Here is a 263,560-nt window from a genome sequence, read left to right on the forward strand (position 1 = left end):
TGAAAAATTTCATGACTAAATAAATAGGGGACAGTAAATGAGCTGTAAAAAAGAGTTCCACCACTTTTAAGTAGAGTAAAAATATGAACGTTTTTCTCTTCAAATTAGAGTATTGTATAAATACATTTTGTTAGCACATTTACTGTGATTGAAAACAATTTTACTATACCAAATGTCATCCGACCAGTCGATCACACCTTTCAAAATTTTCTGTCTTTTTTATCTAAACAAAATCACAGATAATATATACAATCGCTTTGATGTGACATTGTTAACTAAGAAATGTATTACTTGTTTTGTCCAAAATATATATATATATATATGTGTGTATTTCTTGTTTACTCGTTGGACTGATGATATTACATCAGTTATAACATCAGTTCATAAAGCTTGGCCAAAAAACGATAGTCAACACACTCTTCTTAATAAGTCAATAAGGTTAACAATCGCGTTTTCTTTCAGAAATAATCGCGTTTTATTACAAAAATAAAAATATCTAATAACGATGTCCGCGTGTTCAGAGATTTTATAGGATTCACATAGGACCACATGTATTGGAATATTGATCACTCACGTATGTTTAGGGATTGGATTAGTTAGTTTCCTTTCCTCACTTATGTATATTCGAGAGTATCTTAGCATTTAGGATCGAAGATATGTTCTTCTGTATATATGTAAATGAATCATTTCCATTGTCTATGATTCTTCATGGTATCAGAGCCTAAAACTTATTTTCTTTGAAAAACCGTATAAATCAAACAGCAACACGAACGCGACCCGAAACATGAACCTGACCGAGGACACGAATCCGATCACGAACAACGCGAATCCGATCTCGACGAAAACGAATCCAGCGACAATGGTCCAAAACCTGAACTTGAACCCGATCCAGAAACCGATTGAAGTGCATAGGAGGATGATCTTTCTATGCAATCTCAAGGCATGTGCGAATTCTATGAATAGTGGTGGCACACAACATGTGGTGAACGTTAATTATGTGATCACAGACCATGATAGAGACGATGTGAGTGGTTTGAATGATGACCAGTGGCAAGCCATGAAGACGCTTCTAAATGCGGAAAATACAAGGTCCACCGAACAACTCATTGGTAAAAGTTCTAATCCTTCTTGGATTTTAGATACAGGTGCTACACATCACATGACAAGCAAGTTAGATGTGTTAACTGATGTGAGAGAGATTGACCCCGTTCTGATGACGTTGGCGGATGGTAGAGAAAGAGTAACCACTAAAGAAGGGACAGCATGGTTAAGCTCTAATCTGTGTTTGCTATCAGTTTTTTGGGTTGAGGAGTTTTGCTCAGATCTAATCTTATTGGGACAACTAATGGATGAAAATGCCTGTGTGGTTCAGATGGCTCCTCACTTTCTACTTATTCAAGACCGTGTAACAAGAGCAGTGGTAGGAGCGGGTAAACGTGAAAGAGGAACGTTTTACTTTCGTGGTGTAGAAACAGTGGGAGCTGTGACAACAACTGGTGGTGACAATGTATTAGAGTTGTTGCACAAAAGAATGGGACATCCTTCATCTAAAGTACTCGAGTTTCTTCGGGGTTTTGATTATGGGCGCTTGACTAAGTCACCCGCAAAAGCTTGTGATGTCTGTCTTCGAGCAAAGCAAACGAGAACTTCTTTTCCTCTTACAACTGGAATTTTCGAGCTAGTGCATTGCGATTTATGGGGTCCATATCGAATGTCCTCGTCTTCGGGTGCACGCTACTTTCTAACAATAGTAGACGATTACTCTAGAGGAGTATGGATTTATCTCTTGAATGATAAAGCAGAAGCACCAACACAACTAAAAAATTTTGTAGCGATGACAACCCGTCAATTTCAGAAAGATGTGAAAGTTGTAAGAAGCGACAACGGATCTGAGTTCATTTGTTTAACTAAATTCTTCTCGAGCCTTGGAATTGTACATGAAACGTCATGTGTTGTCACACCACAACAAAACGGACGAGTTGAGAGGAAGCATCTATTGGAATACAATCCAAGTCTCACATCTGAAGTTTGATAAAACTATTATTAATATATAAAGGGTCAGGGCCAATCTACTAATTGTCAATTGGTTTTTAGTTAGAAGCCCAAGATAAGCCCAAGATAAGCCCAAATTTAACATGGTATCAGAGCCCAAGGTTCAAGTTCTGGTGGACCTAGAAAAGTGGATACGTACATGCCTCTTATTAACCCGAGTAATGGGGGCTCAAGAAGGGGTTTATTATCGGTTCAAGTGAGATCGGTTCGAGATAGAGTTATCATCTCGAGGAGGCGTGTTAAAATTCCATATGTGGTACTTGGTTTGATTGTCAATTGGTTTTTAGTTAGAAGCTCAAGATAAGCCCAAATTTAACAGCATCGTCATATATTAAATGTCGCAAGAGCATTGAAATTTCAAGAAAGTCTTCCTATAGTGTTTTGGGGAGAATGCGTGTTAACGGCAGGTTATCTAATTAATCGTACACCAAGCTCCATTTTGGGAGGTATGACGCCGTATGAGCGAATCCATGGGCGTGCACCATCGTATGATCACCTGCGTGTATTTGGGTCATTATTCTATGCACATAATCAGAAAAGCAAAGGTGAAAAATTCGCACCGAGGAGCAAAAAGTGTGTTTTTGTTGGATACCCACATGGAAAGAAAGGATGGAGATTGTACGATCTTGAAGAGAAGATTTTCTTTGTCTCACGTGATGTCGTGTTCAGCGAAAACGAATTTTCGTTTGCGCTTGAGGAAGAAGAAAAAGCTGAAACTCTTTTGGTGCCAAGAATCGGAGCTTTGTATCTAAACGAAGAAGAAGAGATACGTGACTTAAGGGTCACTAAATCAAACAAGCCCAATTGATGTGGTCTCTAGAGATGGGCCTAATTTGTCAAGTCCAAATGTTACTCACGACACCACAATCCCAACTTCACCAACGGAGAATGTTAACATCGAAATAGAGCCTGCATCACCGAATTCACCACCAAACTCGACTTCTCCGATTTCATCACCTGACACAACTCCGCCCTCATCACCGGTTCCTCAAAACGAAGAAGAAGAAATCCAGATTCCGGAGGTTGTTCCACTCCGCCGCAGCCAACGGCCACACAATCCGCCAGTCAAATTGAGAGATTATAAGACTTATACGGCTCAGACAAGCTTACTGGGTAATTCTAAATCGTTGTATCCAATTGAAAATTATGTGAGCTGTAAACGTTTTTCAGCTACACATCGGGCATATCTGGTTGCAATCACAGATGGTGTTGAGCCAAAGACGTTTCAACAAGCGGTTAAAAGTAAAGTATGGAACAATGCTATGGGTTCTGAAATAGCTTCTCTTGAGGAGAATAATACTTGGACCATTGAAGATTTGCCTCTTGGAAAGAAAGCAATTGGTTCGAAGTGGGTTTACAAGATTAAACACAATTTTGATGGCTCCATTGAGCGATACAAGGCGCAATTGGTCGCTCTAGGAAACAGCCAAGTTGAAGGTAAAGACTATGGTGAAACCTTTGCTCCGGTTGCCCGAATGCAAACAGTCCGTATATTCTTGGAAGTGGCTGCAGGAAATAATTGGCATGTACACCAAATGGATGTGCATAATGCCTTTCTCCATGGAGATCTAACCGAAGAAGTTTACATGAAGCCCCCACCTGGTTATTTTGCGAGTGATGAGAAGAAAGTTTGTAGATTACGCAAGTCTTTGTATGGGTTGAAACAAGCACCTCGATGTTGGTTTGAAAAGTTGACGACGGCTTTGTGCGAGTACGGGTTCGAACAATCTCTCTCAGACTACTCTTTGTTTGTTTTTGCTCAAGGTGGGATACGAATACATATTTTGATTTATGTTGATGATATGATCGTTACTAGCAACTCCCATAAAGCTATGCATATCTTCAAAGAATATTTGGCTTCTTGTTTCAAGATGAAGGATCTCGGTGCTCTGAAATATTTCTTGGGAATTGAGGTTGCCAGAAGTTCAAAGGGATTTTACTTAAACCAAAGGAAATATGCTTTGGATATTGTCCACGCCGCAAGCTTGTTGGGATGCAAACCTGTCATGTTTCCGCTAGAGCAAAACCACAATCTCTCTCGTTCCACTTCACCTTTGCTTCTGGATCCAGAACCGTATTGACGTCTGATTGGGAAACTGATTTATTTGGTGTCTACACAACCAGATTTGGCTTATTGTGTACATGTCCTAGCACAATATATGAAGACTCCAAGGGAAGACCATTGGCAAGCAGCATTACGAGCTGTGTGTTACTTGAAAGGGACTGCTGGCCAAGGTATTCTTTTAAAAGCACAAAACAATTTCCACATTACATGATGGTGTGATTCTGATTGGTCGAGCTGTCGAAACTCAAGACGTTCAGTTTCTGGGTATTTTGTTTAACTTGGAGAGTCACCAATCTCATGGAAAGCCAAAAAGCAAGACACCGTGAGCATGTCATCTACGGAGGCAGAGTATCGCACCATGGCATACATCACCAAAGAGCTTTTGTGGCTGAAACGTGTTCTACAGGATCTTGGTGTACCTCATGCTCAACCAATGCGTCTTTGTTGTGATAGCAAATCAGCAATATACATCGCCACAAACCCTGTCTTCCATGAGCGTACGAAGCATATCGAGAATGATTGCCATTTTATACGCGAAAAAATTCAGAAAGGTATTTTAACACCAGTTCATGTGGATAGTTCTACACAGTTGGCAGACATCTTTACCAAACCACTTGGTGGGCAATGATTTGACGATTTTCGGGACAAACTAGGCATTATGAACCTACATGCTCCTGTTTGCGGGAGGGTATTGGAATATTAATCACTCACGTATGTTTAGGGATTGGATTAGTTAGTTTCCTTTCCGCACTTATGTATATTCGAGAGTATCTTAGCATTTAGGATCGAAGATATGTTCTTCTGTATATATGTAAATGAATCATTTGTCAATAAAACAGACAGAAATATTCTTTCCATTGTCTACGATTCTTTAACATGTCTCCGTGGTATATATAAATCCCTTTGTTTTCAAATCATCATACAACATCCACACAACAAAAAATGGATCCAACAGATGTTCCCTCGTACGATCAAGACAACAATTTCATTCCTTATGTGACAAGAGATGAAGAGCCTGTGATCATGGTTTCTGCTTTGCGACAAGTGATATCAAACTTCGAAGGTGACACTTCAACATGCGAATCTCGTCTTCCATCTTTGAACGCTGGTCCTTGTCCTCTCTCTGGTATCACCCGTTGCAACGGTTGTGTATTCCCACGGCACGAAGATACCATGGAAAAGAAGGAGAAGAAGTTCAAAGGAGTGAGGAAAAAGCCATCAGGTAAATCAGCTTTGAGAATATTGTTTCTACTAGTTTATGTATATATTTTCTTAAGCAATCAGCTAACTTGTATATATTCCAATAATACGTTATGTTGATCGGTATGGTCCAGTAGTTTATGTACTTTCATATGTATACCATCAGGTACCTTGTCGGCGGAGATATGGGATCCGAGTTTGAAAGTAAGAAGATGGCTTGGAACGTTTCCAACAGCGGATATGGCTGCCAGAGCCGGCCACAGGTACAAGCGAAGCAAGCAAGTGCTTGCGGCCGATAATATATTAAAAACAATTCGGCCTTAAAATTAAGTAGGTATAGGTAGTCTAGTGGTAGTATTTAGGTATCTCTCACCTTCACTTACCAGGTTCGATTACCTAAACTATCAGCTTTCTGATATAAAAGAGATCTTAATATATATATATATACGTATGAGATTTCTTAGTACTTGAATGAGTGGTGGAGAATTAAAGAAGAGAAGGAGAGTAATATTAAGAGAAGGAAAGAGGACTTGTAATAAGAAAGCAAAAGTTGTATTCCACGACCACATACAATGTTTCCTCTCATCACATATTTATAGGCACACAATTAAGGATGAGTCACTTAATCAAAAGAGAGAAACATGACAAGTGTTAAAACATGTGTCATATTTAGTGATGAATAATCACTTCTTTATAACACTCCCCCTTGAATATTCATCACTAGAGAATTACGTGTTGCCTCGTTAAAAACCTTATGATGGAAAAACCCATTGGGATAAAAACCATGATAAGGAAAAAAAAGTACAGTGACGTAATCTCCCCCTGGAAAAGATATGAGTGGTCTTTTCTTTAAAGATCTCGTAGATGACGCATTCCGATGCTATGAATATGCTTCCTGAATATGGTAGTCGGAAGCGATTTTGTAAAGAGATCTGCTGCGTTATCACTTGATCGGATATATTGGATATTGACTTCCTTGTTCTTCTCGAGTTCTTGAGCGTAGGAGAAGAATCTTGGAGGAATATGTTTTGTTCTGTCGCTCTTGATATAACCTTCTTTGATTTGAGCGACACAAGCTGCATTGTCTTCGTATAGTGTCGTTGGCTCCTTACTGCTGATCATTCCACTTGCATCTTTTATATGGTTTGACATGGATCTGAGCCATACACATTCTCTGCATGCTTCATGAAGCGCTATTAGTTCTGCGTGGTTCGAAGAGGTGGCGACCAAAGTCTGTTTTTGTGAACGCCACGAGATTGCAGTTCCTCCAATTGTGAAAACGTATCCAGTTTGGGATCGAGATTTATGTGGATCCGATAAATATCCTGCATCTACAAAACCAACTAGACCAAACGTAGAGTTTCTTCGATACAACAATCCCAAGTCAATCGTACCTTGAAGATAGCGGAATATGTGCTTAATTCCATTCCAGTGCCTGCGGGTAAGAGCTGAGTTGTATCTTGCAAGTAAATTAGTTGCAAATGCAATGTCTGGTCGGTACAATTTGCAAGATACATAAGTCCACTGATAGCACTCATATAAGGTACTTCGGGACCAAGTATTTCTTCATTCTCTTCACAAGGTCTGAATGGATCTGTATCAACATTCAGAGACCTACCGACCATTGGAGTACTCAAAGGAGTCGCTTTATCCATATAAAAGCGCTTTAAAATCTTTTTCGTATAATTTGACTGATGCACAAATACTCCATCTTGGAGATGTTCTATTTGAAGACCGAGGCAAAATTTTGTCTTTCCAAGATCTTTCATTTCGAATTCTTCTTTCATATGAGTTCTAGCATCATCAATCTCCTTTTGAGTTCCAATTATATTGAGATCATCAACATATACAGCAATGATCACAAATCCCGATGAGGATTTCTTTATAAAGACGCAAGGGCATATTTCATTATTTACGTACCCTTTCTTCAATAAGTGATCGCTTAAGCGATTATACCACATGCGTCCGGATTGTTTTAATCCGTAAAGTGATCGCTGTAATTTTACCGCATATATCTCATTAGGCTTTTCTTTTAAAGTCTCAGGAACCTTAAATCCTTCTGGAATTTTCATGTGTATTTCATTGTCCAATGATCCATATAAATACGCTGTCACTACATCCATAAGGTACATTTCTAAATTATTATAAGCTGTTAGATTCATTAAGTACCTGAATGTAATTGCATCCATGACCGGAGAATATGTTTCCTCATAATCAACTCCCGGCCTTTGAGAAAAACCTTGTGCAACAAGTCGGGCTTTATATCGTGTTATCTCATCTTTCTCATTTCTCTTTCTCACGAAAACCCACTTGCACCCAATAGGTTTTATATCATTAGATGCATTGACAATAGGTCCGAAGACATTTCTTTTATTAAGGGAGAACAATTCAGTTTGCATTGCACTTTTCCGTTTCTCCCAGTCAGGCCTTTGTTGGCACTCTCACAGACCTTGGATCAGGATCATCATTTTCATAATTAATCTCTTTAGATACAGAAAAAAGAAAATATTCCATTATCATCATCGATTTCATCTCTAGCCCATAATTTTCCATCTTGGGCATAGTTAATAGAGATTTCATAATTTTATGTATCGTCTTCCTGATGACTTTTCTCTTTACTTGGTTTCTCTTGAACCTTTTCATTTCTGTCTCTCATTTTCTTTTTCTTTCGGGGATTTTTATCTTTAGAACCTATTGGCCTCCCCCGTTTCAATTGAACTTTAGGCTCATTAACCTTTTTCCCATCGATTTCCTCTCTAGGAATTTCAACTCTTGATGGTGCATTTGCAGCGGGAATATGTGATTTTGTCACCCTTTTTGTATCTGTGAACGCATCTGGTAATTGATTTGCCAAATTTTGTAAATGTACAATTTTCTGAACTTCCAGCTCACATTGATTCGTAGGGGGATCAAGATGTACCAAAGATGGTGTATTCCATGTAATCTCTTTTGGTACCTGTTTAATTCCTCCCCCTAACGCTGGAAATTCATCTTCATTAAAATGGCAATCAGCAAAACGTGTTGTAAACATATCACTAGTTTGTGGTTCAAGATAATTTATGACACTTGGTGATGCATAACCGACGTATATTCCCAATCTTCTTTGTGGCCCCATTTTTGTTCTTTGCGGTGGGGTTATAGGAACATAAACCGCACATCCAAAAACACGGAGATGAGAAATGTTTGGTTCTTGACCAGACGTTAATTGTAAAGGGGAATATGTATTGTATGCACTTGGTCGTATTTGGACCAACGCTGCAGCATGCAATATAGCATGATCCCATATAGAAATTGGGAGTTTTGTTCTCAATATCAACGGTCTAGCAATGAGTTGTAACCGTTTAATTAAAGATTCAGCCATGCCATTTTGTGTATGAACAGTGAGGGACCGGATGTTCAACATCAATTCCCATTGACATACAATATTCATTAAAAGCTTGTGAAGTGAATTCACCATCGTTATCAAGCCTTATTTTCTTTATGGCATAATCAGGGAATTGTGGTTTTAACCTGATTATTTGGGAAATGAATTTGCGAAAGCCGTATTTCGTGTTGTCAAAAGACACACATATGACCATCTACTAGATGCGTCAATCATTACCATAAAATAACGAAATGGCCCGCATGAAGGGTGAATAGGTCCACATATATCACTATGTATTCTCTCTAAGAATATTGGTAATTCATTCCCGACTTTGGTTGGCGATGGCCTAATTATGAGTTTTTCTTGAGAACATGCATCACATGAAAACTCACCAGAACAATAAATTTTCTGGTTTTTTAACGGGTGGCCATTAGAATTTTGCACAATTTTTCGCATCATGATTGAACCAGGATGTCCAAGTCTCTCATGCCAAATCTTAAACGTATTAGTAAATTTTGAGTTTATTGTAACATACGATGCGAATACATTTATTTTTGTGCAATATAATCTAGAGGATAACATTGGTAACTTTTCCAATATATGTTTTTCCTCGGATTTGATGCAAAGATATTCAATGTCATTCTTATTCATAGTCACTATATGATATCTATTTCTTCGGATATCTCTGAAACTTATCAAGTTTCGTTGAGACTTAGGGGAATATAATGCATCTTTTATTTCAAATTTTGTTCCCCTTGGCATTGAAAAATTGGCTTCGCCAAAACCCATTATAATCTTTGCATTTCCAGATATAGTGCTCACGCCTTTAGCGGAGTCATTCATTTTGAGAGAGGAGAAATATTTTTTATCTCTAAATATTGAGTGCGTTGTAGCACTATCTGCTAGACACATTTCTTCATCCTTAATCTCAAAAGTTGACATTTTCTCAAAAGAGTGATCTGTATAGAAACGGTTGGATCGGTTGGAGCAGAGAGACGATCGTGCTGATAACGTGATATAAAAGAGATCTTAATATATATATACGTATGGGATTTCTTAGTACTTGAATGAGTGGTGGAGAATTAAAGGAGAGAAGGAGAGTAATATTAAGAGAAGGAAAGAGGACTTGTAATAAGAAAGCAAAAGTTGTATTCCACTCATCACATATTTATAGGCACACAATTAAAGATGAGTCACTTAATCAAAAGAGAGAAACATGACAAGTGTTAAAACATGTGCCATGTTTAGTGATGAATAATCACTTCTTTATAACACTTTCCATTTTTTTTGTAGGCATAATATTATAGCTTTAAATTATTTTGAAATATATATATATATATATATATATATATCTTATAAATTATTAGTATTTAGAAAACGAAAATAGAAAAAAAAAATCAGTTAACCCTAGCCAATAGCTATCATAGCTTCTTCTTCCTTCTTCTTTCTTCCTTCTTCTTTCTCCCTCTACCCACTCTACTAATATTTTATACATCCTTAAGGTGAAGGTATGTTAAACGAACTGAAACTTCTGAAATTGATGAGATTTCAGAGGAGATCAAACAAAAATAACAGTGATGATGTCCATTGAAAGGAGTTTGGCAGCAAAACTTGACTATGAAACCTTGATGGATGAGTTTGCAAGTAAAAATGCAAGGAGAATCATTTTCACACAAAAAAAATTTTTGATCTGTAATGCTTTAGAATTTTTTGTGCTTTTGTTAAAACTATCCAGATTTATTATTTAGTTTGATAAAAAAAATAGTTTAAATATGTGCAAATCAGCCTTTTTTCAGTTTGCTTGTAGCCACAAAAAACATAGCGCCGGCTCTGATGGCTGCACATGCTTACAACGATGCGGCGGCTGAGCTTGTCAGACAAAGACCTGCAGCAAGAGGTGACACACAAAAGGGAGAGAAAACTTCCACCAAGAAGATGACGGTGGAAAATGACTGAGAAATATTAACGGATCGTAGAAGGTTATTCATCAGGATGAACCATCTTACTTGCTTCACAAGCAAAAAAGAATTTTTAGGGGATAGTAAAACGTTTTTCTGTCAGCAAACCGAAGTATAATGGTTTGATTTGGATTGGATTGGATTGGATTGATGATAGAACCGAAGTATGTCAGTTGTGTTGTCTTGTGTTTTTATCCACCCTGTATTTCAAATTGTGTGTATTTTATCTATTTGGTTTGGTTTTATTGTGGTTGATTATATATATATGTAACCAATGGTAATAAAAGTTAATATATTATAGTTAGACGTGTTAACTATAGTATGCCATAAAATAAATGGCAACAACATTTGTTTTTTTGTTAAACAAAAAGACAACAACTTAAAAAGAACAATTATTGGAATAGAAAAAAAAAATGATAAGTTGTTTAGAGGTCTTAAGAATTCACTTACTGAAATTCTATATGTAGCCAACAAAGAATGTGACTACATGACGCAAGGTTTCAAGCAAACCGAGCACATACACGTTCTCTTAACTTAATGTAGCTCTATCTTCTCTTGCTATGGCCTATGTCGATATCCCGTGGAAGACGGAAGACCAAACTAGTGGCGTCGGCGTTGGACGTTCTACAGCTACTATGCAATGGGACAACGAATTTTTTTGGCTTTAATTACAACAAAGTCATTGAAGTATTTCCTCTTTATCTTCAACATGGTGATATATTCGATGGATCTGACCAAAGTGGTATCTGATTATGAAGAATGGCTGGCATTTGCTCCCAAACTGAGCATTTTAGAAACTTTTCTCGTTTTCTTATGAAGTCCAACCTAAATAAATTCATTAGTAAAAAAAATAGTGTACGTTAAGCTTCTTATTTTTCCTATACTAGGTTTTGAACCCACGCCACGCGTGGGTATATTTGATATATTTTGATGAAAACTATATATGATTGATGACGATAGTAAAATATTATCTTATAAAAAATTTAAATTTGTATTAAGGAAAATTTTCAGATACATAATTTTTTGAAATATAAAAATCAGTTGTGTTATAAAATCAAATCTGATAAAAAAATCATGAATTTAACTCGACATCCAGGCGAGACGAATTAAACTGATGACCTCACATATCCTAAACCATTTATTTGACCACCAGAAAAACAAAACAATTTTATCATCATGAATTTAACTCGTTTTCATATTTAATTGATCGCTACCACCTATGTTTTCGTGTTTTTTATTCAAAGTTTTCTTATTTTTCATATTCTTTCTTGTCATTTCTATTGTCAAATTTTGTGGTAATCGTCATCATTAATTTTACTGTCTAGTTCTTCGCTATACTCTTTTTCTTCTTCATCCTCGTCAACTTCTTCACTTTCTTCCACTAAAAAACCTTTTTTTTAGACTACCACACAACTTGTTAATCCATCAAACTCCAAGAACAAAATCATTTCTTTTCTCATAAAAATAAAAAATAAGATAAAAAATAAAAAATTAATGAACAAATATCAACTTATCTATAAAATCATACACAAAAATATGTTTTACAGCTCATAAGAAATAAAAAGCACAAACGTAGATAAATAAGATAAATTATGTTTTACATAAATATTTATAATATTTTAAACATTTAAAATTTAAAAATTATAATATTTAAAAACTTTTTAAAAGCTAAGAACTTTTAAAATTATAATATTTAAAAACTTTTGAAAAGTAAAAACTTTTAAAAGTTTCAATATTTATAATATTCAAACTTTTAAAATTTTTAAATATTATAATTTATTTTTTTGAAACTTTTGAAAGTTTTAATTTGATCAAATAAAAAACCGTATCAAACCGAATATACTTTTAAGTTTGGATGCCTGATAAATCAAGTTTTCCTGCTCATTCGTTGTTGGAAGCATATTAATCTTATTTATACTGGTTCTGAACCATTGTCTAAAACTTTTATAGCCGATGTGGGATATTGTGCATAGTTCTTTTATTTCCATGAATTTAAAATTTTCCTTTTTCTAGAAAATTCTGGAATTTTTTTTAAAAAAATTAATGAATGACATGTCAAATCCTAATTTGTTGTTTAAAACAATTCTGAATATAGAAAATTCTGGAGATTTTAAAAAATGTTAATTAGTGAAGTGTTTAATCACAATTGGAGGTTTAAAATTTTATGTGGACGCCTTTAAGAGCTTATAGCTCTTACTCTTTATTAGTATAGATTTAAACTTACATTCCTTATTAACTGTTATTTGATATAATTTTTAATTTGATAAATCGATTAATAACTAAATGTGTTTGTGAAAAAAAGAAAGTTATTGAACTAGATTTGAAAAATAAAAGTTAAGTGTTTATGAAGTTCTATGGCTGAATTTTTTATGTTTGTTCAACAGTAAAAATTTAAAATGTAACTACTAAGTTATTATATATATATATATATTGTTTTTTTTTTTCAAAAAGTTACAGTATTGTATGTTTAATATACTTCACTTCACCTATTTTGACATCCCTACATACATGTTGATCATATGACATTCATGATAAAAAAAAAACTACCTATATTTCTACCATGAATATCATATAATCATAAATAGAAAATATAGGGACTGAATCTTCGTGAGTAATGGAAATAAAATAATTGGATTTTTTCTGAATAATGATTTATTATTTTCTTAATGAAATAAGCATATGGCAAATTGACAAATTATATAATGTTGTGTGACTTGTGTGAGATCTACTTTTGTCAATCTTTTCAAACAAAATAAAATAAAAATAAAAACAAATCAGACAAAAAGAAGGAAATTTTCTACATTTATTAAAAAAATAATTAATAAAGAAATACAGTACTTAAAGAAGACAATTAACAATTACTATTTAAAGATATGAAGAAGATCAAAAGCCACACGACTACTACTATATACATCTATCTACATATTAACTGTATCTTCTCTAATACATTTGTACATTCAATCCATGAATGTGTAAAAAAGACAGCGAGCTTCAGATTGATCCGTGAGGGGAACGAAGAAGAAGAAGAAGAAGAAGAAGAAGAAGAAGAAGAAGAAGAAGAGGGGAAAGCAAAATCAAATTCCTCTCCATTACTTTGCGGCGGCAATCCCACAACGAATCTCCTCTCTCTCTCTTCTCGGGGGCGAGGAGAGAGAGAAAGAGAAGCAGAAGCGACATTGTCTTTGAATTGATACCTCTCAGACACACAGGTTAATGTGTTTTTTTTCTTATTAAAAGGTTGTGTTATGCTTTTGTCTGCTTCTGTCTTCTCTAGATAACATCGATGGGAACACAACAACAACAATAACAACAACAACAACAACAAAATAAAATAAAAAAGTCTCAATTTTTATTTTTTTTATAAAAAAAAAAAAAAGGAATTGTGTTCTTGTTCGACGTGTTGGACTCTGACGTGAACTCGTTTTTGTTTCCATGTGCGATGTGTCTATCAGATTCTGCGTTTCTCTCTACCAACATCGTGACTCTGCTCTTGTCCTTCTTATTTCATACTCACGCTTGCTCTCTTCTTCCTCTGCAACCTCTAGATGTTCAATTCCCTTCGTCTCGTCTCGTCTCGTCAATGCTGTTTAGCTCAGAAGCTCAATCTTTGATAACAATCTAATCGACAAATGGGTTTTACTCTGAGAGCTCTTCTCGATTTGCCAGTAGTGGAATCTTCTTCGATCTGTATCAATTTGAGCCTCTTTTCACTATCTCTTCTCGTTATCTCCGCAAGACGCTTACTTTACTGTCTCCGTCGAGCTCGGTTCTTCAAACATGATTCTGTTGGGAGCCCGGGTTCCGTCGTCAATGTTGGTGTTGGCGGAGAAACCCACGACGTTGAAATCACCAAAAGCTATAAATTCTCGGTGATTTGTTGTTTCTTTGTTCTGATCGTGCAAGTTTCGGTGTTAGTGTTCGATGTTATTGGAGTGGTTAAGGAGAGAAGCGAAGAAATTTATGCGATTTTGTCGCCGATTACACAGATTCTAGCTTGGTTAGTGTTATGCACATCAGTTGTTCGATGTAAATACACTTGTACGGAAAAGTTCCCTTTCTTGTTAAGGCTATGGTGGGTTGTGGGATTCTTTATCTCTTTATGGGCTTTGTTTATTGACTCCAGAGATCTTGTTGCAAACGGCTCAAACCATTATTTGTCTTCACACGCTGTTGGGAACTTTGTTGCAGCTCCGGCTCTGGCTTTTCTCTGCTTCCTTGGTTTCAGAGGTGTGTCAGGTCTTCGGGTTGTTATTACAAGTTCCTATCTTCATGAGCCTTTGCTTGTTGAAGAAGAAGAAGCAGGGTGTCTCAATGTTACTTCTTATAGTGATGCTGGATTGTTCAGCCTTGCTACGCTTTCGTGGCTGAACCCTCTTCTCTCACTTGGCGCCAAGAGGCCTTTGGATCTCAAGGATATTCCTCTGCTCGCTCCTAAAGACCGAGCAAAGACGAATTACAAAGTCTTGAACTTGAAATGGGAGAAGTTGAAAGCTGAGAATCCTTCCAAGTCTCCTTCTCTTGCTTGGGCGATCTTGAAGTCGTTTTGGAAAGAAGCGGCTTGTAATGCAGTCTTTGCCGGTTTGAACACTCTTGTTTCTTATGTGGGTCCTTATTTGTTGAATGACTTTGTTAATTATCTGGGTGGGAAAGAGACTTACCCTAACGAGGGTTACATCCTCGCTGGGATCTTCTTTGTGGCGAAGCTTGCAGAGACGCTAACAACTCGACAGTGGTATCTTGGGGTTGATATCATGGGGATGCATGTGAGATCAGCTCTTACGGCTATGGTGTACCGAAAAGGGCTTAAACTCTCGAGTTTAACCAAACAGAACCACACGAGCGGCGAAATTGTGAACTACATGGCTGTTGATGTCCAGAGAGTAGGTGATTTCTCGTGGTACCTTCATGATATGTGGATGCTTCCTCTACAGATTGTGCTTGCTCTCGGGATTTTGTACAGGAGTGTGGGACTGGCGGCTTTAGCCACTTTGGTGGCCACAGTTTTCTCTATTATTGCCACTATCCCACTGGCGAAAATTCAAGAGGACTATCAGGACAAATTGATGACTGCTAAGGATGAGCGAATGAGGAAGACTTCCGAGTGTTTGAGGAACATGAGGATTCTGAAATTGCAGGCTTGGGAGGATAGGTACCGGGTTGTACTTGAGGAAATGAGGAATACAGAGTTTAAATGGCTTCGAAAGGCTTTGTACTCCCAAGCGTTTATTACATTTATATTCTGGAGTTCACCCATATTTGTAGCTGCTATCACGTTTGCTACGGCTATAGGCTTAGGAACTCAGCTCACTGCAGGAGGTGTTCTCTCCGCGCTTGCAACATTCAGGATTCTTCAGGAGCCACTAAGGAATTTTCCTGATCTGGTGTCTATGATGGCTCAGACTAAAGTATCTCTTGATCGGATATCAGGACTTCTGCTAGAGGAAGAGCTGCAGGAAGATGCTACGACAATCCTTTCTCAAGGTACGTCAGACACATCTGTGGAGATCAACGACGGTTGTTTCTCGTGGGATCCTTCATGGGTGAGGCCAACTTTGTTTGGGATTCACTTGAAAGTTCAGAGAGGAATGCGAGTAGCTGTCTGTGGAGTCGTTGGTTCCGGGAAATCAAGTTTTCTTTCTTGTATACTTGGAGAAATCCCTAAAATCTCGGGTGAAGTAAGTGAAATACTTCAAGAACCTTAAAAAAAAACATGCATCTGTCTTCATTTTTTTCAGGGATAGAAATTTCTTTCCTCTAGCAAATTTCACGAAATGTACACTGAAATACACAGGTCAGAATATGCGGTAGTGCTGCTTATGTTTCACAGTCCGCCTGGATTCAGTCTGGGAATATAGAAGAAAATATTCTCTTTGGCAGTCCAATGGATAAGGCTAAGTACAAGAATGTTATACACGCTTGTTCATTGAAACGGGACTTGGAACTCTTCTCACATGGCGATCAGACCATTATTGGTGACAGAGGCATAAACCTTAGCGGTGGTCAGAAGCAGAGAGTTCAGCTCGCAAGAGCACTTTACCAGGATGCTGATATATATCTGCTCGACGACCCTTTTAGTGCTGTTGATGCTCACACTGGCTCCGAACTCTTCAAGGTACACTGTTGTTTTCTCCGTTTAACCGAATAAACATATTTTTCAAACACTTTGTTGTATATCTCCTTGAACCACACTTTGTCGTATGTACTACAGGAATATATATTGACAGCTCTGGCAGACAAGACTGTGATATTCGTAACTCATCAGGTCGAGTTTCTTCCTACCACGGATCTTATATTGGTAAGGACTTCTTCAACATGGCCAAGAGTTCTATATGTTAAGATACCCAGAAAAGTATACAACACCAAGAAAGCGCTTCAAGAACTTTCTTGTCTATCTGCAGGTACTTAAGGATGGGCAAATTATACAGTCAGGCAAGTATGAAGAACTGCTACAAGCAGGAACTGATTTCTTATCTCTTGTGTCTGCTCATCATGAAGCTATTGAAGCAATGGACATTCCCAGTCATTCATCAGAAGACTCTGACAGCAATCAGGTGCTAGACCAGTCATTGCCACACAATCCGAAATCCAATGCTTCCTCGAGCAACATTGAGATTCTAGCCAAAGAGGTCCAAGAAGGGCCATCCGGGTCTAACCAGAAAGCCATCAAAGAGAAAAAGAAAGCAAAACGGCTTAGAAAGAAACAACTGGTTCAGGAAGAGGAACGTGTGAGGGGACGAGTCAGTATGAAGGTGTACTGGTCATATATGGCTGCAGCCTATAAAGGATTGTTGATTCCACTCATAATCATTGCACAATCACTCTTTCAGTTCCTTCAGATTGCAAGTAACTGGTGGATGGCCTGGGCAAATCCGCAAACCGAGGGAGACCAAGCTAAAGTGAGCTCCACGGTCCTTCTCCTCGTGTTTATTTCCTTAGCATTTGGTAGCTCAGTGTTTATCTTTGTCCGAGCTATTCTGGTCGCTACATTCGGCCTTGCAGCCGCCCAGAAGTTGTTTCTGAACATGCTCAGAAGTGTTTTTCGAGCGCCAATGTCATTTTTCGACTCGACTCCTGCTGGAAGGATCTTAAATCGGGTTTGTTCTTTTTAAAATTAATCAAACTATGACTATGACGTCTTCTCTTCATGCATAGTATTTCTCATTGCTATTATGTACCTTTCAGGTGTCTATTGATCAAAGCGTCGTAGATCTCGATATTCCTTTTAGGCTCGGAGGATTTGCTTCCACAACAATACAACTCATCGGCATTGTTGGTGTGATGACAAACGTTACATGGCAAGTGTTCCTTCTTGTAATCCCAACCGGCATTGCTTGTTTGTGGATGCAGGTAATTTCTGTAAATTTTTTGAACATTCTTTCTATGGTGTTTTCATAACTTCAGGGGTACTTTCTATTTGCAATATGTTTTAACGGCAAGTTTTTTTCACTTATAAATGCAGAAATACTACATGGCTTCATCTAGAGAGCTGGTTCGGATTGTGAGCATACAGAAATCTCCAATTATCCATCTTTTTGGTGAGTCAATTGCAGGTGCAGCAACAATCAGAGGGTTTGGCCAAGAAAAGCGTTTCATGAAGAGAAACCTCTATTTACTGGACTGCTTTGCCCGCCCTTTCTTCTGCAGCATCGCTGCAATTGAGTGGCTCTGTTTACGCATGGAACTACTCTCTACTTTCGTCTTTGCCTTCTGTATGCTCCTGCTTGTTAGTTTTCCACATGGAATGATCGATCCAAGTAAGTTTTCTCATTCTCCCATTTCCATCTTTAGACCATGGTCTGCATTTCCCGCCAGAAACTCGTTAGTCAAAGATCTGTTGTTTTTACCGACTTCATACTATTTACCTCTGTATAGGCATGGCTGGCCTTGCAGTAACCTATGGCCTTAATTTAAACGCTCGACTTTCTCGTTGGATACTTAGCTTTTGTAAGCTAGAGAACAAAATCATCTCCATTGAAAGAATCTATCAGTACAGTCAAATTCCTAGTGAAGCCCCTACGTTTATCGAGAATGCTCACCCTCCGGCCACATGGCCAGAGAACGGAACCATTGAGATCAACAATTTGAAGGTAAATCAAAATTTTAATCTTCTCTTGACCTGTTTCAGACCAATTGCATAGCTTCATACATTATTCATCCCCTTCCTCTGTGTTTAAAGGTTCGCTATGGAGAGAATCTACCAACTGTCCTTCATGGAATCAGCTGTGTGTTCCCTGGTGGCAAGAAGATTGGGATTGTGGGCCGCACAGGAAGCGGTAAATCAACCCTGATCCAAGCACTATTCCGGCTGATAGAGCCATATGCAGGGCAGATAGTCATTGATGGCATTGATATCTCTTCCATTGGCCTTCACGATCTCCGAGGCCGTCTCAGCATCATTCCGCAAGATCCCACCTTGTTTGAAGGCACTATCCGGGGAAACCTTGACCCTCTCGAAGAACATACTGATCAAGAAGTTTGGCAGGTACAATAAATTGTTAATAATCTTCTGATTTCAGTCATATATGAAAACCATTAGATTCTGAATGTGTTAGAGATCTTGTTTTTTCTTTTTTCTTTTGTCAGGCTCTAGATAAGTCACAACTAGGGGACATAGTTCGTGCGAAAGACCATAAACTCGATATTCCAGGTATAGAGCTAAAACGCGGTGATATATCCGCCATAGATCTTGCTGGAAAATGTTTTAAGAACCTGATTTGATTCGTTGATTTGAACTGCTGATGCAGTGTTAGAAAATGGAGATAACTGGAGCGTCGGGCAGAGGCAGCTTGTAGCTCTGGGGCGTGCGCTTCTTAAACAAGCGAGAATTCTTGTACTTGATGAAGCAACTGCTTCGGTTGACTCAGCCACTGATAATCTCATCCAGAAGATTCTAAGAACAGAGTTCGGAGACTGCACTGTCTGCACTATCGCACATCGGATCCCGACTGTGATAGATAGTGACATGGTTTTGGTTCTAAGCGATGGTACATACACACAAAATGAAAATCCTTTTTTTCTCATATGAAATGTTCACCTGTCACTTCACCCTAAAAACTTGGATGATTACTTTGCAGGTCTTGTTGCAGAATTCGACACACCAACACGACTTCTTGAGGATAAATCATCGATGTTCCTTAGATTAGTGACTGAATACTCCTCAAGATCCAGCGGCATACCTGACTTCTGATCGGTGTACCATAAGTGAACGCAAACTTATTCGCCGAGCCACCGGGACAGAGGTGATCTCGCTGCGAATCTCGGACAAATTAGAAAATATGTCTGAAGTCTGAACCAACACACAGGACTCAAGATCTTGTCAGTGTCAGTACAACAAATAAAGTGCAGGTGACTGAAGAACACTGGAGACGACCAGAGTTTTCGGTACGAAAAAGGAGATTTAAAGATTCAGGTCACAGGCATTTTTGCTAAGCTTTAAAGTTTTTTAGTTTAGGTTTATATTATAAAGCTGGATCAGTTCTGTAGAGACTGCTTCATTGTTGTCGTGAAAAGCAAAGGTTACATTCGATTTTTGTAGGATAATATCATCAAATCACGAGCGTTCTGCATCCCTTTTTTAATAATAATCGTCTTACACTTATAAACTTACAATCTGATATCAACCGTGTCGTTTCTTCAACAACGTTCGTTTCACTTAAACCGAACGACGTAACACGCCACACGACTCTAAGCTTACGACGGGTTTCATTACGTAGTTTTAGATTCAAAACGACGTGGTTTTGTTTTAAGAGGCTGGTTTGTGATCTTGTTAAGGCCCAGGCCCAGGACCATTCACTTGTATCCTCGAGGCAGCAAAATCTTCTGTTCCCATTTCTCTCTTCTTCTTCTTCGGTCTCTCTCTCGCTCATCTGTATTTGTTGTCTCTCGATCGATCGTGTAACTGAGAACAAGGATGCAAGCAGTTTCCAGGAGATTAGTTCAACGGCCTCTCGCCGGAGGAGCTTCGATCTGTTCATCTTCTTCTCTCAGATCGCTCTATGGATTCTCAAATCACCGTTAAGTTTCCGCCATTGATATTTTCTCTTCGATTTGGGTATTTAGGTTGTTTGCTTATTTTGTCTGGCGCTAATTCGAGATTTGTGATTTTTTTAATGGTGACCCCATCAGTGAATGGAACTGATAATCGTCGCTATGCGTCTTCCCTGGCTAATAAAGGGGGCGTGGGACACCTCGCTCGTAAGGGTACTGGTGGGAGGTCTTCCGTGAGGTATGTCATTGCTCTCTTTTTTTTTTAGGGTTTAATTCCTAAAGAAAATGCTGGAGAATTTCTCATGGGAAGGAGACATGTTATTACTACTACTAATGTGTTAGGATTTTTAGCTTATTCTGTGTATCTTTGTTAAAAGTTTTGAGCTTTAGAGGGTAGCTTTTGTGGATGAGTTGCAATTCCATTTACGGGGTAAGTTATTATCTCTAAGGGTTTTGCGGTAGCTGCAGTATTCTGAATTTGTCTCGAAAGCTCTCTGTTCCGTTTGTCTTGGGTTTTGTTTCTTTAGAATAGAATGCTGGTAAATTCTCATGGGAATAAGAAATGTTATCTTGTGTGCTAGGGTAAAGCAAGCTTAGAGGGTCGCTTTTATACATTACTTGCCATTGTAGAGAAATGTATTATCTCTTAGGAGTTCAGTATAGCGAATTTTTCTCGAGAGCTTTCTGTTAAGAGAAAAAGAATATAGATGTTGGTCTATGGAAATAATAATTTCTTCTTTGCTTTGCCAGTGGCATTGTAGCTACGGTATTTGGAGCCACAGGATTTCTGGGTCGTTATCTTGTGCAGCAGCTAGGTGAGTTGTGTTAAACAGTTGTTATTACCAGTCTGGTATCAATCTTTTTTTCCTTTACATTTACAGATTTTTTTTTTGGTTACTTGCTAAATTCAAGTGAATGTTTTCTTCCAGCTAAAATGGGATCACAAGTGCTCGTTCCTTTCCGAGGCTCAGAGGACTCTCCTCGACATCTCAAGCTGATGGGAGATTTAGGACAGGTAATATATTCTTTTATTTAACCTAATGCTTTCAATGAAATGCCTCAAAAAGCATCTTTTTAGAAAACTATGCTTTGGCTCGGCATATCTGATGTGCGTTTGTTGCCTGTATATTTCAGGTGGTACCAATGAAATTTGATCCAAGAGATGAAGACTCGATTAAGGCTGTCATGGCCAAGGCTAATGTTGTTATCAATCTAATTGGTAGTTATTTTGTTCGATCTTATTTTATCTAGCAATTATTGTTAAATCTTTATAAAAACCAGTACTGTTCCTTTGTTTTTTGGATGATATTTAATCTAATCCTCAGGAAGAGAGTACGAGACCAGAAATTTCAGTTTTGAGGATGTGAACCATCATATTGCTGAGAAACTTGCATTGGTATGTATTTGAATCCTGTTGAGTTGTCTCCAATAAAAGTGGTGAACAGGTTTCATTTTTGTTGCTTACTTTTGAAATAAGTAACATATGTTTAACTGTCAGGAGGATATGCTCTGCTATTAGCTGCTCTTTTGGTTATGTCTAATTAACTTGGGGCTTTGTGGATATGTTGTTTCAGGTGGCTAAGGAACACGGGGGGATAATGAGATATATTCAAGTTTCTTGCCTAGGAGCTTCAATGTCATCTCCTTCAAGAATGCAGAGAGCAAAGGCTGCTGCTGAGGAAGCTGTCTTGAGTGCGCTGCCTGAGGTAAACTTATACCGCCTTTTTGGCTCACATGAGTCTCTCTTTTGTAATTATCATCATAAATCATCATAATGTTTTATTTATTATATGCACTTCCCTACTTTTTTAGAGATCTTGTGCAGAACTGGAAAACCCGTAGATGGTGTTATTAGAAAATTCTAAAATCTCATAAGTTTTTAAAGCAAAAAAAGCGTACCTGGGATGGTTTATATAAAGTTTTTATCATCATTAGTATGCTTCTAGTCAATTCCTGACGTATGTGTGTTTCCTAGGCCACCATCATGAGACCTGCAACCATGATTGGTACAGAAGACAGAATCTTGAACCCCTGGTCAATGTTCGTTAAAAAATATGGTTTCCTTCCGCTCATAGGTGGTGGGACCACCAAGTACGTCTTACATCCTTTGTGCAATTCTATTCACCGGTTCATAGTAGCTATTACAATGTAGACCTGGTTCCTTCCCTGACAATAACTCCATTGCAGATTTCAGCCTGTTTATGTGGTTGATGTTGCTGCTGCAATCGTTGCAGCTCTAAAGGATGATGGCTCCAGCATGGGGAAAACATATGAATTGGGTGGTCCAGATGTCTTTACCACTCATGAGTTGGTAAATTCTTATAATCCTTCATGTTCTCTGTCACAGTGGCAGCTCAGTGGTTTTGATTTCCATGTGTTTCTTGTAGGCAGAGATCATGTATGATATGATTCGTGAATGGCCTCGGTATGTGAATCTTCCATTTCCAATAGCCAAGGTAAAAGATCATAACCGTGCACTTTTTATGGTAGAAACTCCAACTATTTTTCTTTTCTTCTTGAAGTAATACTGATTTCACATGTGTCACAATCTGTTCCAGGCAATGGCGGCTCCTAGGGACTTCATGGTGAACAAAGTCCCTTTCCCCTTACCCTCTCCTCAGATCTTCAATCTGGATCAAATCAATACACTTACAACCGATACACTTGTATCCGACAATGGTTAGTCATTATTCATAGAAGTAAACTGAGTTCTTTTCCTTGAATTGACTGATTCTCACTCTTTATTATACAACAATTGCTGTTTCAGCCTTGAAGTTTCAGGATTTGGACCTTGTCCCCCATAAATTGAAAGGATATCCGGTCGAGTTTCTTATCCAATATCGCAAGGGCGGTCCTAACTTCGGTTCTACTGTCAGTGAAAAGATACCAACAGACTTCTATCCTTGATGCTGCTTCTGCTCAAAGGTCATTTCCTGGACTAATTTTTTCATGCAAGTGTCACAATGAAATCGCGGAAACCAGATTTGGTATGTTGATGCCTTTCATTTACTTTTGTCAATAATAAACGGGTCCTCCTCTTTGTTGTGTTCTGGAAAAAATTATAACACATCAACATCATTATAAGTTAGAGAGGGGACATTATCTTTCTTGATGGGGCGATTTGGCCCCTTAGAAATTATGCAGTATCTGGTTCGTTTCGAACTCCATGTCCCGACTTTGCTCTTGAGTATAACTAAAGCCATATGCTTTCGTCTTTGAATTCCATTTAGTTTGGTGTTGTATGTTGCGCAAAAATGGTTCAACTTGTATCTGTGTGCAATAGAGTTTAAACCCTGAGTGATTTGAAGTTTCCTTTACATGGTCAAGAGGGTATTCAACTTGGTTATGTACAGATATTGAAACATTGATACCCATTTACCTATCTTTAGAATCTAGTCATGGATATGGAGCCATTGGCACCCGGCACCCATGAGTTGTTGGGGCGGGTAAGGAATCTAGTTATGCAAACCGTAGAATATATAACTTTGCTTCTAGGTGTAAAAAACAGTAAAGAACTTTAGGAAACCTCAAATACCAAGCAAAGCATATAGAGCCAATATCATGAAACTGGAGGGATAGAACAGAATCATTTTGCAGTACGTATCCCAAAATGGAAGATGAAGGAGACTATCCTGGTCCTGAATCCGATTTTGGTGGAATCAACTTGAACGGGAGAAATGTTGGGGCGGTGATGGTAGCGCCTAGGGATGTAGACATAGCGAGTCAAAGTGGTTGCAGGATCAACATCTACGTGAACAGCAACGTTCAAGCAACGTGTGGGTCAGCTTTGCTCAGTAGCGAGGTTAAGCTAAGAGATCCCGGTGTTCATCTCCATATCCAAGATGTTAAAATGACCCGTGATGATGACGGATCTAAACAGAAGGAGATGACGCTGATGAATGTTGGGCTATGCTTGGTCTGTCTCTTTAACATCGTTCTAGTACTCATTCTCTTCTTCTCCTCTTGGTTCTGGCAAAAAACTGATTCCGTATAGATCTCCCCATCAACAGATGATCATGCTAAGAAGTAAGAGTGATCCTTCCGTCCTTAATTATTTCCTCAGTTACTTATCTGTGGTCTAAATTTTAGATTACATCTCATGTTGTATTCACATTATTCAAGATTGAGATTAAGATCAATGCTATAGCCCAATCATGTAAATGGCGTAGGACTATAGTGGGGCAAACGTGACGAAAGTTACGAGGCTAGGATTACAACTATAAAGTACTCCGTACCAATTAGAATTTCAGCTAGGGGATTATAACTATTTAAGTACCGATTTGACGAATAAAAATCAAGTAGATATCAATTAGCTAGAATCTTTCTTTTCTAAATATGCATTTGCCCATTCACCCATTAGATGATTAGAAGACCACGATCTCGTTCGAAGAATCTTCCGAGGACATATATATATATATATATATATATATGTATCTTAAATTAGGAATTTGTACAATATTGAAACCTCACTTTTGCAAATCACCCTTACATGTTGAGCAATTGTAACAAATAATTAAAGAATCAAAAATTGGATTTTATTTTTATGGTTGGAAAAGAGTTAATGCTAGTCCATTACTCTCTTCAATTATTTTAAAGAGAGAGTATAAATTTTTTCTTGCAAGTCCTTTGTGGTATCCATGTGAGATGAAACATTGGGGAGCACAAACTTCCCCACTCCCACAAGCCACGTTTGTCTCTTAAAGTTTCTAAGTATATATTTTTGCTCTTTTCTTTTTGTTGGTTATTTATTGGTTATATTGGCTTATGACTCTATGAGTGATTACATTGAAAGCGTGGACTCTTCCCCTTGAACATTTCAACATTTAAACAATTAATCCCGACATAGACGTCAAACATTTTGGAAGTTCGAATGTAAATATCCTAATTCGGGTTGACATGAATATAAAACAATCTATTATTGAGTTTGATTATTCGAGTTTACTTATTTATCTACTATAGACTTGTAGAAATATGATTTCTCTAGGAGCGTACTGCGTACATACCACCTAAACAAAATCATACAGTAGTACTAGTTTTTCATATTTACACAAACGAAAACAGCACATAAGATATCATCAATTCGCTCAAAATATTTATTTACTCATCAAAACAATAAAGTGGTGAAAAAGGTTTTGCACTCGAATGTCACTTTCTCATATTCGACCCTTACAAACAAGTCAGTTTGGAGCATTTTGGTCGTACAAATTAGTAGTACATACGACTTGATTAGTTTATGTGATGTAGGTTTGCAAAAGGCTATTCATCATTTGCTTTATATACCAACTGTAATCAGTAGTTGTACATCATCATGAGTTGAGAGATATATTTGGTCCCAACAAAACGATTTAGTTCCAAAACTTATTTCATATTGAAATAGTAGTTAACATGCATTGAAATAATTAATTAATACTACTAGAGAGAGAGACGTTAAACAAGGAGCTTGAAACTTGAAGTAATCATCATGTTACAACGTGATCTTTCCAACGTACATTACGCTACGAACGACTCACATGATTACACGTGGAGCCATACCCACACGCTCGTCGGAGACTCGGAATCACGTTACGAGCCAAAGGTTGAAAGTCAAAGAGTCCAAAGAGGGTTTATCAGCTGACGTCACCGACACTTGAAGCCGACATGTCAACACACGTGGCAAGGTCCCACTGGTCACCGACAACTAGAAGAAGGAAAAAACTGCCGGCGCAGATTTAGCCGTCCGGCTAACGTGCGCTTTCAATTACAAATACAGCAACTACTACTTCTCTCTTTCTCCCATTGACGGTGATGAGACCAGCTCAAAGCCAGGTCTTTAATTCATCGATCTTGGCCTCTTCAATGTTTTAAAAAAATCTTTACTTTCACACATCTCTAGATCTTTTCTTGAATGATCAATCAAAAAAGCTGTAATCTTTTCTTTCTTCCTCGTAGCTCCGTCTCTCGCGGATCCTTGTCGGTACACTTCTGCATTTTCTCAAATCTGGTTTCTTTCTGGAGTTTTCTCTGCTCCTGAGCTACGATTTAGCTTCAACTACTTCGATCTCGTGCAAAGTTAGCTTCTTTTAGCTTTGATCGTAGTTGGGTCTGCTCTTTAGGATTTGGGAACTTAGTTTTTTTTTTGGAGTTTGATCTATTGTATCTTATTATCGATGTTGTGATCTCGTACATTCTATATGATTCCGAGGGTTGCTATGAGGCGTCGCTCTGCAGAAGTTGCTCCTACAGAGCCGATGGAGAAGGGAAATGGGAAGAATCAGACTAATCGAATCTGTGTGTTGGTTGCTTTATCACTCTTTTTCTGGGCATTGTTGTTGTACTTCCATTTTGTTGTCTTAGGAGGAAGCAGTAGCATTGATAAACAGATCCAGTTGCAACCTAGCTATGCTCAGTCTCAGCCTTCATCAGTCTCTCTTCGGGTTGATAAATTCCCTATCGAGCCTCATGCAGCTCCGTCGAAACCTCCCAAAGAGCCTTTAGTTACCATCGATAAGCCAGTAGTACTCCCTCCTGCTCCAGTAGCGAACTCTGTGTCCACCTTTACCAAGCCTCCTAGAATTGTTGAGAGCGTGCAGAAACAGGAGTTTTCGTTTATAAGAGCGTTGAAGACAGTAGACAACAAGAGTGACCCCTGTGGAGGGAAGTATATTTATGTTCATGATCTACCCTCCAAGTTCAATGAGGATATGCTTAGAGACTGTAAGAAGCTTAGTCTCTGGACTAACATGTGCAAGTTCACAACCAATGCTGGCCTTGGCCCGCCGCTTGAGAATGTTGAAGGTGTCTTCTCGGATGAAGGCTGGTACGCGACTAATCAGTTTGCTGTTGATGTGATATTCAGCAACCGGATGAAGCAGTATAAATGCTTGACGAATGATTCTTCTCTTGCTGCTGCCATCTTTGTGCCGTTCTATGCTGGATTCGACATTGCTAGGTACCTGTGGGGATACAATATCTCAAGAAGGGATGCTGCTTCGCTTGAGTTGGTCGATTGGCTCATGAAGAGGCCTGAGTGGGAAATAATGAGAGGAAAAGATCATTTCCTTGTGGCAGGTAGGATAACGTGGGATTTCAGGAGATTGTCTGAAGAAGAAACTGATTGGGGCAACAAGCTTCTCTTCTTACCGGCTGCCAAAAACATGTCTATGCTTGTGGTTGAGTCGAGCCCATGGAACGCAAATGATTTTGGGATCCCGTACCCAACCTACTTCCACCCAGCAAAGGACGCAGAGGTTTTTGAATGGCAAGACCGGATGAGAAACCTGGAAAGGAAGTGGCTTTTCTCATTTGCAGGAGCCCCACGACCTGACAATCCGAAATCCATCAGAGGGCAGATCATTGATCAATGCCGAAACTCAAATGTTGGCAAGTTATTAGAATGCGACTTTGGGGAGAGCAAATGTCATGCACCAAGCAGCATTATGCAAATGTTTCAAAGCTCTCTCTTCTGTCTGCAGCCACAGGGAGACTCTTACACCCGAAGATCGGCATTTGACTCGATGCTTGCCGGTTGTATACCGGTCTTCTTCCATCCGGGCTCAGCCTACACTCAATACACGTGGCATCTACCCAAGAACTACACAACCTACTCGGTGTTCATCCCCGAGGATGATGTTCGGAAGAGAAACATTAGCATCGAGGAGCGGCTCCTCCAGATTCCAGCCGAGCAGGTCAAGATAATGAGAGAGAATGTCATCAACCTCATCCCAAGGCTGATCTACGCAGACCCGAGATCAGAACTGGAGACGCAAAAAGATGCATTTGACGTCTCGGTACAGGCTGTGATAGACAAGGTGACTCGGTTAAGGAAGAACATGATCGAGGGCCGAACCGAGTATGACTACTTCGTGGAGGAGAACAGCTGGAAGTATGCGTTGCTGGAGGAAGGCCAACGGGAAGCGGGGGGCCATGTGTGGGACCCGTTCTTCTCCAAACCAAAGCCTGGAGAAGATGGCAGCAACGATGGCAATGGAGGCACGGCTATTTCAGCAGATGCAGCTAAGAATTCATGGAAGAGTGAGCAGAGAGATAAGACACAATGAGACATAAACCACATTTTGTTAAGGTTTGGGATATAGTTTTCGGTTACTATTATACGGACAAAAAAAATGATTTATTTTTGTTGTATTGGTATCAAATGTAGTTTCTTCAGTTTCATAGAGATAAGTTTGTTTTGAGATTTTTGTTGTATCAGTTACCCACAGAAATTAATAATAAGAAGTGACCCTTTTCAAGTTTTCTTACTGAAGTCAGCGCTTGTTTAATTGTGTTATAGTAATTACTCTTTAGCTTCAAGAACCGATGTAGTTTTTTTGAAGAATGCGTGTAGGTCAGTCTAATACCTTATAATTTTTTTTGGTTTTAAGTACCTTATAATTGTAAGTGTGATACTGTGTTGTGTGGTTTAAACGAGTCTAAAACCATAGTTTTGGTAGTTGATCTTTCTTAAACTAAATGATTGAACAAGTGTGATAAAGTGAGTGCATATGTTTACGGTAAAAACAAATGCCCGCTAAAAGCACAAGACAAGCATTCGTCATACTAGTCACATAAATAGACATTTTGCAACACATATTTCAGAACAAAAAGGGACATTACCCGCTAGTCTCTTGGCATCATTCATCAAACAGTAGCAGAACGAGTTACAGGTTTATCATAAAGACAGACAAGTCCCGGAAAAAGAAAAGCGGTATAACCAGATACATTACGTTCAAACCTGTCAAACAGTAGCAGATTTAGCAGACACGAATTTGTAAGACTTAGGGACTGTAAGAACTGCATCAAACCACACGACCTTCCCCAAAATCTCTTCCTTGTTGCGTCTTTCAAGCGAAATCTCTGCACACCAAATCATCTTCTCCTCATACCCACTTGCAGGCACATATTTGTCCCACAAAACAACCAGCTTACCACCATACTCCGCCAATTTAACAGTACTATATCTAGCAAACTTAGGTAGCTCATCTAACTTTATCCAATCTGCTCCTTCAGTTTTTCTACATATAAACCTTACAATAGGGTCATAATGATAGAATATGTTATCTATCATACAAATAGAGCCACGATCCAAATCAGTCTCCAATGCTAACGCTTCCCAAGTCCAAACCTTTGGCTTTAAAGCCACAGCCTCCTTAGTAGACTTTACAGGAAGGTTCAAGTAAATCTTTCCTTCCATAGCTTCGAATTTAAATACTCGTTTTCTGGACGGCACGGGATTCCAAATTTGAGTACTTGTGTTGTACACTTCAACACAGTTCAAAGTGTCTGGACTCTCAGAGCTTCCTGCTAAATACATAGTCCCATCAAAGTTACTATTGGTGTGAGCCAGTCGCATTCTTGGAGATTCAAGCCAAGTGTGAGTTCGACAGTCAAGAAACCAAACACTAGAGCACTGAGAATCTTCCATGGCAGCGGTAATGGCGTCAAGATTAGAACCAACAGCAACGAGAAAAGACCATTCCACAGGAGCAGAGTTGAGAATTGGGGTTGGAGCAAAAAGATTGATACCTGAATCATCATCTTTCTTCTTCTTCTTCTTCTTCTTCTTCTTCTTCTTCTTCTTCCTAGTGGTGTGACTGGTTAGGGTTTGATTAGGCTTCCGGTAGCTTCATCAGGAAAGCTTAAGCAAACATAGAGAAAAGTCTCGGTGCGGCTTAAGAGTGTTCGGGTGTGGTAAAGCTCCGGTGAAGCAAGGATTGATCGGAAGCTTTTGGAGACTAAGGAGAGATTTGGGTAATACGATCGCGAGACGCGGGCTAAGATGCTCACTATCAAATCATCCGGAAGTGACGGATTTGGGGTTGGTTCTGGTGACGGCGTAAGCGACCGTTCCTTCCTCTTCTTCCTCTTTTAGGGATTTGAGATCACTCTCTCACTTCACTACGATTGGATGTGAAGGGGCACCTTATAGAAATGATCTTAAATTAATTTATAATGATTTCGAAATTAAAGATTGATGCAATTATTTAGGACTTGAGAAGGTTTAGTATTAGACAAATACATTGTATACACACATAACAGCAATGCTGCTGTTGTATTCACTAGACTTGTTATTATTACCAATCATGTATTCAACTTTTGTATACTCAAGTGTTCATTATTTATTAGTAAATCAACAAGATTCAATTCTCTGTTGCTCCACAAGAATGAAATAAAACCCTAGCCAGGAGCTCCACGACGGAAGCGTGCGTACATCATCACACAGCGTTCTCTCTCGTTTTAGCTCTTCTTGTGGTTCCGAAGGCTTATTGTTGTCGATACCAGGCGAAGGATCAACCATGTTAGAAATGTTGATTCTCAAGGTTTGTTGGGGTCCATCGTTTGAGGGGACATGGACAAGTGCGTCCATCATCAGAATGTCCCAGTCCCTTTGCTTCAGAAACCCCAACAAGCTATCTTCTGTGCCAAGAAACAAAGCAAAAAAAGGGGAATCCAATGAGTACAATAATTTCGCTAATGCAGATTACCTAATCCTAACACATATTTGTCTTGGGAGAGACTAGCTGCGTTTAGACAATTTTTTTACCTCCATTGCGAACAGCTTTCAGATGCAAGATTCCAGTGCCTTGTGGTCCAATGACAGGGAATGAACAAGACACTGAGTGCCTTTGGTGAGAAACGGCTAGTGAAGCACTGTACCATGGCCCTTTCTCAATTGGTTCTCCAATAGCTTCAATCATCGCCTTACTATTTATCACCTTCTCCATCGCCTTGCTGAAAATTAAGCATACACATACTTTTCTTTGAGAAATCGCCAATGAAAATTTCACATTCTTGAAATCAGGTTATGTTATTGATTTTGACGATACAAGGAGAAGAGCATAGAGATATTCATGAGGGGCATCGATAGAATGCGCAACAAAATAACAAAATGGTGCGTATAGAATGATTGTTCTAGCGAGGACAGGGAAAAGAAGTATCATTACTTATAAAGTGGGAGGCACAAGCACAAGATAGACAGAACTACACATGAGAAACCAGACTAAAGCCTGGTTATTGGGTGCGTTGAAATTCACAATGAAGCAATGCCAAAAAAAAAGTGTTCTCATCAAGCATAATGTTTTCTCTTCTTTTGCTTAACGAGTTTCACTAGAGCAGACGATCAGACTCAAACGAAAATTGAAATAAGAACACAGCATTAATTAAACTACATGTATTACTGGTACCAAGAGTTTAAGTTCCTTTGTCTTTCAAAGTTGATCCTTATATCGATAAACCCGTCCCATTGATAGCAAATCATGGTCAAATTGGTATCTGCAGTGATAAGAAACCTACAGATTCCAATGGTCTCAGCTTTCATTTCAGCAATGGTTTAATCATCTACTAAACTAAAATATTCACTTGATTTCAACTGACTCACTAGCTTATAAAGCATTTCTCTTAAACCAATCCGAATCAGGAGAAAAACCATGAAATAAACAAAGCCGATTCACAATTCAACTACGCTAGGGATGTTATACTTCAAATGTACATTTGCAGTAGCTAAACTTCAATGGAATGATTAAAAAAAAAAGAGATTACCTGCTACATCCATGGTAGATAGAAAGATCATCGAGGGCACTCAAAGCAACACCACCGGTGACTGTAATCAAGACAAAAGACACTGCCTTCCGACCAAAAGACCCCAACGTCCCAGCTTTCCCTGTTTTGTCCGAACTGTTTCAAAGAAACATTCTTCAGCTCATATTTATAACTCCTCCTAAACTATCACAAATAACATGGATCATCCAAAATTTCGAATCGAATCGTCTAGGTCTAAATGGCTATAGATCAATTCACCAAAATGGGCATGGGAGGTTTTGAAATCGCGGATATAGGCGAAATGGATTAAGATGCAGGACTAAATCGATCAGATTTCTAATCGCAAGATCGCAAGATCAGAGAAGATGTTTGGGTACCTTGAGGAGGTTGAAGATCCTTTGAAGAAAGAAGAAGTGAGCCGCCTCGCGAACATCTGTAGGGTTTTGGGTTTTGGCAAAACCGTTTTGCAGTCAACATTATTTTTTATTTTATTTTATTTTAGTTATGTTTTTTTGGTGAAATAAAATACTGATGAAATGTCAAAAAAACAACAATACTTTTGATTATGATCTTAAAACCAGTTTTGTAACTAATTAATTATATGTATCTTCCGGGTAAACTCAAATACTGTATTTGATCATTACAACTGTGAGCAAAATTATCATTTGCAAGTTTGTTGTATTTACCCTTCTTAATGAACTTTTCAAACGATTCTTTTGTTATTTAAGAAAATTAAAAACTAAAATAAAAATGTTCCCAAATGATAATTTTGAGAAGAAGGAAGAAAATACTTCATTTTATTTTTCATAATCTGATTTTAAGAAAATAAAATATTGATGAAAATGTATAAATAAAAAGAAAACTTTGATTATGATCTTAAAATCAGATTTGTAACTAATTATGTACCTTCCGGATGAACTCAAATATTCGATCATTTGTGAGCAAAATCATCATTTGCAAGTTTGTATTTAGTTATTTAGAAAAAAAGAAAGAAAAAAAACGTTTTTATTTAGTTACTTACTTTTGTGTTATTCTAAAAATAAAAAAATAGACCAATATAAAATTTATCGGCCAACCAGAACATTCCACGTATGAAAAAAGGAATGATGACTGATCGTCTCTTTTAAACACGCTTCAATTCATCCATCTCTCCGACGCTAACGAGGAAAACAAGGAACAGCAAATTGAGACAGAGCAAGTTCGGTACAAAGATCCCGGTTTAATCGCTCTTACCGGTTCGAAGGCGCTCTCTGGCTTCTTCTTTCCTTCTCTCGTGGGTTTGGGGTTTTTTCATATATTCTTCTTAGGTGAGATTTTTTTGGAATTTTGATCATCTTCTCTTTGGTTGGAGTATAATTTTGGCGATTATGCTTTGTGATTGGTTGATTCAGCTTCGATTGTTTTTATCGTACGTTTGGATATTTTTGTATTGTTGTTTGCTTTGCCGATTGATTCTGATTTTTTTTGCTATGTGACTGTAAAATCATCTGCTCTTGCATTTTGTTTGATTCAGAATTTTACATAGATGAATTTTGATTTTGTTAGGTTTTGAGTGTAATTCAGAAACTTTTGATTAGTCATAAAAATGCATATAATCTTAATTTATTTATATATATATATATATATATATATGCATATAATCTTAATTCTTACACACATACTATGTCTTTTGATTTTGTTTTTTTAGAGCAATAATGGAGAGACGTTCGTTGAGGCCGCCAGTTCCGAGTGACATTTCAGACACTTGTTCGTTGATACCGTCTTTTCAAAACCCTTCAGCTGACATGTCCTTCTATCCACAACACAATCAACTCATGGCAACGCCTTACCATTTGCTCTCTGCCAATGATGGCTCTGTTGGTCATATTTACTCAACTAGTGATCTCTCTGCTCATGATGGAGTTCTTGATCATATGTATTCAAGTGATTTCCATAACTCGGAGTCATCAGTTTGGATTCCTTCTCCACTCCCTGATCCTTTTGACTTTCCTTCTCCTTCTCCTATTCAAAGGAGTCAGATGGACGATGGTGTTATCGTTGCATCCGATGAGATTCATGAACAATGTGACTGATAAGAGAGCATGTGAGAGGCACATGTGAAGAGTAAAGAGAAGCATGTGTGAAGTTTAGAGTATAAATAAGAATAGTGTAGGATTGTGAAGAGGATCCTGCGTGATCAATTGTGTTGTTAGAGCTCATGTGCTCTGTTCTTAGGTGATGAGATTGGAGAACTGTAACTCCAAGCTTATCAATTAGGGTTTGAGATTGTATTGTGGATTTGAGAAGAGATAAGAGAGAAGAGTTCTTACCTTCAATCTTATCAAATGGTGCGCTTGTGAACACGGATCGAATCAAACGCTGAAGAAAGTTAGGTTTTCAAGCAAGATTTTGATTGCAATGTGCCTTGAGGGATTTCCCATCTTCGATGGTGTTGTTGGTGAATTGCGACCATGGATTACATGGCTAGAGGATTTCTTTGTTCAGGAGGATTTCACGGCAGATGAGAAGCTTAATCTTGCGCAAAGTCTTCTCGAAGGTGAAGCTCTCTTGTGGTTTCAACGGCGAACACGAGTATGGGGATATTTTGACAGTTGGGGAATGATGGAGTCAGCCTTGGTGTTGCGGTTTGGTGACAGAGATGAAAGAATAACACTCTTTCAGGAGCTTAGAGAAGAGAAACAGATTGAAATCTTGGAGCAGAAGAAAGAATCGAAGAAAGAAGTGGATTTGTGTTTGGGGAAGATCACGTCGCAACCATCAGACGTAACGCAATCGCATGACGCGTTAAACTGGAATTGTAACATGAACACAGGCGTGACATTGATTAGCCCTCGGTTCATCGATTATGATTCTGAGAAATTGCAAAACGATGATCTAAGAGAAGTGGAAGCCAGTTCTGTGTTAGTCAATCTAGACAATGTGGTCAAGAACGTGAACCATGAGAAGAAGAAAGCAATCCATAATAGAGAGAGTAATCAACTGGAATCGATTCCACAAGTATCCCATCAGCTTGTAGAGCTTTCACATCTTCAGGTATCAATCTCTACTTTGGAACCTAGCCGTAGTGTTCATCAGTTAGGATTTTCTGGAATGGATTCAGCTTTGGCAAATAGAAAACTTGGGGAAAAACATGTTGAGAATCCAATCTTTGAAGCTCTTAATGAAGTAGCATGGATCTTTACTGAAGAATCACCAAAGAGTCAAGAAGTTGATGTGATGTTAAAAAACACAGATTTGAGCTTGTTCTTTGATGGAAATGGTGCAGCTCAGTTTCAGATTGTGTATGGTAGTGAGATGGACCCTTATGGCTACCAAGTGTTCGATCAAATGTTTCTTAGAGGGTACAACTTACTGCAACATAAGAAGATGAGCAAGTTTCCTAAGTCATGGATGTTCAAGTTCAAGAACAGTTTGGAGGCACAAAATTCAGCACCAGAACAACTATTGTTTCTAGATATAGTTGCAGATGCGAAAGGGACAAGAGACGGCTTGCATAAGCAGTGTACTTTGTGTGATAGTCATGAGCTGCAAATGCAACAGCAGAGAACATGTTCCAAGTTCTGGACATTCAAATATAATAACAAGGGTTTACGAGGAGAGAAGATATTAATGAAGCAGAACCAGTCCAATCACAGAGGAAAAATCAAGTTTGAACATATTAAGCATGCTTGTTGGCTGATCCAATGTAGAAAATATAGTTGCTATTTGTCAATGTTGCTTCAGCGATTCCAATTTGTTGTTATGGACTTCTCAAAATTTTGGAGATTTAGGTTCAAAGGCCAGATTTTGGAGATTTTCATCGTTGTGTTTGAAAGAAAAAAGCTGCAAAAATTTAGCTTGCAACTATGGATGACCTGCAACTTCACGGTGAAGCTATGGTGCGGAAGATCAATATGTGTTCAGCAGCTCTACTATGGCAGGAGACAGAACAGAGAGCATGGATTGATTGTACTCAAGTCCCTAATCAAACAATATAATGTTGTGTGGTGGTCTCAGATTGGGAAAGTAATTCAACCTGAAACTTCTGCATCTATGTTGTTAGCTCTGCCAATCATCCCAACAACTCTGCAACAGCTTATCTACATGAAGATGGAGCATGGTTTTAACATTCAAAGGGCATTGGAACAGATTCAAAGGTTTGGAGATACTAGGATGAAGGCTGTTTGTGTGCTTTGCTTGGGTGGTCTACATATATGTTTTCCAGATTTAGGGAAGAGAAAGTTTTGCAAGGACTGGTGGTTTAAGTTCAAATACAACACATCTCTAAAGACAGCAGTGCAACTTACATAAGTCACGTTAGTGCAGTGGATCCGTTTCTCGGGAGCAGCTCTACCAGTGCATCAACGATTCTATTCTCTACTGCAGTCTACAATTGTTACATCACAGCTTGATCACAGCTTGAGGACAAGCTGTTTTGAAAGGGGGGAGTATTGATAAGAGAGCATGTGAGAGGCACATGTGAAGAGTAAAGAGAAGCATGTGTGAAGTTTAGAGTATAAATAAGAATAGTGTAGGATTGTGAAGAGGATCCTGCGTGATCAATTGTGTTGTTAGAGCTCATGTGCTCTGTTCTTAGGTGATGAGATTGGAGAACTGTAACTCCAAGCTTATCAATTAGGGTTTGAGATTGTATTGTGGATTTGAGAAGAGATAAGAGAGAAGAGTTCTTACCTTCAATCTTATCAGTGACTGGCCAGTTTGGGATGACCACTTGATTACTGATGGAGATTCGCTGAGCTCTACTGTCTTGGAAGAGCTTCTCCTTGACACGAATTTCAACTCAGCTTCAGAGGTTGTTAATCTTGTTCTATTAAGTTTGCTACTCTTTTACTCCCTTTGCGATACATATTGTGGGGTCTCTTGTCTCCACATATCAAAAGACTCATGTTTTAGGAGGAGTTGTTGTTGTTTCAGGTCCAGCAACCAAGTACGCCATCGCAAATTCAACAACCCCAAGTTGGTCTGCAGCAGCCTTCTCCTTGTCTGGATTTGCGTCCACTTGTTAGGACAGTATCCTCAAACAGCAACAACAATAACAGTAGTAGCAACACTAATCATAATGCAGCAGCTAAGAGACGTATGCGTTGGACGCCTGAACTTCATGAGGTTTTTGTTGACGCTGTTAACCAGCTCGGTGGCGGTGAAAGTAAGTATCTCTCTCTCTCTCTCTCTCTCTCTCTCTCTCTCTGCTTCTTGGTTTTAAAATCCTTGACTTTGAATAGATCGTGAAGTTCTATTTGTTCTGATTCAGTCTCTTATTTTTATCGCAGACGCAACTCCCAAGAATGTGCTGAAGCATATGAATGTCGAAGGTTTGACTATATATCATGTCAAAAGTCATTTGCAGGTTTAGTTTTTCTTTTTTATTTCCAAGAAATTGTTTCATGCTAATCCTCATAATAATCTGTTGGTAAAAAGTCTACAATTTTTATTATTTATGTTGCAGAAATATAGGACAGCTAAATATGTTCCAGAACCATCAGAAGGTAAACACTGGCTCCTCTCTTTTATGATGAATCTTCTTCATATGCATTCATTTTTCTTAAGATAATGAAAGTTTTGTATTAACTTATGTATACAAACCTTCTTAATCTATCTTACTCTAATATTTTCTTGATATCTATAAAAAAAAACCCTCAACATTGTTTGCATAATTGCATTCTAATATCATCTAGTTTTGTAGACTAGAACCCTTTTCCGGGACTCATTTAGTCTTGCTAACAATCTGATGATTAGCAGGTTCACCAGAGACAAAGTTGGGACCGCTTGAGCAAATTACGTCTGTTGATACGAAACGGTGGGGTTTGGTAACATCAGAATTCACAACTGCTACACCATTGAATCTGTCTAATAAATTCTCACTACTGATATTGCAGTGGGATAGATGTCACTGAGGCTTTGCGACTTCAGATGGAAGTTCAGAAACAACTGCATGAGCAGCTCGAGGTACAACGATGAACATATGATAAAGTTTGAGCTTCATAGTGTTAGCTAGTTGTGTATCACTTGAAGTTGCAAAACAGTACGGATGAAAATGGGTTTTGCTTCTTTGATGTGCTTGCAGATTCAAAGAGAAATGCAAATTCGGATAGAAGAACAGGGAAAGGTGCTGTCGATGATGTTTGAGAAGCAAAATATAGGCTTTGGCAAACTGGAACAAGAGGAGAAAACAAGCGCGGAAAAGCCTGAAAATGGTTCAGAGGAGTCATCAGATTCCCCGCGGGCAAAGCGTCGGAGAAACGAAGAATGAAGGGAACCTTTTCTCGGGATGGTAGATCATAAAACTGAGGTTTTTGGTGGAGTTGTAGAGTTTGACTTATTAGAGTAAGAGACTTTTTTCTGTCTTCTTCAGGCTTTTCTCTCTCTTTTTTTTTCTTTCTTAAACTAGTTTTCTGATTATCAGCTCTCTAGGAAGAAACAACAATAATAAAAAAGAGCAATTCCATCTTTCTGATGTAATTTTGAATTCAGATTTTGATTTATTAGTGTTTAACTTAGGTGAATTCAAAACTTGAATTTATGTCGAGCTATTTCTGTCAAAGCTGATTACATAAACGTAGCGAAGATATCTCTCATAGAACAAAAGTTTTGCAAAAGCCATAAGATTGAAGCTTTATTTGTCCCACATCGGTAGTTTAGTGAAGCGTCGGTCAAAAACAATCTCTATAAAAAAAGAAGCCCGGCCTTACCTGCATCTCATACCTTTCTCGGCCTTTTGGCTAAGATCAAGTGTAGTATCTGTTCTTATCAGTTTAATATCTGATATGTGGGCCATCGGCTCACACGATATTAACTCTATTTTTTAAGGGAGAAAGCCCGTTAAGATAGCTTGCTATCTGGGCCTTCACGAGTCGCCCATGCGTTGCACTACTGCACGGGCCTGGCTCAACCCACCAACAAATTAGTACAATTTTTCTATTTATGTTTTATTTTATTTTATGAACATTATTTATTGACTAAATTAACTTGCTAGTTCAAAATCTAGTTTAGCTTAAAAAGATTAATTAAGGTTAAACGCTAATTAACCTAGTTAACTAAAATTCCTCAATACCATCTGTCCATCTATACAGAAGACAAAACGCGAAACGGAAACGAAGAGATAAACCGGTCCAAGGATCCCGGTTTACTCACGCTCTTCTTCTCGAGTCAAATTCGTCTCAGTTCTTGATTTTGATTTTTTTAGAGTTAGTTCATATCTAGGTTTGTGCGTAAATTGGAAATAGCTTTGGTGATTGGTGGATTTAGGATTCGATTTAAGTTAAGTGTTGTAGGGTTTTGATATTTGGAGAGGGATGAGTCGTGGGAATTACAAGAACCCGTGCTTGACCATGCATCAGCCATGGGCTTCACTTCTCGTCCATGCTATCAAACGCATCGAAGGCAGATCCTGGCCTGCCCCAATTCGAGGTATGTCGTTCGAGATCAGCTTTATTGATATCTTATAAGCTGCAGCTGAGATAAATTTGAATTGGAACATTGTGATAATTGCATAACATTGAAGAAGATGATGATGTTGTTGTTTGTTTTACTAAACATGTAACATAGGCCGTTTATGGATTCATGCTGCTAGTAAAGTACCTGATGAAGCTACTATTAAAGCAATGGAAGAGTTTTACAAAGAGCTTTATGCTATTGATGGGATCACTGATATTCAATTCCCCCAACATTACCCTGTTTCAAGACTAATTGGTATTATTGTTACTACTAATCTTTTTTTGTATACTCATCTTTGTCACATCAATATATATTTTTGTAAGATCCTAAGTAGCAGCTTGGACCAGAATTGATACGGTTATGTTGGTGGTATAGGATGTGTTGAGGTTGTTGGCTGTGTCACCTGCGATGAACTTCAGAACTGGGATGCTTTACCTGAAGGGGTACACCAATTACTTCTATTTTTTTTTTTGGACATTGATACAGTTCATATTCGATGATTCTATTGTATAATAAGCAAACCCCCAACTGTGTTTGGTATTATAATAATAGGTGAGGCTTGAAGGACAAACCAACTTTTGTTGGCTATGCGAGAAGCCACAGGTGAAATGAAATTCACTTCAGCTTTCGGTTTCTACTGTTTTGTTTGGATTTGTGACCATTTAACATTTGATTCTATGAACTCTTCCAGAAACTGATTATTCCATTTGAGATGCGCGGGTACCAGGGCGTCTATAATTTAGAAAACAAGGTAATCTTGCTCTTCTCTAAAGCCTAAGAACTGGGAGAGTTGTATAAGGTAGTACAAGTTACTTACTGTATTCTCAAATGAAACAGATTTATGCGGCTGCAGCTAGAGGTCTTATGCCTTCTCAAAACACTTCTCTGGTTAAATTCCCTCTTCCAGACCAAAAAGACCCGTTTTCCTTAAAACCTGGTTCTGTTCCCTGTACAACACAAGAGAAGAAAGCACTTGATTCAGAGCAAGTTAACACTCTCATAGCTGCAATTGCCGGGGCAAAAGCAGCGGCTACTCAATTCTCGAACAAGGGACAAAGTCTCCAAACAAATAATACAAGTGATTACACAACAAGAAGCAAGGGCATAGTTATTGAAGATGATGCAGCAGAGTCCCTAGATAACCCGGTTGTTGGTTCTGGTGGAGCGTCTGGCCGTACTTATACAACAAGAAGCAAGAGCAAAGGCACACAGATGGTTGAAGCAATATGTAGTGAAAACAACAGCAGCAGAAAAGTGGAAGATGATACAAATTTGACAGAAAAGTACAATGTGGAATCTAGTCAAAGAAGTGTAGTCACAAAGCGAGACGACAGGAATACAAGTATTGGTGAAAGAAGGTTTGATCCTGGATCTGCCCGGGTACGTATATTTCTTTTACATGATTAAGCGATAATTACAAACAGTAGTTGACTTTGTTCGTCTGATTTCATTTCACATGTTGGATTTATCTCAGATTATGGCCGCTGCAATCAGGAACTTGAAGCCATCTTCATGATCTACTGTGGCAAAGTTGTACCATATTTTTGGTTTCTAAAATATATACTCAGTTCATAGTTTGGCTTTACCTTAACTTACTGTTAGTTTATACGTTATTTGTATACATTCAAGTTTTGAATATGAGAAAATCTTTATTGTCCTGTTTTAAATAAATATCATGTAGACTAAAACTTCATAAAATATCAAAAGCAAATGTGTAAAGGAAAATACAGAGCAAAGAGTTTGGTCGAGACTTACCTCCTATAGACTACGTTTTCTATGATTTACATCAACTCCTGTCAGATGTTAAAACCAGACGCTTGTGTGATAAAGATACATAAAAGTAGCTAAGATTGTATTGTCGGTTTTGTCTTTGTTCTCTACTTTATCCCACATCGACAAGTTAGTAAGCATTGATCACAAACAAACTGATATAAAAAGAGAAGCCGGACCTTACCTGCAATTCATACCTTTCTCGGCCTTTTGGCTAAGATCAAGTGTAGTATCTGTTCTTATCAGTTTAATATCTGATATGTGGACCATCGGTCCGCACGATATTAACTCTATTTTTTCAGGGTGAGAGTCCGATAAGATAGCTTGCTATCTGGAGTCTCGTGAGTCGCCCATGCGTTGCACTACTGCACCGGCCTGGCTCAACCCACCAATAATTCAGTGAAATATATTTCAGGAAATCTGTATGTAATTTTCTTTTTTTTAAACATAATTTACTACAAGCTGACAGAAGTAATACAGTAAGAAAAAGAAAAAATAAAAAGGATTATGGTTTGTTCTGAAGATGTTTGTCCCACATCGGGTATTTAGAACATAAGACTTGTGTATATAATTAGTCCGAAAAATAGGACATGGTACAACAGTCATTGGACGAAGTGAATGGGTTACATGGACCTGTCTAGGTACCGACCCAGGAAAGTCCCCGGGCCACTATCCGCAGAGATGCGGCCTCGGAAACGAGAGAATCATGCGGTGGATTGATTATAAGCTGAGACGCGTGTGTGGAGCTTTCTCTCCGTCGATGATATCATGGCCGTTCGTTTCACGACAGTTATTCACTTGGTCCTCATCGGATTAACTGAACGGGGCTTATGTTCCAATGACAACATTCTTTTTTTTTAAAAGTTCAATTGCTCTTCGCTAATCAGAGTCTTCTTCTAAATTGGGTTTTACTTAAAATCGTAGGTGAGAATTTTCGATTTTTTGTAAAATTGTTCATCTCTAATTATGATTTGAATAGGGTTTGGGGTTTAGATTTGATTAGGGTTTGGTGTAGGTTTTGATATTTTGGTTAGGTAAAATGTGTTTGCTTCTTCAGTTTTCTTTAGGTATTTTTTGGGGAGTACCTTGAACTGATGATGCTGTTGCGTTCAATCTGTAATTCGAAGTAACAGAGCCTATATGGATTAGAGTAGCTTTCTGGGTTTAGAATTTAGATTCAGATTTCTAGTGTTTAAGGATCTTGTTAGGTTATACAAAACCTCTTTGTGGTATCTCTCTCTCTCTCTCTCAGTAGCAATATACTAATCCATGATAAATGAGTCATTCAACTCTATGAATGAACTGTGAGTAATATGGCTGCTCTGGTTTGTTGTTCTGTTGTATCTGCAGAGAGTTTACTTTAGTGTTTAAAGTCAAAAGCAATGAAGAGAAAGATAGCCATTGGGTTCGAAGGTTCAGCTAACAAGATTGGGGTTGGAATTGTGACTGTAGACTGTACAATCTTAGCGAATCCTCGGCATACATACATAACCCCTCCTGGTCATGGATTCCTTCCTAGAGAGACTGCTCATCACCATCTCGACCATGTTCTTCCTTTAGTCAAGTCAGCTCTAGAAACGTCCCAAGTAACTCCAGAAGAAATCGATTGCATCTGTTACACAAAAGGTCCTGGTATGGGAGCACCGTTGCAGGTCTCAGCCATTGTCGTTAGAGTATTGTCGCAGCTTTGGAAGAAGCCAATCGTTGGAGTGAATCACTGCGTGGCTCACATTGAGATGGGGAGAGTAGTTACTGGAGCTGATGATCCAGTTTCTCTGTATGTGAGCGGTGGGAACACACAGGTGATTGCTTATAGTGAAGGTAGATACCACCGGATATTTGGTGAGACCATTGATATTGCTGTTGGTAATTGCTTGCTAGAGTCTTGAAGCTCTCCAATGATCCAAGTCCTGGCTATAACATCAAGCAGGTATTTCTGAATCCATCATTACTTTTAATAATATGATCTAGTAGTGTACATGTGGTGTTAGTGAACAATTATCGAATGTTTTTGTTTGTTTTCTTAACAGCTCGCTAAGAAAGGAGAAAAATTCATCCATCTTCCGTATGCTGTGAAAGGTATGGATGTATCGTTCAGCGGAATCTTGAGCTATATCGAAACTACCGCAGAGGAGAAGCTCAAGAATAACGAGTGTACACCAGCAGACTTGTGCTATTCTCTTCAAGTAAGGCTATAACAGTTGTTCATTGGCTACATAGAAGAATGTAACGTTTTGGCACATTTTGTAAAGAGGATCATGATTGTTAATGATCTGGCAGGAGACGGTGTTTGCGATGTTGGTTGTGATAACGGAAAGAGCGATGGCGCATTGTGACGAGAAAGACGTTTTGATAGTCGGTGGTGTCGGTTGCAATGAGCGTTTGCAGGAGATGATGAGGACCATGTGCTCTGAACGTGACGGTAAGCTGTTTGCAACTGATGACCGATACTGCATCGATAATGGAGCGATGATCGCTTACGCGGGTATACTTGCATATGTTAACACGGTGCTGAAACGCCGATTCAAGAGTCCACCTTTACGCAGCGGTTTCGTACAGATGAGGTTCACGCGGTTTGGCGGGAGAATGAAGACTTGGTGCTTGGGGGATAAGAACGTTGGTTGCTGTTAATTAACTTTTTTTTTTTCTTTTTTTTTTAACTTTTTGTTAATCCGTTTTGAGATTGTATCTCTCTACTCGATCAAATAAGTTTTTGATAAGTTTAAATGTGTTTTCTTCTGATTTTGAATTAAGTTTTAGATTTGTGTACCACTTTCAAATTGCTCTCGCTGCCGCGTTTGTCACCAGTAGCGGTGTGGTGGTAGCTGCCAGTAGGAGCAATTGACCGCACTTTCAATTTTGATTATGAAAACGTTTTGACACAAATGGTAATGTGTCGCAGAATTATAAGCCAAATGAAAAATTAATTTCTACATTATTATTATTCATATACAAAAATATGTATTTACTCTATTAACAATTGTTATTGCATAGTTTTTTTAGTGAATGAAAATGGTACTACTTGACTTGTGTGTATTTTTCATACCTAATAATAACTACTTTTTTTTTTTTTCTTATAAAAAGATACGAAATTAAATTTGGAAATAGTGAGCCGGCCGAGAGGAATAAATCTCATAAAGTTGGAAAAATTAGGGTTAGACTCTCTCCTCAGATCATTCTCACAACGCTGCGACTATTCTCTTCTCTCTTCTCTTCTCTCTTCTCTCTTCTCTCTTTATATATACTTTTTTTTCTCATTCTCTCATTCGCTTTCGCTGGTTTTTTTTTTTTTACTAAGACAAAATCGAACGATGAGGGGATTGGTAAGCAAACTCGTGTCCAGATCTCTCTCTGTCTCCGGGAAATGGCAGCAGCAACAGCTTCGCCGTCTCAACATCCACGAGTATCAGGTTCTTCTTTCTCTTCATTTCGGGTTTTGACCATTCTTTAGTGTTCTATAGTTGCGTAGATTCGCTTTTCAAGTGCGGATTCGAGTACGATCTGTCGCTTTGTCTCTTTTTTTTTTTTTTTTTTTTTTTTGTGGGGTTGATCCACTGATTGATTGATTTGTGTTTGAGATAGAATTATGCGGTGTCGTCTCTCTCAAGGAGTTTTATGTACTGTGGAAGTAAGCACTAGTTGGACATGGAATCGTCTCTCTAGGAGGTTTATGACATTTTGTAATTTGTATTTTGTGTGTGTTTCTGATACAATCAGGGAGCTGAGCTGATGGGCAAATACGGTGTGAATGTGCCAAAAGGAGTAGCTGTTGGTTCTCTGGAAGAAGTTAAAAAGGCTGTCCAAGAAGTTTTCCCTAATGAAAGCGAGGTATATTATTATTTCTATTTCAGCACATCATTTGCCATTGACTCTATTAGTTAGTTGCCTAATTGAAAGATATATATATATATATATATATATATTGCTCTTTTCCTTTGGTACAGTTGGTTGTTAAGAGCCAGATCTTGGCTGGTGGAAGAGGTCTTGGAACATTCAAGAGTGGTCTTAAGGGTGGTGTTCACATTGTTAAACGTGATCAGGCTGAAGATATTGCTGGTATTGTGCCTCTGTTTTTCTTTTATCTATTTTCTTTCTTCAATTGTTGGATGTCTCTCCTTTTTTTTTTTTTTTTTTTTTTTTTTGTCTCAGAGTTTATTGATCCTATTCAATTTCTTATATCGTTTGTAGGAAAGATGCTTGGACAAGTACTCGTCACCAAACAAACTGGTCCTCAAGGCAAAGTTGTTAGCAAGGTTTGTTATCAGTTATCCATGAAGCTCATAATTGGTGTTCTTTCTTCAATTCTCCTGACTGACTCTTGCACCTTTGTTTACTATTCATTGAATCTTTATTTTGAGCAGGTTTACTTGTGTGAGAAATTGTCACTCGTCAATGAGATGTACTTCTCCATTATTCTGGACCGTAAATCTGCTGGACCGGTATGCTACTACCCACACGATGAACTACTAATTCATTTCTCTACTTCTAGGCATGCTGTTCTAACCCCCCCCCCCCCCCCCCCTGCTGCAACATCTAAACCGCTTTACTTTCTTATTGCAGTTGATCATTGCCTGTAAAAAAGGTGGTACCAGCATTGAAGATCTCGCTGAGAAGTTCCCTGACATGATTATCAAGGTTGTGACTGTTTAATACGTACTTGGATCTTTAATCTCTTGTAGAAAATATCCTTCTGAGATCCTGCGGATTTTTGACCCCTCCATTCATGGTTTTGCGTAGGTACCAATTGATGTATTTGCAGGAATCACTGATGAAAATGCTGCCAAGGTTGTGGATGGTCTGGCTCCCAAAGCTGCTGACAGAAAGGATTCGATCGAACAAGTGAAGAAGCTGTACGAACTCTTCCGCAAGAGTGACTGCACAATGTTGGAAGTGAGTTTTCTCACACTGTCTTGTTTCTACACTCATTTTTCTCAGTTATCAATATCTTCTTTTGTTGAACCCCCCAAATTTCTCTTGTAGATCAACCCTCTTGCAGAGACATCCACTAACCAATTGGTAGCTGCTGATGCCAAATTGAACTTCGATGATAATGCTGCGTTCCGACAAAAGGAGGTTTTTGCCATGCGTGATCCAACACAGGAGGATCCACGAGAGGTATCTGTCTTGTCTATCTCCCTTTTATCATCAAGAAATCTATCTGATGTTGTTAAGTCGATAAGAAGAGATTAAAAGGAAAAGTGTGTGTTGCTTCTCCCGTAGGTGGCTGCAGCGAAAGTTGACCTGAACTACATCGGTCTAGATGGAGAGATTGGTTGCATGGTGAATGGTGCTGGATTGGCCATGGCAACAATGGACATCATTAAATTACATGGTGGAACTCCCGCCAATTTCCTTGACGTTGGTGGAAATGCTTCTGAGCACCAGGTAAAAAAAAGAAACCACCTTTACTTTGGGGAATCAAAATTCTTTGTGACAAATTTTAATAGAGGGTTTGTTGACTCCAACAAAAAAAAAAAAAGGTGGTGGAAGCGTTTAAGATACTGACATCTGACGACAAAGTGAAAGCAATCCTGGTGAACATATTTGGTGGGATAATGAAATGTGACGTGATTGCTAGTGGAATCGTGAACGCTGCAAAAGAGGTGAGTGGGAAAAAAAAAATAGCAACCTTCTAATGAGCAGAATGTTTCATTCAGGATTGAAGATAAAAATCGAAGTGATTTGTGTGACGCAGGTATCATTGAAAGTGCCAGTGGTGGTTCGTCTAGAAGGAACGAATGTGGAGCAGGGAAAGAGAATCCTCAAGGAAAGTGGAATGAAACTCATAACGGCTGATGATTTGGATGATGCGGCTGAGAAAGCGGTTAAAGCATTGGCTCACTAAATCTCTCTATATATAATATCAAAACTCGTCCCGGTTTGTCAATTGATTTATGGTTGACGCAATTTACACTTTTTTCTCGCGGATATAATTTTCTCAAAACAGATCGATCAATAATGAACTGGTGGTCTCCTTCCTTTTTCTTTCTTGTTTGATCCTAAAAGAAGAATTAAATTGGAATTCTCGGTATCTTTTTGTATTTTTAACCAACTCATCCTTGATACCGATAGGTTGGGTGTCACTGAAAAAAAGAGAGGTTAGGTGTCACTGAGAAGCCACAAAACTAATCTTGGCGTTTATTTTTCTGTCCTGTTTTATAAGCCGATCACAAACGCTCCTTCTCAGTTAGGTTGATTAAAAATATATTTTAGGTAAAATTAGAGTTTTGAGAATAAAATTTTAAATAAATTTTGTAATTTTTTAATGTTTACTTTAAATTTGAATCTGAGGATATTGAAAGCATATTCGATCGAACATATGGTAAATTTTTTGGACTCAAGTCAAATATTTTCTTTACCAGAAAACTTTTGTTAAAAAAATTGAGCTGGTCTCCTTCCTTTTTTTTTTTTTTTTTTCTTGATCCAAAAAGAAGAATTAAATTGGAATTCTCGGTATCTTTTTTATCATACATAGTTACATACCACTCAAAACTAAGGCTGGGCATTCAGGTAACCCGTTCGGGTTCGGGTATTATCCATTCGGGTTCGGGTAAACGGGTTTAGAAAAATAGAACTCATTGGATATTTTTAGATATATTGGTTCGGTTTGGGTACTATCGGGTTCGGGTCGGTTTGGGTTACAAATTTTAGAACCCGATTAGTACCCGAACTACCGGGTACCCGAAAAATATAATTAAATTTAAATAAATTTAGTTAAATTTTGACTTACATAACAAAATATTTTAGATATTTTGATTATTTTTGATATTTAGGTATAAAACTAAATGAAATATTCAAAATTATAATCATAATTTTGGGGTAATTGCATTATATTAATGATAAATATTATAAATATGTTTATATGTTTGGGTTTAATGGGTACCCAAACGGGTATCGGGTATTACCCGACCCTAAACCAAACCCACGGGTATTAGAAAATAGAACCCAATAGAGTTTTATAGGCAAACCCGTACCCAACCCGAACCCGGTTTTTTGGATCGGGTTCCGGGTTGGGTATTCGGGTACGGTTTTTATGCCCAGGCCTACTCAAAACTAATCTAATCTCTCTCCACTGGGCACTGGCGTTAATTGAACCCGTAATTCAACTGGTTGATAGTAATCCAAAAGACTTCTGGTTTATTTTTCGGTCCGGTTTTATAAGCCGATCACAAATGCTCTTTCTCAGTTAGGTTTATTAAAAATATTGTACGTAAAATTTGAGTTTTGTGAATAAAATTTAAATCAAAATTTTGTTATATTTTAAAAAATTAAATTTTAAATTTAAATCAGAGAATATTGAAAGCATATTCGAACATTTTTTTGGACTCAAGTCAAATATTTCTTGAAAAATAACCTAAACTGTCGCATATCAACGTGATAACACTTCCACCTTTCAGAGCAGTTCCATATTTTTCGTCACACGTATGGTGAATCATGTAAAAAACATTCTTGATTGGCGTTGACTCTTAGGCGTTTCCACCGCAACGTCTCTACGAACGCCTTTACTACTACTTATCGTCTTTATCGTAGTATTTTTACATGAAAAATTGTTGGCAACTATTTTAGGGTGTTTTGTCAATATTTTGGTATATATGTAGATACTGAAACCCGTACCAAAAATAAACATGATCATCATCTTTATCAGCGGGAAATTATACAATTTTTTGCAATTCATCCATAATAATCAAAGATAGCCCGTGTTTGTTGAAAATATTAAAGTAATTTTGTTATGGGATGTTAAATCTCGTCCAGTCTCATCCCATCTTATCTCGTCCCGACCATCCCATTAGAAATTTTATTTTCCATAACCATTTTATATTAAATAATTATCAATATAATCCTAGATATGAACAAAATTAGGATTAAAATTATGAAAATAATAGTTTATTTTCATATTTTAGTTTATTCATCAAGTTCATAAATTGATTTAGGGTTATAAGTTTTAGTTGTATAAGGATATCCACTATACTCGTTACCCGTATTCATTCCGTCTCGGGAAAAGTACCTTTAATCTTAGGATCGAGTAAAGAGTATTATAATTTTTTTTTACCTCAGTGTAAATGTTGAATATCAAGTATTCCTTTTTTTAATATTCATTCAGTACTTCGATCCGTAAATACCCATTTTGAAATGTTTATTATATTTACCAATGTATTATAAATAAATCTTAAAGTGTTTTAGAATGACTTTGCAACTAAGAACTATATAGTTTTGAAGTTTGTAATTTTATATTTTGGGAACTATGTTGAATATATTTCCGTTTTATCTAATTTTATGGGTCAAGGAAGAGTAGTCCCGTCTCCTCTCGGGTATCTGTTCTCCCCATTATCCTCATGTGTTTTTTTTTTGTTAAAAGGCTTTCAATTTATAAACATATATGCCCAATGGGCTATTTCCGGAATAGGCCCATACAATTATCCCCTTAGGGCCCAGTCCGATTACAACAAACCAAACCAAATAACAAAGACCAAAATTAACCCGAGTATATCAAACTAAACCGGTAGCTAACCGGTATGAGCCAGAAACCCTAATCTGCAAAGGAGAACCCTAGTGCAGCCGCCTTCCCACGAAGTTGCGGATACTCTTTTCATCCTATCCTCCTGGCTACCAGTATGTCGGCCCAGGACCACCGGCGAGCCAGGAAGACGGGAGTCAAACAGAGAAGGTGACACAGGACCATCACCATCCCGCCACCGTAGAGTTGTGAAGAGAAGAAAGAAGAAACCGATCTAACAATCCGGAAGCCATGGTTCAGTCTGATAGAGATAGAGCAGTAGGGAGTAGATCTAAACAGCCATCGACGGTGGCTTAGCCTTGCCTTTCCGGCGGTAGACCTCCCCCGTCAAACCACCGGCCGTGACAAAACCTCCTGCGTCTCCAGCCGTTCAGATCTAACCACCGTATCTTTCTCATTCCTCGCCGAGAACTACCTTCTTCTAACCGCAAAGCCACGCCGCCGGTAGAGCTCTTACCGGAATTGTCCTGCGGAAGCTTCTCCTCGCTACAAACTCCCTTGATTTCGATCTGGTGACCTTATCAGTAGGTGCAATGGACTACGGATGAAGCGCCATGGACCAGTAGTTCCTCTTCAACGCCGGAATCGTCGGAGGAACCTTCACTCGGTGCACGGAGTTGTGATCAGAAGAAGAGAAAGGAGGAGAGAGGAGAGAGCCGCGAGTAGAACTCACGCGCCCACCTCTCTTAATTTGGACTAGTTTTTTTATCCTCATGTGTTTTACATCATGAAAACTGAATGCTAATTTTTGTTTATATGTAGAGAAATATAAACTTTATGACATGTCTTTAGCTTTAGCCATAGGATATTTAACAAAATTCATGATTTTACTTGCAAATTAAGATTATTATATTCTCTATATTAAGTACACTTAATGATAATTGTTTTAAATATAAAATTGTATATTTATTTTTTGTAAACAAATCTAAATATATTTGTTATGTTAGTTGCTGACATATGATATTGATTTTATCATCATTACTTTTATCCAATCAAATTATTTATATTCGAAAACTTGTTCATAGATTAAGGAACGACCAAGATTTTTTGGTTTTTGGTTTACTTAAATTTATGATATTAAATTAATGCAAAATTATCTAGTGAATAAACAATTTATTTGATTACATATCTTAATTAATATGATTCTCATTAACTTCAAAAAACTGTTACTTTTAATTATGTTTTTATTATTAATTATAGTTTTTTTAATTCATACTACATATTGTGAAAACAAATATTCTAAAAAATACTGAATATATGGATTGAAAAATATATCAAACATAGATTTTTATAGATCTTGTTTATATTATTTTCTATTTATTGACTAAATGTAATAAGGGTATGATTGAATAAAAAAAAATCATTGGCACATCACATTCTTGAAAGATGAGATCAATTTTTTTAGCGCAAAAGATGAGATCAAATTATAAGAAGAGAATCCAACAAACTTTTCCTGCAAAATTCAAAATCAAATTAATTTAAGAATTTAGATATAAAATTAGTAGTAGAAAATATAAATATGAAAATATTATATAAGAACATATATAATATATATGATGCATGTACCTTTTTTTTTTAAGTATGACTAACTGACTAAGTAACATTTGATTATGACAGTAACATTTGTACCTTTTTTTAAGTTTAGTGGAGAGGATGATGCATCATATGATGTTCGTCATATTTTTCCAAAGATCTCAAAATCGTAATCTGCAGCATAACATAAGTATAACAATTAACCGTTTGAAAGAAAACCAAACATGAAAATCATATAACTAAAAAATTGATTATTGCTCTTTAAGGGGTGTCTTCATCATCCTTTGATTCTGACAATAACCACCAGAATCACGATCGAATCCCAATTCATCCACCATCTCATATCTGGACCATAAAAGTGAAGAAACGAAAGCAAAAACCTTCGAACACAATATTTGTAGTCAAGAAAATCAGATTTGGATATGAATTCGAATTGAAAGTGTAGAGATTTTATTCATAACAAAAAAAACAAAAAAAAATCAAAAGTGGCAAAGAAGTGCCGACGGCAAAACCAGCCATCACCGCTGTGGAAGCCGAGCGATGTCGGAAGATTTTTTTTTACTATGAAGTAAGTTGATTGCTTGATGAGTTAAAATAGCTAATGATACTCTATATTTATAGAGAACTTAGATAATTGTGGTATTATGTTGATTGTCTATTGAAAAACTTGGAGAAAAAACAGAATATCTTAGATAAAATCAACCATTTAAGTATTTTTAATTATTTATTTTTAATTCCGTTTAGGAAATAGTCATAAAAGTTGAACATGTAGTTAATACGGTGGAATAAAGAGAGAATATGTTTTTATATCTTTTCAAATTATCGTGTATTTTTAAAAAAATATATTAATTAGTCATAAATTCAATGGCATACCCTTATAATTTTTTACAAAACAAAGGTTTATTAGTTAAACGACTTTACAAATAATAGTAAGGATGGGTTATTAAATTTGATTTTAAATTTAATAGAAGCTACACATGCATGGATTTAAATGAAAGTTATTTCTATATTATTAGTATTTTCTAGGATCATTACAATTACTAAAAGGAAGAGACTGAAACTTGAAACTCTAGACAAACTTAAAAACACTAAAACTGATCAAACTAAACATTATAATGATCTTTATAATAAGTTCATCTATTGGATAAAAATGCTAAAGGTAATGGTGCCTAAAAAACTAAAGTCAAGAGATTATATAGGTTGTCGATCTTAGTGTTGCCTAATTTCCCCATTTACATAGAAAGATCTCATTTGTTATATCTAACTTACTTATATCAAACTGCAAATTATAATGTTGGTGCTTGATGGCCATATATCTATAGTCTTTGCATATCACAAAGCAAACTAAGTGACGTAATCTCATTTGCACCACTATCCATCTTTTTTCAACATAACTGGTTCTTGTAATTATACATTCAAGATTGTATGATCATACATATCAGTTGTTTTTTGATATCAAAAGAATGGTATTATGTGACTTGGTAGGCTGGTCGCTAGCTAGTGGAATTGCGACTGCTTCAAAACAACTGATTTGGAGAAAGCCACCGAGAAAATGGTAAAACTGTAAAAGATATATCACTAGTCTGTTATTCTTTTTTTTTTTTTTTAACTCTCATGCATGTTATCTTAAAAAAGCAAAAAATATTAATAAAAGCTTCTTGCATTTGCACAGTCAATAAAACATCACAAGAATGAATATACACTAAAATCTAATGTTGGTGGGTTCAAATAAAATTAGCCATGTGGACCAGAGCAAAGTCTCTCTTTTTCAAAAATCATCTCTATTGTCGAATTGTGGCATAGATCTCACCGAACCAGTATCAGACATATATTCCGACATGTTGTCCACATCATATCTTCTTGTCGATCTTGATGAACCTCCGTTAACGGTTTCTTTCGTCGACTTCTTCTTCCTCCTCGACTTCTTTGGAATTTCCGGTAATCCACGAGGCCATGAAGAAAGGTCTTCTTGCTCAGACGCTTCCTTCGGTCTCCTTGACGATGACGATGTGCCTTTGTTCGAAGACCGGCGTTTAGTTTTGTCCGCTGATTTTTCCTTTGTCGGAGAACCTTTCTCCGACACTGTTTTCCTCGTAGATTTTGGTACTTTTGGTAAATCTTTGGACCGACCACCATATTCCGACGTACATTTCACGGAGGAATCGTCTTCTCCCCCTCCTTCACAGGCCTCGAACCCCTCGCCAGTTTTGAACTCAGTCATCTTTCAAATCACATAACATCAACCAAATCCATTCAACGTACATTTTTAGAAAGAAGTTCTCTTAAAGTTAAATATATATTATATATATATATATATATATATATATATATATATATTATCAAGATTATGAACCTACGATCTCTTAAGAAGCAAAAAGAAGAAGAAGAGCAAAAGTAGTAAAAACATATATACCCAGCTTGGTGCGGTGGCATTAGCGGATGGTCCATCCCAACCGATATGTGCAACATGCTTTACATCCGTTGGATTTCCGATTTGTATTTCTTCTTCTTTTTCACTTTCTACGGTCATTTAAAAAACATTTACACACACAAACGTACGTAGTTACAATGCATGCATGCAAATTTTCTACGTGATTGCATCGCATATATATATATATATATATATATATATATATATATATATATATTTGCATCGCATATATAGTCATTCAAAACTGACGAGGTTCGAAATTTTATATAATTTAACATATAAACTTTGATAAGAAAAAGAAGAAGAAAACAAGAGGTCGAGGGTAAACCTTACCAAATACTTGAGAAATGTATCGGAGCCCTTTTAAGAGGCTTTTCATCTTGGAGCTTGACATTGCGAGTTGCATAGATCTCTTTTTAGGTAGACAGTTTTTTTTTTCTTTAATTATTTCATCCAAGAACAAAACTTATCCCGGAAAACTAGTTTTTCAAAACTCACTTTTCCCATAACAGAAGTTGATGACACTAAAAAAATCGAGGAAAACAAGATGATTGGTAAAAAATCATGTTAAAGAAAAATCACCTTTAATTTATAGCACAAAATATTGTTCAGAGAGAAACAATATTTATCTCCAAAATTGCAGGTTTATCTTTGTGCAGAGTCTTCTATAAAAGATAACGGATTGGAAAACGTAAGAAAAGGATAGGTAAACAATTTTTTTTTTTTAAATCACCTACAAAATCCTCAGACGTAAGGAGAGAAAAAAAATAAGACATCAATCGAAGAAACAAAAATGAACAAAAATGAAGGAAACTAAGAAAATGTTTGTTTGAATGATGGGTGGAGAGCGTATAAAGGTGATACGACAAAAATAAGAGTGCAAAAATGTTTGTTTAAACCAAAATTTTCGTTAATCTGATGGTTACAATTTGTTTATCTATTACTATCAGAAATGAATCAAATTAAGAATTAGTATATAGAAATGCGTTTTCTGTTTTATCAAATGAGAGTAACTAGATTTTAACTCGCTCTATACCGTGGACCAATTTTTTATTGATTTTTTTTTAAAAAATAGGTTAATTGTTTAAAATTAAAAAATGTAAGATTATATAATGTATAATCTTGAAATTAGTAAAATTTGTTAATTAGTGACATACTGTTTCTTGTTCTTGGCGTCTATGTATAATGACTGTATAATTGTAATTTAAAATTTTCATTCTGAATAGATTATCTACAATTTTAGACATTTGTTTGCATCAGCAAAACAATAATAAAATCTAGGTTCTTGTAACTTATCTATATTAACATTTTTGAAATACAAATTTGTGTCATCATCAACGGGTCGGTTTTAAATTGAAGATTACAACCCGATTTTACTAATGGGATCTTCATAAATTATAAATAAAAAATATTCCTAAAATATTTTCGATTCATTGCTACTTTCCTTAATAAATTTCGGAAATCATTTATACAACAATAGAATTTTTAGGAATATATTTAACACAGTATTCCATAAATAGCGCATATTAATCTTCCCAAATTTTCGTTCCTCATATTTTTGGAAACTTATTAATAAACGTACTGTATTCATTATATATAAAAATTGAAATATAAAGATTTACTTATTGTATTTAATACTGCAGAACTTGCGTTAAGATTATTAGTTCATATATATATATATATATATATTAGGAACTAATTCCATATCAACAAAGCTTTAAAAGCCAATTACAATCCAACCAAATATATTTTGCTTGCTCACAAAGATTTATTAAATATATATCACAAGTTCACAACTAAACCGAATCGCTTTCATCTTTTATATATATATATATATATATATATACGTATCTACTTCATTTCCAAGGGAACTCATCATTTCCACGACATCGTGTGAATCGGTGATATATATCACTCTATTTCACTCACAATGCTTTAGTTTTTTTTGTATTTTTGTTATGAAAGTGGATTTTGCAAAACCAAACGACTCTTACGTTTCAAGGTTTCTGTGAATTTTTTTTGTATCACTTGATTTTGTTTAATTGGTTTTCTTTTCCGTGTTTGTTTTTTAGTGGTTTGTTGTTGTTCGTTTTTTATTTTCTTCCTTGGTTTAGTTTTCTTTAGAACCCAAAATAGATCACAATGCAAAAACTCAAACTAATAGTGTTCCCTCAGATTCTCTTTTGGAGATATTGTGTAGTCTGAGTTTATTAGACCCAAAACTAAAAAAACCAATCATTTGTCCACGGTTTAATATAATTATCTCAACAGACAATTATACTTGAGGTTGGTTTCAGTTTGCCGGTCTAAGATCAAGTTACCAACAACAAGGTTGTTGTTTGTCTTCTTTTACCTTTTTTTTTTCTTTTAACCTGTGAAAAGAAACATTGTTGGACTGATTTTGGGCTTTAATAAAACATGAAATCAAAACCAATTCCACAAGAAAGGTCTTCGATTGAGTTTAGTTCTTTCATAATCAATCTTAAAATACTGTAAAAATCTAACATTATTATTAACAAAACTTCAAAGAACAAATATATATATATATATATATATGTATGTATACATAACACTAATACATTTATATTCAAACTCAAAAAAACTAGAACTACCCATAATACAATCTTATCTAAATTTAAATAAAAAAATTTTAAAAAATTAACATGTGGTGTACTACGGGGTAAATCCTAGTTCTAACTTTGTATACCTTTAAAAAAACAAACAAAAATCACATTGGATCTGTAGAGGCCCATTAAGAAGAATTAAAACTGACCATCAAATATTATTGAGTTTACAATTGTGTGGCCGAGTGTATTGTCTCTCTCTCGTTTTCTTCTTAGGCCCATTAAGAAGAATTAAAATTGACCATTAAATAATACAATTGAAAAAAATAATATTCTGACCTATGTTCTCTCACTCTCTCTCTCTCGTTTTTGTCTGTATCGTTTTTTTTTTTGGATATGAAGAACATATCCGAATCAATTTTTGATTCCAAAATTGTACTGCGACTCCCTCGGTTTGTTTTTTAGTCTTTCGTTTGCTACTATGGAATTTGATGCAATCAATTTTCTGTTTTCCAAACTCGGGTTTTGGGAATTTTGCTTAGGTAGGATTGAATATTGTTTAACGAAGGCAATTTAAGAATTCTAAATGACATTTCTTATTACTCCAACTGCGTTTTGTGTTTTATACAAAAACTTCTGAAAATCTGACAGATCTTTGTCTGATTTGCAGGTTTTATATGTCGATCCTCATGAACAGATTTCCTGAAATTTGTTTCCTTAATCGTCTATAGTGTAAGATAAGTGAATTTTCTTTTTTTTTTTTCACATTTTAGATGCATTAAGGTCAGTTCGGTTTCCAAAAAAAAAACATACTTTCTTAATAAGACGTTTAGTATGACCAGCTATAGTAGCAGCCTTATAATGTTCCTAATGAGTATATTAACAGGCACTTCTTATGTCTCTATTCAGGTCAGGTTTTGGACCTGAATATCAATGAACGAGTATGTAGAAGTTTTGCCAGAGAAGATAAGAATCTATTCCTGTCTTTCTTATAAATTGAATCTGATCATTCTGCTTAATATATCATCTGACTTATAGTCCAAAAATATTTGTTGTGTAGGCTAATTTCAAAGACAACATGGTAATGAAAACGCATCATCTACGGGACTTGTTTCTACACACCAATTCACAACAGTTTAAGAGGTATAACTAAAATAATACCAAGTCCAGTCGGTATCAATTGCATAGATGGTGCTCATTACCCTTACTTTCCCGACCTGAAATTAGTGATATAGTATTCAAATGTCATTCCTTAGTTCGATCGGTTTTCTATATGTAAATGAAATTTTGAATATGTAAACATAGATACAAACCTCAACGGAATCGATAAGCTCGACGATGGTTTTCCTTGGATACTGAGTTGTGTCTTCTGATTTGACAGCCACAATCTGAAACTTTGGGACAGATTCACGGAAAGCGAGAGACAGACCATCATTTGGAAGGCTGTATGAAATCAAATGCAAAGTGTTATAGGTACGTATTAGTTTTATCATATATCAGTTTAAGTTTACTAATATAAGTACTTACGATTTGCTGAAATTATCAACATCTATCCAAGCAGGGTTGATATGGACTTGTGACGCATCATAAGAATTAGACAGATATCTACTTCCTGTTACATATTTTTTTACATATTTGATATAAAGACAAATATATTTTCGTTTGTATTTGTTATTTAGGAAGGTGGGAGCCGAATATAACCTTTGTATGTTTTCACTTTGACAAACCGCAGGACGCAAACCACTATGACACCATTTGATGCCTGGCAGGCTCCAAAAACTTTGTCAGCGAATGAGCCCCACAAGGTACACGAAACCCTCTCGTCCCTGTCAATCAAAATCTGATTCTAGTTCATGTTTTTTTGAATATAGGCTTAAAATTAGGCATACAAATGTAACCTTTCGTCCCGCATCTCAAACACGAGTTTATGCATTGGCTTGTTGTTAACTTCAACTGTCTCCATATCACCAATGTTGACCACTTGATTTGCAAATTTTGTACGACATATAGAAACCATTAGAGGAAATTAATGTTTTTAAATCATAGATACTTTAAGAATATAATAAAAAATCTGAAACAATTACCAATTAACATGTTAGTGTTAAGCTCTGGATCCTCAACTCTTGCAAACTTTGTCAAGCTTAGGAAGTTTTAGTCGGACTTAGGATCACTAACAACAACATAGGTGTCGTTGACAAAACTAAGTTTGTACAAATGAGTGGTCGGACGGAACTGACCAACCGCATGAGTGAGTGAAAAGGTCTCAATGAACCTCCATGAGCCAATGGGAAGGTGGTTGACATAACGGTTCACCAAGTATTTTTTCACGGACCCGTGTATTTTCATTCCCTAAAGGTATATTTTATAGTGAGGGAAGAGAAAATTATGAAAAGAATAGATTACTTAAAAGTGATACTTACAGTCTCGTCAGCCAAAATGAGTTGAAGGGTTTCACTTTGACCTGGATTCTCCATGCAGTCTTGTATGGACGGATGTCGCGGAGGAAAGCAAAAATACCGCCATAGGTATGGATTTATTTAGCTTTGTTTGTTGTGCGGCTATCATTGGTGAGACTGTATTTATATAGTATGCAAAAGAAGGAATTGTTATGATTGCGTATAAAAAATTAAGAATTTACGGGATTCTCTATTGTTGGGAAGTTTAGATTTTTTGCCGATAGTATTTAGAAGATTACGTTAATTTGCGTATGTTAAGGGATAAGGGGATGTTATGGGTGTGATCTCTTCGTAGATTGATATCACAATAATATTTATTGATTATGATTGATTGTTGAATTAATAGTAAATGATTATGATTGATTGTTGAATTTGCAGAAAATTAGGCCTGAAGTTGAAGGAAGGTAAGAGGGATTGTAGTTTCTAAATTAGACCTTCTTTCGGCCTGAAGTTGAAGGAAGGTAACATTTTTATTGATTGTAATTAGAATGGCAATGTCTGTAAATAAGTCTGAACTCAAAGGCTTCTTATGAAAAATGCTGTGAAAATGTGAAAATGTTAATATAGATAATTAACATATCAAATGAATAATCATATACGTTAATTTTATTTTGTCTTTTCTTGTCTCAGTTTTGTTTAAAACTTAATAAACTTTATTGTATACGTAGAGAATGTCAAAAGTAAGAAAATGGCAATGAGAGATTTCGCAATACCCAAAAATTAATTAAAACATGTAGTATTTTAGATAGTTCGGTCCTTGTCATGGAGCTCCACAAAAACATGATCTTAATTTCTTATATTTTCGTGTATAGATCATCTATGAAATTGACTATGTTTCTAATTTCTATGATTCTATCATATAAATGTGTGAATTGTGCTGCTATACATTTTTATTTACGAAAATTTCATCTTAATTTTTAATGTACATTTTGACCCAAAAAAAAAATAATAAAAAAAAATTGCATGTACATATAACATATCTTTGTCATTAACTGTAATAGCAAATCAATTTATATATTTTCGTCCAATGAATTACAAAAGAAGCGAAAAGAATTAAGTACCACGAAGTTCATTCGTATAACTGAAAAACGGCACACAGTTTACCACAAAAATACAAATCAGAAAATGAACAAATGAAAGAAGAAAATAATCATCAGAGCATTATCATCAATCTTCTTCCAGAAGAACCTTTTAAAGAAATTTCTGGCTGACGATGAACAATCTTCTGGTCAAAAGCTGTATTATAGTACTATACGTCAATATATAATAAAGTCGTCGAGTAGAGGTTTTGAGCAAATCTTTATTGCTTATTACTATTAGCCTGCAAGAAACACACAACATCTGCATTAGTATTAAGTGTAGATCATATCTATCTTCCGCAACTTATAACGAGTTAAAGGAAACCTTTTTCAGGAATTTTTCATGGATCTTCAACGCTTCTTTACATGCTTTTTTCGCGTCAAGATTACCCGCAATGTCTCCTAGTATCTGCAAACCAACTTAAACTTTGAAGTTCCATAGTCTTTTTAATTTTTTTCCTTTTTGGCTTTTGAGAGAACGAGTGAAAAAAAATAAAGAGACAGACCTGAACAACATCGTCTAAGCCTTTAGCTTCCTTCAAGAGACGTTTGTTCTTTGTCTGTAGAACGCTTGCGACCACAAAGACAGCAAGCGTATTGCGATGTTGCTCGTTCTGCCCACTGTTTATGTATTTCCTTTCAAACTTGCCATACCGTTTTAGTAACTTGGGATCGGATGCTGCGTTGTTTCGGTTTTCTAGTTCCTCGTATGTTGCAAACATGGTTGGATTATACTCCATCGCCCACATCAGCTGCAACCATAATCCATCTCACATTATTCTCATTATTACCCAACCAGAATAAAATGCTTCCAAAACAGAGACACGACACATCATAAACAACACAGCAAGATCTTCCGGCTTCAGAAACAATAACAGCAAGGAAAACCAGGAAACCAACAGAAGAAATGCAGACAGTTTGAATATGAAAAAGCAGTGCTATTACCTCCCAAAGGTACAAAGCGTCAAGGAAGGAGAATTCTCTCCTGAAAAGTACCATCAGCATCCGAATAGCAAACAGATACTCCCCACCATCGAGATCCTCTGTCACGTTAACCCGTTTTAGCCCACCAATTAAGAAGAGTGTTGGTAATAGCAAAACACTCTTACCTAGATGTTGATGGAGACGAGGATCCACTGTTTTAATGACCTGTGAGAGCACACCCAGCTGAGTCTGGACACCCATTGATGTTGCTGTTGCCCTGAAGTTTTCTCTCTAGGATTCAAGAAAACCAATTAACCGTGAATACAACCGTCTGGTGATGACATGAAACATGAGAAGTTATGTCATAAACTATATTAAGTTATTATTATTACAAGTCTCCGCATTGCCCGCTCAAAGCACCAGAAAGCGTCGGCTTCATCATCAAAGAGGATTATCATTGGGGAACATATATCATTCATCCCTAAACGAGTAGACAAAGTGGATGAGTTGTGTTTATTAAATATTTTTTATCAAGATGCATCGTGAACAGCAAGAACACTTACCCTGAACATAACCAATGTCAAGATTCAACCATGTATATATGGCAAGAACGTCCCATAGTTTTGATTGATTAGTATCATTCTCATAAAAGCAGAGGTACCGATCAGTTCTAGCAACATCAAGGCCTGCAACAAAATTTAACCATGTTAGGTGTTTAGAATAAAATGTAAAAAAAAAAAACATGTTATAAGATAGGACAAAAGTAAACTTATATATATAATAATGTAAGGGCATACGTACCGATCTGGTGGAGTGAGAGCATCCATTGGAGCACTCTCTCATCTGTAACGGTGTTTTTCACGATCCATCCTTGATTTTCTACAGAAGATTCGTCAATAGGCTGGCCATTTTCTGAAACCACTGCCATAGTGACGTACTTGCCACTACCAATGACAGGAACCATTTTCTTACATTCTTCTTTCCATGCACCGTACTGCTCCCTTCTGCGGTTACGCAGCCTGTTCCTTTCCTCAAAAGTGCTGTCTGGATCATAACAGCCTAACAAAAACTCCCAAACGGCGCCTTTGATGGAGGGATGAATTCCCTAACAAAGAAACCAAAAAAATTGAAGAAGAAGAAGAAGAAGAAGAAGAAGAAGGGAATAGGGGCAAGAGAAAAAAGTAGTAGACTCACTCCGCGCTGTATACGTCTAAGAACTTTTTCCATATCCAAATGGCCATCTTCAGTAAAGGCAGCGTGCCATCTTCTAGCACTTAGAGTCTTGCCAGCCTGGAAGTTACAATTGTCATCATCAACCAAACAAGAAGAGAGCAAAATCTATAAAAAAGAGATAGATAGAAATGAAGAATTAGAGAAGAAGACCAGACAGACCCTAGACTTAAAACGGGTCCTTGGAACATCTGGTTGACATTCTGGTCTAACAGGATAGAAACCTTGCAAATCTTCTCCTCCGGATTTCCACATAAATCCGCAGCAAATCATTCAACCCTTTCCTTCCCCTTCCTTCTCAATTTTGTTTTCTTCAAACCAAACTTATCGTTTCTTTTCTTTTCTTTTTTTTAAAAAAAAATGGCAATCCTCATTCATCCATCTCCCGCACATATATCATTCTTCATCACACTATACAATCAATAAACGAGAGACCCACGAAATCATCACAACGGAGAAAAAAAATATAAACTTTACAATATATATGTAACAACGAACGGAAGGAAACACAAAGGAAGATACGAAGAACAATGAATGTAACGACGAAGCTACCATGATGGCTCATTTCTATAAAACTTCACTCAGCATCAACGACATCATCATCTCCATTTGGATTAATTAGAGTTAGACCCAGCCAACAATTTTGAAATTGATTTACAAAGAAGATTACGAACATTACATACACGATGAGATTACGCAGATTGAGATCCTAAACAGCCGGACTCTCGATTGATCTTCAGCAGAGACATGCCTTGTCCTCTTCCTTCTTCTTCCATCATTCATCTTTCTATTTTCTAGGAGAGAGGACTCTTTCCCATTTTAACCGAACCAAACCCGAATTTTTTCTTCGATTTCGATTTAAACATTAATCCGATCGGTTTTGTTTTTGATACGGTTTTTTTTTAAACGACGCCGTGTAGACGTAATGGGCCTTTTAAATTATTAATGGGCTTCTATGTGATCAAAACCCTAATACATAATAATAATAATAATAATAATAATCTCTTATTAGGCACATTAAAAAAAAAAAATCTCTTCGCCGCTCGCTCGCTCGCTCGATTGCTTCCATCTGTTTCTTCAAGCCGGCGAAAATGGTGAGAGATGTTCCATCTTCAATCCGATCTCTTTTTTTTTTTTTTTTTTTTGTTGGTTTTTTTCGTTGCTTCTCTTTGGAATTTGTGATCTTTGTAATGGCACATTCGTATAGTTATTAACCTCGAAGACTCTGTGTGTGTGTTGTGTAAAAGGGTTTTAAGAGATTCGTGGAGATCGGGCGAGTGGCGCTTGTTAATTACGGCAATGACTACGGAAAGCTCGTCGTTATCGTCGATGTAGTCGACCAAAACAGGGTAATTTCCATTTGCTTAGTTGAGATGATCTAATACTTAATATATATATATATATATATATATATATATATATATATCAGCTGTAACTCTCGTTTCTATGCTTAGTTGAGATGCTAGGGAATCTTACTTATGTTAGTTAAAATAGTCTATTTTAGCCTGTGATTCAAAAAAACCTGTTATGCTCTATAGGAACTTTATATAGTTTTTTTTGGATTTTGGCTGAAAATTATTATTGTGGATCTTTCTTTGAAATGGTTCTGTTATGTTACATTTTGAAACGTCTTTAAGGGGTCTCTGGTTTCTATGTAGGCACTTGTAGCTGCCCCTGACATGGAGAGGATCCAGATGAATTTGAAGAGGTTGTCTCTTACTGACATCGTCATTGATATCAACAGAGTGCCCAAGAAGAAGGTTTTGATTGAGGCTATGGACAAGGCTGGTGAGACCTTTCCCCGAGTATTCCCGACGTTTTATTGCCTTGTTGGGCCATTTTATCTGAGCTGTACAACTTGTATGCAGATGTGACGAACAAGTGGGAGAAGAGTTCATGGGGTAGGAAACTTATTGTGCACAAGAGAAGAGCTTCCCTCAATGATTTTGACAGGTTCAAGGTCATGTTGGCCAAAATCAAGGTTGGTATATCTATCTACATTTGCCATCGGTTTTGGGTGTTTGGTTTTCTGTTTATGTTGTTGAGTTTTAGGAATAATACTATATCTAAATTTGTGTCTGCCACTACGTTCACCATCCTCTTCGTTAGATAGTGATTTGTTTTTGCTGTGTCTTAAAAGTTTGGTTTATAAAGAAACATCTAAAATGCTAAATGTTATTGAGTTTGATGATAGAAAATCTCGTGCGACCTCTCTCATTTAAAAGAATATTGTTTTGCTTTTGCAGAGGGCTAGTATCGTAAGGCAGGAGCTTGCTAAGCTAAAAAAGGAGATCACTGCTTGATTTCTTACTTCATTATTATCATCATACTCACCACCAGTTTCTTATTTTTGAATCTGTTCTCTAGTTCAGATTATGAGATCAATTTTGCCTGATAGTTAGCTACTGAATTTTCTTTTGCTATAGAAGAATATTACAGTTTCAGTTTAGTTATTCAGCGAACCAGATTTTTCCTAAGTCCTGGTTTGGTCGGCCTAGTCACGGTGATTGAGATTCCGAATGTTAACGTGACCCTTTTGAGACCAAATACGTTATCCACTACAAGATCCAGCAACTCGAATAGGAATAGCTGTATCTTCTTCTATCACTCAGTGACAGTAACCACTACATGGTGAACAAAGTTCCCTGTTAGAACATCTCCCACGGCCTCATCTTAATTCAAAATAAGGCTTTGAGGATCATTTACACTTACTCCAATGATACAAAACGTGAAAAAGGAAACAATACTTTTAAATTTTAGAAATAAACAAATAAAATAGGAACAAATTATTTATGGAAATGGAAGAAAAAATCTAGCCTCAAAAATGGTGTGGAAGAAAATTATAAGGTTATTAGAACAAATTATGGAAAGTAGAAAAGAGAATTAAACTAGATTTGTTTAGAAGGAAATACACTTAATGCCATAAAATATATTCCATTCGTTTCAAAATATACTATGTTTTTAGCTAAAACACGCATATTAAAAAGTACGAACTTTTAAAAAGTTTTACCAATCATAAACAATACTGCATAATATAAAATATGAAATTAATTTAAAAGTTGCATAGAAATTTGGAAACATCCTATATTATCCTATATTATGAAACAAAAATACTTCTCTAAACATCCTATATTATGAAACGAAAAGAGTATTTTATTTGTCTCATATTATTTGTTTTTTTCAATTTTCAAATTTTCAAAACAACAATTACATTTATTTAAATTATTATACCATTTAGTTAGTTATAGTATCGACACGACAACATCTCTCTTTAGTACAAACGCCATAATCATATTTTAGTCTTTTACAGAAGAGATCACATACTCTTGGCCCTCTCTCGGATTCACACACAGGATAGCTGAAACATGTGGTTCTTGGTCGCCCTAATCCATAACCTATGTTACAGTAATTAAAAATATAATCAATATAAACTCGTTTAACAAAGAGTAGTGAAAATAGTTACAAAATGAAGGTACATATAAATAACAATCACCCGGACTTCCAGCAACTGTGGAACTACAATGAACAAATGATATGATGAAGAGGATTGCAAAACAAAATGTAACTAAAGTTTTCATAATGATAACTGTTTTGGTGATATCCTCTCAAGTTTTTTTTTTCTTTAAATTGAGTGTTCTTTACCTAGACGATTATATATATAATTTAGAACACAAAAATATGTTAAATGTTTTCTTTTCCTGGTCAAAGATGCAAAATAATACTATAATCTTTTAATTTATTTTCCTATGGATATATTAAAAATTATGTTCTTACCTTACTATGTTACAACACTGGTCAGCTGATTTAATTTTAGTTCATTAATACATAATTAAATATGTACTATTTTTCAGCATAATATTAGTTCATTAATACATAACTAAGGGCTTGATTGGCAATTACTTTAGAAACTTTACAAAGCCAAAAAAAATTCCTTAAAATTAAAATAGAACCAATCAGGCTTTAGAAGTGGAGAAGCTTGATAATAAAATAACGTGCAGGTATCCATCCATACATTCAAAATAAACTTGACAAAAAAAAAAAAAAGTAAAATAACTTGCAGGTGGATCCATACATTTCAAAATAAACTAATACGGGGAGAGAATGTTATATGAAGAAGCTAAAGCTTGCAGGTGGATCCATACATATACTATTTTAAGCAATAATTAAGGAAAAGATAGACGTTACCTCAACATTTGACATTTGACATCAGAAGTAAGAGCTAGCATCGTTCCACCATTTTACCACTCAATATCATCAGCTTCATCTTCCGCTGAGATGTACCTGCCGTCGAAGCCTTCGTGTGTGACCCTATAAATCAAAGTATCACTATCTTCCACAACATGTTGGATTTCCGTGAGAGCATCCATAGTACTAGCGGACTCTTTGCGTATTGTAACAAAAGGAGCGAAAGCTTCCACAAAAGAATTTAAAGTCTTCTCCCTCGAGAATTGAAGAGAGTGAGCATATTTAAGCGAAGTTGATCACAACTTAATCCTCTGAGTCATGAGATGAAGGAAGCACCATTCCATGTCTCAAACTGATCAATTCCTGATCACAGCCACTACGAAACTGCTCCCAAACATTGTAAAAATTATCTATCAACGTCTTGAAACACCTGATGGAGGCCCGGATCTGATCTTTTGTGTTCCTCTACAAGAAAAAAAAAGAAATAAATAATAATTAAAAAACAAATATCACATTGATAAAATTGGTTTCTGGCTAATATAATATAATTATTTACTTACGGTGTCCTAGATGAAACGTTTAGCACCAACGAGGTGCTCGCGGAAGCACTTCAATTCTTTAGAAACGGTCTCCTTTAAGTTCAGATATCGAACTTCGCTCTCTTGGGAATCGGGAACAATGGTATCGTCTCCTAATGTATCCTCACCTAGAGGCAACCCATCAAATGACATAGCTAGCTTCATCAGAAGAAGACGTCAGCTGCTGATATAGTTGTTCATCTTTAGGCTTAACTTCAAGAAGAAGAGTGTGTCCAATTATATCAGACTGGGCTAATGATACCACCTCCAAATTCACAACAACAATATCGTCGCTGAAAAAAAAAAAATTAATGAAATTTTATTTTATTTTTGATATAATATATAATGTGCTCTCTTTTTTTAAGCTACCTAGATTGGATATCTCGTACTAACTAAAAGATATGATTAATTTGAAGGACTCTATATATAAATTAAAGTTACTTGTTTCTTTTAATTAGCTCTTAGATACACAAACGTACTCAACCAAAAAAAAAAAAAAAAGTAGTGCAAAATATAATAGAGACTGCAAACTTCTTTTCTTTACCTTCGTTCGTCGGTGACAATCACCGGACAGATGAAATGAGTGAGCCGAACAATGTCACCAATTCGAAGTAACCCTTCTTTCACGCGTCCGCTCAGATGAGTCCCGAGTATTCCCTGTAGCAACCACGTTCCATCAGACAAAACAACCCTAATCTTATCCTCTTGCGGATTATCATTGCGCCGGAGAAGCCTCAGTTGCGTCGCTTGAAGCACCGGCATCATTTCTCTCTCGCTATTCACTTCTCCATTAAGCATCTTCTCGATTGCTCCTCTCGTCAGATGTTCCGCCATCGTACAGAAGAAGAATGTGAGGGGTTTATTTATTTAGGGTTCTACTGAGGAATAATATGGTAGGTAATACAACAAGTGTCCCCTTTGTTCTTATGCTATACTAGTGTCATGGCCCGTGTCGTTGCACAGCCTAATTAAAAATGGTGAATTTTAACTTTAAATTAACATTTAAAAAGAAATAAATAATATGTCTTTGTCTTCCTTCGTCAAATTATCATCTTTATCTTCTAATATGATTCTTCTTATCTTTTTTCTACTCCTCTGAGTCACAACTTAACTCCTCTGAGTCATCAGATGAAGGAAGCACCATTCCATGTCTCAAACTGATCAATTCCTGATCACGGCCACTACGAAACTGCTCCCAAACATTGTAAAAATTAATTCCTGATCAGATGAAGGAATCTCCTCGCTTGGTTTAACACATGTGTAGAAAATGAAATTGATCTTGTAAGGATGGTCGCAAGTTCAAAAATTTCCAAGATTCGGGCATAATTCAAAGTTTATAACAGAACAACAATCCCCTTCTTTTTAAGTCCTTCTGAAATTTTGAGAGCAATTTTCCTTTTAGAAGCTTGAATCCTACTTCCCTGTATGAAAAAAAAAAAAAAAAAGAACAGACATTGAATAGATTAAGTAAAATTCACTTTGAAAAAGAGAACAATTCGTTAGTTTTTCTGGTTTCAGTGGCCTTACAATTAAAACTTTAATCATAGTAATAATTGCATAAGTGAATTTTAACATACATTTTCGTCCACAAGGAGAAGATCGATTCCTGAAAACTCATCTGGTTTATCTTTTTTTGGAAATCCCCAAAGACGAACAATTCGAACATTGATTTTACATGGATCTGATGCTAGGGTTAATTGGGAAATAGGCGTAATATCGAGCGGCATATCTGGAAAATGAAGTATCGATTATGAACCTGCAGTTCCAACACGAAATGTAAGATTCATAGTTCTGAAAAGTAAGAAAAGATTGAGAAATTAGATTGAATAGAAACATAAAAAGAAAGAAATCAAACCCCTAAATTCAGAATAGAGGTTAAGTTATTTTTACCCGATTTGAAGGAAGCTGAAAAAGAGATGAGAACAAAAAGAAATTGGGAGCTTTTTGTATGAAATCAGCTTGGTGTTCCATAACTGAGCGAAATAAGAGGAAGTGGAGATCGTGGGGGAAGAGGTGTAGCAGTTTTAATCTTTTGTCTTTTATTTTTTCTCTCACAAAAGTAAAATAAGTGTTTTTTTTTTCTAAATGAATTTTCTTGCGTACAAATGTGAAAGATCAAAATTTGGAACTTAAAACAGATGTCAGATGGAGAGAGCTGCAATTAATTGAGAATTTACTTCTGACTTATAGAATAAGGATACCCAACCAGTAAGAGCAGTCCCATTGCATTTTGTGGGATGTCTTTCATTAGTTAAGTAATATAATAATAAAAAAAAAAAGATTTAATGGTAATTTTCCAATTACAAACACCCTAGATCGGACGGATCCGATCACATCTTGGATTCTTTTGTGTCATCAACGGACGAGATGATTTTTCATATTACGGGCTTTGCTATTAAGCCCACATACGATTAGGCCCAAGGCCCCGCCGTCGATTCCATTTTTTTTTTTTGTTTTGTAAAGGATTGAAATATAAAAGAATCCAGGATCCTTTTGTTTTTTTTGTTTTTTTTTTTTTTTTTTTAATTTGGTAGAAGACGGGAGAATTAGTCTCCCATTTATTGAAATAAAAATAAGAAATTACAACCGTACTTGACGTGGCCGGACAGACCCAGACCGCATCGTCACTCAATAACGAACTAACAACAGGTGGTACATTATGAAAAGAATAGAAACCAACAGGCAAAGAGAACACATAGTTAGCTAACCTATCTGTAACAGTTTACTTTGTTTATTTTTTAATTTTCTTTTGTGTCACCTTTTTCAACTAGTCTCATTTGTTTACCAACAAGAAAAATGATATCAAATAGAGAGTGCGAAATTGATTTAGGCAAAGGACAAGGCTGCTGAGTGATTGAGATTCTACATGTTAATTGTCGTCACCCTGTGGACATACTTGTAACTTAATTCAGTGGAGGGCTTGTTGACCAAAAAAAAAAATAAGAAAGAAAGAAAAAGTGCACTTGGTGATGTTTAAAAAACTCCTCTTTTTTTTTTTTTTAAGAGCAAACATAACATTAACATTAGCTGTTACAAAACATAGATAGTTTCTGAAAAGCCCCCAAATTTTTTCATATCATCTCGGTTACAAAGCCACTGAAATTCTTGGCAAGCAAACTGAAACAACAAAGCCCTCGTGACTCGTGAGAGCAAGCTAAGGAAAGCAAAGGATGATGATGATGGGTTGATGGATCATGGATGTATCAGATCAAATGCTTAAATTTTGGAAGCCCTCCTCGAGTTGGGCCTTAGCTTTCATTTGGTTACTACACCTTTCCGTAATCCTAGCCATGGAAACTCTTTTATGCATCTCCACCATAAGCTCAGGACGACCTCTCACAAAATTCTTATCACCAAATTCCCATAGCCCAGAAGACCTATTCATTTGTTTAAAGCCCTAACATAATAAATAAATTCTTATCACCAAATTCCTGCAGCCCAGAAGACCTCTTCATTTGTTTAAAGCCCTAACATAATAAATATATGTACAACAGCAACAGCAACAGCAACAACAACAACAACAACATTACATAACATATTATAGCAAGGCGGCATTCAAAATCTTGTAGTGATCATATCAATCTTTTGTTTTTTCAGCAAAATAGAAAAACTAAATTAATTACGTACAGAAAACTTAAGCTTTGAGATAAACTCGGTAAGGTTTCTGCAAAAGAATCTGGAGAGCATCTTTCTGCGAATGAGCTCTTGCTGGTTCCGAATAACGAAACTCTTGTTGCTTTTGCTCCATGAGATGATTGAATCCGATGAAGGATCATCCACCATCTCATATACACCTTCGTAGAATCTAAGGCCACTCTTTGGATAACCGTTGTATGCCATCCCTAAAACAAATCCCCAAAATTATATATATGACCAAAACGAAGAACACAACAACATGAGATCTCTCTCTCTCTCTCTCTCTCTCTCTCTCTGATCCGACCCTTTTTTTTTATGCATACACGAGTAAAACAACAAAAAAAAAAAAATCGACAGTGGGCAAATCAAGCAATGAAGACGACTAAAAAGCTGAAACAAAAATCCAGTGACTAGACGACTAAGGAAGGACCGATCAGATCAGATCTTACGATATATCAGAATGAAACGAAAAGCTGAAGAAAATTCTTTACTCACCGATTTTGCTCGAACAACAACAGATTTCACCAGGTTCGACGAAAATCAACGAGATTGATTTTTTTTTTTTTTTTTTTTTTAAGTCAAAAGATAAAGAATAGTGAATGAGTGAGTGAGCGTGCGTAGTTGGGTTAATATTTAATAATGGCCGCCTTATACTTCCACTATATTGCACTTTGCCCCCCGTATATTTCTCACTATTTCCAAACTTAAATTATATGGTACATATACTTTCATAAATTCAATGGTATTTTAACATATTTGTACGAATTTTATTATTGGCAGGCAAAAATTGTAAACATGATTACAACAATTACTTATCATCATGTCAACAAAATAAGAATCAAACTGCGTCTTGTCGTCCAAAGTTAACAGAAGTGGTCGGTCGGTTTGTATTTTTGCTACCGCCTAAAACATTTGGGACACAACTCAACTCCAAACCTTGACAAAATGTTTTAGCAAGCTTCAGATTCTTCTTGCTTTGGCCTCACTTCAAGTTCTGGTGGTAGAAGTTTCAGAAAGCTTCCCTGAACAACCGGAGGAGCCGGAGGAGGTCTATCACAAGGTGGTCTCGACGTTGTTTCTGATGAATCCGGGGTCTCCGATGATCCATTATCTAACATGGGAACAGTTCAAACACACACACAACCAATTATTTAATAATATACACTTTTCAAGATTCACATGGAAATAGCCAAATGCTCTGAACCAGCAAAAGGGGTTGTTGTTGTTGTTGTGTACCGAAGAGTGCCTTGACCATTGGTCGCGTCGACTTTTTCTTCTTCTTTAACTCCGCTACAAAACAACATTGAAGCATTTCGTAACATTCAAACTAAATTGCAATCAAATACAAGAACCAGTGATCAAGTATGAGTGGTCTACCCATTCCAGGAACTTGGTAATCATTAACAATCTCAAAGTTCTTGTATGTATACCCTACGAAGTTTATGTCTTTTGACGACAACATCTGCACAAGTTAAAGCGGAAACCATTATACATAAAAGAATTTACAAAGAAAGCAGTTTTGAATTTCTGCAAGCAATTGTGTTTAGAGAGAACAGGGAATATGGTTTTTTGCCTTCCTCCATGGTCCAGACTTGGATGATGTCTGAGTTTGCGATTCAGACTGCATTTTCAAATAACACAAATAATTAATCAATCTGCAACTCTTTTACGTATAGGAATCGATCTTGTAATGCTTTCACCAAATCCAAAAGAATTAAGTATGATGGGACAAAAGATTTGTTACCTCGTCAAACTTCTCAAAATTCTGAGTGTCTAAATCGTCATTGACCTCTGGAACAAAAGCTGCATCCATATCGAATATTGTATCCCAATCAACAGTTTCAAACCATGGATGAGCCTGCAATATTACAGAAAACAAATCATGCATTTTAATCTCACAGGCTCTGGATTACATAGTATTGAACTCTGATATCCATAATCAAACTACATTCGGAGACACAGTTGCTTAGTGTTGAATATGAGAAACTATTCATGCATCCAAAAAAGGAAAAGCTTTCATAGAAATCATCAGTACAAGGACACCTTTATTTCATCAGCACCTTTGGAACCAAGCCTACGTCTAACACTGCACAACAGACTGTTAATAAGATCCTTTGCTTCCCTTGACAATATCGCTTCCTCTGGAAACTTCAAATGACTTTTCCAGTTTACTATCTACACCCAGAATCAGGAACAAGAGTTTTGATGTGATGTCAGTGTCACAGGAAAGTAAAAAACTCATTCTTTTGATTGTTTTCTTTGTTTTCCTTGTCAGCTTTTTTTCCAAAAATTACCTTTCTACAGGTTGACATTGGGTCATCTGAATAAAACGGTGGGTATCCTACTAGCATTTCGTACATTATAGCTCCCAGAGACCACCTGCAGAGCATTTTATTGAGTAAACTGCATTAGCGTCCTATGCAAAGCATATATGTAGACAGTGTCACCAAATACTGCTTCAAGATGGTCCCTGTAACTAAGTAATGCATCATAAGAGTAGAAGCTGAAACCCATCAAGATGTATACTCATTCAAAAAATGTGAGCATGGGCTCGAGTCCAGTGTTAGCTAAGAGACAAAAGCAACTAGAGATAATAAACAACGATTGGTTAGCATTTCCTAACAAGATTCTAGTTCAGGGTCACCAAACAAACACATTCTTGCCTGCATTTGAGTCTGAAACTCATGCAAATGCGTAGAGGTGCACAACACCTAGACAATGTACTAACTTTCTTCTTTTTACAAATTGGCTAAACACATCAGGATATGGAGTATGTAAGCCCATACAGACTCTGACAAACAAAGAGATTCTCAACTCCTTACCAGTCACACTCCATTCCATAGCCTTTCTTCAACAGAACTTCTGGAGCTATGTAATCCGGTGTGCCAACTGTGGAATAAGCCTGTCGTTTCATGTGTTAATCAGACACATACAGAGGGAGAAACTCTATAAAAATCTTAAAGGTGAATTTGAAGCCTTACTAGAGTTCTCCTGTTCCTCTGCCAATGTTCAAGTTGTTCCTGCTGTGTGCGTTTTGGAGCAGTTGATCCGGACTCTTGCTCTGTAGATCCATTGGCATTGTTTGAAAAATCGTTTTCTCCAATGGCACTGCAGTCCAAAGGTTTACACAATCCAAAATCGGACAGTCTTAGATGCCCATATCTGTCAAGCAGCAGGTTGTCTGGCTTGATATCCCTACAAAATCAAAAAGAAGAAGATAAGCTCACCCGAAATAAAAGAGAAGAAATAAATAAAGGTGTTTGGTTTACTCTCACAGAACCTGTGGATGTAATTGTGCCTGTGGATGGACTCGATAGCGAGAACTGTCTCAGCGACATAGAACTTGGCCTCCTCTTCTGTCAAAGTATCTTTGCGCATCAGAAGAGTCATCATATCACCACCAGGCAAATACTCCATCACAAGGTAAAGATGGTCATCATCTTGAAATGAACAGCAAAGCTTCACTATGTAGTTACTGTCCACTTCCGCAAGTAAGTTCCTCTCTGCTCTTACATGTTCAACCTTGAGATAAAAAAAAAGGGTTATGGAGTCAAAGGATGTTGGATTGATTCATAGACAATACCATCACGTGGGAATAGATAGATAGGGAAGTCTCACCTGGCCTCTGCGAAGCATCTCCGCCTTCTTGAGCTTTTTCATTGCATAAACTTGATTTGTCGTCTTCTCTCTACAAACTCTAACCTAGAGAAACAACATATACTTTTAACAACCTCAAAATTTGTATTTGCAAGCGGATGGACTCAGGAAAACATACCTCCCCAAATGCACCTTTCCCAATCATTGTAAGCAAATCAAAATCAGCAACGCCTAACTTATGGCGTTGGAGGCGCATGTACTCTGTCTCCTTCTTCTCCAAAAACTTGAGAAGATTATTTTGATCTTCTTCAGACACATCAGCATCTGCCAGCTTCTGCTCTAGCATGCTTCGCCTGTTAAAATATATGAAGAAGCAAAACTAAATTACGCAAGAAAGACAAATAAGAAGAATCTACATTTCGGTTGAGACACAAGACAACACCTTTCTTTCCTCTCTTGTAGAATCTTCATCTGCTCTTTGTAATGATTCTCAATGTACTGTTTAGCTGCTGCAACTTTCTGTTTGGTAGTGTTTGAGACTGCTTCTTCATCAGTTTCGATGTTGGGCTCATCGGCAGAGCCATTACTTCCACCTCCACCACCACCACCTGAAGCACCTTTATATCTCGATCCTCCACGCATCTGCCGCTTCTGAAACCAACCCTTTGCAGAATCCATAATTACTCTTTAACACACCCCCACACAGATTAAAGAAAGAGAAAAAAACTCAAATTTCACTGATGATGATTCATCATCATCTTCTCATAAACAATCGTCCTGTACAATGAACAAAAATTTAGAAATCAACAACAACACACATCAGTATAATCAAGAAACATCACCTCACCAATTGGAATCATCTGAGAAACTGAGGATCAAAAACACAAGTAAGCTAGACAAAAATATGGGATTAATTATAACCTTTAACGTGACAGATTCATCAAAACGAAACAAATCTCTAATCAGGAAGGAAAACAAATAGGAAGAAAGAGAAGAAAGGAGAGAGGAATTGAATGAGCGTGAAACTCTCTAGAGCCTAGCAACTATTTCGCATGAATCTTATGGTATATACCGATTAAATCAGAAGAAAGAAGCATGTATGTACGTGTTTGTGTAAACATACAATAGATTGTTGCATATACAGCTTTGATGAATGAAGAAAGGATCAATGTCTGCCTCGTTCTCAGCGTAATTTTCTCTTTTATATATGCTTTCATGCAGACTTTTTCTCTCTTTCCTATTTCTTATTTTATTCGTTTGGTTTTAGAACTATAATTTGGTAGTCAATAACCGAACCAAGTTTACAATACTGTCTCCTATGAAATCTATACATGTATACTTTATTCAAAAGTCCCCAAAATCTTTAACACTGATTTATTATCTATAGATAAAAGCAGAAGACCATTTTAGCCCTGAGTCGTTGCAACTAAAAACTCCATGTGAGACATCATGTATTAAAAACTCCTGGACAGACAAAACACTCTAGCGCAGTCAGAAATTACAGTAGAAGAACAGAAGTCTATGTTTGACAAAAAAAAAAAAAAAAAAAAAAAACAGAAGTCTATGTAGTAGAAACGGTGGTTCTCTTTTGTATATCAAGCTGAATCAAGACTAACAACGACAGTATTATCAAAAATATTCAAAACAAAAACAAAAAAAAAGAAACAACAATATAGGTGATGTACGAGACAATGAATGCTTTGATACTTCTATTTGAAATTTACTGTGGGTGTGTGTCTACAGATAGCCTATCTGAGATAGGTATATGAAACTTATCAAGCAGGCATCAACACCCATTCACAATCACCAACAAACTGAAAATGTCAAAACAGTCAACAGATGTGATAAAAAAAAAAAAACCTAGTTAATCCGCGGGAAGCTACGATTCAGATGGCCTGATCACTGGGAAAGGAGGCAATCTAAGCACAGCTTCTTCTGTCTCCATTGGATCCGATCTCAGAATCTAAGGAGAACAAACAAGCATTAAGATCCATTGAACTCCAGAATCAGTCTAATCTTAGATGTTGTTACATCATGTACACTTGAACAATTAGCACAAAATGATGTCGTAAAAGGAAAAGACCAATCTCAACATGGTGAAAAGTGATGCTCTTTGTAACTAGAATGTAGTATATTCATCCATTCATACGTTAGTTGTTAAAATCTAATGTGTGATGATCTCTTTTGCTAATTCCCTCTACAGAGGTTCACATTGAATTTCACATTCCAACTTAAACATAAGACGACGATTTGACCCCCCCCCCCCCCGCCCCCCCAAAAAAAAAAAAGGGAGATAGATCTTATTATCAAATCATCATATATCGAAAAATCCAACACTCAGTCAAAAGTATCAAAACCCGAGAGCATTAAAAAAAAATAAGAAAGCAGTCATCTTTAGCTCAAGTAGCATCGTTAAGGACATCGAAACACACACAATGTAGGGGATCAAAAAGGAATAGAGATACACTTACTGGGTCCTGAAGAACAGGTTTGGTGTCATCTACGGCAGGTCTGAATGGAGGTTTCTGAGATTTACCAGCTTCGTTCGATCTCGCCGGAGTCTTCTTCATCGTTTCCTCTTTTTCGCCGGCGAATCGTATATCGGAAAAAATTTAACTTAATTAGGGCTCTTGAGACTCGCCGTAGCGTTTTCTTACACGTGTAACTAAAATGGCCTCTTTAATAGAAGTAGGCTCATATTGGGCTTATAAGTTTTTAATTGAAAGCCCATTTTCTTTTTGTTTTTTTTCTTTCGAGAACTTTATATAAATATACACATTGACGAGTGTCGCCGTAAAACCTCTGCTTCTGCTCCAGCAAAACCCTAATCAGCTTCTCCGTCTCCAAAAAAAAAATTCAAAAGCAAGAAACATCTCTCTGAGGTGCGATCTTTGTTTAAAGGAGGAATCTTTCTTACTTTCGTGTTTTTTGTTTTCGTCAGCTTTTTAAATTTAATTTATCTCCACAGGGATTTGAAAGACGATGTATCTTCAGTGCTATATCAACGAGAAGGGTGAGAAGGTTTACACCACTAAGGTACCTTCACTTTCTTATACTCATCTCTTCTCTTTTGTATGCTTAATTTGTGTTTTGTATTTTGTTCTTGTCAAGAATTTTAGGACTCGAATACAAATCTCTGTTTTGTTAGGGTTTAGAATTTTTTTTAATACACACTAGAAACTTTTGTTTTGTCTGCGTAATCTTAAAAATTTGCTGTTTCATTTATCTCAACCTAGGATAATAGAAGTTTTTTTTGACACATTTAGTTCAGTTTTGCTTGTCTTAAACTATTTTGATACACATGAAGCTTTTGTCATAAAATTTGCTGTTGAAAATTTGTCTTCACCTAGGCACTAGAAGTTCTTTCGGACATTGAGTTCTGATAGTATATATATAGAAGCATTTTGATAGACAACGAGCTTGGTTTCTTTTATGTTTATAGAGATTCAAAAAGAACCGCATGCTTGTTGATACTTGTTCTGTGAGTTTGGTTATTTGAGCTTACACATGATTCAAACTAATTGTGCAGAAGGAATCACCGCTAGGGCTAGCTACTGAATCTGCTCATCCAGGTGAGAGTCCTTGCATTTGAGACCATTCTGTGTTATTTTTTTACTACATTACCATTATTAAATCATTTGTGCAAATTGCAGCCCGGTTCTCCCCTGACGATAAATACTCAAAGCAGAGAGTCGCGTTGAAGAAGCGATTTGGTCTCCTACCGACCCAGAATGCTCCTGTCAAGTACTGATGAAGAGCATGTTTGTGTTGGTTTTTTATCGTTGCTTTTAATTGCTGCTATGGTTGTTGTCTCTTTAATGAAATGTTGACTTGAACCGTGTCTTTCTTTGTAATGTCTTCAAATACATAGTGAGTTAAGAGATCAGTTTCCTCCATTCCTCCTCTTTAACCTTTATTTACATTGAGAATCTGATAGTGCCCAATTTTGATTAAAACCAGTATACCGGAGTTAATTTGTTCTTTTCTTGTCAACTAAAACTTAATTAATGGCTAAAGCTAGGAACCAAAAACACAGAATCGCCATCAAAGCTCAAAGGTTTGCCCAGAGATCAGCAACACAGTAAAAAATAATAATTACACTCGAAAAATTAAGATGCGGCCCATTTGTTCAAGGCCCATTAAAAATGTGTCCCTTCCCTCGTTGGTAAAAAGAAGTTTGGTCTTTTCTTTAAAAAAAGAGTAAAAAACCAATGAAGAAGAGAACAAATACGGAACCGTCCGCCTCCGGAGCAAAGAAACGCCGGCGAGAGGAAGATGACGAAGAAGTGGGTTGTAGTCACGCTGCAGTTGAAGATGATGCAATATCCGAGGATCAGTATCTTCCTCTCGGTGAGTTTCAAAATCTTTTTTTTTTGGTAATGCGGAGAGATTGTAAACTCTACTAATTCATGAATGGTTGTTGCTCTGTTCGTAATCAGAGGATGAACTCACCTTTAGCGACACATCTGTTGCACTACGAATGATGCGAGCTCAGTTTCCTCGTATTGACCAGGTTCGATTCCATATCACTAAAATATCGTTATTGAAAGTCGCCGCATTCACTTGAATTGGACATTCTCTTACTCTGAAACCATATGAAGATTAGTTAAAAGTGTCCCCTTTTTTTTCTTGTATTTTTTTTTTTTTTTTGTCAATCTCTTTGTACATTGATGGTGATTCTCATTCCTGCCTCTGCTCATCTGTTTTCAGGCTTCGGTTCCACCCTTCATTTTACAGTCGCAGTTATACAGTAGTGTCAATGATAGAACCCAAGTCGATAGAGAGTTAGAGGTATGCTCTTTCTACTCTAACGTATCATTTTGTAATTATAAAGGTTTGAAAAATGAAACCTTTATTAAAATGACATGTGCATTGAACAATTGAAATTATAACCTCTGTATGTAAGGTGTGTCCTTGTAAGTTTAGAACCATTACCATTTGCGTTTGTATCCTAGTTTTTCATCTTTGTGGTTTAATTGGGTGAACTAATTTGCTATTGACCGTATCTTTGCCTGTCCAATGTTCGTATCATCAAATTTCCCATCTCTGTTGGGTTTGCTAGAGTTCTTTGGATTGATCACTTTTTGAACTTTGGTGCAGTGTTTACGAAGGGAGAAAGTTGTTCGTGTTTTTGGATGACTATCTTAACCAGGTTGGTATTTTGCTGCATATCATTAGGCTCATGTGTAGTTTACATTAGCTTTAGCCTTTAGTTAATTGGTACGGTCTCATGAATAGTTTTGATTTCTTACTATTGGTTATTCCAGATTGATGTTGTAGAGAGTGGATGGTCTTTCCAACTTTTAGCTAATCCTTTATCATTTTCTTGTAATCCATATGTTAGGTAGATCGAATAGTGAAGAGGATGGAAGAGAAGAAACAAAGTAATCTTGAAATTGTCAAGTGGTTCAAAGGCCATGTCCTTGATTCAAAACTTGAACCTAGTATTGGACATCATGAGCTAGTAAGTCAATTTTATTTATTTTACGCTTACTAACCTGTTTTTGTCTGCGTAGATAGATGCCCAAAGTTTTCAGTTTTCACACGCTATCATTGCAGTTTTCACTGTTGTCATTGGGCGGAAAGGTGAAGGATGCACACATCACTATCTTAATTAACGCAGGTCTTCTCGTAAGTAAAGATTTATACTCCTACTTATATCTGCTCCTCCATGTATCTCTTACCCTCTTTTAACTATAAATACCAATTTATCTTAGACACGCCAACTTATTGATCCGGACATGTACTGGTTTGCGATTCCAAGTATCGGTAAACTGTGGAAGGGTCTATTGCAGGTACCTTTGAAAATACTTTTATCAGTTTCTTCCCCCTCCCCCCCCCCCCCCCCCCCCCCCCCCAAGTGATTGCCTCAGAACCTTTTCTTACTCTCAATCTAACAACCAGGGAAGGAACGAACTCCTCTCATTGATAAAGCGCAAGCGACATAAAGAGATGTTCTTGGCCGAGCTTGAAAAGAAACGGCTCCGGTTCTCTCCTCTGGATGTGAGATTTCACATACGTGATCTCATTGGCTCAGGTCACCTGAAAACTGTTCAGACAACTTCTGGCCTGATTGTTCGGATTCCAAAGGACTAAAATGGGCAATCTCAGAATCAGGTGACACTTTTCACAAATACTTATACATCCATTACGTATTGGTTTAGCTTTTTACCATTGTTAAAGGAATGTATAGGATTCATAAGAATAATAATTACAGACTCGAGCTAAAAGCCAAAGATAATAATTTTGTACAGAACAGTTGGAGTTGGTCTATTTATTATACACAGAAGTATTACTACTTATCAAGTCTTGATACACTGTGTTTGATGATTGATACTACAAGTTGCGTGAAGCGAGAATCTCTGCTTTCACTCTAGTGATGAACTCTTCAGCTCTTTCGTCTATTCCCTTCTCTGGAAACAATTCTTCCTTTGGCTTCCACTGCTTTGCTGGAATCCAACTGGATACTGCCATAGGTTCTCTGAAGAGCTTATCAACGTATACAACAGCTTTGCGTTTCTTCTTGAACAAACAACCTTGAACGGTAGAAATGTTTGTCCGAAGTTGCAGCTCTGTGCTTGGTTTTGGATCTCCGAAGTTTGTGGAAGTTGGCAGTGAAGCTCTTCCAAGCTCTTTTGGCGGGGAGAAGCCTAATTCTCAGGCAAGACATGACTTGGGATAGTTGAGAATGAGAGGGAGAGTGAAGAAGAGAGATGAGAGATTAGCTCAAAAACTTGGTGGATAAAGGCAAAGGTGGATAAGTAGAGATAGGATTATATAGAAAGTTTGTGTTTAGCTTAGCTCGGACGCAAGACAAGACAAAAGCAGCCAACAAAATATTCCACTTCTTTGCTTAATCTCTACGCTGCTTCCTTAACCTAATATCCATTATAATATTTTTTTATTTTGTCTTTAAGATTATGTTGTTTAGCGAATTCTAGATCTTGATGATCTAGAATTTCTAGGTCTGCAAATATGGTTTTCAGTATAAGAAGTTGGATTATTAAAAATCTACTGAGAGGGTGAACAAGTGTTTGAGTATATATAATGATACTTTGCTTCTATTAGGTTAATGAATTATTTTTAACTGTAAAGTTAAATGAGAGCTTGGACACCATTTCTCTGCATCTCTCTGAGCCTCCAAATGGGATAAATAGCATCTTCCCCCAACTCCGCTGCCTCCACTTGTTGCATTGCCCAATCGTGGTACACCGTGTGTATGGTGTCCTAAATCCAACAACAAATTCTTAAAATGACTGTGGCATTGGTCATATGCTTTGCGGTTGATTTATGATTTTTGATTCACAGTTTCTTTTTACCTGGCCTCCTTCTATGATTTCTCCATTCTTGTCGCGAGCGCAGTAGATTTCTTGCGTTTGGAACTGACATCAAAGACAATAATTTAGTCCATCATATCCAATTCTTAGCTCAAAGGATGATGAGCTCAGAAGAAAATGAAGATCATTTACCCTGACTAGTATTACGGGGGAAGTTCCCATCATCTTTGTCTCTTGAATTGCAACGTCAGATATGTACAGCAGCTGATCAAAATGAGGCAACTTACTTAGATGACTTCATGAGAACAAATATCCCCTAGGGTGAAGCAAGAACAAAGAAACCCTTACCTTGTTATCGAAAAAGACACCATGACTTTGGTAAGTTGTGAGCTCTGCTTTGCACCTTTCAATCACTTCCTTGCTGCAATACTTCTTCAAGGTGTCAACATCTCCCTGCAAAGAGATTGAAACTAATTACAAAGAAACAACATAAACGAGGATGGCACGAGATGATCTATTTTAAAACCCGAGATTTCACCTCACTATATGCTTTCAAGACAGGTCTGATGGCTTCCTCAACCTCTGCAGCAAAGTCTGTCAAGGAGAACGATCTACACATGAAAGAGAGATAAGAATTATTATTACCAGAGGCACATCTTCAAACCAATAATAATCAGCCACTATATAACTTACGGATCTCGCCCGTGTATCTCTTTGTAAGTTGATGCAGAATCTGTTTCATGCAAGAACGTGTCATGCATGCTGCCAAAACAAAACAATAATTAATGCACATATAAGGGAGCAAGAGTATGTTGTCAAATTTTGGGAAGATAGTAAGGGAGCAATGAGAGAGTATACTCTTGAATCTTGTGAACAATCGGATTATCACTAGTTTCCCATATTTCCCTCACATCTTCTGCAATCTGCACACAGACCAAATGCATTGCCAATTTACAATATAACAAAGCAGTATCAACAAAGAGAGTGATGCAAGATTAGACAATTGAACAAAACGAGTAATAAAGACAAGTTGTTTTCATTACCTCTTGGCTCTTGTTTACAACAGGCACACTCATCCCGCTTATACGTTTAAATACAGGATGACTTTGCATCTAAAACCAAATTTGAGGAAAACATTCAACAAGGGCCATTAAACACCTGGAATAATTTGGACAACCACAAAGAGGACCACTCACCTTTTCTCTAAAGGATTCCCATTTTGTTTGCCACTTGAACTGTTTTGTTGGCCTAACCACCATCTCGGTTCTTGTACTTCTCTCACCTGTGAATGGCGGGGGAGGTGTATATTCCAGGAACTTCCTTCTAGATGTGTTTCCACGCAGTTCATCCTTTACAATGTCAAGTACCTTCTTTACTACGTCAAATGGTTTGGCTTCCTTCAGCTTGTAAAACGCCTCGGATACTTTTGGCGAAGAGATACTTGACTTGAATTTTTCATAAAATGTATGTAGTTCATCCGTAGAACCTGATTGCTGCTGTTTTTCTCCTCCAGAGGTTCCTGTGCCTGATGAACTTGCTGACTCTGCATTCTCGACCTTTCCGAGCTTGAATGACTCCTTCACCTGACCATTAAAAATACACAACCTAGTTAACAAAAACAAAAAAAAATGCCACACTGAAAGGACAACAATACAAGAGCAGGATTCCAGCAAGACCTCTTCTGTGGCCGCTGAAAACTTGTCTTTCACACTTGAAGAGACCTGCAGTACCGTCAAAGCTGTTTTGTAAGGGACGACTGTTAGCCTTATACAATGTACATTTTTGGCTATTCATATATACATATAATAAGTGAGTTATCATGTGCTTATTTAGGATCCAAACTAGCAAAAGACGAAACAACCCATCTTAGAAACTTTTTGCATCTTTAGCACAATATCAGCTTCCAAACATTCTCCAACCAGGGTGGAGGAAAAAAAACACAGACATGGTACCAATTCAAGGCCCGTGTACCAGAAGGTCCAGAACCATACCTTTTTAGCCGCAGCTTCAGTCTCAGTCCACACACCATCAACTTTATTGTACAGCTGCTCAGTCGTTTGTTTTGTTCTGCATTAGCCATATCTTTCATAAGTTCCTTTAACACACAATGTATATATATTATTATCTCCCAAGTAAAGATCAATTACAAATGTGTTTAACTTACCTAACTTTCAGGTCCTCTTTTACACCTTTCAACTCTTCAGCTCTTTCCTTCAACTCCTTCACTGTTCTTTTAAATTCAGGATTGCTGCAACCACATGAAAAATCAACAATGTTTAACCTAAATGAAATTGAACTAAAGAAATATCATCCAATAATAGAAAGATCATATGTTCTTTCACTTATTATGGATATTCGTATGCCTCACGTTACATAACAAATCACAATATACCTCTCAGCTTCCCCTCTAATATTCTTGGAGAACTCGCTTAGCACGCTGAACCTGCGATGACTCGCATATCCAATAGCGGGAAGATACTCTGATCTTGCGTTTGCTCTCTAAAAGCAAAAATAACAAAGTCACCACCAAATCAATCAAAAACCATTTAGTGCGATTTTGATCAGAAACATTACAAACAAAAGATACAAAGTATTCACCAGAACTCGTTGCTGCATCAGTTGCCGTAAAAAAGGCTGCTTTGTGATCAGTAAATCTCGAATTAGCTTTCTAGTCGCCATTAGAAACAAACCCACTCCAAGCAAAAACCCTATACCAAGCGCCTCTCGAGAAAGAATCACAGAGGTTGGATTTGGGACTAATGATATACATCAACATATCTCTGTTAGACTGCTTACAAGAAAAAAGGAAAATTTCAAAAATATTTACTTGAGCAACAAACCAAGAAGACTTAAGGCTTGTAGAGAGATACATAGGGAGGTTTCCATCTTAGATACTTGTTCGGAAACACGGATATGTATATCTTATATCTGGTTAATAATTAAATGAGAGTTGAATAGAGAGTATATAAGAATAGCCGTTTCCAAACACTACTAAAACAACGCTCGTCTCTGTTTATTAGGTCCATTGGGCTTTTGTAAGAAGCTTAAATTCAATTTGATTTTGATTCAGTTTGGTTGGTTCAGTCCGGTTAAGCTGCAAACATAAGTTGAACCATCATCAATCATTACATAGAGAAAGCTAATAATATTGTTGCCGTTGTTTTGAGTCAGAAATCAGAATCAACCTTAGACACGACAAGAAGCTTAGATTCGAATCTAAAGAAGACAAAAGTACAACTAGATCCTCATTGTCTTTTTTTAGTCACAAGCCACGTTAGCGGCGGCGAAGTGTTGGGCTTGCCGGCGAGCCACCGGCTCCGAAACCATGGCTTGAATGAGCATGGTCTTCACTTCCCATGGCGCATAAGAGAAACTTTTTCTAGCGTAAGAGTTGACAAGAGCTGCGATCCCCTGTTTCAGCAGCGCACCGTACGCGTTACCTTCTTCGTCATTCCTAGCCGTTGATTCTAACAGCGTCAGATCAGATCTCCACCGTTCTTTCGCAACCATCACTCCGAACATTTTTTCGACCGTTGATCTCTCAGGTACCATCCTCGGCCATGCTTCCCTCTCGCTGCTCCAATACCTGAAACCAAACTCGAAAACAACAACACCATCGAGTTAGATCTGACTCAGCTATTAATATAATTATAAATATAAAAAAAGTCAAAATTCAAAAAGTTGGATTACTGTGGCGTGCATCGTCCTCTGTGTCTGGTGTAGAGGAAACCAGGCCTCGTCGCCGATGAATCTCCGGCGAAGAAGCAGAGGACCAAGAAGGTGACCAGAACGAGTCGACTCAGAGAACAGTGAGAGTCCATTAATTAATCAGTCCTTCCTTCGTCTTCGGTCTTCGTTAAATCGCCATCAGAGAATCTGAGTTTGCTTGAGTTATGTTCTCTCCTACTCAGTTTGTCTATTTGTTAACCTCGGAAACAGAGATACACTTTTGACGCATTTACCCTTATAATTCAAATTATTTTTGTTAAAGTGGATAAAGTGACTATTTTATTAAAGGGATATAAGCGTCATTGTATAGACGCACATGAGTTTGTCTGAATGTATTTTTCAATTGTTTTTGCACATCGTAGTCAGTCCTCACGTGACAATTCAAGCTCCGCACCAAGATCCCAACGTTTTCAATTCTGTAGAACGGTGATTTGTTTACGGGACTTTTCCAGATTGTTTGATTTTTTATTATCAGAATTCAGAACTACTCGCGTTTATTGATCGAGTCCAGTCCAAGTCCAATCTAGTATTCAAAAATTACCACTTTCTTTTTTGTTCCCAACCAAATATTTTTGGATATGACCCCTCACGTTGCCCGGTCAATGCCAGACTATATCTTCGAAGATTCATATATACACACCTAGCTAGCCACTCAATTTTAAGAACTTTTAAAAAACGTAACGATATTCATGAACCATGACCAGCTACCAATTTTTAAGTTTTTCTTTTATTGTTGTAAATTTGTAATGTAAGACTCTACTAACCGTCGTCTTGTTATAACTCTGTCAATCATCTGGAGAAGGTATACTACTATAGCTTTGCCCAAAGATTGTTTGTCAAAATTAGCTTATCTAAAGTCAAACAATTAAATATTGTTGATAAAAAGTGGTCAATTAAAATAACGGCAAAAAACGACTAAAATAGTAGTAAACTCTACCAAATTTATTGTAAATTTTGAGAAAGGCTCTACCCGAATAAAACAATAAACCATAATGAAAATGATGAAAATGATTGTTTATTGGACCAAATTCATTTGTACCAATAATTTTGAATATTTACAACCATAAGAACTTTTAGATATTATATTTCAAAAACTTAACTAAATGGGCTGAAAAATACATACTTTATAATGTATACAAGAATAGTATCACTTGACTAGTGTTAAAAGTAATAAGGCAAGAAAATAATTTTCAGTGTATAATATATCCTTAAGAAAATTAATTAAAGAATTGTATTATTTTTCATCTTTGACCAGGAAATAAGATATTTAACATATATATTTGTGTTCTTAATTATATATATGTATATGTTTGATCAAATATATATATATATATATATATAATAATTAGTCTTAGTAAAGAGAAACTCATTAGAAAAAAGTTTGGGAGAATATTATTAATTAAAATGGCTATCATTACAAAAACTTTAGTCGCATTTTGTTTTAGTGTACTCTTCATTATATCTTTTGGTCATTGTCTTCTTTCAACTCCTGTTGGAAGTTCAAGTAATTGTTTATTATTATTTATAGCTTCACTTTTTGTAATTATGAAAGTGATGATGATTTCACTATTTGTAAATTGGGTTATTAATAATTAATTATTGTTAATCATGCATATGTAGGTTATGGAATAGAGCAGAGGAAAATGACATGCTTCGAGGATACTGGGTGTTATAAAAAATACTTAGCAGGCTGCGATCATTATTGTAAAGAAATCAGATTTAGTTACGGCATTTGTATTGGACTCAAATGTTGTTGTGTTGAAATTACACCTACTCCTAGCTAACTAGTATGGCTCTCTACAATATAAGATGATAAATGTAATCAAATGTATTGGTATGATCCGCTTAATAAATAAATCAATAATTTTAAATATACAGAAGATCTAGAGCTGTGTACTTAAATCAATAATTTTGATGGAAGCATATGAATATCGATTCCTATACGGAAAAAGTTGCAGACTGATTAATTAATTCTGTGTTTTTTTGGAAATGGGCAGTCTGAATCGCAAACTCATACATCATCCAAGTCTGGCCCATGGAGGAAGGCAAAACCATACTCCCTATTCTCTAAACACAATTAATTGTTTGCAGAGATTCAAAACTGCTTTCTTCTTACATAGTTTCCCCTTTTACTTCTGCAGATGTTGTCGTCAAAAGACATAAACTTCGTAGGAGTATTGAAGTGTTATGACTCAGATTTAGCATCAAGAAATGCTTAAGTGTGGAGAATACTCTTGGTGTATGAGAGGGTTCGATACAAGCTCTAACTCACACATGTGAGGATCACGTGTGAGTGGCACAGATAGAGGTTGTTGCAAACAGCTGAGGGTAGATTCGTCCTTCTTGTTACTCTATCGTTTATCTTCTTCTTAGCTCGATCAGAAAGTTTGTTAGATCAGATTAAGGAGAGATTAGAGAGAGAGAGTAATTGGTTACAGAAGAGAGAGAAGAGAGAGCTTTGTAATCGGAATTGAACATTGTTCTAGTGGATTACCGGAGAAGTTCTCTCCGGCGAGACGTAGCGTTTCCACCTTGGAAACGTGTACTCGTTAAATCGCGTGTCGTCTCTTCTCTTGTTCGTTTAAGTTTTCTCAAGTCTCATCTTCTTATACAGTTTTGATTCGTGTTCATATTGGTCAAGTTTGATCGGGTTTTACAACAACTGGTATCAGAGCCACAATTTTGGCAAGGTTTAATCGAATCGGAGATGTATGGGGTTCCGATCGCGATGTTCGATAGTTCGGGGGATTTCTCTTTGTGGAAGACAAGTATCCGAACTCATCTGAGTGTGATCGGGTTGAAGGATGTGTTGATCGAGAAGGTTCCGCCTCCGCCACTCACGGAGGAAGAAGAACAAGATCCAGAAAAGAAAAAGAAACGTGAGGCGGATGATGCAGCGATATTGGAGCGGTGTGACAAAGCGAAGAATGTAATCTTCTTGAATGTTGCGGATAAGGTTTTGCGGAACATTGAGCTCTGTGAAACTGCAGCGGAAGCATGGTCAACCTTGGACAAGATGTTCATGCCGACTTCTCTCCCGCATCGCGTGTATTCACAGTTAAATTTCTACACGTTTAAGATGCAAGATAACAAGAAGATCGATGACAACATTGATGACTTCTTGAAGATAGTTGCGGATCTCAATCATCTGCAGATCAAAGTTTTTGACGAGGTACAGACGATAATCTTGCTGAATTTTTTACCTGCTAGGTTTGATAGTCTTGTTGAGACTTTGAAGTACAGTACTGGTAGAGAAAAGTTAAGACTGGATGATGTTATGGTCGCTGCTCGAGATAAAGAAAGGGAGGTGGCTCAGAACAATAAGTCAGTTTCAGAAGGACATTTTGCAAGAGGAAGGTTTGAGGAAAAATATAATGGTCAGAATAACAAAGGTAAAGGAAGGTCCCGATCTAAGTCAAAGGATGGTAAAAGAGTATGTTGGATCTGTGGTAAGGAAGGCCACTTTAAGAAACAATGTTTCAGTGGATTGAAAAGAATAAGGGTAAGACTCAAGGTTCTGAGAAGGGAGAAGCTGGTTTAGCGAAGTCTAAAGGTGAAACTGATTCTGCCATGGTCTTAATAGCGGTAGATGAGAGTCTTGTGACATCAGGAGGTAAAGCTGATGAATGGGTTCTGGACACTGGCTGCTCGTTTCATATGTCTCTGGGGCGAGATTGGTTTTATGATTTTAAGGAGGTTCATTCCGGATATGTGAAAATGGGGAATGATACCTTGTCACAGGTTAAAGGGATTGGTAGTGTGAAGATCAAAGACTCAGATGGTGCTTTTGTGCTTTTAACAGATGTGAGATATATGCCATCGATGTCCAGGAATCTGATATCTCTGGGAACATTGGAGGATAAGGGGTGTTGGTTCAAATCCAAAGATGGTATACTGAAGGTTAACAAAGGGTGTTCTACTATCCTAAAGGGACATAAGAGATATACTCTTTATATTTTGCAAGGAGATACAGAAATTGCTGAGTTTCATTCTTCAGAGTTATCGAAAGATGAGACAGACTTATGGCATAGTCGTCTCGGTCGTATGAGTCAGAGAGGAATCGAGGTTCTAGTGAAGAAAGGATGTCTGAAGAGAGATGTCATCAGAGATTTAAAGTTTCATGAAAATTGTGTGTTTGGGAAGAACCATAGGGTAAGTTTCTCACCGGCTCAGCATGTTACGAAGGAAAAATTGGGGTATGTTCATTCAGACTTATGGGGGTCTCCACACAATCCGGTATCTTTAGGGAGCTGTCAGTATTTCATATCGTTTATTGATGATTTCTCTAGAAAGACATGGATTTATTTTCTGAAAAGGAAAGATGAAGCTTTTGAGAGGTTTGTGGATTGGAAGAAGATGGTGGAGACTCAATCGGAGAAGAAGGTTAAGAAGCTGAGAACCAACAATGGTTTAGAGTACTGTAAGCAGTACTTTGATAGATTTTGTAAAGATGAGGGTATTGTAAGACACAAGACTTGTGTTTATACTCCTCAACAAAATGGAGTTGCAGAGAGGATGAATCGTACCATAATGGACAAGGTGAGAAGTATGCTTAGTGAGAGTGGCATGGAGAAGAAATTCTGGGCAGAAGCAGCTTCAACTGCAGTATATCTGATTAATAGATCACCCTCTACAGCTATTGAGTGTGATATTCCAGAAGAAAGGTGGACATCAAGGTTACCAGTTTTGAGTTCACTTAGGAAATTCGGTTGTTTAGTCTATGTACATGCAGATCAAGGCAAACTAAATCCTAGAGCGAAGAAGGGTTATTTTACGAGTTATCCTGAAGGTGTGAAGGGTTACAAGGTTTGGATTTCGGAAGAAGGAAGGTGCATTATCAGTCGAAATGTAATTTTCAGAGAGGAAGTGATGCACAAAGATGCTAAAGACAGTTCTCAGTTTAAGATACGTGAAGTTGATTTGGAGAACCTGGGTATAGATTCTGGTATTCTTGGTCGAGGTGGAGTTGATCAGGTAACATCAGAAGTTGGTGAGACTTCAACAGGTAATCGAGGTGATATTGACGTACAGTCTCCAGGGACAAATCAGAGAACAAAGCAAGAGAGTGAAGAAGACTCTGATGGAGAAGATTTAAGTGATTATCAGTTGGTCAGAGATAGAGGGAAAATAGCTATTAAAGCTAATAAGAGGTATAGTGAGTCCAATATGGTGGGTTTTGCTTATTACACTGAAGATGGAGGAAATTCAGAACCAGGATCCTATAAGGAAACATTTTTAGATCCTGACTAGGATAAATGGGATGAAGCTATGAAGGAGGAAATGGTTTCTATGAAAAAGAACAATACCTGGGATCTTGGAGATAAACCGGAGAATGCTAAAGTGGTTGGTTGTAGATGGGTTTACACTCGAAAACCTGGTATCCCTGGTGTTGAGGCTCCGAGGTTTAAAGCTCACTTAGTTGCAAAAGGTTATACCCAGAAGGAAGGTATTGATTACTCGGAGATCTTTGCACCAATGGTTAAACATGTATCAATTCGATATTTGTTATCAAAGGTGGTATAATTTGATATGGAGCTACAACAGATGGATGTGAAGACAGCTTTCCTACATGGTTACTTGGATGAAGACATTGTGATGGCTCAACCTGAAGGTTTTGAGGATAAGAATCATCCTAATCGGGTATGTTTTCTCAAAAGATCTTTGTATGGTCTTAAACAGTCTCCTAGGCAGTGGAATCTGAGATTTGATGAATTCATGAAGGGAATAGGTTATAGCAGAAGTGCCTATGATAGCTGTGTTTATTGGAAAAAACTTGGGAATGGATTATATGTATATCTATTATTATACGTAGATGACATGTTGATTGCATCAGTGAGCAAATCTCATGTTCAAGAGTTAAAGAAGATGCTGAGTCAGGAGTTTGAAATGAAAGACTTGGGAGATGCTAAGAAAATCTTGGGTATGGAGATTACACGAGATCAGGTAGCAGGAACATTGGTGTTGTCTCAGGAAGGTTATGTGAAAAAGTGTTGAAAATTTTTCATATGGATCAAGCTAAGTCGGTAGCCACACCGATGGGAGCTCATTTCAAGTTAAGAGCTGCCACTGATGAAGAATATGAAGAACAGTCTGGTAGGATGAAGGTGATTCCTTATGCTAATACTGTTGGTAGTATTATGTACGCAATGATAGGTACTCGGCCGGACCTAGCGTATCCTGTTGGGGTTATTAGCAGGTACATGGGTAAACCTCTTAATAGTCACTGGGAGGCGGCTAAGTGGGTCTTGAGGTACATTAAAGGATCGGAGAAAAGAAGTTTGTGTTACAGGAAACAAGTTGATTTTGTGTTGCGAGGGTATTGTGACTCAGATCATGATGGTGATAGTGGTTCTAGGAGATCTACTACTGGGTATGTTTTTAAAGTAGGAGGGAACATTATTAGTTGGAAGTCAAGGCTGCAGAAAGTGGTATCTCTCTCATCGACAAAGGCTGAGTATATGGGTTTAACAGAGGCGGTGAAAGAGGCTCTCTGGCTTAGAGGATTAGCAGCAGAGGTTGGCTTCTCTCAAGTTTCTGTAGAGGTACAATTTGATTCTCAAAGTGCGATCTCTTTGGCAAAGAACTCTGTTCATCATGAGAAAACCAAGCATATAGATATCCGATTGCATTTTATTAGAGATATTGTTGCTGAAGGTAAGGTGAAGTTGGTTAAAATTGCTAGTGAATGCAATCCAGCTGATATCTTCACTTAGGTACTTCCTATGGATAAGTTGGATGGATCACTGGAGATGCTCCGGGTTACGAGTTGTTAATTATCAAGGTTTCTCTGAGTGGTTAAACTCAGGGTGGAGCGGTTGAGCTCGGAGATTGAGTGGTTGAACTCAAGGTGGAGCAATTAAGCTTGTAGACTGGGTGGTGAAACTCAGGGTTCAGAGTGGTGAAGCTCAGGTTCCGGAGAGGGGTAATCCAAGACTAGATGGAGCAGCAGTTAAGCGGTAGAATCAAAGTCAAGGTGGAGAATTGAAGTGTTATGACTCAGATTTAGCATCAAGAAATGCTTAAGTGTGGAGAATACTCTTGGTGTATGAGAGGGTTCGATACAAGCTCTAACTCACACATGTGAGGATCACGTGTGAGTGGCACGGATAGAGGTTATTGCAAACAGCTTAGGGTAGATTCGTCCTTCTTATTACTCTATCGTTTATCTTCTTCTTAGCTCGATCAGAAAGTTTGTTAGATCAGATTAAGGAGAGATTAGAGAGAGAGAGAGAGTAATCGGTTACAGAAGAGAGAGAAGAGAGAGCTTTGTAATCAGAATTGAACATTGTTCTAGTGGATTACCAGAGAAGTTCTCTCCGGCGAGACGTAGCGTTTCCACCTTGGTAACGTGAACTTGTTAAATCGCGTGTCGTCTCTTCTCTTGTTCGTTTAAGTTTTCTCAAGTCTAATCTTCTTATACAGTTTTGATTCGTGTTCATATTGGTCAAGTTTGATCGGGTTTTACAACAGGTATACATACAAGAACTTTGAGTTTGTTAATGATTACCAAGTTCCTGGTCATGGAATGGGTACAATACTTATACTTTGATCAATGGTTCTTGTATTTGATTTCAATTTTGTTTGAATGTTACTAAATGCTTTAATGTCTTTTTGTAGCAGAGATAAAGAAGAAGAAAAGGTCGACGCGACCAATGGTCAAGTCACTCTTTGGTACACAACAATCTCTTTTGTTGGTTCAACATTTGGCTATTTCCAAATCTTGAATATATGTGTGTGCATCAATTGGCTGTGTGTGTTTTGAGCTGTTCCCATAGATAATGGACCATCGTAGACCTCAGATTCATTAGAAACAACGTCGAGACCACCTTGTGATCGACCTCCTCCTGCTCCGGTTGTTCATGGAAGCTTTCTGAAACTTCTACCACCATAATAGGAAGTGAGGCCAAAACAAGAAAAAAAAGCTTGCTAAAAGTCAAGGTTGCGGATGAGTTATGTCCCAATGTTTTAGTCGGTAGCTAATATACAAACCGACCACCCCTGTTATCTTTGGACAAGACACAGTTCGATTCCTAATTTGACATGAAAAATAGATGTATTAATATATAATCTTGTTTACAACTGTGCTAGCTAATAATAAAATTCGTGTTGAAGATAAAACTAAAGATACCTATTTTGTATATCCTACTTGAAAGCACATTTCCATTCCTATATAGGGAATATATGTTTCAGTTACTACAATAAAACCTCTATAAATTAAACCAAAATATTTTATTAATATATAGTGATATAAATTTATCTATAAATTAATAATATTTATATTATAGTGTAAATTAATAATTATTTACTTATAGATATATGTTTAATAGTTTAAAATTTAAAATTTTTGAATTAAGACAATGTTAGCAAAATAATATTAGACTTTCAGATTTTGTAAATTTTATGTATTGGATGGATAATAGCTCATCCCACTAATCATCACTCATGTCTATGGACCCATTGGGATAATAGCTCATTCCAGTTCTATTATGAGTCAATTTCCTGAAAGTTGTGTATTGCTTTTTACACGTATTAAACTTGCTCCTAAATTTTTTCCAATTATGCTTCTCACCAAATGCATCATAGAACTTGGATGTAATCGTTTGTTTCTCAGCTTCATTCACTATGTGGTTTCTTATATTGCCTTTTAGATTCTCTTCAAGTCGAAGTTCAAGATAAAAACGGCTTTGTTCATCACTCCATATTAGATTCTAAACCACAAATCAATCACAAATTACAAACCCATCAAAAGATACATAAGGCAAAGGCTAAACATAGATAGAGTATAAACACATAAAGCAATCACAAATCAGAAACAAATCACAAACCCATCACAAGATACATAAGGCAAAGGCTAAACATAGTTGAGTATAAACACATAAAGCAATCACAAATCACAAAGACCATACTAACTACAACTGAAGACACATAAATCGGATCACAAATCACAAACATAAGTTGCAGAGAAGTAGAAGAGGATACTTACATCACTGCCTGGTACAGATGTCATTGTTTACTCTTTGATTGCACAATCTGCATTTGAAATAAGTAAAGTCACAAATCTCATCGTTTCATAAATCTCATCGGTTCATAAATCTCTTAAGAACACAAGCTAAATTCATCGTTTCATAAACACCCAAATGAAAAAAATCATAGATAACACATCTCTTAGGAATCAAAGCTAAACCTCATCGTTTCATAAACACCCAAGAGCAAAATCAGAGAATCGGAAAAAATCATAGATAGCAAAACTGATAAGAACAAGAGCTATATCTTACGAGTTCTGTGAGCTTGGAGAATCGGAACCAGAGCTTCTTCTATGGTGGATAATGAAACCAGAGCTGAGAGCTTTAATGGAGTCGAGCTTTTGTGGTTGGAGAACGAAACAGAGAGCTTAATCGAGTTTGGAAAATTTAGGGTTTGTAAATTTGAGAATTAAAATTAGGGGTATTATCGTCATTTATAATTTCTGGATGAGATTACTGTAGCCAAACTCTCAAAAATATCTCATCCAGAAATTCAAATTTTTTTGGATAAGTTTTTAAAATGGATCCAGATACCGCATCTGGTTTATTTCTCAAGTATCACTAAACAAACAATAATCTGTATCTGCATCCAGATACTGCATCCAACACACCAAACGAACAACACCTTTGTAATATATAGAAGACATTATTAACAATAAATTACAAATACAATAGAAAAATTCACTTATACACATAACATACATAAATTCAAATTTATGAATAATAATATCAATTGTAGTATTTTAATAGTCAATCAAATAACCAAAAATGTAAATGATGGATATCTAAAAACTTAAAAAAATAGCTATTTTTGTGACATGTTACCGAATATTTTATATCATTACAGTTTGAAAATACAACTTAACAATTGTTTTATATATATGAGCTTTCAGGAAAACATACATTATTATATCAGCATATATATATATATATATAAGAAAAACATACATCATTATATCAGCATATATATATATATGTAAATTTACATGATTATTAATTTATGATATTATTTAGACCATATTTTACATGTGGATTTCAAAAAAAATATTATTTTATCGAATTTTGTTATTTTTTACACTGGTATGATATGAAACTAGCAAAATTTATTAATTTATAGAGTAATAATTTATACAGGTTTTAGTGTATAACACTAATAATTAATTTTAATTTCTCACCATTTAAAGTGATGCACAATTAACACACTTTCGCGTTAGCGTTACATTTAAAAATTTTGAACAGCATTTTGGTCAATTAATTGCTTCTGAAACTGCTATTTGCGGTTGTTTTGTTCATAGGTTTTTTGTTACCTCAAATATCAGATTAAATCATTACAAATTAGTCTTACTGAACGAGTAAACCATAATTAGATTTTTTATCCGAGAGTGATTGTGAAACATGAAATCAAGCACTACAAAAAACAAAACCAAAAGAAAGGAAAATGCATCTCCAAACAAAATGTGTAATCAGATGATTTGAATATAGCAGAGCTCACCTTGTTCAGGAGGCTAGTTTTTACTGACATATACTTGGCCTCATAGGCATTCAATGATTTCCAATCCTTTTCAATTTCCTTCGTCTCCTTTGAAGATACTACTTTCTATTGTTCATTCATAAATTCATCATCAATAGTTAGGGCCATATTTTCGATTGCACCAGGAATGAACGATCACTCAAACCAATCCATCCTGAAAGAGTTAGACTCCCAAATCATATTAGCAAGTTGACAAAAATAAGTTAGGGTTTATCTAAATCAGAAATAACCAACTATATACAGTAAAACTTCTACAAATTAATAATATTGGGACCAAAGTATTTTATTAATTTATAGTGATATAAATTTATCTATAAATTAATAATTATTATTTTATAAATTAATAATAATTATTTTTTTATTAATTTATAGATATATTTTTAACAGTTTAAATTTTAAAAATTTTGAATTAAGACAATTTTAGCAAAATAATATTAGACTATCAGATTTTGTAAATTTTATGGTTGAAATTGAATTTGTAATATATAGAAAACATTATTAACAATAAATTACAAATACAATAGACAACTTCACTTATACACATAACATACAGAAATTTAAATTTATAAATAATAATATCAATTGTTGTATTTTAATAGTCAATCAAACAACCAAAAATGTAAATGATGGATATCTAAAAACTTAAAAAATTAGCTATTTTGTGACATGTTACAGAATATTTTATATCATTACAGTTTGAAAATCCCGAGAGATGTATATCCGCCCTACCGGGGTTACTATTTGAGCTAGACGCAAAAGCTACTCACTATTTGAGTCCAAGTCCAATCTGGTATTCAAAAATTACCATTTTTTTCCCAACCAAATGTCATGTAGAGCAGTTTTGGATATGACCCTCACGTTGCCCCGTCAATGCCAGACTATATTTTTGACGGATAATTCATCTCAAAACTCCCTATAAAATTTTTACAAGTCTCCTATCTCCCTCTCTATTCTCCATACCCCTTTCTCATTTAATGAAATATGTTAAGACTAAAATATCCTTCCTTCCTTTCTCAATTTTTATTTTATTTTTTATTTTTATTTTTAAAACAAAAATAAAAAAAAAATAAAAAAAAATCATTACCGATATCTTCTCTTCCTCAGTCGTCGTCGTTCTTCACCGGAGCTCTCCACCGCCGGCGATTTTTCATCGGAACTCTCCATTACCACCGTTTCTTCACCTTTTTCGAGTTGTTATCAAGCTTTCCTTCAAAATACAAGTGTGTTCTTCAACATAAGAATAATTTTTTTTGATGAATAGGGTTAGGTTTTGAATTTTGGAAATTTAGATTGGTTTTTGCTTGAGATGCTTAGCAAATTGGGTGTTTTACCATGGGTTATGGGTCGATTGAGCTATTTAGTTGATAAGAAATGAATTTTACTGTTGAATCGTAGTGAATTGTAGAGATTAGAACGTCAAACTATTCAATTTTCAGTTATCCCGACTGGGTAAAATTGGTAAAACTGGTAATATAGTAAATGTAGTATAACTAGTAAAACTGGTAATACTGATTAATGTAGTACAACTAGTAAAACTAGTAGTATTACTAATTGAGTTTTTTAGAATTTTTTTGGCAGGATAAAATGAGAGAGAACGTCAGCATATATTTTAAGCGTGAATGTCATGTATATAATATAATGCTCAAGACACATGTGACGAATATAACTTTGTTGATGTTAAAAGCAAGGATATAAAAGAAGCTTGAGTTTGTTGAAAGTCACGTCAAATTGTAGTTGAGCAACATTCAAAGGATGATGAAATTGCACCTAACACTATTGTTTGATTCATGTTTGATCTTTTGGTTTGTACTACACTTTCTTGGTTATGTCTCAACTATTGTAAAACTTATTTTAAAATTTAGTAATGTTTGATTTTTCCTTTCTCTTGATGTGTATATTTGCTCTGTCATAACAGAGTAAAACAATTATGTCATAACAGAGTAAAACATCTATAACAAAGATAAAACTGATAAAACTGGTAAAACTGAATTGAAAATCCATAAAATGATTTTATAGATAACATAATAATGTGTGTACTAGTAAACGTCACAAGTAATTTTAAAATGTTTACAAAGAATGAAATTTTAAAAAATATATGAACTTTGGGTTGTTATGTAAGAACTTAAACAAGTGTTTCCTTATACTTTTAAGGTCACTTTGTAAATAATAATCAAGTTAGAATGACAAAGTTATACCATTGTAGGTTTTAAACATATGAATGCATAAAAAACTCATAATTATATGTGAATAGACTTTAATCAACTGTAAAACTAAAAAATATAATTTTAAGAGTGGGTAAAACTAATTAAATGAAAAAACCCCAAAAGTAAAACTATTTGCAATTTTGGTACAACTATTATACTTGGTATAACTATGTGTGAACACTAAGTGTGAACACACATATTGCATACGTGGCAATACAATTCAGATTTTTTTTCAACTGCACGTGTGGTTTTATTTTTTTTGTCTCTACAACAAATAGTTAATTACAAATAAAATACGACAAGTTTTATCTAGTTTTATCAGCATTACAAAAACATACTAGTTATACCTATATATACTAGTATTACTTAAAACCCAGAAATTCATAAATAAGATGCAGAACAAACAAATCATGAATCTCTTCTTAACCAAAACAAATGAGTTTTATATAGTTTTACTTGTTCAATCAAATCCAACTACTTATTCATGGAGTCGATGGAGTCGCTCACGGTTGGCTTGTACTTCTTCCCAAGTTGGTTTATCGCCGCCATCATTCCGGATTTTCTTATTATTGTTGTCGTTCATCTCCACTGTTTCTTCTTCCTTAATGTGTTACAGAGATCACTCGTCATTGATTTGTTCATCATCGTTGAGTCGTTCATCACCGTTGTTTCTTCTTCCTGTATTAGTTACAGAGGTCGCTTGCAGTTGAGTTGTTCATCGTCGCCGTTGTTTCTACATATCACTGTTGAGTTGTTCGTCGTTGTTGAGTCGTTCACTGTGAATGCTGCTGAAACTATTTCATCTCTACACTATTGAATGATCCAAATTCTCTAATTTACCGGATAGTTTTACATACTAGTATTACATAGAAAATCTTACTAGTTTTATCTAGTTCTACTAATATTTCAAAATTACACTAGTTTCACCTAGTTATATCCATAAATTCAAATACAAACATAAACCCAAAAATCACAATTTTCGTTCATCGTTGAGTCATTCTCTGTGAATGCTGCTGAAACCATTTCATCTTACTAGTTTTATCTAGTTGTACTTATATATTAAAATCACACTAGTTTTACTTAGTTATACTAGTTTTACTTAGTTATACTAGTTATACTCTGAAATTCAAATACGAACATGAACCCAGAATTCACAAATTATAATCCCAAAGTTTGTATTTTAGATCTATCTTCATTATCAATTGAACACCATAACAGAATACCTAGTTTCTCAAGTTTTACAAAATCGTTTTTCAGATTGCAGTTTTTATTTCAAATTTTTTTCAGTTTTTAGGGATTTGATCTAGTTTTGAAAGAGAAAGAATGGAGCCATCGTTTCTTCTTTCTGGGTTGGTTCCAGAGATCATCCCCTCGCCGTTGTTGTTCATCGCCGTCACGAAAAAAATGAAAAGAGTTAGAAAAGGAAGAAAATGATGAAATTAAAAAATTTGTTTAGTTTATTTTTATATTTTTGTTTTAGTTTTAAATATATTTTTTATATATTTTAGATTAAATTCAATAGATCTTGGGTGGGTGGATTAAACCCAGGTTTTTAATGTAATTATTTTATTTTTTCTAGGGTAACATAATAAAATACCAGTTTTTAGAATTAAAAATAATTAAAAAAAATCTTTTTAAAGAAGAGTTTTGAGATTGTCAGAAATCTTTTAGGGACTTCGGAGACGAAAACTCATTTTTGACAATCCATATATACACACCTAGCCACTCAAAAAATAATTAAGAAATTTTTAAAACGTAACGATATTCATGAACCATGACCGACTACCATTTTTAAGTTTTTCTTTCATTGTTGTAAATTTGTAATGTAACTGGCAAACCATGAAGCTTTGTAAATATAAATAGAACTATTTTTGTCAACGTTAGTGTTTTGCATTTCCTAATAATAATAAACATTATCATATAATTGTTGATCAAGTTAATTGTAATAAAAAAATAACAATGAATCAAGTACTTACTTTCGCAAGTCACACACACATATACAGACATGTTACCTTAAACGCCCATAAACTCTTTCTATATATACCTCACAAGACTTAAATCTAGCACACGCACTGAAACACACAAATAGAGAAAGACAAGAAAACAACATAAGTATATACAAAGCCATGTCCTCATCTATATACTCCTATGTTGTCCTCTTCTTTTTATTTTCCATCGTCCCATACATCCAAAGCCAACCTATTGCTCCAGCTCCGACTACTGAAACAAGTCCCATCAATCTCACAGCGATTCTTGAAAGTGGTCACCAGTTTACTACATTCATGCGACTCCTCAACACAACTCAAGTCGGATTTCAGGTAAGCGTTCAACTCAATAGCTCTGATCAAGGGATGACTATATTTGCTCCAACAGATAACGCATTCAACAACCTTAAACCCGGAACCCTAAACGGACTCACATACCAACAACAAATCCAGCTAATGCTCTACCATATCATTCCAAAATACTACTCTCTAAGTGATCTTCTCTTAGCAAGTAATCCCGTTAGAAGTCAGGCTACGGGACAAGAAGGAGGCGTCTTTGGGTTAAATTTCACAGGGGAAGCACAAAGCAACCAAGTGAATGTTTCAACCGGCGTTGTTGAGACTCGGATCAATAATGCATTACGACAACAGTTTCCTCTAGCCATTTACGTGGTGGACAAAGTGTTGTTGCCGGAAGAGTTGTTCGGAACAAAGACCACACCCACAGGAGCTCCGGCCCCGAAATCCATAACTTCGTCGCCTGATGCCGATTCTCCGTCTGTTGTTGATGAAGAGCACAAATCCTCCGGATCAAACGTGAAGAGGACAAGTCTAGGGGTTGTTCTTGGCTTTGTATGGTTTTGTTGTTCGGTTACATATATTTTTTGAAGCATTAACTAAAAGCTGAGAAACATTCCCAAGTAACAACTTTTTTTTTTTTGCATGATTGATTTGATGATTCACCGATGTGTTGGATTATCTGCTTTGTAATTTTCTTAATCTTTTTATGTTTGTCAACAAATGAGAATTGTTTTTAATTAAAAAACAAAAAAAAAAGTGATATTTGTGAATTGACTTATGGGCTGGAATAAAAAAAACTCGGGCCCAAAGATCTCTCCAATAACAGAAATTGCGTGATCGACCAAAAAAAAAAAAAAATCAACAAAATCCTGATTGGTACTGGAGCTTGAAACCCTAACCTAACCCCTCTCTCTCTCTCTCTGCTTCTCTCTTCTCCTTTTTCAGGTACTTCCATTTTAGATCGGATTCGGAGTTTAAGCAAGTAAGCCTTTCTGATTCTTCTGCTCCAATTTTTTTTTTTTTTTCGTTTCAGCTAATTCCGCAGATCATTTTTGTTTTCTTTATCGTCGATCCAAGAATTTCAAATCTCCATGATCAGTCTCTCTGCCTTGGATTTTGATTCTGGTGTTCGTAAAATTGGCAGGTGTTGGTGAAAACGATGAATTTCAAGAATATCAAAGCTCCCAAGGGTCCTGGTGGTGGTGTTATAGCTGCGGTGGTTATTGGTGGTCTCGGTCTTTACGGCGCTACGCACTCTCTCTACAATGTCGATGGAGGTCATCGAGCTATTGTCTTCAACCGCCTTGTTGGTATCAAAGACAAGGTTAGTCCCTGCCAAAAAAAAAAAAATATGGTTTCCTCTGAATCTTTAAATTGAATATTCGCCTTAGTTTCAACAATTGTGTCTTTTGTGTTTGTGACATCAACCTGAAGTTAGGTTAGGCTTAGCGTTAGTAGTGAGTCTTGTGTTTGTGGCATCTAGGTTAAGTTTACAAGGTTGATTTGTTAGTCTAGATTTGTAACAGTCAATCTTGATGCACTATATATATATATGTATATATATATAATCTTTGCTTGCTTGATTATGTAGGTGTACCCTGAGGGCACTCACCTTATGATTCCGTGGTTCGAGAGGCCAATCATCTATGACGTTCGTGCGAAACCTTACCTAGTTGAGAGTACTTCCGGGAGCCGTGATCTCCAGATGGTACTTTGCTTCCTTCCCTTGTTATAGTAATGGATTATATCAGGTTGTGTGGTTTTGGTCTATGAACTATACATGATAAGCTTGTGTTGTGTGGGATTGAAACATTCAGGTCAAAATTGGACTTAGGGTTCTTACCCGTCCTATGGCTGACCAACTACCTGAGGTATACAGAGCTCTTGGTGAGAATTACAGAGAGAGAGTTTTGCCTTCTATTATCCACGAGACCTTGAAAGCTGTGGTTGCTCAGTACAATGCGAGCCAGCTTATTACTCAGAGAGAGGTTAGCTAATTGGCTGTAAATACATGTCATTGATTCCCTTCTTTCATGGTAAATTAATTTCCCTTTTTAAATGGATGAGTTTTTTTTTTTGTTCTTTGGTGTTTTTTTAAGTCGGTGAGTAGAGAAATCAGGAAAATCTTAACTGCACGAGCTGCATACTTCCACATTGCGCTGGATGATGTGTCCATCACAGGCTTGACATTTGGAAAGGAGTTCACTGCAGCCATAGAAGGAAAGCAGGTGGCAGCTCAGGAGGCTGAGCGGGCTAAGTTCATTGTGGAAAAAGCTGAACAGGACAAGAGAAGTGCCGTTATTCGTGCTGAGGTGCGGATAATTTTTTTCCCTTTTCAATAAACCTAGATTGGTAAAATCTTGCTAAGCGATGTTTCTGTGGGAGTGTCTGTAGGGAGAAGCCAAGAGTGCTCAGCTCATAGGTCAAGCAATCGCAAACAACCAAGCGTTCTTAACACTGAGGAAGATCGAAGCAGCTAGAGAGATCGCCCAAACCATCTCAAAATCGGCAAACAAGGTCTACTTGAGCTCTGACGACCTCCTGCTTAACCTGCAGGCGATGGACCTTGATGTGAAGCCTAAGAAGTAGAAGATGTTATGAGTAAACCACACCAGAGAGCTCTCTTCCATGATTGTCTTTCGGATGTTTTGGACCAAAAGCTGTGAATGAAGACATTACGGATTCTTCAGAGTAACTATTTCTGTATCGTGCGTTTGCAATTTCTTTTCAGAGATCAAGACAAAAAGATCGAATTATTGACAAGTTCTTTTTTTGTTTTTGTATGTGAGCAAAATTTACAAATTTGGAAATAATAATGTGTGCACATTACACAAAGCTGGAATGTTATAGTCTGTGACAGAATTGATAATGGGCGTGGAAATGAAACTGGGCTTAGTATAGTGAATCCAGACAACACATCTGTGTGTAACGGCGTTTGGTCGGAGCCAATTGACTACACCACCGCGAGCCTCTTCTTCTCGTGGCGTCGGTGCTTTCAAAAGCTAGCTTTAATGGCCTTTCATGGAATTAGAGAAGTTGAGAACTATTTTGTACCTCTTCTACAGCGATTCAAAAGCCGTAATGAATGGAAAAAGATCCATGCCTGCATCATCATACATGGATTGTCACAAAGCAGCTTCATGGTCACTAAAATGGTGGATTCTTGTGATAAGATTGGAGATATGGAGTATGCTACTCGTCTTTTTAGTCAAGTATCGAGTCCTAATGTCTTCTTATATAACTCCATCATTCGCGCTTATACACACCACTCCTTGTACTGCGAGGTGATTCGTACATATAGGCAACTGCTCAGGAAGAGCATCGAGTTACCAGATCGGTTCACGTTTCCGTTTATGTTTAAATCTTGCGCGAGTCTTGGATCATGTTATTTAGGTAAGCAAGTTCACGGTCATCTCTGCAAATTCGGGCCTAAGTTCCATGTTGTGACTGAGAATGCGCTCATAGATATGTACATGAAGTTTGATGATATTGCTGATGCACATAAAGTGTTTGATGATATGTCTGATTGAGATGTTATATCTTGGAATAGTTTGCTTTCTGGATATGCACGGCTTGGGCAGATGAAGAAAGCAAAAGCTTTGTTTCATTGTATGCCTGATAAAACGATTGTGTCTTGGACTGCGATGATCTCTGGGTATACTGGGATTGGTTGTTATGTAGAGGCCATGGATTTTTTCCGTGAAATGCAGTTAGCTGGTATTGAGCCTGATGAGATCAGTCTCATTTCTGTTTTACCGTCGTGTGCTCATCTTGGATCTCTGGAGCTTGGGAAATGGATCCATATGTATGCAGAGAGAAGAGGATTCCTGAAACAGACTGGTGTTTGCAATGCTCTTATTGAAATGTACTCGAAATGTGGTATGATTAGTCAAGCTATTCAATTGTTCGACCAAATGAAAAGGAAAGATGTAATATCATGGAGTACAATGATCTCAGGATATGCACATCACGGGAATGCTCATGGGGCAATTGAAACATTCAATGGAATGCAGAGAGCCAAAGTGAAGCCTAATGGGATCACGTTTATTGGTCTTTTATCAGCTTGTTCACATGTTAGTCTGTGGCAAGAAGGGTTGAAGTATTTTGATATGATGAGACAAGATCATCAAATAGAACCCAAGATTGAACACTATGGTTGTTTGATTGATGTTTTGGCAAGAGCGGGAAAACTGGAACGAGCTGTTGAAATAACAAAGACAATGCCGGTGAAACCCGACTCAAAGATATGGGGTTCATTGTTGAGCTCTTGCAAAACACAGGGAAATCTTGATGTTGCATTGGTTGCAATGGATCATCTTGTCGAGCTAGAGCCGGAGGATATGGGGAATTATGTTTTGCTTGCCAATATTTACGCAGATTTGGGAAAATGGGATGATGTTTCGAGATTGAGAAAGATTATAAGGAACGGAAATATGAAGAAAACGCCAGGTTGTAGTTTGATTGAAGTGAACAACATTGTTCAGGAATTCGTTGCAGGAGATAACAGTAAACCGTTTTGGAGTGAGATATCTATAGTGCTGCAATTGTTTACTTCACATCAGGATCAGGATGTGATCAAAAGCAACAATTCTCTTGCATATATAGGTATGGTTTAATAGCGTTTGAATTGTGGAAAAGTAGCGAACTTTTTAGGCATATTATACAGATCAGAAAGGCCACAACAGTATTTTTTTTATCATACATATGTTACAAATCGATCAGAAAGGTCGCAAGAGTACTCACTCAATCATACATATGTTACAAAATGATCAGAAAGGTCCCGACATTATTTATTCGGAATCTCAGCCATCTCCAACAAGATATATAGAAGCTTCGATCTTCTTGTTCCTCTCGTATTCTACATTGTTTTGTCTGGAATGGGCTGGTTTTAACCCAATTCATTCGAGAAGTTTCTTCAACCCTATCTTCTGCTCTGAGGTTAAGCTTGTAGGGAACTGATGTTAAATTTGACCCTCAAGTTACCTTTCTTAGTCTGGTCTTTCTGCAACGGCATTCCTTCCATTGGAACCACTTCTTCGTACTCGGGATGGATCACACAGTTGACTGGGATTGTCAGTCTCCGACCATCAAGTGTAGTCAGGTTGATGGTGTAGCCGGTAAAGGCCTCGACAACTGAGATCTTCAGTGTGACTACGAGGTCGTTACCCTCTCTAGTGAAAACCGGATGAGGCTTCTCATCGATGATGAAGACTAAATCCGCTGGAATCACACCAGGTTGCTTATTTCCTTTCTCAGGGAATGTAATCTTTGTGCCTTTCTTCCACCCCGGTTTCACATCAACAGTCAAAATCTCTTCTACCTGCATCGTCTTGCTGCAAGTAAGAAAACACTGGTCAGCCTATGCGATTTTTGCAACTCAACGAGGTTATGAACTATGATCAAGGCTATGCTTTCACTATTTATTAACAGACAAATGCCCTATTAACGCTGTCTTAAGTGAGTGGCTAACCTAAAGAGTTCCACTTTTTGTTCACAGGTAAGACATGGAATGATCATGACTTACCCAATGACATCAGCAATCTCCCTGGAGATCTTCATCTTCTTGGTGGTTCCTTTGTAAAGATGTTCAAGGCTACAAGGCAACTTTTTTTCAATAGGAGCTGCCTTCGTAGCTCCACCGTGATGCAATGAGCCGTCACCACCATCTCCTCCTTTGCTGCTATCACCACCAGCAGCAGCAGCAGAAGGGCTAGAGACCCCATAGAACTCAGTAAATATATCAGCCTCACGTCTGGGAGCAGAAGGGCTAGAGGCCCCAAAGTAGTCAGCAAATATACCATCCGCATTTCTCGTACCAGAAGGGATAGAGGCACCAAAGAACTCGGCAAAATATATCATCCTCACTTCTCGGGTGACTCATGTTTCTTCTCAGACAGAGTGTGGAGATTTATGTGGAATGTTCCTGAAATCGTTCTGAAAATAATGAGATTAGTACAATCCGTTCAAGAGACTTACCGTGAGCTGAGGAAAGGAGAAATCGCAACCAAAAAAAGTGAGTTGTGCATCACCTCTGATGATGATGATGATGATGATGACAAAGGATGAATCGCTCTGAAAGTAAAGTAGGAAAGGAGAGAGCATAGCATACTGTTTAATCTGATAGTACATAAAGAGTACTCTCGCATTATTGATCTGATACGATTGGTGTATCAACACAATCCAATCGGTTTTAGAGAAGAATAGTTGACTGAGTTGACTTGGCAAAGGAAGGCAGAGACTCTTTCTCATTTAGAAGTTTTGCGGTTGAAGTTCTTCTCTTTAAATACAGAAGCTTTGTGTGCGTCGGGAAGATTAAGATTATGCTGAATCTATGTTGTAATCTCTTGCGATGTGCTAGACTCCGGTGGCGATCTATGTTGATCGTAGTTGCTTTCATTTATTGAGCTGAGTTGTATTCGATTCGTTCTTCTAAGACTCTGTATTGTTCGATTGATTCTCTAATTGCATATTATTGAGTTTGGGTTGAGCTAGATCTATCATGATCCAACTTACTTTGTTGACCGGCACAAACCGGACTTGGTTTAATTATAAAAGAGATGAGTGAATGAAACAAACAAACAATATACAGGGATTGAGACATTCAATGAAATGAAGAGAGAGAAGGAAGCCTATTGGGATCATATGTTTTGGCAAGAGCGGGAAAACTGGAACGAGCTGTTGAAAATAACAATGCCGGTGAAACCTGTCTCGAAGTTCCTTGTGTCTCAATGCTGTCGTGTTTAATAGTATGGTTTAATAGCGTTTGGGTTATAGGAAAAGCAACAAAATTTATTAGGGGGGTATTCAATCGTACATATGGTACAAATCGATCAAAAAAGGTCGCAAACAGTATATTTAATCACAATCTCTGTGATTTACAACAGTACATCTAGAAGCTTTGATCCTCTGGCTCTCTCTTCTGTTGTCTGTAACGTGGGTGATTATACTCAAAACTCAGCCGAGGAGTTTCTTCACTCCTGTCTTCTGCTCTGAGGTTAATCTTGTAGGAAACTTGATGTTGAACTTGATCCTCAAATTTCCTTTCTTAGTCTGGTCTTTCTGCAATGGCATTCCTTCCTTTGGAACCACTTCCTCGTACTCGGGACTGATCACGTTGGTGACTGGGATAGTCAACCTCCGACCATCAAGTGTAGTCAGGCTCACTGTGTAGCCGGTCAAGGCCTCGACGAGTGAGATCTTCTGTGTGACTACAAGGTCGTTACCCTCTCGAGTGAAGACCGGGTGAGGCTTCTCGTCAACGATGAAGACTAAATCAGCTGGAATCACACCGGGTTGCTCATTGCCTTTCTCTGGGAAGGTGATCTTTGTGCCTTTCTTCCACCCTGGTTTCACATCAATGGTCAATATCTCTTCCACCTGCATAGTCTTGCTGCAAACAAAAAAAAAAAACAACACAAACCGTTCAGCCTAATCACTTAACAAGGTCATGAACTACGACCAATGCTCTGCTTTCACTATGAACTACACAGGAGTAAGCGAATTAGCCTATTTCTATATACAAGCTAACCTAAAGGGTTCCATTTGGGTTCGATCATGACTTACCCGCTCACATCAGCAATCTCCCTGGATATCCTCATCTTCTTGGTGGTTCCTTTGTAAAGATCTTCAAGACTACAAGGCAGCTTGTTTTCAATAGGAGCGGCCTTCCTAGGTCCACTGTGATGGATGGAGCCACCACCGCCTCCTCCTTCGCCGAAAGAGGCAAACATATCATCACCAAACATACTGCTAGAGAACCGTGTACCTCTTCCTCCACCACCACCAAACGGGCTAGAGAAGCCAAAGAACTCTGCAAATATGTCATCCGCACTTCTAGGGTTGAACCTGAAGGACGTAGGACCATCACCGGTAGAGAAATAAGTGGCACCACCAGCGTCCGGAGGTGGCACATTCCCTTTCAAACCTTCCTCCCCATATTGATCATATACAGCTTTCTTCTGAGGATCGCTTAGAACCTATTAATTAACCATCCAGACAATCAAGTCATCATTAGAAAACGGGCCTATTCATTAAGACAAGAATTGAATTTATTAAATACATAATTTACATATATATATATATATATATATAGATAAGATACCTCGTAAGCTTCGGAGATCTGCTTGAACTTAGCTTCAGCGTCCTTTTTGTTGTTGGGGTTTTTGTCGGGGTGCCACTTCATGGCGAGTTTTCGATAAGCTTTCTTAAGATCATCGTCACTGGCGCTGCGATCAACTTGGAGGACTTTGTAATAATCCACTCCCATCCGACCTTCCTCTTCTCTCTTTCGCTTCTTCACTTTTCCTGATATTTCTTAGTAAATTGTTCTGGAAAAAGAACGATGAATCGTGCTTTGTTTGAATTTGGTATAATCGTCGTGCTCTGTTTTTGGGTTGAAGAAGATAAGAAGAGTTTGTTGTTTGGTCTTAAAAACAAAACACACGGACGACTCGTGTACTTTTCTTCTCAGAGTGTTGAGAACTCTGTCGAATGTTCCAGAACTTGTCTGGTCTTTAAAAGTTAAAACTGATTTTTTTTTTTTTTTTTTTTTGGTTTGGGTGACGGGTGCTCTCTCTTATCATCTTCGTAACGCATTCCAATTTTTGTTGCTGGTTTGTTTACGTTACCGTATCTATAGCCCGTTAAGCTGTATTGGACTTAAAGTGGGCTTTTAATAATAATAATTACAGTAGTTATGGATTAATAATTTAATTATTAGGATAAATGTTTTCGTGATCACAATAATTGTCTCTTAGCAAATTAAGCAGTTAACTAATTTATTTTTTAATTTTTAAAAAACAAAGAGAAAATTACACATAATCACAAGAAGAAGGAATGAAAGAAATAATAATTAGTAAATAATTTAAAAAACAAAAAACAAAAAAACAAATAGGAAGAACATTAATAATAAAAATAAGATGAAAGAAGTGTTCTTGTTTCTTCTGGCTGTTAACAAGGAATGGAGTGGGTAAACCAACGGAGGACATTGACAGGAAGTTTGATGAGAGACACAGCGAAGTTGGCCAGCGCAGCGAAACAGAAGCAACATGGGCACAAACAACTCAATATTGTCCTGCAAATTTTTGTTTTCCATTACAATATTATTAATTCACAATTTTGATCTTATTAGTAGAGATCTCTCATCTGGGGTTGATTGTTAAGATGAAGAACATACATAAGCGATAGATTCAAGATTGAGGATTGGAAAAAAAGGAAGTAAGTGTACCCAATGATCTAAAAACAAAAATTAAAAATAAAGAAAGAAAGAAACGATCGATGTGTACCCAATGATCCAGATGACAGCACCAACGAGAGAGAGAACGAGGGCAACAAGAGCAAATGGTAATCCTAGTAAGAAGCCTAGAGGTCTACATTCTCCCATAGCTGCTCTTTCAGAGATTTTTTGCTAGACAAGTTTTAGTTGTTCTGTTTCTTTTAGAAATAGCAAGAGAAAGCACTAAAAATAAAATTAAAGTGTGGTTTTTAGTTTCCACGGGGGGATGTTGATAATATTAAAAGTTATAACCGCCGAACCCACGCGGCGGGCCATTCTCAATTACCATAATACCCTTGCGGTTTCTTTCTTTTTTAAGTCATCTCTCTACTAAGTCAACGGAAGGAAGTCATCTCTCTTCGAAAACTTCCTTTTTCAAAGAGTCAAAGTCAACAAATGAATGCCCGCTCCCTCGTCCTGTTGTGGAAGAGTTCTAGCTAGGACCTTTAACCTTTACAAGAGAAGAAGAAGAGAACCGTATGAAGGGAAGCTGCAAAGTGCAAGTTGTGCAACCACATGAGGGTGTGCGATGCTATCTATTAAGAGTATAAATACTATATAGAATCAAAGCCTTTATTTTTATTTATTTTTTATTAAATTTCCCAAAAATATACTAGTACTTTATAATAAGAGAGTAAAAACTGAGATACGATCATAATAACTAGACCTTCCAACACGTCCTATACATGTTACGTATATCTAAACAATATATACATACCCTCTTGATTCGTAAAAGTCTGATAGAAAACGTGATATATTTGAGAAGACTGGTAATGTAGTCTACGAATATGGGTCACTATAGTAGTGCAATGAAGAGATTTAAACTGTTTACTTTCTCATATCATAGTCCATCCCTCTTGTTATATCATCGAACGTACGTTTGTTCTTAGGCGGCTTTCTTGGTTTTATACTTTTATTTCTTCTTCAATTTGGAATTCGGCTTCTGTTTGGTTCACCACCTTGGTGTCAAGGATACTCCTTTATGATCAGAATATCTCAACACCTGTCAAGGATACTCAGAATATCTCATCACCTCTGTTATAGAAACTCTTGTAATTACAATAACTCTAGAATATTCTCTTGTAAACACTATATAAAAAGCTGTACATTACATTGTGAATATATGAGAAACATATATTTTCTACACTTGGAACGAATTTATCCCTAATCTCTGCATGAAGCATCTCAAAGCTCCTGGAAGCACTTTCATTCTTGCCTTCCTCCAACAAATCCCTTCATGCACATGGCTGATGAACTGTATAATTATATATATATACAACTCTCTAATCCAGCTTTTATATAACCAACATGTTTGACTGTTTGTCATCGACCTGTTACGTGGTCATCTACCTGTATTATTTTATAAAATCGGTTCATGACAAACTTTCTATTGTAAATGTAATTTGCTCACTAACGATGAGAAGCTACGTACCTAGCAAAAAGATTTCTCGATCGATCGTCAACAGCAACCGGACCCAAATCAAACCACATCTTACTCAAGTTCAATAATCTCGTCTATCGAGGGATTTCATTTTTCCATCCTAATTACCAATAGTACAAAAATTCCTTTTACGTAATTTACATTGCGTTCAAGCTTAGGAGGAGAAAAACAAAAACTGCGTACAACTACCACCTAAAGTTGTTTAGACGTGAATATGATTCGAAAGAACAAAAAAAATATACGATTCCGTTAGTTGTGCTTGTGTGATTTGGAGGAATGCATCACTTGGGCTTTCAAGTTCTGATGAGGCCTAATTTCTTACAAGTTAGACTTACATCCGCAACGTAACTACGCCCCATTAGTACAAGTTGGAATATCAATCAACCAAATAAGGACATTATACATTACCGTTAAGAAAAATCAAATAAGGAGATGTTTTCAAGCGAGAAAAAAAAAAAAAAAAAAAACACACACACACACAAAACAAATGGATTGAAACTGTAGCTTTCAGTTTCATGGTCCCAACTAGTTGAAAACAAAGACAAAGTTTTGCTCGCCACAAGCTCCATCCACAACAAAATCAGATTTTTTTTTTTTTTTCATTTTTAACCAAAATAATATAAAATAAACGTACCAGTTGAATCAAAATATTTATATATATCGTTATTATTTGTGATAACAGTGGCAACTTTTTCATGGACTTATACAAAGAAAGTATTATTAAAGTTTTATTACTCACGCGGTTGCGCTTCTTGTCTCTTGCCATTACATGACACTCCAACCTCCAAATATGTAACTTTGGTTATTACATATCTCCTCCTAAATTGCAACAAATCATTCGTCGCTTAATTTTAGATTATTTGTTTGTTTCTTGACGTTTGTGTCTGCGTAACAAAATACTAAAACTAATTAATTGGAGATTGATTGGTTTCTTATCTTTGTAATTTAATTTTGTTAAAACTTTTAATATAAATGTGTTTTTTTGGGGGGGGGGGGGGGGGATATAAATTGCATTCTAAAGCCTAGCTAGCTGATACCTTCACAAGAATCTGATTATTATTTAAAATGGCAAAATTGAACATCGTAATTCCAAGTTAATTGGAGAATGCGTTTTAAGTACATATACATATGATATATGCTATTTACAGCGAAAAAGATGATGATTGTTGGCATCATAATTAATGACAGTATAGGCAAGTCCTTTTATGAAAGTTGCACTTCATTTTTAATTACAAGCACACTGCACACATGATATCGTTTCCATTCTTGTCCCTATCATGTCACATGTGGGTGTGGCCCTTTACATCCACTGATTGTCAATTCTCTCTAATATGAGTTTCAAAATACATTTGTACATAAATAGCTTTTCATCTCAATCTCTTTATAGATTCAATACTCAATTTCCTAATCAAGCTGTGTACAATTCAATGATATATATTCATCATCTTATATTACTTGAATTCATCAGTATACATATTTTATAAACCTCTAGCATTAGATAGTTTAAGTTATAGTAGAAGAAACTATGAAAACATTGCATCTTTGTCTCAACAAAAAATCTCTCTGGATTCCATATATTTACATTTTGCTGGGAGAAGGGATCCAACACTTCACCAACCAGAGTGTCGGACCATAGATTGAACTAGCTAAAATATGAGATCTTATTATGGGAAAAGAGATCCAAAACTTCACCAACCAGAGTGTCGGAACTGAACTAGGTGACTATAAGAACTTAGATATATATATATAGTTCCAAAATTATATAATAACGACTCCAGTAATTATTCTTTTCGGCTTCCTAGATGAAAAAGTAGAATCGTCCCACATTAACGGCAGCAACAAAACATCAAAACCTCTCAAAGATTATTTTGAAGTATTAACCCCATCAGAGAAAGGAGTCTGCGCACACATTAATGTTCAACTAGCAAATATATGGATCTCAATTGACTTACGTACTTGACTTTGATATATAATTTGTAGAGATGTGTTGTAGCCTGTATATAGCTAGTAAGGGTCTGAAAAAGTATTTGGAAACTTACAATAATTTTTTTCATTGCGATTTATAAGCTGTAAAAATTGTTGTGAATAGACATGAATTAGATTTTTTTTTTTTCAAATGTGATGTGGAAACGAGAAATAACAATTATTGTAGCTGTTGAGGACCCATATAAGGTCGTGCATGTCCACTTATACGTAAAAAGAGACAATTCTGTCCTTTGTTTTAATAAGAACATCTTCCAAAGGATTTACTTGCGAGTCTCGTTGTCGTCAGTAAGAGGTATTACAGTAAATGATTGATTATCTACTTCCATAGATATATGATAATGTCATTGAAAATGAGAACCGGCCGGGGGTACGTACGTATATAAGTTGACCACGGCGATCTCCTCGATCGACATGATACGAGGGGGCTTGATAAACCAATCTACCGGTATGAGTTGCACGTGTTCATATACACTCATTATTATTTTTCACAGTCAAATTTAAATTCGTGAAATGACACAACATCGGCAATAGACATTTAGTACAAATTATTAAACTACAAATCATGATCACATGATATGTACTAACCAAAAAGATGCAAATAATCTAAACTACACATAGTACTAAAGAACACGTTTGTACATATCAATTTGTAACCCAATTTTTATGCGATAAAAGTACATATATATATAGGGATACACAAGTCCTAAACTTAATAGATACAAGAAACGACGATGGACTTGTGAAACAAAACATGGTGAAAGAAAAAGAGTACATCACATATTACTCCCCCTGTTCTGAACATCACTAAAGATCTTTAGGTCTACTCATCCCAATTTGATGTGTGAGCTTCCTGAATGTTGAGGTTGGTAATGACTTGGTGAAAAGATTGGCTGAGTTGTCGCTAGATCGGACTTGTACCACTTGAACTTCACCGGCCTTTTGTAGTTCATGTGTGAAGAAGAACTTAGGCAAAATATGCTTTGTCCGATATCCCTTGATGTAACCTTCCTTGAGCTGTGCAATGCAAGTTGTGTTGTCTTCATACATGATGGTCGGTTCCTTGTCATCGGCCATGCCGCAATCTGATCTGATGTGTTGAGTCATTGATGTCAACCAAACACACTTACGGCTGACCTCATGTATAGCCAAAATTTCTTCATGATTAGATAAAGTGGCCGCAATGGTCTGCTTCATTGAATGCCATGAAATTGCTGTACCACCGTGTGTAAACACATAGCCGATTTGAGATCTAGCATTATGTGGATCCGATAGATAATCTGCATCAGCAAAACCAACTAAACATTCTTTGTTATGGTTAGTATAAAATATACCCAAATCCAGCGTCCCTTGTAGGTAATGTAATATATGTTTGATACCGTTCCAATGCTTTTGGGTTGGACATGAACTAAATCTTGATAGGAGGTTCACGACAAAACAAATATCTGGCCTAGTGTGGCTAGCCAAATACATTAAAGCTCATATGGCACTAATATATGGCACTTCAGGACCGAGAACTTCTTCATTGTCCTTCTTTGGACCAAAAGGATCACTGTCCAATCTGAGGCTCCTCACAAACATCGGGCTAGGCAATGGGTGGGCTTGGTCCATATTGAATCTCATGAGTACCTTTTCAGTATATGCCATTTGATGCACAAGGATTCCATCATTTATGTACTCAAGCTGCAATCCCAAACAAAACTTAGTTTTACCTAGGTCTTTCATTTCAAACTCTTTCTTGAGATATTCAACTGTTTGGGCAATTTTCTTATAGGTTCCTAGGATGTTCAAATCATCCACGTATACTACTATGATTACAAATCCTTTGTTTGCAAACTTCTTTATAATAATACATGGACTGATGGGATCATTCTTATAGCCTTCTTTGACTAGGTACTCACTCAGTCTATTGTACCACATACGCCCACTTTGTTTTAGTCCATAAAGGGATTTGTTTAGCTTGATGTTGTGTTGTTCTCGAGAACCTTTATTATCTTTGAGCTCATACCCTCTGGTAATATTATATATATTTCATTATCCAGTGGATCATATAAATATGCGGTCACTACATCCATTAGCCGCAAATCAAGATTTTCTCTTATAGCCAGACTTATCAAAAATCTAAAAGTCGTTGCATCCACCACATGGGAGTATGTCTCCTCATAATCTATCCCCGGTCTTTGTGAGAATCCTTGTGCTACAAGCCGTGCCTTATATCTCACAATTTCATTATGCTCATTTCTCTTCCTCACAAAGACCCATTTGTGTCCTACTGGTTTACATCGAATGGTGTCCTTATGATCGGACCAAACACATTCCTTTTATTTAATGAATTCAACTCCACGTTTATGGCTTCTTTCCATTTTATCCAATCTGGTCTTTGAGTGCACTCTAATATAGACGTTGGTTCATGATCCTCATTCATTTCAAGTGCTACCTTATATGCAAATATTTCATCGATGTCGACGTCTTTCCAGTTCCATTGAATTTCACACATGATATAGTTTATTGAGATCTCATTATTATCAATACCTTCAGGACCTTGAGTTTTAGCGTCCCAAACCTCATTGATCGGTTCCTTAGGTTCTGCCGCGACCATGTCTATGGTTTCTGTAACCTCATTTTTAATTGCACATTTTTTTGATTTCCGAGGGTTCTTATCTTTGGAATCTATTGCTCTACCACGTTTCAAACGTGCCTTAGAATCTGTATCAACTTGATTGTGTCCCTTTTGAACATCAATACGTACTGGTGCATTACAAGCTAGTATGTACGATTTTGTAACTTTCTTTGGATCAGCAAAGGGATCTGGCAATTGATTAGCTAGCTTTTGTAAATGTATCATCTTTTGGATCTCTGCTTCACATTCCAAAGTCCGAGGATCTTGCCAATTCAAGGATGTTTGATTCCATGATATCTCTTTGACCAGCTTGTTTGTCTCTCCACCTAATGTAGAGAATTCGGATTCAGCAAACTGACAATCCGTGTATCTAGCTTTAAATAAATCACCCGTGGTTGGCTCTAGATACTTAATGATGGTGGGAGAATCATATTCAACATATATTCGCATCCTCCTCTGAGGTCCCATCTTTGTTCTCTGTGGTGGTGCAATGGGTACATAAACAACACACCCAAATGTCTTTAGATGGGATATGTCTGGCTCATGACCCATGAGTAATTGGGATGGTGAATATTTATGCTCACTAGATGACCTGATGCGTATAAGTTATGCTGCATGTAATACCGCGTGTCCCCAAGCCGACACAAGAAGCTTCGACTTCATGAGTAATGGTCGAGCAATCAATTGAATTCGTTTAATGAAGGATTCAGCTAATCCATTTTGTGTATGTACATGTGCCACGGGATGTTCCACACTTACCCCCATGGACATACAATAATCATTAAACGCTTGGGATGTAAATTCACCAGCATTATCTAGACGTATAATCTTAAGTGGAAAATCTGGAAAGTGTGCGCGCAGAAGTATGATCTAGGCCAGCAATCTAGCAAACGCTAGGTTTCCAGTGGAATAGACAAACATACGACCATCTTGGTCCACATATATCTCCTTGTATCCTTTCCAGAAAATTTAAAGTCTCTTTAGTTACTTTGACTGGTGATGGCCTTATAATGAGTTTCCGTTGTGCACATGCTACACACATGAGATTCTTAGGGATAACTTGTCTCTCTCTTAGAGTGTGTCCTTTTGAATTTAAGATTAGCTTATGCATCATGTTAGAACCGGGATGGCCAAGCGCTCATGCCATAAAGTGAATTATTCATTTAACATCTTGTTCATTTTCATATTAGCTTCTATCGTATTTATTTTGGCATAGCAAAGGCCATTAGATAATGCGGGTATAGTCTCTAGGTCTTTCTTAAAGCCTTGGGTGATCTCGGTAATGTGTAGGAACTCTTGGTTCCCTTCACCCTTAGTTTCAATATGGAAACAATCCAAACGAATATCTTTGAAACTCAATAAGCTCCTTTTTTAGCTGGGTGAATATAAAGCATCTGGTATTTCAAGATGCGTACCCTTAGGTAAAAGAATATGGGTCTCGCCGTAGCCTTCAATCAGACTAGCTATACCCGCTATTGTGCTAATATTGGCATTTTTCAAAGTGAGATTCACAAAATATCTCTTGTCCTTCAAAATTGTGTGGCTTGATCCACTATCCACCACAAGTATGTTCTTGTCCTCAGTCATTTCTTAATATGGACAAGAATTATTTTTTAGTTATAAAGGAATAAAGCAAACAAACGTATATAAAATAATTGAATTTAAACCAAAATCATAATTCAATAAAATCCAAAATCATAAAACATGGAAAAAAAATAAAAATAAAAATAAATCAAAACAATAGGTGTCTAAATTTAATTATCCTCTTTTAGGTAATCTGAAGTCTCATAATCTATTTGATCATCTTTCTCATGGTCGAAATCTCATTCAACGTGGATATGAACCAAGTTAGCTTCCGGATTCTTTTTCACACTCTCTTGATAGAGATCAACAAGGTGCTTAGGTGTCCTACACGTCTTTGCCCAATGGTTCCACATACCACATCTATGGCAAATGGATTTGGTCTTGTGTTGCGGTTTGAAAATTACGCGGCCTCTACCTTGACCACGACCAAAGTCGGATTGATTCCCACGGCCATGACCATCATAATGGTTTCCTTGGTAATTGCCATGACCACCACGTCCTCTACCACGGCCACAGCCATGATACTTGTCCCTATGAACGTAGTTAGACTCTTTAGTCTCTTTAGGCTCTTTCTTGGTCATATCAGCTTTGTGGGCTTCTGGTAATGGAGTAGAACTAGGAGGTCTCATTGCACTGTTCATTAGCAATAACTCATTGTTTTGCTCAGCAAGTAGCAAACAAGAGATTAGACTTGCATATGTAGTAAAATCCTTTTCACGATATTGTTGTTGAAGCAATATGTTATTTGTTGAGAATGTTTTCTCTATCAAGTCTTCCTCAGTAACTTCCTTACCACATGGTTTCAAGATTGAAACTATCTTAAATAGTTCTGAATTATACTCATCCACGGATTTAAAATCCTGGATTCTGAGATTCTTCCAATCGAACTGAGCCTTTGGTAAAAGAACCATCTTTCGATGATCATATCTGCTTTTCAACTCTACCCAAAGGTCAAGAGGATTCTCAATGGTGAGGTACTGATTTTTGAGACTCGGGGCAAGGTGATGGCGTATGAGGAGAATCGCCTTATATCTTTCTTTTTCAGTGGCCTCATTGTTATCCTCAATGCATTCGTAGAGGTCCTTTGATTTCAGGGTAATCTTAGTATCCAAAGCCCATTGTGGATAGTTGTCACCAGAGACATTAAGTGCAGTATATCGAAGCTTGTTGATCTTTGACATCTATAAGAGACACAAGCACATAAAAATTAAAAATTATGCAATCGATTTAGATTATGCCATGCGGTTTTTAAGACCGAATCATACAATCAATTTAGTCTAGGCCATGCGGTTTTTAAGACCGAATCATGCTGGTCCTAGCAAGGGATTTCTTACATGGTCATGTGGTTAGTTTATGCATGAAAACAATCCTAGACAAATTATGATCTAGTATGAATAAGGAAACATTATGCAAACAATTAAGGTTTTCTCTTTTTAGTTAGTTTTTCCTCTTTTTTTTAAGCTTGAAATAAGTTAAGGATAAGGCTCTAGTATATTTAGGAGAATTTAAATATACAAGAGATAAGGCCAAAGTATGTTTAGGAGAATCTAACATACAAGTTTGGGAGTTATCCTGATTGAGTTTCGATTTTAAGATTTTAATTTTAGGATTTCATGCTAAAACATAGAACAATCAAATAATAACAGTTAATTCATCCTAAACAATTCTTAACCTCAAACAACCGGATTTTAATGTTTTAGAATTTAGGGTTTCAAAACAATCAGATTAGGGTATAGAATATTTAGGGTTTATAGCTTTAGGATTTCGATTTGTTGATTGTATATATGTAGATTTTAGGGTTCAAATATAATTAGGGATCAGATTTGATATATATGTTAGATGAGTTTGATTGTTTACCTTGATCACCGATAGGGTTGAATGGATTGGTCCGGGAGCTAAAGACCACAGAAAACAAACGAGCTGATCACGAACGGGGAGCTTGAACGAACAAGGGCTGATGTGCGGTTTATAGCAATTTAGGGTTAGGAGATTTTCGAAAAGCTTTTTAGAGCAAACTCGTGCTGATAAGGTGTTGTGAAACTTGTTGTTGTGTTATTCATTCAATGATAAGAGTATATATATATATATATATATATATATATATATATATATATATAGATACACAAGTCCTAAACTTAATAGATATAGGAAACAACGATGGGCCTTGTGAACTTGGGCTTAGTATGGGTCGGTTATGGAAATCCATGTTCAGTGAAATACAACAATTATCTCTCGTTGATCAATAATGTTGGGACAGACCAAAACCAAAATACCGAAAACGGTAAAAGAGACAAATACGACAATAAGATATCGAACTTTAAAGTTGTGGCTCTGATCCATTTTCTTCTCGTTATGACTTATTGCTCTCGCTCTCTCTATATATAGCTAGCACATGATTGAATTACTGTCATCTTTAATTTGTCACTAGCAATTGTCAAGCTTTCAAACTTTATATCTGGCTTTAGGGGAGAACAAAGAGACTTTACTTTGGATATCAAACATGTCTAGCTAGCTCTCTATATTCTTAAGTCTACCCTATCTAATATCTATACTTACATACATATTTCTCTCTCTCCAATTTATATTTGGAAATTAAGTTGGATCGACAAGTGAAGATTGATCGATGTTAGCTCTGTCTCCGGCGACGAGAGATGGTTGGGATGTAGCGTCAGAGTTTCTTGATACGTCGTCGTGTGGATTCACGATCAACCTGGAGGAGGATGAGTTTCCGGATTTCGCAGACCACGGGGATCTCCTCGACATCATTGACTTCGACGATCTCTTCGGTGCCGCCGGAGATGTGCTTCCTGACTTGGAGATCGACCCTGAGATCCTAGCCGGGGATTTCTCCGACCACATGAACGCTTCTTCCACGATTACCACGGCGTCGGATAAGACTGATAGTCAAGGGGATACTAACAAGGGTGTTACCGGGAAAGGTGAAGAAGTCATCAGCAAAAGAGACGATGCTGCGGCGGAGACGGTGACTTATGAAGGTGACTGTGACCGGAAAAGGAAGTATCCCTCTTCTGCTTCTTTCAAGAACAATCGGATCAGTAAAAACGATGGGAAGAGAAAGATGAAGGTAATTAATTAAACTAATATTTTTTTTTAAAAATAATTAATAATCTTACATGAATATAATAAACCCTAGCTAGAGTCGATTAGATGAACCGATCTAAAATGGATTTTTAATTTCTTTGAAGTAGATTTATTCGTTTAAATTTAATTTATTTTCTTGCTAATTAAGTCTTCAAAATTTTTTCAAAAAAAAAAAAAAAAAAAAATCTAAATTTCCATATTTGAGTTTATAAAAATCGTGGTAAGACATATCACGTGCATCCCTATAAGCTTAAGCTATTATATTTCTTGTCGAAGATTCATAGAAATTTTGACAAGTAATGAAATCATATACTGTGTTAAAAATGTAAACAAGTTGGCTGCTAATTAAGAATGTTGTTGTCACTACATATATACAGTATGCATGTAAAAAAGTATCGAAATGATAAAGAAAATGGTTATATGTTGGGATGTGTGTGTGTGAAGGTGGATTGGACACCAGAGCTACACAGGAGATTCGTGGAGGCAGTGGAACAGTTAGGAGTGGACAAAGCTGTTCCTTCTCGAATTTTGGAGCTTATGGGAGTCCATTGTCTCACTCGTCACAACGTCGCTAGTCACCTTCAAGTAAGTATTTATTTATATTTACGCTTCTTATTAATTGCATTATTCTCTAAAATAACCAACCGAATTAAGTGTTTGTTATTATATATGGTGTACTAGAAATATAGGTCTCATAGGAAACATCTGCTAGCTCGTGAGGCCGAAGCGGCTAATTGGACTCGCAAGCGGCATATCTACGGAGTAGACACCGGAGGTAATATTAATGGTCGGAGTAAAAATGGATGGCTTGCACCAGCACCCACTCTTGGGTTTCCACCGCCGCCCGTGGCTGTAGCACCGGCGCCACCTGTCCACCACCATCATTTTAGACCGTTGCATGTGTGGGGACATCCCACGGTGGATCAGTCCGTCATGTCTCATGTGTGGCCCAAACACTTACCTCCACCTTCTGCCGCAATGCCTAATCCACCGTTTTGGGTCTCCGATTCACCCTACTGGCATCCAATAGTAAGTTTCCACATTTATAAAACCTTTACCCTCTTTTTTCATCATATATACTAGCTAGTAATTTAAATTTATGAATAAATTGGTTAATAGTTGACAACAAAATAAAAACCCGTTATTACATGGATGCTTGTCTTTCTAATTAACTAACATATTTATTTGGTCGCATGTAGATTCATAACGGGACGACTCCGTATTTGCCGACCGCAGCTACGGTAATATGAACCAACATATCCAAGATTATTTCCGTATATACACCCTTTTTTTGCTTCGATATATATGTTTAAATCGTATTTTTGACTGCTAATTGTATAGAGATTTAGAGCATCCCCGGTTGCCGGAATCCCACAGGCTCTGCCGCCGGTGTACAAACCAAATCACGGCTTCGGTGGTGGTCGTCCGCCGGTGGACTTACATCCGGTAAGAATTATCTGAGACAATGGTTTGATTGTTGTCGAGTTTGACTTCTCGCATTTGATTTATGTAATTATATTCTCTTTTTTTTTTTTGACTTTTTGTGTACATATTATGAATGGAACAGTCAAAAGAGAGCGTGGATGCCGCCATAGGAGATGTATTGACGAGGCCGTGGCTGCCACTTCCGTTGGGATTGAAGCCACCGGTAGTTGACGGTGTTATGACTGAGCTTCACCGTCACGGTGTCTCTGAGGTTCCGCCAACAGCGTCTTGAAACGGACAATCCCCAAAGGCAAAACGAACCAAAACAAAATTCGACGACATGTCTTTCAATTCTTGTATCTTTTTTTTTTTGTTTTCCAAGGGTTGTTTTCGTCTTGACCCTTGTTGAGTGTTGAAAGTCTAGGGTCTCTTTAATTAATCGTGTCATGTTGTGACTAATAAAGAGAACATTTTCATGTGTACGTTATAAGTACACTCTCTAGCTATAAATTAAACGCAAATAAATGACTTATATCCGCTGTAACCGTTGGTGTTAATTAGAACTTGATTGCTAGTTTGAGATATATATATTATATTAATTATTATCATCAAATGATCATGAATTGTATTTCCGGACGCATATATATATGGAAATGTACAATGCAAACAATGGAGAGAGAGAGGACCACGAGATAAGGGGAGAATTGGGAGTGCATGGAGGCAACGTAAAATCCAACGTAACGACCTCTTGTTTCTCCCAATTGTGACCACTCTCTCTCGTCTCCTTCAAATTTTTGTATGGTCCATCTCTCTCTCTCTCTTCATAGTTAATACTTCACATATACATGCGCATACTATTACTAGTATCTCATTTTGCACTCCCACATCATGTACATATGCATATCTTTTTATATGTACGTATTTATATCATAAAGAGACAAAGTTGTAATACATAAATACATTCATATACCGAACATGCATGGTCTTTAATATATATATATATAACCAAAATGAATACAGAATACTCTATTCAAATTCGAATATGTAAAGGACTTCGGTCGAAGATAATGAAGAAAAAAAAAGAAAAAAGAAAGACAAATCATTTTTCTTTCTTTTTCTAACCGGACAGCCCAAACCGAAATGAATGCATATTAGCTAGTGTTTGGTGCCTAGGTCTACTACAATGACTAAATTAAAATCACAGTGAGATTAATTGAACCAAGGGTTCTTAAACTCTACGATAAATAATTAATTTTATTTAACCACAAGATAAGCATAACATGGTTAAAAGAATAATTGAACCAGTAAAGGTTAGGATACACGGTAAATACTAAATATTGGTGGTTGTTCAAAACTTCAAACCTTATAAAAACGGGACATAAAAAAAAAAAAAAAATACTCACAAAAAGGCGATTAGTTTCCTAACCCTAATTGACGCCGTTGGCCGGCCTCACGCCGGCGACGAAACTTGTTTCAGATGCCAAAGCGAAAGAAAAATAAGGGATCCACTCTCTCTCAACCTCAAATCCCGGGAACCTTGCAGTTTGCTCGATTTACTGCGTTAACTGGGATCTCTTCTCAGAAGGTCGACGGAGGCAAATCCACAAACCTCGTAGACCCGGTCACTCTTGACACCCCCGAAGAATTAACTGTCGGAATCCCATCATCTACGCCAGGAGTTGCTGGTCCAGGGGACTCGGCGGCCTCAACGGAAAAGATCCTTTCAGATCTGACATCTTCTCTTGCTCCCCAAGATGAAACTTCTCCACCTACGATTCTATCGGCTGTTGAGGCAGGTGTCTCCGGCGAAAAATCCCAGGAAGAGGTGGTAAATACTGGTGCAGACTCTCTGGGCAAAACTGTATCAGCTATCTCTACAGGGAAGGTCATGCCGACTCTGGATAAAATGTGGTCCAGTCTCCTCAAAGACGATTTGGAGGAACTTGGTACACCATCACAGCATATCACTGGTGTCCCCTTTGTACTCATCCCTGATGAGAATATTGAGGAGGCGAAGGATGAGTTCAAAGATTTCGTATTTGCTCAATTTCATGGCAACTATCCAGAAATGGGTAGGGTAATCGGAGTAGTGAATGCCTTGTGGGCTAGAACGGGCCCGCGTATCTTTGTGCACAACACGGGTCCAGGTTCTTTTCTGCTACGAGTGACAAACGAAAGAACCAGGGATATACTTCTCAGCCGGCACATGTGGAACATAGCAGGGTTCCCCATGTTTGTCTCCCCATGGTCGCCTGAGTTTGAGCCTGATGCACCGAGCATTACCTCAGCTGCAATTACAGTGGAATTTAGAGGAGTACCATACCTGCTTTTCAACAAGAAGAGCTTGAGCAGGCTTGCGACAGCAGTTGGAAAGCCAATGGCTTTGGCTCCCGAAACAGAGAGGAAGGAAACATTTGAGGTTGCAAAGATACTGGTCAGAGTTGATCTTACAAAGGACCTTCCAACAAAGCTCATCATGGGGCTATCCTCTGGACGTGAATTTGAGGTATCTGTTACATACCCTTGGTTGCCTCCGAAGTGTCAGGAATGCAATGCGTACGGCCATGACCGAAGTCGGTGCAAGCTATGGCTTCAGGTACCTCCCATGAGCAAAACTAGGACGAATCGATCTCGGAGTCGACCTAGAATCAATAGAAGATCTCGTCAAGGTCGTTCTCCTGCAGCAGTGTGGAAGATCAAAGAAGTGCCTAAGGAAGCTGCCGGAAATGTATCAAATACGATGGATAAGTCGAAGGAAGAATTAGAGATTTCTCAAACTCCTTCAAGCAAAACAGGGGAAGAGAGAACTCAGACAGTGAAAGACGGAGGAACTCCTTCTGAGGATATATCTAACACAGTGGTCACCAGTATTGAGACTATGACTACGACTGTTGCTGAGACTCCGACTGTTGCTGAGAATGAACAGGAAGTTACGAACCAAGGTACTGAGGCAGAGGCCACAAATACTTTGAATAGCTCAGTTCATGAGGCTGAGGAAAATGGAGCTCCTTTTATTCTGGTTTCGCGCCGGAAGAGTGGCCGTAAAGCCACAGTTTCTAAGTAATCCAACATTATATATGTTTTTTGTGTGGAATGTAAGAGGTCTGAATAGTAGTAGACGTCAGGACTTAACGAAGGATTGGATTAACATCCATAAGCCACTTTTTGGAGCGTTTGTGGAAACGCATGTTCAAGAAATAAATGCAGGACGAATAGCAAGAGCGATTCCTGCAGGATGGAAATTTTTTGGAAATTTTGAGTACCACTCTACAGCAAGAGTTGTGCTGGTTTGGGATCCATCAGTCAATTTGGTGGTTTATAAAGTATCGGCGCAGTTGATAACATGCGGTATCTATATTCCATCACATAATATTAATTTCTCGGTTTCTTTTGCTTATGCTTACAACTTACCAGAGGAAAGACAACCGTTATGGGAGGAACTGGATTGGTTGAATGGTAATACTCCGTTATCAAGGCATCCGTGGGCGGTGATAGGTGACTTTAATCAGATCCTGAGACTTTCGCATCACTCCGAGCATCTCTCGCAGAACATTGATACAACAGGAATGGATGACATCAATTTGGCTATGCAGAATGCAGATTTGTTTGAAGCCCAAGCGAAAGGCCTAACCTACACTTGGTGGAATAATCAAGAGGATAGCCCGGCATCAAAGAAGATTGATCATGCTTTCATCAATCAACCTTGGGCTCAGGTTTTTCAAAACTCTTATGCAGATTTTCTAGCGCCTATTCAATCAGATCATGCTGCTTGCCTCTTCCAGATGCCGTCTATTAATCGCGAGATCAGGAAGCCGTTTAAGTTTTTCACCCATGTTGTAGCACACAATGACTATCATGCGTCAGTTAGACAAGTATGGAACCCGCAAGAGATCCAGGGCACATGTCAGTTCAAGCTAGTAAGGTCTCTCAGACTATTAAAACCAGTGCTCAGAGGTTTAAACAGGCAGCACTTCAGCGGGATTACAACAAGAGTTAAAGTTCAAGAAGAAAAGGTCATAAGCTTGCAGCGGAATATTCTCTCTAACCCGGATGCTCAAACAGTGAGGGAAGAACATCAAGCTAGGGAGCACTGGAATTTTCTAAAATCAGCAGAGGAAACATTCTTTCGTCAGAAATCGAGAGCTACTTGGATGAATCTTGGAGACAGGAACACAACTTTCTTCCACAAGTCTGCCTCCCAGAGAGCTGCGAGGAACCACATTCACTATCTCAGAGATATGGATGATAGAAAGCTTGTTAAACCAAAGGATATTAAGGAACATGCCGCAGATTACTTCCAGGGTATAATAGGATGCACAGAGATGCCAATATCTCCTGTCTCAATTGCTGAGATACAGGATTTGCTTTCGTTCAGATGCACAGACACTCAAAGGCAGAAGCTGCAGAAAACGGTCTCAGCCGAAGAAATTAAGTGCGCTGTCTTCGCAATGCCAAGGGATAAGAGCCCTGGACCAGATGGTTTTTCAGTGGAATTCTACAGAGCATCCTGGGACACAGTAGGGACAGATGTTATCGCTGCAGTGCAGGAATTTTTCAGGAATGGTCGACTGTTGAAGGACTTTAACAACACGGCTATTACTCTCATCCCAAAGCAACCTGAAGCATGTAAACTGGGTGACTACAGGCCGATAAGTTGCTGCAATCTGACCTATAAAATCATTTCCAAAATCATCGCAAACAGATTGAAGCCTCTTCTACCGGAATGCATTAGTCCAAACCAAGCAGCGTTTTTAAAGGGATGAAGTCTGGGAGAGAACGTGCTATTGGCGTCAGAGCTAATCAAGGATTATCAAAAAGAAACGTGTAGTAAGAGTTGCATGCTCAAGGTAGACATAAGGAAAGCGTTTGACACGGTGTGTTGGGATTTTGTGCTCAAGGTGCTTGAAGCTCAGAACTTCCCAACTATTTTTTGCACTTGGGTGAAGGAATGCATCTCATCACCAAGATTCTCGATATCAATCAATGGTGAACTAGCGGGTTTCTTTCCCGGGAAAAAAGGACTCCGTCAGGGCGATCCACTCTCTCCATATTTGTTCATTATGGTTATGGAGGTGCTTTCCAAACTGCTTGAACGAGCTGCAGACCAAGGACACATAAGGCTACACCCTCTCTGTGCCTCCCCAGTGGTAACACATCTTTTATTTGCTGATGACTTGCTGGTTTTCTCGGACGGAGCGAGACACTCTCTCAATGGAATTGCTGAAACAATTAAAACATTCAAGAGCTTCAGTGGTTTGGATGTCAACCCGGAAAAGTCAGAAATATTCTTTGGGGGATATTCGGAGGTTCAAGTGGCAGTCCTTAGCGCCTTGCAAGGGATTAAAGTGGGTGTATTCCCTACTCGTTACCTGGGCCTTCCACTGAATCCAGCGAGAATTTCCTTTGCTACTCTGCAACCATTCATCGAGAAAATCACAAATAAGCTGCATGCTTGGACAGTAAAGTTTCTTTCCTTCGCTGGTAAGATCAGGTTGATATCCTCGGTTATTTATGGCATGGTTAATTTCTGGAGTGCAGTGTTCAACCTTCCAAAGCGATTCTATGCCAAGGTGGACTCTTTATGCGCAACTTTTCTTTGGAAAAACAAAGTCACCTCGGCAGTGGGGGCAAGAGTAGCCTGGGTAGACGTCTGCAAGCCTAAAGAGGAAGGGGGACTGGGCATTCGTTTGTTGGAGGACTTTGCAATCGTGTTTCAACTAAAGTTGATTTGGAATCTCTTTACAAATGCAAGTTCTCTATGGGTAGCTTGGATAAGAGGCAATATCTTGCAAAGAAAGAGTTTTTGGAGTCTAAGGGACTCCCCAAGGCTATCCAGGACAATAAAATCAATGATCTCTCTGAAGTCTTATATGGTGGAATTCATGAAGTGCGAAGTAAAAGATGGAAAGTCTGTTTCTTTCTGGTTCGATAATTGGACAGGTCATGGGCCTCTTCTTACTTTCATTGGTGAGAATGGTCCACGGGATCTTCGCATTAGAAAGGAAGCCAAGGTAGCGGAGGCGGTGAGAAATGGTGAATGGTGGATGCCGGGAGCTCACTCAGAGGCACACCAGCAACTCATGATCACACTAACAACAATCACCCCGCCCCACGCTCTTCAGGGCCATGATGTTTATCTATGGCGACGAAGGACAGGTTCACTCTCAGAATCTTTCTCTTCCAAGGAAACTTGGGAGCAACTGCGATCAATCTTCCCTCTGGTACCTTGGAAAAAAAGTGGTCTGGTTTAAAGAAGGAGTTCCCAGATTTGCTTTTATCCTTTGGCTAGTAATGAAAGGAAGACTGCCTACGAGGGACAGGTTGCGAGTGTGGGGACTAAATGTTCCTGCAGCTTGTGTGCTCTGTTCAAACGGTTTGGAAACTCATGACCACCTCTTCTTCAATTGTCCTTACTCCGCAGGGATTTGGCAGACTTTTGCTTCAAAAATTTGGAGTCACCCACCAGCATCAATTGGCTCCATCTCCACTTGGATTATGCAGACTAGAAACCCAAGATTTTCAGGTGAAGGGATGCTTGTCAAACTGCTTCTGCAAACAACATGCTATCTTATCTAGAAAGAACGAAACGCGAGGATTTTCACCAGCATCCACTCTTCCGCCTCGTCAATGCAAGCAGCTTTGGATCGCGCTATCAGGGATAGGCTCATCACGGTGCCAGGATCTCTTCTTGCTTCATACTTTGGTTGTATCTCTTTCCCTTTCTAGTTCTTCTTTGTCTTTTTTTTAATAAGTTGTCTCAAAATTGTAGAGAGAAAATCAGAAAATGGTAATAAATTTAATCTGTTACCAAAAAAAAACGGGACATGAAAACACATGAATAGTCGATTTTTAGACATTGGGCCGGTTATGGGCTGAATTGACACAAAATGGGCCTGATTCCATAGTAGAAATCTTGATCGAGGGGTTATCTCCTCCGAGTTTCCCATCCGTACAGTATAATTGCTGCTTTGGAGTTGCAGAAAGAGTTTGGGTTTTTTTCTTTTTTTTTTTTTAATTCTTCGATTTTGGTTTCCCTGCAATTATAAAGTTTTCGATAGTGCAAAGCATAAGCTTGTCGATTCGGCTGAGTGTTCAAATTCTAAGCTCTTGCGAAGGGTTCTTCTTGAGATTGATCTGGTTTTAATTTGGAACTAGAGAGAGAGAGAGAGAGAGAGAGAGAGAGAGATGGCTCCAACTCAGGATCCCAACAGCGTCGGAGGCGGTGCGAAGCAGGATGAAGCTTCCCTGAAGGTTCCGTCTAAGGATCCCAAGAAGAAGGACGAGAAAAAGGAAGAGGACCTTGTAAGTTTCCTCTTTCTCGGTTTTGATTTGGCGTTCCTTTTTTTCTCTCGACATTGTGTTTAGTATCTGGGTTCATCAGAATAGGAATTTAATTTCAAATCTGTAGGAGGATCTGTACTCAGTTTGTAAATTGAAATCGATCTGGAATTGAGGTAGTAAGTATGTTGTATAGAATTAGGTTTTTAACCTGGGGAAAGTGAATGTTATGTATTCATTCGACTAGCGGGATTAGAAAGCTGTTAAATTGGGATTGGGAGGAGAGTTTTAGTAGATTAGTATATATTTGGTCTCACTTAATGACTTGGGTGTGATTGTAGTCTGATGAGGACTTGGAACTAAAGCAGAACCTTGAGCTCTATGTTGAGAGGGTTCAGGATCCCAACCCGGAGTTGCAGAAGGCTGCTCTTGAAAGCATGAGGTAATTCATTAATCTTTTAAACCGATATTGACTTGCTCAGCTGTGAAGATTGTAGATTATTGCCTTTGAAGATTGTACAACTTATAAAGTCTATGTTTTTCTTTCTTTTATTACTGTACATTTTTGTGTTTTCATTACTCTTTTGTCTTAAGATTACCTCCTTGTTTTTTTTTTTTTGGTTCCGTAGGCAGGAAATCCGGGCTTCAACAAGCTCCATGACTTCAGTTCCCAAGCCACTTAAGTTTCTCCGTCCCCATTATGGAACTCTTAAAGCATTTCATGTAACAATGGCTGATTCTGATCTCAAGGTATGTCATCATAGGTTTCAATTCATACCTCGTCAACTCCTTCTTTGTTCCTGTTTTTGGGTATGGCTTAAAGATTGCTTTTGCTATGTTTGCAGAAGTACTTGTCCGATATCTTGTCTGTCTTGGCCCTTACCATGTCTGCGGAGGGTGAAAGGGTATGCTTCTAGCTTATTTTCTTCATACACGATTTCGCCTTTTAATATAACATGTTTTTTTTAAACCTATTTCCCATCTTTATATGCCTCTGGTTTCCTTTTCATTTCTTTCTGCTCATCTCCTCTCTGTTCTGCCTTAACACAGCTGTTGTGGTTTTTTTTTTGTTTTGTAGACCGCCATTGTGTTCATTTTACTGATTTGTATTTTTGAGGCATATTTTGTACTGATATCCACTTTCTTTTACAATATTATTCCAGGAAAGCTTAGGTTATAGGTTGATTGGAACTGAGGGTGACATTGGATCGTGGGGTCACGAATATGTCAGGAATCTTGCTGGAGAGATTGCCCAAGAGTATACAAAGCGTCAGGTTAGAAATCAAATCTCCATTTTGTCTTTGACTATTCAGTTTCTCGTCCTCGGACTTTTGCCCATATTCTTGGGTTATTAAAAATTTAAAAGTTGTGTTTGGGTTTATCTTGTTAATTGTTGGAGTTTTAAGGAATGAGTATGTGTCTTATTCAATGAGAAAGGTTACTGAGTCATGGTTATACCTGTTCATTATCTCAGAGTGAGGAGGCCCCTATTGACGATTTGATGGAGCTTGTGCAGCAAATTGTTGCTTTTCACATGAAGGTGAATTTTCTAAAGATTGTTATATTTCTTGTTTCTTTGGCCCTTGTCGTGCATATAGGAAGCGATTTTATAATTAATAGGCTTGACACTAGACCTTTGGGGTTTATTTCTCTCTAAATGATTTCATTTTACTCCTTGCAGCATAATGCAGAAACTGAAGCTGTTGACCTTTTAATGGATGTCGAGGATCTTGATCTCTTACTTGAGCATGTAGACAAAACAAATTTCAAGAGGACATGCAACTATCTCACAAGTGCAGCAAAGTACTTTCAACATACTTAATCCTGTTTATTTTATTTTCTCCACTCTTATTTGTGGTTTTAGACCAGTCATTTTGTTATTTTACTGATTTTTTTAGACCAGTCATGTAGAAACAAGTAATGAGCTTTGTCTATATTGCTCACAAAAGTCTCTTTGATGTCTTATATTTGAATTTTTTAGGTACCTTCCTGGACCAGATGACATGTTGGTTCTAGATATTTCCTACATGATTTACATGAAGTTTGAAGAATATCCAAACGCTCTGCAGATTGCACTATTTCTTGATAACACGCAGGTAGGACTTTAATCTTCCTATAGGACGTGGTATCATTTTATTATTTCTGAGTGTGTAGCAGCTGGAAAAATCAATCCTCTATGTCAAGTATTTTGAGTCGTTGTGTCAACTTTTTTTGATGTTTAATGTGCTCCACGATATATTTCTGTATTGCAGTATGTTAAACAAGTATTCACCTCATGTGCTGATCTGCTAAGGAAGAAACAGTTCTGCTACATGATTGCTCGTCATGTAAGACCTTTAACTATCTCTACTTCACTACATTTAACAGTTATATCTCATTCCTTCTTTTCTGTTAGTATGTTTTGGTTTTGGATCTTTACTCCTATATGCTTTAAGAGTTAGTTGTGCTTTTGTTCGATTGTATTTTACTTTCCGGCCGTTGCATAAAGTGAATAGATAGAAAATGAGAACACTTAGTTGTTATCGAGCGTGATCTAGAGGGAATTTAAATCTGTTTCGTGATTAGCCATGAATGTTGGGCTAGTTACTAGTCGTCTCTTTATTTTTAGCCCAACTTTGTATTTTGTATCTGGAAAGACCTCATCCTAGGTTGCACTGAAACGGGTACGGGAACAGGAATCGGGTACGGAAACGGGGACGGAAAACGGTGAAGTAAAAATTTATCCATACGGGTACGGTATGGGTACTCAATAAACATATAAGAAAATATTACCCATACCTTGAATAAGAGGGGATTAGTAAAGCTAATGGGAAAAGGAGAGAGGGGAAAAGAGTCTAGAAAATAGAAAAACATGAAGAAATGAAAATATGCTTATGATAAGAGTGCTTTGAATGAAATGAAATGGATGCAAATATCAAAAAATTCGATGTTATCTTCCCCTAAAGCATCTAAGGCGTCCCCATAGAGTCCCCGTAGAGTTTCTGTCCCCAACATGTTCCCAGTACGGGGACGACTACCAAATAGACGTACCCGTGCATCATAGACCTCATCTTTAGCCACATTGGCCTCCTTCTATTCTCTTCTAAAGCAGACATTGATTAACTGCTGCATCACTGCTTTAAATTGCCGTTCACATAGAGACACAATACCCGACTGACATACTTTCTTATACTTCGTTTGTCTTCGTATTCCTCGTTGCAGGGTATAACCTTTGACCTTGACGATGAGATGGTTGCAGATGATGATGACCGAGAAGCCTTACAGGATATTGTTAACAACACTAAGTTAAGTGAAGGATATCTGACTCTTGCAAGGGATATTGAGGTCATGGAGGCCAAAACACCTGAAGACATCTACAAGGTAAATCAGTCTGAATGGATGTTAGACCTGCTACTCGTTTATCTAGTTACAAATTATGTTTTCCTCAAGTCTTTTAACCTACCCTTTTGAATTTTGTAGGCTCACTTGCTCGACGGCAGGGCCAGCTCTGGTGCAAGCGTGGATTCTGCTAGACAGAATTTGGCTGCTACATTTGTCAATGCATTTGTAAATGCTGGTTTTGGTCAGGTATGGTTGCAGATTGTAATAAAATAGATCTACTGGAAGACATGTCGTCTTAATATATTTTTGTTTATTGCAGGACAAACTAATGACAGTACCTTCAGACTCCACCACCGGATCTTCTGGAAATTGGCTCTTCAAAAATAAAGAACATGGCAAGACTAGTGCAGCTGCTAGTTTGGTATACTTCTTCTTATTTGATGAATTTATTTGCTGTGTTCATATCATGGACGTAGAAATTGTAACCAGATCTTGTTGTTTCCCTTCTGATAGGGTATGATTCAACTTTGGGATGTGGACTCCGGACTTTCCCAACTCGACAAATATTTCCATAGCAATGATAATCCTATCATTGCTGGAGCACTGCTGGGAGTTGGGATTGTTAATTGTGGCATTAAGAACGATTGTGACCCCGTGAGTTGATGTTATGTTTTATTTTGCGGGGACCATATGTGCTAATATTGTCAGCCACCCTTCCATCTCACGCAGCTTTATTTCTCAGGCATTAGCACTTCTTGGAGACTATATAGACAAAGAGGATTCATCTGTCAGAATTGGTGCTATCATGGGTCTTGGAATTTCATATGCAGGCTCCCAAAATGACCAGGTCAAGACATGTTATCTTCTTTCCTATATTATTAGTTGATTGTTTTAGGTGTTCACGAAATATTAATATGTGCACTGTTCTTACAGATTAGAAGCAAATTGTCGCCGATACTGAACGATGCGAAAGCGCCTCTGGATGTGATTGCATTTGCTTCACTTTCTTTGGGAATGATCTATGTCGGTTCTTGTAACGAAGAAGTGGCACAGTCTATTATATTTGCTTTGATGGATCGAAGTGAGGCAGAACTGGGAGATGCCCTCACTCGTTTCTTGCCACTTGGTCTTGGACTTCTATACCTTGGCAAACAGGTTGGCTATGTGTTGTACTTAATCTACCTCTATGTACATAATCATTATTTGCGTTGCTCAACATCAACTTGTTCCAATATTTACCAGGAAAGTGTAGAGGCTACAGCTGAAGTTTCAAAGACGTTCAATGAGAAGATTAGAAAGTATTGTGATATGACACTTCTTGCCTGTGCTTATGCTGGAACTGGGAATGTCCTAAAGGTATCTAATTAACTGTGCTGGTAGTAAGTTGACACAATTCATTGCATTTAGTGTAGTTGTTGACTCCTTATATGTTCAGGTCCAAGACCTTCTTGCTCAGTGTGGGGAGCATCTTGAGAAAGGTGACATCCACCAGGGTCCAGCTGTGCTTGGATTAGCAATGGTTGCTATGTCTGAAGAACTGGGCATTGATATGGAGATCCGTTCTTTGGAGCGGATGTTACAATATGGGGAACAAAACATTCGGCGAGCTGTGCCTTTGGCCCTTGGTCTCATATGTATATCAAATCCGAAGGTGAATACTTTTGTAAATCTAGTCTTACTTCAGCTGCTTACATAATATTAATGCTGGTTCTTTTTATACTCCCACAATTCCAGGTGACTGTAATGGACACCTTGAGCCGGCTTAGTCATGACACAGATTCGGAAGTTGCCATGGTTAGTATCATTTCGCTTCACAGCCTCTCCAGTTAGTTTTTTAATTGAATAGTATTGAGAGGGGACTGATATTTCTTGTAACTCCTACAGGTAGCAATTATATCGTTGGGACTGATTGGTGCTGGAACTAATAACGCAAGGATAGCTGGGATGCTTCGGAACCTCTCCAGCTATTATTACAAGGACGCCAGTCTTCTCTTCTGTGTAATGTGTTCCTCATTTTTGTTTTGTCTACGCACAGTAAAACTGTTATTCTTGTTTGAATCATTGAACTCACTTGGTAACTCATGATGCAGGTGCGTATTGCTCAAGGGCTGGTGCACATGGGAAAGGGTCTCTTAACACTCAGCCCCTTCCACTCTGAACGGTTCTTGCTATCGCCGTAAGTTGATAATTCTCGTTATTGATAGTTGGATTTTTTAAGCTTTGTTTTTGTGTATCCTTACTTTGCTCATGTGAACCTTATTGATGCAGAACCGCACTTGCTGGTATAGTGACACTCTTGCATGCATGCCTTGACATGAAGCCGATCATACTCGGGAAATACCATTATGTGCTGTACTTCCTCGTTTTGGCGATGCAAGTGAGTGAAACTTAGTCCCAGTGTTTTCCCCTCTTGTTATTTAGATCTGTTGAAGTTGTCGATATGATTGATTGTGATCCTAATTTTTGTTTAAAAAATGTAGCCAAGGATGATGTTGACAGTAGACGAAAACCTGAAGCCACTGTCAGTGCCAGTGCGGGTAGGACAAGCAGTTGATGTGGTTGGACAGGCGGGTCGGCCAAAGACCATAACAGGTTTCCAGACACACTCCACACCTGTTCTCTTGGCTGCTGGAGAGAGAGCCGAACTAGCCACTGACAAGTATGTTCTTCCTTCCTCCCTTGTACCTTAATTTTTTTTTTTCGAATTGAAAAGACTTTGGTATCTCTGATTTGTAATTAAAACTCGATAAAAATGGGAAAACAGATACATTCCTCTGTCGCCGATACTAGAAGGGTTCATCATATTAAAGGAGAATCCAGACTACAGAGAGGAGTGAAGAGATGCGTTTTCAAGACCACCACCACCACCACCACCATAGGAAGAAGAAAAAGAAGCTCTGCTGTTTCCTGCTACATTCTGAGTTCTCTCACTAGTTTTATTATGTCTCATCATCATGGGTTCTATGCCTTTTTGGTTTTTCCTATCTCCGTGTAAGCTTTGTTTCATTATATCTTTGTTGGGATCTTTTCTATTGACACGTCGTTAATCAAATTATTACATTAGTCTGTTTGATTTTTATAGTCGCGCAAGTCGATAGAGACATCCATAGATTTTTCTCAAAAAGAACTCAATATTGAACTATTTTCTTTTAACGGTCAGCTTAAATTAAATATTTGTTACAAAAAAAAACTTATATACTACTAGTCTACTAAGGTAATTGTGACGTCTAAAATAAAAGAATCGGAAGCCAATCGCGTTTATATAAAAAAAGGTTCTCGTCCAAGTCCAAAACCAAACAGAACAGGTTTTTATAGGGTTTATCTCGTTTTCTCCGTAATCGTAATCGTAATCGGAATTCTCCATTCTCTTCTTCTTCTACTCATACCCGTAACTTTTTTTTGTTCCATGCCGATGGCCGCATCCGCCGTCGCCTCCGGTGCCAGATCGATGTTTCGAGCTGCTTCGTCTCGGACCGTCACTGGTCGCTTCGCCTCTCAAGCGAAATCAGCCCCGCCCTTGTTTAGAGCCACTGCCAGAAGAAGTCCACTCCTTTCTCCTCTCCGGTTAGTCTCTCTCTCTCTCTCTCTCTCTCTCTCTCTCTCTCTGTTTTACCCAATTTTTTCTATTTGATCCCATTATCCGATCCAAAGTTTTTATATAAATCTTGGAATGAAGAGATTCTATGTCTCTCTAATTGGAATCTTGAAAAGGGTTATTACAATTCAAACCCAAATGAAGCAAATTTTTGTCTACCTGATCTTCGGGTTTTTGTTCTTTTGTAATCTAATCACATTGGTGTTTTCAGATATCATAACACTCACTCAGTGGTGGTTACACAGATGAAAAAATTTGCATCTTTAATTGAGAAAACCAAACCCTCTTCTCTATGACTATCATCATTACTTGATACCTTTCATTTTTTTTTTTGTTTTGCTTGTTGATAGTAATCCTGTGGAACTGAGCTTCTGTGTGGAGTCATTGTTGCCATACCACTCGGCTACAGCTTCAGCTTTAATGACTTCAAAGCTTTCTGTCTCTGCCCAAACCTATGGCTGGCTCTCTGACGGTATTTCTTCCCTCACAAACCCTTTCCTTTTTTTATTCTCTTTGTTTGTTTGTTTGTTTGCAGATATATATGCTCTTCTTTGTTTCTTTCTTTGTTTGATGACTTGTTGTGACAAGTGTTTCTGTTAATAAGATTGCATGGCTAGTAGAGAAACTAGGTTAAGGTTTGCCATTTTACAAGCTTCAATCAGTTTGTTTGCTGCTATGGGCGAAAAAACTGGATCAATTGTTGTTGTCTTTCTGCTTAACATTGAAAAGAGATGGCGACTCAATTGGTCTTAGTTTTTCCAAAATGTTGTAGGCTGACACAAGAGAGTAGATGAAGACAAAGAAGCCAAGATTCTGTGTTTTGAGGCAAATAACATTTCTATAAACAAATATTATGGTTTTTGAGGCAATAATAGGCTTTAGAAAACACATCATTCATTGATGGTTCTTACACATCTTCTTCTTAAAAGCTTAAACATGTACCACCTGACCATTTTTTTAATGGAATGTGTCTTCTTTTCTTGTTGGCTATTATTGCATTTGAGTTGATTTGTAGTAGACAGTTTTAATGAAAGTATAATTACTGATTGGTCTTATACTCCCAGCTTGCAATGATGATGTGTGATGAGTTAGCCAGAAGAACACTGAAGCTACAGTTTATGTACAAAACTCTTACCTTTTTTAAAGCCTTTCTTCCCCAGAAAAAACTTAGGAACGAAAAACCCTCTTGATTTTGCCTACTTGTTTCTGACTTTCTTGGAGATTTTGTGTTTGTTTTCAGCCTTAGAGCTTGCTGTATTGATTAGACTAGTAGTAACTGATGTTTTGGTATAATTTATCAGCTTGCAAAGAGGACTTTTGATGATGTCTACGCGTACCCAATGCGAATGCGCGAGAAGCTTTAAGAGAGAGTTTAGGCAAAGAATAATTAATTGTCGTACTGCTCAAACACTAATGTTCTCTTTGTCTTCAATTTTCATATCAAAGACAAATGTCCTCCATCTTTTATATCTGAATTCTCTATGATCTCTGTTTCATCAACACACAAACTTGCCACTTTTACTAATTTAAAACTTTGAAACATCCATGAGTTCGGATAATCATGGATATCACAGTAAGGAAACGAGGGTGGGGGAGTAGCAGAATTGGCAATAAAATCAGCCCTTAGACTTTAAAGAAGGCTTTAAGTTTCTTCTTCGTGTCCCTTGTCCTTGTGTAACATTCTCGGCGAACGATGAGGATCTCTTTGTCTTCAATTTTTCATATAACAAACATGTATCCTCTATCTCTCTCTATTACATCAACTCGAGATTTAATTTTGCATTTCTGTTAAATGTAATTCGACACAAAGTACAAAACACTAGAGTGTCTTTGATCCTTCAGTTTCTGCAACCACCGCCACTAAAGCTCGCTCTTCTGATGGCTGTATCTGTTCTTCTTCCTGTGGAAGTGTCTCTTCTTCTTCTTCTTCTTCTTCCTGTGGAAGTGTTTCTTCTTCTGGCTTCTCATTCTCAACAGGCTCGACTTCGTCGGGGTTTAGCTCTAGATTCTGTCTCCTATACCGAAATATCACCAGGATGATAAAAACTGCCAAACATGAAAGACTTATAGGTTATATTTTGATATCAGCCAAAGCAAATACTCTGCCAACCATCATTGGTTAGGTAAATTACCTGCAAAAATTCGGGTTCTTATGCTTGTCAAGTTCCAAAACGCTGTCACGGCAGAGGCGGCCAAGATCTTCTTGTGAGAGCAGACTCCCCATGCTTCACCTATTCTTGTTTTCACTCTTTCAACTGCACAGATGAAACTCAAACCAAGTCAAGATTTAAAATCACTGGACCAGTTAAAGACCTGTACAAACACTTGACTGTTGAGTCTAACCCAATTGACAATATGTGCAATTCGAATTTTCACCTTTTTGGCTAATCTGATGGGTGTAACATGAATACAGCTTTGGGATGGTGAAGCTGAGGAAGAAACCTGTTTCAGTAACATACACACACATCAGCTCAGTTCCTATCCTGCTTAACATTGTTACAGATTGTGTTCCAAATGTTATACCAAATGCGGAGAGCCTCCACAGTGTTATGAGATGGCCGTACTCAGCTCCAAGTAGCAGAAATGGTGTCACCTGTGACAAAAGAGAAACAGCGGATGAAAGGGCAAGTAAACCACCAAAACTAATTTGATAGAGAGAGAGGCAGGGAGAAGTAAAAATGTCGATTGTTTTTTTACTTTGAGTGTCATTGATGGTTCTCCTCAAAAAACCTCACTAGCCTTCGAGATAAAAAAGTTGGCTGCGGGAAGCACTCGTGTAGATAAGCGCAAGACATCATCTTCACTCACATGGAACGCTCTCTTAGTGTCATCAACTTTCCTAAAGATAACAAACATTGATGGATCAAACTAACTAGTATGATTAGCTTCTGGAGAAGGGCAAACCAAACTGCAAAGAGAAGACAGAAGTAGTGTACCTCTGACAAAGAGTGTTTGACAAGAAGGACCAGCAGAGTAACACAAGTCCTAGGTTGGAAGCCACCGAGAAAACGCTTCAAAACAGAGAAAAAGGTCATGACTTGACTTGAGACTAGAGAAAACACAAATCTGACTGAGCCTAGAGGGGGTAGGGTAATACAATCACAATCACAATCACAATCATTAGTGTACCTAAAGTTGACTCCTTTGGCAAAGCAAGAAGATAGGAAAGACAGACACCCAAAACCGAACCAGAGGGTCGATTTGGCAGCATCTCTCCACATAACCAAATCACTGATAGTCTCTCCGATCCGATTCAAATCACTCTGACAAGCATCTTCAACATTATCCAAATCAGAACCTCAGAGTCAGAGATAAGCATATACCATAATAAAGAAAAAGAAACCTAAAGAGTATAAGAAGAGCAGTACTTGACGAACAAGGAGGAGCTAACAAGCTTCGCTTATCCTTCTTAGGGCGACCATTGGTCTTCCGTTTTCTAGGCTTTACGATACTTTCATCATCATCGACCATCTCTTCAACAGCCTCCGACCTTCGCCTCGATCTCCGGGGATACCTGGGAGAAACTAAAAGACCCTTTTGCCCTCCTTTCCCCTTGCCCCGTTTGCGAACCACCACCGCAGCAGCAGCAGCAGGATTCGCCGCATCCTCAGACGCCATTTCGAGTCGATCGGCTAAACGGATCGGAGAAGAGACTGGAGATGGAAGAAGAACCAAATCAAGAGAGAGATTATTTGCTTCTTCGTCTTCGACACGAGCGTTCGATCGGTGATAAGGAGGAGGAGGCGTACAAGAAGACTCCATTCTATATTCTGAGAAATTGAATTGAGAGGATCCTCCAAGAATCACTATAAAGGTAGGTAAGGGTCTCTTGTTCCAAAGATAGCCGTTGTAGGATTTTTTTTTTGTTTTTTTTTTTTTAAGGTTCCATTTGTATCTTGACACGGCGCTCCACCTGTATATAAAAAATAGTCCAAAGAAGCTCTGTAAAACATATTATATATATGATTCATATATAATTATATATCATGCCTTTTTTATTTATTCATTTTTAATTAGAAAAAATTAAAACATATATTAATTTTTCATTACTTATATAAGATATTGATAGTAACATAAAATTAATGGCATTAATTATAATTTACTTTAATTTTTTATTAAATATTAAATAATAATGCTGATAAAATTTATTTCATCTCTTCATATAGTATACAGTATATGTAAGGTTGCTTATTTATAATGGGTTATTTCTGAATTTATAGTTTATTTTAAGAAAAATAAAAATTCTCATATCAAGATTAATTTCATTTATTTATGTTAAAACACTTAAAGATAATAAAACAATTTATTTATTTTCTTTTCTTTTTAGATAATTAATTAAATAAGCATCAAACTATCTATCAATTAACAAAACAGTTTAAAATAAGATAATTTTTTTTTCAGAAATATTTTAATATCTCCATAAATAGTAAATAAGGCAACATTATGTGTCAAGTTTTGGATATGATTTACTCTATTTTAGGTTCTTTTGTAATATCTCTACATCTCATTTTAATGATATTTATAGAAAGATCTAGAAGATCCTTAATTATGATCAAAGAAGATATTATAAATATATTATAGAGATTTGTGTATATCTTATTTGATATTATAATTATGTTAATTAAGCAACTTAAATTACTTCTCATATGTCTTTTTTTTTTCTCCAACTATTATATATGAATCAATCTATCATTAGTACTCATAACATGACATGTGGCTTATTAACATGCAAAAGAATTCTCGAAAAATTAATATCATGCATCGGCACCAAGGTCCGAAGGCTCCAGCATTAGTTTAGTTCATCAATAAAATCATGCGGGTAAGCAACCACGACGAATTTGGCCATCTTGCTTATAAAGCAAGGTTGGGTACCTTATTGTATTTTTGATAGGTAACCCTAATTTTTTTTAGGCGACAAAAAGGCGATTGGCTTCGTAATCCTAATCGCCGCCGTTTACCGGCCTCACGCCAGTAGATGAGAATATCACGATGGCAAGGAATACGAAGAAAAAGAAGAAGGGTTCTTTGCGTATTGGGCCAACTCTTTCCGGTACTTCTCAGTTTGCTCGCATGTCTTCGATGATAGTCAACCACCCAAAATCCAAATCTCGCTCCCCCCCCACTCCATTGGAGATCTCCTCTTCTGTGACCGCTGCTGGTGAGGCTTCGGAACCTACGAAGATCCCCTCTCCCTCTCTTTCCCCTACAAGTATTTCGTCTTCAGATCTAGTTCTCCCCGTTGCTTCGTCTTCGGATCTGGATATGAGCATTCCTCCCCCACCTGGGGTGTCTCCTGTATCCGTTGGCTCTTCTCTCGATGCTGCTGAGGATCCTGTTTCCGGCAACGTATCTCCGGCTATCGCTGGTTCTCCTCCTGTGCTACCTAGTCAGGCGGTATCCTCTGTTCCGACTTCCTCCACACCGGAAAAGCGTTGGACTAGTTTGTTTAGTGACACCTCCCAGCTTGAGGAGTTGGGATCTCCTACTGTGCATATCACTGGTGTTCTGTTTGTTCTCATTCCAGATGAAAATCTACAAGCGGCCAGGGAGGAATTCAAAGACTTTATCTTTGCTCAATTTCATGGTAACCCTCCAGATATGGGACGGGTTATTGGCGTGGTGAACGCTCCGTGGGCTAAAAATGGTCCTCGCATATACGTACACAATCTAGGGAATGGAGCTTTCCTGCTTCGAGTTACAAATCCTCGGACCAGAGCAATCTTGCTTGGCCGCAATGTTTGGAATATTGCGGGGCACCCGATGTTTGTATCTCCATGGTCGCCGGAATTTACTCCCGAATCTCCCCCTATTACATCAACGACCATTGATGTGGAATTCAGAGGAGTCCCATATCTGTTATTTAACAGGCAATGTCTCAGTAGGCTAGCCACGACAGTTGGTAAGCCTGTAGCTTTAGCACCTGAAACATAGTGTAAGAAAAACTTTGAAGTGGCCAAGGTGCTTGTTAGAGTTGACCTCACCAAGGATCTCCCATCGAAGGTAATATCGGGTTTCTCTGATGGTCGGGAGGTGGAAGTGGATGTCTCCTCCCCATGGCTCCCTCCTCGATGTACTGAGTGTCGAGCTTATGGTCATGACACTGTTCGATGCCCCAAGATGACAGCGACCACTGTCTCGCTAATGCGGAGAAGGAACAGGTCGCGGAGCAGACCTAGACTAAATCGTCGCTCAAGGCAAGGACGATCACTTGAACGTCTATCCAAGAGTTCCTCGAATACCAATCCACCTCACCTTATGTGGAAGGTCTAAGAGAGTGGTATCTCCTCAGCGATTGTGGCGTCACAGAGCAAGGAAGCGGTTCAAGGAGGTTCTGAAGGTGTAGCTCCAGAGAAGGAATCAGGCACAGTTCTTGCACCAGTCCCTGATTTGGGAGTCAAGGGTTTGATGCCGGAAGTTCTTGAAGAGGATAGAGTGGATCAGGATATCTCTGCTGATAAGGAACGTAGGTCAGACCCTGGGGATGAGGGGATAGTGACTGTGGAGAAAAACATCTCTGCCAGGTCTGTTGATCTGTCTCCTGATCGTTTGACAGAAGCAGAAACAGAAGCACCCTTTATCCTGGTTAAATGCAGGAAGAGTGGCCGCAAGGTCACAACAACATCACATTAATAAGTATCGATGTTTTTTGTGTGGAATATAAGAGGTCTGAATAGTACCAGACGTCAGGACTTTACAAAGGATTGGATTTTAATCCATAGGCCACTTTTTGGAGCGTTTTTGGAAACGCATATCTTATCGGCTAATGCGGGAAGGGTTGTTAGTGCAGTCCCTCAGGGGTGGATTTTTTTTGGTAACTTCGACCACCACAGTACAGCTAGAATCGTGGTTTGTTGGGACCCCTCGGTATCTATGGTTGTGTATCAAGTCTCTTCACAACTTATCACTTGCGGCTTCTATATTCAGTCGATTAGTCTAAATATTACAGTATCTTTTACATATGGATTTAACCTGTTAGAAGCGCGTCTACCTCTTTGGGATGAACTTTCTTGGCTTAATGCCAATACTCCAGTCAGTCGTGTTCCTTGGGCAGTGGTGGGGGACTTCAATAATCCTGCGAACCTCTCAGCACTCTCACCATCTTACTCAGGACGTGGACTCATCAGGTATGGAGGACTTTAACCTTGCCATTCAGGAAGCTGAGCTCTTTGAGGTGCAGGCCAAAGGAGTACCCTTCACTTGGTGGAACCATCAGGAAGACAACCCCACCTCGAAGAAGATCGACCATGCTTTCATCAATCAGGCGTGGGCGGATACTTACCCGGAATCCTATGCGGAGTTCCTGGAGCCGCTACAATCTGATTATGCTGCCTGTTTATTCCATATTCCCGCTATGAGGAGGTCTGTTCGTAAGCCTTTCAAGTTCTTTCAGCATGTCATTGAGCACTCGCAGTTTAAGGACTCAGTCTCTCAAGCTTGGGATCCACTTCAAATCCAGGGCACCTGTCAGTACAAGCTTGTTAGGGCTGTGCGCAAGTTAAAGATGGTTCTTAGGCTCCTGAACAAACGACACTACAGTGATATCAGTCTGAGAGTCAAAAATCAAGCGGATAAGGTTGCAAATCTCCAAAGACTGTTGCTATCAAACCCGGATGTTTAAGCTGCTAGGGAGGAGCATGAAGCTCGAGCTCTTTGGCAAACCCTGATCTCTGCTGAGGAGAAGTTCTATCGCCAAAAATCCAGAATTTTGTGGCTACATCTGGGGGACAGAAACACCGCATTCTTCCATAAATCTGTTTCCCAACGGGCAGCGAGAAACCACATACACTTCTTGTGTGATCAGGATGGAACAAGGATCACTAATATTTCTACCATCAAAGCTTATGCAGCAAATTATTTCAAGGGTATTTTGGGGAACACTGAGCTTCCAGTCTCGCCAGTCTCAGTGGATGAGCTTATAGGGATATTGCCTTTTAGATGCTCGGATACTCAGGTTCAGGACCTGCAGAAGTTCGTCTCCACCGAAGAAATCAAGGCAGTGGTGTTCGCAATGCCTTTAAACAAGAGCCCAGGCCCAGATGGATTTCCGGTGGAGTTTTTTCGAGCTTCATGGGACATTGTAGGAACCTAGGTAATCTCTGCAGTCCAATAATTCTTTTGTAATGGTAGGTTGCTCAAAGATCTCAACTGCACCATCATCGCTCTTATCCCTAAAATACCTGAGGCTAGCAAGCTGAGTGATTTCAGACCCATTAGTTGCTGCAATTTGATCTACAAGGTCATCTCTAAAGTTATTGCCAACAGAATGAAGCGTATTCTTCTCGAATGCATCAGTCCAAACCAAGCGGCGTTCTTGAAAGGTCGAAGCCTAGGAGAAAATGTGCTCCTGGCATCGGAGCTTGTAAGAGACTACCAAAAGACAAGTTGTCCAAAGAGTTGTATGGTGAAGGTTGACATCCGAAAAGCCTTTGACACAGTTTGTTGGGATTTTGTTCTAAAGGTTCTTGAAGCTCAGGATTTTCCTCCGCTGTTCTGTTCCTGGATTCGAGAATGTATCTCCTCGCCAAGGTTTTCTATCGCCATTAATGGAGAATTGGCAAGCTTCTTTTCAGCGGCAAAGGGCTTACGTCAAGGGGACTCCATCTCTCCTTACCTCTTCATAATGGTCATGGAAGTCTTATCGAGGTTACTTGAAGCTGCAGTTTCCTCTGGTACTTTCAGGTTGCACCCTCGCTGCTCTTCTCCCCTGGTAACTCCCCTTCTGTTTGCTGATGACCTCTTGGTATTCACGGACGGTGCTCGACACTCTTTGACGGGGATTGCTGGCGTTATGCGCCACTTCAGGGCGCTCAGTGGACTAGATATGAATCCTGCTAAGTCAGAAATCTTCTTTGGGGGCTACTCTGAGCTTCAAGTTGATGTTTTAAGTGCATTATCAGGAATTAAAGTGGGGTTGTTTCCAACTCGCTATCTAGGACTTCCACTCAACCCCGCGAGGATCTCCTTTGCAACTTTGCAGCCTTTCTTGGAAAGGATAACATCGAAGCTGCATGCGTGGACCGTTATAAGCTTATCCTTCTCTGGTAAGATCAGACTCATTTCTTCGGTGATTTACGGTATGGTCAACTTCTGGAGCTCCGTCTTCACCTTACCCAAAAAGTTCTACGAGAAGGTTGATTCTCTTTGTGCTGGTTTTCTCTGGAAAAATAAGACTGAGTCTGCTCGGGGTGCGAGAGTGGCGTGGGCTGATGTTTGTAAACCAAAGGCGGAAGGAGGATTAGGCATCAGGCGATTGCAGGACTTCCAGGTAGTGTTTCAGTTGAAATTGCTGTGGAACTTCTTTGCAAAGGCGGGTTCACTGTGGGTTGCTTGGCTGAAAGGCAACGTATTCCCCCGGAAAAGTTTCTGGCTTATGGAAGACTCTCAAAGACTCCCTCGAGCGGTAAGAGACATGTTAAAACACAAACACTTTCTCAAGGATTTCATGCGGTGTGATATTGGAAATGGGCGCACGGCTTCCTTCTGGCATGATACTTGGTGTGAACATGGCCCGTTAATCGAGTTCATTGGGAGGAATGGACCCCGCCAGTTCAGAGTTCAGCTGAGTGCAAGAGTAGTTGATGCAATGCAGAATGGAGATTGGAAGCTATCTGCTGCCAGATCAGTTTCCCAACAAGACTTCATGACCACTCTTACGACCATCTCTCCTCCAAATGATGACAGCGGGGATGATGTTTATCTCTGGAAACGGTCGACAGACACATATGCAACCACCTTCTCTTCTAAGGCAACTTGGGAGCAACTTCGAACTCCTACTGCTCAAGTGCCTTGGTGTAAGACGGTTTGGTTTAAAGCAGCGGTTCAGAGGTATTCGTTTATCACATGGCTGGCTTTTCAACGCAGGTTACCTACTAGAGACAGACTACTAGCGTGGGGGATGAATATACCTCCGGACTGTGTCCTCTGTTCGTCTGGGATAGAAAGTCATGAACATCTTTTTTTCTCATATACGTATTCTAAGGAGATTTGGGGGGCTTTTGCTTCTCGGATTTCGTCCTCCCCTCCTTCAGATTTATCTGCATTCTCCACCTGGATTTCTCAACATCGGCAACCTCCTCAAGCCAAGGTGTCTATCCTCCTCAAGCTTGTCCTGCAAGTCACTAGCTACCTTTTGTGGCAAGAACGAAATGCCAGAGTCTTCACTAACGTCTCCACCCCTTCCGCAAAGCTACAAGCCAAGGTGGATCGTACAATTCGAAATTGCCTTATTTCGCTGCCAGGATCGACTGCCTCCCCAAATTCGCTTCTAGCTCTTTATTTTCATTGTATTAGCTTTCCTTTCTAGTTTCTTTATTTTTTTCTTTTGTACAGAAAAAAAACAGAAAATTTGGTATAAAATTTAACCTTTTACAAAAAAAAAAAAAAAAAAAAAAAACTTGGAAGAGGTTTTCACTGACCGGTCAGTACCAAAACATGTTTGATTTCTTAATCAAAATGTCGATTGTAATTAGTGATCAAAAACGTTTTTACTTTAGATTTTCTTAATTGAAAAGTGTATCTCACTAATTACATTTACCTAAACATCTAACCAGGTACATTTTTCATTGTTTGCAAGAATTATTTCCAATAACAAAGGAAGTTCTATATTTAGACACTGTAAATATTATTATGGTAAAAAGAATTTGAATTTAACATGTTTTTTTTTGGTAGAATGAATTTAACATGTTACTAGTTATATATATATTTTAAAAAAATTATAGCAATGAATCATGAAATAATGTAACATCATAAAACAAATCATGGTTTTTATAGAATGAAATATACTCAAAAAAAAATTAGTTAAGAAAGAAGAATGTATCGGTCACCTAACAAAGGAAGTTCTATATTTAAATATTAAATATTATTCTGGTAAAAAATAATTTGAATTAACATGTTACTAGTTATATATATATTTTTTAAATATAGCAATGAATCATGAAATAACGTAACATATCATAAAACAAATCATGGTTATCTTAGAATGAAATCTACTCAAAAACTTTTTTAAAAAGATGAATGTATCGATCACCTATTTAAATAGAGGTTGGTTTTATGAAATTAACTAGGTTTTAACCCGTGGTATACCGCGGGATAGTTTTGATATTATTTAATATATATTAACTAAATTATGGTAAAGTTATTTGTATGTAGATCACATAAATTTTTAAATAAGTTTTTTAAGTTGTAAGTATTAAATTTGTTTAAAATGTTTATTTTGGAAATGTGTAGTAATATTTTTTTTAATAATATCAAGTTATAGTTGTTTTTATGTAGTTTTAAAATAAAATGTAAAGATGAAGTAAAAGTGGCTTTCTAATATATATGACACATTAGTAGTGTGAATAGTAAAATTTTATATTTTGAATATTTTTAAATATAGTAATAAACATTGGATTATTTATTTATTTAGTAATGAAGTTGTTGTGTGTACACGGTGTTTTGACGCGCTTTAGACGGTGTTACAACCCTGAAGTAGATATTTGGTTGTTTTTTTTAAGGAACCTTAAACTGAAATCTATTTGTTAATGATTATATTCCTTTTTCTTTGAAAATAAATTATCTGGCAAATAGAAAAGTTTTTGGTTTTATATTTTTAATATGATTGTAACTAAATATAATACACCTGGTTTTTTTATAATATTTTTTTATTTTTTTATATATATCTATAATCTGAAATAAATTAAAATTTCATTTACTTTGTATTATTATGAGCATAAAGATAATGTATTGTGTACTATTAGTATAGATGAAACATAAACAATGAATTAATGGGCCATAATTTTATAAGTGTTGATGAGTAGAATAGATGGGTTTTTATTGTGAATCTGAAATTGACCCATTAACACTTTTATCCTCTGATTTTGTTATCGGGGGAAAGAAAACAAAAAATCAAGAATAGTCGAAACGATTTTACCGAGAGAGTTTTCTTGATCAAAAAAAAATTGAATCAACATCATTGATCGGACTAATCCGATAATCTCTGAGGCAATGATCTTTTCAGTTCGGAATCCCAGTAAAAGCTCCATCAGCATATTTATCCGAAAATCTGTCTTTTTTTAATTCTCCGATTACACAAAATTGATCGGAATTATCCGATAATTTGTCTTGTTGTAATTCTCAGATTTCAACATCAATGGATAAGTAAGGTAATAGATTGATCTTTTAATTCAATTTTCTCCTTCTTCATCATATATTCGATGTAGATTCCTCAATTACTAAATCTATTGTAAGGATGGATTCCTCATTAACTTATTCTATTATTCTTCGTCATAGATTAGGTGTGGATTCCAAACGTTTTCGATCGAATATGGGTCTTCTTTACCATTTTTGTTTCTGCTTGTTTTGTTACAAATAATTTATTTGGCCAGTAATTTTTAGTATTTTTGGCTGAGATGGATTTAGATGGATTTAGTATTTCGAACATCTGCAAATTTGGGATACATATATGATTTTATTATGGTAATACTTGAAATATTATCAGTTGCTTATTGAGAATGAAATCATGTTACCTTTGTATGTCTTGATTTTTGCAAATCGTATCAAACAGATCACCATCTCACCATCTGCATTTGAACAGGCGTAAAAAAACTGCTCTGCAAAGGACCCCCAAAGAGTACAGGAAATTTTGTCATCCCTATTACGATATTAAAAGGTATGTGATGTTAGTAATATATATTCGGATTAATAATACACACATTTTGTTTGAAAAATAAGTTGGAAGTTTGTAGTTTACAGCTCATCTCTTAGTTGGAAAGAGATCTTCTTGGTCGGCTTACTATTGACATCAATGGTCTCCATTTCACCCACATTGACAACTTGTCCAACAATGTCTACAATTTCAAAAATAGAATCATATTCCAGTTTTAATAATAAGACTAACCATGAGAATGAATGTATATATTACCGATTAAAATGTTTGCATTTAGACCAGTAGTCTTCACGTCTTTGAAAGTAGTCAGAGACAGGTAGTGGTCATCAGACAGTGGATCAATCCTTGTGACAATGGTTTGAGCCAGGAAATTCATTTTGTAACGGTGGCTTGTTGGTCTAAATTGGCCTACTGCATAAACCAATCCAAAGTGTTGAATGTCTTTCCATTCACCAGGCACCATATACTTTTCGAAACGATTCATACAATCCTTCTTAACAGAAGCATGTATCTTTGTTCCCTGAAATAATGTGTATTTATGAGTTGACATTCTCCAATTTGAATTTAGACAGGTAGATGAAGAAAATGTTGCAGTTTAACTTACATGTACATCTGCGAAGACCATGTCAAAGGTGTCTCCAAAAGCGGTGGTGTAAGTTTTCCAAGAGTGAAGGACTCGGACTTGCACTCTCCAGGATGTCTTGTAGGGCTTGACATCATTGAGGTAAGCAATTGCTTGAGCCATTTTGCAATACTAAAAAGACTTTGAGTTTTGCTATTTGAGTTTTCGATGTTGATTGATGTGATGAGATTAGAATGGTTATAGAATAGATCTATTTATAGTGAGGTTGGTAACGTAGGGTTTTCTAGTGATTGAGTTGTGATAATCTTGAATGGAAAGTAAGAAATCTTTTTATTCAATTTAGTTTTTGATTTTTTAGGTCCAAATTAGGTATGTTCGATCTTGATTTGCGTTTGTTAAGAAATTATGCTATTATGGAATTAGTTAACTGAGACCCTGATTATAAGTTGATTGGAGATATAATAAATTTCAATGATTTGCGTAAATTGATATGAACAGATAACGAAGAAGTTGGGCTCTCTCTTCTCGATTAATAGAATATTATTGCTTGATGTGATGAGATTATCTTCTTATAATTAAACCCGCGGGACAAATTTATTTACAAATAGGAGTACTCAAGTTGATGAATTTATTCATCTACTACAGGCCCAACATGGGTAACAAAACAAGAAAACAATAGTGAGGCCCAACATAATATCAAGATCCAATCAGTTGGATAGTCAGTCGGGTTATAAGGTGGGCAATCGGATAAACACGCGAACCCTATTCTCAAAATTGAATCTGTGATTTTTTTAGTTAATTTTGTCCTTCTCAATTTTAATTAAGTGTCTCCTTTAATAATAATTGAATTGCAATTTGAGTAAATAAATTAGGGATTTTGGACATTCTCCTATTTGTATTTCTCTTTTAATTATAAGAAAATATAAAAGATCTTAAAACAAAAGAAGGAGAAAAACATAAAACAGAGTTTGCTTTTAGAAGATTTTTTTTAAAAATGACAAAATGGAGTGCGATCGTATTGATAATGATGATAGTTGCGTTCAGAATATAAGCACAAGAGGAAAGTGGTTGGACTCGTTGTTACCGCCTATGTTCTCGTCCTTGTCAAAATGATGATGGCAATTGCTTCGAAAACTGTAAAATCAAATGCGGTGGCCCTACCCCTTCCTCAACTACTCGTTTACCGTATGTATAATTTATAATGTCGTTAATTTCAAATAGACATTGTGTGTTTTCATAAATCATTCCTAATCACAAATTTGCTTGAATAGTAGATCACATGAGATGGCATCAATGGAAGTTCGCGTAAGGAGAGAATGATAAGAAGAAATTTGTGGCGGATTTGTGATCATGTCTACTGGTTTTAACTTCACGTGATGTGTTAAGGGTTCCATTAATACGAGAAATATGTCAAGAAAACCTTGAGTTTTTAAATATATCAAAATTTGTAACTTTTCATTTTCTATAAACAAAGACTAGTCTACTATCGTTTTATTTGGACTTGCAAAAAAAAAAACCCATCTTTAGATTAAAAAAAAAAGTTAGTCTCCTTTAAACTTTTGTTTTAGCTTTAAATATCCTTTTATCTAAATTGATCCAAACAATAACCCTTTCAATATCCTTTTAGATTTTTTTTTGTTTTCTTAAAAATGAAAATTTTATAATTTTATTTAAACAACAAATGTAATACATTAAATAGTTTATTTTCATAAATATATATTATTTTTATTTATGATTACAAAATATATTAGTTAGATAAGATCTTTTTAAAGATATTTCTTGCATATCTTGTGTTTTAGAGAGTATTTACAAATAAATTAATTTTATTAATTTTATATATCCATTAAAATAAATATGAATTGATTTTTATTAATTCATATATCTTATATATTAATTAACTTTATATTATTAATGCTATAATGAATACTTTACTATTTTAAAATACCTTTTAAAATAATTTAATTTTTATTTTTAAATTGTAATTAGTTAATTGTTTTCAAAATTAAAATGGATTTATTTATTTGTTCCTAAAACTGTGAAAAATATGCATAAATATTAATTGAAATTTTTTCTTGTTTTTCCTAATTTATTTATAAAGAATCAGAAATTTAGATTTGATTTATTATGCATTTAAATGTTTTCTTTATTTAATTAGGATATATATGTTTTCCATAATTAAATATTTTAATCAACTAAGATTTAGGCAATATTATCTCATAAGATTTTTATAGATTTGCAGTTAATGAAATCTTGACAATCAAGAAATTTTGTAAGATTCAAAAATCAAAATATATGGTTTAATTAAAACCATTGAAAAAAACAGTGGTCAAGATTTAATTTCATTTTGATAATCAACCGTAAATATTTGAAGAGAAAATCAGGTCCGCACTTAGTTACCTATGTAAACAATGTTCCTTCGTTTTGGCTTGTTTAAGCCATTCTTGTAAGTTGTTGTCAAAAAAAAAAAAAAAAAGAGAAAATCAGGTCAACTTCTCGGGTATTCAATGACCCGCATATCCGACTTCATTTGAATAGATTTGTAGTTAATGAAATCTTGACAATCAAGAAATTTTGTAAGATTCAAAAATCAAAATATATGGTTCAATTAAAACCATTGAAAAAATCAGTGGTCAAAATTTAATTTCATTTTGATAATCAACCGTAAATATTTGAAGAGAAAATCAGGTCCGCACTTAGTTACCTATGTAAACAATGTTGCTTCGTTTTGGCTTGTTTAAGCCATTCTTGTAAGTTGTTTAAGCCATATTTGAAGAGAAAATCAGGTCAACTTCTCGGGTATTAAATGACCCGCATATCCGACTTCATTTGAAAGGTTAGAGAATTTTATTTCAATGATATAATAATGTCTGAATAATTAATGAATACTAATCTTTTTATTTAAAAACTACCAAAAACAAAGTCATTGTCCAAAAGTTGGTACATGAGTACTTATGCTTTCATAGTATAGATTATAATAAATAAATTAAACTAACAAATTTCTAAGTTAAATACTATTACATTATATTAAAATGTTCTCTATATAAAAACATACAAATGATTAAATATAAAAAATGAAGTGATAATTGTAATTAATTAATAAATCTATTTTTATTTTATTTTGTTAAAGGCTAAACATAAAAATGATTAAATGTAAAAAATGAAGTGATAATTGTAATTAATTACTAAATCTATTTTTATTTTCTTTTGTTAAAGTCTAAACATAAAAATGATTAAATATAAAAATGAATAATTTTAATTAATTACTAAATCTATTTTTATTGTCTTTTGTTAAAGGCTAAACATAAAAATGATTAAATATAAAAAATGAAGTAGTAATTGTAATTACTTACTAAATCTATTTTTATTTCTTTTGTTAAAGGCTAAATTTTCTATATAAAGTAATAGAAAAAGGAAAAGAAAAGTGCAAAGGGTTAAACAAAGTGTTTTCATTTCACATCATTTTTATTAAATATGAAGGAAATTAATAGATTAAATCAATTAAAGCTAGAGCAAAAGAAAATCTACTCAAATTTTTTTGAACATGTATTATTAATAGAGGTTATATATTCTTGAAACATAATACAAGAGTCATAAGATTATACATAAAAAAAAAAAAAACAAATTTTTGCTTTTCTAGGATTCTAAGACGGTCAAAGATGGCAAAATGGAATGCCATAGTAGTGATAATGATGGTAGTGATTATTGTGATGGCAGTAGAAGCAAAATGGAGTGTAGAAGAATTTAAACGCTGTTTTCGCAATTGTCAAAGTCGTGTCATGAACATGACGGTAATTGTTACGAACGTTGCAAAATCAAATGCGGTGGCCCAAACCCTCCTGGCCCTCCCCATGGCTCCTCACGGTACTACAAGTTTATAACTTAACGTGTACTTGTACTTACGTATTGTTCTAATTATATGACATTGTCTATCTGTATATGCATGGATAATAGAATCTCACATGGGATTGCAGCTGTGGAACTTCGTGGAAGGGAAGAATGATACAAATTAATTTTCGTAGTAGATTTGTTGTTGATCATGTCTACCATCTATTTAAGTTTTATGTTTATGTTATAAATTGAATAAAAAAAAAACAATATTGATAAAACGAAGACAGAGAAAACTTATCTGTTTTTACAGGCTATCTAAGTCTCAAAGATTAATAACTTTTGTTAAAAGAAAACAAACCTAGAAACTTACATACAAAAATAATAAAGGAATAATTTAATTATATTAGAATCATACAAAACTAGTTTCACTAATGAAATAATTGGTTTTAATAACTTTTAGAATGGTTTTATTGGACATTATGGGTTCACAAGCTTTTAGTCTACCTCTTATGTAACTTGTTACACGTTTTATTTATAAGAAATGTTACAAAACTTTAAAATATGAATGTATGAGATGTACAAAAATATGTGATATATTGTCTATATATGCATATACTCGTTTATTTTATAGCTTGTAAAATAGATGAGTTTGGATCTAATTCAAGATGACGCAAAACTCAGTTTGTCAATAATTTTCCGATTCTTAATTATATTTTTTCAATAGAAATTGTAGTTTGACAAATTGATCATTAGCAGCATTCAAAAAGTTCTAAAAAAAAAGCCTTATGAGAATGAGTTTGTGTCCAAATTAATACCAAATTTAACATCTGAACTTGCTTATCTGCACAAACGAGTAGCATAAATGTTGATATCAAGAAAATAGCATAAGAATATTGTTTTGGGACATAGACCACACACACCCTCTTATGTTTTATTTCATTGAATATGTCTTATATTTCGACATTATTATCACTCAGTTTCAAAGCTTGAAGTGAGTCAGTGTCTGTCTCTGTCTTCTTGGTATGACGTGTACAGAAACCCTTTAGTCTCTCAAGTGCATCCTCAAGCATATGAGCTTCGACTCCTATGGTTATCCTCATCCAGTTCTTCAAACCCAGAGCCTCTCCTACAAAACGTTCCCCCCCCACAAACCCAATTTCAGCATCAAAACAACTCAAATCAAGATTCATCCTGCTTGATTTCCATTTACTTTACCTGGAAGAAACAAGAGATTCTCCTCTCTGGCCAGCTTCATGCAGAAATCAGTGTCGTCCTTGATGTTATCCATCAATGACAGCTCCAGCTTTGTCTGCAGTAAGTGAAAACGGTTAAAACGGAATATTTAATTTGAATAAAGAACTTGGAGTTTTATGTATGATAATGGTTACTATTCATCAGATTGAAAGACTAGTAACGGTCTGAAATGGATCAAGAATCACTAGTCTAATCTTAACTACGTTAATGGAAGTACATAGGTTACAGAAGTTTTACCAATAAGTAAGTGCAAGACTCAGGTTTCTTGGGACAGGAGACACATGGGATGTCCTTGAGCCTATCACACACCAAATCAACATTATGTTTGAGTATCTTGTTCTTCTTTGCAAAGAAGCTTTTATCCGCTTTCTCCAGGATCGCAGGAAGTGCGGCCTATATATCAAAGGAACAGACAGACAACCCAAAGTCCAAAGACGAGTTATGTAAAAGATTTCTGAAAACACACACAAACCTGAATTATAGTGGAAGGGTCAGGAGTTATGTCAAGACTCTGTTTGATGGATTGAGCCACCTATCCAGAAACACAAAAGTTAGATTGCTTGTCACACAAGAGCAAGGGATGATCTTAAAAAGGTAAGCAGCAGTAAACAGACCTTGGTGGCTTCGAAAACGCCCTCCGGGTCATTCAACGCGATCCAGCCAATTTTCCATCCGGGAACAACCCATCCCTTAGAGATGCCTGCTAGTGTCAACACTGGGACGATCGATGCGAACTTCCCCATTGGAACGAATGGATTGTCTCCGAATATAGTTTGGTCATATACTTCGTCTGAGATCACCATTATCCCCAGCTTCCGAGCCGTCTCTGCAACCTAAAAAACGCAAGCTTTAGCGAGCTACGAAACAAAACTGGCTCAAAGTTTTAAGCTTTGGCTCAGTTATGGATCAGAGAGATGAGCATTTTTTTTTTTTTTTTTTTTGTTGTTGTTGCGTAATGATACAAAATACAAACCTTTTTGAGATGGTCGTGAGAGTAGACATTTCCACAGGGGTTGTTGGGGTTAATCACAACCACTGCCACAGTGTTCTCGTCCGCAATGGCTTCGATACCTTCAAGATCAATCTCCCACTCTTTCTCGGGAAGAAGATCAAACTTGCGAACCTCGAGACCACTGTAAGCAGCACGAGCGTCGTAGTGAGGGAAGCCAGGACGTGGGAGCAAGATGTTTGCGTTTGGTCGGGCCAATGATTCGAACACGATCTCTATCCCTTGGTTGCATCCAGCAGTCAGGAATATATCTTCCGGAGTTAACTTGTTCGGAAGATCTCGGTTCAGGTAATCAGCAACGGCTCTGTTTCACAACAGAGCAATCAATATCAAACAAAATGTGGATCGATACATCGAATTAAAAACTTACGGGGTCTAATTGGAAACATATTGAACTGTAGGGTCTTAAACACACAATTTTAAGATTTGACACGAGTGTGCGAAAGCTTTAAAAGTTGAAATCTTGTCAAAATTGACTCGGAAAGGACTCCGATCACGATCAAATTCGAAGAACCCAGATCGTGATTTGGGTGATTAAATTGGAAAGATCGAGATTTTGAGTGATAAAGTTACCGTCTTGCGGGGAGAATCCCAGCTCCGGGACCGTAAGAGTTGCATTTGCCAGAGCGGAGGGCGTCGACGACGGCGTCTTCGGCTTCGATACAGGTGCGGTAGCAAGGGTAGACGGAAGGGTCACCGTGGCCGAGGGGTAAAATAGTCTTTTTGACGTCTTTGTTGCAGTTGCCGAAGAGCATGTAGATGACACCTCTCAGCGTTACGGTTGAGGCTTTCGCTGCTTTATCGCTTCCGCTGAAACGCCAAACGCTACTTTGACCATTCTGTGTCTGCGTTTTGGGATCTTTCTCAGTTTTAAACGCGGGTACCACTAGGTTGGCGTGCGGTTGTTCTTCGCTCATCTCTTTTCTCTTTTGAGTTCTTTGTTCACTGTAAGAAGGCCAAACAAGCAAGCAAACAAAAAAAAAAGTATTTGAAAACATACTTTGAGTGCGATAGGAAATATTATAGTGCAAAGTTTTGAAATATGAAACGTGATAAAAAAAAAAAAAAATCTTGGTGAGACCTAACACTAACTAATATCACGTGTCACAAAAGTAGTCCAATTGGTGGGATGGTTAGTATACGGTTGGGAAATTAAAACCGGATCGGTTAGTTAACCGAGAAATGTATATGGTAGAGTACAATTATGTGTATAGTAACCAAATTAAGGAATATCACAATTTATTTGTTTAAAATGTGTGTATCAATGACAATGAGTACAGTTTGAAACGTGTGTACTCAGATTTGCCTTATCATTACATTTAAAACCAATAACAAACTCAATAAAAATGTCTTAATAAAGACACTTTAGACCTAGTATCTCACATTCTTCAAAAACGTTATTTTACAATTTATGTGTTAACTTAAGACACTCTCTTAGATTTGTCTAATGGAGATGGTCATAGTGCGTGGTTGTTTTGTTTTCAAAATTATAGTTATTACGGATGCATGCGGTTTCTCTAATGGGCAAGGTGACATAAACGAGGAAAGTTATGTTCTTCCGAGATTAACCCATGTGATGATTTCAGAGAATAAAACTACATAAAGATCTTGATAGATGTTGGCCTTGTTAATTTACATACATACACATGAACAAGTTGACTACGACACTAGGAAGTATTTTCGCAAGCCAAGATTACTTCTTGTAGAAGAATCTAGAATATTCTACAATCATTTTTGAATAAATTTAGAATAATTATATCGTTTATGTATTTTGTATGTGTTAAGGATCTAGGTTAATCAGGTTTAACATTCTCCTCTCTGTCATCATTAATACATACGGGTTTTTTTGGGATATCAAACTTGCAACTGTTTAAGTATATTTTTTCTTTCTAGCCTATATATTATTTCTTCTGTGTAAATAGACCTCCTTAGTTTTAGCGCTTTCATACTATGAGGACGATAGAGTATTTGGATCATGAACCAAGCATGGAACAACTCTTTCTCTTTTGGCCATATGTTTTTACAAGAGCTCTTGGGCGTTTATGTCTTTTGTTTCTCTCTCACACACACTGGATTGGTAAAATTTATAGATCACTGGAACCTTACAACTATACAAGAGATGTCGTCTTTGCTTTTCTTAGAGACTGCTTCTTCTATCAACTCCTTGGCTGCCGCTTGTGGATCTTTTATGCTTTTGATCACGTCCACAGCTTCTTGGTTCGTTATCACCTGTTAAATACAATACTCGTCAAAAAACATTGTATTAATCAATTCCATCACTATGATGATAAGATGCAAAGAGATCGATCTTAAATACCTTCCAAATTCCATCACTCGCAAAAACGATGAACTCAGTTTCATCATCGATTATCTGGTGTGTTATGTCTGGTTCTGAGCTAAGATGTATCTTTAAGCTCTTGTCACCAAACGCCCTCGCAACCGCTAGCTGTCCATCGACTCTTGGAACATCCCCTGATACATTCAAGAATCCTCTCTATCAAAATTCCTCTTCACATCTTCCTTTATATATTTCTCTTAATTCAAAGACACATACCTGGAATATTTGATACAAAGCCACCACGGCTCTCAATTTCCTTCTGTTCTTTGTTTGGTTCATGGTCAACAGAGAGTTGATAGGCAACACCATTCTTTGACATCACTGCCCGTGAGTCTCCAACATTAGCAACCACTAGCATTTTCCCATCTATCAGAATGCCTGTCACAGCCGTTGATCCGCCTTTGCCAAGTTTAAGTGACTGCTCTAGTATCACAGCATCGGTTGATATGTATGCATTCCTTATAGCGTTTTCCGTATCAGTCCAAAAATCCTTCTGAGAAAAAAAGTCAAACAGCAAAAACATTTACACAACTAGCTAGCTAGAAATTAATTGACAAAAACCAAAAAAACAGAATCATGCCTTAAAACATGAGAGTTATAACAAATTACGTACCTCTTTGAGAATCTTATCAAAGAGATTGGTCTGCAAGTACCTGGCCACATCATGCCCCAAGTGACCGTCAAAGATAGCAAACAACCCCAAATCATGGCCGTCTACTTTCTTGAACTCAGACACAACATAGTCCTCCATTGGATGGCATGCTTTGCCTTTCACAAACTCAAAACCGTGTGCGACGTTCTTCCACATCTTGCTCTTACCTCTTCCTGTCTCAGATCCGCAGAATCCAGCCTTCAACTATTCTCACACCAAAAAAAAACAACAAGTTAAAAGAGATCCATGGTACGTATGTATAATAAACACTCTGGAGTACTCTTCAAACGAAAATCACATGCATAAATCCAAAGTTCTGTAGTACCTAAATATATAATATGTCTAACCAAAAGAGCTAGCATAATAGGAAATGCACAAATATCACGAGATTAACACAAGCTCTAGTAATTAACATGTCAAATGCTTGGTAATTTGGTTCCTTAAAGCGGCTCTACGTAGAAGTTAGAACAGTGAAGCAAAACAATTATAAAATAGGTTGTGAAACAGAACAAGACATATAGAGAAGTAGAAGGATCAGATCACAAAATCAAGATCCTTAAGTTGCCCCCTTGAAACTTTCTCAATTAAGCAACTTGAGACGCTATTAAAAGAAAAATAGAAAAGACTTGTTAGAGTTGACCTGAAGCAATACCTTCATCTTATGAAGAATCTCTCTGCCTGTCATGTCTCTGCGTTTGTGAGATTATGTGAATGATTCAAAAGACAGACAGAGAAAGAGAGATGAAGTTTATGTAATAAATGACTTGTAAGGTTGTGTCACATGTGAACCAGCCGATGACGCTATTATGAATTATCTCATTATTGGCTGCTTGCTGCCTTACTTTGGTCCGCCGACGACTTTTCTTTTTTTCTAATTAATCCTTCTTAATCAATCCAGTAAATTAAACAAATTCTCTCTTCAATGATCTGTCTAATATATATATTATTTGATGGATTCTCTCACGTTGCCGACAAAGAAAATAAAACATTGTTTTAACATAAAAAAAATGTTATTTCGTACACAACTTCATGTCATTCGAAATATTATTGATCGGAAAAAAAAACCAGTTATTGTGTCAACAACATGTATGTGTGTAACAAATTAAAACGAATATTTTTTATAAAAAAAATCTTGATGTAATGCTCAAGAACAAATTGGTAAACGAATTAAAATGCAAAAATTAGACAAATCTGAATAAAAAAAACTGACAAATATAAATCCACACGCAGCAAAAACGCGTCGAGTGCGTGAGATTAGAATCCGTGGACAATAACCCTCCGATTTGGGCTTTTTTTTTTTTTTTTTTTTGCATAAAAGTAAAAAAAGGGACATGCAGCGAGTGGGTCGGGATTATTCATTTGCGTGTTTAACTTGATTGATACATGGGCCAGTATAATCTACAACAACAGAGAGGCCCATTTACACTATTGGGAATCGATCCAACAAATTTCAAATTTCGAAACTGATTTTTGAAAAAGCTTCACTCCCTCTTCTCTCTCTCTCTCTCTCTCTCTCTCTCCGACTGCGAAAATGACAATCGGTTACAAAGACACCGCCGGTGAATCCAACTCCACCGCCGACGGCGACCCGCTCTTCCCGTGGCTTTTGTAAATTACTACTTCACCTCTCTGCTTCTCATCTAATCAATTGTGAAATTATGTGTCAAAAAGGGTTTCTGATTTTTTTTTTTGGGATGTTGTTTTCACAGGAAGATTAAAAAGGCGACGGAGGATCTCTACTCTGGTAAAAATTCCGGAGAAGATCTCGATGAGCTTCTCCATGATTGTATCTCAACTTGTAAGCAAGATGCTCGGTACCAAAACGACATCAGATTCCTCAAGATCTGGTTCCTCTACGTAATTAAAACCCTCATCGAATTTGTTTTTGTTTGAATTTCGCATACTTTTAGGGTTTGGGATTGTTACTTAATTTCGCACTAATTGGTTGAATTTTTTTTTTTTGGGTGGTTGGTTTGATAAGCTTGAGGGATGTGAAGATTTCGAGAGTGTTTATAGAGAAGTTGAAGAGAAGGAGATATGCAAAGGGCATTCGTTGCTCTATGAATGGTATGCTATTTTTCTTGAGGTCAAAGGATTGTGGCGAAGAGCAAATTCGGTTTATCAGACTGGTCTTTCAAGGTCTCTTTACCCTTCTTCTTGTGGCCTCTTCCTCTTGTTTTTTTATAGTTTCGTGTCTTGTGCTGATTTGTTTGCTCATTTCTGCTATGCTATCATTTGGAGAATTTGTAGGAAAGCTGAACCATTTCACAGGTTAAAAGAGGCTCACTCATTGTTCTTACAAAGAATCTCTAAGAGGACCAAAGCACCTTCCCTTGTAAAGGTTTTGTTTCTTAGTATTGTTTAACATTAGCTAGTAACATTCGGTCTCTCTGCTGCACTTTGTTAGCTTTTAGTTGAGAATTGATGATGATGATGATGATGATGACCAGGCCACTGACTTGGAGACGGGTCTTGTAAATCCATGGGAAACCTCCACTGTGAACAGCTTAATTCACAAGATTAAACCCCAGCTTGTGAAATATGATGTAAGGCAAATGGAAACTTTTTATGATATTTTTTACATGATTTTCACTTATATAGGGAGGGAGGCGTCTCCGCTGAGTGTCTTTCTTTATGTTTGCATCAGGGGTACCATGCAAGCAACAAAGTTTTCCCCGGAAAAGCCAACCTGTCTTCTTTGCAGAATTATTCCAGAAACAAGATCATTGACATAGGTATATTCTTGTCATACCAATCTAGTCTATCACCTTTGCAGGATAAATAAAGAATTGTTTTCTTTTAATGTTAAAGATGCATTGTTTCATATTAGAAAAGGGCTGAGGCATGTATTCATTTGTGTAAAAGGAATTGATTCCCGCTTTGTTCTCACCTGGGACAATATTTCTTCTCTGTGACAAAAGAAATGTAACTTGAATACATTGGTCTCTTTCTATTTGCTAGGTGGAAGGAAGTACCAGATCAAGGGCTGTGCTGGTAAAGGTGCTTTTGCTCAAGTGTTCAAAGCATACATTGACAGCAATCCTGATGAAGTAGTTGCTCTGAAGGTAGACCCTTCAAGTTTTTTCAAATACAGTATGATGCAAAATGGAACAATTGGCAGATAGCTCACATCACATATTGCATATACTACTTTCTCACAGGTACAAAAGCCACCTTTTCCTTGGGAATTTCACATGTATCGCCAACTTGATTGCAGGATCCCAGAGAGCCAAGTATGTCCTTTTCCATTAATATTACCAGGTCACAGGTGTTTCACACCGTACTAATTGCTCTCATACTATGTTAGAGATCAAGTTTTGGATTGGCTCAGAGAGTGCAAGTGTATTCGGACTACAGTATACTTGTCTGCGATTATCTATCACATGGGACACTCCACGTAGGTTTCTGTGGACTCTTACGGACTGAATATACAAAACGGAAACATAATTCCCTGTTTAATTTACCTTCTTTTTGTGGTTTAAGGATGTCATAAACTCGTATATCGTTGTTGGCAAGTCAATGGAAGAAGTTTTGTGCATGTATTACACAATAGAAATGTTGTACATGCTAGAAACTTTGCACAGTGTTGGAATCATTCATGGTGATTTCAAGCCAGACAATCTGCTTATCCGATACCCTACGTAAGCTTATTCCGTTCCAACAGAGCTGATTAGATTGTAGATTAGACTTTTTGATCATGAAGCCATGTACTTGTATGTTTACGGTCGTGGCAGAGACTGAGATACCTCACGAATTACTTGCAGAGAAAACCTAACTGAGAGAAGCTTCCATGAGAAAACAGGTTCTTCGAGCAATCAGGTATATCCCTTATACGACCACTAGTTTTGATTTTTGTGTGTGTTTTTTTTTCTTGTCAACGTTCTGATTTGTGTGTGTCCAGACTCTGATGCAATTTATCATTTCTATCTCAGGGTCTCTGTCTTGTTGACTGGGGTAGAGGAATAGACTTGAGACTGTTTCCTAGAACCACTGAGTTTACAGGAGATTGTCGTACCTCAGGCTTCCGTTGCATGGAGATGAAGGAGAAAAAACCTTGGAAGTTCCAGGCAAGTCTTTTAAATCACTTTGTTTCAGCAAGAATTATGTCTTTGCGTGATTAGACTTTAAACCATTCGAGGTCTCATGTGTTATATAGGTGGACACTTATGGACTCTGTGTAATCGTCCACTTGATGCTGCACAACACCTACATGGAGATCGATAAGAAACAATCGCTGGACGGTGGCCACATTAATCTGCCAAGAACTTCCTTTAAAAGGTCTCAAAAATCAAAGAACATTGCTTATTTTGTCTTTCAGATAAAAAAGCATTACTGTGGTATAAAGATTTGGTATTCAATTCACTAAGTTGTTTTGCTCAGATACTGGAACGTGGATATGTGGAAGGAACTGTTCACGAAGCTGCTCAACAGAGAGACATGTGAAGATGACACAGAGACACTGAGGAATCTGAGAAAGTCAATGGAAGAGTATATATGCGCGGATCCTAAGCTCATGAAGAAGCTCAACGAGTTACTCTCCAAACAACGTGTCTCTTTATGCTCTTCGTAATCATCTTCACGCAGTAATTAAAGAGTCTCTGTATAGTGGGTAGTCTGTTAGTGAGAAAGAAAGAAAGAAACATTCAGAGACTTTGTTTGCCTCTCAAATTATTGAATGTATCTCTCTAACACATCTATATTTCCTACTTTGTATTCTAAAATAGTCTGGGGGGATTTATTAAGGAATAAATTAAGTTTCAAGTGCAAGTGATGGGGGATTCAAGAAAACATCCAAGTTATGGCAGTTTTAGAGTCATTCTTGACTTGCTGATTATAGTCGTCTGTTAGTGTTAAAGAAGATAGACTCTGGCGTTGCTAGAAAGTTTGAGCCAAAAATAATCTCTATTTATGTTGAAAGAATGACCAAATGATTAAAGAGACTTATTACACAATTCATACAAATGTCTACTCCGCCAGATTCTATCTATGCTCTGTTTTCATCTTATATCTTTCCAAGGCCTGTCTGAAACCAAACAAGGAGCCAAAGCCTGGAACATCAATATTCGAGCAGCTTGTACCTACAACTAATGTGGGTGCAGTTTGTTAATAATAGCCAATTCTTAGGGGACCGAAGCTTAAGCTGGAGGAAGTGGGCGACGACATGTTGGGCACTCCATCTTTATATCCATCCATCTCTGTAAGCATCCCGAGTGGAATATATGCTCGCACGGCGTTACCATGCAATCATTGATACGATGTCTGAGATCAATCGTGGCCATGCAGATTACGCAGTCCCTGCTTCGGTTTACATCATGATCGAATCTTCTGTAGTAGCTGTATTTCTCAGGTAGCATCTGCCAAATCAGAAGTAAACACATCAACTCTTGCCTGTAAAGACAACTCTAGGCAATTTATTTTACTATCGATCTAAAAAAGAAGGCATCAGAAGAACCAACAAACCTTCCGAGGGACAAAGCAACGAGACCCGAAATAATGCTGAAGAAGAAGAAGAGCAGCTTGAAACCCCACGAATGCGCACAGGCCTACACACCAGGCCTTGCTGGGCTCTACACGCATGAAGTTCTTCGGGCATCCAAAAACATACAAGGGTATAGCAAGTCGTGTAACAGTCATCCCCATGATATAATAAGGGTGCAGAGACTTTCGAGAATCACGAACAACATTTGCAACTATCTGGGGAATCCAAAATGAATACATGAGTAGGAGGATCGACCGCATGTAGTTGTGGAACTCGTACATTACCAATATGCCTCCAAGAAGGATTCCATCTGTTGAGAACCATTACGATGAGAGATACATCAAACATCTGTGAGCCTTTACTTTGATGAACAAACACAAAAGAAAATCAAATACTCACAGAAACGGCTGTACAGAAAGGAGAGCTCACGCCTCATTGTTTCCCAGCCCTCACCACTGGTTGAAGGCCGGGTTGCTTTCCATATGGACAGAAGATATCTCATCTCAAATATCGAAAACACTACAAACTTGAAGAACGCAGCCGTTGCAAAAGCGTTAAAAAGGGATTCTGCATAAGAATAAAATGGAGTGCTTCAGAAAAGCATGAAATGGTCAAGAATGAGCATTTCTCAATCTTTCCTGTGAAAACCCACAAATTTGCATACACAGACTATGAAATGCTATGAAGATTACCATCTATACTATACAAAGAGGAAACACAAGTGTGAGATTATTTTTAAACATACATACCAACTAAAATCCCAGCTGTGAGATGTAAAAGGCATAAATAAGAATCCATGATGGCTTGTTGCCCGATCATTACTATAGAGACCTTTGCAGCACCCTTGCATACATATAAGAAGAGTTATTCCAAAGTTAGCATCTGGTCTCTTCTAAAAAAACAAATCAGACTAACAAAAAAGCAAGAATCTTACGGATTGTGTGTTACTGTGCTCCATTTGTCGGATCAACAAAAGAACCTGTAGGAACGAGACCTAAGTACAATAACAAGTTAAGGAATTCGCTAAAAAGTGTGTCCATGTTATAATGGAATGGAAAGAGGTTAGAACAAAGGATACAAAAGTGACCATCAATGTATAGTTCACAGCTTTGTTATAATACACTTCAACGTTTACGGAGGTCGCATTCAGCGACAAGGGAGAAAAACAATCTCCGTCATCATCTACTGCAGGACTTTCCATCAATCCGTCGATATGATAGTGATCTTTGTCCCCCCCATCTACCAAAATAACTAAAAGTCAAGACTAAATTAAACTAAGAAGGCAAGAACTGAGCTAGCATCATCATTTCAACCTCAAATGTTAGAAGACAAAAGAAGGCATACATACTGTTTTCACTAGAAACGGTTTGGGAAATTTGAGCTGCTATTTCGATATTGCAGTGCTTCTCCATCTCATATATTGGAGCTGTGAATACAACACTAATGAAGGTCAAATGTAGCACAAGTGTAACACATATGGAAACAAATCCAAATCCTACTCACAAGTTTTCTTTTTCAATATTCTGTCTCTTGGAGATTCTTGAAATACTTGGGAGGAAAAAATTCCAAGCTGTCCGACAGAAGAAAAGTTGACACTAATAAGCTCTCCGAACATTTTAACGCATCGAATAAAGGTAACGAAGAATCATCTTGCGGCAAAGTGGATCACATCATGCATTACCAGGTGATAGGGGTTGGAGAGAAGATAATCGTCTTCTAGTCCTGAATCACCCTTCTTTCCGCTGATGAATCATTAAACACTTACAGACCTTAACTAAAGAAACCCTCCCAGTACTGGATCTTGAAAAGCAATAAGTAAATCAATGATCTTAGTTATACCTGTTAGCAACAAGACGGAGCTGTCTAAAGGGCCAAATATATACACCTTCCACTTTAATTTGGGCACCACCCACATTGTGTTCATTGTCAAATACATCATGGAAAACAACTGCACCCTGTTCCGCAATAAAAGTTAACAACCAAGTTCTGATTTTGCAAAGTTCTTTTTTTTAAAGATATGCAGACTATTAATAAAGAGCTATTGACCTGAACATAATGTACACCAGTTATTTTTGTTGGACTTGTCACTAATTCAATGAGAGAGTTACCGCTTTCTTTTCTGAAATATGGGAACTTTGAAGAGCTATTTACAGTATCTAGAAACTTCCAGGTGCCTGAATCAGACATCACGGAAAATCAATGAGCTTCAACAGCATCCCTCAGCAAAGAATATGATAAACTGAGGCAGAAGCAAAATGAAGAATGTCACAAAAAACCTCTATATGTTCCTGTTATATTCCAAGCAGAAAAAGGTCCTGCTCCGCCTTTTTCTTTTTTGCCAAAGAGCCACTGCAAAAGATCACAAAAAAAACAATCTCTCAGCCTTCCAGTCACAGACTCAAACACACAATTTCCTAAAACTGCAGTCTTATTCCCATCCTAGATTCTGAGCTATCAGAAGTTCCAACTATTGCAACAGCTATTCTCTCTCTAGTCTCTCCATAAATAAGGTAATCAAGTCAACGAACGCATTGAACAGCAAATGAATCAAAGACATAGCGCGGATACAAAATCAAGGAACATTGAAAAGCAAATGGAAGCAGGACCATCAATCAAATCAACACAAACCTCATCACCCCAGGATCGAGCTGTCTCCCTAATGGGTCTCAATCCGTGAGCTTGTTGCAGCAAAACGGCAAACCAAATCGAAAAGCAGAGGAACCCTAATCCCCAAACCCCCAGCTTCCTCATATCACAACCCCAAAATCACAATGCCGACGATTCATCAAAGGAGCCAAGAAGAAGAAGAAGAGATCAATAAAACGGAGGTTGCTTTTGCTTCAAGTGAAGTCAAACAAGAAAGAAACGAAGAATCAAATCGGGCTGAACAGAGAGAGAAAGTGAGAGCCCAACAAAACAACTGCCCAATACAAGATTATATTGTCGTCGTCTGCACCAAACACCGCAACTAGAAGAGATTATGACAGAGAAACAAACTCTTGCAATTGTTCTGTTAATTTGTGGTATCAATCAATCAAGCAAATCGACTTTGAAAAATGGTGGTCCTTCCTATTGAGAATCTACTCTCTCTGTATCGATTCCTCGATTTTGAGTGAAAGTTGAAAACTTTTTATGTTTGGAGAGCAGAAAAAGATGAAAAGGAGTTTCCTTTGTAAAAGTTTCACTCTTTGAAGATAATCTCTCTGCTCGGGCTCTTTTTTTTTTTTTTTTTTTTTTTTTTGTCTTCTGTTTAAAAGCTCTTCTTTTTTCTTAATTCCCCCAAAACATTATAATAATTTTAAAAATAAATTGATAACTAGTCAACTGTATAAATATTTCAACCGTCATAAAAAAAATCATTATATATTTTATTAAAACAAATAATACGGAGTATAATTTTTACATGTTTTCTCATCTATAATTTTTACAAAAGAAAAAAGGATTGGAAAAATGTAAATTTGAAGAATTTATGCTGACATTAAAAACAGATATTCAGAAAAGTGAATATTCTTTTTGAGTTATACTTTCTGTTTATTTTTGTTTCAGAAACTGATATATCATAATCATACTGTTGTAACTTTAATTTTTTGCAGCTAGTAATTTTTTTAGTTGACTCTAGAAGAAAAAAGTAATAAAAAAAAATTGGTATGTGCGACAAAACAGGAAGACCAACTAGAAAACCTTGGCGAAAAAGATAACGACGACGATTTACCCTAAAAATCCACAAACATCTACGAGACGACGACGGTGATGATTCGTTTCGCGGCGGCTTTCTTCATCACTGTCCTCGTTGGTGTCGTTCGCAGCAAGGTTCGATTTGATTCTCTGTGTTTAATTATTTCACTTCTCTTTATACACATGCCTCTGCTGATTTCTGAGAGAACCCTTAACACACTTTAAATGAACATGGATTTTTCTTTTTTTTCGAATCCAATTATGTCACAGGAGTGTACAAGAACTTGCACTACGCAGAATTGTGACAGTAAGATTACTTATTTCTCAAGTTTGATTATTTGTTTTTTTTTTTCTTGTTTTGAGGATCCTTGTTTTAATTAGCTTCTTAACTACTCACTTTCTTATATTCTTTTGTTTCAGCTATTTCTATTCGATATGGCAAGTATTGTGGGTTTGGACACTTTGGATGTCCTGGTGAAGAGCCTTGCGATGATCTTGATGCTTGTTGTATGGTCCATGACCATTGTGTTGGGTCAAAAGGTATATATCAATCAGGATTGCTATATATATATATGTCTATTAATCCGATCCTCTTCTTATTGTTTAAGAAGATAAACTGAAATTAACATATAACTGTAAAAATGTAACTTGAGAATGTAACTTGACTTGATTAGACTTTGGATTTGAGAATGCCGTCAATCTGGTCTGCCACGTCAAATTGTGTAATGCAGAGTAGTGCTAGGATGTCGAGTATGATAATCTCTTAAGGCCATCATCATCTAGGCTCTGATATCCCAAGTGAATCTACTGCTTTTGGGATCTTATCATATCAGTCTTCATTTTCCATGTTGTTCTGATTCATCGTTCTCAAGCTATAGTTTACCACATTTAAATGCACACGCTTACCCTGATTCCAATTTTGCAGGTATGACTAACATAAGCTGCCATAAGAAGTTCCAGCTATGCGTAAACAGTCTAAGCAACTCGATAAAACAATCCAAAGACGAAAAGGTCGGCTTCGCCAAACAGTGCCCCTATTCAGTAGTAATACCTACGGTGAATCAAGGAATGGATATCGGGATCTTATTCAGTCAGTTATGTAATGATATATATTTACTCTGGTCTTGGAGGTATCACATTTGTGTTGGAACTAAAGCGTACCTTGTAAATTTTTTTACTAATTGGTGATGACTTTTAATTATTTCAATTGCTCTTGTTTGTCCAACAAAAAACATATATAATATATCATTGCAATTGCAAGTCACTAATAGATTTAGACCATTGAATGATTTAACATGTAAATCTTGAGACACATGTATGAAGCCATGGCATACCACGTGAATCTATGCTATATACAATGCAAGTCTTGATCGGAAACTCGTCTCTATTCTTTTTGTTTTATATATGATCTTTTGACTCTTGCTTTATGATCACTATCAAAGTTCAAAGGTTCAGGAATCACAACCCTAGCTAGTTTTGTACATAACACAACAAGAACTATTTCTAATCTCTTTGTCCACAACAATATGCGAATTGACCATGAGGCAAAGCAAGTTCAGAGAATCAAGATTATAATTTAATTATTGTAAGGGCAAGTCCAGTGGTGGGTTATATTTTTGGGTCTCTTTAATTTTTTTAAATAGTATATGATGTACTTTTTGTAAAATAAGAACTTTGAGAATCCTAATTTAAATTATCCCCTCCAATGGTAAGAAGACTACATTTTTACTCATCAAAAAGAGGAAAACGAAAATACTGTATCAAATATCTGATGAACTAAGGAGTAAGAGCATGGGCATTGGTGTAGGACAAATTTTTGTCCCTCAAATATATTAATCTTATTTTCAGAGTTTCTTAAGTTTAGTATTAGCATTGGTGTCCCTCACAGTTGGTCCCTCAAATATACTAAAATCTCCACACCTATACAAGAAGTGGAAATGACATTGTAGGAGTATAAAATCTCACCTCTTCTGCTAGTCGTTTTCCAGCTCCATCGACCCCGCCAAATGTTTTAGTGAACGTATTGGAAGAACTTGCTGTACATGTTCAGAGAATGAAGAGTAAATTAAAAAAAAAAACATTATGTGTGATCCACGCTGGACATAAAAGAGCATTGAGTAGAATAACACATACCAACTAAAAGACTAGTAAGAGAAAAACGAGTTCTGGTCTTAGACGAAGAGACATGGAAAAATTCCGAAATTTTGTATCTATCGTCTCTTGCTACTAAAGATGAAATAAGAGTTTGAAGTATTTTCTATTCAGTGTCAACTCATGCATTCAAAGCTAAGTTACCATTCCATTCGCAAATACTCTTCCTGATAAGTATATTCCAACTACTGCACAACACAACTAACAGAGGATAACAAAGCTGAAACCAGATGAGCATACCATAAATCAAGAATCTTCTGCCATGGCCCCTTTTCATCTCAGCTTCTACGTAGAGCCAGTCACTGGGACTGCAAGCAGTAACAATGTCTCAGTAAATTTGGAGTCTATCGATTTATAAAATCCGGAAATCATGTAACAGAAATGGTATACAAAAATTTCAAAGTTTCTATCCCAGAACCATGAACTTGGTAGACATTATACCTGGCTAAAATACCGTGAACAAGAACAAGAAGATGATCAGGTTCAATTTTGTCATCATTGTCGCCTTTGGATAGCGAAAAATTACGTTGAGCTGTGGCACTCATTGCTTGAACCCTGAGTCCCTGTGGTTGGTTCCAGCTTCTGCTTAACCCTGCTTGTGAAAACAGAGAAAATCAAACAAATGAACATCAAATACGAAAAGCAGAACAAAACCCATTCTTTGACCAAATAAAATCATACTATCACACCATTTCAACTTGGCTTTTTCACAATTGTCGACCATCTCAAATTGATATATATATAGATCCTAAAACTACATCTTTGAATCGAGAAATCCCAACTCTCTAAAAAATTATAAAAAATCCAAATTACTGAAATCGAAATTCAAAATATCAGAGTAACCACATGAGCACGAGGTGGAGGATGACGACGAACTAATTCCGAGAGAGAAAAGAAAGAGAGACGGAGAGAAAACAAATGACGATAAAACTTCGATTTCTCCGGTTCACCCTACCCAAACGAGACAAACAAATCACAAGCGGCCACGTGTTATGAAGGACCGAGCAATATACGTCCTATTTGTAGATACGTTTCTTTGGTAATTCATTGATTTAGATTTAAATTTGACATTTTAATTATGAAGGACGGACAAATAATACGCCGCTGCACATGCTCTAAGAAAATAAAGAAACGAATACATGTTGCAACATAAAGTGACCCTAGAATTAACTAAACGTAGCTAGGAAAAAAAAACAATTATAATAAAGTGCTTAATTACAAAACTTCTAGTTAATCAGATCATTTACTCTCCGTTTGACCCTCTCGATGAAGAATGATACTATGAAGCTCTTAATCCTCTACGTAATCATCTCGGTGGCTTTATTTCCAGCGTTGGTCCGATCTCGACAGATCGAATGTGACCCGTTGAGTGGGAAATCCATGACGGTGGACAGAAAGAAATCTTGAAAATGAGGTCATCAAGTTTGGATGTGGTCAGCCAGCCGTAGGATTCTTCAAGCGTCGAGATATATAAGCTACGATGCATTGAAGGACAACTTACAAGACAAGCGACATGGTCAACCGGATCCAGATGGACGGGATCATCCATATCGAAGAGGTTGTCTTGTCTCTACAAATTGTCACCGGTTTACGGATTAACGTACGCCTCATGTCTATCATCTAGATTCTAGATAATGGTACTATAGCGGAAATTAAAATGAAACGTGTTTATTACTAAATTGTGGACTGTGTCATTTAGGGTACAAATTCATATTATTATTTTTTTTCTTTGAATCAGTTTTATTCTGTTTAGAGATTGTTGTCCTTTTTACAAATAGAGTAACGAATCAGAATTGGTCACATTGTTGAGCCTTTTTTTTTTTAATGCGGTCAATTACATTTTTGAATATAATCGATAATTGGATGGTAGAATACGATTGAAGGTTGACTTGAAATTAATTTTAGAGTTAATTAATTAGACAGATGGTAGTTTTTTTTTTGGTAGAATTAGACAGATGGTAGTTGAAAACATATTAAATTAAACAAATAGTAACGATGTGACTATTATTGCTTTGAAATGGTGTTCAAAAAGTTCCAATTTTTTTTAGTGATATGTAACGCTGTATATTTTTATTGAATGTACTTAAAGGTGTATGTGTATTCAGTATGCGTGTGGATAAATAATTTACTAGTAATATTTATTAGGTTCAATAAATAAATTTAAAATTTAAATATTATTCATAAATATACGAAAGAAATGTAAATTTGGTGGATAAGGTCTATGATAAACACATGTAAACAGACAAACAAAAAACCACGCATTCTGATCCAAAAGTTAATACAGTGTTGCTGTGTTGCTCATCAAGCCTGTGCTTGGGCTCAATTATAGATCTCTTGAGGATGATTATTTAGTTTAAGGCTTTAAGCCATGCATGTGATTCTGAATCCTAGGTCCTAGGTTCAACTCATCAACTGCATAATTTTAATTCTTCATGCTTCTAATTTTTAAACTCAAACCGGTTCAAAAAAACTAATTATGTTGTTGTTCTGACTTATGAAGTTGCAAACTATGAGATTAACAAATACAGTCTTTTAGTTGCATTACAACATATGCACACCCAGTTTTAAGATATCTCTTAATATGAATGAAAATTTCGTATAACTCAGAACTCAAAATGTATAATATTTATGTAAAAAGTGAAATTTAGTTACTTGTACGTATACATTATATATACAATAACTTCAAAAAAAAATTCACAAAGATCTCATTTCTTATCAAACCAGCCTTTTGTCACTTACTAGTTAGTTACTACACAATGTCAGGTACCGGACCAGAGTCGCTGAGACCATTTCAAATCCGAAAATCGTAATTAACACTCACCCTAATCAATTAATAATTACAAGCCATATATTAAGAAATACAAAATATCACACGACGGATACAGCGGTCGGACCGGGGGAGAAGAGACCATCGTAGTTCAACATAGAAACCCTAGGCTTCGCCACCGGCACCCAATTCTCCGGCTCCATCGCCTCGGAAACCGCCGCTTCCAAGGAGCTAGATCGGTCGCACGTGCCAAGCCACTTGGCTTGCATGTACTTGTGTTTTCTCCAAGGAGCCATATGCATTTTCTTGTCTCTCAAGCACTTTTTCGCAGCAATGCACAATATCTTGATCAGAGATCGAAGCCTCTCGGTTTTTCCCACGTAAACCTCCGGCAATCGGCTGACTAGTCTTTTATACTCTTCACTGCCTTTTGCAATCTCGAACTCAGCCCTAAACGATAACTCGATCACTACTCTCATCTCGCCTTTCTTCGAACCCGATCGGTCAACGATCTCTAAAAACTCGTGTTCCCCTGATATTAATTATAAAAAAAAACATTAAGTATATGGTCCAAGAAAAAACATCTATAATAAATGTAGGGTGTAGACAATATCCGATTTTTGCTTGATACATAATTAAGTAACACATAAAAAAGAAAGGGTCTGAAAAAAATCTTTCGTGTTTGTCTTGTGGACATAATCATCTTCTTCCAATTTTTAAAATAATTATCTTAGATATTCCCTTTGAAGAAATGAAAACGATGGCTAAATAATTCAGAACCAGTCTTTTTTTTTTTTTTTTAAATAATAAAAAAACACATTTGCATGTGTGTATGGTTGTACCTGCAGGGATGTCTTGAGAGCTTCTCCATTTAGATTTGGAGATGACGCAATCGTAGCCGGCAACATCTCTGAGGTGTCTAGAGATCTCAACACGTAAGCAACTCCGGCAACCGCCGTCCACTGGTCGCCGGCAGACACAATAAAGAAGACCCTTAGATTTAACTTGTTTCAAGGCTTCTTTCGTCGCTTGTCTAATCTTCGTCTCAATCGTACTTGTCCTATACAGTGTCCCCTACACAATTTCCAAAAAAAAAACAAAAACATATTTAGACACCAAATGATTTGGCTAAAAAATGACAAAAATAATTTGTTTACAAGATTTTACTTTTGTTTGGTAATTAAAATATTTTTTTTTTGGTAAAAAAAGTTAATTACCTGAAGAAGTTGTTCTTGTTCCTGCCAAAAAGCTTTGTTTTCTTCAGAATTGCAATTGTTGATGTTATTATTGTCGTCGTCATCGTCTCCACCGCCGTTAAGGTTACCGGAGTCAGAGAAATCCTCGGGTGACTGGTTTCCTTCGTCGAGAAAACCGAAAAGAACGTCGTCGGAGCTAGCCATTCCATCAAGAAACCTCATGATGTCATCAGAATTTTGCCGATCCATCGGAGGTTTTTTTTTTCTTTCTTAAAGAATAGAGCAAATAGTATTTGTTGTTTTATGTTTTTGTTTTTAGAGTTGGACAAAAAAGAAGAAGAAAATAGGAGGAGATTATATAATGGGTGGGGAGAGAATCAGAGAAACAGATACATGGCGCCGCGGAAGGTGACGCGTCGAGTTATGGTTGGAGGAGGTGTCTGATCTCTGAGATGAATGATTGCTCAAGACAGCTAGTTTCCATGTCAGCATGACTAATCTCGTGAGGACCCTTCTTCAGTACATATCCGGATGCCGATGGATATACTCTCAATATGAATTGTTTCCTATTTATATAAAACAAAAGATTCTCTTTAAAAAGTGAAAATGGATAATACTAACTAAAAGTTTTATCTTACTACAGAAACAAAAACAAAAACAAAAGTTCATTTTGGAAATTCGGGAAAAATAAATATAATTTAGGAAATTCAAACTTTCCTTGATACACTTATAATTTTCATACGCTCATCCATGCATGTAATGTTTATTACTCTTGAAAAGAAAAGAAAAAATTTGACTATAAATGAAATATATTTACTATAAATATGTATAAAAACAAAGGGCGGTCAAAATGAGTCTTTTTTCGTTGTTGTAAAGTGATGTCAAAATGAGTCAATCCCACACATTATCCGGTGGAATCTACCTTTTAAACCAGATTAGGAGCTTGGACGAGTCCTTTTTTTATAATATGCATGTAGACATATTTTAGTCATACAAACATTCGAATAAATTGATAGGTAAAAACCACAGTCGACATGTGATTAACTAATGGTCTACTAGATCGATATGAAAAAAATTTACTCGTGAATGATCACATGATTTAACTGATGCATGAATAAACGGGAAACCACCTAGCTAGCCCTCTATTTTATATTCAATCTATTTCCATTTCTATGCTATGCATAATAAGATAAAAATCAACTCAACATTTTCTTTATAGAAACGTACAAAAAAAGAAATGTAAAGCACAAACCTCATATACGAACTCTAAGAAGTAAGAACAATCGTCGTACGTGTAAATCTGCGGTTTTGGAATTTACATTTTAAACATCTTACGCAAACGAACGAGACAAGGGAACCAACTTCATTTAGGATCTATAAATGCTTAAGAATTTGATGATCAACTCATCGATCTCTCGGTGTACAACTTCTCTTGCTTGTGTTTTTTTCCATACCTAATTACGTCACAGTCACACGTTTGTTTTTTAATTAAAAAAATATAGAAAAGATATGAATGAGTTAGTCCTATACTCCTATATTCAAATCTACACATTATTTGATAGTTACTTGCATTGCAAGTATCAACACTTGGCAATACCTTGTCATTTTTGTTGCTTTGTTATTGATCAAGTCTGCAATATTTGACAAGCAAATTGTAATTGTAAGCGCTGAAAATTCTTTGTTATAAAATGAGTATATTCAATTAATTAGTTAATTGTCACAAGATTCAGGAAATATCTAAAATTCGTTGAATAAGCTTCTTTCACATTGTTTAAGAAAAAAAAAAAGAAGAAGAAGATAAGCTTCTCTTTGCCATTATTTTTGCTTTAAAAGTTTTCTTACAAGTATTGGGATTAAGATTATACAAAAACATAGTTTTTTTATATAGGTCCAGAAATAACTTTTTCTAGTTAAGTAGGAAAACTCGGCTAAAGATTCCTCGATATCACCTGAGTTGATGATCATCCTAGATTTTGATTCATTCATATAGTTAAAAATTGTATAGGTTATTTTCCAAGTGACGTCTCTCCAGTGTACAACTACAAATCTAGGTTAGTACGTAATCTGAATTTCTACGGTGATGGCTACGATCAAGTGGGCTTTCTGGGCCTATTGGATACATAAAATTTACATTACTTGACAAATCAAAACTCCACTAATTTTTGTGTGCATGAGATCTAAACCTAGTTTTGGTTAGGATATACAGACACGTTAAAAAATCTTAGTAAAACTAAAAAAAACTAACTAAAGATTGATGGTATAATACGTTAGAGATATGGTCACGATCCTAAACGATCAGATTTTTGAAGAATGATTTAACTAATTTTTGGGTAATGCTCAATGAACATATGTTTACGTCTGGGATTATAGTCGCCAAATCCGTCCAAAATACTAACCCTCTAGTTATAACAAAAAGAAATCTGGTAAAGTCGTGATTTGGATGAACTCTTCAACTCATTCAATGTTCCTACGACGAAATAACTATAAACGTGCGATCTGCAAAGCAATTAGTGCCATTAAATGTAATTTATACTTTAATACATATCATCACATGCAATTATGTTCATATGTTCAAAACACTCACTATATATATTAGTGGCGATCGTATCTCTTTGGAGAACGAATCATGAGGAGTTTATTGTAAATAATGAGAAAAAGGTCATTAGTTAGAGGAACCACAATATTAGAATGCTGATGACAAACTTAACACACTGAAATTAAAGTTCTAATTCAATTATGTACAAGAATTAGAAAAAAACGTAGCAATGATTTCTTTCTTTTAATAATGGAGAAGAAAATTAAAGGATCACCGACAGTGTTTTTTCTTTTGTTCATTATTGTGCTTGTTCATTTCTCCTAGATATCTTTGATACTAAATATAACTAGGACTCAAACCCCCCGCGATGTTGCAGGGAAGTATTTAAAAAAAAAATTAAAATTAAAAAATTTAAAATAAACATTATAAAATTATTGGAATGTAATAGAATAGTTTAAATACATAAATTGTTACTAAAAACACAATCATCAAAATGAAAAACTTATAACAAATAATATTATGAAGAATACGCAATTTTGCAAAACAAATTGTTTAAAATATTATATATATAAGATATTTTTATGAAGAATTATGGTAAAGAGTTACAACTAAAAAAATCATTATGACGAAGTGATCCTTATTGAGATTATTGAACTAATGGTTATAATGAGTAATGTAATTTTCTATTAAATAACTATAATTAAAAATATATTTAATAATGAGTGAAACAATATCAATGGAAAATTAAAATTAAAATACACAACTCTTAAGAACAAAATAAAATAAATTTTAAATATTAAAATAGTTTTATGAAAAGCGATGATAAATAGACACAAGTGTAAATTCTATATTCAGTTTTATTAAATTTCTATATTACTATATTCATTTTTAAAATTTTAGTTAGATTATAGAATATATTCAATTATCTAAACTCAACATAAAATGGAAAATTTGTTTCAACAAACTTATTAGTTAGTGATGAAGAGACAAATATAAAGAGACTTTAAAAAGCATGACTATTTAAATAGACACACCTATTAAAACGAAAAGTTGTGATGAAAAAAATATAAATAAAATATAGTGAAAAGACACAACTCTACAATGAACAGATACAACCGTTTGAATTTAAAAAAAAAAACAAAAAAAATATTTTATTTACGAAAAGGTGCTACGAAAAATTGCAATTGTTGTGTGTGCACTTGATTATACATACAAACTCATATAAACTGCTTTTAAATAGAAGATATCTTTATTACCATATTCAAAAGTCAAATCCAAAAGCTTATTATATAATCCATTTAACTCTTCGAAAAAGACTCTAGATATAAAATTAACTAAAAGTTGTAAATTAGATTCATCATTCCAAAAATCCTTTGTTAAATCAAGAATTGGAGTAATCTCTTTATTTTTAAAAGAATGAATGCTAGAGAATAATTTCGAGAGTTGTAAAAACCGTTGAGATTGAAATTTTATATTATTTGGTGTCATGGCAAAAAAAATGAAAACAGTTCAAACAGACAAGTATATATAGATTTCAAAAGATAAGAATATTCGAATAGACACAACACTACAATGAACAGTTGCAACTTTACAAAAAAACTGTTACAATGAACAATCACAACTTTGTGTAAAACACACAATTTAAATTTTCTACAAATTTTTTTGGAAACTTATCCAAAAAGTACGATTGAAAAAACCCAACTTTGGTGGCATTTATTCGGATTGCTATTATATATAGGTATTTTCATTAATTTATATATAAAATTAACTAAAAGTTGTAAATTAGATTCATCATTCCAAAAATCTTTTGTTAAATCAAGAATTGGAAGAATTTTTTACTTTTAAAAGAATGAATGCTAGAGAATAATCTAGAGATCTGTAAAAACCGTTGAGTTTGAAATTTTATATTATTTTGTGTTATGGCAAAAAAAAAACAGTTCAAACAGACAAATATATAGATTTCAAAAGATATGAATATTCGAATAGACACAACTTTACAATGAGCAGTTGCAACTTTACAAAAAAACTGTTATAATGAACAATCACAACTTTTTGTTAAACACATCATTTAAATTTTCTACAGATTTTTTGGAAGATTATCCAAAAGGTACGATTGAAAAACACAACCTTTGGTGGCATTTATTCGGATTGTTACCATATTGAAAAGTCAAATCCAAAAACTCACTATGTAATCCATCTAACTCTTAGAAAAACACTATAGGTATTTTCATTAAACTTATATATTTAAAATTAACTAAAAGATGTAAATTAGATTCATCATTCCAAAAATATTTTGTTAAATCAAGAATTAGAGGAGTTTCTTGACTTTTAAAAGAATGAATGCTATAAAATAATTAAGAAAAATGTATAAACCGTTGAGATTGAAATTTTAGTTGATTTTGTGTCATGGCAAAAAAATGAAAACAGTTCAAACAGACAAATAGATTTAAAAAAATACAAATGTTCCAATCAATACAACTTTACAAGTGAACAATTGTAACTTTTCATATAATCATTTCAATGATCCATCACGACTTTCCAGAAAATATTCAAAAGGTACGATTGAAAAGACACAACTGTTGGTCGCATTTATTCAGATTGTTATTATTATATAGATTAATACTATATGTCTTTTATTTGTGGTAGTAATTTCCTATTTCTTTGAATGATGAAAGATCTAGATCACTCTAGTCTCGTTAAAGTTTAACCACTGAAAACTCTCTCGACTTTTCTCCCAACAAAGAGTTCGCCCTAGCCGTCAAAAAACTTCAATCTCCGTTTGCCCTCTCTGGTGGCCGGGCGCTCCTCGCCGCTGCCGTGATAGGGTTCCTTAGTGTCCCTTTTGCTGTTTTAGTTTGTTTCAAGTTCTGTTTAAGTAGCTGTTTGGCTTTGGTTTGGGGAATCTTTTGGATTGATTTGAGCTCTGATTTGGGTTTGTGGTTGTGGTTGGAAGGGTCAATTTACAGAGAAGATGCTAGCAATTCCGGATCTGGTGGATCCACGGTATGGCTCGAAGAATAAGGTATCTTTTTTGCTTGGTCCTTCCCATGTGTTCTTTCGTTCATGTGGTGTTCGATTTGAAGTTGTTAGTGTTGTGTGGTTGTGATTGCGTTATCCGCCCAGCCTTTGCCTTCCTATCACCCCTGTTTTATCTCGCCCAACCTTTGATTCCCTTAAGGCTTGCTCCCCTTCTAAGCTTAGGCTCCGTTTGTTGATTGAAGAAATGCTAGTCTCGGTTGTCTGCAGTTGGTGATCTTCTCATTGTTGGGGCTTGTTGTGGCTGATAGCTTTCTCGAACATTCCTCATGTTTGGTTTATTCGAGAGGTTAGACTTTTCTCCTTGTCTTGCTTTGCAGATTTGTTCAGATCTGACTGCGTTTTGAAGGCTTTTATTTAGACGTTATGGGACGTTGTAGTTGTTGTCGTCGTATCCGGAAGCGTACTCGAGTCTTGTTTGTCGGATTATGAAGTTCTTGGTTCTTGTTTTGAGAGATTGGCTCTCATCTTGATAGGAGGTGGTGGTTGTTATTGTTGGATTGGTCGTGGGCATCCTTGGTAAAACTCAGCTACAAGTGCTTCAGAAGAAGAAACCTTGCGTTTTGAGACTAGTTTATTTCGTAAAGCCTAGTTTGCCTTTGTTTTTAGTTCTTGGGTTCGTCCTCTTTCCAAGTTAAAATTGTTTGCTTTGTAGTTTATTTCTTTGTTGGTTTCACTTATGTTTCTGGGGATTTCTACTTGTCCGCCGGTTTTGTTTTCCTCTTTTGAGCATTAGACTCTGGGGAAATCTTGTATTCTACCGGTTTTAGCTTGTATTCCACTTAGTTTATCAATATTAACAGATGACAACAAAAAAGAATGATGAAAGATCTATTGCATATGATCTGTTCTAAGAAGATTTACACATGCTCTTTTACAGAACACATGTTTTTCCGGAAAAATGATTGACATGTTTTACTTTTTTTACTCGACTATATGCAATACATACCGTTAGCATTGGCAAAAAATTATAAACCATTGTGACTATTGGTTCTGAATTGTGATTTTATGAAAATATTAATTTAGATACCAGAGGAAAAGAAAAAAAGATTTAACCGAAATTTCGTTTTTTGAAGGAAATAAAGGTAAACAAAGGTATAATTAAGTATTAGTTTTAGATTATGTGGGATTCACATGGTTGAACATTTTATCAAATCTAAAGAGAAAATATAACCCACATGACTTCTGAGATTCTGAAGTTCTGAATCTAATGACATTTAGCATGTGGTCTATTTTCATATAAAGATCATAGTTTAAAAAAAAACTCAGACAAAGATTTGGTGTTTTTTTTTGTCTTCTTGTTTAAAAAACTTGAATGAACGTTTTTCAACAGCAAACACATACTTGCACTGACATTAATATACAAGAATTAATCTTGATATAAAGATATTACGCATTTAGTTGAGTGAGCAGGGGTTAAATTAGATTAGTCAGAAGATTACTTATATTCTCATCAGTAGTATATTGTATCAGCGATTACGTAGATACTGTATGTAACTGTTATTAGGATAATTTCATTGCCTAATTTTTGGCAAGGTATAGTAAATTATAGGTTTAACTCTTTTTTTTGTTTTGTAAAGCGTCAACAGTGCATTTTCAAATGATATTTACAAGTCTATAGAAAGAATCGAACATGCATGAACGTCTCTTTACTTCCTGGAAAATATTTTATGTTGCTTTTGGAAGTTGAAACCGCAAAAGAAAAGAAAAGAAAAGAAGAAAACAAGACATGATGATTGATGGTATATATAATGCAGGGAAATTAGGTTGTATAACCAAAAAATACTATAACTCAGAAACTAACTATTCTAACAAATCAATCAATTATATTCTCTATATTTATGTATTAACTATTAACGACAGTTTTTACTTTTTTTATTATTATTTTTTTTTCTAACAAACATCACTCTTTCTACTATATTTCTGGCCAGATCCGATTTCCGACCACCACCACTTTCGGCCAACCTCCAGCCAATCTCCGGCGACCTTTGGCCAACTTCCGGCCAACCTCCGGCCACCCTACGACCACCTTCCGGCCAACCTCCGGCCACCCTACGGCTACCTTCCGGTCAACCTCCGACCACCACTCTACCTCTGGTCACCACCATCACCCCATTATCATCACCGGTAATTCTAATTATCCTCTATGTTATTTTCTTAATTTTTTCAAATAGCATGCTATATTCTTTTATAGTTTTTTTTTATTATACACCTAATTCACCCTATAATGTATAATGTAGTGATGGTGGGCGGGGGAACCTATCTACATGCATCTCGACAGAAGCTAAGGACAAGACCCTTTGATAAAATAAATCGAAATTACAATAATGGAAAGCTCATGTAGTCTTCTCTCCTAAACAAACTCTCTATGTTTGTTACCAAAAAAATTACACAATATTCTGGAGAAATCTAGATAAATTAGTCACGCACGGTTTCAAATAAAACAAACATGTAGTAGAACATATTTCATTGTGAAACCAAACCCAACTCCCTTACTTGGCCTCGTTGTTAAATTCACTTTGGTCGGTCCAAATTTGTTTTCTATTGGATTCTGGTCACTTTGGTGCGTGTATGTCTATCATCATCACTGTTACGTAAACAAAAGACTGATTCAACAAATCTTTTTTTGTCACACAATAAGATTTATGTATGTCACTGTATATTCTTTATTCTTTAGTATTACAGTATTACTCGATGTTTTTTGTAAATCTAAAAAAAGGAAAAAAAAAAAAAAAAAACACAAAAATGAGAAATAGGTTAATGACACCAACGTGTCACCACCGTAAAAAAGGCCCTTGTTCCGAAATTAACGCACAGTTGTCCACAGAGACAGACATTAAAACAAAACAAAAGTACTTGAAATCTGATTCTTACCTGCTACCTTCTTCTTCTTCCTCCTCCTCACTCATTCTCTTACACACACCTCCCTCTCTTCTTCTCGCAACAAATTTTTCTTGAATTTGGCAAATATCTATCTACATGTAAAGTGTAAAAAATGCTAGTAGATCTGTATTAGGACCGGACCTTAACCGAGTCTACACAGAGCGATTGAGAGAGAGAGAGAGAGAGAGATCTGTAATGTGTGCGTTGATGATCAAGCTCACATTTCTGTGCTCAAAGTGTTAAAAGGGATAATCTTTGTTGCATATTTCATCTGGGTTTCCGAAACATTTGATCGTTTTGGGTTTCAATAAAAGTTTGATTGCGTGTCTCTCGAAAAGGAGTGATTTTTTTTTATTTGCCAGGACGAGATTTGGATACATTGGGGGTGGTGAGGAAGAAACTGGCGAGATTACAAGCGATTGTGAAAAATCTGAAGCTAATAATAATAAGAGGAAGAAGAAGTGGAGGCATGTCTCCTAGTGGGAACGGCCCAGTGATACCAATTCTAGGTTTCGTTACTTGTGTGGCTTTTATCTACCTCTCCTTTGGAGATTTGTGGTTTGGTTCCAAATGGGATCATGATCCCGCCGAGTTTGGAGGATTCGTGAAACGGAACGGGACGCAGTTCGTGGTCGATGGCAAGGCTCTCTATGTGAATGGCTGGAACTCTTACTGGTTCATGGACCATGCCGTCAATGATCATAGCAGACACCGTGTCGGTGCTATGCTTGAAGCTGGAGCCAAAATGGGTCTCACTGTTTGTAGAACTTGGGCCTTCAATGATGGAGGCTACAATGCTCTTCAGATCTCTCCTGGCAAATTCGATGAACGAGTCTTCAAGGTTTCTTTCTTTCCTCTCTCTCTCTCTCTCTCTCTCTCATCACATTCAGCATACATTCCTTTAATAAAGGTTCTGCATACGGTACGAATCTTGTTTCAATTTTATAAGGTTTGTCGACATTAGTCTTTGTTCAACTTATTTTAATCACAATGTCAACGGAGATGGTCATAAGACTAGGGCAATGCAGCATCCATTTTACATATCTCTTTTCATTGATCAATTCGGTATATGTTTCTTATTATAGCTTGGAAATTGGAAGAATCTGCTGCATTTGTTATCGTTTGCAATGCATATTTCAAGGCTAACTGATTTCAGGATTTACACCTTCCTGTGCATTCAGAGTTTTTTATGTTTACTTGTCCTGTTCTCAGTCCCAAATGTTCATCTTCGGCCTCTTAGTGCCCTCATAAACTGATCTCTTCTCTCTCTCTTAACAAAGTCTTTTTTATAACGTGGTCAGGCCTTGGATCATGTAATCGCAGAGGCAAAAACACATGGTGTTAGGTTGCTTCTTAGCTTAATGAACAACTTACAAGCTTATGGAGGGAAGACTCAGTACGTCAATTGGGCATGGCAAGACTTATATATATATATATATATATATATATATATATATATATAACTAGAGATGCTACAATCAGTTTACTCCTACCTTACACCCTGGGATAAGCAGCTTCTGTGTAATTGATCAATTTGGCAGGTGCTGCTCACCCGCAAAAACTCTTTAACTGGGATCGAGTACAGAAACGACCCTACAATTTTTGCATGGGAGTTGATAAACGAGCCTCGCTGCATGTCTGATGTCTCTGGGGATACCCTACAAGTGAGAGTTCTTCTTCTTCTTCTTCTTCTTCTTCTTCTTCTTCTTCTTCTTCTTCTTCTTCTTCTTCTTCTTCTTAAGTAGTATAGTATGGTGGTTTCTTTATTAGATTCTTAAGTAATTGTTGAAGTAATCGTTAGTAATGCTACTACTCGTTGTGGTTCTCTTCATTTTGTCTGGTATGTGAATTCAAAAGGACTGGATTAACGAAATGACAGCGTTCATTAAATCAGTTGACAACAAGCATCTTCTAACCGTAGGCTTGGAAGGGTTCTACGGTCCTAATAGCCCCAAACGGCTGACAGTTAACCCAGAACGGTGGGCATCTGAGCTTGGTTCAGATTTTGTTCGAAACTCTGATTCTCCAAACATCGATTTTGCATCGGTTCATATCTACCCTGATCACTGGTAAGCCCTCTGCTCTTTGACAGCTGTGCCAACAAGTGCGTGGAATTCTTCTTATTTGTAACCCTTTTTTGTTGGCAGGTTTCACGATAAGGGTTTTGAAGAAAAACTCAAGTTTGTGGTGAAATGGATGCTATCTCATATTGAAGATGGGGACAAGGAACTAAAGAAGCCAGTTTTGTTCACCGAGTTTGGGCTCTCAAATCTGAACAAGGACTATGATCCATCGCAGCGAGATCGGTTCTACAGAACCATCTTTGATATCATATACAAATCAGCCAAGCGGAGGCGGTCTGGTGCAGGAACACTCATGTGGCAGTTCTTGATACAAGGCATGGAACGGTTCAACGATGACTTTGGTATAGTCCCATGGGAACAAGGTTCGATTCAGAGATTAATGATGGAACACTCTTGCAGGTTGGGTCGGGTCACTGGACGCCATCTTCTTCAAGACAACAAGTCCATAGATATGTGTTCCCAGAGACCATGAGAATACACGTTGCTTTTTTTCCTCTTTTTTGTTCTTGCCACTCTTCATGTGGACATACATACATTATATGCAAACGCAAATATTTTTTATAGTAAAAGTAGTTAAGTAAAACCTTGTGTTTTTTGTTTTTGGTTGATTGAGCTATGTAATATAGTCTGGTGAGGATCAATAGAAGAAGATTGAATCAAAGACTTCTCTAGTTACATTTACATATCAAGGAACAGAAACACAGAAAAAAACCTAACAATGCTTGTGATTTGGGTTCATGAACAACAATGGTTGTGTGTTTAATATGTGGTGGGATGGTTTACAGTAAATATGTGGAGTATTGAAGTGGATGAGTTGGCCAGTCTTGTCTTCTCCACCCATCATGTTTCAAATTCAAAGTAATGGAGTTGTAAACTGATCCTCTAACTTATTATTTATTCCAAATTGGCCCCACTCATTTGTTGGTAAATCCCTAATTTACAACCAAACAAAGTTTGATACTTTTTTTAGTCCCTTTTTACGTACAGAGAGGTGATGGCGACTCTGACTCACTGGCTCAATCTCATCCCCAAAGCTCAATCGAGAATCTTAAGCAGAACTGGTGGCGAGTCAATTACGAACCTCATATTTGATTGCGTCTCTAACTCGTCGAAGCTTTCTCTCAAGTCGTCATCAACATCATGGGGAAGCTTTTTGTGCACACTGGTGAGGTATGTGTATCAAGTAACAATTAGTATAGTCAGTTACATTTCACTTAAAAAGGAGATTTGTGTGTTTGTTTCGTACTTAGCAACAGCTTTGTTTGTTTTGGAGGATAGTGGAGAATTGATTTTGCTGTTCTTCTATCTGGGTGTCCCCTTTGAGATCTGTCCTCTACATTTGTCTAAGAACCTACTAGGACCATGTGCTTTTGTTGTTCCCTAATTTCCTCTTTGTGCACAACTATTGGGGGCATTTCAATTCTCTGCTATATTAGTATATTACAATCATGGACAAGTTAATATCTAAACGTACGAACCTAGATGTTATATAACACTGTAATCGAGTGATTGAGTAAAGTTTAAAGTAGTGTAATGGCTAATGTTGATTTCTGTAATCGAGTGATTGAGTAAAGTTTAAAGTAGTGTAATGGCTAATGTTGATTTTGAGTAATGTGTGAGGTAGTAGGTTCGAATCCTTAGTAGACAGAAAATAATTTTTTTCCTTAAAAAGAAGAGGGGTAGATCTGTAATTTTAATGAAGAGTAATCTAACTCCCCGTTCTCAAACCCTAAGCGCCGTTCCCGAATATTCTCAGAGAAACAAACTTAAACCAAAACAAATTTCTTGTTCGGACTCAAATCTTTTAGAGAATCAATGGCGACTTCAAATGATTCATCATCAAACGAGTCTTCCTCAGAGGAAGAATCCCGACCATCAACCTTGCAGATGAAACCTGTTGAGCAGAGCGCCGAGGAGGATGATTCTGAGAAAGATGAAAGCACTAAGGCACAAGCCGAGGTTGTTTCTGAGAAGGTCGCCTCCTCTGAGGAGGAAGAAGAGAGCGCTGAGGAAGAGAGCGCTGAGGAAGAGAGCTCTGAGGAAGAGAGCTCTGAGGAAGAGAGCTCCAAGGACGATTTGGAACAAAAAGAGAAAGAGAGCTCCAAGGAGGATTTGGAACAAAAAGAGAAAGAGAGCTCCAAGGAGGATTTGGTTGAGGCTGCCAAGAAGGTCTCCGAGGAAGAAGAAAGCGCTGCTGAGGACAGGAATGGAGAAGAGAGCTGTGAAGAGGATGAGAGCTCCAAGGAGGATTTGGTTGAGGCTTCTGCCAAGAAGGTCTCCGAGGAAGAAGAGAGCGCTGCTGAGGACAGTAATGGAGAAGAGAGCTGTGAGGAGGAAGTTCCCTCGAAGAAAGCGCAGATATGTGTTTCTGGCAAGCGTCGTTTGAGTGAAGGTCAGCAGCTTGATGACATGATTGCCGCAAAGAAACAGAAAACAAAGCTTGTACCTCAGCAGTTTTGGACTGCCGAAGATGGGGTCAGACTCCTTGAAGGAGTTCTTCAGTTCCGATCTCCTGGAGGTAAATCATACCTCCAAGACAAGGATGGATTCTACCAATCCATCAAGGGTTCTTTCAGTGTTGATGTCAGTTTCGCACAGTGCCTGGCAAAGATTGCATCAATTAGAAAGAAGTACAGGAAGAAACAGAACAAAGGTGAGAGACCATCTGCTTTGAAACCTCTTGATCTTAAAGCTTTTGAATTGTATGAGAAGATTTGGGGAAAGGGAACAAACGCTGCTCAAGATTCAAGGAGTGATGGGATTCAGAAGCAGGATGTGGATGGAGATTGGTTTAGCAACTATGTTTTGTTTCCTTTGGTTGCTGATCATGGCATGGGTGGAGATGCTGTCAAAATGGCTTGGGCTCAGGTTCCAGATGAGAAGAAGAGAGAAATGATGCACCGGTGGAGCACCTTCAAGGCCAAAGAGGATGAAACGTTTTTACTAAAAAAAGCCTTTTCCAATGACATTGTTTCTCTCATTTGTCGTTGAAAAGCATACTCTTGCAACAATGGCCCTTTGCTTGTAAAAATTAAAATTTGGTTTTATGGTTTTTTGGTGATGACTTTGTTTTCTCCAGATATTGGTTTATCTTTTTGCATTTGGAATCAATGTTCATCTTTCTAAACTGATCTCTATTAACAAAGTTTTTATAACGTGGTCAGGCCTTGGATCATGTAATCGCACAGGCAAAAACACATGGTGTTAGGTTGCTTCTTAGCTTAGTGAATAACTTACAAGCTTTTGAACATGGATGTGTTAGTCTAGTTCACTATAGTTATATAACTAGAGATGCTACAATCAGTTTACTCCTAACTTACACCCTGGGATAAGCAGCTCGGTGCAATGGCTTTTCTTTACTTAATAGGGCTGTAATTTATCAATTTGCCAGGTGCTGCTCACCCGCAGAAACTCTCCTACATATTTTTGCATGGGAGTTGATAAACGAGCCTCGCTGCATGTCTGATGTCTCTGGGGATACCCTACAAGTGAGAGTTCTTCTTCTTCTTCTTCAGTAGTATGGTGGTTTCTTTATTAGATCATAAGTAAATTGTTGAAAAGTTTAGTAATGCTACTCGTTGTGGTTTCATTTTTCTGGAACTTGGGCTTTCAATGATGGAGGCTACAATGCTCTTCAGATCTCTCCTGCCAGAGTCGATGAACGAGTCTTCAAGGTTTCTTTCTTCCCTCTCTCTCTCTCTCATCACATTCAACATTCCTTTAATAAAGCTTCTGCATACGGTACGGATCTTGTTTCAATTTTAAAGGTTTGTCGACATTAGTCTTTGTTCAAATGGGATGATCCCCAGTTTGGAGGATTCGTGAAACGGAACGGGACACAGTTCGTGGTCGATGGCAAGGCTCTCTATGTGAATGGCTGGAACTCTTACTGGTTCATGGACCATGCCGTCAATGATCATAGCAGACACCGTGTGGGTGCTATGCTTGAAGCTGGAGCCAAAATGGGTCTCACTGTTTGTAGAACTTGGGCCTTCAATGATGGAGGCTACAATGCTCTTCAGATCTCTCCTGGCAGATTCGATGAACGAGTCTTCAAGGTTTCTTTCTATCCTCTCTCAACTCTCTTCACTTTCAACATACATTCCTTTAATCAAGCTTCTGGATATATATAAGTTTTTGGCAGAGCGTTACAGGATCTTGTTTTAAGTTTAAAGGTTTGTCGACATTAGTCTTTGTTCAACTTATTTTAATCACAATGTCAACGGAGATATATAGACTAGGGCAATGCAGCATCCATTTTACATCTCTTTTCATTGATCAATTCGATATGTTTCTTATTATAGCTTGGAAATTGGAAGAATCTGCTGCATTTGTTATCGTTTGCAATGCATATTTCAAGGCTAACTGGTTTCAGGATTTACACCACCTTGTGCATTCAGAGTTTTTATCTTTACTTGTCCTGTTCTCAGTCCCAAATGTTCAACTTCAGCCTCTTCGTGTCCTTCTAAACTGATCTCTTCTCTCTCTTAACAAAGTTTTTTTTACAACGTGGTCAGGCCTTGGATCATGTTTGTGGTGAAATGGATGCTATCTCATACTGAAGATGGGGACAAGGAACTAAAGAAGCCAGTTTTGTTCACCGAGTTTGGGCTCTCAAATCTGAACAAGGACTATGATCCATCGCAGCGAGATCGGTTCTACAGAACCATCTTTGATATCATATACAAATCAGCCAAGCGGAGGCGGTCTGGTGCAGGAACACTCATGTGGCAGTTCTTGATACAAGGCATGGAACGGTTCAACGATGACTTTGGTATAGTCCCATGGGAACAAGGTTCGATTCAGAGATTAATGATGGAACACTCTTGCAGGTTGGGTCGGGTCACTGGACGCCATCTTCTTCAAGACAACAAGTCCATAGATATGTGTTCCCAGAGACCATGAGAATACACGTTGCTTTTTTTCCTCTTTTTTGTTCTTGCCACTCTTCATGTGGACATACATACATTATATGCAAACGCAAATATTTTTTATAGTAAAAGTAGTTAAGTAAAACCTTGTGTTTTTTGTTTTTGGTTGATTGAGCTATGTAATATAGTCTGGTGAGGATCAATAGAAGAAGATTGAATCAAAGACTTCTCTAGTTACATTTACATATCAAGGAACAGAAACACAGAAAAAAACCTAACAATGCTTGTGATTTGGGTTCATGAACAACAATGGTTGTGTGTTTAATATGTGGTGGGATGGTTTACAGTAAATATGTGGAGTATTGAAGTGGATGAGTTGGCCAGTCTTGTCTTCTCCACCCATCATGTTTCAAATTCAAAGTAATGGAGTTGTAAACTGATCCTCTAACTTATTATTTATTCCAAATTGGCCCCACTCATTTGTTGGTAAATCCCTAATTTACAACCAAACAAAGTTTGATACTTTTTTTAGTCCCTTTTTACGTACAGAGAGGTGATGGCGACTCTGACTCACTGGCTCAATCTCATCCCCAAAGCTCAATCGAGAATCTTAAGCAGAACTGGTGGCGAGTCAATTACGAACCTCATATTTGATTGCGTCTCTAACTCGTCGAAGCTTTCTCTCAAGTCGTCATCAACATCATGGGGAAGATCAAGAAGAAGCCATCACCGGAGGAGCATCCGATCTGTGTTTACGGGAATCGTGGAGGAAATGGGAGAAGTCAAGAACTTGGGAATGGGCGATCACGGAGGGTTCGACCTCAAAATCGGGGCGAGAGTGGTTCTGGAGGACGTGAAGCTCGGCGACAGCATCGCGGTGAACGGGACTTGCTTGACGGTGACGGAGTTCAACGCAGAGGAGTTCACCGTCGGGTTAGCACCGGAGACGCTGCGAAAGACATCGTTGGAGGAGCTAGAGAAAGGGTCTCGGGTGAATCTGGAGCGTGCGTTGCAGCCGGTGAGCCGGATGGGTGGTCACGTGGTGCAGGGACACGTGGATGGGACGGGAGTGATCGAATCGATGGAGGTGGAAGGCGATTCCTTGTGGGTCAAGGTCAAAGCTGACAAGGCTTTGTTGAAATACATTGTGCCTAAGGGGTTTGTGGCTGTTGATGGGACGAGCTTGACGGTCGTTGATGTCTTTGATCATGACAGCTGCTTCAGTTTCATGTTGGTTGCTTATACGCAGCAGAACGTCGTCATCCCGACTAAGAGGGTTGGCCAAAAAGTCAACCTTGAGGTTGACATCATGGGCAAATATGTTGAGAGGCTTCTCTCCGTTGCTGGCTACACGTCAGAGGTAACTTACACAACTCAAACCTGTAGTAGGTTTTTTTTATTACTAGTAGTAGGTTTGATTTGGAGGATAGTGGAGAATTGCTTTTGCTGTTCTATCCCTTTGCCGGGATGATTTCTGAGATCTCTCCTCTACATTTGTCTAAGAACCTACCTACTAGGACCATGTGCTTTTGTTGTTCCCTAATTTCCTTGTTGTGCAATTCTATTGGGGGGCATTTCATTTGGTATTGTTTGGGGATCTCTGGTTTGCTATGTGTCAGCGAAACTTTGTCTATAGAGCATCTTTATAGTTGTTGAGCTAAGAAGCGTCTGTGGGTTGCAGGAAAAGAAGGTGTGATGATTTCATGGGGACCTGGGAGAGTTTGGTGAGTGGAGCTTTGACCTGTGTTGGCCTTGGTTTCTATGTAAGATGGATCTTAATCTCTGTTTCTTTGTAATGACGGTAGTGAACAATCCACGTACTTAGAGGCGCGGTGACAAAAATCGATGAACCTCATCATCCAGTAATTGATCAATTCATTCATCTTATAAACCAAAGAATCAAATTGTGTAATATGGCATTGCCTATGTTGAAACTTAGATTCTGTTTTGCTTCTTGTATACCTTTTGAGTTTTAAAACTCCACGATTAAAATGGTAAAACAAGACAAGTTTAAAAGACAAGATGCATGCATATATATGATGTGCTGTTTACCCATGGAACATGATCTGAGATGTGTTGTTAAAAGACTTTACGAAGAAGACAAGAAGAAAAGACAGAGAACGAGGAAGGTGGAAAGAAGAGCGAGAGATGCAGTTGAGGAGGCTTGAGGGATAGAATCAGAAGTTGCGGATGCGGACTGGGTGACGTTGGTGCAGTCGAGACCTTCTTTACCCTCTTTACACATGTTAGCAAAGATTCCAGGAGGATAACGGCCGTAGATGTTGATGTAGCTGAACATAGTGGAGGCACAATCGTTCTTTTCGTCGTTAAGAACTTCTGCAAAAGGGCAAGCAAAGTCCTTGAAGGCAGAGCAACACACAGTTGCGGGATAATTTGGACCTTTGCATTTGCTTGTTATGATTGTGTAGTTCTTGCTCGCAAAATCTTCTTTGCAGGCTGTTTCCAATTAAGAAAAGGAAGATTTAGATTTGGATTCATGTGTCTACTAGACATAAAGAATAATTGCTAATATTCAATTAGGAGGGATGATCTTTACTTGTCCTTGCCTGAAGAAGAGCTCTGCTTGTTGCCGCGTGACGATCAAATTCATCATCTGCACACATCCATAACTTTTCTTAGTGTTTTGTTTTGTTTTATTGAACATGAAAATAGAAACAAACAAAATGAATTTATAAATTCTATTAGAAAAAAAAAAAAAAAAAAAAAAGATTGGAAGAAAATGAGGAGATTCACACATACATGAAAGGGAGAAACCAGAGAGGAGGAAAATGGGAAGAAGAGAAAGCAGACAGTAAGGAGAAATCTCCATTCTTGTTTCTCTGTTTCTTCCTCTCTTCTCTTCTTCTCTTGTCTTTTTTGCTTACTATTGTTTTTATCCATTAAGAATAATTATATTGTTTGGGTAATTTTCTGTTAATAATTATGCATTGTTTCTTTTTTAGTAAAATGAAAGTTTAAGGACGAGAGACATTTTCGGAAATGTAATACAAGAAAGAAAGAAACCCCATTGCATCATTTCCATTACAACACTGCTGAGTATCATTGAAGTTGACATTCAGACATTGAACCAAACCCATATACTATATAAGTCTAAACGACGACGTGTCGATACAATTAAATCAAAATTCAGTATTCTTGATTTCAGCAGTACTCTCTGGCTCTAAAAAACCCTAAAACAATACTCGAGTCGAGTGTTTCGTTTCAAAATCAATAAACCTTAGGTCTCTGTATCACCGCCAAAGTATGAAGCATCTTCTTCTTCTTCTTCGTCTTGTTGTTCGTCCAAAGCCAAATTACATTCTCAGGAGCTGCCTTTTTCACTCCGGCAGCAAGACCACACCCTCGGCGTTGGACCCTTATGACACTCTACAGCGTCGTGTCGCGAGAGCCGGAGATCCCTCTGCTTCGATTGTCAGAGTGTTGGATGGATGGCTTGATCAGGGGAATCTGGTTAAGACTTCGGAGCTCCATAGCATCATCAAGATGCTTCGCAAATTCAGCCGTTTCTCCCACGCCCTTCAGGTCTCTCTCTCATTTCTTGATTTCTTGATACAACAACAACAACAAAAAGATTCTACATCTTTTTGTTGTTGTCACTATGTGATGATGATGATGATGATTACTCAACACACAGGATATCCAAAAATTCATCTTTTTGTTGTTCATGATGTTTAGATATCGGATTGGATGAGTGAGCATAGAGTTCATGAGATCTCTGAGGGAGATGTTGCGATTCGGCTTGATTTGATTGCCAAAGTTGGCGGCTTGGGAGAAGCTGACAAGTTTTTCGAAACGATTCCTGTTGAGAGGAGGAGCTACCATCTTTACGGTGCCCTCTTGAACTGCTACGCGAGCAACAAGGCGTTGCACAAAGCTGAGCAATTGTTTCAGGAGATGAAAGACCTTGGCTTCCTCAAAGGCTGTCTTCCCTACAATGTCATGCTAAACCTCTACGTCCGGACTGGGAAATACGCAATGGTTGAGAAGCTGCTGCGTGAGATGGAGGATGCGACTGTCAAGCCTGACATCTTCACTGTGAACACGAGGCTGCATGCCTATTCGGTTGTATCTGATGTACACGGGATGGAGAAGTTTCTGATGCGTTGCGAGGCTGACCCGGGACTCCATCTGGACTGGCGCACATACGCCGATGTAGCAAACGGCTACTTAAAGGCTGGATTAACTGATAAGGCGCTAGATATGCTCCGTAAATCAGAGCAGTTGATGAATCCTCACAAGAGAAAGCACGCTTATGAGGTTCTCATGTCATTCTATGGGGCTGCAGGTAAGAAACAAGAGGTGTACCGTCTCTGGAGCTTGTACAAGGAACTGGACGGGTTCTATAACACTGGATACATAAGCGTGATCAGCGCCCTCTTGAAGATGGATGACATTGACGAGGCTGAGAGGATTATCGGAGAGTGGGAAGCTGGACACTCCCTTTTCGATATTCGGATCCCACACTTGTTGATTACGGGTTACTGCAAGAAGGGGATGTTGGAGAAGGCAGAGGAAGTAGCACAGATGTTGGTCCACAAGTGGAGAGTGGAGGATACAAGCACATGGGAGCGTTTAGCTCTCGGATACAAGATGGCGGGTGAAATGGACAAGGCGGTAGAGAAATGGAAGAGAGCGATTGAGGTGAGCCAGCCAGGGTGGAGACCACATCAGGTTGTGCTGATGAGCTGTGTGGACTATCTGGAGGGTCAAAGAGACATGGAGAGTTTGAGAAATATTTTGAGACTGTTAAGCGAGCGAGGACACATTTCATATGATCAACTACTGTACGATATGAATGGAGCTGGACTGAGTTGGAAGATCGTTGATGCTATGGGGGAAAACTTGATACGTTGATGAAGGTGAAGTAAGAAGAATCTAGCCAGGGACGCATCCCAAACAATGACGTCTTGATACCATTTTGAGATACTATGCAGTTACGTTTTATCTACAATCATTTTTTTGGGTTATGCTTGTCTCAAGAATGGAGTTAACTGATACTAGATTAATGGTACATTAAGGAAGGAGTAGTAAGACACATTCCAAACAACAGTTTTGAGACCAATTGGATTTATACATTTTCTGTTCCATCTATTATAGTAGACTTATTATTAGTTCAGACGAATGAGTTAACTAATGAGAAACGCCTAATAAATTAAAGTCAAACTAGATAACAGAGTTACAAATATTGTGTTCAATCTTCTCCACCAACGTATCCTCCTCCTCTGATTGCCTCCACCATCTTCAGGCTCAGTCGGTCTTTGTCCATTGCATGCAAAACTTGCTCTCGCTTGTTCAGGAGTCTCAGGATGTCGGCTGTACTCTCCATGTCTCTCCGACCCTCCACATATTGCACGCAGGCATAAGCGGACAGAGCCATGCTGCTCTTTGGGTTCCAGCGGTCATGTAGCCTCCCCTCCATGGCCTCTGCCACTCTCTTCATCATCTCTTCTTCTTTATCATCTTCATCCTCCACTAAATTAGGTACCTTGTGAGCCAAACTCTCCCATTTGCTCTCCTTCTTCCCAAGCATATTCACAACCTTCTCGGCCTCCTCCTTGGCGCATCTGTTCTGGAAACCAAAGTCCTTGAGATCAAGACTGGGACACTCATCCCAGTCTTGCAGAATCTCATCGAGATTGCCAGTCTTTGTAAGTGAAGTGATGATGCGAGAAAATGTGGAGCTGTCAAAGGAAATCCCGTAGGCCTTGGCCAAGTTCCAGAGACGGTAAACGTCATTAGTCAGGTTCTCTGCACAATAGGCAAGCATGAGACCCCCGTAGATGGTATCTCTGCAGGAGGCAGCACCAACCAAAGGCTCTGACCTACGAAGCAAAGCAAGACCCTTTTCCTTACACCCAGCTTGAATGTAGGCCAGCCCTGGAAAGAAGAATGTGACCCATTTTTCCTGAATCATACCCTCCCACTTGCTCAAAAACCTCTCCATTCCTTGGATGTCTAAAACGGAGGCAATGGAGTAGGAAGTTAGGAGCTTTTCAAAGGAGAGGCCCTGGGGTTTCATATTTTTGTCGTCCATCTCGCGGAGAAGGTTCACCACCATGTCGTGATCACCGGCCTGGTAATAGAGAGAGAGCATGGTGCTGAAGAGTTGAGCGGCGTTGTGGTCAGCAAAACCAAGGTCTCTCATCTTCTGAAAGGTGATCTCGGCTAGAGTCAATGAGCCTCCGTCTCCGGGTGTTGTGCAGCAGTTGAGGAGAGCGGTGTGCAAGTAAAGATCCCTCTTTTCTACAGGAACAGTCTCGAAGAACTTGGCGGCTTCTTCCACGCCACGAACTTTAGCAATCAAGAGAAGTCGACCCTCAAGATCCACCGAAGTCAGCTTGTAGGCTTTTTGGTCACTCATCCATTCCGATACCTAAAATTTGGATCCATAAAATTAACAACACAAAACAGTACAATCAAACAAATTGAAAAATCAATCCACACAAAAAAAAAAAGGTAACCTCGAGGGCATGGGAGAAGCGACTGGATCTGTGAAGCGAGGAGATGATGCTTCTGAGTTCTCCAAGTGGCGTGTGAGGATAATTGTTGCTTTTGGTCCCTCATCGCCTCACACCCGATTAAAGATTCACATATCTAAAACTTGAACATGACACATGATGACACAAGAGAATTTGATCACGAGTTCCCGGCCTCTAACCCGTACGTCTCGGGTGGGAATTGTCTCCCACAACTTCCACTATATGAAGAGGTTACACACACCACTAACTTGTGATGTTCTTTGGTTTACAGATTTTGGTACACAAGAGGATACAAGAACAAGAACACAACAAAGAAGGAGAAAGCTTCTTGAAGAAGAACCCTTTTTTCTTCTCTTTCTCTAGAACTCTCTTTGATGTCTTGTCTCTCACCTACCTCCACTTTATTGATCGATGAAACACACTTATACATGTATGCATTGGGCCAAATCATTTCCAGAATCTTATTCTCCTTTCCTTAATGCCAATTTCGTCTGGCCCATTAAGGCTCATTTGTTTTGTGTTTGTCAAACCCAACAACAATCTCCACCTTTTGACAAAACAAAACACTCATCGACAACAAGAAATCTGAAACCAACCTCTCCTCTTCTTCTGTTCGTGAAGCCAAACTTCAGCGAACCTCCTCCGACAAACTCCGCCTCCTTATCCGGTGAGCATCTCTCTTCTCCGGTGGCAACCAGTTTTTTTTTTTTTCTTTCACCGAGCCCTCTCGTTCTCGACATGGAGAAGATGTAGCTTCTTACTTCCCCATGGTATAGCGGAATTGGAGGCTAATTCCGGTCATCCCTGCATGTTTTCCGGCGAAGCCAAGCTTCAGTCTCCACCTGTTTCACGGCGGCTCCCAATTCCGGTGAATCAAGAGACATTATCTCCATATCTCAACTTTGGTTCGATGAACCATGTATCACCACCATTCTCGCTGGCAATCTCCTTCAGCTGCGATCACTACCGGTGGAGCTCTTCTCTTTCCTCTTTGGTGATTTAATTTGTAGAACCCGAGACATCAACTTTGTCTCTTATCCATGCCTCTTCTCCCGAGCTGTTCCGTTTTCACCCGCGAATCACGCCATCGCCGTCACCGTCCAGCTCAGGTACCCTCTAATCTCTCTCTTGTCTCTTCCTGACACTTAGTGATTAGGATCTTCTGAGAATTGCCATTTTGAATCCATTTTAGGTGATGAGCTCCACCTGGAACCAATTACTCTCCATCATGGCTCCACAACCTTTTCCAGGTAACTCCTTCACAGCCCTGTCTCTTCCGATTTCCAAAAGACTCATGAAACTCTAACTTCAGTTTCATGTCTACTCTCACAGCAGCTCTAGTGTTGAACATCCCATGTTCTTCTTTCTCCTTGATGACTTCAAGTAATCTCCTAACCATGAATCATCTTCCTCTCTAGCTGCTGGAGTTTTCCCCCTTTGAGCCACCAAAATCCTTACTTGGATTTTCTGAATTTTCATCTCAGAAACTCCACTTGGAATCAGTCTCCAACTCTCGACAACTGATTCTCCAGTCTCCACAAGTAACCAAACTCCTCTTATTATCGGTCACCTTTTCTTGGCTCATACTTTCAAATTCAAGAACTAACAATGAAGAACTAAATTGTTGTTCCTTGAATCTTAACCAACAGCTCCACCTGGAATCTAAGTCTCTTCACAGTAATACCAGATGCCTACAGGTAACTCCCTTAACCCTCCTAATCTCCTTTTATCGACATAGTTTTAATTTTAATTTCCCAAAGCTGACTTGTTTCTCTGTTCTTCTTCCTGTCAGCGTATAATGTCGATTGGGGTTACCTGGAGCTGTATCTTCCTTCAGACGACATTGAGGAGATCATAGCAGGCTTGTTTCCCTTCCTCACACTTCTGCATTTTCCTTCCTTTGCAGCAACTCCGACGATCTGTTTCGTCCTTTTTGCTGTTCCAATGACTCCAGGTAAACAATTGTACCTTGAATCATTTTCTTTTGTCTCTGGATTTTTTTAATTCTGTAAGACACCATGAAACCTTAACTTGGTTTTTTCTTTCTTCAAAACAGCTCCACCTACAATCAGAGTCTACACCTTGCGACTTCTGATTACTCACAAGTACCTTTTCTTTTCTCCATTCCCTTGGATTTCTTGGAACCGTGACTTGCTGTGGAACCTTGTTTTGATTTCCTTTATGTCACATGTGCCCTGATCTTAGATTCAACCCCTTAGTAAACCACTTGCCAGAAACTTGAATCATACTTGCCTCAGCCCTTAAGACAATCCATGATTCCAACACCTTTCTGTTTAAACTCTTATGCCTTGGACGTTTCTTTGTACCGCTGTTAAGCCTAACAGAACCCGCCATCAAGCTACCATCTTGCTAGATAGACTTTCGACACAAACCTTGATCCAAACATCTTGTTTAAACAGAACCTTGCTGACAAGTAAACTTCCTGTTGAATCAACTGCAGAAATAACTCTTAAGTCACTCATGCTTCATTTCCTTGAAACAGTCTTTGACTTACTCTTCATCTGTTTGAGCACCTTTGATTTGAGCATCACTTTGTACCGCTGTTGTTATCAACAGAACACGCCGCCTAACTCCACCTAGCTAGGAAGACTTTCGACACAAATTTCTTTGCTCATCCTTTGCTCAAACTATTCTGCATCAGTGCACACTCACAAATTCAAAACCATTGCTGCCTCCTTTGAACTTGTCTTACACTCATCACCAGCTTACAGCCTTTGCCACACTTCCTTGCTGTAACCACCACATTTAGCAAAACTGAGATTGAGCTTACTGCCTTTGTTTCAACAACCATAGCCTGAATCCATCTTGTACCGCCATCATCATCACTGATGGAACCCGCCTCCAAACTGATCCCATTTGGAAGACTTTTGATACAACCTTCATTCAGCTCTTGTGCTTAAATATCCTCTTTTACTAGCAGGTTTCTCCACTAGGAAACTCAATATCAATCTCTTATCAATTTGCTAAACCATAACACCAAAGACTTCCCTTTTACAGCAACTTCCTGTCACACCACACTTGTGACAACCCTTTTACCGCTGTAAAACACCATTCTACACAATACTTTTCCTTAGTATTTGGGAATCCACTAACACATCAATGCCTGCTTCACAACCAGCCCTCAATTCTCTTCTTGTGATGCCAAAGGAAAACAAGTATAACCTTTCCTTCTGTCAATGCAGCCATGCATTGACCTCCATTAAACCTGAGACTAAAACTCTTCACCCAACACCTCTCAAACCTTACTGAATTCTTTCAGAGTTATCGACCTGCTTTGCCTCAAGCAGTTTCTAGCCTCATACTCATCTGCTCTGATTTTTTTTCCTTGAATCTTCAACATCCTTCTTGAACACCAAACTTACTGACTTTCAACAACCAGACAAGCAAGATACAATCTGATTCACAGCAAAAAAATCTTGACTTCTCCATTGTTAAACTCAGTCTATCTCCTTGTGTTCTTCCAAGCTAAGATTCCTTCAACTTAAGCAGCCTTGAGTATCCTGAAACTTCAGTAAAGAACATCACAAATACCTTGTGATGGCAGCGCCGACTTGAGCCTTTTGGATGATTATTCGATTCCTCTTTCCACAGCCTTGAGTTAGTCACCTTAACCCATGCTTTCTTAAACTTGAATCGAACTTACTGCAGAGAAACTCCACCTTAAACCAACTCACCGTTGATTTAGTCTTCACAGATCAAGAACGCCTTCAAGATCTTGTGTCTTCTGCACTAGTCTCCAACTTTTTTTTTTTTTTTTTTTTTTATGCTGGCATACTTGGACCTGAACCATAACCATAACTCTCCCTTGATGCAACTCTCTTGTGTCGTGTCATTAGAGGATCTTTCTGATCTCCTAACCTGAGATCTCTGCTACAGACTCAACCTTCACCTGAGAATCTGTTATCCTCCACACAAGATGACTTCAACCTTTAACTGTCATCTTCTTCCTCCTCCTTTAGATCTTATGAATCAGAGAGCCTGTGCTCTGATACCACTTGTGAGGATAATTGTTGCTTTTGGTCCCTCATCGCCTCACACCCGATTAAAGATTCACATATCTAAAACTTGAACATGACACATGATGACACAAGAGAATTTGATCACCGAGTTCCCGGCCTCTAACCCGTACGTCTCGGGTGGGAATTGTCTCCCACAACTTCCACTATATGAAGAGGTTACACACACCACTAACTTGTGATGTTCTTTGGTTTACAGATTTTGGTACACAAGAGGATACAAGAACAAGAACACAACAAAGAAGGAGAAAGCTTCTTGAAGAAGAACCCTTTTTTCTTCTCTTTCTCTAGAACTCTCTTTGATGTCTTGTCTCTCACCTACCTCCACTTTATTGATCGATGAAACACACTTATACATGTATGCATTGGGCCAAATCATTTCCAGAATCTTATTCTCCTTTCCTTAATGCCAATTTCGTCTGGCCCATTAAGGCCCATTTGTTTTGTGTTTGTCAAACCCAACAACATGGCGTTTGATTTCCGCGTTCTCGGAGCAAAGGGGTGATGGAGACCGTCGAATCTTGAACTCTCTCGATCCGACGCCTGAGAGTCTCATTAATGAGCTCCGGCGAAGGTATGGTTCTCGGGGATCGAACAAAGGAGCGCCTGCAAGGAAGGTTCCAGAAGAAATAACGGAATTGTTGTCGGAGAAGATGCTTCATGCTCCTCACACTCACTCTCTGACCCGACCCTAATCCCTAGGTTTTCTCGTCCGCCTGCGTCCACCAGAGAGATACGATGACGGCACTTCATATTTTTTTCAATTTTTTTTTTGTTTTTTTATTTATTATATATTTTACTCCTTAACCGGAAAAATACCATAACTTCCAATTAGACAAAATCCGGTTTGAATCTCCCGGTCCTGAAATTGATAATAGTTAATCCAGAATTCTCATATGATTAAGACAAGTAAAAACGTGTTGTTACTTGTTTAGCAAATTAGTCAATCACGATCACTAACTTATATAGCTTTGGTCAGAACATCACGAGCCTACTCGTATTAACACTACAAGTCTACAAAATGTGATTCTCCAAGAATGAAAACCAAAACTATATGTAGTAGGTAGGCCTCAGATTATACTATATCATTCATTGGGTTAATTTCTCAGACGATGTAGGCAAAATTGGAATGGTCCTCCTTTTACATAAGCAGCAAGATCATACTAGTTAGCGAGATCGATCATAACGCAATTGATGATTATATATATATATATATATATTAAAAAAAATGTTGTATAATGTACTTATTCGATTGAATCATTAACCGGCTCATTCATATGTCTAAGTCCATAAGGCCCATTGGCCACCTTCTCTTATTCTAAGTCGGTTTAGGAATCTCATTGTACTTAGCGCTATATCCTTTATTATATAATGTACTTATTCGATTGAATCATTAATAATACAAGAGAATACACTCTTGGAGTATCTCTACTTTCACAACACGTTATCAGCACGAGTTTGCCCTAAACTCCAACTGAGAAAAATTTCCAAAACCCTACACCGCCGCACAACAACCCTTGTTCGTTCAAGCTCAAAAACGAAGGATAAGTTCGTGAGTTCGTGATCAAGCTCGAGGTTTGTGGCCTGTTCGTGATCAGCTTGTTTGTTATTCGAGGTATTTAGCTCCCGGATCAATTCCATTCAACCCCAAAAGGTGCTAAGGTAAACAATCAAACCTTATCATAACATATGAATTGAATCTGGTCCTTAATTCTATAAGAACCCTAAAATCTACAAGTAAACAATCAATAAACAAAACCCTAAGCTTTGAAACCCTTAAACCCTAAAACCCTAAAACTTTAAAATTCGATTGCTATGAGGTTTTAGGATTGCTTAGATTGTTTGCAATTAAACTGATTGTACCATGTTTAAAATCCGGTTGTGATTGATTGCTTGCTTGAAAATCGATTGCATGAAAACCTTAAAACTAGAAACGTGAAATCGAAACTCATAGAGAAAAATATTAAACTGATTGTTCTATGTTTTAAATCCGATTATTATTGATTGTTTGTTTAAAATCAAAACCCTAAAATCAAACCTTAAAATCGGAATTCTAGAGAAAATCTATCTCCCTAAAATTCTTGTCATTATCCTATTCAAAGAAAAAGGAAATCTTATCTAGAGAAAAGGAAAACTTCTAAAACTTGAAATTATGTGCATATTTTCCTGTTCATACTAGACAATAATTTATCTAGGATTGTTTTCATGCATAGAATTAACCACGAAATTATGTATAAAAGCATGGATGTTCAAATACTGCATGGCCTAGTTTAAATTGATGGCATGGTTCGATCTCAAATACCGCATAGCCTAGACGAAATTAATTGCATGGTTCGGTCTTAAATACTGCATGATAATGATTGGATGCATGTTTTGTACTGTGTAGATGACAAAGCTCAACAATCTCCAATATGCTGCCCTTAATGTCTCTGGAGACAACTATTTACAATGGGCATTGGACACTAAGATTACCCTGAAATCAAAGGACCTATGTGAATGTATCGAGGATGGTAATGATACCACCGAAAAGGAAAGATACAAAGCGATTCTCCTCATACGCCATCACCTTAATGAGAGTCTAAAAAATCAGTACCTTACCATTGAGAATCCTCTTGACCTTTGGACAGAGTTGAAAAACAGATATGGACACCAAAAGACGGTGCTCCTACCAAAGGCTCAATTTGATTGGAAAAATCTAAGAATCCAAGATTTTAAATTCGTGGAAGAGTATAACTCAGAGCTATTTAAGATAGTCTCAATCTTGAAATTATGTGGTAAGGAGGTTACTGAAGAAGACTTGCTAGAGAAAACATTCTCAACCTTTCACACCAACAACATACTGCTTCAGCAACAGTATCGTGAAAAGGGTTTCAAAACATATGCAAGTCTAATCTCTTGTTTGCTACTTGCTGAGCAAAACAATGAGTTATTACTAATGAACAGTGCAACGAGACCTCCTGGTTCTGCCCCATTACCAGAAGCCCATAAGGTTGATATGACCAAGAAAGAGCCTCAAGGGCCTAAACAGACCAAAGAGTCTAACTACGTCCATAGAGACAAGCATCACGGCCGTGGCCGTGGTGGTAGAGGAAGTGGTAGTCGTGGCAATTACCAAGGAAACTATTATGATGGTCATGGTTGTGGGAATCGATCAGACTTCGGTCGTGGTCGAGGTAGAGGCCACAGAATTTTCAAACCGCAACATAAGACAAAATCTTTTTGCCGCCGATGCGGTATGGGGAACCATTGGGCAAAGACGTGCAGGACATCTAAGCACCTTATTGATCTCTATCAAGAGAGTTTGAAAAAGAATCCAGAAGCTATCCTGGTTCATCTCGATGGTGAAGGAGATTTCGACCATGAGAATGATGACCAATTGGATTATGAGACTTCGGATTGTCTAGGAGAGGATAATTAAATTTGAAATTGTCTTGATTTAATTTCTATGTTTTATGCTTTGAATTTTATTGGATTATTATTTTGAATTATAATTTTGGTTTAAATTCAATTATTTTATTTCCTTCAATATATATATTTGTTTGTTTTATTCTTTATGTCTAAAACATAATTCTTGTCCATATTAAGAAATGGCTGAGGACAAGAACATACTTGTGGTGGATAGTGGATCAAGCCACACAATGTTGAAGGATAAGAGATACTTTGTTAATCTCATTTTGAAAAATGTCAAGATTATCACAATAGCGGGTATAACAAGTTTAATTGAAGGCTACGGCCAGGCCCATATATTTTTACCTAATGGCACACATCTTGAAATAAGTGATGCCTTATATTCACCCAGCTAAAAGAGGAGCTTATTAAGTTTTAAAGATATTCGTTTGAATGGTTTCCATGTTGAAACTAAGGGTGAAGGAAACCAAGAGTTTCTACATATTACTAAAATCACCCAAGGCCATAAGAAAGTCTTAGAGACTATACCCGCATTATCCACTGGTCTTTACCATGCTAAAATTGATATGATAGAGGCTAATATGGCAATGAACAAGATGTTCAACGAACAATTCACTTTATGGCATGACCGGCTTGGCCATTCGGGTTCTAACATGATGTGTAAGCTAATTATGAACTCAAATGGGTACACTCTTAAAGAGAGACGAGTTATCCCTAAAAATCTCACGTGTGTGGCATGTGCACAAGGGAAACTCATTATAAGGTCATCACCAGTAAAAGTCACTAAAGAGACTTTAAATTTTCTAGAAAGGATACAAGGAGATATATGTGGACCAATACACCCACCTTGTGGGACGTTTAGATATTTTATGGTCCTTATTGATGAATCGACCAGATGGTCGCATGTTTGCTTATTATCAACTAGAAACCTTACGTTGGCTAGATTGCTGCCCCAGATCATACGTCTGCGAGCCCACTTTACAGATTTTCCACTCAAGACTATACGTCTAAATAGTGCTGGTGAATTTACATCCCAAGCGTTTAATGATTATTGTATGTCCATGGGGGTAAGTGTGGAACATCTCGTGGCAAATGTACATACACAGAATGGATTAGCTGAATCCTTTATTAAACGTATTCAATTAATTGCTCGACCATTACTCATGAGGTCGAAGCTTCCTGTGTCGGCTTGGGGACACGCAGTATTACATGCAGCAGAGCTTATACGCATCAGTTCATCTAGTGAGCATAAATATTCGTCATCCCAATTACTAACAGATCATGAGCCAGACATATCTCATCTAAAGACATTCAAGTGTGTCGTTTATGTACCTATTGCTCTACCACAGAGAACAAAGATGGGGCCTCAAAGGAGGATGGGAATATATGTTGGATATGATTCTCCCACCATTATTAAGTATCTAGAGCCAACTACGGGTGATTTATTTAAGGCTAGATACGCGGATTGTCAGTTTGCTGAATCCGAATTTCCTATGTTGGGTGGAGAGACAAACAAGTTGGTCAAAGAAATATCATGGAATCAAACATCCTTGAATTGGCAAGATCCTCGGACTATAGCATGTGAGGCAGAGGTCCAAAAGATTATACATTTACAAAAGCTAGCTAATCAATTGCCAGATTCCTTTGTTGACCCAAAGAAAGTTATGAAATCGTACATACCAGCTTGTAATGCACCAGTACGTATTGATGTTCAAAAGGAACACATCAAGTTGCTACAGAGTCTAAGGCACGTTTGAAACGTGATAGACCAATAGGTTCCAAAGATAAGAATTCTCGGAAATCAAAGAAAGGTGCAAATCAAACTGAGGTTTATAGACATGGCCGCGGCAAATCCTAAGGTACCAAATGAGGTTTGGGATGCTGAACCTCAAGGTCCTGAAGGTATTGATAATAACGAGATCTCAATAAATTATATCATATCTGGAATTCAATAGAACCGAAAAGATGTCGACATTGATGAAATATTTGCATACAAGGTAGCACTTGAAATAAGTGAGGATCATGAACCCACGTTTATATTAGAGAGCACTCAAAGTTCAGAATGGTTAAAATGGAAAGAAGTCATTGACGTGGAGTTGAATTCATTAAAGAAAAGGAATGTGTTTGGTCCGATCTTAAGGACACCATTCGATATAAAGCCAGCTGGACACAAATGAGTCTTTGTAAGGAAGAGAAATGAAAATAATGAAATCGTGAGATATAAGGCACGACTTGTAGCCCAAGGATTCTCTCAAAGACCATGAATAGATTATGAGGAGACATACTCCCCTGTGATGGATGCAACGACTTTTAGATTTTTAATAAGTCTGGCTATAAGAGAAAAAATTGATTTGCGGCTAATGGATGTAGTGATTGCATATTTATATGGTCCACTAGATAATGAGATTTATATGAGATTACCAGAGGGTATTGAGCTCAAAGATAAGAGTAGTTCTCGAGAACAATACTGCATAAGGCTAAACAAATCCCTTTATGGACTGAAATCAAAGTGGACGTATGTGGTACAATAGACTAAGTGAGTACCTAGCCAAAGAAGGCTATAAGAATGATCTCATCAGTCCATGTATTTTTATAAAGAAGTTTGCAAACAAAGAGTTTGTAATCATAGCAGTATATGTGGATGATTTGAATATCCTAGGAACCTCTGGGGAAATCGCCCAAACAGTTGAATATCTCAAGAAAGAGTTTGAAATGAAAGACCTAGGTAAAATTAAGTTTTGTTTGGGATTGCAGCTTGAGTACATAAATGATGGAATCCTTGTGCATTGAATGACATATACTGAAAAGGCACTTAAGAGATTTAATATGGACCAGGCTCACCCATTGCCTATCCTAATGGTTGTGAGAAGCCTTAATTTGGACATTGATCCATTCGGTCCAAAGAAGGACGATGAAGAGATTCTCGATTCGGAAGTGTTTGGCTAGCCACACTAGACCAGACATTTTTTTTGTTGTGAACCTCCTAGCAAGATTTAGTTCTTGTCCGACCCAAAGGCACTGGAACGGTATCAAACATATATTGTGTTGCCTACAAGGAACGTTGGATTTGGGTTTATATTATACTAACTATAACAAAGAAGGTTTAGTTGGTTTTGTTGATGCAGGTTATTTATCGGATCCACATAATGCAAGGTCTTAAACTGGCTATGTGTTTACGCACGGTGGTACAACAATTTCATGGCGTTCAATGAAGCAGACCATAGCGGCCACATCATCTAATCATGCAGAGATTTTAGCCATGCATGAAGCCAGCCGTGAGTGTGTTTGGTTGAGATCAATGATTCAACATATCAGGTCGGATTGTGGCATGGCCGATGACAAGGAAGCGACTATCATATATGAGGACAATACCACTTGCATCGCACAACTCAAGGAAGGATACATTAAGGGAGATCAGACAAAGCACATTTTACCTAAGTTCTTCTTCACACATGAACTACAAAAGGCCGGAGAAGTTCAAGTGGTACAAGTTCCATCATGCGACAATTCAGCCGATCTCTTCACCAAGTCATTACCGACATTAACATTCAAGAAGCTCACGCACCAGATTGGGATACAGAGACTTAAGGACTTTTAGTGATGCTTGGAACAGGGGGAGTAATACGTGCTGTACTCTTTTTCTTTCACCATGGTTTTGTCCCAATGAGTTTTCCTGGTAAGGTTTTAATGAGACAGTGTCCCCAAGCGTATTACAGTGATCTCTTAGCATTTGCACGGTTATGTCATCCAAGGGAGAGTGCTGTAAATCACTTGGAGTGGATCTCTATAACCGGCCCATTCATATGTCTAAGTCCATAAGGCCCATTGGCTACCTTCTCTTATTCTAAGTCGGTTTAGGAATCCCATTGTACTTAGGGCTTTATCCTTTACTATATAAGAGCATCTCCACTAAAGAGTACTCTTCAAAATACTCTCAATAAAAAATTAATATACAGAAGAGAGAGAATAAGAAAAGAAGAGAATCGATGCTGAGAGTGTTTACGGAAGTATCGTTTCTCAGAATTATCTGACAGATGTCATTCAATTACTGGTTAATATTAATAAAAATAAAATAAAATAAATATAATTAAAGTAATAATTTTTTTTTTTTAAAGTAACCTTCTAGGATTGCTCACGTGTTAATGGTGTAATGTACTTATTCGATTGAATCAAAATACATCATTCGAGTATCTCTACTTTGACAACAAAAATTCAATAGCCGATGGAAGTTAAAGACATCTTCCATGATAGCCCGCCACTTTACTACTAGTTATTCAGTGATAGTTGGATTTTTCATCAACTTAAACAAATAGTTATTCTAAATATGAGACATCATGCGACGAAACAAATAAGTGAGAAATTTGCATAAAAAGCCGCGAAGCTCAAAAATCAATGACTGAAACTCGAAAGAACACACACACACACGAACAAGAGAAGAGAAGAGGCCGAGCCCCAAGGAGAGGAATAAGAAGACAAGTGTATGTACACGCGATTTTTACGAGTTTAATTAGATCAAACCCAAGTGAGTTATCAAACGTGTCTTCCATTAATCAACGAGGATGAGTTCCACAAATCTCGCTACTCTTTGCTTGAAGCTAATCTGGCTACTCTTCTCTGAAAGTGGCTCCTTGTGGGTGGCCTGGCATCATCATCATCATATCAAAGGTAAAAGTTTCTGGTCCATTAAAGCTGTAGCAAGCGATTCTTGGAACTGGAAATCACTACTACACCTACGATCTTTGGCTGAATCTTTTGTGAAGTGCGAGCTGGGGAATGGTGTGAGGGCTAGCTTCTGGTTTGACTCCTGGTCCATTCTTGGTCTTTTAATATCCTTGACTGGAGAGGATGGTCCTAGTCGTCTAAATGTCCCTCTACACTCCTTGGTTGCTGATGCCTGTGCTCGAAATGTTTGGCTACTCCCCGAACCCCGGTCACCTCAGGAAATAAACCTCTACGCTTTATTGCATTCTCTCCCTCCTCTTATCCCAGACGCACCAATTGACAGATACTTTTGGGTGATTCAGGAGGAAAAATTCCACAGTTTCCCAACTGCAAAAACATGGGACTTAGTTCGATCGAGAGCTTCTTTGAAAAATTGGGCTTCTTCGATTTGGTTCAAGGGAGCAACCCCCAAACATGCTTTCATTATGTGGCTAGCGCAACTGGGTAGACTGCCTACTAGAGACCGACTAGCCTCCTGGGGCATAGCAACACCTCTAACCTGCTGCATCTGCTCCACCTCCGACGAGTCTCATGAGCACCTGTTGCTTAGATGCCCGTTTAGTGAGCAACTCTGGATAAGGGTTCAGTCCCATTTCCACCTAAATCCCTACCGTTTTTATACTTGGTCTTCTCTCCTAACCTGGACAAGGATGAAGTCAGACACGGCTCCTGCAATTCTGAGGAAACTTGCTACTCAAGCTGAGGTCTATCACATCTGGAAACTGAGAAACAACATTCTCCACAACCATGTCCATTCCACACCCGAAGCAATATTTAAGGATATCGAAAAGGAGTTGAGAAACACTTATCACTGCCAGAAGCAACCGGAAGCAATTCAGGAACATGATGGCACTTTGGATTCGATAATCGTTTGTTTAGTTAGTTGATTGACACTCAACTTATATTGTATCCCTTGTTTTTTATTCTTTTTTTGGCAAGGTTACAACTCTAGGTGAAGCGCTTTTGTAAAACCTCAAATTTTTCATTTATATGAATATTCACATTCCTATAAAAAAATAAAACAGCCTGAAGACGGCTTTTATAGCAACAGCTGTTAACAGATTAAACCTAAACCAACTCTGCTTCATCGATCGATTAATCAGTGCTTCAACCGGTGATTCGAATTCACAATTCTCTTTGTTAAAATACTAATAATGCCTTTAATCAGTGCTTCGATGTTTATCAGTGCTTCAACCGGTGATTCGAATTCACAATCTCCTTTAGTGCAAGTAGTTGGAAATGCAGATAAAGTTATCTCCTTTAGTCAAATTATTACTAAAGCGTTTGAAAAAGAGTGTCCAGGTTCTTGTTTTACTTTGTTTATCTTTATTACATAACGATACAATAATGAGGGCACTTTCTCTTCTCTCATTAGCATGACCGATTTTTATATCTAGCGCCACTCAGATTCTTAATTCTTTTGACAAATTTCTAGAAAAAGAATTGCTTTGATCTGTTTCTGCCTCATTAATCTTCACTAGTTAAGGCTCTAAGTGAAAGTTTAAAATGTTCCCTCCAACTGTCCAAAGATTGTAGACGTTTCAGGCAAATCACAAAAAAAAAAAAACGTATTGTAAATTTGGAAACATGACACCTACAAAATTAAAATTCTAGCAGAGAGAGAGCAATGAGTTGGGGCTAATTAAGGCTTAATTTCTCAGTAAATGATCCTTCCTCAGGAAAGATTCATTCTAAACCATTTTCTAAGATTATAAGAAGGTTCATGGGGTAACAGAGGGACAGATCACATGGAGCATATAACAAACATCCTTACACTACAAAAAAGATCCAGCTTCGCTAGGAAAAAAAAAAAGAAGATAATAGCACTAAGCAGACTTTTGAGGAGGCTTCAGAAAAGTATCATTCACTCACTTGCTCAAAGCCAAAAATAACTTTGATCAGGCAATGTAGGCAAAGATATGAAACATCATCACCAGCCCCCCATACTCAATATTGCAAAAATAAGCTAATTCACAAACAAAACAAAACTATTATATATATATATATATATATAGGCCTCAGAAAACATTTTGTAAAAAGTTGATATCACGAGTTAACTCAGACAATGTAGGCAAAATTTGAATCATCATAGGCCAGCAAAAATGAAAGAGAGAGAGAGAGATCACAATGAGCCTCAGACTGGTTAAAAGAATTGATTTCAGTGATAAATCAAACAATGTAGACAAAATAACATCAATCATCACTGGATCATATCATTATCTAAACCAAACACCAAAGCTCATCAAGATCAAGATTTGTACTAATAACAACACACACTAGATGAATAATAATAATAAAAAAGATATCCTATGGCTTCGCAAAGCGATGAAGACAAAGATTAACACATATGCGATGCGATGAAAACAGAAGTGTTAATCTTTGATATCTATAATGAGAAAAAAAAAAAAAAAAAAAAAAGACCATAAGCACGCTCATAGAATACTATCTGAATCACTCTTATATTTTCTCTCCGCCGCCACCACCACCACCACAGTTTGGTTTCTTCTTGCTTCTCTGAAACCCTAGAATCTCCCTTTATAGATGCAATTGTTCCGTTTAGCGTTAGACCTGAATCTCCAAACTGTGTAGAGGCCCATATTCGGCCCATTAAAGCTTATATGGACCCACCCGACGGGAAACACTGTTTTTTGAAACTTGGGTATCATTCTCTTCATTTTACTAATTTTGTTTTTATTTGATATTTTTTTTTTGGGGGTTAAGTTAAAAACAAAAAAAAAAAAATCCGGGTTCATTAATGATTAATGTATAAGCTTATCTTTATGACTTTATTTTTTTGAATTAAAACTGAAATTTGAAAGAGAGGTTACCTTTTTGAAATCTTTCTCAAGGGAAATGTCCTCTTTTTTAAAAAAAATCAAAGATGATTAATTCTGTAAATTCATTGATGCATCATACATAATTAATAGATCTCATTATGGAGGTGTGAAATTTGTTAACATCCCACAAATCTTGAAAACAAGGGAGGAGAAAGAAAACAAGATTAACATCTTAGAGATCAATGGCGAACGATTCGATAAAAAGAATGAAAGACAATTAAAAAAAAGAACAACAACACAATTAAGAAAAAGACTTCATAATTGTATATTTTTTTTTTAAAAAACACACTTAATAATAAGAGAGAAAGAATCAACGACGAAGGTTCTTGACTTTGGACCATCCCTTCTTACAAGATTTGCTGACAACTCTGATGCTTTTCTTGAACAGATGTTTCAGCTCCATCGCCCTTACCTTCACCTGTTCCTCGAATGCTCCCATCTTCCTTCTTCTTTCTTCTTATCTTTCTCTCCGGAGGTGAGAGAGAGAGATGTTATGTATACTTTTTTTGTAACGGAGGAGGAGGAAGGCTTTTTATTGAAGTTTTGTTTATGCCCCTCGTCTCTCTCTTATATATATATATATATACTCTTCTTAATTAATGGAGCTGTCAATGTTATTAATAGACTAATTTGGAACATATTACACCTAAGCTAAGAAAGTTATCTCTGCTGTTTTTATTTATTTATTTATTTATGCTTCTCCTATAATTCTCATTTGTCTAATTTTGTCATTGCTTTTAATCTCCAAATAAAAGTCTCCTTTTTTTTTCTATGTTGAATTGAACAAAATAATTAAGTTACTAGTAAATTGTGTTTTAGCCAGTTAATTGAATCATCTGGTGCGTCCATCCAAATTGGGTTATTACACGTGTCAGACATAGAACCGTTTGATGTTTGCGGTGAAGATTGCCAGCTGTGCAGTCCTCATCAGGGCAGCAGGACCACCTCCTCTTCCATTGGTCCTCTCCTCTCTCTTTCGTTTTCAGTTTTCACCCTTTGGCCTTTAGATTTTTAGAGAACAAACTCTTTTTTAAAAATACGTTTGAAAAGTTCTGATTTTTGTATGTCACAGCTCAAGACAGGTAGATCTCTCATCTTTGTATTGCATACACTCAAATCCTTTTTGGTTTGTGTTGTTTTAGTCAAATACACTTTTATTAAACTAAAAAAAAAAAAAAAAAGAAAGGCAGAAAGATTCTATCTTTAAAGCTTCTTAAGGAACAGATCAGCTGTTGCAAACACACACACACACACGGACACGATTTATACGCTGTTTCGTCTTAACAAAGATAGATTGCGTTGGAACCTTTTTATTTTTTCCTTCTCAGTTACGTCATCTAAACGTGGGTGGCTACAACGTAAGGGACAAGTGTCAATGCATTATACAAGGAGTGGACGAGTACTGACGATGCTAAGTTCCCTGACCAGCTGTAACATGTCCCGAGGACGCACCCTATCCCAAACAGCTGCACAAAATCCTCACCTGACAAGTGAGCTGCCGCAAATACTCCTGAGCTGATCACTAGTGCCTTCCACCATTCCATTCTCGACGCTAAGGAGGTTAACAGAAACCGTCTGTACACTGTCTCCTCCAGGATGGGAGCTACAACGCAGTAGAGAGCAAAACACCCGCTTCTCGATACATCCCCGCTCAACATTATATTCTCCAATTCTGATTCGTGCGCAGCCTGAGATTCAAACACATTGCTTCTGCTATGTTAAAACGGTCTTAGCAGAGATATGGTAGAGATTGAGATCAGGCCATTATTGGGGATACCTTAGAACCAAAGAGTTGATCAGCTACAAGCGACGTGACGAAGATAAAACCCACAAGACATCCCAAACCCAATGCTGAGCCAACCACCCAGTTTCTTCCTTCCCTCGAGTCATTATTACCCTTAAGAAAGTTGATTGATTTGAATTGAGGCCTCGCTGTGGCCCTCAGCAGCAACACTGTCCCTGCAAGTTCTACCATTTGGAGAGCCACAAGTGATAGCACCTGTACATTGTAGCAACACCATCATGGATCAAACACGAAAAAAAACAAATGCATCTCATGAAATGTAACCACCATACAGAATCAAAAGGCATACAGATCACCACTCATGAATGCATCTCACATATGTAGAAAACTAAATTGCGGTATAATCTTTCTGCGCTTTGCTCATTTCTTAAGTGTTCAATTCGACATGATATCGAACATTCATTCTTCTCATACTAATCTGAAAGGAAACTTCTGCGAGATGATGCTGTAACTGTAACCAAATGCATCTCACAGAAGTACATACAATATAACTTACAAACTGCAAGTAAAATCTTCTGCCGTTTGCTCATCTCTAAAGTGTAGAACAATTCAACTAGACATCGGACATTCTTCTCTACCTAGTAAATGTAAAGCTTCCAGAAAAAGAAAAAAAGGGAAAAGAGACTCACTTGGGCCTGAGGATGAAGAACCTGCAGGTGGAGTATGTTGGCAACAATGGATAAACCCCCAAAACTGAGAGGAATATGCAGAGAGAACATGTAAAGAGCAAATGTGCTCCATATGCTGTTATCCTCCCATGGAATCTCTGATGCCAAAACCGAGAACCCTCCTTGTTCATTCCCCAACTGTTCAATCTAAAAAAGCACCGGACTTGGGAATTAGAATTGCCACCAAAAACTACAGTTGTAAACAAAAAAAAAGGAAACTTTATCCTAATCTGAAACGCACCTGCTGAGTAGCTTCTTTGCTTTCGAGACAAGAGCATCTGAGAGAAGGGCGACAAGGGGTACTAGTAGAGGAGAGACCACGAAACTCCGAATGTCTTCGGTTGGAAACATTAGCCACGGGCGTGGTTCCGCAACTGAAGGAAACCCATCGGCCTAGAATCATCGCCGTCTTTGACCAGAGAGCCAAGCCGCTTTCAAGTTACCATGGAGACCAATTCTACTCTGTGGGTAAAATCCAAAAGAACTGTTTACTTCTCTTTTTTTTTTTTTTTTTGGCATCAAGTGTGATTTTCTATTTTTTCTTAGCTAAAAAAAAAAAAGGAAAAAAAAAACATATCATCTTTTTCATAAAAATCACAACTTTACGATTTGGTTGTGATTCAATGAGAAAGGAGGAGAAAGGGAACATCTGGAGCGAGAGAGGGATTAACAAATTTCTCTTTCTTTTTTCGAATTTGTTGTTGGGTTGTCGTCTCTCTGGTGTAGGGGTTTTTGGGTGATTTATTTAAAAAAAAAAGGATGGTGAGAATCGTGAGAAGTTGTATACAGTCCATGTTGAAGCTCGTGAATTCCCTAATTGGGATGGTTGGGATCGCCATGATTCTCTACGCTGTTTGGCTTATTAGACAATGGCAAGAACAAATGGGAGACCTTCCCTTTGCTGATTCTGATCACCCTCTTCCTTGGTCTGTTTTTTAAAGTTCCCTTTTTTTAATGTTTATGTATGTATCTGAGCAGTTTCTGGATATTCGAAGGTTCTTGTTTTGCTTAGGTTCTGAGTGGTTTGAGAACAATATATATAATAAGCATGGACTAGATCGTAAGCTTGTGGTGCTGAAAGCTGTTAGGAAAGAGTTAGCTTTAGGATTCTTGTAAGATTTGTCTTTCAAATTTGATAAGAGTGACATATCTTGTTTCTGTGTGTTGTTTTATTCTTCCATTGCTGAACCAAACCCTTCTTATGACTTATGAGCTTCAGGTTCATTTATTCGTTTCTCGGTCTCGGGGCCATTCTCTGTCTTGTCACTTGTGCCGGGCACATAGCTGCTGAAACCGTGAATGGATGTTGCCTTTACATGGTAACCTTCTTTTCCATTATAAAAAAAAAAGAAAGCTTTTCCTGCTACTCTATTTTGAAGAAGAACTGTAGAATCTACATATTGGTAGTTTCATCATTCCTTCCTGAATCCATATATTCCTGTGTTTCTCTCTTTTATGTGTATCTGTTTGTTGGCACATCGACTGGGTTCAGTATATGGGATTCATTGTCTTGCTAGTTATGGTTGAGGGCGGTGTGGTTGCCGATATCTTTCTAAACCGTGACTGGAAACAGGTATTTTTCTTTTTTCTTGAGAGGCTCTCTATTGTCACGCCCGCCCATGATTCTAATCTCTTGGAAGCTTTCACCAGGACTTTCCTGAGGATCCAACTGGTGCTTTCCACCATTTCTCTGAATTCATTGAGTCGAACTTCAAGATCTGCAAGTGGATAGGTCTCGCTATCGTGTGTGTCCAGGTATCTTAACTGTTAGCAACTAAGATTCAACTTTACGTTAGCTTCTAAAATTGCTTAGTTTTCTTTGGTTTATCTGCAGGGTCTATCAGTTTTATTGGCAATGTTGCTCAAAGCTCTTGGACCTCACCCTCACCGTCATTATGACAGTGACGACGAGTACAATGTAAGCACAGTTGCACTCCTCCAGGACGCTCGACAGCCGCCTCCATACGTTGTTGGAGAACCCATGTATGGACCCAAACCGGGAGCTTGGACCGTTAGGATTAATGAAAGGGCAAACCGGTGAGAAGAAAAGCGCAAACGAGTCTTCTCTCTTTCCATGTGTGCATTTACTTTGCCTTCTTGTTTCTTTCACTTTCTCTTTCAGTGTTATCTCTTGTAAATCCTGGATTCACAGATACATATTGGAGATATTGTTCCAACATTATAAAAAGTATGTGATGAATGTAAATCTCTCTACACGCTTTTAGGTTTAAGCATCATTTCAAATGTTGTTGTGATGAATTGGATCTTCATTATGCAAATATAAGAAACAAAAAAAATACAATAATACATACATGTTCTCTGGGTTGTTAAGTGACAACAAAAGAAGTCTCTTTCATTTGTTAAACCCCTTTTAAATATTTGGGTTATTATATGGCCATAATCACCTTTGATCACCACATGCACAAGAATGGTCTTAACCTTAACTTACACTTCAACATCCTTTACTTACAAAAGATTATAAAGTAAAACCAATACTTGAGTTTCATATTGAACAGGGGTCAAAATCCAAAGACCAGATGCAACTTAGTAAAGACAAGCCAATAGCCTTAACATAGAAGAAACAACCCAGAGCAGAGTCATAACATAAACCAGAAACTTAGATAGGAAAATTCCAATTAATCAAGAAAAACAAAATCCAAAGTTCCAAACAAAAAAAAAGAGACATTTTGCATCTAATGGCTAGATTCCTTCAGCGATCAGAGCAACCACTTCATGCAAAAGCTCTGACTTTTGCGACACAAGTCCAAGTTCCTTGGTTTGCAAGACTCTCCATGCATCTTCAACCCTCTTCTTCTTCTCTGTGTCCACCGAACTCCATCTTCTTTTCAGAGAATCTTCATTCACGCCAAGACTTGCAACTTGTCGAAACAAAAACGAGTTTTTGAACCAATCTTGTCTTTGTTCAAGAAACACCACATCTTCATCTTCTAGTTTCTTAATCCCCTCATTCTTCCTTGACTCCTCAGCATCATCCACACCCCAGATCATTTTCGACAATTCAAAAGATTTCAGATTATGAGCTTCCGTAGAAGCAGGTTTTTTATCCTTCTTCCATTTATTCATAAACTTCCTCTTCACTGTCTTAATTTTCTCTATGCACTGAGACAAACTAACCTTAACGCTGATAGAATCCTTGATGAATTCATAGAATCCACTCTTGTCTTCAGTCGTTGTCTTCCCTGTTAGAGATTTGAAAGCAAGGATTCCTTGCAACACACGGATCTCATCTTCTTCCGTCCAAAGCCGTTGATTATTTGGCTTCTTCACATCTTTTTTGGCTCGTTTTGCGGCATTCACATCTTCGGTTGAAGTCTCTTCACTTGCCCTCTTCTTAGCCTCGCCGGAAACACAAACTTCCTTCTTCTTGGCCTTCTTAGCTGGAACAGTTTTCTTCTTCTCAGACGAAGCCTTCGGGGTGGCTGCAGCAACATCAGAAGCGGGAGAAGATTGTAGCTTCACGTCCATGGTGAGTTCATCTTCTTTCTCACAAGAAGACGAGTCGGAACTTGAAGGTTCCCATGGTCTGAGTCGTTTGAGATGCTTAGTCGTCATTGGAAATGAAAAATTATCAAATAAGGTTTCAGATTCTTAGTGATATGAGAGAAATGGTATTAAAGGCGCAAAAAAGCATATGACGATTTGTTTGCCTAACTATTGGAAATGTGAATATTTATGAAAATCCAATACTACTATTCTCTTTTCTTGATTTTGGTTTAAAAGGTTTAAAAGGCGCAAGAAGAATTAAAAGGTTTTATCATCACTCTTGTCTACTACACAATTAACGTAAGGTTTACAAATTTTTAACATAACAATTTATTCTTGGCCTAATTATCAAATTTCCTTGTTCAATTCAGAGATATATAGTTACCATAATAATTTACAATTACTGCAAGACATCTATTACCAAAAAAATATCTAAAAGTTTATGTAAATTTTCAAAACGTATAAAGAAATCGTAATAGTTAAGTACTTAAGTTCAACCATTTAACAAGTTTTCTCATTTGGAATGGAACTAGGATTTAACTCGCGGTACACCGCGGGACAATATTTTAATTTTAAAAATTTAAAATGTATATTGTATTTATTTGTTATTTTATTATTGTTTTATTAATTTAAAAAATATAAAATTTTACAGGTATTTGATATAAGTATTCAAAGTATAGGATTTTTGTAGTGTTTTCAAGGTTTTAACCCGTGTGATATATGTATAGTGTAGTAATACATTTATCTCCTGGTACACATCTAAAAGTGTTAAAAAAAACAACTCCACTTAACTCCCTATATAGGATTAATGCCAACCCGTCTCACCAAAATCAAAATAATTTTTTGCGTAAAAAAATAATCAAGATAAGTTTTTTTATCAAGTTTAATTATGTTAATTGTTTTACCAAATTAGCATACTTATATAGTTTATAATTTTTCCATGTCAATATATATAGTTTATGATAATTAATAGAATTTTATTTTTTTTGGTAATTCCTCAAAAAATAAAAATAAACCAAATTATATGGGGGTTTTCAACATATTTAATGTGACATTTTATAATTGGATTTTCAGTTTAGGAAATTTATTAATGTTAATATAATTATGGATATTGTAAACTTTTGTTATGGAAAATCTGTTGTATATCATTTAAATTTGAGAGATTCTAGCATCAATAAAAATAGTTTTGGAGATTTAATGGGTTAAAACCGTATTTAATGGCATTAAATGTAACAAATGTTGGTCAATTTAAGAAAGTTTAATATTTGAATGTTATTTATGGAATTGTTTTATGGGTTAATGTTGTAAAAAAAAATAATTAAAACTTAAAGAGTATAAACGAAAATGTACTTGAAAAATGTTAATATAAACTAGATTTTAACCCGCGGTATACCGCGGGACAATTTTTTTATAATTAAATTTTTATTTTTTAAGTTATATATATTAATTTTGTTTGTTTTGTTTAGTGTTTAAGATTGTATAATTGTATATTGATTGTTATTTTAAATTAAAATATTTTGTGTGCTTTAGTAATAGACATTCACAAAAACTATATAATCATATTTGTGTAAATTCTAACCCGCTCCATCACATGACTCAGAGAATTTAAATTTCTTTTAGCAAATTAAAATGTTTAGAATATTTTATTTTTTGCTTTAAATATTATTATTATGGAATATTAATTAATTTCATATTTCTTTTAAGTATATTTTTGGAAGTAATTTAAGTTTGGTGTAAACTAATTTTGATACACAAAACTTACTATAGAAATGCCAAGTTGGGATTTCAAGAAAGATATATTTTTATTGCAAAAAAAAAATCTTTCTAAATAGTTAAACAAATACAAAAAAGTGTAGACTCGTCAAATAAGTCTAAGTGATATGATCAATAAAACACTATACTTTATGTATTTTGACTGTTTAATACACCCTAGTCTCTCATCACTATGACCATTTTTATTCTTTTTGATAAATCTGAAATAAAGAAAATGATACATGCTTATAATTATAAATAACTATTTACTTAAAACTCATTTTTCATTTCTAAGTCAAAATTGAGTTTATTAGTTGGTTTGTTGACAGTTGGCATCTCAATCTCCCCGATGTTAATGACTTTGCCAATGACATCTGCAAACAAAAAAACAACAATATTTAGTGAATATTATCAGAATGCTAATTAAAAAATATATTAATACACATCTATGTTACAAACTCATATAGTTATTTTATACCAACCAATCAACCTGTACTGATTTAGATCACATTAATTTCTCAAACTTAGCCTAAGTTTAAATATTTGAAATCAGATTTAGTGTCATTGCGTGTGACCACAGTTCCGTTAAGAATATCGGAATTGACCAAATGCATGAGTAAGAGAAAATGTCTCAATGAATCTCCTTGAGATTGTTCATGTAACTGGAAATCAAATCTCATTTGTCATATGCATGGATTTTTAACACCTTAAAGTAAATAAATAAAAAAACAAATGATATTAGCGAGAAAGGTTGGATCACATAATAAGTAATAGTAACAGATGACAGGATAAAAACAAAGAAATCAATAATAATACATGAAATAAGGAAAACATAAGAAGTAGCAAATAATCACCTTTTCGCCATTGGAGTGGTTAAACCTTTTGCGTGTGCTAAAAAAAAAAAGAGAAACGAAAGTGGTGATATTAGCTGCTGTAAAAAGATAAGTATTTATAGTGTTTATAGAGGTTGTACGATTTTGTGTGAATGTGTAGAGATAATCTTGGTGATCAAGTATACAATATCTCGAACATATAACAATTTCAGAAAGTTTAAGTAGGATATAGAATGTAGTTATGAAATATGATAGTAATATAATATTTCATTAATTATGAATGTGGGTGTAGTATATCATGTTTCCTTTTCTTATTAAATCTCCAATTGCAGCTTAACATATTAATAAATATGAAGATTTGATTAGGATATTATAATTATTATTAGCACATTAAATCATTTATTGTTTAATATCATGATTTCATCTATATTAATTAGTATAGATATTTTAGGAATCCAAATGATTTCTCGATTTTTTAGATATATTATTAGAGTAATCAATTTTGTTTTGCCATAAATTGATTCTAGATTTATTTTTGCAAATGTATAGGGATCAGTTTTGTAAATAAAAGTTTAAATAACTAAAACTAAAAGGGTATAACCCAAAATATACTTCAAAAATGTATATATAGATATACAGATATAAACCGGAATCTATACTTGCCTACGAAGTAAAAATAACTTAGCCCAACTCTTATTATCTATACTTGCCGACGAAGTAAAATATTTGGTAAAATTTGATTTTCTTAATTTGGTTTCTCGTGTTAATGAACGTTATCTACGTCATAATAATTATTTAGGTTGTAATCTTTTGTTCTTAAAGTTGGCCGATTTATATTAAACTATCATAAAGATCAAATAAATTAAGTTTTGAGTATTTAAATAAGATAAACTTCAAGGACATAAATCAAAATATATTTCAAAAATGTTAATATAGATAGTTAAGTTCATGCATGTACTTACTCAATTTCAATTTTCAGCCAAAATTAACATTGCAAGTGCAGATCAAGATATTGTTTTTTTTCTTTTTCTTTTACCTGACATTTCCGACCAAAATATTTTATCGGAATTTTGTTGAAAAATTTCGTCGAAAACTTGTTAAGACTTTCCGACATAAGTATTTCGTCAGAAATTTGTTATCATCAGATATTTGTCGGAATCTTTTCGATGAAGAAAAGATTAGTGCGCACAGGATCTCGTCAGCTGCCTCCATAGTCCATAAGTTGTTGGATGAATGTAACAAAACACTCCACATTTCAAATGTTGTGATGGGTTGGTTCGGTCCTGTTGTTACCGGTTCTATATTATATAGCAACCGTAGAATCACTAATCATCGTTACTAACTAAGGATGGATTCTTATGAAGGTGTTGTTCACATAAATAATATTCGATTTAAAATTAAACAAAAATTGGATTATATAAAGCAAATAAAATAATTGAAGACCATGAGAAGTGGTACTGCCTTATGGGCACATGGGAAGATATCGGATAAAAGTCTTATTGTGTAGATTATGGCAAGGAAGGAATTAATTGAGAATGTGATGTGAACTGTAAGATTCCTATATGAACTGTTTTTATTGATGCTCTCATCATCTCATGTGACTTTGTAATTTCGTGAATTACGTAACATCTTTTTCTTGTTGTCATTCTCAATAATTCGATTCTGACTTTTCCACTTTAACTAAAGCATTCTCATTTGTTTTGGGGTTTTTTTTTGTTTGTAATGAAGTTATAATTTGTCAATAATATATTTCACTAGCTAGACTTTCATAATGCACACATGTTTCCAGTCAGTATTCATGCTGGTTGTTAAGAAACTAACTTATATATTATCCGTGTAAGTCGGACTTTCACATTTTGTACATGTACGTTCATATCCAATGTAGATGCTTACATATAGTTAAGTTTGTATACATATAGCAATATATATGTAGTCCTGTGGACTCTCATGATATATATTGAAAGAGGTGAATTGATGATAAAATCTTTAATGAGATTGACCACTAACCTCAGTCAAAAGTGGAGTTCACCTTGACGTAATGTCATACATGGTTTGATGCGAACAACATAGAGAGTTAGAGACCCCAGGGACATTTAACAGTTTAAGTTGTAGGACGATTTTGAAGGTAAAGAACTCACCTGATCTCATGTCGGGACCTAAGAAAGCCTAACCAGTAGTACCATGGATTTGTTAGGTTTATAAGGGCAAAAAACGTGAGTTATCGACTGGCAACTCACCCTAGAACTGCAAAGTTTTATTTGGGTACTACAAATATTATGAGTCATATATATAATAATAATAATTGTGTGACTACGCTTAAACCTCCAATATTTTGTCACACTCAAACTTTGTAAGCTGGAGTTTGTAATTGATCCACTACTAAAAATATTTCCTTTCGAAGTTTGTATCTAAGAGAAGTGTATATCATTCTTGTAAGCTTTTAGAAAGATAAGTAAAGTATAAGTTCGAATAATCAAAAGTATTGGACTGTGGGGGAGTCATGTGCGGTCTGCCAAAACTATGTAGTATATGAAAGTGTGAGAACTTATGATCTGAACAATGAAACAACGATTTCTTTAAACTCTCCTTTGATTAATAGAAAATCTGTTTACAAGTTTATTCTAAACAATTTTCTAATCTCTCAAAACTCTCTTTAAAGAAACCTCAAGCTCTTTCTAAGTTCGTAGCTCTTTTCTTTTCTTAAAGACTAAAACTTAGTAGCTAGGTTAACTTTCTCTTGTTTGTGCTAAAGCTTACATTCAGCTTTTGCACCCAATTTATAGAACTAGGCCTATGCCATACAAAGGGTAAACTACCTATTCTAATCCTAATAGGAATTGGACAATTTTCTTTTTCTTTATGTTTTAGGAAATTTCCTTCTTTCTTCATGTTTACATTCCTATTGTAAACATGAAGCTCTTTGATCTTCTAGAAGCTTCTTGGGCCTTCTTGTCCTGTGTAAATCTTCAGCTTTATAAATGCCGACATAAATAACTTGATACTCTGTTCTTGTACTAATACTCTGTTCTTCTGAAGTAGTTCACCCTTTTGAACAAATGCCGCATCTTCAATCTCCCCCTTTTTAACTTTGTGCTTCTCAAGCATAAGAATTTTGAAGTTGGTTTAGACTTAAAACAAATAACTTTAAGCATAGTCAACAGTTCAAAAACATAAACCAAAATGATCACCGAACCATAGTCAAGCATTCAAACACAATGAACTAACAACTCGAAAGCATTAATGAAAACACAAAACTCCCCCAGAATCTCAGACCAACACCAAAACACAAAACAAAAAACTCCCCCAGAATCTCAGACCAACTCCTTCTCCCCCTGCTTGAGAAAACAACAGTTAAAAACATCTCAAATCATCTTGGATAGTGGATGATTCTGTATGAGCCTCTGTACTACTTCCGTATGTCTTTGCAGAGCTTGAGCTGTATCAATAGTGGACGAATGCTTCCCAGCTGAAGAATCTCAGAAGTAGAAGAAACTCCCTTATCAGGTTGCCTGCTATCTGGAGATACTGGTGTCGACTTTTTACTCTCTGGAATCAGTTTATGCTTAACATCATAGATATGTCATGTTCTGGCATCCTTTGTATAAAACTCAGCATACATATCTTCCTCTTCATCTGACCACTCAAGCAGACCTTCTTGAACTCTAAGGGTTTCAAAGATTGTTCTTGGAAATACCACATAACGAGTAGGATCTTTCCAACTTATGTTCATAATCTGATTATAAATCAACTGCCCAAAATCAAATCGGATGCCCTTGATAATCTTGTAAACTACCCGAGCTTGGTTAACAGAAAGATGATTCCTGTGTTTCGAAGGAACCCAATTGTATGCTGCCAACATTAAAAGAGCTGCACTCTCCTCAGGGAAATCTGCAACTTTTAAATTAGCCCAAGTCGACTTGTCTTTGCCACTTAAAAACTCTGCAAGTTCATTCCTACTCAACTTATCACTGTTGTATCAGCTTTCTTCTCAACTCTATTCAAAGGTGCAATACTGAAAGCTTGATTAATTGTCGTAGGAGAAAACTAATACCAATGTCCCCTCACAAACACTTCTCTCTGTTTCTTGCTCCTCTGCTTCTCGGCATGTCTTTCAATCTGCTCTTGTACAGAGATTTCTTCAACTCCAAATTCTGTATCAGGTTCTGAACCAGGATCCTTCCTTTTTCTCTTGTCAACAGTCTCTACCTCATCATCATTTAGATTCTCTCCTTCGAGATCATCTACCGCTTGATTGACTTGATTCTTTTTCGATTCTCCTTTAGATGAATCATCATCGCTGTCGGATCCGTATGGCACAATCCTTGGTTGAACTTCTTCATCACCACTTGACTCATCAATCAATTGAGGTCGATTGACAACCCCATCACCTCGAGACATCTCCGACTTCCTTGCTCTACGTATCAACCCACTTCGAGTCTCCCCAACCATCTTCGATTCGTTCTCTCTTTTTTTAATTTTTCTTTCGATACACATGAAGTGTCTTATGACTTCCCTTTTTAAAAAAATAAATAAATAAATATCTCATCAAAAAGATTTATTTTAAAACTTTGGAACCTTCAATCATCCAAATATTCTCCTAAATATTGAGCAAATCTTTCTTTTAATAAACCAAGCACTATAACCACTGGTTTTCTCAATCCACATTAGTTTCTAATAAACCAACAACCTTCTCAAGAACTTTTAACATGTACCAAATTCTTAATCCATATCTCCTATTGTACAAGTTCTTGAACCATCATGTGACTATTCACATCTCACACACCCCAATCGAATTTCTTAATGTAGAGAATCAATTAAAGTCAAGAGCTTTTGTGAAAATATCAGCTAATTGTTCCTCAGTATCAACATGCGCAATCACAACTTGCTTTCTTTCAACCAGTTCTCTGATGAAGTGATGTCTCACATCAATATGTTTTGTTCTTGAATGTTGAACTGGATTTTTAGAGATATCAATTGCACTCCTATTGTCACAATACACTTGCAGCTCTCCTGAATCCATACCATAATCTGCTGACATCTGCTTCATCCACAACAACTGAGTACAACAACTCCCCATTGCTATATATTCTGATTCAGTTGTAGATAAAGACACTGAATTTTGTTTCTTACTCAACCAGGCTATTAGATTGTTGCCTAGAAAGAAACATCCCCCACTAGTGCTCTTTCGATCTGTTACACTTCCTGCATAGTCTGCATCACAGTAACCAACTAAACCCTTGTTTGAACCTTTAGAATACCAAATTCCAAGATCAACAGTTCCTTTAACATACTTGATAATTCGCTTGACTGCTTCAAGATGAGACTGTTTAGGTTTTGACTGATACCTTGCACATATACCCACACTGTAACTCAAGTCTGGCCTACTAGCGGTAAGATATAACAAACTCCCAATCATCCCTCTATATTGCTTAACATCTACATCCTTGCCATCAACATCTCTTGATAGTTTCAAAGTAGTACTCATAGGAATCAAGGCTTCTTTGCATTTATCCACTTAGTGCCAATGATATTCACATCTATTGGTCTACGAATCAGTTCCCAAACATCATTACGCTCAAACTGTTCTAGTTCTTCTTCCATGGCTATAATCCAAAAAAACATCTTGAACAGCTTCTATATGATTCTTTGGTTCAATCATCGACACAAAACACTCATAGAAAACGGTTTCCAGAGTTGTAAAGTAACTTGTCATCTTCCTAAAGTCAATATGTACTCCTCGAGTCTTCATTTTCTCATTCAAGTCTCCAATGACATCAGATGTAGAATGATTCTTATGAACTTGTTGTACTTCTTCTGGTTTTGTAACAGGAATGTCCAACTCAGAACCTTCATTGTGTGCCTTAGTGATACTTACCTGTTCTGAATCACTGTCTGAATCATCACCTCGTACAGCTACAAATTGATCATCAAAAACCACATTCACTGATTCCATGATTAAACCTGTACGCTTGTTGTAAACTCTAAATGCTGTCTACTCTCGGCATAACCCAAAAACATGCCTTCATCACTTTTGGAGTCGAATTTACCAAGATAATCCTTGTCATTTAAGATGTAGCATCTGCACCCAAACACATGAAAGTAGCTCAGATTTGGTGTTTTGCCTCTCCACAACTCATAAGGTGTTTTTGTAGTATCTCTTCGAACATAGACTCTGTTAATTATATAACATGCAGTGTTTAAAGCTTCAGCCCAGAATTTCTTAGGAACTTGTTTTCCATGTATCATTGCTCTTGCCATTTCCTGAAGAGTTCTATTCTTTCTTTCTACTACTCCATTCTGTTGTGGAGTTCTTGGTGCCGAGAATTGATGTGAAATCCCATGTTGTTCACAAAACTCCTTCATAGCCTCATTTTGAAATTCTCCACCATGATCATTTCGAACTTTCTTGATTCCTCCTCGTTCATTAAGTAGTTGTAAAGCTAAAATCTTGAAGCTGTCTATCGTATCTGACTTCTCACGAATAAAACGAACCCAAGTGTATCTAGAGTAGTCATCAACTAGTACAAACACGTATTTCTTTCCTGCTAAGCTTTCCACTTGCATTGGTCCCATTAAATCCATGTGAATTAGATCCAAAGCTGATTTTGACTGAACATCTGGAACCTTTTTGTGCTGAATTTTGACTTGCTTTCCCTGATTACAAGGACCACACACCATATTGTCTTCTCCTTTAAGCTTAGGTACTCCTCGAATTATCTCTTTATTCACAAGAGTAGCAAGATTTCTTGTATTCATATGTCCAAGTCGTTGATGCCATAGATCTATACTCCCACGAGCACTGTAGCATTTGATTGACTGTTTCTCCCACATGTAACAATTATTTCCAGATCTTACACCATATAACTTGACATTACCTGACTCATCCAGTGCTTTGCAATCGGTTTTTGTGAATAAAACTGACAATCCTTCGTCACACAGTTGACTAATGCTTATTAGGTTTGCACGCAGTCCTTGAACAAGATAGACATTCACAAGTTGTGGAAGTTCTGTATCACGTGTTATACCTTTGCCTTGTATGAGACCATGACTTCCATCTCCAAATGTTATTGTACCTCCTTTCAATTTCTTAATATTCTGTAAATTACTCTTGGTTCCAGTCATATGTCTTGAGCAACCGCTATCAAAAAACCAGGGCTCCGTGTCTTCTTGTTCGTCAGTAATCATAGCCATATCGCATCTTGGTTCTGTTTCTTTTTGTTCTTCAGTAATCATGGCCATATTGCATCTAAATCCTGATCCAGAAGCTGCCATTAACCCTAATTGATATAGGTCAGTTTTCTTCATCCAAACTTGTCTTCTAACTCTATTCCAGAAGAACCTTCCTTGTTGCTTTAATGTATAGACCTTCTGCCAATATTTGTAGCAGAATCGTTTGTAGTGACCAATTTTTCCACAAAAATAACAACTCAAAGATCCATTAGAACCACCAGTAGACACCTCCTTCTCAGATTGATAGGTTCCAGCAGATACAAATTTGGTTGTCTGTGATTTAGCTCCCTTGTTCTCATTAAAGCCTAATCCTCTATGAGTCTTCTCAGTTCTCCCATAGCTCAAAATTTTGTCAAGTTGCTTTGTTCAAACAAACATATGAATCTTCCTATGTTGTTGATCTAATTCAGATTGCAGTTCTGCGGATTTTTTCTTTTCTTTAAGTAGCTCATTGTCTGCTTTTGCCGATAAGACCAATTTTTCTTTCATCAGATCTAGCGAATCTTTAGCAAGCTTTTTCTCATCCACCAATTCATTCTGTAAAGTCATAACAAGTGCTTCTAAGCGAAGTTTTTCATTTATCAATCCTTGATTTTCCTTTCCCAGGGAAATAAGTGTATTTCGCACCTCTTTGTAACTCTGAACAATGTCAAGAACTTCTTCTTCTTTTGATTCTGAATCAGTTACCTCTTCCCCATTCTCAAATTTGGTGATTCCCACCATAGCCACTAAATTAATGAGTTCTTCTTCGATGCTGCTATCACTATCTGATTCATTCTCAATGCTAATCATAGACTTTTCTTTCTTGACTTTAGAGTTACTCACACATTCCTCATGTGTGTGTCCAGTCCCTTTACAGATTGTGCACTTGGCCTCTCCCAACTTGATTGTTGGACACTCTCGAATAAAATGACCGAATCCCTTACATTCATGACACTTTAAATCAGCCTTTTTGTCTTCACTCGTCTTCTTGAATGAATTACTCTTCTTTTGACCTTGACCTTGTTCTACCCTTCTTAAAGCTCGATCAAATCTTCTTACCAGCAGGCTCATAGCATCTTCTTCTCCTTGATCAGTTATGTCTTTGCTAACTGCTAGAGCTATTCCTTTTGGTTTCTTAATTCCATTAAGTTCCATCTCGTATGCCTGTAGCATTCCGACTACTTCACCATAACTGAGATTGTCTAAATCTTGAGAGACCATTAAAGCTGTTTTGTATCCCATGAACCTTGATGGAAGACACCTTAAGAACTTTTTCACTAACTTCTGATCCTTATAAGTCTTCCCAAGAGTTAAGGCTTCTTGTGCTAGAGCACTCAACTTAGAGCTAAAGTCTGAAATTGATTCATGCTCCTCCATCCTTAGATTCTCAAATCTAGAGGCCAACGTATCCTTTCTTGAACTCTGCACTTTTGTTGTACCTTCATAATGAATTTGAAGGATATCCCATGTTTCACATCCCTGAATCAACTCGAACTGTTTTCTCCCAACACTGCAATGAATAGCACTTAACGCTCTTGAGTTGTACTTTGATCTCTTTTGTTCTTCATCAGTCCAGTCTGCCTCAGGTTTGGGAATTCGCTCGCCTGATTCATCCTTGATCGTCGGTTCCTCCCACTTCTCTAGAACAGTCTTCCAAGCAAGACGATCAATACCTCCTATGATGGATTTGATCCTTGACTTCCAAAATACATAGTTTCCATCATCCAAGATGACTTTGTTGTTGTTGATCAGATCTCCGTAGCTCTCCATCTTGTCCGCAGAATCTCACTTGTAGTAATCCGAACAAGTGTTGCTCTGATACCAATTGAAAGTGTGAGAACTTATGATATGAACAATGAAACAACGATTTCTTTAAACTCTCCTTTGATTAATAGAAAATCTATTTACAAGTTTACTCTAAACAATTTTCTAATCTCTCAAAACTCTCTTTAAAGAAACCTCAAGCTCTTTCTAAGTTCTTAGCTCTTTTCTTTTCTTAAAGACTAAAACTTAGTAGCTAGGTTAACTTTCTCTTGTTTGTGCTAAAGCTTACATTCAGCTTTTGCACCCAATTTATAGAACTAGGCCTATGCTACACAAAGGGTAAACTACCTATTCTAATCCTAATAGGAATTGGACAATTTTCTTTTTCTTTATGTTTTAGGAAATTTTCTTCTTATTAAGGAAAGAGTATCATCATATCACCTATGATTACTCAAATCCCATATATTATTTTAATATACATTAATTATATTATTCTATGTAATCCTTTTAATTATATCATTTGATTATGGTTTGTGCTTATATATAAGTTGTATCATTCTATTTGATAATAGTACACAACAATATAATACAATCATATTCTCTCTATTCACATGGTATCAGAGCCACAATGATCTAACGATCGACTTTGTTCCTGTTTCTAAGCTATGTGTTTCTATTGTTTATTTTTGTATTAAGCTAAGTGCTTCTACATTCAAGTTCATTATGAACCTCTGAATCTAAGCCATCGAGCTTCTTTTTATTCAAGTCTACCATCTTAGACTTCTGAATCTAAGTCAAATATTTTTTCTTTTATTTTAAGCCAAAAGTGCTTCTATCATTCAAGCTTATATATTATAAGTCTTTGAATCTATGTCGAATTTTTTTTTTTTTTAAAGAAAAAAATTGGATCTCCTTCTCTAACCATCGTTGATGTCGGCTACCTCAACATCACACAACTCGTCACCGTGTCGAGTCTTTAGCAAATCTTGCTCAACAAGAGCTCATATTCTCAATTCATAATCGGATCTCCAACACTTGGACTTGTCAATCTCAAGCTATTATTTTCGCTTCGCTTCATCACCCCTTGAGATTGAAGGGGCGTATTAAGGAAAGAGTATCATCATATCACCTATGATTACTCAAATCCCATATATTATTTTAATATACATTAATTATATTATTCTATGTAATCCCTTTAATTATATCATTTGATTATGGTTTGTGCTTATATATAAGTTGTATCATTCTATTTGATAATAGTACACAACAATATAATACAATCATATTCTCTCTATTCACACTTCTTTCTTTATGTTTATATTCCTATTATAAACATGAAACTCTTTGATCTTCTAGAAGGTTCTTCGGCCTTCTTGTCCTGTGTAAATCTTCCAGCTTTATAAATGCCGACATAAATAACTTAATACTCTATTCTTGTACTAATACTCTGTTCTTCTGAAATAGTTCACCCTTTTGAACAAATGCCGCATCTTCAGTATATATACTTTGAAGTTAAAACTGTAAGAAAATCAAGTAAAATAACTGAGCTATAGCCTATGGGTTGGTCGTTGACTTTAAAAAAATTACGAAACTTGGAAACAGTTAAAAAGAAATAAAGAATAATAATATCTTCAATTGAGTGCTGGAATGATATATATATGCGTTGTGGACAAGAGATTGGCCATCAAGATTCCGTATTTTCAAACTTATCATATAAAAGAAAAAGATCAGATACACATTATTATTATTATTCCTCGATCGCCTAATAACGACATTCATTAAGGGTTGGGTTGATTTCCATAAGCATGAAAATATGGGGTGTTACTGTTAATCTTCTTCATTTTCTTTTGAAAAATAGTACACACATATTGTGTTGTACACTTTGTAGTTAAGTTATTAGAGACGTCAAAATAAATTGGTAAAATGTATATATATGTGAATTGACTGAAAAAAATATATGATAATATTAGTAACTAGGACTTGACTTAAAAAGAATTAAGAACATAACATTAATTCAGAAAATTTTAGAAACTAGCACTTTTTAGTGACGTAAAATATCAAAATTGCCTTCAAACAAAAAATAAAAAATGTAGCAGGTATTATATTCTATAAAATATATTATTTAATAAAAAAATAGCATGTCATAGTAAAATAATAAACTTATTATTTAGAGAAACAATGTGTTTTTGCCACAAAAATTATATCTTTCACGTGATCTTATTAAATAACATGTAATACAAAAAAGGTGTGTGTTACAAAAACAAATGACAATGGAGATTCTAAAAAAAATTAAGATTCGATGAAATAAAAATAGAAATTTTTGGCTGTTGATGGGGGAACGAACAGAGAAATATCCAGAGAGATAGGATGACGCTATTGTTGATGGTATCAGAGAGGTTTGGCCCGATGTAGGAGGATATAAAGAAGGTGGAAAATGAAGAGAGAGGCAGTAATGAGGGTGTTGGTCTTGATGACAGTGGTTAAAGCTTAATTAGAGATTTTGAATTAGTGGTGAGAAAGAGAGAAGGAAAAAGATAAGGGATGAAAATGGACAAGAAGAAATTTGTTGTATTTTTGAACTCAAAAATAGAAAAGGACAGCACGGAAAAAATGAAGGTAAATGTAATATATAGTTTGGATACTATTTGGTCAAATAGCAAATGGTAGTTCCTTAATTTCTTTCTAAAATTCTACTATACAATGCATATAGCCCAAAAAAAAAACAAAAGAATCCACTAATTTTTTATATCTACATCTAAATCATTAAGTGATATATCCTCTTCATATCTTCAAACAATCTATTATATTCTACTATATATATTAATCAAACTTGCTATGTGATCAGTTCACATTGAAACAAATACATAGACTTTGATTCGAATGTTACCTCTATAGTTACCAATTACGAAATCGACAAAAATTTAGCTATACCACAAACATACAGTAAAAACTAAAAACTAATGTTACTGTTTTGTGTCATCAATTAAACCCAAAGAAACAACCGACAACAATAATACTAAACAAAGATACCACTGTCAATGTGTCATATATAGTTTTACATAGCCATACAAAAGAGAGAAAGAACTAGTAGAAGTGTAAGAGTGACGGAAGAATCTTGTCCCAACCAACCAAGATTGGCTTTAAAAGAAGGGAAACGAGAGAGCTAGAATCTTATAATAATTGCAGAAACAACCTTTACCCTACGGGATCGTGCTATATATATCAATTATCAAGGCCCTAACTGGTCAGTGTAGGTCCGCATCTCCCCTCAGTAAAATGGCTCAAGGACATCATCGTCATTTTTTTATTTGATGCCAAAGACTTTTTCATTTTTGCAGACTTCTTAAACCATCCTTCTTCTCTATATTAACCAAGTAACCAACGATTCCTCCACACTCTCTCCCAACTTTTTTTTTTTTTTTGGGTTAGTCTCTCACTCCGGTCAGTCAAAATGCAGCTCCTTCCGGTCATCTTACCGACAGTACTATACGTCTTCCTCCACCTTTTAAGAGGCGGCTCTGGCTCTGTTCCGCCATTGGCTCATTCCAGTCAACACGTGCCAGCCTCTCATTGGCTTCCCGCTACCGCCACCTGGTACGGAAGTCCCGAGGGCGACGGCAGCAGCGGTAATTATACATCTCTTTACATAATTTTCTTTTTGGTGATTGGGTTTTGCTGTAACAAATCAAAATTTACTGCGAACTCAATCAACAATTAATAACTAATGTTAAGGGCTTGTAAATTAATGAAACCGCGCAGGAGGAGCTTGTGGTTACGGGTCGCTAGTGGACGTGAAGCCCTTCAAGGCTAGAGTTGGAGCGGTGAGTCCGATTCTGTTCAATAGCGGCGAAGGCTGTGGTGCATGCTACAAGGTCAGGTGTCTCGACAAGACCATTTGCTCTAAGAGAGCGGTCACCATTATTGTTACCGACCAGTCACCGTCAGGACCATCTGCTAAAGCAAAACACACCCACTTCGACCTCAGTGGTGCAGCCTTTGGCCATATGGCTATTCCCGGCCATAACGGCGTCATCCGCAACCGTGGTCTATTAAACATCCTCTACCGCCGGTACCTTTTCGCGCTCTAAATAACCAACTTATTATTTTATTTGACTTCCCAAGTTCCAAATGCTAACCAACAAATTAAATGTGATACATATTTTGGTTTTTTCTTACATTGGGAATGGCAGGAGTAAACAAAACAAATAAACTTTAACGGCGTTCTGGTTTTTTTATGGTCCCGTAGTTTGACCATTGACTACACAACACACATCTATGGATCTCTGACACAAAGCACTTACACTTGTAATTTGTTTTGTAAAAAAAAAAAAAACAGAACGGCATGCAAATACAGAGGGAAGAACATAGCATTCCATGTGAACGCAGGATCAACTGATTATTGGCTATCTCTTCTAATTGAGTATGAAGATGGTGAAGGAGACATTGGCTCTATGCACATTCGTCAAGTAATATATATTTTCTCGTTAATTATCTGATCTCCCTCCACCATTGCCTTAAAATGTCACATTGCTCTATAATTTTACTTAGATTCGTATATGTTGAATTATCAAGGCCGGGTCTAAGGAGTGGATAGCGATGAAGCACATATGGGGAGCAAACTGGTGCATCGTGGCAGGACCACTCGAGGGACCATTCTCCGTCAAGCTCACCACTTTGTCCAACAACAAGACACTCTCCGCCACCGACGTCATCCCCAGTAACTGGGTTCCCAAAGCTACTTACACCTCCCGGCTCAACTTCTCCCCTGTTCTCTAATTAGCCTCTCTTCATTATTTTATTTTATTTTTGTTGTGGGAGAGAGTAGCACAAAGAGGACAATGAGTGAAGAGAGAGAGAGAGAGAGCAAACAGTAATTAAGTAATACCAGAGATCAACTGTAGCCATCTCCAAAGTTAGGGGAAGAAGAGCTTGCAATGTATGTGTCACTACTAACTTTCTATGTTGTCCCTTTTCTTGTTTTCCTTGTCCATAGGGATGTGTGTCATCTATAATTTTGTCTGTGGGACATTACTATATAAGAATTTACTCAAAAAAAAAAAAAAAACTGTAATATGCAATCTCATTACTTTTTTCATCCAACCCTTCTGTCTGCCCCACCCCACTTTCTCACTTGGCAACTCTTTCAACATAATTGTACCTCAAATTTAAGTGTGTTCTGTTCTCATTCACTTTCTAACATGCTCGTTCCTACATACATTATACATACATGGTGTCCGTGCCTGGAAAGAGACGAAACAACTGGACCTGACAACCACGTGCCCCATTATCAAGTCACTACGTAAATAATGTTAAGACTTAAGATGGTTCACATGCCACGACCCTCTCAACCACATTATGTCCACATTCATTCATACAATCCAATGATTCATCCAACAACCTTTACTTCTTAAAGTCTTATAAATGAAATACGTGGAACCAAAATAATTTTAAAGTGAACATCATCCAAGACAAAAAACCAAATTTTGCAGAACAAATATAATGGTAAATAAAAAATAATAACCAACACAAAAGGACTAAAATTCTCTCTCCAGAAAGAGGAAATTGTGCCCACAGATAGCCCCCACTAGAGCGTCTATGTGCGCATGACTTACCCCTTCTTATTTCGCCCGCAGCTATTGTGACTTCAATATCAAATACTCCCCACAACAGTAATACTAAAGACCCTTTTTCACTCTGCCTTGGCTCCCTCAGCCTCAGCCTCAGCCACATGTTTTTCTCCCTCTCCTGAGGCAGCAACCTCAGGTTTAGCTATTTCAACACTTGCGTCTTTGGCAGGTGAAGCAGGTTTTTCCTCTGTGGCCTTTGGATCCGCAGGTTTCCCATCTTTTAGGTTCTTGGCGTCTTTTCCTCCTTTTGCATCCTTCCCATCTTTGGCATCTTTTGCATCTTTGCCATCTTTGGCATCTTTGGCTGGAGGAGGAGGTGGCATCATGTGGGGTGGGGGATTAGTCTTGAGCTTCAAGAATATCTGCCTCATTCTCCCTAGATCAGTTGGCTTCCCAGGTTTAGGACCTTGGATAACATTCACTGATGGTTTCTTGTCCGGATCCTTTTTCCCTCTCTTCTTCTCGATGTTGGGAACCTCACGCGGGATTAGCTCTGCAATAGCTTTCCAGTAATGCTTGTCAACATCTTCGTGGAACTTCTCTTGGTTAGCCCAGTATAGCTGCAAGAGAGACAAAAATCAATACACCTAAAGAGTCTAAAATGGCTGCAACTGGGAACTGGGAATATTCTCTTATCACTGCTTACTTTTTCCTTTTCGCGGTTATCAGTCTTGTTGGTCTCAATAGTCTTGTCTCTTTTCTCGTAGAAGGCTTTCTTGAAATCTTCTGCTTCAGTTATGATCTGGTTCCGCATCTCCTTCTCTTTCCTTTCCTTCTCCTCAAGGTGAATGGCGTTTAGACTGCAACAAATGCGTGCCAAAATATCAGTTTCATATACTATGTTGAACAAGAAGAAAAGCATGGTGGTTCCACATTCCAGTCCAATCTGATACAGAATTGACACACCACTGAAGAAGATGAAAGCATATACTATTCGGGTTGTTTCTTATTCGAAATCAGATGACAGAGATTCTTTTCACACAGGTGAAACAAAAAGCATGGTGGTTCCATTCTATCTGATATCAAAATTGACACATTACAGAAGAAGAAGAAGAAGAAGAAGATGATAGACACAACGCATACTATTCGGATTCTATCCTAAATTGATTCCAGTTCAGGTCATAGAGAGATTCTTTCGTATATGATGAACAAAGAAAAAACCAAGGTAGTTCAAGTCTAATCTGATACAGAAGTGAGACATCACAGATGAAGATCGTAGGTTCTTTTCTTTGTCCAAATCAGATCACAGAGAGGGATTGCAATTAAACTCCGATCGAACAAACCAACCGTGATCTACTTCAAATATTCACTTAGCTACTTCAAATGATCAGTAGCTAGTCTCTCCCAAATGAGAGGAAACAATGACAATACTGTTTCGTAATAGATTCTTGAAAATTTTTGGATATCGAAACCAATAATAAATTATCTACCTAAGAAGACACTAAGGATCTATATCTAGGCGTAATCTAGACGTGTAATGTGCAAATAAGAGGGAGAATGAATCAGAAGACTAACCGGCGCCACTCACGGCGTTGAAAACCCTCCTCCCTCATCTCATTCGGATCTGGAAGAACCGGACCATCGGAAGAGAAGATCGCGTCGCCGCCGTTACCGTTAGCTTCAGACTCGAACGGAGAGGAAAACTCGTGGCTAGGTGAGGAAGCACCAAATCCGTAGCCGTTAGGGGAAGCAGGATTGTCAGATCCATCACCACCATTAAAAGAAGAGGAGAATCCACCGGAGGGATGTTGATGTTGGGTCGGGGGGGGAGGTGGCTGAGCTTCCGAGAAACTATCGTAGCCAAAGTCATCGTGCTCGGACGGAGAATGGGTTTGAGGTGGGAAATCTCCGTCGTCAAAAGTCGCCATGGTTAAAAGGAGCTTTTCAGATCCTCTCTCGTCTTGGGGGACTCTTTTGATCGATCTCGCAGAGTAGACAAGAGCCTTACGGAGACTAAACGATGCCGCTTTTGACGTTAGGCGTAGATCTGACTCGCATTATAATTATTATTTTCTTCAAAGAAAGAAAAAAGGACACGTTGACCAAAACGTGTAACCAACTCACCGAACCGATCGTCTCAAACAATGTCGTTTTGATCTAACCGATCTAAACGATGTCTCATACCCATCTTCTAGAAAAGATCAAAAAAAACAAATTTCGATTCTGAGCTTTTAACGAAAGAGGGAGGCGAGACGACAATGGCGGATCGGTTCTTCGAAAACAAACGTGATTCGCTTAGTAATCTGTGGGGAATATTGCTTTTGTTCATCAACATACAAATACGTTGGCAAAGAAACTCTGTCTTCAGATTCAATTGTAAGTGTAAGTGCATTTCTTTAAAATGATAAAGCTGTTGATGACTCCCTCCTCCTTTAATTTCTAAATGGCTTATAGAAGGAAGATCAATGGCTAAAGGATGCAAGCTCATTCACTTATGTTTGAATGGTATGGCAAAAGGTAGTGCAGCACGTGGGCGCTTGCTGGTATTATGCACGTTTTTATAAATGTTCAGCTGAAGCCAGACGAGGCAGAGGATGCCAAGGGAACACTTCAAGTATATAATCAAGAATCGGTTTCCAAGTGGAAATTACCTTCCTAGTGAACAAGATAACAGGAAACATGTTCTCGTGCATTAGTGAACAAAACAAGAGTTCCTTCCTTGGCCGAGGAATGTGAGCGTGAAGCTTAGAAAAAAGAGACACAGAGTCATTCCAATTCTGCTCACATAAAGCAGTGGTTTCCGGCCAACAGCCACAGTTGCAGCGAGCAGTTTTGTCTCGCCTTGTATCCCTGCTTCTCTCAGGATCTCTGGCGTATAGTAGACGGTGGCGTCGATACCTGTGATCTGCTGGAAACATTGGATCAAAAACCCAACGATCAGCATTTTCCGTACTATAGGAGATGGGCTTAGAAGAAGCTCACGCCACACCGGTCTCTCTTCCTCGCTGCCTTCTGTATGTGCAGCCGCCAGTTGTATCTCTGCGCGACGCTCTTCTGCTTCGTCATCTCGCTAGTTTGTTTTCATGAGCCCCTCTCGTGCACTGTCCACTCGGCCTTTCATGACCAGCCACCTCGGCGACTCAGGGATCACACACAGCGCAAATCCTACGAAAACGGAAGGAAGAATACCAACTGCAAGCATGATCCTCCAGCTGGGATCATCAATTCACCATTAAGACCTTGGTGCAGGCTGAGCAATGAACGTGGGGACATCCTCTCTCGGCATTATGAACCTCTATCTGTCACTTTTTAGATTAACAAATGTTCAAATGTGTTCGTTGATACTTTCATTTGAAACCATGTGATATCTTTTGTTTCTCATTGCATCATCAATGATACTTTTTCCATGGATGTTTTCACTGCTACTACTGAGATATGATGACTTTTGAGAAATACATTATTTGATACACTAAGCCTGTTTGGTAGCCTTCTCTTGGCCACACAGTGGCTTCCATTATCCCTTTTGCATCAGTGTATCATACGGTTATGATTGGTGTCATTCAGAGTCTAGGGAAATTGAGTAATTTTGTTACATTCAATCTGATAAGTATATGCACCAAAATTTTAATACGGATGGTTATCATCTGACAACATAGAGTGAAGAACATGACACAATATTCTCTCTTTTTGGCAGATAGAGAGACATAAAAGAGATGGCAAACATAAAACTAACGACACGGCTAGTTAAACAGAGGGTTACTAGAACACCAAAGATTTTGGATTACACGGTTATGAAATTCATTGGTTGTTGTTACTAATATCAGCCCAAACAGAAAACAAAAACAAATGCATTTGATACTAAGGCCTTGAATGGTTGTTGATTTTTAAATGAGTTTTAGATTTTGGTAACTTTTGATGTTTAGTGTAGATTTTAGTTTTTGCAAAATAGTAATTTGATTAGATTTTGGTTCTTTATATATAATTATTAATTTTTATAAGAAAAATGGAAATAAAAAAGTCACGTTGAAAAACCCGTAAAATGTGGTTTTTGGATTTTATGAAGGAATCGTCAAAATCCTCCAAAATCTGTTTTTCCTTTTTTTTTAGGAAATATATTTTTGTTATAATTCTGAATGGCTTAAAAATTGAATTTTGCAGAATTAAAAACTAAAAACAATTCAAAAAATGTGTTGTCATTCAACACCTTTGATTTTTGGTGTGGATTTTAGGTTTAGCAAAATCTTGAATGGTAACATTATTAGTTTTTTATTTTATGTATAGTTTTTAACTTTGAAAAATCTAGAAAACGTATTTTCTGGATTTTATGAAAAAATTACCAAAATTCTTCAAAATATGGTTTTCCTAATTTTCAGGAAATCTATTTTATATATATATATATATATAATTGTGAATGAATCAGATGCCATTGAAGGCCTAATTAGCCAATACAACCACAAAAAAATACTAGATAAGCCATAAGGTTCCAACATACAAAACCAAAATAAAAAAACAATGATCTCCAATTCTCTTAAATTTTCTTCCTCTTCTTTGAAGGCAAAACTCTCTAATGTTTTTTCACTAATTCCTCATCAATAGTGAGATCAATAGTGAGGGCCATATTTGCAATGACACCAGGGATGAATGATTTCTCTAACCAATCCGTCTTCAAAGAGTCAGATTCCCAAATCATCTTAGCAAGTTTGGAACATGTCGGATCATTGACTCGGGTAAATGATTTATTCTCCTCTTTCCTACATACTTGTTCTTTAACCATTTGATTTTATCAGTCAACTGTTTCACACTCTTTATCTCAAAAGATATAGAGTTTTGAACAATTTTGTATAAAGTATGCATGTCATCGGAAACACTATTATTTGTGTTGGTCCTATGATTAATTATTTTTTGGAGTAAGACGACCTTGTCTTGGCAAGTTTCCAAAAATCCAAAACATAAATATATTATGATTAAAGGCTATTTAGAAAAAAACAAGAGAATTTTTGAGAAATACCCCTTTTGGTGTACCTTTTTTCAAAAATACCCTTTTCATCTATCCATTTTCAAAAATACACCTATGAAAAATTATAAAGTTTTATATGGTTCACAAGGTACTTTTAGATAATAACTACTACCTTTAGACTCGATCCAAATATATATGAAGTTATAAAACATTTAAAAAGGTTTTTACAAGGTTTTAAAAAGGTTTACAAGGTTTTTAAAAGATTTTTAAACAGTTTTTAAAAGGTATTTATACTGTATTTATAAAAGATTTAAAAAAATTTACACACATATAAATGTAATTTGTGTATATATTTATAGGATTACACACAAATTTTTAATGGTTTTTTGGTAAAGTTTGAAATAGAGACTATTTTTGAAAAATGGTATTACAAAAGAGATATTTTTGAAATTCTCCCAAAAAATAATTCACTTTTAAATTTTTGGAATACTAGTTCCTTAAGTTAGGTCGTTTACCAAACATGTTATATTCTGTACATTTTGTGATCACTTTTTTTTTGGCAGTTGGTTCAAACTAAAACTCACATCACAACTTTTAGTTCATATTAACTTTTCTTATATAAAACTAGGTGGCTAGCCCACGTTTCAATTTAATTTTATCCAGTTTAGTAATTAGTTACTTATATGTATTTATTTATGTACACGACAAATAATAGTTTGTGGAACAACGATTGATAATGCCAAATGTTACCGAAACAAACTTATCCCAATATTGTAATCATTTTGTTTTCTTGTGTGGAAATAAAAAGAGATTAAAAGAATAAAAGTCTTTTAACTGTCCTAAACCTTTAAATTTTGGTAAAATCTATAACCTTCACAATTTGGTAATCGACTTCTTCATTTATAGGCCATCTGATGGATTTAGACTAAAATCAAAACCCATCACTCTATTCACTGTTTCTCGAACACAAGACTATTAGTAACTAAAAAACAATTTAAATTGATAAAAATGACTACATGTTAGGGAAATTAACTTATTGTGTTAATAATTATGATGAAAACACATAAACTAAAAAAATAGGCAACTGTCGCCTTTTTTATTATCAACAAAAAGATTAATTCAAATAAACTAATAGGATGGAAAAATGTTTACATATGCGGAGATAAACACACTTGACTTGAAATAAATAATCTCTTTGGTTTTTAGTAGGTGCTAAATTAGTTAAATTTCTTAATTATTAACATTTACATATGCACCCATGATTCCATGAAGCAAGGGTTTTAAGTAATTTAAGGGATTTCATGTCCATAAAATTTCTTAATTAGGCAGCAGATGCTTTAAGTAATTTAAGGGATTTCATGTCCATAAAATTTATCTTGGCAACTTGGTTCAACCCTTTCTTTCTCTTTAACATATGCAGAGTTCGATGTCCATATTGTCAGCATAAATATGGTCCTTGATGATACAAATTGAGCTTTTAATATTGAAAAAAAACCATTATCATATGTTATTTGAGTATTGAACTGTATCTAAAATAAATTATAGATCAAATATTTGCTCATATTAACCCACGAAGTGAACATTAAGTCATTTTTTCGTTTTCATGCATGCTTGTGTATAATTCGCCTCCAGCAAAATAAACAAAAATATTATCTTGATATGACTCCGTCACATGCAGCTATAGTCTTCGGTTTAAGCTAAGGGGGAGAGAGAGAAAGAAAGAGGGCAAGCTATTGTGTATAACTTTATAAAAATTGGAACTTCGAAAGCTAATTAGTAACTGTGTTTTGTGTTACTTAGTCTGCCAATCGATATACATTTATATATACTAGGAGATTTTCCGCGCTACACGTATTTATATATATATATATATATTATGAAATACAATTCTATATATTTCAATAGATTTTAAAAAATTGTAAATACACTTATACATATATTGAATAAATGCAAAAAGAAATAGTGGGTTTAAGTTGGGAATATATTTTATCTGGATATTTTTTAGATGAAGAATATAACAGAATTATCAGAATAAATTTGTATGTATTTTCTATATAGAGCAATTTGAATTTATAAACAATACCAAATCCATTAATTAAATAAATATATTGGTATATATTTACTAACTTTGAACCTTAGCAGATGATTGTAACCTTTAGCTTTAGGAGGAAAATTAGCATACCCGAATAATGTTTTAATGATTATATTATAACTGTTCAGATATTACATCAGAATTAGTGTTACACACATTGACATATAGAAATGCTAATGCGTATGACTATATTTTAGAAATTATTATACATGCAAACTCACCTAAAACTGCTGCCTCTATCCCTACTATTTCCTTTCTTTATCGGTGTATCATTATCAATAACACAGTCACTATCATTGCGTATCTACTTTCATTTTTGTAAAAACTGAGTTTCACACAATGAATTTGTTTAGATGGGAAACAAATTCAACAAAGCTTTCTCTCAAAGAATCAGATTAAAACTAGAAATTAAAAGAGAGATTTAATCTCTTGATGAACAAGGTAGGGTTTGCTCAAGAACAAAGATGAATTTAGGGTTTTTGTATTAATTTTCGGATGGATTACAATGAAGAAGTCTCCCCTTATTTATACTCTTCTTCTCGATTACAGAATATATTAGCTTTCCTTGTAACTCAAACTAAAGTAAGGAAATTTGCTTCTTCTCTTCAAGTCGGCTACCAGGCGAATTGGGAAGTCGACTCTTCACCTTTGGGGCTGGGCCTCCTTCTTCCGGATAGGCCTCAAGTAAACATTCAATTGGATCTTAACCGGATTCCCGGTTAAGTAATTGAATTATCTTTCTGGTTTAGACCGGTATTTTGGGTGTGCTAAATCCCGCACCAACAATTTTGTCTTATCCGATCTAATAGCAGAGCTCACAAGCTAAGACTCTTTAATGTTCCATATTATTCCAAATGTTTTATTTTCCCTTGTACGTACCATTAAGCTTTCTGCCTTTCTCCTTCGCATATACGCTTCCATGTACATTTTAATAGAAACGAAGAATCATCTATTCGTATGTTTGCGATCGAGAGCACTGGAAATGTTTTTCTAAGGTGCTAAATCTATAATTCCAATAATTTATGGAACATATGTACCCGGTTATGGGCCATTTTGAAAATTGCAGCTCATTAGGGCCCAATAACTTGCAAAATGAAAAGGGTTTATGGTTAGTGGGTTACTTTTGCAAATGCAATTGAAAAATAGCAAGTCAAAGAATGTTAAGTCTAATGAGAAGAAGTCAAAGAATGGAAAGTCAAAGAATGTTGAGTATTCTTCTCTTGTTGGAGCTTTAGTGGGTTTTGGTATGGATGAACTTGGTGCTGAAAAATGTGTAAGTAGTCTTTCTTCAGAGGATAAGAAGATATTTGAGAGCAGTTGAAAGCTTTGCAGTCTAGGTAGTTAAACTTTCACTTGGAGAAGGACGGGTTTCTTCATCAACTCTTAAAAAAGATGGATGAAGCATCTCGTTAGATGCTTTTATTATGAGTTTAAGCTTTTATTGTTGCTCTCTGAAATGGACGTTTTGTTAACCTTTGCTGAAAGAATTATTCTTGAACTTTTTGTTATCAATTAGCAAACTAGCATATTCTGCATAATGCTTTTATTATGAGTTGCTTTTATTGTTGCTCTCTGAAATGGATGTTTTGTTAAGCTTTGCTGAAAGAATTATTCTTGAACTTTCTGTTATCAATTAGCAAACTAGCATATTCTATATACTAGTATTGTTCATGGCTTCATAATCATACATCATCATTAAGAAAGATTCTTTATTAAAATTGTAATCAAGGATTTATTTTTTTTCTCCTTTAAGTTCTCCGTCAGATCTTGTTTGGTTACATGAATCGTAATTCTCTCCTTAATAAATGAAAATTTATCATTAAGTTGATAAAATAAAAAAATTAAATCTTATTTAATATTTGACATATTAGTTTTCTAATATCTCGTTTTATATTAGGTAGAGAAAATTTAAGAAATGTAAAATTATAAATTAAAATTGTAATATCAGAGTAGTAAATAATTGTGGTAGGTTGCAAAGATTGTAGAGAATTAACTAAGGTCTGAGTACATTTAATCCAGATTTACTTGTTTGGTTACATGAATTGTAAAAATAAATTTTTAAAAATATGTCCATTTTCAAAAATTTGACTCATATACAGAAAAAAATTCTAAAATTTTATAAACTATATAAGCTATATAATACCCACCAGCGAGAAGTCAAGAGATGATAAGATAATTTGAATAAGCGAAGATCTAACAAAGCCAAATAAGCCAACTTTTTACATAAACTTTTTTTTATTGAACTCATTTGGTTGTTAATTTATTATGCGAATATATATATTTATTTGCTTGCGTTTAGATACATGAGCTAAAATTTAATAAGTTAATTTGTTACTACAGACAAATAATATTAATACCCAAGAGATAATAGGGGACAAATATAATTAGTGTTTATATATAGAACAAATGCACACACACAAGGATATGCAAACAATAAGCAAGAAGAAGATAAACTTATTGATAAATTTGCTTAATACATAGTTGACTAAATTTGATATATGACTGGAATGAGCAAGATGTGTTGCAGTGGCAACATCAAAGGCATCCGTCGCAAATCCTTGTGTTAAGGTGAGTCGTGAGCGAAGATAACTATTTCAATCTTTGCCACACCATACATCCCTTCTTCCACAGTGACAGCATACCTTAAAATCATATAAACCATAATAATTTTTTTTTTATATATTATTCTAATTAGCAAAAACCTTATCGACATTGTTGATGTTTACTGTTGTTGTGGTCTTCATCTTTATCACCTCTCGGTATTAGGCTTTTTCATGAATTTGGTCTGCTTATGTTCAAGAGAAATACAAAGAAAAAATAAGAAAGATATAACCTAAACAAAAAAAATACCAACATAGTTTGAAATAGGAAATGAAACCTTAACCTTAACTACGTTTATGCGTTAAAGCCATCTGAGCTATCCAAACTTTTTGATTATAATTTCCGAGTAATATATATAAGGTTCGGATTAAATTCGGATTAAAAAAAAAATTGAAAACCGATCCGAATCCGAAACGATTCGAAAAACATCCGGATTCTAAACGGATCCTATATATCCCAATCCGAAATCCGAAAAACCCGATCCAATCCGAACCGAAAATCCAAACTACCAGGGCTAGTTGTCACCCCGTTTGCAATCTTTTTTTCAATGTTGGGTTGCTTAGTTAGTTTGTACTTGCAAAATAAAATACTAAAACTACATGCATTCATATAAGATATCATTAGAGTTTTTTTTTTTTTGGTCAAACTAATAATTTTCATTGAAATTAAGTCTCAAACTCACTCAGAAGAGGAGGAATTACAACCCAAATAGAAGAGAAATACAAGGAAACAGGGCAAGAGGTGCCTACAAAAACTCCAAAAGAAAAGAAACCAGGGATAAATGCAAGATATAGTTTTACAAAGGAAGATACGTGAGATCGAAACATAACAATCCCAACGACTCCATGAGAGACTGTATCCAGTGCAACCCAAAGGGTTACAAGCTCCACAACTAAGGCAGAGGAAGCTAACAACCGGGAGGAAGATCCTTGCAAAACCGGTGAAGCTTGATCATCCAAACCACTCACAAGAGGGACATTTGGGAAGAGAAAGAGGCTGTTGGTGCCAAGATGAGGAAGCATAGCTCTAAGCAGAGACTGATCTTCCCAAATTACATCGACATAAACAAAGATGCGGATGCTAAAGGTCGGGACAAAGCCCTTAGTAACAAACAATACTAGAACAAATCTAATAGAGACCTCAATACAAGGTAAAACGGAGTCATCATTGACGTGATCCAAGAGAGTCAAATTGCAGTCCAAGAACAAACCAAACTCAATGACTACTTTCCAACAAGGGTCACAGGGCTCACCATCCCATTCAACACAACTAGTTAACTCTTTCTCTATCTCAGATTTAGAAAGCCAACTAAGTTTAGTAAATGGAAGGCATAAGAGCAAGAAGTCAGAAGCAAACCTTGATGAGATGCGCTCACTTCGGAACTGACAACATGAACTTCACACGGCAGTAAGCCATCGTAAGGCAACGCCAAGAGAGCCACTGGCCGTTGACACAAAGGATGGGAGATGAGGATAAGACACAAGCACTACCAAAGGTTTCAGAACAAAAATCTGAGGAAGTAGCGGTGCAGAGAGGAGAAGCGGCGATGACGAGAGGAAGAGCGATGGTGTGGAGAGGAAGAGCGATGGTGTGGAGAGTTGCCAGAGCAAACAGGGGAAAGGTTTAGACGAAAAGGAGGCTAGCGACGACGTCTGAGAGAGAGATTTGTCGGAGAGCAAGCAAACGTGAGAAGGAGGGTCTGGTGGATCCGGTGGTTCTGGTGGGGTTGGCGGAGATGGAGGCTCCGGTGGCGGGGCTGCAGGAGGCCTCAGATTGAGGAAAGGAACCGAACACATCAGAAGAGTAAGAGAGGAGGTCGAAATCAACAAAGGGGAGAAGGTCATCTCAGGGAAAAGCTCGCCGGAACAGAAACGTCACCGGAGGAAGGAGTCCTGAGAGATCTCACCTAGTAACCAACCACTATTCAGGATTAAGGGTTGCCGGAAGAGCAACGCCGGTGGGAAGAGCTCATTTCGTCAAAGGCTTGCGGCTCCTTGGAAGATGTGCCTGGGAGAGAATTTTTAGGGCGAACAGTTCAACTATATTTAAATATATCAACTTCAAGATATCATTAGAGTTATGTTTCTATTTAACTATGAAAACATTTGTATATACATGTTTCGATAATTGAAACCGAACCTTTCTAACTCATGGTGTTGGAGATCATAATATGGTTGGACCTCGACAGTTACCAGTTACCATTTACCATTTACCAAGTTACCTGAACACACACAATAACATATTATTAAAGATAATCCGGACCATGTAAAAACATGATTATGTGCTAATGGTTGAATGTCATAACATACAATAAAAAAAACTGATCTTACTCACCGATTTTTTCACATTCGCATATAAGATCAACATCTGTAAATTGCTAATATGATATTAGTGGAAGTAAATTGCGAATGTGAGCCAGTGATGGAAGAGTCAGAAATAGGAGGGTATATATAGATTTTTAAATAAGGAGTAGGTTTTCTAAATTTTTTTTCAATAATTTGCACACTCATTTAATCCAGTTTATCAAATTTGGAACTGTTACCAAGTTAAGCGGGATTATGAAAATATATATTGATAGCTAATTACTAATTAATTAGGTACTATCTCGCGGAAAACCGCGGGCTGAACTTTTTTTAATGAAAATTTGTAATAATTTATTTTGTTATTATGTTATTTATAATAGTTTGTGATTAAAAATTTGTTGCTTATATGATAATTTTTGTTTTTTAAAAATATTTATTGAAAAACTGTCAAGAAAACATTTGCATATAATGAATAAAATTATTGAAATCTTTGTGAAATTTTTGCTATAGTTGTGAAATAAGTTAAAAAAATATAACTAACACGTAAAAAAACTTTTATCTGTTATTTTTTTTGAAGTATAAATTAGTTTTGATTCTAATAGATTTGTTTACTTTTCTACAATTTATTTTATTTGATGTTTTCCCTATTTTCGTTTTTAATTAAAAATATTTATTTAATTAATTATTTAATCTTAATTAAGTTTTTCTAATGGTAATTGAATGTAATTTTTTACACATTTTAAGGTTAGTTTTATATTTGTACTTTCCAATTAATATAGTAAGATGAATTGATTGGATGCAAGCTATACTACAACAGATTTCCCGAAATTTTAGAGGCATATGAAATCGAATATACCATTATAATTTGAGTAAATAGTCAACGTATATATATTGTTAGTTAATTAAAGAATATCTTACGTATATGGAATGAAATCACTCATACGAATCAATCTTGAAAATAGGATACGAATTTAATTTGAATAACGAATAAAAGGAAATTCTTATTTACTTTAAAACGTTAATATGGTAATTAGATTATGAAAGATATTTGATAGAGATGTCTATCATTTACCATAACTGTAGTTAACAAAATGACTAAATGATAGAAGGTCACAGTTAATGTTGTTTTGAAAAACAAAACGTTGCATTAAATATCCGTGCATAACCCGCCAACATAGGATCCGTGCATAACCCGCCAACATAGGATTCATCATCACTGATCCATAATTTTTGTTTTGTTATTAGGTTTTATCCGGTGGTACACCACAGGTCTATTATTTTGTTGATATGATATTGTAATGGTTTAGAGGTGTTTGTAGTCGATGGTGAATTGAATTTATATATATATATATATATATATATACTGTTAACGGTTGTAAGTAGAGTTTTGTAGAAACTCTTGATTCGTAAGTTGATAATATACATTTTACGATTTGTTAGTTTTGATTTAGGAATGAATGATATTGAAAAACCGGCCCAAAATATTCAGCAATCTTAAGGAGGATCCGGATAATTGAATCAATTATAATTTTAATTAAAAATCCGACCCGAAATTGGCAAAAAATGATGGCACCCTATTGTACTCCAAAAATGTATTCCAAGCCGTATATGTGGATATACTTGTTTGGTTCCAAATATCCTAAGATAATTTTTAATATATATCCGTTTATAAAAATTCAAATCACATCATATGCTGAAAAAAATCTAAATTTTTATTAACTTTATGTATTATATAGTAATTAAAATAATTAAATATAATATTAGATAAAAATGAAAGGAGAATTATATTTTAATCTAACATGTTGATTTAAATGAAAGGATTGTGTTTGGTTGTAAGGATTGTAGAGAATTTAGTTGGGACTTGTTTAGATACAAAGATAAGAAAGGATGACACAAAAATATACTCAAAAAATGTTAAAATAGATAGTTACAAAAATATTTAATATGTGGCAAAAATGAAATCCTTATAATTAAACATAATATTCAACCTCTGTTAGATATTAATACATGAATAGTTTTACTTATATTAAAAAATAAAGAGGAATAGGGGATTGAACCGGGGTCCTCCTACGCAGGAAACCATTCCTTTTACCGGTCAGACCATTTTGAAGATATCTTCTGAACGTTGTTTTTATATTGAAGTATGTTTTATTGATAACTTTAAATCCGATCCGGAATCCACGTGTTTATCCATTTAGGATAAGACTAAAATACGATTATACCCTCTCATAAATAATTGATTTTATTTTAACTCCAATCACATATTTTTATAATTTCGTATAAAACTGATGTTTATTTTATAAATGGTTTTTCTTTTAATAGTAGGAATTAAGTCATTAACATTTCGTTCTCACGAATTAGAGTAATTAATTAATTACTACTTTAATTAAATAAAATATAAAACGTTAGAAAAATATTTATGACCCGATTAATTTTATAAGTTACAGATAACCGACAGCTCATCTTCTCTTCTTGAGTTTTTGAGAAATTTTGTTTTAGAGCTTTACAAACTTTTTAAATATATATTTTTATGAGTTTCTTTTCATTTTTGAAACTAAAAAAATAAGTACTCATTTAATACTTCATTTTCAATAAGTACTTCAAACAATGAGTACTTGATTTTCATTTTTTTTATTGAAAATGAGTACTTCAAACAATGAAAAATAAAAAAGTGAGTAGTTCAAACAATGAAAAAGTATGATATCCAAAAAAACAATATATGAAAAAGTATAAATTAAATACAAATTCTTGATATTCTCAAAACATAATATTCTGATCAAGAACCTAAGCTACTCTTACAAAAAAAAACATATGGAAGTGTTGGATATTATTACATATTTTATTTCAATTAAATTTGTAACTCTTCGACAATCACTAACCATTAGAAAAATAAAAAATAAAGACCATCAATCCATCATAGTAAATAGAACACATGACAAGTACCAAAAAAAAAAAAAAATAGAACACATGAGTTCTTGGTTTGAAGCGTTTTCTAACATCAATTCATCATATCATAATTCATACAACAACAACACAACTAATAAACATTCCCGAAGTATATTGATTCGCTGTTAAAATAAAAAAAAATTTTAAGTTTATTTTATCATCATTTCATATACATATTCCTATTGTATACTTTGGTCTTGTGTGTGTAGCGTTTCATTTGCCGCACCCACACTCATGAGAAAACCGAAGTTTTAAGAATGTTGTTGATAACATACAATTCAATTTGGGCTAACCATCACCATTCTTGAATTTACGAAGATTGTTCTCATACTTATTCTTCAAATGCCTAAGCTTTTCCATAAATTGAACCTTACTACATTCAAACCATCTTCACATCCCTTGACACTCCGACATTTGTCAAAGCTTGTGATCACAAGGCCTTTGACTTGTCTAAGCTTGTTGGGGGAACTCTCGAATCAGCTGTTAAGTCTAATGGGAAGAAGTCAAAGAATGGCAAGTCAAAGAATGTTAAGTCTTTTTTTCTTGTTGGAGCTTTAGTGGGTTTTGGTATGGATGAACTTGGTGCTGAAAAAGGTGTAAGTAGGCTTTCTTCAGAGGTTAAGAAGATATTTGAGGAGCAGTTGAAAGCTTTGCAGTTTAGGGAATCAACCTTTCACTTGGAGAAGGCCGGGTTTCTTCATCAACTCTTAAGAAAGATGGATGAAGCATTTCGTTAGATGCTTTTATTATGAGTTTAAACTTTTATTGTTGCTCTCTGAAATGGATATTCTGTTAAGCGTTGCTGAAAATATTATTTGTGAACTTTTTGTTATCAATTAGCAAACTAGCATATTCTATTTTTGAAAAATGGTATTGCAAAAAGGGTATTTTTGGAATTCTCCAAAAAAACAATTTCACTTTTGAATTTTTGGAATACCAGTTTCTCAAGTTAGGTCATTTACCAAACATGCTCTATTCTGTACATTTTGTGATCACTTTTTTTTTTGGCAGTTGGTTCAAACTAAAACTCACATCACAACTTTTAGTTCATATTAACTTTTCTTATATAAAACTAGGTGGCTAGCCCACACTTCAATTTAATTTTATCTAGTTTAGTAATTAGTTACTTATATGTATTTATTTATGTACACGACAAATAATAGTTTGTGGAACAACAATTGATAATGCCAAATGTTACCGAAACAAACTTAACCCAATATTGTAATCATTTTGTTTTCTTGTGTGGAAATAAAAAGAGATTAAAAGAATAAAGGGAGATTTTCAAAAATACACCCTTTTCCTATATTACTTTTTAAAAATACCCTTTCATGTTGGTCATTTTCAAAAATACCCCTTTTTTATGAATAAAATCACTAAATTCTAAATCCTAAAATCCAAATACTAAACCCTAACCCCTCAAAACTATATCATAAATGTAAAATGAGAATCCAAACTTAAAAAAAAAATTAAAAATTAATTTAATACATTGAAATTATGTAAAAGAGTGTAAAAATGAAAATGTTCAAAAAAGAGGATATTTTTGAAAAGGGGTATCCCAAAAAAGGTATTTTTAACAAATTCTCAATAATAAAAGTCTTTTAACTGTCCTAAACCTTTAAATTTTGGTAAAATCTATAACCTTCACAATTTGGGAAAATGTTATCAACAAAAGATTAATTCAAATAAATTAATAGAGTGGGAAAAAGTTTGGAACATGTCGGATCATTGACTTGGGTAAATGATTTATTCTCCTCTTTCCTACATACTTGTTCTTTAACCATTTGATTTTATCAGTCAACTGTTTCACACTCTTTATCTCAAAAGATATAGAGTTTTGAACAATTTTGTATAAAGTATGCATGTCATCGGAAACACTATTACTTGTGTTGGTCCTATGATTAATTATTTTTTGGAGTAAGACGACCTTGTCTTGGCAAGTTTCCAAAAATCCAAAACATAAATATATTATGATTAAAGGCTATTTAGAAAAAAACAAGAGAATTTTTGAGAAATACCCCTTTTGGTGTACCTTTTTTCAAAAATACCCTTTTCATCTATCCATTTTCAAAAATACACCTATGAAAAATTATAAAGTTTTATATGGTTCACAAGGTACTTTTAGATAATAACTACTACCTTTAGACTCGATCCAAATATATATGAAGTTATAAAACATTTAAAAAGGTTTTTACAAGGTTTTAAAAAGGTTTACAAGGTTTTTAAAAGATTTTTAAACAGTTTTTAAAAGGTATTTATACTGTATTTATAAAAGATTTAAAAAAAATTACACACATATAAATGTAATTTGTGTATATATTTATAGGGTTACACACAAATTTTTAATGGTTTTTTGGTAAAGTTTGAAATAGAGACTATTTTTGAAAAATGGTATTACAAAAGAGATATTTTTGAAATTCTCCCAAAAAATAATTCACTTTTAAATTTTTGGAATACCAGTTCCTTAAGTTAGGTAGTTTACCAAACATGCTATATTCTGTACATTTTGTGATCACTTTTTTTTTGGCAGTTGGTTCAAACTAAAACTCACATCACAACTTTTAGTTCATATTAACTTTTCTTATATAAAACTAGGTGGCTAGCCCACGTTTCAATTTAATTTTATCTAGTTTAGTAATTAGTTACTCATATGTATTTATTTATGTACACGACAAATAATAGTTTGTGGAACAACGATTGATAATGCCAAATGTTACCGAAACAAACTTATCCCAATATTGTAATCATTTTGTTTTCTTGTGTGGAAATAAAAAGAGATTAAAAGAATAAAAGTCTTTTAACTGTCCTAAACCTTTAAATTTTGGTAAAATCTATAACCTTCACAATTTGGTAATCGACTTCTTCATTTATAGGCCATCTGATGGATTTAGACTAAAATCAAAACCCATCACTCTATTCACTGTTTCTCGAACACAAGACTATTAGTAACTAAAAAACAATTTAAATTGATAAAAATGACCACATGTTAGGGAAATTAACTTATTGTATTAATAATTATGATGAAAACACATAAACTAAAAAAATAGGCAACTGTCGCCTTTTTTATTATCAACAAAAAGATTAATTCAAATAAACTAATAGGATGAAAAAATGTTTATATATGTGGAGATAAACACACTTGACGTGAAATAAATAATCTCTTTGGTTTTTAGTAGGTGCTAAATTAGTTAAATTTCTTAATTATTAACATTTACATATGCACCCATGATTCCATGAAGCAAGGGTTTTAAGTAATTTAAGGGATTTCATGTCCATAAAATTTCTTAATTAGGCAGCAGATGCTTTAAGTAATTTAAGGGATTTCATGTCCATAAAATTTATCTTGGCAACTTGGTTCAACCCTTTCTTTCTCTTTAACATATGCAGAGTTCGATGTCCATATTGTCAGCATAAATATGGTCCTTGATGATACAAATTGAGCTTTTAATATTGAAAAAAAACCATTATCATATGTTATTTGAGTATTGAACTGTATCTAAAATAAATTATAGATCAAATATTTGCTCATATTAACCCACGAAGTGAACATTAAGTCATTTTTTCGTTTTCATGCATGCTTGTGTATAATTCGCCTCCAGCAAAATAAACAAAAATATTATCTTGATATGACTCCGTCACATGCAGCTATAGTCTTCGGTTTAAGCTAAGGGGGAGAGAGAGAAAGAAAGAGGGCAAGCTATTGTGTATAACTTTATAAAATTTGGAACTTCGAAAGCTAATTAGTAACTGTGTTTTGTGTTACTTAGTCTGCCAATAGATATACATTTATATATACTAGGAGATTTAGGAGATTTTCCGCGCTACGTGTATTTATATATATATATATATATATATTATAAAATACAATTCTATATATTTCAATAGATTTAAAAAAATTGTAAATACACTTATACATATATTGAATAAATGCAAAAAGAAATAATGGGTTTAAGTTGGGAATATATTTTATCTGGATATTTTTTAGATGAAGAATATAACAGAATTATGAGAATAAATTTGTATGTATTTTCTATATAGAGCAATTTTAATTTATAAACAATACCAAATCCATTAATTAAATAAATATATTGGTATATATTTACTAACTTTGAATCTTAGCAGATGATTGTAACCTTTAGCTTTAGGAGGAAAATTAGCATACCCGAGTAATGTTTCAATTATTATATTATAACATATTCAGATATTACATCAGAATTAGTGTTACACACATTGACATATAGAAATGCTAATGCGTATGACTATATTTTAGAAATTATTATACATGCAAACTCACCTAAAACTGCTGCCTCTATCCCTACTATTTCCTTTCTTCATCGGTGTATCATAAATCAATAACACAGTCACTATCATTGCGTATCTACTTTCATTTTGTCTTATCCGATCTAATAGCAGAGCTCACAAGCTAAGACTCTTTAATGTTCCATATTATTCCAAATGTTTTATTTTCCCTTGTACGTACCATTAAGCTTTCTGCCTTTCTCCTTCGCATATACGCTTCCATGTACATTTTAATAGAAACGAAGAATCATCTATTCGTATGTTTGCGATCGAGAGCACTGGAAATGTTTTTCTAAGGTGCTAAATCTATAATTCCAATAATTTATGGAACATATGTACCTGGTTGTTAGGACCTAACTATAAGCTTTTATGAATCCAAAACATACATTTAACATTCTGATGGTAGAAGCAAAAAAGAAGCCTGATCTCACGAGGCTATTTGCATTGATTCGGTAATGAAATCCATCTACAATAACAATATTATGTGGTGTTCCCTTTTCATTGTTCTTTCATAGTTGGGTTCAAATAAAAAAAATATCAAGAACCACTTATAGCTAGGACCCACTTCTTGCCAACAATAATGTAACATGCATAATGCTTAAATATTTACGAACATAATTTTCTCCTTTCATGTCTCCATTCCATCGCAAACTCATATCAATTCTTCATTTGCAGATTCCATCTTTACACATCAGATTATGTCACCGATTAAACTAACCATTCAAAAGAAAAGTCTCTTTGAAAAAACTAACAATCAATTCAACAATTCAAAGCTAATTCATCAGTTATGTATTCAGTGCTAATTCAGACAGAAAACATATTGTTGAACAATGTAATCGACCTTGATCAAAGAATTAGCATTGCTCTCTCCTCAACATCCACCTTCACCTACACAGCCAGATCCTTGACACCATCACATAATTCACATTCATGCAATAATGAAGTTTTCGAACTTGGAAACTAAATCATAATCTGTTTTTGATATAAGGAAAATCAAGACTTTATAGTAAGGCATTGACCCTTGCTAAAAACTCTTCGGTGGGAGCTCAAGCTTCTCCATCAAAGCAGCAACCAATCCTTGACGAGGGGAAGTTATGTGTTGATCTTTCGGATAATTTGTTTAATACTTTGAGGCACAATGTGGAAAACGGGGATAGCCATTTGGATGAATCTGAACCTGACAGTCTCTCTGGAGATGATGATAATCCAGAAGCTGAGTCTGATCGTTTCTTGAGGGTAATATCCAAAAGAATGATAAAGAAAAAGGATGGTCGAGTCAGGGCTGGAGGCCCTCAAATCCTCTAAGACAATATCCCCTTAATGGATATTTTTTATCGTAATGTAAGAGTACTTAATGATCCTGTAAAGCAGAGAAGTCTTAGGAATTGGATTAAGGTATATAAACCTTGTTTTGATGGGATTATAGAAACCCGCGTCTACCCTGAGAAGGCGAGTCATATCCTATCGGGTAGTCTTCCAGGGTGGCTTTCGGCAGATAATTATGAATTTTCACCTCTTGGAAAGATTTGGGTTGTGTGGCACCCTTCTGTAAATGTCACAATCTTATCAAAGTCCTTGCAGATGATCACTTGTCTGGTAAAACTTCCTTTTGTGTCAGAGGAAATGGTGGTGTCTATCGTATATGCATCATCAACTTGTAGTGAGGAAAGGAAACTCTTATGTTTGGAGATTCTACTCCTAGCGGGTTCGTTTCCAGTTGAGAACAGGCCTTGGTTGGTTACAGGGGATTTTAACCAAATTTTATCCCCTGAGGAACACTCAGTCCCTGGTGCAATCACAACTACAAGAGGTATGCGAGACCTTGTGCAATGTCTTACTGTTTCCCAATTCTTGGATCTCCCATACTGCGGTAATACCTTCACCTGGTCCAACAAGCACTCCACTGATCCCATATCAAAGAAGCTCGACAGAATTTTAGTCAATGAAACATGGATGTCTGCCTTTCCAAACTCCTTGGGCATCTTCGGTGATCCTGGCTTCTCAGACCATAGCCCCTCTTGCATTTTTGTGGACTTTGGTAAGCCCAAAATCCATACACCCTTCAAATTCCTGGCTATGCTCAATCGCAATGCGGATTTTGCCCCTCTCATCAAACTATGGTGGACTTCTCTATCGTTTGATTGTTCAAAGATGATGTTGGTGTCAAAAAAACTCAAAACGTTGAAAAGGGTGATCTTAGACTTCAGCAGAGAAAACTACTCGGATCTGGAAAAGAGGACCAGGGAAGCATTTGAATCACTCCAAAACTGCCAACAAGCTCTCTTAGCCACCCATCACCTCATTTGGCTATGATGGAAAAAGAAGCACACAAGCTATGGTTCACCTTGGCTGCTGCAGAGGAGTCGTATCTTCGTCAAAAGTCCATAATCTGCTGGCTGGAGGAAGGAGATAAAAACTCCAAATTCTTTCACCGGGCTGTCCTGTCTCGTCAATCGCTAAATCAAATATTGTTCCTTCTTGACGAGAACGATCAGATTGTGGATTCTAAACTCGGCATTCAGCAAATGGCAGTTGGTTTCTTCAAATCTCTTTTAGGTGATAAAGGACCAACGCAGCCTCCTACTGTTGAGGAGCTTGCGGATATTGTGCCCCAAAGATGCTCTCAATCAGCAATCCATGTCCTCTCTTCACCTTTCACTCAGGAAAGGATTTTTCTCTCTTCCGAAAAACAAGGCTCCAGGCCCAGATGAATATAGTGCAGAGTTCTTCACAGCTCATTAGGACACTGTTGGTCCTGATATGGTAGAAGCTATAATGGAATTTTATAATTCTGGCCAGCTCCTCAAGCAGTGGAATGCTACTCTGCTGACCTTGGTACCAAAAACGCCTAACGCTTCAAGAATGTCTGATTTTAGACCTATTGCCTGCTGCAACTCCATATACAAGGTAATCTCGAAGCTCATTGCTAATCGCCTCAAAACTGTCTTACCTGATCTTATAGCAAATTCGCAATCTGCTTTCATCCCGGGTAGACTGTTGGTTGAAAATGTGTTGTTATCAACTGAACTGGTGCAAGGATATAATCAAAAAAATATCTCTACAAGAGGCATGTTGAAGGTGGATTTGAAGAAAGCTTTCGATTCAACAGACTGGCAGTTCATCATCAATGTACTAAGGACCATGGCCTTCCCAGATCACTTTGTCAAGCTCATCACTGAATGCATATCGTCTCCTACTTTCTCAGTTTGTGTTAATGGTAAGAGTTGTGGCTACTTCAAAGGGGCTAAGGGGCTGAGACAAGGAGACTCTATTTCCCCTTACTTTTTCACGATTGCATTGGAAGTCTTCACACAAATGCTGACTAGCAAGTTCAACACCAACCACATCAACTATCATCCCCAAGCGTCGAATCCTCAAGTCCCCCTTCTGGCTTTTGCTGACGACATAATTGTTTTCTTTGATGGCAAAAAGGATTCTCTGGAGAACATCTCAACAGTGTTACATCAGTTCTCGGTTTTATCTGGCCTAGCAATGAACAAAGACAAGACAGACCTCTACTTAGCAGGAATGAACCAGGATGAAACCTTATAGTTTAATTCGCTTGGCTTCAACCTTGGTTCACTTCCTCTTCGCTACCTTGGCTTGCCCTTGATGCATAGAAAGCTCCAGATCTCAGATTACAGACCTCTGATAGGCAAAATAACAGGCAAATTCTCCTCCTCGTCTGCGAGGGCCCTATCATTTGCAGGCAGAAAAGAATTGATCTCATCTGTTATTTATGGAATTATCAACTTTTGGGCCTCGGCTTTTATTCTCCCCAAGGGATGTGTGAAGATCATTGTGAGTCTATGTGCCAAGTTCTTGTGGTGTGGAGATATATCTAAAAAGGCAAACGCAAAAGTCGCATGGTCATCTTTATGTCTGCCTAAAGAAGAAGGTGGCCTAGGTTTTCGCAGCATAAATCGGTGGAACAAAACTCTACGTCTTAAGCTCATTTGGCGGCTGCTAACTGCTAGAGACTCCCTTTGGGCGGAATGGTTACGAACAACAAGATCAAAGACGAAGTTTTCTGGCAAGTTGATGTAGAGAAGCAAACCTCCTGGACATGGCGAACAATCCTCCACCTGCGTCCTCTGGCTCTTCTTTTTCTTCGGTGTAATGTGGGTAATGGCAAGACAGCAAGCTTTTGGTATGATTAGTGGTCTCCTTTTCGACCCTTGCTGGATTTTATGGGGCCAACGGGACCTTCCCAAACAGGCGTACCACTAGTGGGGACTGTGGCACAAGCGTGTTCACCCAATGGGTGGCTCCTGAGACCTCCGAGATCGCTTCAAGAGGAAACGCTGCAGATTCATCTCACAACAGTACCGATACCAATGCTATGCTCGGAGCCAGACCCTTTTACTTGGAAAGTTGATGATATGGAGCTTGATCACTTCAGCACAATGAGGACCTGGGATGTCATTCGCCCAAGACAACCTCCACAATCCTGGACCAACCAAATTTGGTTCAAAGGAGCAATAACAAGGCACGCTTTTATGATGTGGCTGATGCATCTTGACAGATTACCAACACGAACAAGACTGGCAAATTGGGGAATGCAAATCAAAACATCTTGTTGTATATGTGGCAGAGTTCCAGAAGACAAAGAGCATTTATTCCTCCATTGTGACCTTAGCGAGAACTTGTGGACAGAGGCGACAAGGCGTTTGGGATATAGGCCTTTTGTCTTTCACATTTGGAATGCTTTTACCGCATGGTTAGACGTCAATGACTCCACTTCCTCCTTAACTCTGCGGCGTCTAGTAAACCCATAATTTAGATCATGATAATGCAAACCCGTAAATCCCAAACCCGCAATTTTCCCGCCAAAAATGCCAATCCCAAACCCGCAATTTTCCCGTCAAGGCCAAAATTCAGAATTTATAATTTTTTCGCCAAAAACGCAAACCCATAATTTTCCCGCCAAAAACGCAAACCCGCAATTTTCTCACCGAAACGCGAATCCACAATTTTCTCACCAAAAACGCAAATCCGTAAATTTCCCGCCAAAAACGCAAACCCGCAATTTTCTCACCGAAACGCAAATCCGCAATTTCTCTCCAAATGTAAATCCGCAATTTTCCCGTCAAGGCCAAAATTCAGAATTTATAATTTTTTCGCCAAAAACGCAAACCCATAATTTTCCCGCCAAAAACGCAAACCCGCAATTTTCTCACCGAAATGCAAATCCACAATTTTCTCACCAAAAACACAAACCTGCAAATTTTCCTCCAAAAACGCAAACCCGCAATTTTCCCACCAAAACGCAAACCCGTAAATTTCCCACCAAAAACGCAAACCCGCAATTTTCTCACCGAAACGCAAATCCGCAATTTCTCTCCAAAATGTAAATCCACAATTTTCCCGCCAAAAACACAAACCTGTAAATTTCCCTCCAAAAACGCAAACCCACAATTTTCCCACAAAAAATGCAAAATTTGATTTTTCTTCAATAATTTTTCACTAAAAGTTATGTGATGGTGATAATGATGATGATAGTGAAAATGATGATAAATATTAATTATTATTATTTTAAATTAAATATTAATTAATTTATATTGTTGTGGATTAACTCAATTATTCATCTAACTCATTTAACTAAATAGATTCATGAGTTGATCCAACCCAATTATTAAATGAGTTGAATCAACTCATAAACTCAGTTAACTTTTAACTCATTAGATAATGAGTTGAGTTGGGTTGGGTTAACCATTTTGACATCCCTAATATTAACCCAATTATATGTGAAAGTATCACCTACCTGGACATCAAAATACGCCCAACTATCGCAACCTCTGCGAACTATGAGAATTTTTTTCTTGGTACGGTATAACTTTTGGATCTCTACCATGGGCGACTTGTAAATGAATTTTTTTTCTTGTAAAACATTTGATGGATTCGAAGGTAGATTATAAAAGGAGGAACGAAAAAATCAGTTTTTAGAGTGCAAAACTGTAAATCATCCATGTAAACTACAATCATAAAAGACATGAAAAAATATCTCTTACCCAAATTTAGTCCTTGATTACAGAAGTCAATTGATGTGCATTCCCATTACATGTTCATTGCCCTCATCGAGAACATAATTCATCAAAGAGACATGTAACTTAACCATCAGTCCCATCACTATATATTTTCTGATTTAGTTGAATATGTAAAATAAAAAAAGGAAAAAACTTGTATGTCTAAAACATATGACTATATTAGCTTCTGATTCTTATATATGTCATCTGACCGAGCTTTGTTACATTCCCTTGTTGTACTTTGAGGAAAACATATACGACGCCGAACTAACTTGTCACCAAGAAATTATTCATGTGCCAACCACTTGAACGATCTTCAAGCTCACCCTTTGAATTAGCATTTTATTCACTTGTATGGCTAAATTTGTGATGTTATCTTTGTTGTTGTCATCCCTTCTTGTTGGGTTTCTGAAAAAATTGTTTTGTGTGTCATCAGACGTTAATGCTCTTACGAAAAGAAAAGACCTCTAAGGTCGGCCCATGTATGCCTAAAGGTTTTCAGTTTCAGCTTTTAGTTTCACACAAGTCACTGAATGGTAAGAAAAAGTTTAAGAGTATTACCAAAAATACAAGTTGAAATCCTGTGATGAGTTATTTTTGGTTCCTTACTCCCTAGTTTTTTGTGATATGTGGCCGAGGATGGAGACTAATATTATGTACTCATGATCCCATAACTTTAAGTATTTTTTTTAACTTTTCTTATATATTGTGTTTGATTTCAAAAAGAAAGATACTTCAAGTGAGTAATAGTCATGACATTAAAACGACAAACAAAAGTTTAGTTAAACACTCATATCCCTTATAAAACCACATCACATTTGCTGGACATAACTATCTAGCTAAAGAACACGCTTAGAAAATATTATGTACAACACGTTGATCTGTAGCCATCTAGCACTCTAAACTTTGTAATGTGGCCCATGTTTGCGATGTTTATCAAGTATGGCTTGAAACTTGTACCCAGAAAAATCATTTCAAGATTTCGAGTGAGTGGATACTTTTTCTCTTTGCATTAACCATGGTCTGAAAAAATAAAGAAGTTAATTAGAAGTGTTAGGAAGGCGAGGGTCAAATCTATAATCTTAATCACCTTGGTTAAACCCTGCTTGACTTGACCGTTTCAAAGAAGATTTGAATATACCTTCGAGGCAATAATTAGTAGGAGTTGTATGCATGTTTTGCTTTTCCATACTTTTTGGATATTCTCTTCCAAATCACAGGTTTGGAGGGTAGCAGCGCTTTCTTTCTTCACTTGATGACCTTGTTTGTATACACGCATACATCAATTTCGTTAGTATAAATACAACTGAAAATTATAGAAAATGGGAAGTTGTACACCGTAATATGAGATTACCTAGAAAAAATTCAGAATAATGTGGATGGGAGAATTAAGAAAGATTGACCCGATCGAGTTGAATGGATCGGTAGCAAACTGAAATATCCTCTTCCAAATCAAATGCCAATCTTTTCATCTCCAACTTAGTTTTCATGGCTCTTAAATATGCACAGAAAATACTATGCATAGTCTTCATGGCGCTCTCCCCTTGCCTACTTCCTCTTCTTCAAAGAAAATGCATAGTATTCTTGTAAGGAACAAACTTTAAGTACCATACTATTTTGACTCACCTACAAAAAGTGTGACAAAGTCTAATGATAAAGTGGATCAACCGCAAATGCATCTGCTAGAAAGAATTGTTACTGAAATATATTTATTCAAAGTTTCTACAAAAGAGAGAAGGGAGTTAAGCTGTAAATTACCACTGAAAGTTCAGAATTCATGATCCAATATTACTATCTACTATTTGAGGTAGTGTTCTTGTATCAAAAACCTTCTTAAGGTCTATTTTTAAAATGCATGTTATATATAATTTAAACTTGCATAATGATTATATCAAAGAAAAAAAAGGAAAGTGAAAACCAATATATATATATATATATATATATATATATATATATATATGAAGCAGAAAACAATCAGGAGACACACACTCACCATCCATTAGTTCAGTGGCAATCGTTGAGAAGAGGAGAGCAAGTTCTGAAGTGCATATATGTATTGTAATTACCAAAGCTTCATGATCTTGTTCTTGTGGCCATTTAAGAGAGCCATATATCAATTGCAAACATAGTAGACGAAGAAGAAGTCATGACTTTTTTTTTTAAGATTTTCTAATTAAGATTCGGGTTCTAAGATCCAAATCCAATAAGACACACATCTATTACAGAAAACGTTGCACAGATAACAAAAACAAAGAAACCCTAGAAAGCAGAATTAAGGAGAGATGTCCTACCAAGAGAATCCAGATTTTAGATAATAATTGTCGGATATTACGTTACTTACATGGAGGAATAGGACATAGACATCTCTGATCTCTGTCACCTTCTTCGTTCCGCTAGCTTGCCTATCGATTTATTATTTTAGTTTTGCATGAGTATGCCCCTTTCTTCGTTCAGTTTCTCTATGTTTTTACACAACAATTGGAAAACCATTGACGGCTCTGGTGGCGACGGAATTTGGAAACCATTGATGGGCCTCTGGTGGCGACGGTTCATTTTTTGTGGAGACAAAATTTAGCCGCCGTTGATCGGATGGACAGTCCGATTGGAGAGGTAGCATTGAAAAAGAGAGTTAGATTAACTGATGGGAAGATTAAGTGATTCTTTAAAGTGGATTGTTAACTCAAGGGACGATGATTAAGAAAAATAAGAGGAAGAAGAATAGACATGTTAGGCGATAATAATGGGATTATAGATTTTTTAGAATAGAGTTTTTGCCTTTGCCACGTGGTAATCTAAAAATGAGTTTCAAATAACTCCCTTTGTTAATAAGTACAGTAATTTATATAGATAAAATTAACTTTTCTCATTTCTGATGCTGCCACGTCAGCAACTCCCTTAGTTTAATAATAAACTCAATTTTCCGACCCACTAAGTAATTCCGATTTCATTGTTTTATATTCTTTTACAAGTTCAGTTTCATATTTCTTTGAAAGTCCAATCCATTAATAATACATGTTTTTTTTATGCTGTGGAAATAAAACCCTTTTCCTGGAAGCTCCACTCCGCCATTCGCCATTGTGCGACCTGAAGCGTCCCTCGCCAATCCTCCACACCCTTTCACTGTCTTCCCTGATTTCCATCATCATCGTAACGTCTTCATCTAAAACGATATTTCAAGTCTTTCAATGCTCACTCTTTCAATTGAAGTCCCACTACTTTTTCTTAAATTCGTGCAAGTTGAAGTCCTATATAATGTCATCTCCTCCATTTTCATGCCTCTTACAATTTTTTTTCTCTCTGCAATTTCTTTTTGATTTGAGCATATTGTTGTGGGATAGGTCTTGCCTTCTATAAGGAAGAAGCATGCTGAGTATATGCTGAGCGAGTTTGTTCTGAGATGGGGTAACCATAAAGTTCTAGTTAGATGGTTATCACTGAAAGATCACTATAATTGAAGTTAAAATACTGGTGAACGTGGACAATTACATATGTGAAATAAATACTCCACTAAGAATCATATTTAAGGATATTAATCCAAATGGCGAGGAGATAAAACATCCATCACATCTCATTCATATATTTAAACGATTGAAAATAAACACAAATCACACATTCAAATTAACAATACTTCTGTTTACAAATGGATCCAAGGAAAGTAGATATCAGTCGATTGGAATCACTCCCTCAAGATCTGTTGGGCATAATCGTCTCAAAAGTCGCCGCTGCATCCAATGACGATTACATTAACTACATCCTCTCTTGCAAAGAATTAGGCGCATCCGCTGATGACGAACGTGTCCTCCAAAAACTCAACCTCGCTCCACTGGTGAAGAAACCACTACTATCAATCCAATACCTTCCGCTCATGAAAAAAACCCTTGCAGAAAACAATCCTGATGCTCACTACATCAAAGATATCATCAGGTACTTCCTCCTCACTGACTCTGTCACAGGACTCCACCATTTGGATGTCTCAGCTAATGCAGGGAAGCTAGAAGCCATCTATTTGTATGCCATTATACTACTCTCTTGAGGCAGAGTCGTTGAAAGTAAAAAATATCTCAACCAGCTTAAATGGACTGAAGACACAACTCTGGTTAACAATTGCTGGAAAAAGATCAATATCTCACTACATGGGATTAAAGTGGCCAGGAAGAGCTATTATTTGACATCACTTCGACACATGAAACCAACATCAACTTTTTGTCACCTCAATGACATGGACACCATATGTGGAAAGTGTTTCTACTACAAGCAAATGTATAAGTTTATCTTCATGATATAACTTAAACTTGGCATCTAAAGAGTTGAAAATCAGTTTTTTTTTAAATTCCCTAAAATGCTTATAGAGCTGTGTCTCAAAGCAAAGTCGTTTTCGTTTTATCTTTTTCTTTCATGTTTCCAGCTTTTAAAGTTGTAAGAAATTCTCATAATCAAAAAAATTTCAGCTCTTACATATATTAATTGCACATATATTTACTTCCCAAACAATTGTTAAGAACCTGGAAATGGCGAGATTTACTCTTGGGAGTTACCAAAAAGCCACACCAAAAAACCTATGATCATTTGTCAAAAAAAACTTAAATTATTTACAAACAGTATGCTATTACACTATTAGAAAAACAGTAAACAAACTGAATAATTTGCAAACTGTAAGCTAATTCCATTATAAAACAAACATACCCCAATACAGTTACTATATCAAAGTATCCAAAAGATCCATTTCAAAATGTAACTTCCTCTTAGTGTAAAAATATTTACCAAGGAAATACAAAAAACACTCAAGCAATGATGCTCATATACGTAACACCCATGCAATGACACTCACGTCCATAATGTAAAAATGTATAACACATGATCATGCAATATTAATAATATACCCACTCACTAAAGCAATAAATAAGATACAATATAATGATAATTAATAGAAATGGTGTGAACAATGAAACTCCTATTTAGTTAAATATAAGAAGCCGAATAGAAAACCTCTCACTATACA

General features: G+C 36.7%; 52 protein-coding genes, 6 long non-coding RNA genes, 4 other non-coding genes and 12 pseudogenes across 108 annotated transcripts; 41 read left to right on the top strand and 33 right to left on the bottom strand.

The window, feature by feature from the left end:
* The first annotated feature begins 5,059 nt into the window (after positions 1 to 5,059).
* LOC104710861 (ethylene-responsive transcription factor ERF120-like) lies at positions 5,060 to 10,757 on the top strand. The gene is made up of 3 exons (XM_010427521.2): positions 5,060 to 5,339; positions 5,484 to 5,556; positions 10,514 to 10,757. Exons 1-3 carry the CDS (start codon positions 5,060 to 5,062, stop codon positions 10,635 to 10,637), a joined length of 477 nt encoding a protein of 158 aa, XP_010425823.1. The 3' UTR covers positions 10,638 to 10,757.
* Positions 10,758 to 13,506: 2,749 nt separating this feature from the next.
* On the top strand, positions 13,507 to 20,241 carry LOC104701848 (ABC transporter C family member 5). 2 transcript variants are annotated; one of them, XM_087462718.1, is made up of 12 exons: positions 13,507 to 13,848; positions 14,092 to 16,314; positions 16,431 to 16,751; positions 16,848 to 16,934; positions 17,038 to 17,733; positions 17,822 to 17,986; positions 18,099 to 18,393; positions 18,512 to 18,726; positions 18,816 to 19,121; positions 19,223 to 19,286; positions 19,384 to 19,623; positions 19,714 to 20,241. In XM_087462718.1, exons 2-12 carry the CDS (start codon positions 14,269 to 14,271, stop codon positions 19,824 to 19,826), a joined length of 4,548 nt encoding a protein of 1,515 aa, XP_087318844.1. In that variant the 5' UTR covers positions 13,507 to 13,848; positions 14,092 to 14,268; the 3' UTR covers positions 19,827 to 20,241. The 2 variants fall into 2 exon arrangements, with proteins under 2 accessions (XP_087318844.1, XP_087318848.1); XM_087462722.1 differs by lacking the exon at positions 13,507 to 13,848 and having other exon boundaries at positions 13,859 to 16,314.
* Positions 20,242 to 20,362: 121 nt separating this feature from the next.
* On the top strand, positions 20,363 to 23,846 carry LOC104701839 (NADH dehydrogenase [ubiquinone] 1 alpha subcomplex subunit 9, mitochondrial). The gene is made up of 12 exons (XM_010417591.3): positions 20,363 to 20,652; positions 20,765 to 20,864; positions 21,377 to 21,441; positions 21,556 to 21,641; positions 21,761 to 21,845; positions 21,952 to 22,022; positions 22,201 to 22,332; positions 22,602 to 22,717; positions 22,814 to 22,937; positions 23,014 to 23,082; positions 23,185 to 23,305; positions 23,394 to 23,846. The coding sequence occupies exons 1-12, from the start codon at positions 20,550 to 20,552 to the stop codon at positions 23,531 to 23,533; spliced, it is 1,212 nt and encodes a 403-aa protein (XP_010415893.1). The 5' UTR covers positions 20,363 to 20,549; the 3' UTR covers positions 23,534 to 23,846.
* A 292-nt stretch (positions 23,847 to 24,138) lies between these two features.
* On the top strand, positions 24,139 to 24,787 carry LOC104701830 (uncharacterized). Its single transcript, XM_010417579.3, has one exon. The coding sequence runs from the start codon at positions 24,237 to 24,239 to the stop codon at positions 24,618 to 24,620; it is 384 nt and encodes a 127-aa protein (XP_010415881.1). The 5' UTR covers positions 24,139 to 24,236; the 3' UTR covers positions 24,621 to 24,787.
* Positions 24,788 to 26,336: 1,549 nt separating this feature from the next.
* On the top strand, positions 26,337 to 28,857 carry LOC104701822 (xyloglucan galactosyltransferase MUR3 pseudogene; annotated as a pseudogene). Its single transcript, XR_015564327.1, has one exon. The product of XR_015564327.1 is annotated as a xyloglucan galactosyltransferase MUR3 pseudogene (transcript).
* A 337-nt stretch (positions 28,858 to 29,194) lies between these two features.
* LOC104701812 (F-box/kelch-repeat protein At5g48990 pseudogene) lies at positions 29,195 to 30,469 on the bottom strand (annotated as a pseudogene).
* A 115-nt stretch (positions 30,470 to 30,584) lies between these two features.
* Positions 30,585 to 32,629, bottom strand: LOC104701788 (uncharacterized). Of its 4 annotated transcripts, none has more exons than XM_010417538.2 (5): positions 32,518 to 32,618; positions 32,141 to 32,275; positions 31,786 to 31,890; positions 31,146 to 31,333; positions 30,585 to 31,015 (listed from the first exon to the last, which is right to left on the bottom strand). In XM_010417538.2, the coding sequence occupies exons 1-5, from the start codon at positions 32,571 to 32,573 to the stop codon at positions 30,732 to 30,734; spliced, it is 768 nt and encodes a 255-aa protein (XP_010415840.1). In that variant the 5' UTR covers positions 32,574 to 32,618; the 3' UTR covers positions 30,585 to 30,731. The 4 variants fall into 4 exon arrangements, with proteins under 4 accessions (XP_010415840.1, XP_010415835.1, XP_087318883.1 ...); XM_010417533.2 differs by having other exon boundaries at positions 30,585 to 31,018; XM_087462757.1 differs by lacking the exon at positions 31,786 to 31,890 and having other exon boundaries at positions 32,518 to 32,629.
* Positions 32,630 to 33,227: 598 nt separating this feature from the next.
* On the top strand, positions 33,228 to 38,664 carry LOC104701767 (myb family transcription factor PHL4). 2 transcript variants are annotated; one of them, XM_087462645.1, is made up of 8 exons: positions 33,228 to 33,447; positions 33,828 to 36,932; positions 37,055 to 37,286; positions 37,411 to 37,487; positions 37,587 to 37,626; positions 37,880 to 37,937; positions 38,017 to 38,086; positions 38,205 to 38,664. In XM_087462645.1, the coding sequence occupies exons 3-8, from the start codon at positions 37,220 to 37,222 to the stop codon at positions 38,388 to 38,390; spliced, it is 498 nt and encodes a 165-aa protein (XP_087318771.1). In that variant the 5' UTR covers positions 33,228 to 33,447; positions 33,828 to 36,932; positions 37,055 to 37,219; the 3' UTR covers positions 38,391 to 38,664. The 2 variants fall into 2 exon arrangements, with proteins under 2 accessions (XP_087318771.1, XP_087318769.1); XM_087462643.1 differs by lacking the exons at positions 37,055 to 37,286; positions 37,411 to 37,487; positions 37,587 to 37,626; ... (1 more) ...; positions 38,017 to 38,086; positions 38,205 to 38,664 and having other exon boundaries at positions 33,292 to 33,447; positions 33,828 to 36,817.
* Positions 38,665 to 38,838: 174 nt separating this feature from the next.
* LOC147950372 (U2 spliceosomal RNA) lies at positions 38,839 to 39,034 on the top strand. The gene has a single exon (XR_015565614.1). It is a non-coding gene; the product is annotated as a U2 spliceosomal RNA (small nuclear RNA).
* Positions 39,035 to 39,087: 53 nt separating this feature from the next.
* LOC109124722 (uncharacterized) lies at positions 39,088 to 41,245 on the top strand. Its single transcript, XM_087462768.1, has 7 exons — positions 39,088 to 39,547; positions 39,686 to 39,829; positions 39,950 to 40,017; positions 40,127 to 40,177; positions 40,266 to 40,325; positions 40,412 to 40,954; positions 41,049 to 41,245. The coding sequence occupies exons 1-7, from the start codon at positions 39,433 to 39,435 to the stop codon at positions 41,088 to 41,090; spliced, it is 1,023 nt and encodes a 340-aa protein (XP_087318894.1). The 5' UTR covers positions 39,088 to 39,432; the 3' UTR covers positions 41,091 to 41,245.
* Positions 41,246 to 41,537: 292 nt separating this feature from the next.
* LOC147950373 (U2 spliceosomal RNA) lies at positions 41,538 to 41,733 on the top strand. Its single transcript, XR_015565663.1, has one exon. It is a non-coding gene; the product is annotated as a U2 spliceosomal RNA (small nuclear RNA).
* Positions 41,734 to 41,876: 143 nt separating this feature from the next.
* On the top strand, positions 41,877 to 44,071 carry LOC104774186 (uncharacterized; annotated as a pseudogene). The gene is made up of 4 exons (XR_015564340.1): positions 41,877 to 42,268; positions 42,695 to 43,274; positions 43,375 to 43,530; positions 43,625 to 44,071. The product of XR_015564340.1 is annotated as an uncharacterized LOC104774186 (transcript).
* On the top strand, positions 41,944 to 42,188 carry LOC147950374 (RNase MRP). The gene has a single exon (XR_015565585.1).
* On the top strand, positions 41,963 to 42,199 carry LOC109126175 (uncharacterized; annotated as a pseudogene).
* Positions 44,072 to 44,098: 27 nt separating the features above from the next.
* On the top strand, positions 44,099 to 47,375 carry LOC104701729 (succinate--CoA ligase [ADP-forming] subunit beta, mitochondrial). 2 transcript variants are annotated; one of them, XM_087462778.1, is made up of 13 exons: positions 44,099 to 44,232; positions 44,429 to 44,498; positions 44,643 to 44,754; positions 45,062 to 45,172; positions 45,289 to 45,400; positions 45,533 to 45,597; positions 45,706 to 45,783; positions 45,905 to 45,979; positions 46,082 to 46,234; positions 46,325 to 46,459; positions 46,565 to 46,729; positions 46,825 to 46,947; positions 47,040 to 47,375. In XM_087462778.1, the coding sequence occupies exons 3-13, from the start codon at positions 44,656 to 44,658 to the stop codon at positions 47,187 to 47,189; spliced, it is 1,266 nt and encodes a 421-aa protein (XP_087318904.1). In that variant the 5' UTR covers positions 44,099 to 44,232; positions 44,429 to 44,498; positions 44,643 to 44,655; the 3' UTR covers positions 47,190 to 47,375. The 2 variants fall into 2 exon arrangements, with proteins under 2 accessions (XP_087318904.1, XP_087318899.1); XM_087462773.1 differs by lacking the exon at positions 44,099 to 44,232 and having other exon boundaries at positions 44,327 to 44,498.
* A 5,643-nt stretch (positions 47,376 to 53,018) lies between these two features.
* On the bottom strand, positions 53,019 to 54,661 carry LOC104701719 (CRIB domain-containing protein RIC6-like). The gene is made up of 3 exons (XM_010417462.2): positions 54,157 to 54,661; positions 53,806 to 53,912; positions 53,019 to 53,613 (listed from the first exon to the last, which is right to left on the bottom strand). Exons 1-3 carry the CDS (start codon positions 54,227 to 54,229, stop codon positions 53,161 to 53,163), a joined length of 633 nt encoding a protein of 210 aa, XP_010415764.1. The 5' UTR covers positions 54,230 to 54,661; the 3' UTR covers positions 53,019 to 53,160.
* Positions 54,662 to 56,723: 2,062 nt separating this feature from the next.
* On the top strand, positions 56,724 to 60,394 carry LOC104701689 (uncharacterized). 6 transcript variants are annotated; one of them, XR_015564289.1, is made up of 8 exons: positions 56,724 to 56,929; positions 57,058 to 57,119; positions 57,297 to 57,530; positions 57,769 to 57,860; positions 58,120 to 58,192; positions 58,866 to 58,912; positions 59,222 to 59,304; positions 60,257 to 60,362. It is a non-coding gene; the product is annotated as an uncharacterized LOC104701689 (long non-coding RNA). The 6 variants fall into 6 exon arrangements; XR_015564288.1 differs by lacking the exon at positions 60,257 to 60,362 and adding an exon at positions 58,533 to 58,742 and having other exon boundaries at positions 58,810 to 58,912; positions 59,222 to 59,427; XR_015564281.1 differs by lacking the exon at positions 60,257 to 60,362 and having other exon boundaries at positions 58,810 to 58,912; positions 59,222 to 59,427.
* On the bottom strand, positions 59,810 to 62,936 carry LOC104701709 (uncharacterized). Of its 3 annotated transcripts, none has more exons than XM_087462649.1 (11): positions 62,760 to 62,936; positions 62,239 to 62,487; positions 62,041 to 62,136; positions 61,648 to 61,951; positions 61,410 to 61,532; positions 61,239 to 61,327; positions 61,032 to 61,137; positions 60,868 to 60,965; positions 60,429 to 60,674; positions 60,248 to 60,331; positions 59,810 to 60,164 (listed from the first exon to the last, which is right to left on the bottom strand). In XM_087462649.1, exons 2-11 carry the CDS (start codon positions 62,347 to 62,349, stop codon positions 60,144 to 60,146), a joined length of 1,278 nt encoding a protein of 425 aa, XP_087318775.1. In that variant the 5' UTR covers positions 62,350 to 62,487; positions 62,760 to 62,936; the 3' UTR covers positions 59,810 to 60,143. The 3 variants fall into 3 exon arrangements, with proteins under 3 accessions (XP_087318775.1, XP_087318779.1, XP_087318783.1); XM_087462653.1 differs by having other exon boundaries at positions 62,751 to 62,912; XM_087462657.1 differs by having other exon boundaries at positions 62,629 to 62,912.
* Positions 62,937 to 63,066: 130 nt separating this feature from the next.
* Positions 63,067 to 64,553, top strand: LOC104766785 (large ribosomal subunit protein eL14z). The gene is made up of 5 exons (XM_087462790.1): positions 63,067 to 63,170; positions 63,324 to 63,425; positions 63,735 to 63,864; positions 63,945 to 64,057; positions 64,323 to 64,553. Exons 1-5 carry the CDS (start codon positions 63,168 to 63,170, stop codon positions 64,377 to 64,379), a joined length of 405 nt encoding a protein of 134 aa, XP_087318916.1. The 5' UTR covers positions 63,067 to 63,167; the 3' UTR covers positions 64,380 to 64,553.
* Positions 64,554 to 65,211: 658 nt separating this feature from the next.
* LOC147950375 (uncharacterized) lies at positions 65,212 to 65,722 on the bottom strand. Its single transcript, XR_015564351.1, has 2 exons — positions 65,570 to 65,722; positions 65,212 to 65,471 (listed from the first exon to the last, which is right to left on the bottom strand). It is a non-coding gene; the product is annotated as an uncharacterized LOC147950375 (long non-coding RNA).
* A 319-nt stretch (positions 65,723 to 66,041) lies between these two features.
* Positions 66,042 to 68,942, bottom strand: LOC104701678 (replication protein A 70 kDa DNA-binding subunit E-like). The gene is made up of 5 exons (XM_087462791.1): positions 68,730 to 68,942; positions 68,417 to 68,595; positions 67,384 to 68,260; positions 66,822 to 67,132; positions 66,042 to 66,726 (listed from the first exon to the last, which is right to left on the bottom strand). The coding sequence occupies exons 3-4, from the start codon at positions 67,671 to 67,673 to the stop codon at positions 66,982 to 66,984; spliced, it is 441 nt and encodes a 146-aa protein (XP_087318917.1). The 5' UTR covers positions 67,674 to 68,260; positions 68,417 to 68,595; positions 68,730 to 68,942; the 3' UTR covers positions 66,042 to 66,726; positions 66,822 to 66,981.
* A 1,105-nt stretch (positions 68,943 to 70,047) lies between these two features.
* Positions 70,048 to 70,679, bottom strand: LOC104701663 (heat stress transcription factor A-4c). Its single transcript, XM_010417402.3, has 2 exons — positions 70,467 to 70,679; positions 70,048 to 70,236 (listed from the first exon to the last, which is right to left on the bottom strand). The coding sequence occupies exons 1-2, from the start codon at positions 70,677 to 70,679 to the stop codon at positions 70,048 to 70,050; spliced, it is 402 nt and encodes a 133-aa protein (XP_010415704.1).
* Positions 70,680 to 71,215: 536 nt separating this feature from the next.
* On the bottom strand, positions 71,216 to 74,750 carry LOC104701629 (uncharacterized). Of its 3 annotated transcripts, none has more exons than XR_015564352.1 (13): positions 74,515 to 74,750; positions 74,251 to 74,425; positions 74,094 to 74,177; positions 73,756 to 73,997; positions 73,457 to 73,670; positions 73,298 to 73,377; positions 72,770 to 72,854; positions 72,536 to 72,650; positions 72,220 to 72,333; positions 72,049 to 72,096; positions 71,853 to 71,937; positions 71,712 to 71,765; positions 71,216 to 71,586 (listed from the first exon to the last, which is right to left on the bottom strand). XR_015564352.1 is itself a non-coding variant. In XM_010417353.3 (13 exons), exons 1-13 carry the CDS (start codon positions 74,748 to 74,750, stop codon positions 71,426 to 71,428), a joined length of 1,710 nt encoding a protein of 569 aa, XP_010415655.1. In that variant the 3' UTR covers positions 71,216 to 71,425. The 3 variants fall into 3 exon arrangements, 2 of the variants coding, with proteins under 2 accessions (XP_010415655.1, XP_087318928.1); XM_010417353.3 differs by having other exon boundaries at positions 72,519 to 72,650; XM_087462802.1 differs by having other exon boundaries at positions 72,519 to 72,650; positions 74,094 to 74,172; positions 74,515 to 74,655.
* Positions 74,751 to 75,312: 562 nt separating this feature from the next.
* On the bottom strand, positions 75,313 to 76,679 carry LOC104701650 (uncharacterized). Of its 2 annotated transcripts, XM_010417385.3 has the most exons (3): positions 76,544 to 76,679; positions 75,933 to 76,035; positions 75,313 to 75,536 (listed from the first exon to the last, which is right to left on the bottom strand). In XM_010417385.3, exons 1-2 carry the CDS (start codon positions 76,640 to 76,642, stop codon positions 75,952 to 75,954), a joined length of 183 nt encoding a protein of 60 aa, XP_010415687.1. In that variant the 5' UTR covers positions 76,643 to 76,679; the 3' UTR covers positions 75,313 to 75,536; positions 75,933 to 75,951. The 2 variants fall into 2 exon arrangements, with proteins under 2 accessions (XP_010415687.1, XP_010415681.1); XM_010417379.3 differs by lacking the exon at positions 75,313 to 75,536 and having other exon boundaries at positions 75,639 to 76,035.
* Positions 76,680 to 76,838: 159 nt separating this feature from the next.
* Positions 76,839 to 77,968, top strand: LOC104701621 (H/ACA ribonucleoprotein complex subunit 3-like protein). Its single transcript, XM_010417340.3, has 4 exons — positions 76,839 to 76,954; positions 77,041 to 77,108; positions 77,602 to 77,644; positions 77,726 to 77,968. Exons 2-4 carry the CDS (start codon positions 77,055 to 77,057, stop codon positions 77,821 to 77,823), a joined length of 195 nt encoding a protein of 64 aa, XP_010415642.1. The 5' UTR covers positions 76,839 to 76,954; positions 77,041 to 77,054; the 3' UTR covers positions 77,824 to 77,968.
* A 315-nt stretch (positions 77,969 to 78,283) lies between these two features.
* LOC104710853 (uncharacterized) lies at positions 78,284 to 80,821 on the top strand (annotated as a pseudogene). The gene is made up of 8 exons (XR_015564364.1): positions 78,284 to 78,422; positions 78,512 to 78,585; positions 78,783 to 78,863; positions 79,173 to 79,224; positions 79,417 to 79,536; positions 79,632 to 79,703; positions 79,790 to 79,867; positions 79,977 to 80,821. The product of XR_015564364.1 is annotated as an uncharacterized LOC104710853 (transcript).
* On the bottom strand, positions 80,247 to 80,876 carry LOC104701611 (uncharacterized; annotated as a pseudogene). Its single transcript, XR_015564358.1, has one exon. The product of XR_015564358.1 is annotated as an uncharacterized LOC104701611 (transcript).
* A 291-nt stretch (positions 80,877 to 81,167) lies between these two features.
* On the bottom strand, positions 81,168 to 84,028 carry LOC104701601 (mitochondrial import inner membrane translocase subunit TIM44-1-like). 3 transcript variants are annotated; one of them, XM_087462847.1, is made up of 14 exons: positions 83,954 to 84,028; positions 83,742 to 83,848; positions 83,514 to 83,597; positions 83,341 to 83,416; positions 83,026 to 83,070; positions 82,546 to 82,932; positions 82,393 to 82,461; positions 82,208 to 82,272; positions 82,043 to 82,111; positions 81,888 to 81,960; positions 81,698 to 81,802; positions 81,542 to 81,613; positions 81,392 to 81,454; positions 81,168 to 81,299 (listed from the first exon to the last, which is right to left on the bottom strand). In XM_087462847.1, the coding sequence occupies exons 1-14, from the start codon at positions 84,026 to 84,028 to the stop codon at positions 81,168 to 81,170; spliced, it is 1,422 nt and encodes a 473-aa protein (XP_087318973.1). The 3 variants fall into 3 exon arrangements, with proteins under 3 accessions (XP_087318973.1, XP_087318972.1, XP_087318976.1); XM_087462846.1 differs by having other exon boundaries at positions 83,948 to 84,028; XM_087462850.1 differs by lacking the exon at positions 83,026 to 83,070 and having other exon boundaries at positions 83,742 to 83,827.
* A 410-nt stretch (positions 84,029 to 84,438) lies between these two features.
* Positions 84,439 to 85,260, bottom strand: LOC104701593 (uncharacterized). Its single transcript, XM_010417310.3, has 2 exons — positions 85,040 to 85,260; positions 84,439 to 84,935 (listed from the first exon to the last, which is right to left on the bottom strand). The coding sequence occupies exons 1-2, from the start codon at positions 85,168 to 85,170 to the stop codon at positions 84,608 to 84,610; spliced, it is 459 nt and encodes a 152-aa protein (XP_010415612.1). The 5' UTR covers positions 85,171 to 85,260; the 3' UTR covers positions 84,439 to 84,607.
* Positions 85,261 to 92,663: 7,403 nt separating this feature from the next.
* LOC147950376 (uncharacterized) lies at positions 92,664 to 94,493 on the bottom strand. 2 transcript variants are annotated; one of them, XR_015564377.1, is made up of 3 exons: positions 94,354 to 94,493; positions 94,062 to 94,108; positions 92,664 to 93,108 (listed from the first exon to the last, which is right to left on the bottom strand). It is a non-coding gene; the product is annotated as an uncharacterized LOC147950376 (long non-coding RNA). The 2 variants fall into 2 exon arrangements; XR_015564375.1 differs by lacking the exon at positions 92,664 to 93,108 and adding an exon at positions 93,517 to 93,786.
* Positions 94,494 to 99,889: 5,396 nt separating this feature from the next.
* Positions 99,890 to 100,891, top strand: LOC104701584 (fasciclin-like arabinogalactan protein 6 pseudogene; annotated as a pseudogene). Its single transcript, XR_015564392.1, has one exon. The product of XR_015564392.1 is annotated as a fasciclin-like arabinogalactan protein 6 pseudogene (transcript).
* A 48-nt stretch (positions 100,892 to 100,939) lies between these two features.
* On the top strand, positions 100,940 to 102,956 carry LOC104701573 (prohibitin-6, mitochondrial). Its single transcript, XM_010417290.2, has 6 exons — positions 100,940 to 101,103; positions 101,266 to 101,445; positions 101,713 to 101,829; positions 101,939 to 102,109; positions 102,221 to 102,433; positions 102,516 to 102,956. The coding sequence occupies exons 2-6, from the start codon at positions 101,281 to 101,283 to the stop codon at positions 102,708 to 102,710; spliced, it is 861 nt and encodes a 286-aa protein (XP_010415592.1). The 5' UTR covers positions 100,940 to 101,103; positions 101,266 to 101,280; the 3' UTR covers positions 102,711 to 102,956.
* On the top strand, positions 102,947 to 106,612 carry LOC104701542 (pentatricopeptide repeat-containing protein At2g20540 pseudogene; annotated as a pseudogene). The gene has a single exon (XR_015564382.1). The product of XR_015564382.1 is annotated as a pentatricopeptide repeat-containing protein At2g20540 pseudogene (transcript).
* On the bottom strand, positions 104,796 to 106,002 carry LOC104701550 (uncharacterized). The gene is given in 4 exon segments (XM_010417268.2): positions 104,796 to 105,078; positions 105,081 to 105,454; positions 105,646 to 105,971; positions 105,973 to 106,002. Coding segments are annotated over 4 exon segments (789 nt in total). The 3' UTR covers positions 104,796 to 105,019.
* Positions 106,613 to 106,889: 277 nt separating the features above from the next.
* Positions 106,890 to 108,726, bottom strand: LOC104701565 (uncharacterized). Its single transcript, XM_087462877.1, has 3 exons — positions 108,223 to 108,726; positions 107,685 to 108,097; positions 106,890 to 107,511 (listed from the first exon to the last, which is right to left on the bottom strand). The coding sequence occupies exons 1-3, from the start codon at positions 108,385 to 108,387 to the stop codon at positions 107,076 to 107,078; spliced, it is 1,014 nt and encodes a 337-aa protein (XP_087319003.1). The 5' UTR covers positions 108,388 to 108,726; the 3' UTR covers positions 106,890 to 107,075.
* A 155-nt stretch (positions 108,727 to 108,881) lies between these two features.
* On the bottom strand, positions 108,882 to 109,598 carry LOC104701537 (signaling peptide TAXIMIN 2). Its single transcript, XM_019236222.2, has 2 exons — positions 109,406 to 109,598; positions 108,882 to 109,194 (listed from the first exon to the last, which is right to left on the bottom strand). The coding sequence occupies exons 1-2, from the start codon at positions 109,501 to 109,503 to the stop codon at positions 109,071 to 109,073; spliced, it is 222 nt and encodes a 73-aa protein (XP_019091767.2). The 5' UTR covers positions 109,504 to 109,598; the 3' UTR covers positions 108,882 to 109,070.
* Positions 109,599 to 117,222: 7,624 nt separating this feature from the next.
* Positions 117,223 to 118,204, bottom strand: LOC147950377 (uncharacterized). The gene has a single exon (XM_087513177.1). It carries the CDS (start codon positions 118,202 to 118,204, stop codon positions 117,263 to 117,265), a length of 942 nt encoding a protein of 313 aa, XP_087369303.1. The 3' UTR covers positions 117,223 to 117,262.
* Positions 118,205 to 119,294: 1,090 nt separating this feature from the next.
* Positions 119,295 to 122,094, top strand: LOC104701522 (transcription activator GLK1). Its single transcript, XM_010417221.3, has 6 exons — positions 119,295 to 120,108; positions 120,570 to 120,710; positions 120,807 to 121,154; positions 121,325 to 121,366; positions 121,467 to 121,571; positions 121,693 to 122,094. Exons 1-6 carry the CDS (start codon positions 119,647 to 119,649, stop codon positions 121,840 to 121,842), a joined length of 1,248 nt encoding a protein of 415 aa, XP_010415523.1. The 5' UTR covers positions 119,295 to 119,646; the 3' UTR covers positions 121,843 to 122,094.
* Positions 122,095 to 128,408: 6,314 nt separating this feature from the next.
* LOC104701500 (26S proteasome non-ATPase regulatory subunit 2 homolog A) lies at positions 128,409 to 135,226 on the top strand. The gene is made up of 23 exons (XM_010417195.3): positions 128,409 to 128,852; positions 129,170 to 129,270; positions 129,458 to 129,578; positions 129,674 to 129,733; positions 129,992 to 130,102; positions 130,303 to 130,368; positions 130,510 to 130,631; positions 130,810 to 130,924; positions 131,081 to 131,155; positions 132,030 to 132,188; positions 132,288 to 132,395; positions 132,469 to 132,570; positions 132,663 to 132,803; positions 132,892 to 132,996; positions 133,083 to 133,304; positions 133,392 to 133,505; positions 133,585 to 133,800; positions 133,884 to 133,943; positions 134,034 to 134,147; positions 134,240 to 134,325; positions 134,418 to 134,526; positions 134,630 to 134,808; positions 134,914 to 135,226. Exons 1-23 carry the CDS (start codon positions 128,736 to 128,738, stop codon positions 134,984 to 134,986), a joined length of 2,676 nt encoding a protein of 891 aa, XP_010415497.2. The 5' UTR covers positions 128,409 to 128,735; the 3' UTR covers positions 134,987 to 135,226.
* Positions 135,227 to 135,376: 150 nt separating this feature from the next.
* Positions 135,377 to 137,244, top strand: LOC104701470 (protein NUCLEAR FUSION DEFECTIVE 6, mitochondrial-like). 3 transcript variants are annotated; one of them, XM_010417167.3, is made up of 4 exons: positions 135,378 to 135,713; positions 136,095 to 136,216; positions 136,809 to 136,864; positions 137,046 to 137,244. In XM_010417167.3, exons 1-3 carry the CDS (start codon positions 135,556 to 135,558, stop codon positions 136,826 to 136,828), a joined length of 300 nt encoding a protein of 99 aa, XP_010415469.1. In that variant the 5' UTR covers positions 135,378 to 135,555; the 3' UTR covers positions 136,829 to 136,864; positions 137,046 to 137,244. The 3 variants fall into 3 exon arrangements, with proteins under 3 accessions (XP_010415463.1, XP_010415469.1, XP_010415476.1); XM_010417161.3 differs by lacking the exon at positions 136,809 to 136,864 and having other exon boundaries at positions 135,377 to 135,713; XM_010417174.3 differs by lacking the exons at positions 136,809 to 136,864; positions 137,046 to 137,244 and adding an exon at positions 136,517 to 136,801 and having other exon boundaries at positions 135,381 to 135,713.
* Positions 137,245 to 137,448: 204 nt separating this feature from the next.
* On the bottom strand, positions 137,449 to 139,665 carry LOC104701491 (reticulon-like protein B17; annotated as a pseudogene). Its single transcript, XR_015564408.1, has 8 exons — positions 139,113 to 139,665; positions 138,874 to 139,018; positions 138,681 to 138,755; positions 138,442 to 138,583; positions 138,268 to 138,337; positions 138,121 to 138,186; positions 137,877 to 137,999; positions 137,449 to 137,790 (listed from the first exon to the last, which is right to left on the bottom strand). The product of XR_015564408.1 is annotated as a reticulon-like protein B17 (transcript).
* Positions 139,666 to 140,733: 1,068 nt separating this feature from the next.
* LOC147950378 (uncharacterized) lies at positions 140,734 to 146,047 on the top strand. Its single transcript, XM_087513185.1, has 6 exons — positions 140,734 to 141,643; positions 141,695 to 142,008; positions 142,051 to 142,326; positions 142,721 to 143,317; positions 143,546 to 143,796; positions 143,872 to 146,047. Exons 1-6 carry the CDS (start codon positions 140,734 to 140,736, stop codon positions 146,045 to 146,047), a joined length of 4,524 nt encoding a protein of 1,507 aa, XP_087369311.1.
* A 2,423-nt stretch (positions 146,048 to 148,470) lies between these two features.
* LOC104710789 (uncharacterized) lies at positions 148,471 to 149,160 on the bottom strand. Its single transcript, XM_010427445.2, has 3 exons — positions 148,995 to 149,160; positions 148,646 to 148,910; positions 148,471 to 148,571 (listed from the first exon to the last, which is right to left on the bottom strand). The coding sequence occupies exons 1-3, from the start codon at positions 149,133 to 149,135 to the stop codon at positions 148,471 to 148,473; spliced, it is 507 nt and encodes a 168-aa protein (XP_010425747.1). The 5' UTR covers positions 149,136 to 149,160.
* A 2,136-nt stretch (positions 149,161 to 151,296) lies between these two features.
* LOC147950379 (uncharacterized) lies at positions 151,297 to 151,942 on the bottom strand. Its single transcript, XR_015564411.1, has 2 exons — positions 151,675 to 151,942; positions 151,297 to 151,413 (listed from the first exon to the last, which is right to left on the bottom strand). It is a non-coding gene; the product is annotated as an uncharacterized LOC147950379 (long non-coding RNA).
* Positions 151,943 to 152,503: 561 nt separating this feature from the next.
* LOC104701463 (uncharacterized) lies at positions 152,504 to 152,973 on the top strand (annotated as a pseudogene). The gene is made up of 2 exons (XR_015598409.1): positions 152,504 to 152,834; positions 152,925 to 152,973. The product of XR_015598409.1 is annotated as an uncharacterized LOC104701463 (transcript).
* A 624-nt stretch (positions 152,974 to 153,597) lies between these two features.
* On the bottom strand, positions 153,598 to 156,113 carry LOC104710779 (S-alkyl-thiohydroximate lyase SUR1-like). Of its 2 annotated transcripts, none has more exons than XR_015564418.1 (7): positions 155,638 to 156,113; positions 155,029 to 155,368; positions 154,670 to 154,888; positions 154,528 to 154,587; positions 154,293 to 154,353; positions 154,017 to 154,110; positions 153,598 to 153,927 (listed from the first exon to the last, which is right to left on the bottom strand). XR_015564418.1 is itself a non-coding variant. In XM_087462929.1 (7 exons), the coding sequence occupies exons 1-7, from the start codon at positions 156,060 to 156,062 to the stop codon at positions 153,752 to 153,754; spliced, it is 1,470 nt and encodes a 489-aa protein (XP_087319055.1). In that variant the 5' UTR covers positions 156,063 to 156,113; the 3' UTR covers positions 153,598 to 153,751. The 2 variants fall into 2 exon arrangements, 1 of the variants encoding a protein (XP_087319055.1); XM_087462929.1 differs by having other exon boundaries at positions 154,293 to 154,448.
* Positions 156,114 to 157,031: 918 nt separating this feature from the next.
* On the bottom strand, positions 157,032 to 158,975 carry LOC104766762 (putative protein phosphatase 2C 58). Of its 4 annotated transcripts, none has more exons than XM_087462951.1 (5): positions 158,707 to 158,975; positions 158,016 to 158,258; positions 157,619 to 157,895; positions 157,382 to 157,536; positions 157,032 to 157,293 (listed from the first exon to the last, which is right to left on the bottom strand). In XM_087462951.1, exons 1-5 carry the CDS (start codon positions 158,737 to 158,739, stop codon positions 157,156 to 157,158), a joined length of 846 nt encoding a protein of 281 aa, XP_087319077.1. In that variant the 5' UTR covers positions 158,740 to 158,975; the 3' UTR covers positions 157,032 to 157,155. The 4 variants fall into 4 exon arrangements, with proteins under 4 accessions (XP_087319077.1, XP_087319082.1, XP_087319062.1 ...); XM_087462956.1 differs by having other exon boundaries at positions 157,619 to 157,892; positions 158,707 to 158,962; XM_087462936.1 differs by having other exon boundaries at positions 158,695 to 158,962.
* A 479-nt stretch (positions 158,976 to 159,454) lies between these two features.
* On the top strand, positions 159,455 to 162,821 carry LOC104774823 (mitotic checkpoint serine/threonine-protein kinase BUB1). 2 transcript variants are annotated; one of them, XM_087462693.1, is made up of 14 exons: positions 159,455 to 159,662; positions 159,764 to 159,911; positions 160,036 to 160,193; positions 160,305 to 160,395; positions 160,505 to 160,600; positions 160,702 to 160,789; positions 161,016 to 161,119; positions 161,216 to 161,287; positions 161,362 to 161,451; positions 161,538 to 161,695; positions 161,819 to 161,873; positions 161,987 to 162,121; positions 162,211 to 162,332; positions 162,435 to 162,821. In XM_087462693.1, the coding sequence occupies exons 1-14, from the start codon at positions 159,586 to 159,588 to the stop codon at positions 162,622 to 162,624; spliced, it is 1,584 nt and encodes a 527-aa protein (XP_087318819.1). In that variant the 5' UTR covers positions 159,455 to 159,585; the 3' UTR covers positions 162,625 to 162,821. The 2 variants fall into 2 exon arrangements, with proteins under 2 accessions (XP_087318819.1, XP_087318816.1); XM_087462690.1 differs by having other exon boundaries at positions 159,508 to 159,662; positions 160,296 to 160,395.
* A 116-nt stretch (positions 162,822 to 162,937) lies between these two features.
* On the bottom strand, positions 162,938 to 166,796 carry LOC104747791 (transmembrane E3 ubiquitin-protein ligase FLY2). Of its 6 annotated transcripts, none has more exons than XM_010469483.3 (13): positions 166,162 to 166,796; positions 165,810 to 165,882; positions 165,580 to 165,707; positions 165,373 to 165,488; positions 165,215 to 165,275; positions 165,037 to 165,103; positions 164,882 to 164,959; positions 164,612 to 164,772; positions 164,468 to 164,527; positions 164,283 to 164,376; positions 163,933 to 164,100; positions 163,515 to 163,843; positions 162,938 to 163,408 (listed from the first exon to the last, which is right to left on the bottom strand). In XM_010469483.3, the coding sequence occupies exons 1-13, from the start codon at positions 166,282 to 166,284 to the stop codon at positions 163,190 to 163,192; spliced, it is 1,677 nt and encodes a 558-aa protein (XP_010467785.2). In that variant the 5' UTR covers positions 166,285 to 166,796; the 3' UTR covers positions 162,938 to 163,189. The 6 variants fall into 6 exon arrangements, with proteins under 6 accessions (XP_010467785.2, XP_019092776.2, XP_087318806.1 ...); XM_019237231.2 differs by having other exon boundaries at positions 164,612 to 164,784; positions 166,162 to 166,794; XM_087462680.1 differs by having other exon boundaries at positions 164,882 to 164,973; positions 166,162 to 166,785.
* Positions 166,797 to 167,127: 331 nt separating this feature from the next.
* LOC147950380 (phospholipase A2-beta-like) lies at positions 167,128 to 168,407 on the top strand. The gene is made up of 4 exons (XM_087462697.1): positions 167,128 to 167,343; positions 167,479 to 167,515; positions 167,629 to 167,748; positions 168,134 to 168,407. Exons 1-4 carry the CDS (start codon positions 167,284 to 167,286, stop codon positions 168,394 to 168,396), a joined length of 480 nt encoding a protein of 159 aa, XP_087318823.1. The 5' UTR covers positions 167,128 to 167,283; the 3' UTR covers positions 168,397 to 168,407.
* Positions 168,408 to 169,008: 601 nt separating this feature from the next.
* On the bottom strand, positions 169,009 to 170,246 carry LOC147950381 (uncharacterized). Its single transcript, XR_015596315.1, has 3 exons — positions 169,801 to 170,246; positions 169,600 to 169,667; positions 169,009 to 169,244 (listed from the first exon to the last, which is right to left on the bottom strand). It is a non-coding gene; the product is annotated as an uncharacterized LOC147950381 (long non-coding RNA).
* Positions 170,247 to 170,640: 394 nt separating this feature from the next.
* Positions 170,641 to 170,958, top strand: LOC104774646 (protein RALF-like 14). The gene is given in 1 exon segment (XM_010499169.2): positions 170,641 to 170,958. A coding segment is annotated over 1 exon segment (318 nt).
* Positions 170,959 to 172,040: 1,082 nt separating this feature from the next.
* LOC147950382 (uncharacterized) lies at positions 172,041 to 173,665 on the bottom strand. The gene is made up of 3 exons (XM_087462702.1): positions 173,344 to 173,665; positions 172,969 to 173,200; positions 172,041 to 172,658 (listed from the first exon to the last, which is right to left on the bottom strand). The coding sequence occupies exons 1-3, from the start codon at positions 173,569 to 173,571 to the stop codon at positions 172,228 to 172,230; spliced, it is 891 nt and encodes a 296-aa protein (XP_087318828.1). The 5' UTR covers positions 173,572 to 173,665; the 3' UTR covers positions 172,041 to 172,227.
* An 8,048-nt stretch (positions 173,666 to 181,713) lies between these two features.
* LOC109131704 (mannan endo-1,4-beta-mannosidase 2) lies at positions 181,714 to 184,522 on the top strand. The gene is given in 5 exon segments (XM_087462960.1): positions 181,714 to 182,618; positions 183,079 to 183,441; positions 183,635 to 183,846; positions 183,925 to 184,175; positions 184,261 to 184,522. Coding segments are annotated over 5 exon segments (1,248 nt in total). The 5' UTR covers positions 181,714 to 182,246; the 3' UTR covers positions 184,311 to 184,522.
* Positions 184,523 to 184,817: 295 nt separating this feature from the next.
* On the top strand, positions 184,818 to 188,877 carry LOC147950383 (mannan endo-1,4-beta-mannosidase 2-like). 6 transcript variants are annotated; one of them, XM_087462999.1, is made up of 5 exons: positions 184,830 to 185,031; positions 187,253 to 187,535; positions 187,629 to 187,919; positions 188,379 to 188,608; positions 188,694 to 188,877. In XM_087462999.1, exons 3-5 carry the CDS (start codon positions 187,735 to 187,737, stop codon positions 188,741 to 188,743), a joined length of 465 nt encoding a protein of 154 aa, XP_087319125.1. In that variant the 5' UTR covers positions 184,830 to 185,031; positions 187,253 to 187,535; positions 187,629 to 187,734; the 3' UTR covers positions 188,744 to 188,877. The 6 variants fall into 6 exon arrangements, with proteins under 6 accessions (XP_087319099.1, XP_087319125.1, XP_087319102.1 ...); XM_087462973.1 differs by having other exon boundaries at positions 184,818 to 185,031; positions 188,379 to 188,877; XM_087462976.1 differs by lacking the exon at positions 184,830 to 185,031 and adding an exon at positions 187,026 to 187,069 and having other exon boundaries at positions 188,379 to 188,877.
* Positions 185,562 to 186,988, top strand: LOC147950384 (transcription factor STKL2-like). The gene has a single exon (XM_087462966.1). It carries the CDS (start codon positions 185,677 to 185,679, stop codon positions 186,850 to 186,852), a length of 1,176 nt encoding a protein of 391 aa, XP_087319092.1. The 5' UTR covers positions 185,562 to 185,676; the 3' UTR covers positions 186,853 to 186,988.
* Positions 188,878 to 188,948: 71 nt separating the features above from the next.
* LOC104766759 (riboflavin synthase) lies at positions 188,949 to 190,753 on the top strand. The gene is made up of 2 exons (XM_087462970.1): positions 188,949 to 190,092; positions 190,414 to 190,753. Exons 1-2 carry the CDS (start codon positions 189,289 to 189,291, stop codon positions 190,426 to 190,428), a joined length of 819 nt encoding a protein of 272 aa, XP_087319096.1. The 5' UTR covers positions 188,949 to 189,288; the 3' UTR covers positions 190,429 to 190,753.
* Positions 190,742 to 191,640, bottom strand: LOC104766758 (GPI-anchored protein LLG2). The gene is made up of 3 exons (XM_087463003.1): positions 191,493 to 191,640; positions 191,290 to 191,346; positions 190,742 to 191,189 (listed from the first exon to the last, which is right to left on the bottom strand). The coding sequence occupies exons 1-3, from the start codon at positions 191,560 to 191,562 to the stop codon at positions 190,822 to 190,824; spliced, it is 495 nt and encodes a 164-aa protein (XP_087319129.1). The 5' UTR covers positions 191,563 to 191,640; the 3' UTR covers positions 190,742 to 190,821.
* Positions 191,641 to 191,774: 134 nt separating this feature from the next.
* LOC104747783 (pentatricopeptide repeat-containing protein At2g20710, mitochondrial) lies at positions 191,775 to 193,844 on the top strand. The gene is made up of 2 exons (XM_087463004.1): positions 191,775 to 192,275; positions 192,429 to 193,844. The coding sequence occupies exons 1-2, from the start codon at positions 191,997 to 191,999 to the stop codon at positions 193,605 to 193,607; spliced, it is 1,458 nt and encodes a 485-aa protein (XP_087319130.1). The 5' UTR covers positions 191,775 to 191,996; the 3' UTR covers positions 193,608 to 193,844.
* Positions 193,736 to 195,630, bottom strand: LOC104774977 (pentatricopeptide repeat-containing protein At2g20710, mitochondrial-like). The gene is made up of 2 exons (XM_087463006.1): positions 195,215 to 195,630; positions 193,736 to 195,126 (listed from the first exon to the last, which is right to left on the bottom strand). The coding sequence occupies exon 2, from the start codon at positions 195,112 to 195,114 to the stop codon at positions 193,945 to 193,947; it is 1,170 nt and encodes a 389-aa protein (XP_087319132.1). The 5' UTR covers positions 195,115 to 195,126; positions 195,215 to 195,630; the 3' UTR covers positions 193,736 to 193,944.
* Positions 195,631 to 196,260: 630 nt separating this feature from the next.
* On the top strand, positions 196,261 to 197,553 carry LOC147950385 (uncharacterized). Its single transcript, XM_087463011.1, has 6 exons — positions 196,261 to 196,341; positions 196,425 to 196,482; positions 196,565 to 196,773; positions 196,882 to 196,929; positions 197,025 to 197,186; positions 197,289 to 197,553. Exons 4-6 carry the CDS (start codon positions 196,920 to 196,922, stop codon positions 197,429 to 197,431), a joined length of 315 nt encoding a protein of 104 aa, XP_087319137.1. The 5' UTR covers positions 196,261 to 196,341; positions 196,425 to 196,482; positions 196,565 to 196,773; positions 196,882 to 196,919; the 3' UTR covers positions 197,432 to 197,553.
* A 4,102-nt stretch (positions 197,554 to 201,655) lies between these two features.
* LOC147950386 (uncharacterized) lies at positions 201,656 to 202,687 on the top strand. The gene has a single exon (XM_087509464.1). It carries the CDS (start codon positions 201,656 to 201,658, stop codon positions 202,685 to 202,687), a length of 1,032 nt encoding a protein of 343 aa, XP_087365590.1.
* Positions 202,688 to 207,236: 4,549 nt separating this feature from the next.
* Positions 207,237 to 208,286, top strand: LOC147950387 (uncharacterized). Its single transcript, XM_087513190.1, has one exon. It carries the CDS (start codon positions 207,237 to 207,239, stop codon positions 208,284 to 208,286), a length of 1,050 nt encoding a protein of 349 aa, XP_087369316.1.
* A 1,124-nt stretch (positions 208,287 to 209,410) lies between these two features.
* LOC147950388 (small nucleolar RNA SNORD34) lies at positions 209,411 to 209,497 on the bottom strand. Its single transcript, XR_015565703.1, has one exon. It is a non-coding gene; the product is annotated as a small nucleolar RNA SNORD34 (small nucleolar RNA).
* Positions 209,498 to 211,421: 1,924 nt separating this feature from the next.
* On the bottom strand, positions 211,422 to 213,111 carry LOC104766754 (uncharacterized). Its single transcript, XM_010490698.2, has 4 exons — positions 212,950 to 213,111; positions 212,670 to 212,855; positions 212,014 to 212,235; positions 211,422 to 211,924 (listed from the first exon to the last, which is right to left on the bottom strand). Exons 1-4 carry the CDS (start codon positions 213,109 to 213,111, stop codon positions 211,574 to 211,576), a joined length of 921 nt encoding a protein of 306 aa, XP_010489000.1. The 3' UTR covers positions 211,422 to 211,573.
* LOC147950389 (tetraspanin-19) lies at positions 213,042 to 214,914 on the top strand. Of its 2 annotated transcripts, none has more exons than XM_087463013.1 (5): positions 213,042 to 213,634; positions 213,928 to 214,027; positions 214,201 to 214,281; positions 214,359 to 214,463; positions 214,543 to 214,914. In XM_087463013.1, the coding sequence occupies exons 1-5, from the start codon at positions 213,468 to 213,470 to the stop codon at positions 214,747 to 214,749; spliced, it is 660 nt and encodes a 219-aa protein (XP_087319139.1). In that variant the 5' UTR covers positions 213,042 to 213,467; the 3' UTR covers positions 214,750 to 214,914. The 2 variants fall into 2 exon arrangements, with proteins under 2 accessions (XP_087319139.1, XP_087319144.1); XM_087463018.1 differs by having other exon boundaries at positions 213,277 to 213,820.
* A 273-nt stretch (positions 214,915 to 215,187) lies between these two features.
* On the bottom strand, positions 215,188 to 216,281 carry LOC104768032 (putative transcription factor At1g61730). The gene has a single exon (XM_010491978.2). It carries the CDS (start codon positions 216,279 to 216,281, stop codon positions 215,409 to 215,411), a length of 873 nt encoding a protein of 290 aa, XP_010490280.1. The 3' UTR covers positions 215,188 to 215,408.
* A 7,326-nt stretch (positions 216,282 to 223,607) lies between these two features.
* Positions 223,608 to 224,282, bottom strand: LOC147950390 (secreted RxLR effector protein 161 pseudogene; annotated as a pseudogene).
* A 5-nt stretch (positions 224,283 to 224,287) lies between these two features.
* Positions 224,288 to 227,779, bottom strand: LOC104789097 (uncharacterized). Its single transcript, XM_087513201.1, has 4 exons — positions 226,404 to 227,779; positions 224,818 to 226,358; positions 224,504 to 224,710; positions 224,288 to 224,400 (listed from the first exon to the last, which is right to left on the bottom strand). Exons 1-4 carry the CDS (start codon positions 227,777 to 227,779, stop codon positions 224,288 to 224,290), a joined length of 3,237 nt encoding a protein of 1,078 aa, XP_087369327.1.
* Positions 227,780 to 230,870: 3,091 nt separating this feature from the next.
* On the top strand, positions 230,871 to 232,785 carry LOC104766752 (expansin-B1). Of its 2 annotated transcripts, none has more exons than XM_087462710.1 (4): positions 230,871 to 231,399; positions 231,533 to 231,842; positions 232,110 to 232,239; positions 232,346 to 232,785. In XM_087462710.1, the coding sequence occupies exons 1-4, from the start codon at positions 231,225 to 231,227 to the stop codon at positions 232,547 to 232,549; spliced, it is 819 nt and encodes a 272-aa protein (XP_087318836.1). In that variant the 5' UTR covers positions 230,871 to 231,224; the 3' UTR covers positions 232,550 to 232,785. The 2 variants fall into 2 exon arrangements, with proteins under 2 accessions (XP_087318836.1, XP_087318841.1); XM_087462715.1 differs by having other exon boundaries at positions 231,021 to 231,399; positions 232,322 to 232,785.
* A 373-nt stretch (positions 232,786 to 233,158) lies between these two features.
* LOC104766750 (clathrin light chain 1) lies at positions 233,159 to 235,508 on the bottom strand. Its single transcript, XM_010490692.2, has 3 exons — positions 234,916 to 235,508; positions 234,047 to 234,200; positions 233,159 to 233,960 (listed from the first exon to the last, which is right to left on the bottom strand). Exons 1-3 carry the CDS (start codon positions 235,266 to 235,268, stop codon positions 233,463 to 233,465), a joined length of 1,005 nt encoding a protein of 334 aa, XP_010488994.1. The 5' UTR covers positions 235,269 to 235,508; the 3' UTR covers positions 233,159 to 233,462.
* A 74-nt stretch (positions 235,509 to 235,582) lies between these two features.
* On the top strand, positions 235,583 to 236,813 carry LOC109131027 (uncharacterized). The gene is made up of 2 exons (XR_002036761.2): positions 235,583 to 235,716; positions 235,795 to 236,813. It is a non-coding gene; the product is annotated as an uncharacterized LOC109131027 (long non-coding RNA).
* Positions 236,814 to 256,725: 19,912 nt separating this feature from the next.
* Positions 256,726 to 257,313, top strand: LOC147950391 (uncharacterized). The gene has a single exon (XM_087513205.1). The coding sequence runs from the start codon at positions 256,726 to 256,728 to the stop codon at positions 257,311 to 257,313; it is 588 nt and encodes a 195-aa protein (XP_087369331.1).
* A 4,886-nt stretch (positions 257,314 to 262,199) lies between these two features.
* LOC104768030 (F-box protein At2g35280 pseudogene) lies at positions 262,200 to 262,846 on the top strand (annotated as a pseudogene).
* The last annotated feature ends 714 nt before the right edge of the window (positions 262,847 to 263,560 follow it).

Source organism: Camelina sativa, chromosome 1, assembly GCF_030686135.1.
Source record: "Camelina sativa cultivar CO46 ecotype springtype chromosome 1, ASM3068613v1".
NCBI classification, from domain to species: Eukaryota; Viridiplantae; Streptophyta; class Magnoliopsida; order Brassicales; family Brassicaceae; genus Camelina; species Camelina sativa.

Excerpts from the sequence above, each read along its gene's own strand:
- LOC147950391 (XM_087513205.1), top strand. The coding sequence starts at position 256,726 with ATGGGGCCAACGGGACCTTCCCAAACAGGCGTACCACTAGTGGGGACT.
- LOC104701573 (XM_010417290.2), top strand. The coding sequence starts at position 101,281 with ATGAATTTCAAGAATATCAAAGCTCCCAAGGGTCCTGGTGGTGGTGTT. Across the intron at positions 101,830-101,938 it reads GGAGCCGTGATCTCCAGATG|GTCAAAATTGGACTTAGGGT; the intron begins GTACTTTGCTTC and ends TGAAACATTCAG. Across the intron at positions 102,434-102,515 it reads GTGCCGTTATTCGTGCTGAG|GGAGAAGCCAAGAGTGCTCA; the intron begins GTGCGGATAATT and ends GAGTGTCTGTAG.
- LOC104747791 (XM_019237231.2), bottom strand. The coding sequence starts at position 166,284 with ATGAGGAAGCTGGGGGTTTGGGGATTAGGGTTCCTCTGCTTTTCGATT. Across the intron at positions 165,883-166,161 it reads CTCGATCCTGGGGTGATGAG|TGGCTCTTTGGCAAAAAAGA; the intron begins GTTTGTGTTGAT and ends GATCTTTTGCAG. Across the intron at positions 163,844-163,932 it reads CTTTCTGTACAGCCGTTTCT|ATGGAATCCTTCTTGGAGGC; the intron begins GTGAGTATTTGA and ends GGTTCTCAACAG.
- LOC104701537 (XM_019236222.2), bottom strand. The coding sequence starts at position 109,503 with ATGGGAGAATGTAGACCTCTAGGCTTCTTACTAGGATTACCATTTGCT. Across the intron at positions 109,195-109,405 it reads GCTGTCATCTGGATCATTGG|GACAATATTGAGTTGTTTGT; the intron begins GTACACATCGAT and ends AAAAATTTGCAG.
- LOC104701848 (XM_087462718.1), top strand. The coding sequence starts at position 14,269 with ATGGGTTTTACTCTGAGAGCTCTTCTCGATTTGCCAGTAGTGGAATCT. Across the intron at positions 16,315-16,430 it reads TCCCTAAAATCTCGGGTGAA|GTCAGAATATGCGGTAGTGC; the intron begins GTAAGTGAAATA and ends TGAAATACACAG. Across the intron at positions 17,734-17,821 it reads CTGGAAGGATCTTAAATCGG|GTGTCTATTGATCAAAGCGT; the intron begins GTTTGTTCTTTT and ends TGTACCTTTCAG.
- LOC147950387 (XM_087513190.1), top strand. The coding sequence starts at position 207,237 with ATGAGTTCCACAAATCTCGCTACTCTTTGCTTGAAGCTAATCTGGCTA.
- LOC147950377 (XM_087513177.1), bottom strand. The coding sequence starts at position 118,204 with ATGTCAAAGATCAACAAGCTTCGATATACTGCACTTAATGTCTCTGGT.
- LOC104766750 (XM_010490692.2), bottom strand. The coding sequence starts at position 235,268 with ATGGCGACTTTTGACGACGGAGATTTCCCACCTCAAACCCATTCTCCG. Across the intron at positions 234,201-234,915 it reads CAACGCCGTGAGTGGCGCCG|TCTAAACGCCATTCACCTTG; the intron begins GTTAGTCTTCTG and ends CATTTGTTGCAG. Across the intron at positions 233,961-234,046 it reads ATAACCGCGAAAAGGAAAAA|CTATACTGGGCTAACCAAGA; the intron begins GTAAGCAGTGAT and ends TCTCTCTTGCAG.
- LOC104701500 (XM_010417195.3), top strand. The coding sequence starts at position 128,736 with ATGGCTCCAACTCAGGATCCCAACAGCGTCGGAGGCGGTGCGAAGCAG. Across the intron at positions 128,853-129,169 it reads AGAAAAAGGAAGAGGACCTT|TCTGATGAGGACTTGGAACT; the intron begins GTAAGTTTCCTC and ends GTGTGATTGTAG. Across the intron at positions 134,527-134,629 it reads TCCTCGTTTTGGCGATGCAA|CCAAGGATGATGTTGACAGT; the intron begins GTGAGTGAAACT and ends TAAAAAATGTAG.
- LOC147950384 (XM_087462966.1), top strand. The coding sequence starts at position 185,677 with ATGGCGACTTCAAATGATTCATCATCAAACGAGTCTTCCTCAGAGGAA.
- LOC147950389 (XM_087463013.1), top strand. The coding sequence starts at position 213,468 with ATGGTGAGAATCGTGAGAAGTTGTATACAGTCCATGTTGAAGCTCGTG. Across the intron at positions 214,028-214,200 it reads ATGGATGTTGCCTTTACATG|TATATGGGATTCATTGTCTT; the intron begins GTAACCTTCTTT and ends GACTGGGTTCAG. Across the intron at positions 214,464-214,542 it reads TCGCTATCGTGTGTGTCCAG|GGTCTATCAGTTTTATTGGC; the intron begins GTATCTTAACTG and ends GTTTATCTGCAG.
- LOC104789097 (XM_087513201.1), bottom strand. The coding sequence starts at position 227,779 with ATGGAGAGCTACGGAGATCTGATCAACAACAACAAAGTCATCTTGGAT. Across the intron at positions 226,359-226,403 it reads CAACATAGGAAGATTCATAT|AACTGAGAAGACTCATAGAG; the intron begins GTTTGTTTGAAC and ends GAGCTATGGGAG. Across the intron at positions 224,401-224,503 it reads TGACTTTAGGAAGATGACAA|CCATGGAAGAAGAACTAGAA; the intron begins GTTACTTTACAA and ends TTTGGATTATAG.
- LOC104710789 (XM_010427445.2), bottom strand. The coding sequence starts at position 149,135 with ATGGCTCAAGCAATTGCTTACCTCAATGATGTCAAGCCCTACAAGACA. Across the intron at positions 148,911-148,994 it reads TGGTCTTCGCAGATGTACAT|GGAACAAAGATACATGCTTC; the intron begins GTAAGTTAAACT and ends ACATTATTTCAG. Across the intron at positions 148,572-148,645 it reads AAATGCAAACATTTTAATCG|ACATTGTTGGACAAGTTGTC; the intron begins GTAATATATACA and ends TTGAAATTGTAG.
- LOC147950378 (XM_087513185.1), top strand. The coding sequence starts at position 140,734 with ATGGCAAGGAATACGAAGAAAAAGAAGAAGGGTTCTTTGCGTATTGGG. Across the intron at positions 142,009-142,050 it reads CACCTCACCTTATGTGGAAG|AGCAAGGAAGCGGTTCAAGG; the intron begins GTCTAAGAGAGT and ends GTGGCGTCACAG. Across the intron at positions 143,797-143,871 it reads CCAGATGGATTTCCGGTGGA|GTTGCTCAAAGATCTCAACT; the intron begins GTTTTTTCGAGC and ends TTGTAATGGTAG.
- LOC104701788 (XM_010417533.2), bottom strand. The coding sequence starts at position 32,573 with ATGTTCGCGAGGCGGCTCACTTCTTCTTTCTTCAAAGGATCTTCAACC. Across the intron at positions 32,276-32,517 it reads GGATCTTCAACCTCCTCAAG|TTCGGACAAAACAGGGAAAG; the intron begins GTACCCAAACAT and ends TCTTTGAAACAG. Across the intron at positions 31,334-31,785 it reads CAAAGGAACTTAAACTCTTG|CAAGGCGATGGAGAAGGTGA; the intron begins GTACCAGTAATA and ends CTTAATTTTCAG.
- LOC104701565 (XM_087462877.1), bottom strand. The coding sequence starts at position 108,387 with ATGGGAGTGGATTATTACAAAGTCCTCCAAGTTGATCGCAGCGCCAGT. Across the intron at positions 108,098-108,222 it reads AGATCTCCGAAGCTTACGAG|GTTCTAAGCGATCCTCAGAA; the intron begins GTATCTTATCTA and ends GTTAATTAATAG. Across the intron at positions 107,512-107,684 it reads GAGATTGCTGATGTGAGCGG|CAAGACTATGCAGGTGGAAG; the intron begins GTAAGTCATGAT and ends TTTTGTTTGCAG.
- LOC104701678 (XM_087462791.1), bottom strand. The coding sequence starts at position 67,673 with ATGGCGGAACATCTGACGAGAGGAGCAATCGAGAAGATGCTTAATGGA. Across the intron at positions 67,133-67,383 it reads ATTGTCACCGACGAACGAAG|CGACGATATTGTTGTTGTGA; the intron begins GTAAAGAAAAGA and ends TTTTTTTTTCAG.
- LOC104766758 (XM_087463003.1), bottom strand. The coding sequence starts at position 191,562 with ATGGAGATTTCTCCTTACTGTCTGCTTTCTCTTCTTCCCATTTTCCTC. Across the intron at positions 191,347-191,492 it reads CTCTGGTTTCTCCCTTTCAT|ATGATGAATTTGATCGTCAC; the intron begins GTATGTGTGAAT and ends GGATGTGTGCAG. Across the intron at positions 191,190-191,289 it reads TCTTCTTCAGGCAAGGACAA|CCTGCAAAGAAGATTTTGCG; the intron begins GTAAAGATCATC and ends AATTGGAAACAG.
- LOC104774977 (XM_087463006.1), bottom strand. The coding sequence starts at position 195,114 with ATGAGTGACCAAAAAGCCTACAAGCTGACTTCGGTGGATCTTGAGGGT.
- LOC147950380 (XM_087462697.1), top strand. The coding sequence starts at position 167,284 with ATGATTCGTTTCGCGGCGGCTTTCTTCATCACTGTCCTCGTTGGTGTC. Across the intron at positions 167,344-167,478 it reads TTGGTGTCGTTCGCAGCAAG|GAGTGTACAAGAACTTGCAC; the intron begins GTTCGATTTGAT and ends ATTATGTCACAG. Across the intron at positions 167,516-167,628 it reads CACTACGCAGAATTGTGACA|CTATTTCTATTCGATATGGC; the intron begins GTAAGATTACTT and ends CTTTTGTTTCAG.
- LOC147950382 (XM_087462702.1), bottom strand. The coding sequence starts at position 173,571 with ATGGATCGGCAAAATTCTGATGACATCATGAGGTTTCTTGATGGAATG. Across the intron at positions 173,201-173,343 it reads AACAAGAACAACTTCTTCAG|GGGACACTGTATAGGACAAG; the intron begins GTAATTAACTTT and ends GAAATTGTGTAG. Across the intron at positions 172,659-172,968 it reads CTCTCAAGACATCCCTGCAG|GGGAACACGAGTTTTTAGAG; the intron begins GTACAACCATAC and ends AATTAATATCAG.
- LOC104766762 (XM_087462936.1), bottom strand. The coding sequence starts at position 158,739 with ATGACAGGCAGAGAGATTCTTCATAAGATGAAGGTATTGCTTCAG. Across the intron at positions 158,259-158,694 it reads AGATGAAGGTATTGCTTCAG|TTGAAGGCTGGATTCTGCGG; the intron begins GTCAACTCTAAC and ends GTGTGAGAATAG. Across the intron at positions 157,294-157,381 it reads CGAGTGATGGAATTTGGAAG|GTGATAACGAACCAAGAAGC; the intron begins GTATTTAAGATC and ends TGTATTTAACAG.
- LOC104710779 (XM_087462929.1), bottom strand. The coding sequence starts at position 156,062 with ATGTTTTCAAATACTTTTTTTTTTGTTTGCTTGCTTGTTTGGCCTTCT. Across the intron at positions 155,369-155,637 it reads GGGATTCTCCCCGCAAGACG|AGCCGTTGCTGATTACCTGA; the intron begins GTAACTTTATCA and ends GTTGTGAAACAG. Across the intron at positions 154,449-154,527 it reads ACCCTTCCACTATAATTCAG|GCCGCACTTCCTGCGATCCT; the intron begins GTTTGTGTGTGT and ends TTTGATATATAG.
- LOC104701601 (XM_087462846.1), bottom strand. The coding sequence starts at position 84,028 with ATGGCGACTAGAAAGCTAATTCGAGATTTACTGATCACAAAGCAGCCT. Across the intron at positions 81,614-81,697 it reads GTGTCTTTTTCGATAACAAG|CTGCTGTACATATCTGACGT; the intron begins GTAAGGGTTTCT and ends CATTTTGATCAG. Across the intron at positions 81,300-81,391 it reads AAATCATAGAAGGAGGCCAG|GACACCATACACACGGTGTA; the intron begins GTAAAAAGAAAC and ends TGTTGGATTTAG.
- LOC104766752 (XM_087462710.1), top strand. The coding sequence starts at position 231,225 with ATGCAGCTCCTTCCGGTCATCTTACCGACAGTACTATACGTCTTCCTC. Across the intron at positions 231,843-232,109 it reads TTAAACATCCTCTACCGCCG|AACGGCATGCAAATACAGAG; the intron begins GTACCTTTTCGC and ends AAAAAAAAACAG. Across the intron at positions 232,240-232,345 it reads GCTCTATGCACATTCGTCAA|GCCGGGTCTAAGGAGTGGAT; the intron begins GTAATATATATT and ends TGAATTATCAAG.
- LOC104701470 (XM_010417161.3), top strand. The coding sequence starts at position 135,556 with ATGCCGATGGCCGCATCCGCCGTCGCCTCCGGTGCCAGATCGATGTTT. Across the intron at positions 135,714-136,094 it reads CCACTCCTTTCTCCTCTCCG|TAATCCTGTGGAACTGAGCT; the intron begins GTTAGTCTCTCT and ends GCTTGTTGATAG. Across the intron at positions 136,217-137,045 it reads CTATGGCTGGCTCTCTGACG|CTTGCAAAGAGGACTTTTGA; the intron begins GTATTTCTTCCC and ends ATAATTTATCAG.
- LOC104701522 (XM_010417221.3), top strand. The coding sequence starts at position 119,647 with ATGTTAGCTCTGTCTCCGGCGACGAGAGATGGTTGGGATGTAGCGTCA. Across the intron at positions 120,109-120,569 it reads ATGGGAAGAGAAAGATGAAG|GTGGATTGGACACCAGAGCT; the intron begins GTAATTAATTAA and ends GTGTGTGTGAAG. Across the intron at positions 121,572-121,692 it reads CGCCGGTGGACTTACATCCG|TCAAAAGAGAGCGTGGATGC; the intron begins GTAAGAATTATC and ends TGAATGGAACAG.
- LOC104701650 (XM_010417385.3), bottom strand. The coding sequence starts at position 76,642 with ATGAAGAAGACTCCGGCGAGATCGAACGAAGCTGGTAAATCTCAGAAA. Across the intron at positions 76,036-76,543 it reads AACCTGTTCTTCAGGACCCA|ATTCTGAGATCGGATCCAAT; the intron begins GTAAGTGTATCT and ends TGTTCTCCTTAG.
- LOC104766754 (XM_010490698.2), bottom strand. The coding sequence starts at position 213,111 with ATGATTCTAGGCCGATGGGTTTCCTTCAGTTGCGGAACCACGCCCGTG. Across the intron at positions 212,236-212,669 it reads TTCTTCATCCTCAGGCCCAA|GTGCTATCACTTGTGGCTCT; the intron begins GTGAGTCTCTTT and ends TACAATGTACAG. Across the intron at positions 211,925-212,013 it reads ATCAACTCTTTGGTTCTAAG|GCTGCGCACGAATCAGAATT; the intron begins GTATCCCCAATA and ends TTTGAATCTCAG.
- LOC104701839 (XM_010417591.3), top strand. The coding sequence starts at position 20,550 with ATGCAAGCAGTTTCCAGGAGATTAGTTCAACGGCCTCTCGCCGGAGGA. Across the intron at positions 22,023-22,200 it reads TTGCTGAGAAACTTGCATTG|GTGGCTAAGGAACACGGGGG; the intron begins GTATGTATTTGA and ends ATGTTGTTTCAG. Across the intron at positions 23,306-23,393 it reads TACACTTGTATCCGACAATG|CCTTGAAGTTTCAGGATTTG; the intron begins GTTAGTCATTAT and ends TTGCTGTTTCAG.
- LOC104766759 (XM_087462970.1), top strand. The coding sequence starts at position 189,289 with ATGGCGACTCTGACTCACTGGCTCAATCTCATCCCCAAAGCTCAATCG.
- LOC104701719 (XM_010417462.2), bottom strand. The coding sequence starts at position 54,229 with ATGCAACTCGCAATGTCAAGCTCCAAGATGAAAAGCCTCTTAAAAGGG. Across the intron at positions 53,913-54,156 it reads ATACATTTCTCAAGTATTTG|AAAGTGAAAAAGAAGAAGAA; the intron begins GTAAGGTTTACC and ends AAATGACCGTAG. Across the intron at positions 53,614-53,805 it reads ATGCCACCGCACCAAGCTGG|ATGACTGAGTTCAAAACTGG; the intron begins GTATATATGTTT and ends GTGATTTGAAAG.
- LOC104710861 (XM_010427521.2), top strand. The coding sequence starts at position 5,060 with ATGGATCCAACAGATGTTCCCTCGTACGATCAAGACAACAATTTCATT. Across the intron at positions 5,340-5,483 it reads AGTGAGGAAAAAGCCATCAG|GTACCTTGTCGGCGGAGATA; the intron begins GTAAATCAGCTT and ends GTATACCATCAG. Across the intron at positions 5,557-10,513 it reads GGAACGTTTCCAACAGCGGA|GATGGCTGCACATGCTTACA; the intron begins TATGGCTGCCAG and ends AGCGCCGGCTCT.
- LOC104701767 (XM_087462643.1), top strand. The coding sequence starts at position 34,538 with ATGTGCCTTGAGGGATTTCCCATCTTCGATGGTGTTGTTGGTGAATTG.
- LOC109124722 (XM_087462768.1), top strand. The coding sequence starts at position 39,433 with ATGAGTCGTGGGAATTACAAGAACCCGTGCTTGACCATGCATCAGCCA. Across the intron at positions 39,830-39,949 it reads CCCTGTTTCAAGACTAATTG|GATGTGTTGAGGTTGTTGGC; the intron begins GTATTATTGTTA and ends TTGGTGGTATAG. Across the intron at positions 40,955-41,048 it reads TTGATCCTGGATCTGCCCGG|ATTATGGCCGCTGCAATCAG; the intron begins GTACGTATATTT and ends GATTTATCTCAG.
- LOC104747783 (XM_087463004.1), top strand. The coding sequence starts at position 191,997 with ATGAAGCATCTTCTTCTTCTTCTTCGTCTTGTTGTTCGTCCAAAGCCA. Across the intron at positions 192,276-192,428 it reads GTTTCTCCCACGCCCTTCAG|ATATCGGATTGGATGAGTGA; the intron begins GTCTCTCTCTCA and ends CATGATGTTTAG.
- LOC104701709 (XM_087462649.1), bottom strand. The coding sequence starts at position 62,349 with ATGATTTGCTGCGGATTTATGTGGAAATCCGGAGGAGAAGATTTGCAA. Across the intron at positions 61,328-61,409 it reads TGACATTGGTTATGTTCAGG|GGATGAATGATATATGTTCC; the intron begins GTAAGTGTTCTT and ends CTACTCGTTTAG. Across the intron at positions 60,966-61,031 it reads TCGTCTCCATCAACATCTAG|AGGATCTCGATGGTGGGGAG; the intron begins GTAAGAGTGTTT and ends TTAACGTGACAG.
- LOC104701729 (XM_087462778.1), top strand. The coding sequence starts at position 44,656 with ATGAGGGGATTGGTAAGCAAACTCGTGTCCAGATCTCTCTCTGTCTCC. Across the intron at positions 45,173-45,288 it reads TTTTCCCTAATGAAAGCGAG|TTGGTTGTTAAGAGCCAGAT; the intron begins GTATATTATTAT and ends CCTTTGGTACAG. Across the intron at positions 46,730-46,824 it reads GAAATGCTTCTGAGCACCAG|GTGGTGGAAGCGTTTAAGAT; the intron begins GTAAAAAAAAGA and ends AAAAAAAAAAAG.
- LOC104701593 (XM_010417310.3), bottom strand. The coding sequence starts at position 85,170 with ATGGACTCTCACTGTTCTCTGAGTCGACTCGTTCTGGTCACCTTCTTG. Across the intron at positions 84,936-85,039 it reads AGAGGACGATGCACGCCACA|GTATTGGAGCAGCGAGAGGG; the intron begins GTAATCCAACTT and ends GTTTGGTTTCAG.
- LOC104774823 (XM_087462690.1), top strand. The coding sequence starts at position 159,586 with ATGACAATCGGTTACAAAGACACCGCCGGTGAATCCAACTCCACCGCC. Across the intron at positions 159,912-160,035 it reads TCAAGATCTGGTTCCTCTAC|CTTGAGGGATGTGAAGATTT; the intron begins GTAATTAAAACC and ends TGGTTTGATAAG. Across the intron at positions 161,874-161,986 it reads CAGGTTCTTCGAGCAATCAG|GGTCTCTGTCTTGTTGACTG; the intron begins GTATATCCCTTA and ends TTTCTATCTCAG.
- LOC104766785 (XM_087462790.1), top strand. Across the intron at positions 63,426-63,734 it reads ATGTAGTCGACCAAAACAGG|GCACTTGTAGCTGCCCCTGA; the intron begins GTAATTTCCATT and ends GTTTCTATGTAG. Across the intron at positions 63,865-63,944 it reads TGAGGCTATGGACAAGGCTG|ATGTGACGAACAAGTGGGAG; the intron begins GTGAGACCTTTC and ends ACTTGTATGCAG.
- LOC104701629 (XM_010417353.3), bottom strand. The coding sequence starts at position 74,750 with ATGGATTCTGCAAAGGGTTGGTTTCAGAAGCGGCAGATGCGTGGAGGA. Across the intron at positions 73,378-73,456 it reads AGAGGAACAGGAGAACTCTA|GCTTATTCCACAGTTGGCAC; the intron begins GTAAGGCTTCAA and ends ATGAAACGACAG. Across the intron at positions 72,334-72,518 it reads AAGGTGCTGATGAAATAAAG|GCTCATCCATGGTTTGAAAC; the intron begins GTGTCCTTGTAC and ends GTAATATTGCAG.
- LOC104701830 (XM_010417579.3), top strand. The coding sequence starts at position 24,237 with ATGGAAGATGAAGGAGACTATCCTGGTCCTGAATCCGATTTTGGTGGA.
- LOC104701621 (XM_010417340.3), top strand. The coding sequence starts at position 77,055 with ATGTATCTTCAGTGCTATATCAACGAGAAGGGTGAGAAGGTTTACACC. Across the intron at positions 77,109-77,601 it reads AGAAGGTTTACACCACTAAG|AAGGAATCACCGCTAGGGCT; the intron begins GTACCTTCACTT and ends CTAATTGTGCAG. Across the intron at positions 77,645-77,725 it reads TACTGAATCTGCTCATCCAG|CCCGGTTCTCCCCTGACGAT; the intron begins GTGAGAGTCCTT and ends TGCAAATTGCAG.
- LOC104701663 (XM_010417402.3), bottom strand. The coding sequence starts at position 70,679 with ATGGCATACAACGGTTATCCAAAGAGTGGCCTTAGATTCTACGAAGGT. Across the intron at positions 70,237-70,466 it reads TCTCAAAGCTTAAGTTTTCT|GGCTTTAAACAAATGAATAG; the intron begins GTACGTAATTAA and ends TTATTATGTTAG.
- LOC147950385 (XM_087463011.1), top strand. Across the intron at positions 197,187-197,288 it reads TGCTGTTCCAATGACTCCAG|CTCCACCTACAATCAGAGTC; the intron begins GTAAACAATTGT and ends TCTTCAAAACAG.
- LOC147950386 (XM_087509464.1), top strand. The coding sequence starts at position 201,656 with ATGACAAAGCTCAACAATCTCCAATATGCTGCCCTTAATGTCTCTGGA.
- LOC104768032 (XM_010491978.2), bottom strand. The coding sequence starts at position 216,281 with ATGACGACTAAGCATCTCAAACGACTCAGACCATGGGAACCTTCAAGT.
- LOC147950383 (XM_087462973.1), top strand. The coding sequence starts at position 187,735 with ATGGCTGGAACTCTTACTGGTTCATGGACCATGCCGTCAATGATCATA. Across the intron at positions 187,920-188,378 it reads TCGATGAACGAGTCTTCAAG|GCCTTGGATCATGTTTGTGG; the intron begins GTTTCTTTCTAT and ends CAACGTGGTCAG.